We start from the raw sequence: 287930 nt of genomic DNA, 5'->3' as shown, positions 1-287930 counted from the left end.
AGAGGCATCACCCAAGGGTACCAGAGGGGCAGCAGCAGCGTGGGCAGTTCAGCAACTCCATTGGCCTTCAAGCACCCAAAATAAAACATTTTGCTCCAGGTTAAGTTTCTGCTTATGAAAAGGAAAAAAAAAAAGTAATTTGTTGAAGTCAGATATTAAAAATGAGTGGTTTGCTGCAGCCTGTGTTCTAACTCTGTGCTTCTCCCCAGAAAAAGTTCCTGTGAATGTGTGGAACATGCTGGATTTATGGGATACTGACTGAGCTCATCAGTGAGGTCAGGCAACAGGGCCAGATGTAATGTGCCACTAGTTCCACAATTTCTCTACCACTAAAAGACCTTCACAGGCATTTTTCCACTCTCTGAAGCGATGTGAGAACAAACAGATCTTAAATCAACACCCTTGCTAGCATATACATTTTTATTAAGAAAAAAATGAACAAAATACATTCTCTCCTTATGTACATTACATACAACATAACTACATTTGTAGATATTCCTCGTGTCACTCATTCATTTATGTACAGCATGGGGCTCACACACCAACCCAGAAATCATCAAAGATGATTTATGCCAAGGAAGAAAATTAACACTCCAGGCTGAACAAAGATCATCCATAAAGAAAAGGGTGGGAAGGGGAATCACCAGAGTCCAGGGAAGATGCCTGTAACCACCATGGGCTCAGCACAGGAGCAGTCAATATTTGACCTGCCTATTCAAACACATCAGCAGTTCACAGCTTTCATCACCCCATGGATGCTTCTTTCCAGCCCAGGGCTGTCCACACCTCTCAGCTCAGCTCTCCTGTGCTCAGGTGTCCCAGACAACAACTGCAGGACAGACACCAAAGGGAATCCAGAGCCTGCAGGATTGCTGGGGAGGTGCAAACACTTCAAGCTGAGTGCCAGAACAGGACAGAGAGGCCAAACTGTGGACAGGGGGTGGACACTCACACTTCCAGCACTAGGGAAGGAGAACCAGCTTCTGGGGACCACACTGGGGTGTAGAGGACAAGATAATGAACACTGAGGGCCCAGACAAACAAACCATCACACACTACAGTGATACCATCAGAGTAGAGGCAACAGCTCAACAAACAGCTCCAAACCCCACCCCAATCAGGTGATGGTGCCCAGCCAGCTCACTGGTGTTTGACCCCAAGCTACCAAGGTCCTGTCCACACCACCAACTCCCCTAAAAGGGCCAACTGCCCCTAAAAGGGGCAACTGCAGCAGTTTCAAAGGGCAAACATTTAACGAGGCTCAACACTCCCAAAATGAGACACGCTGCATCTCAGCATCTGAATGCACAACATGTACAACACCACCAGCCCACAAGGATGGGAATGTCACCTCCAGTTAACTGGGAATGAGCCCACAGACTTTCAATTTCTGTCCCTCAGCAAAGTGGTCTGCGTGGCTCGGGGCCTCCAACTCGCAAGACTCCCATGAACACATTTGTTTGTATAATTAAGCTCTTTTCTCTGGCTTATGGTCTCCCCAGCACCCCCTCATTTCCTGCTGTGGAGGAGGGAGTGCTGGAAGGCAGCAGAAAATACAGCTTTAGCAAATGGCAACAGCTACTAATAATGAGGGGTTTGTTTTCTTTTCCACTAGCCTGCACAGCAGCTTCTGAAGTGAAGAGTGTTTTGCACATCAAAACATCAACGGGAGGGACAGGAATGAGGAGGGAGAGATGAAGACAATATTCACCCTGCACTGCTAGTTGGCATTCCTGATGACCACAGCTGACAGGAGGGGAAAACAAGTCAGCAGCACAGTAGTTCTCCTCCATTTTCCCCTTTTAAGAACTGAGGTTTTTGTCAAAACCTCAAAAAAAAAAATCACTTTTCAGCCTTGAAGTGGCTTTTTTAATGAACAGACCCTGTTCACACACCGCAGCACTTCTCTGTTTAGTGAAACACTGAGTAATTGATTGAATCCCTTGGTTACTAAATCAGGATATTTAAAGCATATTTTCCTATCATTGGGGAGTAAAACCTATCCATTGCTATTTGGGATGTGGAGATGACTGCAACCACTAGAGCCACTATTATGGTCTAGCCTCCCCACCATCATATTAATTAAAAAGCACCTAATTTCCTTTAATCAAACTGGCAGATTTCATCAGAAAGCTCAAAACATTTTTAGGTTTTAACAATCCCTTAGGGCAGCCAGACCTGATCCAAAAGCCAACGGGGCTGCACCAGCTCAGGTCTGTTTGAGCAGGGTTAAGCCCAGCTGGCTTCCTCACAATTGCTGTGGAGAGAATAGAATTTGTATTATTCTCTCTGGTGTCTGGGGTGCGAAGGGGCTGAAGCTTGAGGTGAAGCTCCAGGACTAGAAGATCCTGATATTGCATCACTTCTTTCTGAAAAAGAGCCAGAGAATCCAGCTCACATAGTAAAACCAGCTCTAAATAGCAAAGGTACTGCTAGGAGAGTCCTTTGAAGCCCTTCCACAAAGACAGACCTCACCTTACACACCTACTCACATCAGCACCCCTGCATTAACCCCAAGATTGTTTCTCTTCTCATTGCTTCTACCCCACAGAAATAAACCAAACACCCCAATACTCATGAAAGTTTTGGGATGATTAGAGCAGGTGCAGGAACCTAGGACAACTTAAGGCTTGGTATCATTCATTACCTTTTTCTTCTTCACAAAATAAACCCTGAGATGGGAAGGAAGGAGCATCACAGCACTGAATGTGAGGCCATGGAAGGGCACAAGTAAATAACTGTGTGCTGCAGTGGGAAATCATCTCCCAGGCTTCCCTGTCCTTGACCCAGGATGAGAAACAGCCCTGGAAAGAACAATGAAAATCACAACGATCCTTGCTGACTGTTTCAGAGGCAGCAGGAGGAGTTTTGCAAAGGAAACAACTGGAGTATGATGTGGAGACATCGATGCCTCAATACCCACTATGCAGCTCTAACCTTTAACTCCTCCGCAGGTACCCATTAAACTCAGGGAAGTCTGAAGCACTTTAATAGGCATGAACAGCCACACAGAGAAAGAAAATTCAGAATAAAAGGGGGAATTACCAAGGGGTCATGCTTTAACCATCACACCTGCTAGTGATAAGACTTTCCTTTCAAAATTAGTAGCAAACCCAAACATCTAACCTGACAGAGCCAGTTTTGAGCTGTTCACTCACATCCCTGTTTCCAGGAATGAGCTGTGATTCCACGCTGGAGCTGAACAGTCGAGTGAGTTCTGACAGCATTCACACTCTCCAGGTCACCAGTAAAACCTGTGCTGACTTACAGCAAACAGCTGGAAGCCAAGACAGCATGGAGCTGTGTCTGCACCAAGTAGAAATTGAGATTTCAGGGTACCAAGGTGATGCACTGACAGCAGCTCCATTGGAAGCAGAGCACTGAATTTGGGTCACAGCAATATCTGGAGTTCACCCCTGTCAAACCAAGCCCATGAAAGCAAAGCAGACAGCAGCAATGTGTTATCCTCAGGCTCTGTGCTTGGGGAAGGTGCTGCCCTGCAGGCTCCACACCTCAGCCATGCACCTGGAATCGCACAAACCCCACACAGCTGGAATTGCACACAACCCCCGCAGCCACTGCCCCCTCCTTGGAGGTTTAGGATATAACCAAAGCACACGTGGATAATCCCAAACTCCAGCCAGCTCTGTGACCCCTGCCTGGAATGCCCAAGGGATACCTGCTGGCATCCCCATGAGGCTCTCCTGTAGGACTCTCCAGCAGCAATAAGCAGCTCATTAACTGGCTTCCACTCCAAAACCACGTTTGGAGCCACTGACTATGGACAAAAGCATCTGGAGTCAATTTATCCAAGCACTGAGCCATGGACTCTTACCCTGGTTCCAGTACATTTAACCTACTCTCTCCACTCCTACTTTTCATTATACTAGAAGCTTTCAGTAAAAGAGGGATTCTGCCTATAAGCCATTACCACAACTTGAATAATGTCCAAAATAACCTTTTCCATGACAGGATATGATTGGGTCTCCCATTCCCACAGGCATTTAGATACACTAACAAGCTTCTGACAGCACATTTACATTTCAACAGTATTTATAGCTTATATACTATTAGCAATCTATAGCAAGAACAAGTCATATAGCTGATCTTAAACTCTCCTCTCACAAAATAAGACCCATCTCCAAATTAACACATGTACTTATTTAAAATAGGCCAAGCTCAGAGTTTCTGTAATATTTCCCCTAAATTAAAACACCAATAATTTTGATTTTTCAACTGGGTCCACCTCTGTTTCTGTAATAAGTACAGCTATAAAACAACACAAGCACTTCCAGAGACATACATAAACTGCTTTTACTGTCAGGACTTCACTTGACAATAGCCAAACATTCCTTAACTCTGAGCCAACTAATAAGCTAAAATTCAAAGCATACACAGGGAATTCAAAGTTTCACAAGACATTTTTCCACTTTTAAAAACAAAGGGACCGAATGGAAACATATCTACTAATTTTTGCCATTTTCCCCAGAAGTGGCACAGCATTACATCAGCAGAATTACTGCCTGTACAGAGATGGAGGCTGTACACAAGTTATTCAAACCTAAAGTTCACTCAATAAGCTCTACAAAAGTATTTATTTCTCGATTCTGAAATGCAGGAGGCAGCAAGAGAGCTGACAGTATTTGTGCTACAGGTACCTACCACCCTCCTGCATTTGACACAAGCAGCATTAATGCTCATCTTCCTCACAGTAAGAGCAGCAAAAAAGTTTGCAGCATTCCTCAGGACTCTGCTCTGAACCCATCACTCACCAGAGCAGGTTGGCACAGCACAGCCAGGTCAGCACAAAACTCTGGGACAGAGAAAACTCCCTTCAAAAAATCTGCACACATCAGGAAAATGGTTCAGCCAACAGCTGTTCCACAAAGCCCTATGGAAAACACTCTTCCAGAGTCATTACTCGGCTTTGGAAGGAGTTTCTTCTGGAAGAAGGAATAGCTCATGGAGCCCTGGACACTTGTGGCTGCCAATTAAAGACACACACAGATGAGCTGTGGCAATCCCTGCCCACCAGCCCCACATCTCTGCCACCCTCCTGTAAATAGGTGGGTCCAGTTTATTTGCTTATTGCCTCCTCAATCTTTAAACTGTAATCATGAATCATTCAATTTTCAAGCTGGGTAGTTATTATCAATGACCAAAAACTTTCAGCAATTTAATTTAACTTTGTTACTCCACAAAGGGAAGCTTTTCTATGCTCTTTAGGAAAATTTCTAATTTCACTCCAGTTGCCACTGCACAAGGCAATGCCTTAGAAAAGCTTTTCCAACTGGGTGTTCCCAGACTGATTTTCCAAAATAAGACTGTGCTAACTGAAGTTCTGGTAGGAAGCTCCAGCATGATCCCTGAGCCAGCGTGTACCTGTGTACACCCAGAGCCAGGTGCCCAGGCAAACAAAAACCAAATTCCAGAGGTTTATTTACACAACTGGGTACAACTACCTTAACTACCCATGCAAGATGCCACCCAGGGAAAGGGCAAACTGAACTTTTCCAAGACAAAGTTCTCCTTCCTCATTATGCTCAGCAAAAAGGAAGAGATTATAAGAATAAATACATCACAAATATAAAGAGTCAGAAGATAACAACTACAATTAATTTCAATGAACGTTTTGCATCACCCTTCAGGCCTTCCCAGGACCAATACTAACTAATGGGATCCTCAAAAGAAAAGAGGAAAAAGGTGGCTAAAGTGGTTATAATCTCATTTAACAACATGTAACAAAGTCCTTCTGCCATATGACAACATTTTGGGTCACACTGCAAGAACAGAACATGCTTGGAGAAGTAATTTTGGGAGAACTCTTAACAAGTTCTACCCCATGCCTACTATGAGGGGTTGTGTAAGATGAACATTAACAAACTCACTTAATTCTACCTAATCCAAGTGACCAAAAGAATTAATTCTGAAGGGCTCTATTTCTCTAAGAAAATGCATCACTTGATAGGAAAAATATAAAGAATACTTTCTTGTTTTCCAAGGAGATGATCCACTAAAGGTTATTGTAAGGGACAGAGTCAGTGAAGACCAAACATAGGGATTTCAAAGAATATTTTTAAAAAGCTAAATCAAGAGTGAAGTCTGGATGTCTGTATCAAGTTTACCCCACCCTGACTTCCTCTAGCTTTAAAAGACATACCAGAACCTTGTAACTTTGGCTTTAAAGACCCAAAACATGATGAATGAGTCCCTCTCTGACAAGGAACGACGCTTTCCTTCGCAATACCTTATTTACAAGTTAACACAGAATTTACAGATAGAACTACTCACTGTAGTGCAAAGATTATGTGGTGTCAAGTTCATACACAAAGTCACCTTATAATCTAAAGTAAAGGCAAATAGAGTATGTTTGTCTTGTCTAAGCTAAGGAGCAGCCTCAGACACAGCCTACAAGCAATGATGGTGAGGTTCAAAGACTTCTCACGCACAGCTCAGGTATTTATAACCTCGCATGCACTGGGCTGTGAAACGTTTTCAGGTGGCTGTTTTCTGATCCAGTGGGTTTCTTTGCTGTTTGTATTTTGGGCTTTCTGTAATGAGCACATCAGATGCTTTCCTGGAATATCATCAGTGTCTTTAAAGATCAGCATGCAATGAAATTCAGACTACTTGTGTCACTGCCTGACAGCAAGTGGCTGATTTTAAAAGTAAATTTATACTTCGCTGCTCAGAATTTTTGGTTAGAATTTAAAGCAGGTAACGTAGCATACATCAATGCAAAGAGATCATTTGACTCCTAGCTTTAAGGACAAAAAGAAGGGAAGATCCTTGGCAAAGCCACAAGAAGCCTTCCCTTTGGATTAACCTCTCTGGCCACACGGTGCCTCTGCTGCTCAACAAATACTGCAGAGCTGAGCAGAGTTTCTGCTGGTTAATCAGCAGCTGTAATCCATGAACTGTGCTGGTGCGAGCGGCATCGATCTGCCTGGGACAAAGGCAGGTCAATATTTGATCATCCTGAAGTGCTCTCGTTAGCTGGGACTGTCAGTCCTGCAGAAGCCACGTTCCCCTGGCTCACACAAATCATTGATTTGCACCATGCTACAGAACACAGAGCCGAGGCTGCCGGGCTCCGCGCGCACCCCCGGCGCAGAGGACAATGAGTTTGGATCGAATTCCTGTCGCACAAATCCGACCTGACACGATGCACTGCTCACCAGCAATGCCATTCACAGCTCTGGCTGCTCCTGAACTTCCCCTGCCTGCTCACCAGGGCTTCTCAAGGTGTATCTTTTGGCTTCTTTCAGCTCTCCAAGGTAGACACACAACAGCTTATGAAGAGTTTGGTTAATTAGAGAAGTGTCACAAAGAGTATTTAATCATCTGACTGAAGCTGAGGATACACAAGCAATGAGATCAAGTGGTAAAGGAGCACAGCAGCAGGAAATTTAAGTACTAAAAAAGTTGCAGAATTTTGGCTGGTTGCATTAAAAGTGCTCATTTTGATCTCAATGGAAGCAACAGCTCAGCTGGAATATTCCCCCAGTATCTACATTTGTACTGTATAAACTCTACACTACTTAACAAAGCCTCAGCACAGGTAGCACACCACAAAGCCCAGCAGTGATGTAAAACTTTCTGTGTCAAGAGGAAAAAAAACCTGCCACGTTCCAAAGAAACAATTTCATCAGATTTCACTTCCCACACAGAGTGGATTCTTCTGCAGACATCTGATTTGCCATCCACTGAAGTGCACAGTGTCTGAACAGTCTCAAGTGACAGGTTAAAAACACTTCATTTGTACAGTCCTCCCTGAAGACAAGCCTGGCCTCTGACATACTGTTCCTTTCTAAGTGATTAAACACTAGTATGAGGTTTTGAAATTTATTTCTAATGCACCAGGACTACAAAAGTTACACAAAGAACATGATAAAGAGGCAATACAATCAAAGCAAGCAGACACTCGAGCTCTGAAAAAGACACTTGACTAACTCTTTATTTCAAGAGTCCAAATCATCTTTGCACACACAGGACTTCCACCAAGTTCAACAGGAGCCACAGCGGGTGCAGCAACGATACCTGACTGGCATGAACACTGCTGGACAGAAAGTTTTGCAGTTTCATATAAATATTTACATCTGCCAGTGTGTACTGAATGCTCACAGACACTGAACGCAGAGTTTCTAATGCTGGGTATGCATGTCCTTCATTCAACCTCACAGTGCGGCACCAAGCCCTTACAGTGTTTATAAAGAAGGCTTTCAGCAAAAGGAAGAATACATTTTCTGTACATATGCATCAGCTCATTTTCAGAGATTTATGCTAAGAAGGCCTCCCTCACATTCAGATCTAGGTCTAAAATGCATTGACAAGGGAGCTGCACTTACATGGGAAGGAGACAAGCTGTTGGGAGCAACGCCCTGTACACACATGTACACACGGACAAACGCACACAGAAACGCTTCACATGGAAATGAAGACAATCTGCTTCAGAAATCCTACACCCAACCTGGGGTCAGGTTTGCAGAGGTTGGGGATGTGTGTGGTGGAAGACCCAGTTCTGCCAGGCTCGCTGAGGACCCATAGGGGTTCTCAGTGGATGAGCAGAGCAGCAAAGAGATCAATCCCTGAAAAGGGGCCCGTGTGGGCGGTGACCGCACTCCTGTTTTCCAGCTGTATCTCAGCTTCCCTCCTGCCTGCCAGGTTTAATGGAAGGCTCCAGAGAACAGGAGATAGGGATGTAGGTCGTCAGTTTAGGTGGAGTCTCAGAAGCAATTAGACATGACTGTCAGCACAACTCTGGGAAGGGGAGACAGACGGTTTGGAACACACGCTCACCTTCCCGCGACACACCGTGAGTGCAAAACTCAGGACATAAATTACATCATCTCAACACCTGCCAGTGTCCTGCCACCAAGTTATTCAGCTGCTGAGGATGGAGTTGTAGGATAAAGCAATACATCGTGACTAGTTACAAATGAGGAAAGAAAAACCTCTTCCCCCTCTTCCTCAGAAAACACAAAATAAAACCCATCATCTTTAATCCCAGACAACTCACAAATCTCAAATTTTCCCCCATAGGCAAAAAGATCACTGCATGACTGGGTTTTATTTCTTTTTCTTTTTCCCCCACCTTTTCATCTTACATTTGCTAACTCAAAATCCAAAGTCAGAAAAAATATATATATTTAGTCAGAAGTACGTCAGTTACATTTTATTAACCTACTCCAAGGGAAAAGCTCCAGGGATTCACCATACAAGTATAAAACCCCTTTCAAACACCTAGGGGTTACTATATTAACTTCATCCCAGCAGTCAATCAATGCAGTAAAAAAATTAAAATACTGAAAATGGATGCTTTTCCCCTCTTCCATGTGTCCAGTGACTGCTCCATTACAGCGTGATGAGGTCCACCAGGTTGCCTTTAGGAGGGGTCATGTTGTCCGGGAAGAAGTTGACTAACGTGTCAAACAGCTGAGTTCTCTGGGCATACGTGTGGTCAACATCTGAAAATCCTGGGGGAGGAAGGAAAGGGAAAATAAGTCATTGCTCCCAATCCCAAACACTCTGTTTAGCTGTGGAATTGTCCATTTGGGATAAATGTTAACAGCTCCCTCTGCCTCCACTAATAAAGCTGCCACCGCTCTGTCCCACTACTGTGAGCACGTATAGAGAGATTATGTCACCCCAAGCCAGCACTGCCATCAAGATGCCATAAAAAGTAATAAACAAATGTCTGTCAAGCTCACTGACAGCCCTGAAGAAACAGGGGAAGCAGGAGTTCTCAGGGGACTGTTCTGATGTCCCAGAAAACAAAATCCATGCAGCTATTTTTATTTGGTGCCTCATTTCTTCTGTCCTCAGGCTTTCTTCATTATCTTCATTGCCATAACCAGAACTGCTCCTTGGATTGCTTGGAGTTTTCCTTGAGATAAGCTGTGTTGACAGCAGGAGTCCCAACTCAGAGTTGGTATTTACTCACTGGACTTGCACCTGGCTGCATCTTGGCACACAGGAGCTTTGCAAACTGGTTTCTGGAGTGCTGCCTCCAACATGGCTTGGGAGGGTTTGATTTGCATTGTTTATCCAAATCCTACACTAAAACCATCAGCAAGAACAATAGGGGAGGCACACAATGATCTCCTCCACTTTGGATTACTTCCATTGCTGCTATCTCAAAGGAATGCTTTTTAATTCAGTGAACTCACTCCTCAGTTAATCAAAATCAACCAAGTTAATCAAATCAAGGAGGGCTGGGGTTTTTATTTTCAAAGCACTTCTTGATGTACATATGTTCCTATCTGTAAATCCAAAATCTGGATAAAGTATTGTACTGAGTCAAGAACTAATTCATCTTTTAAAATGCTTAAAACTAGGGAAAAGTTTTGAGGATGGTGAAGCATTGGCACAGGTTGCCCAGAGAAGCTGTGATGTCCCATCCCTGAAGTGTTCAAGGCCAGGTTGGATGGGGCACGGAGCAACCTGGGATAGTGGAAGGCATCCCTGCCCATGGCAGAGGGGGTTGGAATGAGATGGTTTTTGAAGGTCCCTTTCAGCCCAAACTCTTCTATGAGTCTATGAAAAATCTAACTTTTCTGAAACTTGGGTTTTCTTTCTTTAAAAGAAGTTGATCCTATCAGTCAACTTGATGCCTTCCAAACCACTGGAACTCAGCAGAGCTTTCTCATCCAGCAGGGCAGAACTGCAGTGGGCCTTAACCTTCCCTCAGTTTCCCAGATTGGGAATTATACCTCCATCAAAAACTGAAGTCATCCATTCTCTTAGCGAGAGCTCAGTGACTTGAGGACACTCCAGTACAAGGATGTAATTTCTGCCTGTACCTTTCCTACAGCTTGCCCAGGATGAGTCTCTGAGATCTCTCAAAGAGTTAACTGGACAGAGAAGTGAAACAAATCATGGCTTTGGCTCAGCCCTCCTGTTTCCAGCCCTTCATGCCACTGTTTTCTCCACTCTTGACACCCTGCCCAAAGAACTCGTTCTGCAGAGAACAGAGCGAACCAAACTACTCCAGGAATTGCAGTTATCACAGCAAACAGAGCCGTAGCCATGCTGTGAGATTCCAAAGTGACATGACAGGAGGTGCTTTATTCTGACCAAAGCTTCTGTTTACTTGGGTAACAGCGAAGGATCAGATGTAATAAGAGACACAAAATGATCCCAGGAGGCATTGGTTTAAAACCACTGATGTTGATAGATGTTTTAAATGTGGGCTTGAGGTATTGGACACTGGTCATTATAAATAACCTCTCAAATGTCTGGGTAGTGGCACTTTGCATATTGAAAAGAGCCTGCAATGTTCATAGGAACTATAACATTTGATATAAAAACCAGTAGAAACTAAGAGTAATTATCAAAGAGAACATCATGTAATTCCTCTGACACACAATACTCACCGAGAGTCGTGAAATCTGAGCCAGACTTAAATAATGCTGAGGCAAGAAGCTGAAACTGCAGAAGAAGAGGTAAAGGGACAAAGAAAGAAAAAAGTGTTATTAACCACAAAGGCAAGAACCCCAAGGAATTCATAGAAGTACAAGTAGCTTTAGAGTTGCTCTCTACACAACCCTCCTAACTCCTGTGCCATACACATGAATAACAGCAGCAGGCACTTTCACATGAGCACTACAATTTGTCACCTTGGCACAAGTTAGATGGTTTTTCCTAGAATTAGAGCAGTGTTGATGCAATGAAAGGTATTTGACTGAGAGCTCTAAAAATCTCATTTTTTTACATATAGTTTTTTGCCTCTTTGGCAGAAGGTAGAGTCCCTCCACACAGTAACATTCCCAGGGATTAACATGGTACAGGCTCAGCAGCCAGGGATTAGATGGCACAAAAACAGGGTAACTGCTGGAGTGAGCATGAACTTCTTGAACACAGAGAAAGCTCTGCCCCACAGAGAGAAGCTGTGGATGCCCCAACCCTGGCAGTGCTGAAGGCCAGATGGGGCTGAGCAATCTGATCTAATGGGTGGCATTAGGGGGTTTGGAACTCAATGATCCTTAACGTCCCATCCAACCCAAACCATTCTAAGATTCTAATAACAGCCCATCTGAACTGCCAGAGATCTCACATGACAAATTTAAGGCAATATCTTCTTAACTAAAAATAAAAATCCTTTGTTTGGGAACATCAAGACCATGAATAAAAACATTTTACTTAACACATTCATGGTTTTATTTTCCCTTCATGACTCACTGATAGACAGTGACCACGGTGTCTTCCTCTGCCCCTGACTGATGTTTCCAGGAACCCAAGGAACAGAAAAGCTTAGTGCTTTGTCATGCTCCTGCAAAGAAAGAGTTGATTCCTTAAAGCCTTGGAATCTTGTGTCTCCTGCCTGTGTGTCTTTTCAGCACACAGCCTGAAGGAAAAGAAGGGAGGAAAAAAAACAGAAGAGAAGCAAATATGTTCAGGGAAGGAGTGGAAAGAACAGCCAGGCATTACATATCCATCAGTTTAATTTCAATTTCAATAAAAAATGGGAACACAGACAGTTTGTAGGCATGTAGGAGTGGAGAAGGTGATGACTAGCAGCCAACGTGGATTTGGCAACAACAAGTTGTAGCACATCAATCTGATTTCTCCCATGAGGCAGAAGGCCCTAGGGATGGGACTTGGCAATAGACCTTGTCCATTCTGACTTTCATAGGAATTCTAACACTTTTATATGATATTTACGGCACATTGTCAAGGCATTACTTAGATTAAGCCAGCAGGGAAAGGCAAACAGGTCAAATAACTTTTCTGTGGGTGGCCATCAATGGTTTGACATCAAAATGGAGCCTTGAATCAGGAGTGATTCATCTGTGCCCCAGGGTCAGCATCACCCTGGGTTTTCAGTGATAACCTGCTTGGCAGAACAGGGCAGGATCACCAGACCTTACACCACACTCTGACTGACTGCCAGCATGGCACAGACAGCCTTCCAACTGTTTTTCTACTTAATCCAAATTATAATGATGGATTGAGGTGCATTTCACCAGGGCCGAGTGCAAATCAACATAAACACGAAAAATCAGCAATACAGAACAGGTGCAGAGGCTCTGTGAAAATGCACTTAGGCACTACAACAGATCAGTATCACTTTATTATAAAACTGACAAATGCATGAAAAGGAGCAGAATCTTTAAATAAAATAATCTTGCTGTTCTCAAGGTTTCAAAGTCTCCTCTACAATAAGGAGCCCATTTTGGGATGGCCTGTATCAGCTAGCAACATATGAGGAAAGCACTAGAAAAAAAATTAAGTGGTCTAAAAAGCAAGTTCTACAAAGAAAGCTCAAAGGAGTCAGGGCTGCAGAGAACAATGGCCAAACACAAAACTGCCAGAAAACACAGAAGCAAAAAGTAGGAAAAAAAAGAAAAATAAGATGCTACAGAAAGTAGATCTATAACCAAGTGCAAGAAGCTACAAAAACACTTCAGTTTCAATGTGAGATCAGTTTCAATGTGACATCAAAGGGAAAATCAGGCTAAAATAAGGACTGTAGTGTCTGGGGTATGTCTGCATCCTTTGGGGAGGGTATGGTGAGAAAGACACAGGATTGAAAAACTGGAGATGAGGGAGAAGGGGCTGTGAAGTGCCCTCCTGAGTGCAAGGTCTGGTCACACTAAATCACTGCAAAGCCCCACGTGGATTCCACTGTGAGCCTCATTTGTGAGAGCAGCTTGGCTTCCCAGCAGCACCCTACTTAAACAGCTGCCCAGCAGAAATAGCTCCAAAAGTTCCAATAAACCCGTGGCTAAATCCCTGCAGCTTCTGAGAGCAAATGCCACGCTCTGGCCATCCCTGCCTCCCACAGGATGGCTCAGGGGCCCGCTGCCAGCTGCCTGGTGGCACACCAAGCTGGGATAAAGCGGGTGCCACGCGCTCCCAGGGGTTCCCATGCTCCTGCAGCAACGCCCTGCTGGGAGCACAAAGCCACCCTGGGGCTCAGGTGCCTGACCAAGAGGCCAGATGAGCAGGGTTCAGCCAAGAACTCGCTGAACTGAGACCAAAACCCCGCTGAAAATGGCCTCTGCCAAGTTTCCAGCCTCATCTGCAGCAGGCGTGATGGATTTTCATGGCTATGAGTTTCTTTGCAGCTTTGTGGGGAAGGAGGATCTTGTTCCCTTCTCCACTGATGGTGCCACACTTGAGTTAACCTTGAGGGCTGTTGTTTGTTTGGTTTGAAATTTAATTTGTGTATCAGCTCACACTTGAAAAGCACTTTCTGATAGGAAAGTCAAGCTTGTGAGTCAATAACATCAGTTAAGGACAGTGCTGAACCCAAGCTGGTTCACTCTGCATTTGTATTACAATCCCAAACCCTACAATGTTCTCCCATAAGATCCCTATGTTTTTCCCAAAGTGTAGGAAAGTTACTGCTCACTCAATACCAGGTCTCCTACATACCATTCCCAGCAGATATCCAATGTACTATTTTCTTCACAAAGTACAAGCTCTGCTCTAAAGAAGGAATTAATTTCTTCATTGACTTTCTTATCATATTAATTGTTATTCTAACAGATGGCACTTCAAACTCTGATTAATTTTGGGTCTATTTGAAACTAACAGTATCTGATTTTTCAAAATATGTAGTGTTATGCAACAGCTTCTGAATTTGCAGAAAAGCATGGCCCTCAAGCAAATCACACCTCAGATCTCTCCCATCAGGCACCAGAATGAAACATCCAATTAATGACCATCTAGGAAAAACAATTTGCTTAATATCACACAGCAACTCTGCTATGGAGACAAGAGCAGAATTCAATTATCCAGCAGAAGCATCCAACTGCTTTAATCACACCACCACCCATTTTCTTCTGACAATCCCTCTGGCTCACTGGCTTCATCCATTCCAAATTAAGCCTCCACTCAAAAGACAGCAGTTCCCTTTGTTACCCAATTAACTTCTCTCTCAGAGATCCAACCAACCTCCTGAACAGAGGCAGGGGTTCCTTGGAGATAAAGAGATCTGGTTAACTAATAGAAGGTCATATACTATGTCTATTTTTATGTATTTGCTGCACACCTCTGCCTTTGCACAAACAGAATGATTAAGGGGGAATGAGTAACTCTCGCTTGGGATACCCGGCCAGTTGTGTGAATCAGACACAATTCCTCCTCCTCCTCTGTAATGCCTGTGTGTGAGTGCTCAGATCACAGCATAAACCAGTTCCTCAGCTTTGACCAGTTCTCTGGGGCTGGTGACTCCCAGCACAGGCTCAAAGAGGCAAAGAGAAGCTCAAACCCTTTGAGGATGGAGCTGTTGCTGAAATTGGGAAGGCTGAACGCTGTTTTTGTAAAGGCTCCTTGGCTCCAAAGCCCCTGCTCCTGCAGCACTCAGGCTCTGAGGCTTTACAAAGAATCACAGCAGGACACAAGGAGGAGAAACAGGCTTTTCTTAGCTCCTTCCTAGAACTATTTTTCCCATTTGGGCTTCAATTTTCCCAGAAATACCAGTCTAATGCAGATTCAAACAATACTTTTGGGCCCTGCTGGCTTTATCTGTCAAATTTATTAAAGACAAGGTCTTAAGAATGGAAAGTATGAAGCAGCCTTGAACAGGGGCCTCCAGCCTCAGTCTACAAGCAAGTCAGGCCTCAGATTGGCCTCCAGGTCCTTGCTCTTTCTCCTACCACGCTCCAAGAAAAACATACTGTGAGTTTTCCTTGTGCTTTGTATCTGTTTTACAACAATCATGGGATTGAGCTTCATCAGTTGTTGAATCTCCATGTACAAAATCATCCTGCTCTCTCACACTTGGAAAGCACTGGACATTTTTGTGAGTCATCTTGATTTCTACTGCAGCCCATTTAACAGCAGCAAAGTTCTGGGTATGATTACTGCAGTGTTCAAGGAGCATCTTTAGCTTTTATACATGAACTACTGATGTTTCTGTGACTTAACAGCACCTGTTTTTCTCTAAGTACAAAATTTGGAATTCAACTGATATTTATTTTGACCATCCTTTTATCTTTAAAAGCCTGCTGTTGTAATCTTCCACCAAATTCACAACTGTGTGTGACAGAGAAGAACAACCTTGCCAGCAGAAAATTTTACACCAGCAAATGACCCTTTTAATCAGTTAAAGCATGGGCAAAATTCCCCATTTTCTAGAAATTTACCCTCCTTTTCCTATAGTGTCCTATAGTGTCAGGGCTATTAACCCACAGCCACTAAAAAGATCCACTGATCTGGGAACACTGAACTGACTGAGGAGGTTTAAGTGATGCCAAGCAGAACCACAGTTAATGACTGGATCTGCATTTGTGGGCAGAGAAATTGCTGGCATACAGCCTGTGGCTACTAAACCAAGCACCCATGCAATACCTGTTACTTGCAGGCATCTACTTCATTTCAGAGTAATAAAAAAATATAGAAAAAAAATAGACCTCTTAGCATCCCTAAAATTCACAGCAACAGAATGAAAATCTTGGGGTATGTTCCTACTATCAATCATTCATGCTACTTTAAACAAAATTGGTTACACTAAGGCCAAAGTAAGTTTCAAGAACAGTCTGTTTGTTTTCCTTGGCATCCAACTGCAAACAGCTGAACAGACTTGCCTAACTAAGTCAGAAGGAATTACTTCTATTACAAAGCAAGCAAGCTTCACCACAAGGGGAAATTCTGCTTGTAATGGTATATAACACCACCCAGATCTCCATCCATAAAACATGAAGCCATACAGGCCAGTCTCCAGAATTATTGCACGAAGTTAGGGATGAAACTATTCAGCCTGGTCCTTCCCAAATTTAACAGCTGCCCTGGAAAGAGGGAAAACAGGCAGGAATCGATTCCCTAAAGTTCTAAGATGCCTTACAGCATTCAATGGCTGCAGCCAATCACATCTATCACCTTTGCTATTAATCGAGACACCAAAATCAAATAAAGGCAGGGTATGGAGGTGTCTGGGCTGACAGACACAATCAAACTGGTGCTTGAAATTCGATATGGAATCCAAAATGCCTGCGTCAGTCAGTCCTTTGGAAAGCACAGGAGCTATTTGAAGATGCAATGCCAGAGCAAAAAGCCAACTCGATGTGATAACCGGAAGGTAAATTGACGTCAGCTGGAAATGCACCCAGTCAGTACCAGCCCAGCAGCTGGCTCTGTGCCACAGCCCTGGCAGATCTGTCCCAGTGGAAAAAAAGGTTTGGATGCTAAAGCTTTATGATCAGCACAATGAAGAATAATTAAAAAAAAAAATTTCCAATCCAAAAACAAACAGCAAAACCCAAACAACAAAGCATCCCAGAAATTGTTAGATGATTTTTGGAGATGGCTGGGATGGATGGAAGCTTTAATTCTGCTGAATGGTGTGTGCTGATCCGACAGCCCAGCACGACAGACAGAAGCTATTGGATTTTGTTTGGATCAGACATTAGGCCTGCAGAGAAAGAATCCACAATATATTCACTCAGCTGGACTGAGCTATGTAAGCTCATTCACTGGATCATTAATGTTCAGAACACCAGTGTGCTCTCTGAAAAGGGGTAACTCTTTTTTTTCATTTTATTCTACTTTTACTGGTATGATACAGCTTCTACATTCCCCAAAATCTCAGAGGAGCCCATGCAGGCATGTAAATTCTCCATTCCTACAAGGTGGACAAGTTGAACACTGAGCTGGGAAAAGGAAAAGGAGGATATTAAAGGGTTTTCTGTGCCAGATGTGCCCAACATGCAGCTTCTGCAGCAGCTCCCTCGGTCTGTGGGCGACAGGAGGCAGCAGGAACTAGGAGAAGAGCTTGCTCATCACATCACAGATCTTTGCTGTTCAGGGAATAATAAAAAGGCCCAGCCAGCCATGAGATGCAAAATCTCCTTAGGAATAACTGGCTGAGGAGAGACAGGCAACCAGCACACAGGTGTGACATGGAGAAAAAAGGAGATCAGAGAACACAGGACATATCTTATAGGAGTGGGAGGGGAAAAAAGAGAGCATCAGGATGGGGGCTTGTACTGTATGGGTTAGTACAGGCTCAAACAGGAAGAAGAAACCTTGAATTCTGGGCTCAGTTTTGGGCCCCTCACAAGAAGAAAGTCACTGTGGGGATGGAGTATGTCCAGGGAGGGGAATGGAGCTGGGAAGGGTCTGAGGCACCAGGAGGGGCTGAGGGAGCTGGGAAAGGGGCTCAGCCTGGAGAAAAGGAGCCTCAGGGGGGACCTTCTGGCTCTGCACAACTCCTGACAGGAGGGGACAGCTGGGGTGTGGGGTCACTCACAAGTAATAAAACACAAGAGAAGAGGAAATGGCCTCAAATTAAGACTGGGTATCAGGAAAAAATTCACCAGAAGGGTTGTCTAGCTCTGGCACAGGCCACCTGGGGAAGCCATATAGATGTGGCACCTGGGGACATGATTTGGTGTTGGCCTTGGCAGTGCTGATGCAATGGTTGCACCTGACGACATTAAAGGTCTTTTCCAACCTCCAAGACTCTAGAAGTGTTACCACACTGGGAAGATGACACATACTGAGGAAAAAAAAAATCTCCTTTCCTACTTCAAGAAAATCAAGATCATCTGCTGTCTTTCCTATGCTAGAAATGACTAGAAAGGATGTGAAACTACTTGATATGGAACAATTTGAACAAAAAACCATTTACAGAGAACAGAGAGTCCCAGCACTTAAATATTTTGTTCAATCACATGTTTATAAATGCTGATTAGAATTTATGACAAATGTGATCACTTCCAAGATCCTGATAAGAGTAAGCTTTTTTCCTAATTCTAACGCTCAATTCCATCCTGTGCACACACAAGAATATTCTTACATTCTCCCTTAAGACCTTTCAGTGTCTGTATAATCTTTTCTTTAGCTAAAGTAGCAAGTTAAAGCCACCAGATTAAGAGATTTAATCCAGGGACTCAGCATGGAATAGAACTGCCCCTCCTCCTAGCGTGATTTTATAAATGGAGCTGTTGAATCCATTCCCAAGTCATTAAGGAAAGAAGACAGCAAGACCCCCAGACTCTTCCTGATCTACCCATCAGGAGCTGAATGTTGGCACATCTCAGCTGGCTGCCCCAAACTCCATGTGGAAATTAATGCCAGAGTGAAATCAACCACCTTATCTGACACTTCTCACTCTTTCCTTAATCCGTTTTGTGAAGCGACACGCGCTGCAGTACTGGAATCAAAACAGGAAATGGAAACAAATTCCTGGAATAAATAAAGAACATGCCTACTGGATAATATTCAAAAGGCAAAGGACATAAGATTTTAAGGGTAGCAAGCAGTGTATAGGTATAAACTACTTCCAGAAATACTGATCATCTTTGGAAAAGCTTTCCCTCCCCAGAGATGCTGAATATTGAGAAGCCTGAGCACAAGTAAGTTTCTATTCCCTTTCTACTGCACAACCAACTACAGAGTGGTGACATTTCAGAGAGTTTACATTTCAATTAAAGCTCCCAAAATATACACCAGCACACTGGAATTAAAACAAGGCTTAGCCTTCACTCTTAGGAGTACAAAAGCTATTTTATCTGGACCTGCAGTTGTTATGTGACTGTTTCCAAAGCAGTCTGACTTAAGTGCAGAGAACTACATGATACAGCAAAGTGTCTGGCACCTGCTGAGCTTTTACAAATGGAATAAAACCCAGGTTTAAGAAGCCCAAAACTTTCAATGAGAATGCATTCTAAATTTCTTTAGGACAAGGTTGATTGATCCTCACCTCCTTTGTCTCCTCAGGGTCCGAGTGATCCACGGTTACATATAAATCATTCTGCAGGTACTTCAGTGCACTAAGAGGGTCAGTCTGAGCTTTCTCCTCAAACCTGCAGAGAAGAGACAGAAAACTTGAGCACAGCCATATCCCTCAGGTCTAAGTACTACTGGTTCAACAGAGAGCAAAACCCATCCAACACACACAGTATTTCCAAAGAAAACCACATTAGTGAGCCTCACGTTTGATGGAATTTCAAGCCAGACTGAAACATGGAAGAGGGTTTTTGGGGGTGCAAAGGAGTTAAAAGGGCAAAGTATTACATTCTTACTAAAAATATTCAAAAGCATATGCACAGAAACTTCTTAATATATAACATCTTGAGTACAGCTTGTCTTACACAAATGAAGTAAGATGTGAGCAGCATCTCACAGAGCAGACACAGGCAAGCCTTGAGCACTTCAGTCCCTGGGATATTAACATCCCACCTTTGGAAAGAGCACAGCTCCATAAAAATCCTGTGCACTACCACCATTATTTCCTCATTGTCTTTTAATGAACAGGAACTGCAACTTCTGTGAATTCCCTCAAGAAGTGAACAGAGCCCTCAGGATACGATTCTGGGCTCAGCATACTCAGTGAGCAGAGCTGCTTCCCTGCAGCACTGAGCTGGTTGCATAAGCCTAGAAAGGATCAGGTTTAAAATCATCTTTTTCCTCCTCTCACCTACCCCTGGGTGCAGCATCACACTGTTTGTCATCTTATCATATTGTTATTTTTTTATTTGGGTCATCTATCTGGCTATTTATACCACAGTGGACATGTATAGCCTGAATTTTGAAACTGCCTAAAGATGTCAGTGATTGAGCAGCACAGGGAGCACAAAGACCCTTGTCTGTCACCTGCTGCATCTGACAGTTTGGTCACTACACGTGGTTTCAGACATTGCCATCGATTTTCTCAGATGACATCACCATGGTCCAGAGAGCTGAAGTGCTTTAAATGAGTGGAACCACTGCCACCTTGCTCTTTCCCACCTGCCCAGCCTGGCTGACTGGTACTGACCAAGCTCATAGGAAAAACAGGACCCAGGCTGATGCTGTGGGTTTGCTGTGGATGCAAGGCCAGTACCTGTTCTGGCAGCCACAGTTTGGGGCAGTGCAGGTGAAGGGCAGCCAGTGACTCCACAGCAATTCAGCCCCAGCCAGGCACCCATCCCACCATCCCTGGCTGCTCAGGTTTGGCTCCCTCACACAGACCCCAAAAATGGGAGCATGGTGCATAAACCCCAAACTTCTGCCAGGTAACACACAGCAGCATTTCCTTCAAGTGCAATTTAAGCAAGTAGAAACAAATAATTCAGAGCTGTCCCTGCACAGCTGCATTGCCATACCATCACATCTGGGTTTAATAAGCCTCCCAGATATAACTGGGCAAGGCCTTTATTCATTCTTGTAAGTATTCACATCTACTGTGTGGCTAATCTCAGTGTCTCACCCAGCCACAGTAGCTGTGAGTTGAGTACAGCAATTTGCTTGCTGCCTCAGAAATAAAATACCATCAGGTATTTTAACCTGACCTTCTAACTCTTGGCAGAGCCTGATAACAAAGTATTCTCCCCCGGAATGCAGGGAGAGCTATTTACTGCTTTCAGATGATTTGCTGGGTCCTGAAAGGCTCTCTCACTGCTGCAATTTCTTGACTAAGGCAACACCATAAGCTTGATTTGGAAAAGCTGTTGCCCTTAATAGCAAATATAAGGCAGCTCTGAAGCATCCAGAGTGCAAGAAGCACTGCAGTGTAGCTGAATTCTGCCTAAGTGAGCTCTTTCAGGAGTTTCTGAATGAGAAACTCTGATGACCTCACCATGGTTGAGTCTCAGATGTGCAAAGGCATCCAGCCCCCAGACTTCATTAGCATCCTTGCAGGCTGTTACTATCTCCAAGCACAGTGTTTCCAAAACATACTCCATTTCCTTGGGAGGTGACAGCACCAAAACACATGTTGATGAGCAGCACAGTGAAAAGGGAATCTAAAAATTCCCCATGACTCCCCACACAATAACCAGATTTTTCTACTTTTAGAATAGCATGGGCAAAATGAATCAAGTTAATTTTGTAGTTTAGCACCGACCCACTGCTTTTTATTAAAATAATTTAAAAGAATATTCAAGAAATGTGCAGAAGGTTTAGAAGGGGCCTTGAGGATCATCTAGTTTCATATAACCAACAAAATGACATTTCACAAAATGGTTTATGAGAGATTTGAGTCTTAGCAACTTGAAAAAAAAACAGACACCTGGAAAAGGAAATTGCAAACCACCTTTGTTTCTATACCTGTGCTTTCTGATGAGGTATTTGCAGTGTCTTAGCAGATATTCCTTTGAAGGTCGACAGAGCTTCAGAGACCAGAAGTCATCTAATCTCATCTTTGGAGAGCAGGATTTACCAGGATTCCCTCCAAATAAGTAATGAACCTAAGGAAATGAGAGGCAGATCCAAAAATTGATTGTTTGTGTAAATCTACTGAACAAAGACAATTTACTATGTCAGCAGCTTTGCAGAGGTTTATTCTGGTGGGATAAACTCTGCCTTTTAGACAAGCTGCTCCATCTCACTATCAGCCTCACTTTGTCCCTTTAGAGATGAAGAAAGTTCTCCTAAACAATTTACATTTTAAGATAATAAAAGAGTTGTACTGTTAGAACATCCCTTTAGCAGATACCTGAGATATTTATAGATGAACATCCAAAATTCATGCAAACTCTTTCTTTAGGAAAAGCCTATGAGCATGATAAATCCTTAAGCACTGACAAAGTGAGTTGGAAGTCCTGAAGACATCCAAAGTAAAGTGAGAGCAAGCCCAGTCCAGCACAATGTAGACCTAGAGAAAGGCAAACTTCCAGAAGAGTGGAAGTGTCACAAAAGAACTGTTTATTTCTTTGCTACATTTTTCTTCCCATCGTGTGGTAGTTTCAGACTCAGAAGTGTTGATATTAAACATGCTACAAAGGACCTTCAAATACTGAAGTTTAACAAGTCCAACAGCCTACCTTTCCCCATGGCTTTAAAAATAATCACTCAAAACAATGTATTCTGCAACCCACTGCTGAAGGCTCTCCTTATTTATATCAGAGGAGTTTAGAAAGGTCATTGGAACAGAGGTTTCTAAAAATAAGACTCTTCAAAACAAGCACATCAAACAGCTCCTCAGATAAAGCTGGGCAACTGTGATGATTTAGCAACCTTCAGAGTAACTCAGAAAATACTACTCTCTCATGGTGCCTTACACTTAGAAGTAAAAGTAGAACAGTATTTACTTATTTACAGTATCATTACAGTGAAGACAACCAGCAATGCCATTTCCCCATACAGAATCTGCACCCATTCCTCCTTTAAATGCCTTAAGTTTTGGGCTAGCTGGGTTTCCCAAATTTGATTAACATCCCACAGAATGCAAGACTAAAATATGTTTTTCTTTAACTCAGACTGTTTCAGACTAGGGAGAATTTTTAGAAAAATCCATGAAAGGACCAGTAAACATGTCACAGTAATTTAAATTCATGAGTTTATGAACCTCATCTGTGGGTTTGTGCTTTACTGGTGAATATGTACAGAGCTTTGAGTTTACTGAGCTGTTATATACACTAAACCAAACTTTAAGTCTATTTAAGTATAAATGTGTCCATTGGAGGCTGACAGTGCTAAAGAATGACAGTTCCTTCTGACATGCAGGGCAAAGTCAGGCACCTCTGATTCAGAGGATTCTTAACTGTGATTAGCTCATTCAAACATATCTTTTCCTAGAAATTTTTGTAACTATCTGTTCACATTTATTCACCAAAAGGTGAGATTAAATCCCTAAGAATAATGAATGAAGCTTTGTGTGTTCTGAAGTGTGAGAACAGATCTCATGTTTACTTCATATTGACATTAAAAGTAGTTTAGCACCATATTTCAAAATATGGGAAGTGAGAGTTATTCACCATATTAATCCAAACATTCAAAAAAGATATTTATTGTACCATCTTTAAGGAAATAGCTACATTTTCAGAGCAAAAAGACTTAAAAAAATTCAAATCACTTTTTACCTTGTGCAACTCATCATACACCAGCTGATGGGCAAACCTTGGGCAGGGCTCCTCTTCCTGAAGGCTTTTACCTGGATTCTCTTTTGCTGCTTGGTCGTTCTTATAGACACAAGACCTGAAATTCAAAGTAGTAAGGAATTATTAGTTGTATCTACAGGAAGCAGAAAAGTTGCTGAAAGGCTGGAAGGTACAAATGATGTAAAACACTAAAGATTTTCTTACTTCTCTTAATGTTGTCCTCTATTATCCCATCCCATAGCTCTACAAAGAAGCCAGCCAGCAATCAGAGGTCATCTGGCTGAAAACAGTCCTCAAGCACAAGTCAAACAGGAAAAGATTCTAGAAAATTATTTGTCATAAGCTTTGGGGAGCTCTTCAGATGTTACATTATCTGCCTACAGAACTGTCAGCATGAAGTATTTTTTTATCATGGAAGAAAACATCTTGAACCCAGTAGAGCTTTAGACTACATATTATAGTAGAGGTAGTATTTCACTCAGTGATTTCTAAGCAGACTTAAATTATAACTGAGAATTCACTTTTAAAAACAATACTCACACCTTTGAAGTGATTGACCCCACTTTAGAAGAGGCCTTGAACATAAAATCTCTGCCAGTTCTGGAAAGGAACAGTGGCAACGAGCTACAAAACCAGGAGATATTTTCTCAGAATGTCCCTTTTGGCAGAGAGACTTCTCCATCACCATTCACTTGCACCAGTTTCCTCAGTTTCTAAGAACTAGAGCCATGTACACTACTATTAACAACTTACATTGGACTGAATTTGCTGCACTGGACCTGAATCCTGGCCTTGAACCCTTCCTGCAGGAAAAGCCTTTTTTAACTGCTCACTTCCCTCATCCCCTCCACCTGGCTTCAATAAAGATGTTCACATGATTTCCCTCTCTCATTTGGATTATTGCCATTATTACTTCTAAAGACAATGGGAAAAAGAGGTGCCTAAAGGGAACTCAGCTGTCTTTCACAACTTTCAACAATTCCATGGTTAATAGAGGTTACAGAGCTGCCTTATGGAGACAGGATTGCTTTCTAAATAAAGTCAGTGTGGAAGTCAGAAGTTAGGACTTACCAGCTGTTCCTCACAATGTCATAAATCCAGAAGGAATTCCTCACGTTCTCTTCCCGTTTCTCCTTGTCTTTACTGAGCCCTGACAAAACGTGGATTTCATTCAGTTCAGGATCAATGGTGGCCCTTTGAGTGAAACCTGTCATTGGAACTGAGAAAAGAAAATAAAAGTTACATGCTGGAAACAGCAGAGGATGCAGGAGGGATCCAAACATCAGACAAATGAGTTTCCTTCCCCCTGCAATTCAGCAATCACCATGCAGAGGCCAACTTCTTCCCTGTTAAAGCCAAGTCCAATGAAAATTCTTCTCTTCCCATCTCTGACTCTTGGAAGAAAAACACAAACCATTCTGAGAGCTGCTGTTTCCTAGGAAAAGATATGGACAGAGCCATTTGGGAGATGACCAGCTCAGAAATGAGGATTAGCTGCCTAATATAGAGCTGAATGACCAGATGACCCTTACAAATATGAATGGAGTGGTTTTGTTATTATCTCAACTGTAAAAAGAAGCATTGATTCCAGAAAGCTTAATTGCAAAAGCTGGGAAACTCCAAAAAATTCAAGATGACCTCTCAATTCTATAGCTCACAACCCTGCAGGACAAAGATATCAAAGAAACTTTTTGTATCTTCTGAAGAGTTGTGGCGTAATTACCAAACTATTTCTCTGTCCCCCCTTCAGATTTAGAAATATGGTGAAATCCTACAGATTCCAATAGTTTTCACCATAATTCCCCGAAAAAAAAGGTCAGCAAATTTGTTTGGCAGTCCTTTTTGTTTGTTGTGTAATTCCCCATTTCCTGTTTCCCTAGGCAACCATCCTTCCAAAATGTATTTGTGAAGGGCACGTGATCTTTGTTTACAGATCCTGTTTGTCTCCTTTCTCTTTCTGGGTCAGTTTACAAAGGCTGGTAAAGGTTCCTGGCCTTCGGTCAAGATTTTGGCATGAAAAATTCTCAGAAGTCTTGTATTTTGCAAATTCTTCCTTGCAATTAACTGAACTGCCCCCACAGCCTAGAAAAGGAGCCCTATGTTAATAAAATATTTAATATTGCCGTTGGGGAATACACAAAATGGTATTTTAGAAACCCATCCTGTAACTGGTTTCATTCTCATGCTTCACTCTTTTCATTTGTTAGGCCAGGAAAGCAATAAAGGAATTAAAAAATTCTGAGTAGAATTTGGTTCTCTACAATTTTAGTCCCTACTGAAGAATTTAGCAATACCATAAAACCTAAGCATTTCTCTAAAAAAAAATTAAATGCTTAATTCTCATGTAAATTTAAATAGAAACTGGAATATATTTGGGTAACTAATTCTCAGACTTCCTTTGACAAAATCCTTCCTTATGATTTTACAGGAAGAAGAGGCTTTGGAGCCCTCATCAGCATAAACCTGTCTAGTTTGGCCTCCAATTTTGCCACAATGTTTTAAAGGAAAATTAATCCAGTTTATAAGCAAAATGGGTGGTAGAAAAGAGAAAAAAAATAAGAGAATAATTAGAGAAGAGAATAATACTGACACAATGACTACACACCTTGTTTTATCTGCAAACCACAAAGAACTTAGCTTTTAAATAAGGCAAATAAGGACTGTGAAAGTCATCCCATAAGGAAACTGAGAACAGAAAGATGACTATAGACTAAAAATTGCTAATTTTTGAGAAGTATCATGCAATATGTTTGCTTGCATAGTCAGGGACTAAGCTGCTGACCCAAAAGGATTAAATTCAAGGCCTGCTTGAGACATTTCTGGCAGGAGAGCCACTTAAATTTGATCAGCAATGCTAATGCACATGGAAAATGTCTTTGCAACCCTATCTGCTGCTTTGAACATTTGAGACCAAGCTGGGAATATTAAAAAAAAAAAAACACCCTGTGCAAATCTTCAGAGCACTAATACCTCATTGAAATGAAAATTATTATAATCATGAGGAACATAGCTGCTCTCTTACCACTGATACTCAAAGCATCTGAAACTTGTCTATGGAAGTCCCATCCCTCCTCCTGAAATGTTGTTAAATAAAATAATTTTGTATCTCGTTTATGCTCGATTTCCCGAAGCTGAAATTATTATTTAAATAATGAAGGAGGGAAAAGCTGCCAAAGTTCAGCGCTGGTGATTTTTTCCTCTTGATATTAAGAATAGAATTCATCTGCAGCAACTGCAATCAAACCAAGATTCAAGTCAAGTAATTTCAGGCTTCCCTCAGCTGTAAATCAATCTCTTCTTGAGACTGTTTGAAATGCAGAATGCCTAGAAAAGTATCAGAAATATAAATCCCCACATTTACTAAGGGCCAGAGACAAGGAGTAACTTACATAAACTCTGCGACCTATCTAAGCAACTGGGTAGAAACTGTATTTAAGTAGTGCCTTAGGCAAGAAAGAGTTGACATCTGGTCTTTCGCAGAGGAGGACAAAATGAGAAAGTTGGATGCAGTGTCATTATAAAAACCCCATAACACAAATTTGATAAACAAGTCCCTGAAAATAAATAGACAGTAAGACAAGATACTACACAGTGGGCAGGAAAAGCTGTGATGCTTTAAACCCAACAGAAACGTCAAAAAGATGTTTTCCAAGCAAGTCTGATCCTTGCCAGAGCAAAAGGGCTCCATAAAAAACTCAGGACTGAAATACTTCCACTAGGGGGTAAGAGAGGTTCATCATCTGCAAGTGCAGCAGACTGGCAGGAAATGTTGGAGAGAATCCAAACGAGAATGGTTGGAGTATTAGAGAAGGACACGGTCTGGAAATATCGGAAAAATACTTGTGACATTTAGGTAGCAAAATGTACACTGGGAAAGAAATCTAATTGAGCATGGGCAACAAAACTGAACCTGTAAACATGGGTCTATTACAGTGACAATAACTGATTGCTTAGGACATATCTTTTTAAATTTTAGGATTTGGGAGAAAAAAGTTAAGTAACAAGGGGTGAGAACCAGAGCACTTCCAGATCTGTTATCTGCAATGTATTAGATCCAAGGGGTGAATGAAGTGATAAGAAAGGCTCCATGCAAGTTCCCTCGCTTGAGCTTCTTCACAGAGATGTAAGATCAGCTTTGGTGCAAATCCCCACCAATTCCACACCTTTCAGGGCACCTCCTGGGTCAGCATGGGCAGCCAGCTCCAGAGACAAAGCAGTGACTGAGGACTTAGCCCTGGGTGTTTTAACACTGGCCTGTGGCTACGTGGTATTAACTTGGCTCCTATGACAATGCATCACTTATTGACGAGGAAAAGATGTAGAGAGAAATCACTGAGCACCACACAATCCTAAAAAGTCTAGAAGATGGTGAATGCTTTTCCTATGCTACTGACTGTTTTCTTCCCCCTTAAACTCATTAACCAGCCTATGGTAGAAAGGCAGCAACTACCTGAAAATAAGAGGTCTGAATCCTTGCCCAGGAACTCAGTATTTTCATTCATTTTTACACAGTAAAAATTAAAAGCTTGTGGCCTCAATATTTAAAAACAATATTCAGCCACACAGGCTTAGAGTTTGCAGCCAGTTCCATAAGCAAGCAATAATTCCTGAGCAAGCTCTGAGGAGATGCTCTGCAGCTCTGTACAGTGTCATTTCCATTAAACACAACACATGGGAAAAGCTTTTCTCTGAAAGTGACACCTCATCATGGAACAGCCAGGTTCCCACTGCCACAGTCCCTGCTTACAGGAGTTTATGGGATCACAGTGATCATTTCAGCCAGCTGAATATTTTTTGGCTTGTGCATGATAACAGCTACAGTTGTTCAAGCACAACCTTGGCTGCTGCCAGTATCGAAGCAAGAAAACAACTTTAACACAGAGACAGAGCTTGCTAAGCAGGAAGTTTAAATTCATGGAATTCTAGGGTGGTTTGGGTTGGAAGGGACCTTAAAGATTATCCAGTGCCACCCCCTGCCACAGCAGGGACACCTTCCACTACTCCAAGTTGCTCCAACTCCCATCCAACCTGGCCTTGGACATTTCCAGGGATCCAGGTGTAGCCACAGCTTCTCTGGGTAACCTAAAGTCAAGTTTATGGTTACACAGATGTGGTTCTCATAGTACTGGACAGCATTTTGGAAATAAAATCTCATGTTTTACATTTGAGGGGATACTACGGCAAATTTTTCAACACGCTTTGAAACAAAGCAATGGCAAAACAATTCTATAAATTTATAGTCTACAGACCATGCCTGAAGGATTCATGAAAGATAAATAAGGGAAGCAAGTTCAGTGACAGGGTTTTAGTGCCACCTGAGTTATGAAACCCTCAAAACATGTGACTGCCAGTCCCATTGCAAGCAATTCACAAGTATCCTCCCTCCTTGTGCTGCCTCGTGATTACAAAACTGGGAGAAAACTTCATCACATGGATACTGCTGCTCACCAGAACCTGGCACCTCCCAGTGGATTAATTTTTAAAGAGTGGTAGGTGCAAATTATGCCAAGCCACTCCTTGTAGTTCCTATAAAGTGGAAGCAGGACCTCCCCCAGACTTTAATGGAGCAAGTCGTGGTGAGTGATAGCACCAGGCCAGCTGTTGACACAGCAAGAGAATGATTATCCTCTTGGATTTTTCCTGATGAGACTGCATCTGGCAGTCTGCCAAGGAGCAGCTAAGGAGACCATCTGAACAGTTTGGTTGTCATGTTGACAAAGCAACAATCCAACGTCCAATGCTTGGTTGTCTCTGAGATTTTGGAAAAACATAGTCAGGGAGTAAATCTGAATGGAATTCTGAGCTATGGCAGCTCTGCAAGGCATCTCTAGGATCTGGTGACTGCCTCTGCCCCTCCTCATCTTCACAGGTAGAGGAAAGGATTTGGGGATTAGTTCTGAGAAGCACCTCACAAGATAAAAAGCACATAAGGTCCCTCACAAAACAAAATGCTTCCACGGCAAGGGATGTGCTGGCCACAAACCTTACCTGAACACAGGCACAACATGCCAGGTGTCACTAAGAGGTGATGAAAATCACACACTGAGGCTGCCTGTCTGAGCTGGACCCTAGCCATGCTGAGCCAGCTGTACTATCGATTTTGATTCATGTTTTTCTGACTTTGCCTTGTTTCCTGGGCTGGGCTGTGTCGCCTCTGTCCGTGGTACTTAACCATGAAATTCCCCATCCATCAGGTGCACAGTTGTGTACATGAAATGAGCACCTGCCCAACAAGAGTCCTGGGAGCTTCCCTGGTAGCTTAAAACCTAGGCTGAGCTTTAAAATCTGTGGGCTGCCCTTAAGAACCACTCCACCACTACAATGAGCCACAAGAACTTTTAAGGCTTGCTCACATTTGACTTTGGAAGTTATTTGATGCCAAGGGATATAAGATGCTCTGCACATCCTCTTGCAGAAGGAATTCTCCCTCTGAGCAGGAGCTCTGACACACCACCTGAGTCAGGGCCAGAGGGGATTATCACAGAAACCTCAACCACAAATGTTACCATGAGCTCCCTCAGAGCTGAAATGACTGTCCACAATTAGTCATGGGACTAAGGGACTCAGGAAAGCCCCCAGTCCAGCCCTTAGGGACACCTGGGACTGGTGGCATCTCCAGACCACCTGTATGCTTCAGATATACACAATTTTTGTTTGCTGGGGGGGGGTTATGTTGCTTGAGTGTTGTTTATGTGCTTTTTAAAGCAATTAAAATATAAAACTGCTCTAAAAGTGTGTCCATCAACATAAACATTTATGTCTCTCCTCCAAACACAAACTCTATTCAATGGTACTAAAACACCTCTACTTTGCACCTCTGTTGTCTTCCTTCACATACAAGACATCACCACAGGTGCATGTCTAAATTTGTTAGAATTATGTATTTTACTTCAAATTAAGAAAATTTAAGTGATACTTATCACCCATCACTCCCAAACACATTAGCCATCCAAGAAGCTGGCCACAGGATCAACATCAGAGGCACAAACAAAATCAAAGAAATGCTGAACAGCACAAATATCTCAGAAGATGAAAGCAGCAAAACCAACATATCATTACCATGGTTTCATAGCATTGCAACAACTCTGTGTTACTGATAATCCTTATTATCTATTTCACTACTTTTTTAAAAAAAAATCCCTACTCCACGAGATATTTAAACAAATGCACAATTAAGTTCTTTTAGAAAGGGTAAAAATCAAAATAGCTCAACTAAGAATAGAACTGAATGCCACATGCGAGCCAGGAACAAAATGTAATCATGGGACTTTATAGGAACATCTAGGTCAGGCATCCTCAACTTGACTCATCACACTGAGCAGCTTAAAACTTCACCCAGGCAGGCAATCACTTTGTTCAGACAGATCAAAATGGTGTATCTCTACCTACCAAGAGCACAATAAAGACTTGCTTTTTTGGGGTGAAAATAGTGCTGTCAACATTTGCTGTCTGAATGTAATAAGCATTTTGTTCTCTTCCTGTTAAAATGCAAATTATCTCAGTGTTTTCTTTCAAAAGCAATGGAAACATTCAAATCTCTTTGTTTACTTTCCACACACAGGAGAACAGTAAACCAAAAAAATCTACTTGTGAATTATTTCCAGTGAGTCATTTTCTTATTAAAAAAAATACAAAATCTTCTATTCATGACTTCAGGGCCTGTGGGAATGGGGAGAAGGGCTAAAAATTTACTAAATTTCTCATTTACTTTACTAAACACTGAAGTTCATGTATGAAAAGCAGAGCGCAGCGTCCTGACAAGCTCAGTATCTTTAAATCTGAAGTAGACAAAGGTGTCAGCTTAAAGCCACATATTTTCAAGCTTCCAGCTATGAAGACACGTAGCTTGAAAAGATCAAAATGGCAGAATGTTACTAATTTCCTGGAGAAAAGAAAATCTATTCTTTAAAAGCTCTAAGGACAACAAAGGGAACGTGGGTGTGTACACAGCAGCATCAGGCAATGTGCACCTGAATAAAGGAGACTGTCAACAATAGGAGCTGGTGCTTTCTTGGAAGCACTTGAGTAAATGAATGACTCCAGAGAATTAGAGCTTGGGTACCTTTCTCCCTTATTGGCATAACTAAATTAATGAGCAAACAATAACTCGTCACCACCAATAATTGACTTCAGAATTTCAGCAAAATTACTTGTTAAAAGTTAATCCTGATCAAAAGAAGGAGGGCAGCCTAAATTCAAGATGAATTACCTTCCTGGGGTTTTTAGTAACTGGAAGAAGAGAAGGCTGGGACTGAACATACAAAACATGAGAAATATTCATAACTTCAGTCCCATAGTGGTACACAGTGCAACTCAAATTTCAAATTCTGACTGGCAGGATGAAGATCAGGGTATTTGTAACAGGCAAATGATGTGCTTATACATGCAGAAAGGCTTTTCGGGAAGAAAGGAACATTTTTCTCTGTCATTTGAGGAGAAAAGGCATGAAATCAGTTCTTCATGGTTATGTTACAGACCTTCTGGGTGTTTTTAAAGACTTCTGTCATACAGAACTACACACAGGATATGTAGCTCCAGTGCTATGAATCACACAGAACTGAAGCCTTGCTTCCTCCTCTTCCTTTTTTTCACTCTTTTCTGGTAATTATTACAAATATAACAGGACAACAGCCTGGTCTCATCTTTCTGGTGAAAATAACTTCTGTCCCTCTACTCCAATTCTCTGCCTCTGAGCACCCTACCTGCCTTTCTGCAGACTATCTTTATCTTATGGCAATTTATACTCAGTGAAAACCAGAAAAATAACAATTTACTTTCTCCTTTCCAGGCTTAAAGATTTTTTTCCAATCTTTTTAGTCTTTGTTAAGAGTTTCCAGAAGAGGTGTTTGTTCTTATTTTTGCTGGGTTTTTTTTCCTTTTGAGGTGCTGTGTGGTTTCATGCATCAATTATTTGTATTGTGCTCAAGATGGAGAGTGTCAAATGACAGAAAGAACAGAAGAGCTGGCAGAAGTTTAACCTGTATAGTGGAGTTCACCTGGGTATGGAGGGTTAGTTAAGGATGCCAACGTGATCCCACAGGTTGAACCTGGCCTTTCACCTCTATATTTCTCCTTTTACAATATTTCATCCTTCACAGTATATTTCTCACTTGTACCAAGGGAAATGATTATGTTGTTATCCTCTTACCCATGCCTGAATCTTTCTTTGTGCCATCTGAGATAATGTCCACGTGGTCGCTGTCCACATCATAACTGAAGAAGTCGTTCAAGTAAGTCTTTGATCTCTGGCCACCAAACACATATAAGCAGCGATTTTTCTGGAAAAGGGAGGGAAAAAAAAATCTTTACGAGTTCAAGACAGTATGTTGGTCAACTGTGATCGTTAGCAGCAATATTTATCACAGAATCATAAGTGGTTTGGGTTGGAAGGGACATCAAGGCCCATCCAGTTCCAATCTGCTTCCACTATTCCAGGCTGCTCCAAGTCCCATCCAACCTGGCCTGGCACATCCAGGGGCAGCCATTAATGAATCAAAGAGGAACAGAGATGTCTCTTCTAAGTTTAACATCATTGTGCTCAGGTAACTGATGCAGCTCCTGCCTCATCTAGCTTTAACTTCAGCACATTAAAGCAGCAGCTCATCTTTCAAGTTTATTATTAAAGACTTACCAGGCCCTGTCTCTAAAGTCCATCATAAAATCACTGTTAAAAACACAACAGGAACAAAAGATAGACTGTAGGAGAAACCATCCAAGTACCAGCACATTACTAAATTCAGTACAGGCAAATGGCAAGGAGCAAGCCAAGAATAACAGGTTTATTGCTTCTTTCAAGTCTGCCAAGTGGAAAGTCCATAAGAGGCAGATTATTTTTCTTTCAAATGGTTGAGAAAACAGAAAAGGACTTAAACTTCCATGACCTGTGCTTACAGAAACCAGTATTCTTATATTTACCACAGACAACTATTTGAAAGATCCTCAAGTCCTTGTGCAGGAATTTGTGGGGCAATATGTTTTTCCACCAGATTTTAAAGAACCATTCAAAACAAAAATAAAATTAAAAGCTCAGAAAGCCCAGCATTCACTGTAAAAATTCTGATCTCTCACTTGAAAGGGCAAGAGAAGTAAAATCAGCAATTCCTTCAGATTGGTGAGGTTTGAGTTGATGGTATCAGTAAATATTTAAATGCCACAACATTAATTTAAATTCTCTTTAGTTCTCTTCTCTAAATAGACATGTGGTTGATGAACACATCTGGAAAGGCAATGGAAGGTGGTTTTTAATACCCAACATGGAGTAAAATGCTTAGATACACCTTTCCCCCATCCTTCTGCTTCTCCAGGAGGCTCTGGATTAAGTGTCCATAATTCCAGCTGTTTACAGCTGTTTGCAGCTGCTCAGGACTACAAAGAGCAGCTGGATGCTCCTCCATCAAAGGCTCTGAGGCCTGTGCAACTCAATGCACACCCATTAAGTCCCATTCCAGTAACAACACAGTATCTACCAGACCAGAAGCTTCTAAATTGCTCTACTAACTTAAAAGGAATACATTTTTAGGTCAAAATGAACTACATCCTTTGTTTTATTTACTATTATTATATTAAAATCAACTCTTTAAAATTCACCTTGATTTTTACTTGAAATTTTATTCAGTTGGAGTCATGAAAGTTCTGAAACTTGAATTAGCACCTCCTGCACTTAGCAAAGCAGTATCAGAATGTCAGCAAACATTGGATTAACTGAGACAACACATCACTCAGGAGTGATTTGCAAGAAAAACCAAAACCAGATGTTCTCCTTAAAGTCAGACCTCATAAATCAAAGCAGGGTGTGGATACTTACAGAATGGAACAACATGCAGTGTCCTATCCGGGACTGGATATCCTCGGGTCCGGCGTTGCAGGAATCCTCCCTCAGGAGTTTCCATGTCTGGCACTGGCAATCAAAAGCAAACAAGCCACTGAACTGGGGCTCACTGGCTCTGCTGTCGTCCACACTGCCATTGCAGGTCAGGATTCGGCCCCCAAAGGTGTAGATCATGTGTTTTTCAGAATCCATGCACATCTGCAAGAAGCAGGGAAGCCGTTTTAAGCAGGTAAGAGCTGAACACTTTGAGATCTAATATTAAACACCCCTCTCCTGCAAGCAATGCCTACTAAACTAAGACAGTGCTCTGCACATCTGAGCCTTCAACAAACAGAAAAGGACACACATCTTCATGGTTGTCAGGTCTAATCTCATAAAAGAAATTTAAAACACAAGTCTAGTTTCTATATGTCATTCAATGTGGAAAAGAAAAAAATTAATGTACCCTTCATCACCTAAAAAACCTGCTGATTTCAGGGAAAAGTACTTGAGAGTCTTTCACAAGGATTCACAAGGTTCTTTCCCATAGATTCCACAGAAAAGATCCATGGGAATCTTTTCAAGCTACATTCTTATAGCCAGAGTTAACAGAGTATCACCTTTGGCAATGGTTGTGCAAGGAAGAAATTCAAAATCACTTCTAATTCACTGCCCACCCATCAACTGATGCAAAAATTAGTCTGTGATTTGTTACTGAGATGCCATCCCCAGCACACATTTACTGTTACCCCTATTACTGGAACACAAAGTGGGGGCTTAACCCAGCCAAAGATTCCTCCTGGGACTGCAGCAGAAACCTGTTTAATCTCCAAACTTTAACTGAGGTTATGGCACACATGAGAAGCACTGCAGCACAAATCAAACCAAACCCCCTGACTCCAGGTGATGTTTTCAGACAAAGTGCAAAGCAGAGGGTTACAAAATACCAGAGGGGGAAAAAAAAAAAGCAAACCAACAGACAAGATTACAGTAAGATAGAGATGCTACTCAGCAAAGCCTACACAAAACACTTCTAGTGCAGCACATTTCTGAAGGTTAAATAAAAACTGCTATTGCAGTAGGTGCTGAGGGAGAGAAGAGGGAGAGCTGCAGACTGACAGAAGTCAGTGAGGCCCTTCTTCCCTGAGAGACAGAACAGGGAAAAAAGGAATCATTTCAAGAGGCAAGCAAGGTACCCAGAGTAGCCTTGCCAGCTGACAATTTCCTTGTGCCTCTTCCCCAACACCTGGGAGACTGGCACTGGTTATTAATAGAACAGAAAGACTGATTGGCTTTTGTTCTGCAGACATGGCGTAGCTTTAATTTTCGGTGTCAGCAGAAAGGCACATTGTGCTGGCAAACAACAGCTTTGGTTACAAAACAGCCAGTACCAATAAAAGCTGATCTTGGGCTGCTTTAAAAATGAGTCCTGATGTGCTGTTTCTTGGCGATGCTTCATAAAAAAAAAAAAAAAAAAAATCAATTGAGAACAAAATACCTTTTTCAAGCAGACAAAAGCCACTGAACACAACATAAGTAAAGAAGTTTTTAATTTGAGCACGTGGACAGATGTGACTTTTTAAAGGATTAGTAGCCATTCCTCTAAGGTGTTTTAAGCTCTACAAAGAAAGCACATTCTACAATTTTTAAAGGTAACCAATTTGGAAAGGATCCTGCTCCTGTGCTGGCCTTAGTCCAGCAGCTTGCTTGGAGTATTCTTCCAAAGGTACCATACACTGCTTTAAAAGTTGCTCCCCAAGGCCCTCCAGGCAAGGCATATCTGCAAACCCAGCTCAAGGAGACTGATTAAAACCAGATGAACTGTGCTTTGGGCTTTAATAAAACGTGTCTTAATAAAATGCATTTGTTTGCAAAGGTTTTTATGATTCTTCTGACTCGGTTTGATTAGAGCACCAGCAGCCAGTGGCGTTGAGCACCACTGCTATTAGGATTTAATTGAGTGCAGATCACACCCTCCTCATCCCTGCTGTGTTACCTGCTACAGCACCTCGAAATCACAGAGACTACAATCAAAACTGGCTTTTAAACACTGAGAACTTGCAGCAGGAGGATGAGGGTATTGAAACAGGATGAGCCCCATGGCAGGGAGAAATGATGAGGAGGACTCCATGTTATCAGAAGGCTAATTAATTACTTTATTATACTATATTAGTCTATATTATATTGCATTATATTACATTACATCTAAACTGAATCTGCCAAGCACTCAACTCTGCACACACTGCACAGAATCTCAGCTGACAGTACTGAGAGACACACACACACACACACCTGGCCCTGACAGGCCAAGGAACCAAAACCCCATCACTGTGGGTAAACCATCTCCATGTTGCATTCTGCTTTGGCACAAACACAGGCACAGCAAACGATAAGAATTGTTTTTCCTTTCTCTGAAGTTCAGAGAACGTGAAACCCAGAAATATTTTTTGGGAAGAAGAATTGTGTCTTGCTTTTCTCTGTGAAGAGAAATGTGGTGACATGAGTGTGGCTGACCTGATGATCAAACACCAGCTTGGGGCCTCCATCTGCTGCAGTGTCCTCGCTCAGCAGCATCCAGGTGTTGGTGTCGATGTCGTAGCGGTAGAAATCACTTTTCAGGGACTTGCTGTTCCTCACAGAGGAATCCAGGTAGCGCCCCAGGGTGTAGATCTGCCTTCTCTGGATGTCAATGCACATCTTGTGACAGGACCTGGCACTGGGACCGCTCTGAGAAAGCCAAGGACCACAAAAATGTAGAGAGTAATGGATTTAATATTGCTCCAGGTAGGTGGCTAAGGGGAAATAAGTATTAGCAGCAGCTAGAAATTCTTGGGGAATTCAGGAAAATCTGCTTGTAATCAAATACAGGATTAATATATACTAACTACAAGAGCACATCCCATAACTTCTGTCCTTTTAGAAAGACACCAGCAAAAAACCTTAATGCATTTGTCACAACAAACTTATGATTTGAACCTTTTTTGTCAGATTCCTTAGAAAACAGACAGTTTCTCCCAGAAGTGATTCTCAGAGGCGTGTGAAAACTACTTGATCTTTTAAAATAACAGAAGTCGATGCGCATGAGAGGCAAATTAAGATGTCACAGCCTATAAATAACTACACAGGAAGAAGATTAAGAAGTGCTCTATTACAAGAGCCTCTGTTTTATTAATAGGCTGTTTTCTAACAGATCATAAGCAGACACTCCCCCAAGCAATCATATCCTGTAATGGCTCTGGAAAGGTAACAAAAGCACTCCCTGTCCTTCACAAATAGATATGGCCCTCCCAGGCTCCAGCTGAAAGAAAGTTTCCCACGGTAAGCAAAACTGCCCTGAGTTATGATCTTCAAGAGAAACACACAGAGTGCCCCATGTCAAATTATTATGGGTTTAATCCATCCAGGAGTGCTCAAGTTAAATCATGGAGTAATTCATTTAATGACATTATGATGATGATTATGCAGGCCTGAGCAGTTTCCTTTCTGCATCCCAAATCTCTTTTTAAGGACCTTCATACGCTTCTTGAAGCATGGGAGTGATGTTCTGGTACACCAAAACGTTAGAAATCAAGGTTTGCAAAGCCTTATGTGCAAAATATCAGATGAAAAACATCACATCATGAGTACAGATCAATTCTGTAGTTTATTTTGACACAGTTGGGCGCCAGGACACAAAGAATGGCTTCCCACTGACAGAGGGCAGGTTTAAATTAGATACTGGGAAGAAATTCTTCCCTATGAGGGTGGTGAGGCCTTGGTACAGTTGTCCAGAGAAGCTGTGGCTGCCCCTGGATCCCTGAAAGTGTCCAAGGCCAGGCTGGACAGGGCCTGGAGCAACCTGGGATAGTGGAAGGTGTCCCTGCCCATGGCAGGGCTTTGGAATGGGATGATCTTTAAGGTCCCTTCTAACCCAAACCATTCAAAAAAAATCTATTTAAAACTATTGAAAAGTAAAGATCAGGCAAGTAGGCAAGGATATAGCAAATCTTTAAATCATTATTGAAGACTTATAGTTAAAGAGCAGCCACATCACACCAAATAATCAGCACAACAGTTGCTCTCTGTGCTACCTTATGTGCATTGCCTTATGAAAAAATCTTCATACTTGTACTTTCACCTAAAGTCTATTGAAATTTAAAGTACACTAATGGAATGCACATCACCAAATTGGATAAAACAATAAAGGAAGCATTACATCTTTGTTGTCAAAAGCCTTTGCTATTCATGTTACAGAATTCAATTTCTTGATTAAGCAATAGTTCCAGGAAACTGTTTACAGTAACTCAAAAGACCATGTGAAGAGGTGAAGAGGTGAACTGAATTGTTCATATTTTGTAAATATGAAGCATTATGTTGGCAATGATTACAGCTTTGAGGATTAGTTACTTCATGGTAATTAGGATAATTTTATTTTCTGAAAATAAAAGTACTGATAGCAGTGAAATATTAGCATAAAATCTTGAAATGCAGCAAAAGCTCATTGATTGCCTTTGGACACAGAAGGCAACAACACAATTCTTTGTTCCTAGAAATACAAAAACAGCATCTTGCAGAGGACCCTGTTCCAAACACACGGGCGACTTCCTTTGCATGAGAAGCACCAACCTGTGCACTCAGAAAGGCAGCCCCTGGTTCACAAAGAAATCACCCCAGTGTGCAAAGTCCATGCCAAGCCATGGAGCTGGGACCCTGAGGGATATGGCACCACTCCCCTGCCCATGAGCACCTATTTGCCTTGGCACAGCTGCCTTGTGGGTGAGATGTGAGGACCCACCTGTGGCTTTCTGACCCTCCCCTCTGGCAGGTCACTGCAGTTTTTTAATGGAATTGGACAATTTAAGAATCATTCCCCCTCTCTCTCACCTCTATGCGGACTAAAATAAATCCTCCCAAACTTGTTCAAATAATGTCTTTGGCACTTTCAGGAGTAAATCTCCAATTTAGCAATTTCCCTATCTGCCTTGCCACGAAAAACTACATCATCAACCAAAATTTGTCTGAACACAGACACAAAGTTGAGACGCTTCACAACTCAATACCCATTTCAAGGCAATGGCACCAAAACCACAGTTGCTACACTAAATACGCAACATACAGATTTCCTAAGACTGTTTTAAAATGAGAAAAGAATTTAGGAAAAATACCTTTTTTTCTTTAATTACATCCTAGCCACATCTCACACAGGGATAATCTGCTTTCTTAAAGAGCTCTTAAGTTTAACATTTCATCTCTACAGACACAGAATCTTCATCACCTCAAGTTCAAGCAAGAACTTCGGCTCTACCAAACTGCAGAGCCTGCCATAGCATGAGCTATCTCTTGTAATACAGGAAACTTCATCCAGTTTGAAACCTGTTCTCCAAGAAAACTGGAGTTCTGCCTGCACACCACTCACAAGGTCACAAGGAACCTGCCAAAGTTTCCTCCTTAGCCTACATGTTACCAAAATGAGTAAGTAACTCCATTAACAGTGATACATGCTGGCTTGACATTTAAGGCAGGAAAGGGGAAAGGTCCAAATCTGTGTTCACTTCTGAGTTCAGCTTGACCATGGCAGCCCTTGCAGCTCATATGTACTTCAAAGAGGGACACAAAGTCCATTTACAAAGGCACCACAAAAGAGTAAAATGCTTCAAGGCACATGTGATGAATCAAGTGCCCGTGGGTGGCTGTGAGGGTTCATCCAAAGCCGTGTGCTCCATGTGGTTACAACAGCAGCTTGTTGTTCAAACGAGGAACACACTGCCACAGCTTGCCATGGACACAGCAATCCAGTAAATTCAAACAGGAAAGTTTGTTGATTCCACAAGTGTTCAAAGAATCTGATCCTTTAAAAGCAGTAAGTGAGAAAAACTGACCATGACAGAGATGACTGTCTAAGCCAAGGTTGAAGAGATCAAGCATGGCTAGAGGGCAAAAGAGCAACCTTTTATCCCCCTGCCAGGATGTAGGCTGATCATGATCCATTAATTAATGTCCCAGGCTGAGTGGATCTTACTAGAAATCTCTACGCCCTTCTTCACATTCAGGCCTTATCACCAAGTCATGGTTTTGACAAGTTGTTTCTGTGACTGTCTGAACTCATAACAAACCTGCGCAAAACTCATCTCTGGAAGTGTTCAAGGCCAGTGGATGGGGCCCTCAGCAGCCTGCCTAGTGGAAGGTGTCCTTGTCCATGGCAGGGGGGTGAACTAGAGGGTCTTTAAAGTCCATCCCAACCCAAACCATTCTGTGATTTTGTAATTAAGCACTTTACTTTAGATCAGGTTTCTTCTAAGTTGTTACACATGGAATGCACATTTTTGCAGATGAACCTTCACGACCTGATTGACTGAGGTAGCAGAGGTGTTACTTCCCAAACAGAGCCCATCTTCTGAAAGTCACATCCAGCAACAGCACCCAAACGACCTGAATAAACACTGCCTCTGGGGACTCCTTCCAATTCTCATCAGAAAGCTCCTGGCACACACTCTGCAGAAACCACACGTGAAAGGAACTTGTGACTGGGCTAAGTCCTTATTCAGATGGCAATAAGTGTGTCAGGCTGCTTTGGCCAGTGCCTCAGCTGCTGCCAAGGCTGTGATGGCAAGAGGAAAGCATTAGCATATCACATTTCTAACCTACAGGACACCAAACAATACCAAAAACTACTAAGCACAGGCACTGCTGGGCTTGTGTGGGACTCAATAAGTGTCTGCACAGAGCCAGGAGTGACCTGAACAAAGTGGCTCTTGTGCCACCCAGCCCCACCATACAATCAGCACAGCACAATAACAGCTAAAACAGATTAAACAGCATGTGCAGGGTCCTGCTTGGAAGTGCTACAAAATACCAAGCTTTATACCCAGCTCCAAGGCTCTTCTTTGAACAGGTTGGTGTTGATGTAACTCCTCTGGTCTCTACAGCAGAGATAAATGCCCTGGTGAGGGTGGGATGGTGGGGAAAGGAAGAGAGGCTGTATGGCCAGGAGCACTTAAGAAAGGCTTTCAATCCTTTAAGCACCCAGGGCCAAATAGGATTTTTAGGTTTCGTCAGTGCTACACGAAATTCAATTGTGCAATGCCAAGTGAATACACAGTATACTTTATGAAAAGCCTTCTCAACATGCTAAGCCACTTTATAAAATCTAATTAGAGCTTTCTTCATTTAACTTGCAAATGCTGAAAGCAATTATCCCACTTAAGGACTAACTTACAAAACGTTTTCAAAAAGCAACACAACAGCACCGAGAGACAACACCGCCTCCTTAGAATAATTGATTTGTTCCTATACAGGGGAGAAAGGATTGGGACTCAACTCCTTAGGGTAGGGTCTGCTCAAATCACTATTTATGCCAGAATCAGCAGGCATCATCTTAGCAACAGCATCCTGGAATGCTACATTAAGGCACAAACATGATAGCTTTCATTTTTTAGTTTGTTTTTAAATAAATGTCCTATGAACCTCCTTTAACGAGAACATGACCGCAGGAAGCCGGTTCCACTGCCCATCCCAAACATAAACTGGGGGAGCTTGGCTTCTTCTGGTTATCATAACCTTTTGCAAATAAAGGGGTTTCAGTTGCAAGAAAAATCTGTTTTATTCAGACCAATCCAGATGAAAAACCTCAGGAGCAAGCCTGGATCCTGTTCAAGAGTCAGGGAAATAAAAACAAAGAACAGCTGACTAATTCTCCCTTCTTGGTCCTGTAAAAGACTGAGTGGAATGTGAACACTGCCTCCAGTATGAAGTTCAAAAATAAGCGTCATGAGGTAAATGCTCTTGTCCTAAAGCAAACTAGGACGAGGACATAAAAAGACACAAACAACCTACTTTGTTTCCAGTCCTGAGAGCAGCCTGTCAGGCAACAAATAGTCCCTCCTGCCTACACACAACTGCAGAGATTAATTGCTCTCATTTCCCAGTTTTGGAGGATAATTCATTTCCTCCTCCACCTCCCCCCAATAAAAAAAAAAAAGGGGGAAAGTTCTCCACAAACTTGAAAATGAAAGGAAATGCATATTATTCCTGGCATTAATTCAAGTCCATGTGCTTTAAGATTAGAGCTTGTTAGTGCTTTATCAATGCCAGTCTACAGCTAATGCGGTCCCAAAATGTTTAATCTGAGCCGCAGCAAAGATTTCCTTTGCTCTAGATGAGCACTAAATTCAGCAAGAGAAACAACTGCAGCAATACAACAAAATAAAATATTTACATCCCATACAGGTTACTCACAGAAGTTTATCATAACCTAAAGGTTCCAGAAACATAAGAAAATAATTTAATCTTTTCTTTTTTGATGGTAGCATGGAGGATTTGTGTGGTCCCTCAACACAAAACAGGAGCTGGGGGCTGATGTGTCGTTCCTATCACCCATGAAATCGCTGATGATCTGCCAGGAGCACCAAACCACCAGAGGGAGGGTCCTGCACGTCCAGTTCCACAACAGGAGCATCACAGCTGTGGCTCAAGGCCAGAGCAGCCCAGCACAGGCACATGGCAGGGGCTCAAAGCCCCCTGGAAGAGTTTCTTCAGCATGAAAGACCCTCCCTCAAACAGCACATCCCAACTTCTTACTCTGTATGATGGCAGAAACCAGTGCCACTCATGTCATTTGATGTCCAAGACCAGCCAGTTCCAACACTAGAATTAAAAACCTTTGCATGTCACACAGGGTAGATGCAGCACAGCACTGAACGATTCCAGGACCATAAAATGGGAGTTTAGCTCCAAAAAATGTTTTTGGGATACTCTATGTACACTCCATTTTTTAAATTACTTCACAAATAATCCCTGGAAGTGTTCAAGGCCGGGGGGGGGCTTGGAGCAACCTGGTCTAGTGGAAGGTGTCCCTACCCATGGCAGGGGTTTGGGACTAGATGATCTCTAAGGTCCCTTCCAACCTTTAACATTCCACGATTCTTGCCACTATCTATAAAAGTAACAAACATTCCAACTAAATTTTTAAGTCTGCTTTACCAGTTATAAAGAATATTTCTGAGAACATGCAAGTTCATCAGCCAGAGAATGGTTTGGGTTGGAAGGGACCTTAAAGTTCATCCAGTCCCACTGCCCTGCCTGCCACTATTCCCCAGGTTGTTCCAAGCCCCTGGGACTGGACACTTCCAGGGACAGGGCAGCCACAGCTTCTCTAGAAAAGTGTTACATATAAATTAAATGTTTTGCCAAAAAATATTTTGGGAAGCCTAAGAAATAGACCAGAATCTATCTAAGAGTCATCATGCTAAAAACTCCTCAGGACTGGAAAGCCATGAATTTACACCATTTTTCACACAAGAGAGTTAAATGCTTTATGATAATTACTAAGTTTGGGTATTAAAAAGTTATAATTAACTGTTAATAAGTCCAGGCACAGCCAAGACAGGAAGACACCCTTGGTCAGGCAGTTGACACAGAATCTGAGCTATGGCTAATCTGCTTACTGGTGCCCTCCCACAGTGATGCCACGGGATAGATTTACCAGCAAAGTCCTTTCTGGGCATCTGACTCAGACATGATGGAGCAGATTAAAGTCAGAGGCAGCTTTTAGCACACAGTTTTGTGTGCACATCTCTTCAAGGTGGAAAAACAATAAAATTTAACAGGATGAAGCTTTCTTTTTCCCCTTTCCTAAAAGCACGCTCACATTTGGGACAGTCCTAATTTCCCATTGTTGATGCTGTGTGGTCATGAGCTGTCCTCTCATTACAGTAACGAAGAGACTTTCCCTGCTTAAATTAGAATTAAAAAAAATAAATGGCCTGATGTTCTATTTTTGAAAGACGGTTCAATGAGCTTATAAGTCCAATGATCAGGCTCAGAGATCATACAACACAATCCTTATGACAGCAGTGGGCTGGATTTGATGACCCTTGACAGCTCAACCCTTCCAGTCTGACACAAACTTGACTCCAAGTCTTAGCTCCATCCCCCAGGGATCAGCACAGGTTTATCCCAGCACAAACTGGATGCAGCCCATGAGGATTGCTATGAAAACAGATAATGCTCTGTTCTCATGAAATTAATATTTATTAGCTTCCCTGCCACCTGCTTGTAGAAATAAGTAAATTGAGAGTATTTTCATAAAGGAATGAATTAATACACGATCTTCTGGCTCCTGATGTGCCCTGACCAAGGCACCTCTAAAGACCAAGTGTGTCCTCACAGCTCAACTTTCCAAAGCCCCAACGCTGTGCTTTGACAGCTGTGCTGCCTGAGTTTTCCTACAGTGCAGAAACAGCTTTGGCAGCCACTGCCAAAGGAATTGCCAGTGCAGGAGCCACATTCCTGGATCTCCTGTGCTCTCTGCTCTCACACCAAGGTATCATCAAGGCCTTCCAGCAATGCATAACACCATGGATCTTGTGTTGCAGTAAAACATCTTAAAAGCCAGTGGGAAGGTGAAAAAGCTCCCACATCTTCAAGCATGCAAATAGTGGGAAATAATTTGTGGCCACTCAGTATTTAAAATGGGGTTATTAAAAAAGATGAAAGGGGACTTTTTACATAGGCAGATAGTGACAGGACAAGGTGGAACAATTTTAAACTGAAAGGGAAGACATTAAGATCAGCTTTTAGAAGGAAATTCTCTGCTCAGGAGGGTGGGGAGGTCCTGACACAGGGTGCCCAGAGAAGCTGTGGCTGCCTCATCCCTGGAACTGCTCAAGGCCAGGCTGGATGGGGTTTGGAGCAACCTGGGATAGTGGAAGGTGTCCCAGTGCATGGCAGGGGGTGGAATGAGTTGATCTTTCCACCCTTCCAACCCAAACTATTCTGTAATTCTTTAATTTATTTGAAAAAGGTTGCGGGAATGTGTATGAAGGTCTTGTGCAGGCTTTAGTTTACAGTCAAAAGTAGAAGTCATCCAACCTTTGTGATTCTGCTTACAAATGCAAACAAGAGAAGTACTGAAGAAATACCCCAGTACACGGTGACCTTGCAGCAAAAGGACATCGGTTCTGTGCTATTTCTAACAAAAGGCACAATTCACCTGCAAACAAAGCGCTGCTTGCACTGCTGAAATGTGAAAGAAGTTTCAACTTCTTAAATTTTACCAAGTAAATTGTCAGTTTGTTCCACATCCAGTGCTCAGCTCTGCTTTCAGCAAGGCAGATGAAATGTAACAGACAACCCACCAGAGAGCCAGAGCTTTCACCAGCTCTGAGATGGGCCCTCAGGACAACGTCCCTCGTGTGCCGAATTTAACTAACCCCATTAACAATGGCAGGATGTTGAATGAGGTCATTTTTGCATGCATCACAAGTTCACTCTGTCCTCTCATTACCAGTAACAATGGCCAGCAAAGGTCCAGCCAAGAGAGATTTTTCCATAGACACAAACTACTCGGCTGGGCTACAGCCTCGCTTGCAAACCAGAAGGCTGAAAAAATTTAAATGGTTGCTTATAAACTGTTTAGCCACAAAAGGTTACAAGCAAAGCTACACTTTTGGAAGTTGGTTTTTTTTTTTTTTGTAATTAATTGTCCTTGAGATGCTGGTGATAGACAAACATGAAATTCTAAGTCTAAATCCCTTGACAGCCACAGGCTCTCAGATGTTTCTGAGAAAGTGAAGACAGTTTAGAGCTGTGACAAAAGAGTAGTTTGCACAAAAGGTGTTGGCAAGTTGGCTGCTTAATTTCCTAGAGCCCAGTATCAGTAACATCTCCATCACATGCAAGCCCTGGAAAATTCAAGGATTAAGTCCTATTAAACACACTAAGCTCTTTCAGATAGATCTGAATTCAACACATCATTGCACCAGTCACTGTGCCAGTAAGTTCTCTTGAGACACTCCAGAAAGCTCAATTCCCAATTACCTCCAAAACCCAGTTGCTGAAATACCTCAGCAGCAAGGTCCACAAAAACTTACTACATTTTCAAGCACGTAATTATCTAGACAATTTTAGCTACAGATTTGCCTGTGATGCTACTTGAGACTGCTTCCCTTATGTTACCACCTTGGGATAACTGATATTTCTTTAGGGATTTCTGTATTTGCACAGACTGAGCAATGTTAATGTAACATTAATGTAACAAGTCTCTCAGTGTAGCTGAAATAAGACATTACTCTACTCCCAAGGCAAAGTTGACTGGTGTGTGAAGCTACTTTCACTCACCGGCAAAAGAGTTAAGTTTTCCTTCCACCTCTACATATTCTCCTATTTCTTTAAAATCCTTTTCTTTTAATCCCTTCAGTGTGAAATGCTGGGGTCCTGGCATTCCAGCTGGCTCATCTCACAGGTGCATATTTCTGTGTCTTTAAAAGCCAAAAGGATATAAATCAGAATTCCTTGTACCAACATCAACCTCTTCACTAAATCTTTACCTGAAAATCCTGTAATGTCATTTCCCCCCAGTATGCATCCACAGCCACCCAAGAATGACTCTACACTGCCTCATCTACAATGCAAAATGCATCAGGATGATGCAATAATGTCCTAATAAAGCCATGTAAGTAAAATAAAGTTCCATTCCAGAGCAGAAATCAGAGCATTAAACTCATCATAAGCTGCAGCTGAAGTGGTGATTTTTATCGGAACATAAACGCCACAAATCAACTCTGCCTGATGCATTACTTCAAGGACTAAAAGTAGTTTTACTTTGCAACTGAAAGCTTTGTGATGACTTGGAAATTCAGCATAACCTGAAGACTGGCATGCACAAGCTCCAGGGCTGCCAAAGTTGTGCAGCCTCCAGAACATCGGGCACAAGGCATTTACTTAATGCTCCTTTTTTCACGAGACTGACTTGAACAGCAGTGTGTGGAGGAAAAGGACCTCCACACATTCAGACACCTGGTGTGAGGAATAACTGAAGTTTGGCTGGTTTTCTGGGCTTTTTTTTCCATGCTGGAAGCAAGAAATACAGGCACCTAGTGAGGAAACTGAATAACTTAAGACCCGAAGCTGTTTTCAAATATGGATGATCTTTTCCTTAAAAAAATGTCAAAGTTAAAAAAAAAAAAAAGACAAATAAACCAGGATCAAGAGGATAGAACTCTTGAGGCACACAAGGTAGCATAAGCACATAAGTTAGCTTTAAAGGCTGAAAACCTTTCCCAAAATGTTTATTTAAAAATAAATTATTTTAAAAGCTGAGGTGCTGCTCCCTCAACAGGGCTTTTTTTTGCTTTAGGCTGCCTAAGTGGAAATCACTGGGGATGTCAGTTAGCCATATGTGAAAGTCTCTCTCAAACATTCTGGTGAAAGAATACTGGCTTAGAACATTTTAAACCATTATGCTACTAAATAGGGAGGAAAATAAACCATTAGCCTGTGATATTTAGGATCAGCCTAGGATACTTTTCATTTAGTTCACTCCAGCATCTGCTGTCTTTGTCCCTACTTTTGTAGGCATTTGCACTATTTAGGGAGTTGGCTCCGAGGTATGTGTGCAGTATCCAAGTTTCTTTCGGGGACAGCTGCTTTCTCCCTATGTGCTTTTGCAGCACCAGGAATCTCCTACAACTGAGCATCTGTACCACTGGAACTGCTCAGCAGTAGGACATGGCACACTCACTGTATTAGATATCAAGTCTGTAAACATCACAATATTTGCAACAAAAAGCCCCTCAAGTCACTTGATGTGTCTTCCAAACTGTATCACCATCTGTGGGAAGAAGTCAATATTTGAGACTAGTTCAGTTTCTACACGTCAAAAAGAACAGAGTAGAAGTTTTACATTGATAAGCTCATGTACTTTTGCATCACACCAAAAAAAAAACAGTCAGAGATGTCACAAACTCTTACAAAAAATGCTTCTGTGGTAACACGACACTGAAAGCTTTGGGTAAATTCATCCATGTCAACAAATGCAAAGAAATGCATGCAGAGACTGGAGAAAATTTAACTGGAAATACAATAGCAGCTGAAATTCCCCCTGGCTCTCACCATCAGGAAGGAGATCTTTCTACACTTGTCAGCTTTTACTTTCAGCATCCTGGAAAAGCACTTTCTGTTCACAGCAAACTGTCACCTCACAATGTACCCATTTTCTACATCATTTTGGACCTACTGAACAGGAGGCACTTGTTGACCTACACTTTCCTTCACTGTGAGCAAAGATTTATCCTCTCAAGCAGTTAAACCATTGCAAGACCTTCACTTCTACCTTTGGTAAGGAAATACTTCAACGATTTTTGAGAGAAACACAGTGTCACCTAAACCTAACCCATTTACACAATTTCCACATCCTTCACAGAGCTGGTTTGTGAGCAGGATTTTCCTCTGAAGAAGCCAGAATGAGGATGAGTCAATGCATTTTCCAAGAAGCAGCACAGAAGGTACCAATCAGTGCAGTGACACTGTTTGAAGGGAGATACCCCCATCTCTTGTCTCTAGGAAATACTAGAACAAGGTACAGGAATACCAGAGACACACAAAATATGCCAACTATCACACTGCTGTAGCCTCATTTATCTCATCTCCAGAGGCATCAACACCCCTCAGCATTTTGATCCTATTTCAAAATCCCCTGACTATCAATTTACACCAAACAAAGTCTTTCCTACATTTAAAACTGGCCTCCTGCACTGATTTTAACTAAATTACCCTTCAAAAGAGAAAGCTGCTACTTGGAAACTAGAAATAGACATCAAAACACACACATGAAATTTCCCTGTTAACTGACACTGGCCTAGAGTAAAAATGTCCAAGGAATGACAAGGTTTGTTTTTAAAAAACTATTTATTCGCTAATCCTGAAGAGGTCTGTTGATCTACAGCCACTAAAAAAACACCCCTGAAGACAACAGCATTTGTCAGAACATTCCAACTGATTCAGGGTAGAAACTCTAAAAGGCTCTTAAATGAACCCCATTTTGGCTGTGCCTTGTGCCAGCTGATTCACAGGGCTGTCACACACTGCACAGACACAAGCTGTGGGGAAGCTGAGAGGTCCTGAGCTGCTCCAGGGAGCATCTCCCTGGAAGGATTCTGGCTTGAGGAACAGGATTTCACAAGCACAGCAGGAATCCTGCTGGATCCATACTCTGAAGGGGTGGTGGGGTCTGTCTGTCTGTCCATCAGCAGTGGTGGTGTGCTCACCAGCAGGTCCTGCAGACCCTGTTTTCATGCTGTAGGTGATCAGCTACTCCAGCAGAGCCCTGAGCATTTTGTCCAGACATACAAGACAGACATAAGGAGCTGGAGCATATCCAGACAAGAGAGCAGAGCTGGGGAAGGGTCTGGAGAACCAGGAGGGGCTGAGGGAGCTGGGAAGGGGCTGAGGCTGGAGCAAAGGAGGCTCAGGGGGCCCTTGTGGCTCTGCACAAGTCCCTGCCAGGAGGGGACAGCTGGGGGTATCGGGCTGTGCTCCAGGGAACAGGGACAGGAGCAGAGGGAACGGCCTCAAGTTACACCAGGGGAGGTTGAGCTTGAATATTTGGAAAAATTTCTTCACTGAAAGGGTTTTCCATCCCTGGAACAGCTGCCCAAGGCAGTGATGGAGTCCCCATCCCTGGAGGAACTCCAAAGCCATGTGGATGTGAGACTTGGGGACATGGTTTAGTGGTGGCCTTGGCAGTGCTGGGAGAAACAGTTGGAGCTGATCTTAGAGAGCTTTTCCAACTGAACTAGTCAATGATTCTATGAAAAAGAGCTATGAAAAATCAGCTTTGGTGTCTAATTGTTAAAAAAGACAAATGCAACTTCAGGTGACAAAGAGACACCTCACTGGAAAATGTTGAAAAACAGAAGCAAAAATATTTTTAAAAAGGTCACACAATGTTCTCCTAATGCACTGCAGCAGAAGCTCCCAGTACCCTTATCCCAAAGCATTACTCTGCATTATCCCTACAATAACACTGGACAGGATGCAACTTTCACCATATTTCACTCTTATCCAAGTTTCATTATTAAGTGGCTAATTTAACCACTGTCACTGATTAATTAGAATAAAAAAGCCAGAAGAAGAACTAGCACAATACAACAAAACAAGATTAAGCTCCACTGGAATCTATTCTGAATATTTTTTAAAATTCCATGTCAACAGACATTTCCTTTTTGCAAATTGTTTGTGAGCAGTTGATGTCCCTATTAGAGAAACATCTGGATTCTTTGTTTTTGAATATACTTCTCAACATTTGAGATTGACCTTTTCATTTCTAAATCAGGTTTCTTCCAGATCTGTTTGGGAAAAAAAACCAAAACCACAACCCATTGCTGGTTTCTAGTGATGTAAGTACAGCAGCTGGCAGCTCACTGTGCCTCAGAAAGTCACCAAAAACCTAAATTATACTTCAGGATGCCTCCTGAACACTGCTGAATGTATCACAGAATCATGGAATGCTTTGGGTAGGAAGGGACTTTTAAGCCCATCCAGTGCCACCCCTTGCTGTGGTCAGGGACAACTTCCACTGTCCCAGATTGCTCCAAGCCCTGTCCAGCCTGGCCTTGGACACTTCCAGGGATCCAGGGGCAGCCACAGCTGCTCTGGGTAATCTGTGCCAGGAACTCCCCACCCTCCCAGCCAGGAATTTCTTCCCAATATCCCATCTAACCCTGCCCTCTGGCACTGGGAAGCGATTCCCCCTTGTCCTGGAACACCATGCCTTTGTCCCAAGTCCCTCTCCAGCTCTCCTGAAGCCCTTTTAGGCACTGGAAGGGGCTCTGAGCTCTCTCTGGAGCCTTCTCTCCTCCAGGTGAGCACCCCCAGCTCTGCCAGCCTGACTTCAGAGCAGAAGTGCTCAAGTCCACATCATGGAAAACTGTTGAGCTTCTCATCCACCAACACCCCAAGTTCTCCTCCTCCCTGGGGCTGCTCTTGGATCCATTCTCTGCTTGGCCTCTATCTGCTCTTGGAATTGCCCCAGTCCATGTGCAGGACCTTGCACTTGGCCTTGCTGAACTCCACAAGGCTCACAGGGGCCCCACCTAATAAGTTTGTCACAGAGAGTCCTTCCAGAATTCCCTTTCCAAAAAGCCATGTTTCTCCACACTTCTCACAATTAAATACATCTCTTCTTGAAAACTCCTCACACGTTCAGCAAGTCTCCACTTTTTAAAAATTCCTCTTTCTTCCTCTCCTTGCTAGACCCTTCCCAACTTCCATCTGAATTTCCTGAACGTCCATAACACTCTGCTAACACTTTTCCCTCCAAAATCCCTTTATAATCATTTAATCACACAAAATCACAACTCTTCTACTGTGTCTCCTCCACGGCTCTCCTTTTGTGCATTCCTCCTTTCTCCCATCCCAGCCAGGCCTCCTAAGCTTTAGAGAAACTCAACTGGATGTGCCACGACCCCAGCAAGAAGGAAATGCATCCCTTAAACACCAGACTGACCCACACTGGTTTGTGCAGGAAGAAAGCACAGCAGCCCCTTTTTGACTAAACAGTACATAAATATAACAATTTTACGTCTCCACAGCTCTGTTATGACAGAAACCAGAGTATCACATTCAGTTTTGTTATTGCCCATTTTGTAAAGGATGTTCCAATCGGTAAGTACATGACACAGAGATTCAAGGGCTACAGGAAATGCCTATGACTTTTTTTTTTTTTTCCCAGCTCAGGCTATTTGTCCTACTTGATCACAATCTCTAAAAAAGCTTTGCTATGAAAAAAAATGAGAATATTAAACTGTTATTTAATCTGGTAAGGAAGCCCACAAAATTAGCCATGACAAGAAACTGAGAAATATAAATGAGAAACAAGATGTTTTTATACTGTTTGCAAATAGCTGAGGAAATCAACTCCTGAATTTATCAAAAATGGTGGGATATCAAACTTTTCATACCTCCAAGAAGAGGCGGCATGTATTTTCTCTGACAAACAAGTAATGAACACAAAATACAATAACCACACAAAACTTGAAGATGTACAGTGAAATGAATTACAGAAGCCAAAGGTCTTGGACATTTTTTGTCTGGTCCTACAACCCAAGCTACATTCATTTCAGGTTTCATACGTCAAATACTGAGCAAAACAGGCCAAGGAAAATGGTTCAAATGAATTCCATGAAAGCTCTCGGGGTTGTGCAGCCTTTGGCAGTAACCCCTGTCCTCTAGATTTCCATCTGGTAGTTGTCCATTTCTATTCATTTTTGACAGAAGCTAAAAAAATAAACAATTGGTTTCTGAAGCTCAAACACCAGGATCAGGTCTGAAATGTTCATTAGCAAGTTCTTGGAAGCTTCCAGTGGGAGGTGTCCCTGCCCATGGCAGCAGGGCTGGAACTGGATGATCTTTAAGGTCCCTTCCAACCCAAAACATTCTGTGATAAGTCTGGTAGTTCAGTCACACAAAATTATTTAACTCGTGCTCTACTTGCTGAGCTGATTTCTTGGCCGATCATTTCTGCTTTTGAGAAATAAACCTTTCCCCTCCAGGAATCTTAGCACTTCAAAGCCACCTCCAGCTCACCTTTTCCCCATGTAAACATTTCAAAAGTCTTCAGAACTTGAAGGTCTGAACTTTGTGGCTCTCACTCTTATACTGCACTTCAACACAAGTACTTTAGGAGGGGCATTTTTGAGGGCAACCATTGATGTATTTTTAAAAATATGGATGTTTGCAGAACTTACCTCTTTCTCTGTATCCCTGGATATACAGGTCCACTGGTTTTCCTTCACACTGTATGCCCAGAAGTCAGCCAGATCCTGAGTTCCATCCCAGCCACCAAACAAATAAACAGTTTCTATTAAAAAAAAAAAAGAAAAAAGTTAATTTTATTTTAAAAAGAGAATGTGTTTAAACAGGCTAATACCTACAAAACATTTGTGACAGAGACAAACTATCAGAAGATAAATTTAAACTCTTTTTTTTACTTAAAACACCACTGCTCTTTGAATGGAACTAGTCATCAACACAAAAATATGGTTTGGTTTAGTAATGGAAGATTTTAGGATTGATAGACAGCCAATTCTCAGAGTCATTTTCTATTTCCACATTTACATAAGAGGCAATCAAACCCACAGCCTTCTGATTAAAATTCCAGACAGACAAATGAACAATATTTAACATTTTGGATCCTGTGCATGTAGTCTATCAATGACATCTCATCCTGTGCCCTGTTTGGTGCAGGATTTATACATCAACAAGATTTTAGAGATAGGAGCAGCCAAGTTTTTCTGTTTAGTCCATCCCTTAGATAGAAAAATCAAGTACAAAATCCTCTTCAAGGGAAATGTCTTGCATAAAGTAGCTTACCTGATGCCCAAAACCAGTGAGTACAAGAGTCACAAATTTAAGTCAGTGTTTCAGGGCTGTCACCTCAAACCCACAACTCCTCTGTGTACAGCAAGTTCTAAGGCTTCCCAGACTCACTGATAAAGCCAGATGAAGCCTTTGAAAAGGGGAAGCATTTAAGAAAGGAGTTTCTGTTCTGCCATGGAGAGATAACCAAACTGCTCCCATTATAGAAACAGCACTATCTGGTCTCAAATTCTAAAAATATTTCATTTTTAGACTGCATTAAAACAGAACACAAAGCCAAGCCCAAGAAGAACAAGCTCCTCAAGACTTGCAGAGCTTTGAAAAACTCCTTTAAAATCCACAAACCACTTCTATTATGGAGGTAATGGCCAATTTTTAATCCAACACCAATTAAAGCACGGAGTTAGAGCACGATTATAAAATGGGACTAGTCCCTGACCCTTACCTACCATCAGGATAGTGGTCATCACCATGGAAAGGTTACCCTGGTTCATTAACTTTAATTACCCTTCCTCCTGGACTCAGGGCTCCCAGTGTTCCCTGCAAAGAGCAGGTCCCTTTGTGCGCATAAATTCTCACAGCTCACAAAACCCACATTACCACAACAGCTTCATTGATAGCCGAGAAAAATAAAAGATTTGGCACCAGCTAAAAATCCTACTGGGGCCTTGCCAAAATGTCAGGCCTGCCTGGAAAGGCTTTGTTGGCTCACATGAAATTTAATAGCAAACCTGAATGACTCTGATGAAAACTCAGATTTTGGAAGTTACCTAACTTGGGCTGACAGAATTAAATGTGAGCACTGAGAGAGGAGCACGAGCACCCAGCTGGTGCTGAGCATCCCCAGAGCAACACCCTGAACACAACTGGACATGGACTCTGTGCCAGAACCATTTTTCATCATGAAGTAAAACTGTAGCTCACATGAAAGAAAGGCTCCATCACTATCTAGACCCAAGGAAAATAATTTTTTGTTTATTGCCTTATTGCAGAAGTATATACATATTTTAGAGGAAGGTTCCATGTTTTAAAAGGAATATTTCTTAATGCATAAATGCATCTGTTGCTGGTAATGTCAAGTAAATAATTTTTTATAGTTCTCTGAAAATTTGTAATTGTTTTCCCATGGTATAAAGCAAAAAAATAGTTGTTTGGTGGTTTGTGGGATTGTTCTTGTTTAGTTGAGGTTGGGTTTGATTGTTTTGGTTTGGTTGGGTTTGTGTTTTTTGGGGACTTTAAACTTTTTTTTTTTTTTAAGTCAAACTTCACTCTATTTCCCAACCAGTATCACTGTTTGTATTCTAGCTGTTAATCCAGATTTTATGGGAGGGGTTTTTTTACACTCTGCATGCAGAGACCCAACCAGGACAGATATGAAAGGCCAATATTCAAAGGAGAGGACAGAGGCCACAAACCCCAGGCAGCAGCAGTGGGGCAGCCAAGCAGTCTCACTCCAATATAACTCTGGTAGCACTGGGGAACTCAAGGAGGAAAGGATCCTCCCTCTGCATCCAAGCAATATGGAACACAGCAAATTGATGCTGCTTTATTAAAGCAAGTCTCTATTCAGCTTTAGGAGCAGAGCAGGAGAATTTTCAAACCTAGCTGCAAGGCAACAAGAAAAAAACATGAAAGCAATTATATTTACCCAAAGCTTTCACCAGCTACGTTTAGGAAGTCAAATTTTTCCTCCAGCATCCTCAGCTTATTTCCTCTACATTTTTTTCTGAATACAAATTCAACACTTTTAATTAAATATGTTCTGTGAGTATTTCTAAACTGCTTGCTCAGTCAAAAATTTTTCTGTAATGTCTGAGCTCTTTTCTTCCCTTACTCTCTAGATGATTAAAAGGTGCCAGAGAAGTCCTCAAATTAGAGGATGTACATTCCCAACAATACACGTATTTCCTGTCAATCTCTCCTTAATTTATGTTTCTCAGAAAAGCAGCACAGCAGCCTTCTCCAACCCATGAAATATCAAAATTCCTGGGGTGGTTTCAGTCCAGGTTCAGACACATTCTCAGGGACAGTTCTCTAACTCCTGTTATCTGCATTTTCTGCATGTGCTGAAATACTTGGTGGGATTTTGGTACAGGAGGTCTTCCTCAGTGAGTACATTCCAGTCCTGCTGACATATTTAACTATATTCTCTGGTCAAGTAGTATTTCCATGTCTCTGCTAGAACAGTTATCTAAGGAATATAAAAGAATTGTGGATCTACAGCACTTGTGCACAGTCCATCAGTCATCCCCCAAATCCCTCACAGGAGGGCTAACTTCAGCAGAGACCACATTGCCCAGGCAATTATTCAGTTATACTTTGTCCAAGGATGGACATTTCAGACTGCAACGACTAATTTACTTCATTACAATGTTTTCCCCCTAATATTAACCCCAACAGGATTTTCCCTTCCTGTCCTTTATCCTATCCCTCTGCTCCCCCCAGAATGGGCCTGGCTCTCTCCATGCTCTCACCAGTAGCTGAAGACAGCTCTAGGATCCTCCCATGAACCTTTTTTCTACCAGATGAACAAAACTGGCTCCCTGAGCATCTCCTCACACATCACACGCTCCAGCCCTGATCACCTTGGTCAGTTCAGTTTGACACAATCCTTACTGTCCCAGAGACCCCAAACCAGGCACAGCACTGCAGATGTGTCCCCAAGTAACCAGAAGAGGAACATCACCCTCCCCTTTCCCTGCTGGCCGTGCTTGTGCTGGTACAGCCCAGCAGGAGAGGCCACAAGGACATGTTGATGATGCACACTCAGCTTCCAGAGCCTTGCAAATCCTTCCATGCAGTCAGTCCCCAGCCTGTCCTCCTGCACATCCAGCTGTCACATCCCAGGGGCAGGATCAGAAGCTCACAATGCTCTCCTGCAGCCCCCCTGGACTCATGGCCCTGCTCCCCATTTCATCAGCCACTGCCCTCACAGGCAGCTGCCAGCACAGACTTGCTGGACTATACTGGAGCATCACTGTCTCTACAGCTATGAAAGATTCCTCTCAGAAATAACAAACCAGCCAAGGTGTAAGATCTCTCAAAAGCCTTCTACAAAAGGATGTCACTTCTCCAAGTAGCACCCACACCTTTAGTTATGTGCCAGCAGTGCTGCCCACTTTGTGAGGAGCATTTAAGAGCACAAATATAAAACCAGCCTTAAATCTTCTTGCAGTATCACAGTCCTTGGGTTCTGAGCCACAGTTCAGCTGGATACAAGTTGGCTGAATACAAGGGGTTTTTTTAAGGATAGGCATACAGTCTCAAATGTGAAAGCCCCATGAAGTTGAGTAACCTCCAGGATTCAGCAGCTGTTTGTGTTTCAGAGCTTAGAAGCCATCTGTGTTTTGTTTCTGAGATCCCTTCATCCTGTACACAAGTCTTGTCTTTAAATATCTTATGGATAGCAGTGTTTTCCTCAGGCAAAACAGCATCCTTCATGTCTGCTGTTCTCTCTTCATCTTTTTCATCTTTCCATGCTGCTTTTGAAGGAGCCTTGTCATTTCTGCTGTGCTGCCCACGTACACAATGGGCACGCTGGGCCCAGTGCTCTGAATCTCCCTCTGTTCCCAACCTACAGATTTGTCCTCGTTTATCTAACGGAAGGAAGCAAACAGAATTCCTTCGGACGAAAGGAAAAGCAAAAATGATGTACAACCAAAATTACACAGCAGTTGCACTTCAGTGATAGAACAGAGGTACCACATCAATAAAGATCATTTCACTAATGTTTTCCCTCAAAAAATTGTTTCATTTGCCAAAGAGAAGAGAAATGGAGACAGAAGAAAAATCATCCTGGTTGCTTTGCTGTTATTTCTAAAGCAGGCTCTTGGGAAAACTTCAACATTTAAGAAAGCCTGATATAACACCAAATATCTTTTTTTTTAATAGAATGATTTCTACATGGTCCCTATTTCTATTGTTGCCAAAACAATTACATGGCTTTATGGACTGTACTGTCATTCACTGTGTCTGCTCTGTAAGAGCAAAAGAGATCAATTCCACCTTGCCTATGGAATTATAAACCACATCTCCAAAACACAACACACATACTGTTCCTAAGTACCAACATTACTCCTTAAAACTTGCTTTTGGCAATTCACTTACCCATTCCCTCTTCCAGAATAAGCACAGGAATTGTGAAACATGTGGCATATCTGACCCATAAGGAGGCCAGGGAGGGCAGACACAAAGAGCTGTTAATAAGGAACCAGTGCCAGATGCTGACACCCTCATCCAAAACTGCATTAGGGTTCAATTCCCTGGGAACACAGTTCTGCACAAGCCTGAGTGTTACTGCCCCAGTATTTCCCCAGGGCCTACACAAATAGCTTCTCATGCCTGACATGCAGCACACAACACTGTGTTCTTGTGTACTTTTGGGGTTGTTTGGGGGATAATTTTGTTTTAATCTATGTACCTGGGTTGCAACTACTCAAATACTTCCCCTTCCTTGTAGAAAAGCAGAGAGAACTCTCCAGCCTCCCACATGGAGAACTGCATGAGAAATGCACCTTGCAGGGAAAAGCAGGAACCACAGGAGCTTTCTGTTTTCATTTGCAGCCTAAAGCTTTAAAGTACCTACCAGTGGTTTCAGCTGTAACTGTGAATTTTTCTTCGTTTATGTTTCTGCACATGTATACAAATCCAACTTCCTAATTCTCCCATACAGAGTCATTCCAGTCTCAGTGTTAATGTGATTAAAATGATGGAGGATATTGTGGGAATCACTAACTTCCCATTTTTAATTTCTCTTTTTTTTTTAATACAGGAAGACATCAAGCTGCATTCTCAGTTCTGCATCCCACAATGCCTACAGTTCCATTTCAAACTGCTTTAAGGGATTTCCAAAGCATCAGGAACACTGCACTTACTCAGTCAGCTGTGGCAGGTATTAAGAACAGGAGTACCAGATGGAAATGAGCTCCAGCACAAGTTTCTGGCTGCCAGCAGAGATGTTAAATTCTCTTTCAGTTATTTTCAGCCTACTCTAAGTGAAAGATAAACCATGCTAAAAGGCAGTTTAGACCAAGCTAATCCACGTTCCACCCAAAACTGATAAACAAAGTCTCAGTGACTCCATGCACTGGCAGCAACTTAAGATCTAGTTCAGCTACTCACCAGCCCATATCCTCTACCTTGACACCAGCACCTGCATCCAGCAGGCTCAGTACTATTAAATTAGAATTATTCTTCTAGTCAGTAATGAGTGGTTAAAATCTCTTTGAGGTTATTCAAATTCCTGAACCATTTATAGTTCATCTATAGCTATGGCAGGTCTGGACATCAGAGATGAAAATTTGATTCCAATACTTAATTCTACATGATCTGAAACTTCAGAATCTCCTTGTAAGTATGATTTTTGCTGTTTCACTTCACTTCCAAAAGATTCAAGTTGAAGAAAATACTGATTTTTGAGAAGGACCTAACTCCTCTAAAAAGAGTGCAAAGTGAGATGATTTTTCTTCAGTTACCAAAGTCTTCTGAAAAAAACCCACTCAGCAAGTGTGTGAGTAAGGAGGGAGGATGTCTTTGAAGGGAAGAGTACACCACTGCTCCTTTTTCCATTAGCACTGGATCTGTCCAAGGTTAGCCAGGGAGCTTTCCAGCTCCAGTCTGTAAAACACATCCTGACATAACTGGCTACATTCCCACCAGCTCATTAAACTCCACCTATATTCAAAAGGAAAACTCCAGCAATCAGCAATGGGAAACAGCCCCAAGAACTTTCCCTGGCCTGTCACGAGCTAAATTAAATGGCAAAACTGATCATCTCAAAAACATTTCAGCTTTTACAAGCCTCAGTGGACCTGGATGCAAAACTGAGAGCAACTTCCCAAACAGCCCACAGGGAACTTTTGGGAAGGTATCCCACCACCTGAAAGTAGAGCTACAGCAGGAAAGGACCACCGTAAGGGGGGGAGATCTAGGACTCCACCTCTGTGGGTACTGTCCAGCCACTTTTATGCAAGTAAAACAATTAAAATAAAATTTTTAAAATGTATATATTTGATAATTTATATTATAATGTATAATATACATACATACATTGATAATATAATGTATTATACACATATTTCCATAAATAATATAAATATTATTATAGATTAAATACACACATGTATCAAATGTATCTATAATACATATAAAATGTATCGAGAAATATTAAAAATATCTGGATGAGTTTCACTGCCTTGTTAAAGCAGAGTGAAACTGAAGTCAAAGGCAGAGCTGACAAGCTTACTGGGACTTTAGAGAAGAGCAATGGAAAGGAAGGCTCACACTACCATGGATATTTTATTTTCAGGAGGTGTGCAGGACTATCATTTCCAAGTTGACAAGGATCATGTTTCTTCCACGCTCTTGTGAAACACTCACTGCTAATTCCCGAGGCCACTAGGGAGCGTCCCCAGCCTCTGCATAGACAAACACCAGCAAATCCTCCAGCAGTGTTTTGTTCTAATCAATCTCAAACCTCTCCCAGCAAATGAAAGAAGTTTACTCCCCTACACCAAATAACTTGAGTGCTTCCTCCAGTGCAGTAACTACTCTGAGCAGAAGCCAGAGGCTGCAGCTACTGCTGCATTTTTGCTTGTTCACCATGACTTAGCAAATTACTCTGGAAGGTCCTGTCCTGTCACATGCTCTGTCCCCATCCTGTGACCACGACAGATATGGCCATGGGCACTTTTTTGCCAGCTCCTTCAATGCCACCCTATATTCCTGTCCAATACCCACGCCCTGATTTTGTTTCTCCCTTCCCAAGAACAATCCTTTCACTCACACAGCAAAGACTCGGGCAGATGCTTTCCTTATTTTAGTAAGGACTGACGTAGCACAGAAATCTGATTAAGTAACAGACAAAGATATAAAAAATTATGCAGAACAACAATCACTGGAACTGCTCCTGATACACCACCCCACTTTCTTTTCTCTGTATGTTCTCTGAAACAGAGGCTGAGCCATTCCTTAAACTGCTACAGGAAATGTTTTTGCAAAAGATGTCTAAAGAATTATATTTAACAGGAGTTTCTAGAATTATATTTAACAGGAGTTTCTTGCACACTGTGGGAATTAGAAGCCACTCCAACCAAAATACAAGGAATGTTTCAACACATCAGATCTATTGCTTAAGCACAGTCTGTATAAGATAAGAGAAATTATTTTCCCTAATTTCTCTTCTCTTATTTGAATTCCTGCTCTAAGATGGTAGGAGGAACAAAAAATTAAAACCAATTGCTCTTGTCTTAGTTAAGACAAGACAATAGCTAAGACATAACACAGAATTATTAGGGAAGAAGGATAAAGGCAGCTGGGATATAGATCCAGAGAGGAAGCAGAACCTTTAATCCAACTATTAGAAAGTGCAATTCTTTTTTCCTCAAAACCTGAAGCTAACACAGTGTCTGAAGAAAAACACATTTGCATATTAATCTGGGAAAAAAATGATTAAATAATTTAGTTAAGAAATGTAACAACTACTCACCTGTCTGCACATCTATCACCATCTGATGGCCACCTCTCATCCCTGGCCGACTGTCTTCCCCATCACCTTCAGAAAAAGAGGGAAGGGAGAATTTTCCATTTTAAGATTTTTAAACCAAAGAAAGGTACAGCCTCAACATGGAAGCAGAGGAACTGAGTAACTCACCCTTCCTTAAACACTGGCACATCACTTTTTTCCAAGTAATATCTTTTGTGCATTATAAAACTGTACAAAGTTTTATACTGAACTAGCTGGTGATTGACGGTACAGAGAGCAGAAGTGAATACTGCAACTCTCTGCCTTGGAGAGGAGCTCCAACGTTCCTGACACACTTGGTGCACACAAAAGAGCTCTGAGATGTCCTTGCAGCTCTCCAGAAGGGATGACACAGTCACCCTTTGGCTCCCCTTCCATCTCTCCACACCTGAGAGCTGCCTGAGGGCTGAGCTGTGAGATCAGATACTCAAATGGCAGGGAAATGAACCCCTGGGATGGGAACAGGAGGTGATGCAGACCACAGAGCACAGCCAGCTTTGCACCAGCTATTCTCACATATAAGGGAATTCCAACTGTCCAATTAAAGCAGTTTTCCAACCACCTTACGTATCTTAAGCATTCAGGACAGGTGACACAGATAACCTCTCCCAAGGGGCTTGGGGACAGTGCTGCACACTTGGCAATTGTCACCTTGGATCCTGCATTTGCTCTGTGACAGTGATTTTTGTACTCTGCAGTTAAGGATGCTGCTACAAGTCTCCTCTCAAGGCAGACAGGAATGGAAAAGATTCTGCAGTTTGGATTTACTGTGTAACAGATCGGGGCTTCAAAAGATGCACCTCATTTAAAATACTCCCTGTTGAGATAATGTATTTATTTGCCAGCTCCTCAGTTTAAATTGAACTTACATCAACTCCATGTGCTATATCCAGTAACACAGATAGCTGTTCTCATGTTTAACCAATATTCTGGGATTTGTTACCAAACTGATGATCTGTCCTTGAAGTTACAGCTAGTATTCCTACAGTGATCCTTACTCATCCAGAGGACAGGCTGAATTTCACTGAATTTGCAGACAAATGCAACTTTTTCAGAGAAGAAACCATTCCCTAAAACTCTCCTAGAGGAGACTTTCTTGCATCATTCTCTTGCTCCATATTCTCAAAGGAACAAGACAGAACTGGCAGTACATGAGTTCTATCTTAAGAAATGTCCTTACCTTTGGTGCTTTTGGGGATAATCTGCCCCCAGCGAGGTTTGTACTCTTGCTGACTGATATACTGATTGAACAAGCCATCTGCAAAACAAAAATTTTGCTGGATAAAACATTTATCCTTCCATTTTAGCAAAATCACTATTAAGGTGGTAACTTCAGCCTAACTCAATCCAGTATGCCACTCCAAAGCCTCCATTTTCAGTGAGTTCTCCATTATGTGTCAGTTAGTTTGTTAAACTTTTGTTAGTTTGTTAAACTTTTGTTAGTTTGTTAATGAACTAAATGTGCGAGCACTAAAATAAAAAGAATACTTGCTACTAGATCAATCAGAATTATCCAGTTTGCCTGCCAGGTCGTGCCAAGTGTCTATAAATCTCCAGTGTGGTGTATTTAATTAAGAACAGAATCCCTCCCCCTTATTTAAGCAAAAGGAAAGTTGCCAGTGCATATAAAATTCAACCATTTTGGTGCATGTTAAGTTAAAACTAGGTCAGACAGCATCTCTGGAGCTTCATCTGAGAAGGGAAGCAGAGCAGATTGTTTAAATGCTGTGATATGGGACAACCAAGTGCTGGATGAAAAACAAAACAAGAGTTTACATTCTCTTCAGAGAATTAAGCAAGAAGAGCGACAGAGGAGGCGTTAGATCTCCTGGGCCAGATGTGCCAAGTGCAGCATTTCTGTGAGCAGCACCAGCTCCAGCATTTATCCACACTCCCCTTGCGCCCTCCACCTCTTCAGCATCCAGAGGCAAATCCCTAATCCTGTTCCGATGGTAGCAGTCCATCACACAAACACCAATTTTCTGTAAAGGAGACTTGTAACACCCACACTCCCTGGGACTGCTCTCCAGTCTGGGAAGGGCTTAGCACGTGGGGAACTTGGTGCTTTTGTTCTTCAAATGACTCCTCTGAAACACCTACCTTACCTTCTGTAGCACAACAAACTATGAGAGCACCTGAGCACTGTTTGCCTGGCTACATCCCTCCCATCACTCACCATCTCAACACACAAACTCTTCCTGGCAAATGTTTCTGCTCTATTAATGTATTAATGCACTGGAAGAAAAACAATAGGAATTTAATAATGATGAATGCCTCTGCTTATTTATACAAAAGCCCTTTGTAGGTATATAGGCAAAAAAGAATGATCCTTACTGAATGCATCCCTATTTATTTAGAAAAAGGTAAAAAATCTTTGTTAAACACGACACAAGGCTCAGAGAAAATTTTCAAGTGTTTCCTGGCATCCTGTACTTTGTCGTGACTGAAATCCAGGTTTTAATTAAAACCCAAGCCAGCAAGTATTTCCTGGGAGAAGATGAAAGCTCTATTTAGAGACCATCTAACAGGAAAACAAGGGCACTCAAGAGCTCCTGAAAAGTGATGAGTTTGGTCTGAAAATATAAAACTTCCATAAATTCAGCTGTGCAAGTTTTTCCAAATAAATACTCTGAAAACAGGGCAGATTTTACTTTCACCTCAGCAGCAAAACCAGCAGCTTTCCCCACCACATGAGGTAATCGAGGAAAGCCAGAAGAAGTTTGCTCACCGTATGTAGAAGGAAAAGTGGTTTATTTTGGGTTTAATAGCAGGGCTCTTAACTCCCACTTCTTCAGCATTTATGAAGCTGGGACAACACACTAGAGGCTTGAAGCTTGAGATCTCAAAAATTGTGATTCAGAAAAGCCAGGCCTAATAGAACAAATGCATGTGCTGTAAGAAATCCCACAGTGACTCAGCCACAAACCCAGACAGAAATGCAGCTTTTTGGTTATCGTTACAGCCTTGGGTCTGCAAGACAGAAACCAAAACCGTATTTATCCCTATGGCAGCCAATAGATAATTGGACATAAATAGCTCAAAAGGATGAATTACACCACACAGGATCTGAAAGGGTGATTTAACCTCTCTCCCATGCTCTACACCCACAGGCTGCACTTGTCAAGATATGACACTTCTCCCCTACTGTGCCTTCGGCCTCTTTTAATAATGCTTCTCGTCTTCCATGGGACATTGGTTTGGAAATACTCCAGCTTGCTTCCCAGAAATGTTTCCTTCTGCTGGAAGCAGTTCCACATTCACTCTACTTGCATTGCAAACCAGCAGCAGCTTGTTTTGGAAGCTGAATCACCACCTGTCTGACACCACCAGGGAAAAAAAGGAGGATTTCTAGGTGGATTCTGTACCCGACGCCAGACCTACGCCAGCGCACTCCTTATGTTCCTTGTCAGGAGAGCACTGCTGACCAAAAGGTCTCCAAAGCTCCTGTGAGGCACTGAGGCTCACAGCTAGGCCTGCTCAGGTCTGTCAGCTGTTCCCAATGAAACAGGAGTTTAAAATAAATTTCAAGACTCTTGTCAAAAAAAAAAAAAAAAAAAAAAAGAAAAAAAGCGCTGAGTGGAAGTTTTTAAATGAAGTGTTTTCTGTCACTCCGGAGACCTCTCACTTCAATGTCCATGTTTACTAAAATTACAGCCAAAAAAACAACTTTGTACTATTTTCAAGCCCTTTGCAGTAAGCCATGACGCATTTTGGATGTAACAACACGAAGTTCACCGTGATTAAAGCTTGGTAAATTCTGCCTCCCTGATAAGCCAAGTCTTGATTTTGCCAGCCAACTGCAGGTTACCCAGAAAGGATTACAACAAACATTGCGGACAAAAATATTTAACTTGCTGAAGCCAATCAGGAGCAAATTGTATAAAGTTTAGGGGTTTTTAGACAACACACATCTCCAGGTAAGGCTGCTGAAATCTGTTCACTTCACTGCCAATGGCTCAAAAACCTTCAGAGTGACATTAGCCCATAATTTCTGGGAGCTGGGGTTTGAGGTTTTTGAGATTTTTCTCCAACCAAAGAAAAGCAGCCAAAATACCTAAACAGCGTTAAGGCTTTTTGAGTCACAAACTACCTTCTAAAGAAAACCTGAAGGAGAGAAAGGTTCTACCAGATAAAAATCCAGACAATCCTTGACAATTTCCTCAAGACTTGGGAGAAAGAAGGAAACATACAATTTTTTTTTCCAGCCTCTGAGCTGTAATATTTTCCTGCACTTTGTTCTTCATAAAAATGAAACAAGGTTTGCTCTCAAATCCATGTAAGTTATCCTACTTCTACACAAACCGCTACCATTTACTTCCCAGAGGCTTTGGATCCCTAGCCAGCCTCTCTCCTCCATGTATCCCAGTATACAGAACAGCTTCCTCAGAACTAAATCCAGACAATATTAAATGGTAAAATTCAGGTATACGTGTCTGTCTAGAGTTTCCAGGGGGAATACAATTGTTCTTGTGCCTCCTGTTCCTGTGAATCATGAGTTCTGGGAGACACTGGAGCCTGCAGGCTGCACATCACAACTTCTTGGTTGTCGCACAGAACTGACTTGTCACCAGATAAACACATGTCACATACTGACACGAGCAGTGCCAGAAGGAACACCTCTGTCCTGGAATACTAATGGGAAACAAGCAGTTCTTCCACTATTCCAAGCAGCTTTCCATGTCTACAGGAGCTGGGAGCAGTTCAACCAAGCAATTTGCACTCCACATACTCTCTGTAGGAATATTAAGCAGATTTTTTCCCTTCAATAATATAGGCCCGAAAGCTATAGGAATGGATCCAAATGTGAAGCATTTGAACCGAGTCTGTGAACCAGCTGAGATTTAGGGAACCTTTTCTTTTTGAGACGAAGTCAGGCAGCTGCCAGAGTTTCCATTTGCCCATTTTCTAAGTGTAACGCACAAGTCAAAAGAATCAGTGGGAAAAGTGTGGCTGCCTGCCACCGAGCTCTCAAAAGAAATCATCTGGTGATGTGAGGTGGAAGACAGCGTTCATCATTAGCAATGCAAAAGAACAAGAGTTAGCTCTGCCAGCACTAATTCTTGACCACCTACTCTTTTTCTACATGACTAAGCCTATGGAAATAGCCTGCGAGAGATGCAGAGCGTTGCACTTTGTCAATACCCACCACTGCAAATATCAGCCTCTCCAGAAGACATTTTAGGCTGAACTGAGTGTGCAGTATCTCTGTCAACCTCGCTGCACTTCTGTTTGTGCCTTTAAGGCAATGAACTCCCAGATCAGCAAGCGGTCAGGAGTTCACATATTCATGCCCAGTCTGCAACAGAACAGTTGCTCTTTGAACGATTTCAGGGATAATTTAAGGATCTGTATGTCTCAATTAACTCTACACTTCAGCTACACAGTACACAGACACAGGACTAAAGTTAATCCTCTTTTATTTGGAAAAACAACGCATCAGACAGGAGTTCAGTGGTAAGAACACCCACACCTTAGAGACTAAGCAGCAAGCTACTGAGACTTCACAACAGAGCTGCTAGGAAAGTAAAATGATAAAAAAATCATCACAGAATGGCCTGGGTTGGAAGGGACCTGAAAAATAATCTGGTTCTAATCCCCATGCCATGGAGACAGGGACACTTTTCAGCAGAGCAGGCTGCTCAGAAAATGCTGGGGAGCTTGACAGATGCAGAACAGAGTAAGGACAGGTAACTGTGGAAGATCACAGGGAGCAGGAATACTGCAGGAGAACATGCTGAAGGCTGAAAACCTCCATTCCCATCCTACCAAGAAGAATCCAGCTGTTAAGCACCATTAATATTCAGCACCTTGACTGCCACAACTTCAAACAAATTGCTCCAGCTGCGGTTTTGAGGGGTTTTGTGGCTATCAGAAGAGGTTTGTCCTGCCCTCTCCCCCACCCTAGCCTGATCAGCTCCCTGTCTGGGTTGGCCATGTGGCAGCACGAGCACCAGTGCCAGGGACACAGTGTCCTGAGCAAGGGCAGGATTGACCCAGTTAGTGAAAACCCGCAGCGGTGTCAGCTTAAAGCAAATATGGGATGCAGCCTCGGTGTCTCGGGATAGATAGCACTTCTCTCCAAAGAGTGCTGGGAGGCGATAGAGCTTTAAATGGGTACATTTAAAGCTGAAGACAGCATAAAGAATGGCAGGAGGATGGGGGAAGGAAGGTTAATGTATTCCAAGACAAGCAAAATCATTAAGGATGACCAACAGAGCGATGGGAGATGCGCACACTGACATTTAACTTTAGCTAGCCAGGTGCTGGATTAAAATGAAGCAAAATAAACATCCCCATGCATATTTTTCTGTCCCTTAGAAGCAGTGACAAAACCTAATGATGCTCTTGAAGACTCTCCTGCTAAATTATCCACCGTCTGTTACTACCAAGACTTGCTGGAACTAAAAAAAGACTGATAAAACAAGCTGCAGCATATTCCTTCAGCTCACCTAAGTGATGCTGAGCCCCTCAGCCTCCAAAAAGGGATGTGATAACAAAAACCAGGGAAGGAGGATTATCCACATCAAATCTGACAAGAAACAAGTGTCTGTCAGGCAGAACAATACAAGACCTACAGTTTCCTACCAGGCCAGTCCTTTGCCAGTATTTCCACACCTGGAAAAGCAGTGCACTGCTGACAGCAGCCCCACTCTCAGCAAACATTAAGTAGTAAAAGAAATTAAAATATAAGAGCTCAAAAAATGAGGCTAAAAACATGCACTTCGTTCGCACCTAAGACAAAAATTCCATTTTTGAGAGTACTTTTTCAGCACATTCTAAGACTTTGAGTGAAATTCCATTCAAGAAATCATTTCCACTCCAGCCTGCAATGAAGTGGAAAGAGGACAGCCTCCAGGCACTGAGATTAAGCCATGGCCAAGGCAGCAGAGCGAGGCAATGATAAAATCATCACCATCAGCACTCAGCACTCCTCTGGCTGCTGCTGCATCATGGTGGGCTCATCAGCTCCCTCCAGGCACTCGTGTCTTTGAGACACACACAGAAACAGCTCCCTGCTGCTTTTCCAGCCTGCAATCCTCCCTTGCCCTTACGATTCAGGAGGAAGCTGCCAGTTGCAAAATGCCCCTGCGTTGCAGGAAGCTGTTCACACTCCCAGCCCAGCCAACACTCCGCTGTCTCGGGAGGGTGAGGATGAACGTGGCAATTCTCAGTCTCAACACTTGTAGCTGCTCATGGAGCTCAGCACAGGGCAGGTCTCCACTGCTCTGTCTGAAGAGAAACCTCGAGCCAAACCCATAGAAAACTATTTACTGCAGTTTTGGAAGACCTGTTGCAATAAGCTCCTTAAAACTGTGCTCAGTTGAACAGCTTAGTCACAAAAAGATGGTGGGTTTTCATGGAAGACAGCCCTTGATTTCCAAGCTATCATTTCTGTCACATTCTGAGAAGCACTTCCAGCTTGAGTGGTACAAACCACACTGATGGGAGTCAAGCAGGTACACTGGCATCTTTCCAAAGGTATTACAAAATGACTGATTAGCCCAGAATTAAAGAATAATATCTCTGGTGCCAGCTATCCATGAAATTGGTTGACTAAGTCCCTAACTCCACTGGCATCAGACACAAAGTTTTCCTCTTACACCAGCAAAAGTCTCCCATAACAAATGACTGCACAGAGTCAAAAAGCTCTACACCCACAGCCAAGAGCACCTCTGTTTTATCAGACTGCAATCCAAAACTGCTGCACAGGTCTTGAGAGTCACTTCAGTGCAACAGCTCCACTCTTTCTGTATCCTATTCGATCAAGACAGAGTACATCTCCCTCCTTTTAGGAGTTGAGAGCTGTTTATACACCCTGTTTTTAAGTAGAAAGCTTTCAAGCAAAATATTAATAGCAGTTCCAATGAAACTGACTGGCCTGCCAAGGTCCCACTCTGCAAAGGAAAACAGACTCTGCCTCCAGTCACTTCCACAGAATTGTCCAAGGATTATCTTCCCCATAAGCAAAGAGAGCATCCTCATTGAGACTCAGCTGAAAACTTCTGCCTGAACACCAACTCAGTGGTGAGCTCCAAGCAGAAACCATGATCCAGATTACTACTGAGAACTCCAGTCTTTTGCTTCCCTGCTCACCATTCCAGTGACTTTCCTGACAGTTTAAGCCCACCTTCAGTTGCCAACACTTACATGAAGAACTTGTCTTTACCCACTCAAGTGCACCGCCTTGTCATCTCTGGGGGAAAGTGACTCCAAAAGTAGCAGCAATAAGAGATTTCATGAATTTTTATCCCTCATCACACACACACTCACAAGTCCAAAAGCTGACAGCACACCAGAAATGAAACAACACATGGACCTGCCAACTCTACTACTAAGCACACTAACATTCAAAAGAAGGTAACATTTCAATGCACTTTTTTTCAAGCTAATGAATCACTTCCTCTGATTCTCTTACCATTCACAGCTTTTTCTATCAGCTCTTCACAAGCATCGAAGTCCCCCTTCAACACCAGCTTGTCGTGCAGGTCTGTCAACATGGGGTGCTCCAGAGCAATCTTGGTTTTCTTCTGCAGCGACTCGAAAGCCTCGGTGTAGTTGTGCTGCCGAAAATGCTTTAGGCAAAGGCGAATGGCTTCCTGTTCACGGTACTACTGGAACACAAGAAAACCTCTGAGACATGGAGATTCCTCCTCTGACCAGCACTGCTGGCAGCTACCTGTGAACCTGCCCAGAGACAGGATCTCTTATCCACGCCGCGCTAAGGACTCGCGGGCTCACGGAGGAAGGCTGTGTGAGAGACATTACAAGCTGTGCAGGCATTTACTTTCCAACAGTATAGAAATTATACAATTTGGTATCATCCAATTTAATAAGCATACAAGAAAGAGAGTGCATGGTGTCCCAGATCTCTGGGGTGACCATTATTTCCCCCCCATCTGCTTGGCCCTGCTGTTCGAGGCCTACACGAAGCACGGAGCAAGAAAAAGCCGTCGCTATCAGCATTACATAATTTGATTGTATGACTCTTACATAACAAAATAATTTTGAAGAGTAAGTAGGTCACAGCTTTTCTAGAAGCAGAAGGAGGAAAAAAAAAAAGCTGTGAGAATGGGAATACTTGCAATGACCAGCACTCCTGCCACGGAAAGGCAGAAGGCTGACCCCAAATCCTGTGGGTTTGTGAGGGTTTGGAATCACAGCACCAAGGATTTCTGTGCACGCCAAAGTTTTAACTTCTAAATATTCTCCTGCATCTTGAAGCAGAACCTCTGTTTTCACACCACGGATGGAGCCACAGCTGCCCACCTCCCACTCAGCTGTGGGAAGGGGTGAGAAAGGTGGAAGAAAACCCACGTTGGGTCAAACATCCTGGCACAGACACACGAGGGAGTAGTAAACTCTGAGTAAGAGCTACAATTTTCAAAGCTGCTAACAAGACGTATAAAAACCACAGATTTTTAAGTTGATAAGTAGCAGAAACACTTTATTTTAAATAGACTTTTCAATCCTAAATTCTAAGGCATTAAAAAAAAAAATCTCCATTTCCATCTTTAACACACAACTACTATGGTAAAAAGCAAATGTAACTTTAAGCATCTATAAGACTGATCAAATTACAGACAAAAGATTTTACTCCTAAATGGACACTACTGCTAAAAGTGAAGTTTATAGTATTCAAATGAACAGAATATTTCTGAAAACCTGGAACTAACACTGACATTCAACAAAATTTAATGCTCTCGAAAGAATGGCTCGATAGCAAGAATCTCATAAACTGAAGCGGCTAAAAAGAAACACGGCCATGTGCTGTATTTTTAGTTCTTAATCCATCAGTATTTCACAGCTGCAAATAGCCAGAACTATGCATTTTTAGAAAACCAGTTCCCAGCCCACATAAAGGCCAAGGACATGTACCGATAAGAATGCAAGGCTGCAGCAAAGAATTATTAAAGCTAAAACAGTTTTACAGCACAACTGGCAAAAAACAACTCCTTTTTTTTCTTTCCAAGAGATGCCTAAGACACTCTCTAAGCAAATCTTCAGTTGCATGAGTCAAGGCCAAAACCAAATTAGATTTTTTTGTTCAAAGGGATAGCAAGCAAAAGGAGAGCTGCACACCAGTAACTACCAGCTTCTGCATTTTTAGATCCTCCAGATCAGACAAAAATCAGACAAAATTGAGACAGAGGATACCTCCCCCCTTTCACTGAGCCTCTCATGACTGATAGACCTGGCTTAGATAGCTAGGAATGACTTGGATGGAGTCTGGCCACTTGATGCAATATAAAAGTTTATATTCAAGTTTATATTCAAGTGACATCATGGTAGTACTTCAAAAGTTAAATGTAAAAACCTGCTTTAAGCAAAAAATATGTATAAAAAGTATATAAAAGGCTCCTTTTTAAATGCTGTCATACAGGTTTAAAGAGATGACAACCCAAATAATAGCTTTGAGCTGAAGCTGTAAATAATTCCTATGGTTAAAAACGTAACAAGAGCAGGAAACTAAGACATCAACACTGTCAAATACACTCGTAGAATTAAAAATACTTATGTGCTCATTATCAGAAGTGGTACCCAGTGATCAAGTACTCCTTCTCAGGTGCTGAAGTATGTCCACTCCTCAGGAAAGAGGGGTAAGGCTGTTTGGAGGCAGTAGGCTGAGCTGGACAGCAAGGAGAAAGTGCTGAGGAATGTTCCACTCCTTATCCATTATCCCCTGCTCCACTCCCCACAGGAGAGGGAGGTTTTGTTGGCACAAAACAAAAAGGAAGGGCAATGTGGTGTAGAACCTTCCTCTCATCTGATGTTGCAGGCAGTGAAAAATTATTACACTTCAAAGACTCTGAGATTTCCAAAAACACACGTGATAATATTCCCACCATCTTAAAGAACTGGAGGAAACAGGTCAACCTTTCTGCCTTTCCCTAAATATGGGACAGCACATCCCTCTCCATGGATCCAGCAACAGCAGCCTCTCTTCTGTGAGAGAGGAGAACATCAGTGGCACGTGCACTCATCACCAAAAACTTGGCAGTGGATCCTAGCAGAGCTCACACCACCATGACTCAGTCTCTGCACTGCTGCCTTGGGGCTCCAAGCTCTAGGAGAACAAAGCTGGCAGCCCTTGAAGAAGCTGGCCCTACACACAATGCTGACCAGGAAAAGCGCCCATTCCATGGGAGAAGATGGAACAAAACAGATGCAGACATCGTCGCTGCATGACTCCTGACCAAAAAAGAAAATAAAAATCAGAGCTTCCTGCTTTCAGCAACTGGTCCAAACTGCCAGACACGCCACCACGTGCAGAGCCAGCAAAAGGAAAACCACCAGCAGCTTCTGTCAAGTGGACTTCCATCATCAGCTGACTCATGACCACAACACCACTCGGACCATAAAGCAGCTCCAGACAACTTCCACTGTGCTGGTTATTTAAATCCTTCACAAAGCAGCTCATGATGTTGGTGTAAATGGGCACGAGCCAGACACCACAGTCACACACAGCTTCTTGACCATTCTGGCAGCACCCTGAACTAATCACACACCATCTCCACCTCCTTCTAAGTTCTTCCTTCTGGAAGCAGAGATACACTGCTCCACTACTCAGTCCTACTCAGCTGGGAAGGATGTCTTCTCTGCAACACAATATGAGTTTCATTAATTGTTCCAGAGGAACCAAAGCACAAAATGTACCAATAAAATGTGTTCTGGTTGTCAGTGTGCACTTCCCTCCCATGGGAGAGGCATCTCTAATACTCAATTAAACACAAGTTATAAAAATAAAGTTTGGAAACCCTTGAACTTTCTGTCTATCTAATGACAAATGACATAAATCATCTCATCTCACGGTCCAGTGGCACCAGCCCCACTCTGTTCCAGGATATTCAGCAAAAAGACAGTAAGAGGGAAACATCTAAAGAGCAAGACACCAACAAGGATTCTCTTTAAAAAAATGTCATTTTTATACCCTGTAACAAAAGGTGCATCTGTAACCCAAAAGGTTCTGGACTCCATGGACTCAAGTTAGAAGAGTCAGAAGGCAACAAGAGGGAGAAACAGAATCTGGTTTTGTTAACATTCATTTCCCTTCCAATACAAATACTAATACTTTACTAATATTGTCCCCTTTGGCTCAGTGTCCACTTCTTGTGATGTCTACCTGTCAGGTTTTTTGGGTGATGCTGGTGGTTTTGGGGTTTCTTGGGGCTGTTTTGTCGGTCTTTCAAAGAGAACAAACAGATAAAATTCAGACAGTTTCCCTCAGGGTCAAAGTCAGCCACATGGTTCCAAGTATGCATGTTTGCTGTTTTAATAGCTGATGTTCAAGGAATGAAAAGGTCACATCACTCCAGTAAGAGAGGTTTCACAAGATTCTGAGACTGGGAATCTTCAAACAAACAGGCATCCAAAATGCAGGCCTACCTTGCTGTACCAGTTGAGGCATGGCTGGACCACATCTGGATCATCAATGCCATTTAGTTCAACATACCAGATACTAAAATTGAAGCTAGGTCCCCACGATAAGAGTGGAACTGGAGAAGAAAGGAAAAGGAGAAAAACTATGCATAAACATCAAACAATCACTATTGCAACAGAATGATTTTAAAGTTTACACAAAATTCAGTGTTTCTGACTTAAGTTCTAGCTCATTTAACTTAGCTTAGGAAAATTACCAAATACATCATGTTCAAGTTTGTCATTTAAAGCAACCTGTGCTGAGCAACATTAACACAGCAGATCATTACAAAGCAGAAGCTTGCTTTAAGCAGAAGAGCAAAAACACTATCATTAAAAACAGCTCCAAGAGGCAACAAGCTTTAACAAGGATGGGAATCACGAGCATACTAGCGACAGTATTTGCTCCTCATAGTACATTTATTTCCCCATTTGTCAGCAACAATTATTTTCCCTAATGGTGAAGACAAGAAGCTTGGGTAGTTTAAATTTTACAAAATTAGTAACATCTGCAAGTTGTGGAGGAGCGAGGGAGGGATAACTGTCAGTTTCTAACTTAAAAACTCTATTTTTTTTAAAAGCTTTATTTAATCTGCGCAGTTTTTTTGCTGGTACTATTTCATCTGAATATTGGAACAAATGGACCTCAAATACTAAAAGACCCATGAAACACACTACAGCCTCTCACCTATGGCTTCTCTACCACTCTGGGTTAGTATCTGTGGCCTTGCACTGATTTTGTGGTTAATCTGCAGGTTAAGACCTGGTTCTGCTTTTTGAAGCAACTCCAACCCTCAGAAAACTTGTGTGTGAACTCTGACTCATTAAAACTGCAATGAAATTGAGTGGTTTCATTTCAAACATTTTTGTTTCCTTTTTATTTGACTCTAACTGATAAACAGGAAAAGACAGTATTGAAGTTGAACGAGCAGTTACCAGCAACACCAAGGAGTCTCCACTACCTCCTCCCTTCCACTATTTTTGCCACTAAGAAATTGCCTGTTGAAACAGGCACCATGAAATACCACTGAGATTAACCTGCTGAACTCACGTTTTTCTGACCTACTCCTTGAGGAAATAAAAACCCCAAACTCATCATAAAGCTTCTCCTGAGCTCTTACAGGTTCTTAAGTATTTCTACCTCAAACAAGCTACATCTATGATTGTCTGCAATGTGTTTGGGCACAAGGCACATGTTCAAACACATGATTTTCTAAGTTTTAGAGAGTGTATTTACAAACCTATTGCTAAAGATGCACAGTAACTTCTGGGAACAGTCAAGAGCCAAAGAGACTTTGTACATGCAACTCTTAACTGATTTTAATATCCCTAAGAAGGTACTTTCTATTGTACAGCTCTCAAAACATCTTTTCAAACAGGTTTTTTTCAACTTGATTATTAAGCACACAGCGTGATGCCTTCAGAGCAGTTCCTTGTAGGTGCATGTTTGTGGAGAGAAGAGAGAAGTGAGGTGGTCAGAAAAACTAAGTCACCTGTCTCCCATCCACATTCCACACTCTCTGCCCAGGAAATTTCCCTCTTGCTGACTTTCATCCCCTGCACAGGCTGAGAGCTGCCAATGGGGTAACTTAACACCATAAAACATGACTGCTGCTAAATTCAAGTTGGGTCCCGGATATCCTACCCACTACTGCAGCAGTCTGGCAAAATACCACATCTAAGGGCAGCACCTTTGGTCTGTCCTCAGGCCTGAACACACAGACCAGACCAAACTGAGGTTAAATTTGCTATTTGGTCAGCTATAAACATCAAAGTCTATCCAACAGCTCACTGAACTGAAATGCTCAACTAAACCACAGACACCTCAAATGGGCCAAGACCATCCATTTCCTGATGGCAAACCTGAGGCCACCTTCCAAACTGAAATATTACCCCCTTCTCTATCCACCTCCTTTCTTTTCAGCAATTCTCCTCGAAACTTCTCCTCAAAACTCAAAACTTTCTGAGTTTCTCTCAGAAAACAAATTAACAATTCACCCTCCTCTCTTTGATGCTAACTACAACCCCTAAGAAGTTATTGGGATGTACACAAGAAAAAGCAAAGCCATCAACTTGCTGACGTTTGTCCTCCCCACAGTTAACTCAGAGCTTCCAACAGTCTTTTTTACAAAAAGGAAAAAACAAAACACCAGAAATGGTGATTTTTAACAGCAAGATTTTCAGGGTGCAATCTTTTCTAAGGAAAGCACATTAAGATGTACAGGGAAGGGAAGGAAAACCCTTCCCCAGAACTGCACAGGCAGAGAAAACTGAACCTGACTCCACAGGAGCAGAAAAAGAAACAAAGCTGAAGGTTGACACTGAAATGTGATTTCTGTTCCAGTTAGGCAAGTTGAAGTGTTCTGCTGGATCATCTCCCCATTTTTGAACTTCTTTCCTGACTCTCAGGAGACACCTCTCACCCTTTCTTCTGCCCTCTCTCTTTTGAGGCCTCCATAGGAGTGCTCAGATCTTCAGAAAAATCTCATTTTAGAGCACCCACAATCTGACTTATACCTGGAAAGAGGAGGCACTAAGTGCAGCATGGAAGCACTTTTTTCTGCACACCTTTGAGATGGAAATGTGCTACAATCAAAGATGTTGAAGGCCTAAAGGTATGTAATTCCTCCACTTTTTTATCAAAAAGCCACCTCACTATGTTTTTTCCTGCAGGTACCACAGCAATCCATCCTAAAAGGTATAACTGCTCAGAACAGTTGAATTGTCACTCCACAGTGAGAGGAGTTCAGCAGAGGAAAAAAAAACTTCTTAAAATCAATATTCTTCTGAGAAACAGAAGGTATTTGAGTCACTTAAACACTTCTTAATCCATACAAGGATGATTTTAGGGGATACTTCTCAATAATAGCTATGCCTAGACAAGGATTGCAACTCTGTAGTAGAGAAGCTAAAAGCAAAGGCATTAAACGCAGTAATTTTAAATACCTCTCTCAAGCTAATTTCTGTGTCCCTCATCTACAGGCAGACATACAAACAGGTACACTTGCAAAATGAAGAAAATATCCATTAAAAAAGTATCCCTCTTTTTTGTTCCATCAAAGCCTAAAAATCTTGAAGCTTAGTTACCAAATCCCATGCTAATAACAAACTGCAATGAGAATTACACCTGGCATTTTTCAAGTTCTTTCATGGCAATCAGTTTTTACACCTTCTGCTTTCAAGGACACAGCACAGAAAAATCTCTGCTTGGAGAAATCATGAGAACAGAGCCAGAAACAAAGCTCACAGACATGATAAAGATTATTCTTTGATATTTTGTCCAGATAAATACTTTCTTCTCTCTCTCCAGCTCTTTAATGAGGTACTACATGAAATGTAAAAATTACCTGTCAAGTAAGTCAAAAAGCCTGCACAACTGGGCATTTCAGTGCTCAGGAACTGCAGTTGAAGTAATTAAACTAACAGAAGTGCAAGGCTTTCCTTGACCAAAGCAGAGAGGTTATTCTTTCTGCGTTTTATGAGCCTGAAAATTCCTCTGCTATGTGAGCAATGGAGGCTGGAGCAGGAACTTCCCCCTCTCCCAGATCTGCACATGGTTTCTCCTGCCCCATACCCCCATATAAACCCCACTGCTGTGTTGCTGACAGTGCTGTTGTAGGTCCCTGTGCTGATGTGTGGAATCATAAAGCCCATTCCTGAATGCAAGTGCTGTGAACCCCCAAGCCCAAACCTCACTGATAGCAGGATTTCACCCTGTCAGTCCCTGAGAGTCCAAAAGGGCAGATTTTGGCCTTGTTTCCTGGCACTGTTACAAGGAACACAGCACGGTGCTTGAAATTTTGAGTTACTTTGGCTAGCAGCTTGGAAATTTTAACAAACTCAAAACATTTTCAAGCTGTGAATCTGAAAAATAACAGAATTTCGTAACAGTGTTTTGCAGTTGTTTCACAGCAAAATCTTCATCAACAAAATGACACCAGCCATCACCCAGAGGCTTTCATAGGTTTAGATGAAAAGACCATTTCCAGTTCTGTCTTAGCATAGGAATTTCTTCATGAAAGACAGCTTCAGGAAATCAAAGGCTATAGATAAAGCAAAACTCATCTCAAACCATAACCAGTGAGAAAGTGGCAGCTCATTGCAAACCTAATATTAATGTAGATAATAATGTTTATTCATGGAATGGTTTGGGTTGCAAGACAACTGAAAGAGCACCCAACTTCATGCCCCTGACATGTTCAGGGACACCTTTCACTACCCCAGGTTGCTCCAAGCCCTGTCCAACCTGGTCTGGGACACTTGCAGGGATCCAGGGGCAGCCACAGCTTCTCTGTGCACCCTGTGCCAGGGCCTTCCCACCCTCACAATCAGGAATTTCCTGCTAATATCTAATCTAAATCTACCCTCCTTCAGATAAGGCTGTTTCCTCTTGTCCTATCAGTACATGCCCTTGAGAAAAGTGCTACATGAAGATCCCATCCCAATAAAACAAGGTACTGATATAATTTCAGAGGAAAACATCCTGGTAATGGGAATTAATCAGCCTTTCACTTTCACAACAAGTTTCAACTCACAGCTACACTTCATTTCATCAGAACACACTTTCCTAGAATACAATTTACACATCCAAAGAAGCAGCCAGAAATCTTTCCATTGGGCCCTTTAGCCCTCCAGGAACTACTTGCTAGTTTTTAGCCACTGAAAAATAACATTTTCCAAAAACTTAATGTTGGAAGCTTCAGAATAAAAAATAAAAAAAAAATAAAGCTTTTAAAAATTCATTTAACTTCCCTGATTTAGTCAACCTTTAACTTGATTCCTCTGCTACTCTTGAGGTTTCCTAAAGCCAAGTACTACAGTTGCTTCCAAAAGTAGCAGCCAGAAACCAGCCCAGTGAACAACCAAATCCTCCACTTCTCTAAGAACAGGAAACCCCACAAATGATTACTGGATTCCCAGCCTGAAGCTTTCAGTTCCTGACAAACATAAGGAGATTCAGAAAGAACACACTGGAGCAAAGGGCTCAAAGGGGAGCCCCTACACAGCCACTATCATCAGAGTCTTGGCAAAGGAATTAGCCAACACATCAAAACACTCCTAAATTCATCTAAACTAGCCAACAGGATCTTATCTTATTTTTCAGCAATTACCTCCTTGCTCTATTTTTAACCTTAAACAGCTAGTTTAAACCCAGTCATTCTTGTACTATCTCAGTAGGTAGGAAGGGAAAGATAAATGTGCTGAGCAAGCTGAAAGGCTCCAAATCCTTGGATTAAATCCAACAACTGTAAGGATTGTTCCTTGTTCTCTCAGGCCTGCAGAAAGCAAGGAAGAGCTATCCTTACCTGCTCCTATCACACATCCCAGTACCTAGCCCCTCAACCTCTGCCCCAGCCAAACCAAAAATCAGAGGGTACAACCCCTCCCTGCCCCTGGGTGTCATCCTTAGCCAGAGGTGAGTGAGACATTGTGGTAAGAGCAGCAGAGAGAGAACAAGGGAGGCTTCTGCTGTTGCTTTATGTGTTACAACTGTGTTTGAGAACAAAACTTTTCAAGAATAGAGGGCTGTCAAAATAGAAACTTTTACTGGTATTTAGCTTAGTTCTTTCTTTAAAGCTCTATACAGCAATTCACAGGAGGACAGTAAGCAGCTTTGCCCGCAATTAGTTGACTCAACAGCTGTATTTCTGAAAATTGCTCTATTTTGCTTTCACTCCCCAGGATCTAAATTATGAAGCTACTATTTCTTATTAACAGGACTTCACTGTGTTCCAATCTAACCAGCCTAAAAGATGATGAAATGGAACAGCTATTGTGGATACTGTGCCTGAGTACAATGAAGTCACAAGTGCCAAGACAGGCACAAGTATCAGAAGAGATTATTTTCTACTCAGAATGCTGAAAAAATGCATTTACCTATCTTAATGAATCGACAGGGGAACATCTGTTCATCAATTTTATGCTTCAAGGTGAATGTTTCTTTGTTATAATCATTCTTTAAGCCACTGTGGGAAAAAATAAATAAGGTTACTAAATCTTACCTTGTATTTAAGGACTAGCTAATAAATGCAATCTAGGTCACGCCTGAAACACGCAGCTTGTTTCACACCACTCTGAATCATCAGTACACGTGCTGGACCCAGGCCTGGGCTGCTCTCCACCTACCTGTGCCTCCCTGGGAGGCAGCACTGGCATTTTGGGAGGGAATTGGCTTTGGATCAGTGCTGCTCCTCTGCAACTGGAACCCTGAGACTTCAGCTGCTGATGTGCTGAACTGCACTCTTCCATTCTCAAGAGGGAGATGGATCAGGTCTCAAAATGATCACCCTGACAAAGTGCTTTGTGATTCATTTATGGGCATTGCTTTCAAAAAATATCAAATACTTAGTATAATTTATAAAGAAACTTAAGTCCATATTTACTGAAAATACAAGTACAGGTCCCAAAATAGGATTTTCATTAAACTTCAGCAGAAGTGAAACAATATTAAATGCCAATAATTACTGTGACTCTAAAAGACTTTTCCTCCCACAATTGTAACAGCAATGAAGTCAAGTTTCAAGACAGATCTATCTAAAGAGGGTAAAAGTGTGGGAAGGGTTGTGGATAGATTCTATATGGTCTAGAATGATACCTGCAACATAGAATTTCCCATGTTTGTCCATGGCTACTCTGCTTGACTACAGATGATGTACCCCTGGCGATGGACTTCTCTTCTGTAGGCCCCCTAAAATACACTGGTTCTTGCTACTCTTATCTCTTGTACTCCTGAATTTTAAATCTCATTTCCCTTTCTGAAACAGCACACTCCTTAAAAGGCCCTTGCAAATTTACATTAGCAACTACTCAGAAGTTCTGGATAAACTGAACAGCCCAAAGGCTCTTTTTTTAGTACCTATCAGTACAACTCTATGAAATCCAACTAAACAAAGGAAAATGCAGGTTTCCACTTGCCTGTTTGATTGATTCACCCATGTGAAAAAGGCAAATCAGCTGACTAGTTCAGATCTTTAAGGCTGCAACAAGGGTTTTGACAAGGGGATTGGGCTTTTAAAAGTTACTTCAAAGTCCCCTACACCTGGGGAATCATTTCTTCCATGCCTCATGCACATGGAAGGAAGGAACTGCAATCCAGCAACACTGCACCCAGCACTCAGCTCTTCCAAATCCCCAAAAGCTCGCTCTCCACAAACCTCTGTGGTTAGAGCAGGATAAGGAAGGCTCCTGGAGCGAGTGTTGGGATTGCTGCTCTCTGACCTGACCATAAACACGAGGGCAGCTAATGGCAGGGTCACAACCACAGCTCTGCCCCTCTGCTGGCCATGTGTCTGCTGGGGAGACAAGGGGGAAGAGCATTTTGGTCCAGCCTTTATGATTCCCAGAGCTGATGGAATCACATCTTACCTGGATAAGAGGTCTGTCATATTCTCCTCGTTCATCCCACCAAAGACTTTAAACTTCTTTAAATTGCAGACATGTGTTTTCTCATATTTGCCAAATGTGATGCTCTGGACTATAGCAGGTCTTTCAAGCTTCAAAATCAAATACTGTGGAAGAGAAAACAGTGAGTTTGAATATTAAAGCTAAGGCTGCAAAACATGCTAAGGGAGAAGCACTACAGCCTCCAAATACTCAAAGCCAGAGAATAAAAGCAAAGATGAAACCTCCTCATTATGGTATTTTTTCATTGGTCCTGGAATGAAGGAAAGGTTTTAAAAAAATACTATTTTTAAATCAGTTTACCTAGGAAAAAGATTTGGTTGAACTACTTATGCCAAGCAATTCTATTCAGAGCTTACATACATTCCTTTAAGTTGGACTCAAGACTTCCTGAAATCTGGCAAATAGGATCCAACTACAGAGAGTGAAGATTCAAACGCCCACTACAGCCTGAAATGAAACCTAAACTGAATACACAATTAGATAAATACAGTATGTTCCACATGCTAAGAGAACATCAAATTACTTTTCCTCTCTGGGCTGATGCTGTTTAACCACTAACACAAAGTTTGGTGTGTGGCAAACAGCACAACCAACTGCTTATTAACCATCCCAGATAAAACTGAGCCACTTAATTACAGAAAAGGAGCTTTACATGCAAAATGATGAAAATGTTCTCCCTTGTGAACATTTGCTCCCCTCTCACACTGGGTGAACACAATCTGTGTATGAGTAGTTAGATTATTTATACTCAGGCCACAGCTACCAGCTTCAGCAGCACTGCTGGAGGAAGAGGTCTGTTCCCATGGAAAAGCAGGAGAAGGGAAGCATTGCACCATTCATCAGGGACCACCAAGTACCTTCCCCTACCAAACAGCTCTTGGAGGGAATCTGGAGACACCTTGGCTTTTTTCACCTTGCAGAACACATCAAGTTTTAGATCTGAAAATAATGTGTTTCACGCTCTTCCCTGATTTCTCAGAAATAAGCAGTGCACCACAGAGGCAAAGCACAGAATGACAACTACTCATCCTGCTGGATTTTGTTACAAAGCCCTGTCATCAGGGCTCCAGCACAAGCAGATTAGCACGTTGTAGGACACCTCCCACCACAGGCTCTGCTGGTGGCCCTGTCCTCCAAGCAGCAGCACTGCCAAGCCAGACATGATGCCTGAGTTTTGGTCTTTCATCAGCATCAAGTAGATATCTGCATCTGTGTGGCTGCTTTCTGTAGATCCTGAGTGGTATCTCCTATGCTAAACATCTTAGGAGAGTATCTACTATCCTAGACAAGTGTATCAGTAGGGCAATCTCACCCTAGAAAGCTAACTTTTCAGAGAGCAGCAGGAAAAACTTGCTCATCCATTTAGTTCTCAGTCTTTTTTTCCCCTCAGCCCTATAAAGCAAATGATTCTCAATCTAGTAGCAGTACTGATATTGTTCTGGAGAGCACCAGGAAAAAGGTTTGACTTCAATGCCTGGTTCCTACTATACTTACAAAAAGCTTAGATTCAGAGAAATACTTGTACACAGAGCAGTTACAGATGAGGATGCAGACTGGATAGGTACTAACACCAGATTTACTGTCAAAGATGCTTCCATCATCTCAAATTTTTCAAAATTAAGAAAATAAACCAGTAGCAGCACTGTGGGAGTACAACAGGAGAACGCTTTAGTGCTTTTCCAAATGCTTTTAATGACAAATTTCTACTTTTGTGAAGAATACCATCCACCTAAATGTCAGAACCCACCGTTTATGCAGCAGCAAGCCATGCTGCTGTCTCAAAGTACTTCCCAAACTTCAGGGGAAAAACCCCACTAAAATTCTATAGAGAAAACTGATTTTCTAAAGAGAAAAAAGGAAAGAATAAGCAAAAGGACGGTCCTTTAATGAGCAAGGCAGCACTTGATACATGGCACAGCCCGCTGCCAAAATTCCCATACAGAACAGACAGTACACAATGTCTAAGAACTCCTCCTACACCATCATATCTTCCCTACAGATTTCTCCCAAAGCTGGAAAAGTGAAGCCAGCACTACCAGCAATTGCAATTCTTAATCCTGCTGGAATCCCAAACCTAATGCCTGGGCCATGAACACATACTTTCTCAAGTACCACACAAGATTTGCAAAAACTTGGCACAAACGTCATCCTGCATTATTCAATTCTTACCCTAAATTAAGGGAGAGAAAACCAGGACTGCAGTTAAATCCTTTATGCCTGGAAGGAAGCAAGGCACAGCAATTACTCCACGTGGCCAGCAGTGATTTCTTAACCCTACAGACAGGAGAGGGAACTCTGCCACCCTCCTTCCCACTTCCACACATCCCACCACCTGCTGAGTCATGCAGACCTTACAGAAAATAGAAGCACCAAAGCTAAACTCAACCTTTTTTTGTGAATTATCTGCTGATTGATATGGAAACAAAGAACAGATCTGCTATAAAAACCTGTGCCTAGATTTGTGTTTTTCTGGTTTATAATGCATATACACACACATCAAACTGAAAGTCTTTCAAACTAGAAGATACATTTAGATTAGCTATTAGGAATAAATTCTTTACTGTGAGGGTGGTGAGACCCTCTGGATTCCCCATCCCTGGAAGTGTCCAAGGCCAGGGTGGACAGGACTTGGAGCAAGCTGGTCTAATGGAAGCTGTCCCTGGGATGAGATGTTTAAGGACCCTTCTAACACAAACTATTCTGCAATTCAATGATACATGTAAAAATACAGAGATGTACTTTTTGGGTTTCTATACACACACCACTGCCACTGTGTGGGTACCAGCTATGAACCTCACTGATGTTGAAAAAACACAGTGCCTCAAGAGCTGCTAGCAGCTGGCTGCATGAATATTTTTGGACTGCTACCAGGATTTTAGCTGTGACAGACTATTCTCTGTAGCTCTAAAAGATGTGACAGAAGTGTCTGTAGGATCAAGTGATTTATTCAACCTGGAAACAGAACAAGTCTATGAGATTTCAGGCAAATACATCAAGATATTTGACACTTTTCCATTTTATTGCTGTGAGTAACATCAGTACATTTAATGTCCACGTATTCATGCAGTATTCCAGAAATCCAAATTATAACAGAAGTGTTTGTCCATTAGAACATGGCACACAGATACCAATTGGCATGACTGAGCAAAAACCTCAGCCCAGTTGTTAGGCCTCAGATCACAACACTAACAAAAAAGATGCTACAAACACCAGAAGAGGAAAACTTCTGGTTTCTGATCCAACTCCTTGGTAAGTAAATATGCACAAAGAGCAGAGTGAGTCACATATGGCACTTCAGCAACTCAACAGCTCCTTACAATGCACCCCCCAAAAAAAGCAAGTCCATTCTTGTCACACTGGGAGCTACAGCAAATTCCAAACCTTTTTAAAACTCTGGTCTGGTGCTACCATTTAATGACAACCATATGTAGGCTGCTGCATCACACCAACAGTGTAAATTTTATTAATGTAGTTTAAATTAATTCCTGATACAATCTACACAGCAGCATGGAAGTCAGAGGAAAACTGGTCTTCAGATACAAAACTGAAACCAATTGTTTGGACAATGCCACTAACTTTATGCATATGATCTTCAACTGTTCAAAATTCACAATTCCACAAGACTGGAATCGGCTGCCCAGGGAGCAGGTGACAGAAGTCACCATCCCTGGAGGTGTCCAAGAAACAAGTGGATGTGGCATTTAACTGGACTCTGGCACTGAGAAGGTGGTGATTGGTAAAGGGTTGGACTCTGATCTCAGAGGTCTATTCCAACTTAATTGATTCTGTGACCAAATATACTGAACTAGATCCCAAACTGCACTACACAAGCTGCCTGTACAATTAGAGTCACATAATCTTTTACCAATTTCTTCCTCTTTAACCAGTTCTGCTCAAGCATAATTTTTGATTAGGGAACAATGAAACTTGCATTGCATGTAAAAATAAAACCCACAAAATAACAAGGGCTGCCCTTGTCCACCACACAAAAATCTCGATTGCTCTTGCAATTAAGTTGGTGGCTAAATAAAAATCTATGCTCTTGGTCTACATGTTATTAATCAAGCCACTCAGGGGAATTAAGTGCTCTGCAGAGTCTTCCACATCAGACCATCACTGGAATCATCAGAATGAGCCTTTCTGACAGGGTCATGGTCTTCAGCATCATCAGCCTCGTTGCTTCACACTTCCAATGTAAGCCGAGAACAGCATTAAAAATAGAGCCATCAGCCCTCTCCTGCCTGAATAGGTTACTACATAACAGGTTTGTTATTAAATATACAATTTCTGGGTCATCTATTTCAAGACTCAAGAAAGATATCTAGTTTAATAAACAGAAAAACAGCTGTCAGATGTATTTCCTTTCACTGGCACTCATTCATAACCAACTGATGGCTTTCATGGCCATGAGAATTATTTAACTCTACCATACCCATGAAGCCAGGAAAACCCTTTACTAAATATAGTCATGTGGCAGCATTTCAAGTGCCTACACTTCCACTTTCATTTTCTTTCTCCTTTTAAAAAGGTTTGGTAGAGACTTTAGAACATTTACTGCATTTTCATTGAGCTTCTGAACACATCTTGATGTTTTTGCCTATGTTCTTCTGATTCGTGCTTTGAAAGAAAAGGTGCCTGGAAAAGTTTTGTTTCAGTCAATGAGGGAAGGGAATAAACCAATGTTTAGGGACTCACTCATATTTTTACCCTTAAGCCAGCACAGCATCATCACCTCAGCAGGGAATTGCTAAACCCTGGCATTAAGGTGAGGCACTGAGGAGACAAACACGAGCGATCAGGGCTGCAGAGCTGATTAAAATATCTCACATTGAGCATGCTGGACATCAGTCCTTGTGTTGTGCCTAAGCCCTGGTTTCAGCTAATAAAGCTGGGAACAAGGAGAGCTTTATTTCCCTGAGTTTTAGTTTGCTTCCTGTCCAGACCATTATGGCCACCCACACACTTGAGCAAGTGCGTCACCGCACGAGTGACCAGTTTTTAAATGGAGAGCTGCCAACACAACACCTAGAAAATGCTTTCCAGCTTCATTTCCTACAGGATCCATAATGTTTATTCCAGAGATTAAAAGTCATGTGTATAAATCAACATTTTTTGGAATATGAACTATTCAGCTTGATTTTTCCCCAAATTCTCTCCTCACCACATTTATAATTCAGTCATCCACTGTTTCAACTGAAGTTTTCCAAGCTAAGATTCTGCTGTAACAACTTCAGCCACTGGGAAAAAAACAAGGAAGCAGAACACCTATATAAATGTTTTCGTGCATTTAATTTGGCAGTCTTTCAATGGACAAGGTGCAAGAATTATTTTGATCAAAATGCAACCAAATCTGGAGTTCTTTCATTTGTCAAATATGAGACAACACAAATGGGAACTGCTTTTATATACACAGAAATAACAAAAACTGCACTCTTTGCACACAGGAGTCTTCTGCAGATTTCAATTCCCTACTTCCTCTTTCCAGCTGATTTTTCAACAGAGAAATTAAACCATAAAAAATGCTTGACATGAATAATTAAACACTCAGATTAGAAACACGAGAATTAGCTGCAGTATATAGTACTTTATATAGCATAAAGGCACTGAAAATACATCCTCTCTCTTACTTAGTGTTTAGGATTGAGCTTGCTGAACACATGAGCAACTACACAGTACTTTATATTCTCATTTTTAGATACAAAGATTCAAGCAAGAGGATCCAGCAACATGGTCTTTTCCAGCCAGGCAGCTACGTTTTCTGTTAGTTTTGTAAGCAGGAGAATAAAACTCAAATACTCTCTTGCCAATTTCAGTTGCCACATGAGGAATTTTTTTTTGCAAGCCAGGCCTTAATTCTGGGTACCTAATATATGTCTTGGTATGTGACACACAGGTAGACAATGCCAGTGTTAATTCATCTCTCTCCTACCAAGAAGTCTGTGTTAAATGCCTTGCTTAGCATGCAGAGCAGTGCCCAATTCTCCAGGGTTGGAGTCAAGTCACTCTGCAATAGTATCTCCATTCAGGTCACGACTTGTACACATGAAATTTTTGGAAGACATCTCTTTAACAAGCTCGTGTGGTTTGTACAGAAGTCTGCCACTCTAATTAATCCCTGCTTAATCTACATGTCTGAGTATAACCTGCATCACTCCTTGTCAGCCTTAAGTATAAATTGGGAATATTCTAAAGCATCCACTTACAGGAGGTGTGTTTCCATTCCAGAATCAGATTTTTAAAAAGGCTCAATGTTCATGATGGTTCAGAAAATAAAGAGTGAATTTAAGCAACAACTAAGAGCTCATGTCTGATGAAAAACCCAGTCCAAAGATACACCATGAGCCAACCTTGACTTGGGAACAAAAGCACCCCAAGACAAGCATGTGCTTCCTGCATAAAAGAAAGTAAAGGATGGCACAGGCTGGGATACAATCCATGCTCAATACTCATTACTCTGCAATCCATAGTTCCTAGATAGACTAAACTGCTTCAGGCTATGGATTAAAATCCTGCATTGTTTATCAAAATATAAATAAGTAAAATAATCAAATTCAAAGAGCAGTAGATGCACAGAGGCATCAAGAGGATCAATATCAGGCTTCGCAATCAGGTTTAAAGAATACACAGGATACCTTTCCTTCTCCTCTAAAAAACCCAAAAACCTAATTTTACAGACACAATGACATAGAAGGATTGATCAGAAAATCCAGGTGAAAGCTCTTCAGTGGCAGCAGATGACCTGCTGCTCTAGGGAGCCACCAGTGTAGACTCTGGATCTTTAACACAACTCCAAGACAAAGCAGGAAGATTTACCTGGAGAAAGATCCTGTGAGATTTCACTCATGAGGAATACTTGGATTAACTAAGTAAGTAAGCAGAAATTTGCATGAGAGGGACACTGTGCAAGTCACTCTGCTGTGTATCAGTGCTTTAAAGAAAGAATTGAAAACAAGCAGCATAAGAGACACAGAAGCTGATCAAACATGTCAGAGTAATAAGGTACAGATCTAACACAGAGAGAAGGAGAATATTCACTGGAAAAAAAAAGTGGAAAAGACTATTCTGGATAATCTAACAACCTTAATAATAGCAAGAAAGCAAATTAAATGCTAAAATCAATACAAATCTTATTTTAATAAGGTGCTTAACCAGCAGAAGAGGTGACATTTGTGTCTCTAACCAGAGGCCACATTTCTGAACATGCTATAAGGAAAAATAAATACCAGCTCCTTAGATGTGGGATTCAAGGCCAAGAACCTACAACAGCCTCCAGTAGTGCTGACAAAGGGGGACCCGCACGCCTCATTAGCAGCTTAATCTCACCATAAGGTTTGATTATTTCCAGCATGACCACCACTGCCAAGGAGGAAACCTGAAACTTCCCCCGCAATGAAGCGCTTCTAGAAGGATCACAATTTGCTAGAAATGTAAATATCTCATGTACCAACAACCTGCATTTTACTCAGAGAAAGAAGCCTATAAATATGTCCATGTCAATAGCAGCAGCCTACATATAAAATAAAAACCCAGCGTATATTACATGGAGCAGCACAGATTCAGGAGCTTACCTGGGGAGGATAATTGCTTTCTGAAGACCATCTTGAGGACTGATCATTTGGTCTATCCACCAAGATATTCCTAAGAAAGGAGAAGCCAAAAGTAATTTAAGTAACAGCTGCATATTTTACATCTCCAATAAATGTGCTGTACATTCAGATCAGTAACATTCTCATGCAACTACTAAATCATTAGGTACAGACTCAGGTTTTCCCCCTTTTTTATTAAAGATTTTCTAAATTGCTATTTTACAGGACCCATCAAAATACGTCTTCAAGCTTTGTGGTTGTGAAACAGAGCTGCAAGTTGCAAAATAAAAAAAAATTCAAACTGTGACATAAATGTAAAACAGATGAATTTACATAGGCCTAAGACTGTAATGAAGTGGAAAAAAATGGGCTTATACAACTCAGTAGGGTAAGAACTTTTCAATAAGGTTAAAATGATGAGCAGTTGGAGGGTTAGTAAGCCAAAAACTCTCCTTTAGTAGATAGGCAATACTGGAAGGGTAGATAAAGGGCTGCTAACCCACTTATGCTTTCCTGGAGCACAGAAAGATGACCACCAGAGCCATGCCAAATTTTAACAAGTATTTTTCACGAGCTATAAGCCCTGAACAACACACAAAAAAGTAGAAGTTCAAGTCTTCAACCAGCAAAATTGAGTTGCTTTCTTCACTTTGAAATAGTACAATACTTCGGTATTTAATAAATTCAAAATAGTTTTTTGGCTAAAATGAAACAGATTCATCATGACAGTTACATGACACATCTGCTTTCTCTTCTATAATCCTGCAGTAAAGCTCACGCCCCAGATTAAACTAAAAAAAAAACCAAACCTATAAATCCCTAAAATATATATAATTATTGGCAAGGTGACAATGCACCACCTGCTGGACAGGGCTTGTGAGCTTCACCACTTCCAACTAACGAACTCGTCAGCTCATAAAACTTATGTAAAAAGAAGGAAACAGTCATCAAAAGGCTTCTGCCATCTCCATCTGCTGTGTAGGAGGAAAAGAACATGAGCATCTGGATTACTACAAAGGGCTGGAGGAAAAAGCACTCCAATGAAAGCTCCAAAGGGAAAGAGGTTAAGTCAGAGGTTGAGCATTACCAGACAGAAATCAGCTGGCTCCTTCCACACTGGGCAGCCCAAAATCACCACAGCAGCAACAGTATCCAGGCAGTGCCATGATGGGACAAGGGACACGGCCAGGAGCCACTCCAGGGTGGCCTCTTAAATCTGAGCACTTTTGAGAGCTGGCCAAGTGGCTGTGTCTATCCACAGGCTTGGAGAACACCTCCGGATTTTCACACAGTGCAGGAATAAAACTGAAGTCCCCCCTCCCTTTAGCTGATTGCCATCATAGCACAGCATTTATTAACACAGTGATGCCAGCACCGATCCAGGTCTGTGGCTGCTTTATTCACCCATCCCCACTTGGGAAAACGCAATGGAACAGCACTGCCCTCTGCTCCAACCCCATCAAACATAAAAAACATGGCTCTGCATAATTCAGCATCCAGCTAACAACATCATCTGCACCGCAAAGAGGCTCAATTACAAGAGAAAACCTGGCCCTGGCTTTAATAACAACTGGGACAAAACAAACAAATCTAAGCAAAAGGAAGAATTTGGGAACTGAAACACAAATTTCTAATAAAAGCTGCCAGTTTGAAAGCTAAGTCACCATTAGAAACCACAAGACACTTGCTTTTGAGAAGAATCACCTGCAGTCTCCTGTACCATGCCATAGGCAAGACATGGTATTTAATAAATTCTTAATACCTCAACATCTGGAGAGAAAAAAAAAATGCTAAACCTAAAGACATGTATCTTATATTAAACACTTTAGGGATACAAAGGCAGATCAAACTAGATAATGCTGTATGGCTTTTCTCCTTTATGGAACTTTATCCTAATCCTGGAACACAAGAAGACAAGCTACCCTACGGAATAAATTTTATTTATGATTCCATTACATTTGTTTAAACATTAGACAATAAACTCCTCATACACTGAGCAACACTCGCAGGGATTGGCACTGCTGCATGGTCAGATTATGCCCAGCTGGAAAGAGGCATTTTGTACCTGGGACAGATCCCAAATATCATATTTTTAGAAGCAGATTTGTTTGCTTCTCCAGGTCAAAGATCAGTTTTGCCACAACCAAGGAAGATCTCAATCAGCACAGCTAGACAAGATAAAAACCCTTCCACAGAGCGAGAGAAAAGGGACAGGAAGCTCACACAAAATAACAGATAAAAAGAAATGTGAAAGATAAAGATAGCAGTATCAATGGAGTTAGAAATGTTGAAAATACATGGGGTATTAATTTATTAAGATTAAACAAACATTGAAGACAGAAGTCCATGTGTACAAAGCCAATTTACCATAACAGTTTAGGAAAATTTATGGACTCAGAGGAATTCAAGCACTGCAGCAGCCGTGAGGCAATAAGAAACAAACAAATGCATGTCCTAACAGCAGATGCCTTTTTCCATGTAAAGCCCTTTTTCTGGACATCACAAAACTCCTACACAGTACCCGGAGGGAGGCTTTGCAGATATGACACCTAGATTAAAATCCGAGAAACTTTAGAAGTGAAAATTCCATTAACACAACGACTTTCCATGTCATTTTCACAAGACATTAAAAAAGGTATTTGTAAGCCCTCGAGCTACCACACGTGCCAAGGGTTTTACGCAAGCTTTTCCTGTGAAAAAAGCAACCCATTAAAGGTGGTTTGAGAGAACTTCCCATCATCAGCTGTGGGTACAAGATCAAGTCTAGCACAAATTTACAACACTGCCAAAGGGACCAGCCCACCCACTCGCAAAGGATCCTCCTCCCCCTCCCTACACCAGCAGCTAAAATAAAGATTTGCATAAATAACTTATTTCATCAGAGCAGTTCTCCAGCTCAGCTCATACCAGCACCAGCACAAACTGAGACTAAAATATGAGCAGCTGGACTGGGACAAGGGGCTCCCACTGGAGTGAACTCCCAATCCCTCCTTCACACTGGAAAGAAAAAATGAGATGATGTGATGTTGGAACTCTGGATGCTGAGAGTTTTAGACCCTCTGCTTTTAGAATTTTAGCAACTCTGCTATGAAAAGCAAAGCAGGAGGGGCCATTTACTAACACCACAAGCAATTCCAGAGACAGCCCTGGTGTGCCTTATCTCCTAACCTGGCTGCCTGCACAGCTCCCAGCAGCTAAGCCTCACTGTAAGCATTCCCATCACTAGAGTGGATGGTTCCATGCAGAAAGCTCTTGGCAGAGCACTGTGCAAGTTTCTTTTCATTACCCAGGCAGACACTGGTCTCACAACTGCTGGAAGGAGATAATTTTTCCTTTTACCAACACAGAAACTGTCATACCCTTTGTGCCAACTGCTGGCTGATCTCTGCTGGAATGACAGAGATGTCCCCATGCCTGGGGACCTCTCTGTGCAAAGAGCTCTGTGGGTTCAGGCACGACAATCACTAAGGGAGGGTCTTCCTTTGCTCCAGAGGGAAAGGGAGAAGTAAGATGACTTTGCAGAATACGCTGCAAATTAGGTTTAAGGCTGCTATAATTTGCATTTAACCTAAATATTTTCATGGAGCTGCTATTAGGGAAATCCATGACTTTAGGAACAAGTCTTGAAGAATAAACAAATCCCAAACACTCTCTTTGCTTGGCACATTCATGTGGCTCTTCAGAGAGCAGCTGTGCAGGAAAGGGCACAGGCTGCACTAAGAGGACTTGGAACTCAGACTCTCTTCTTCAAAACCACAGAGCTACCACGCCATTACACTGCAAAAAGGCACTCAGAGTGCTAGGAAAACACAGACTGGCTAGAAATGGACTAAATACTTGCTCCAGGGTTGGCCACGTGATGATTCTTTTAGTTTTTCCTACAACCATCCCAAAAGAGACTGGGAAGAACACAGCAACTGGAATACATGGACTAGAATTTCCACTAAGTCCACTGTAAGACGTGGTGGATCGAACTATTCCAAACATGCAGAACCCTCACAGCAGCCAGCAGAAAGCATCCAGGGAGATAATCCTGCCCAGCCTAGACACTGGAATGTACACACAGCCTTCACCAAGAAAAACAAGAGAAAAAAAATGACTTACCACCTAAAAACCCAATGGATCTGGAAAGAAATAGAGGGTTTTTTTTTTCTCCTGCAACTCCCATAACTCACTAAAAGCCATGCTGGTTTCAAACCACCTGGCTGCAATGTTTGAAAACCTGCATGAACCTATAGCTGTCCCCTAAAGCAAGTCAAAATCCACTTTTTAGGTTCTGCTACAGTTTGTCTCCTTCTCACTGGAAAAGTTCTCTGCTCAGAGGGGCAGAAGGATGTAAAGTCATGAAAATGTCTTGATTGAAACACAGTAAAAACAGGAAGTTTTTATTCAGATTCATTCAGGAAAAAAAGTGGGGGGCTTTGGGGTTGCTTTTTTACAATATAGGACTTCTTAACCTCTTGCATAGCAAAACAAAGTTTGAATAGAACATGCACAGGAGCACAGTTTTAAATATTAAAATGTGACGAGACTGGCCAACTTTCTGTTCAATTTTCCTTCATGTCCTCACCAGTCTCACCCTGTCATCCAGTATATTATAAACCTATTTCTATAAAAAATAAAATAGCTTAGTAAATACAACATTACAAAAATAAACTGAAGAATTTAGAAATCTTACAGAAATATATTCATCAGATCACACTGGAACAACAAACCTGGGATTACTTAGTTCTGGCCTAGAAACAGCCAAATTAAAATCAGGTTCTCAATTTTTTCAATGAAAAGTTTGGTTTTGTTTTTTAAGCTGCCTATCATCCCAGCCAGACCAACCTTAAATGGTAAATGACCCTGTCACAGACATTTCCAGTGAGGCAAGTTAAGAAGTACTTTTTTATTATCACTCCCCCCATCTAGTTAAGACTAAAACTAGACTTTTTTGATTCATCAGTTCTTCCTAGAGACATGACAGGAATGAAATAGTAACAATAATGACTAAAACTGCAGCAGTGTAGTGCAGGAAGTTACAGAATCACTTGGGGTTGGGAAATCCCTAAGATCACCAAGTCCAACCATTAAACAGCACTGCCAAGGCCACCACTAAACCACGTCCCAGGTGCCACATCCACGTGTCCTTAAATCCCTCTAGGAATGGTGAATCCACCACAGCTCTGGGCAGCTGAGCCAGGGCTGGACAACCCTTTTGGTAAAGAATCCCTTGCTGATATCCCATCTAACCCTCCCCTGGCACAACTTCAGGTCATTTCCAAGTTATCAGAGCCCAGTAAATAACTTCTATTCCAGTGACACTCAACAACTCTAAATCACGGATTAAACTTTTGACTGTATCACTGTGAGACTCAAATCCTTGGTGGCAAGAGCTCCCAGCTCCAGGCAGGGAATATCAATATTAGCACAGAGGAAAAACAAACAGGAGAAAAAATAAAGTCAGGCTTATTTACTTAAGTTGGTACCCACAGTAACTTCATGCATCACAGATGATTACCAGCCTAATTGTCCCAACATTTAGGGATTATAGTTTAGATGCAATTTCACTGCTAAGTGATGATGAGAATCTGCTAAGCTTGAAAAATTACCAAGGTTCGTTCTCTCTCTGCACTAACTTTGGATTTGAATTTAAAAATTGTTAGATCACTAAAACAGATCTTTTCCACATATTTCGATTAATGTCTGTTTTTTTAATAAGAAAATAACTGAAAATGCCAGTGGTATTAGTGAACTCAGTGATTATAAGATCATCTGATGCAGTTTCCTTTACTCATGTCATACTCTGTGTATTACACATGTCCACTTGTACATATTGTTATCCTCAGTAAGGCTATTTTAGCACTCAAGGATATCTGAATTCCTGCCTTTTAACCAAGCTTAGGTGAGACATCAGAAGACTCCCTGAGTAGAAATAAATCCCTGGCTTAATAAAAAGACCAAGAATAGCATGAATTCTGCCCTTCAAGACTCAAGGATAAAGATGAAGAGACTACACTCTTCAGTTGACTGAATTTGTAGCCAATAGATAAAATACTGGAGTAAAATCCTCCAGAATTTAAAACAAATATCACCACCCACAACCACTGGATAACAACATTCAGTTTTCATTCTGAGAAAATCTCCTATCTGGTTTGAAAATAGTTTGGATTGCGTGTGGACATAGGGAATCACCACAAAAACTTGGACTTCCCAAATCTTCCAAAATTCTGGTGGAGCAGCCCACTTCAGCACTGTTCACTTCTTATTTCCAAAAGCATTTCCTTGGGATGGGACAGATGCTTTTTAAGTAGATTAGAGGATAGCAATGTCTAGCACACATCTATGTAAATTCCCTGTGCTGTATTTTGGAAGCATCACAAGCTCAGTAGAGTATTTCTGCTTGACTAATGCACATATGGAAAAACTTAACAAAGGCCAGGAAGTAGATCAAGGCCTTACACAATTTCACAACAGTGCATGGATGCTCTTATATTCCACAATATCTGTAATAATTCCACTCAGGGGAAGCCACAAAACCAGACTGAGTGATGATATGTAAAGATATACATTGCTAAATGTAAGCCATAAACACATCTTTAATATTCATCAGCACTGTAACCTCACAGCCAGTAAAAGTTCACCCAAAAAACTGATGCCTGTAAAAGAATTTAAAGCAGACTATGTTCAACAAAACAGACTGAAGCGCCCTCATGCCCAAACTGATGTCAGGTTTGGAAATGTTTCCACCAAAACTCGATGGAAAATGCCTCCTGGTTCCAGGTGGGAAAACTTTCACAGTTTTCCTTTCAAAATTAAGCTTCCCTCACTGACAGTGCAACTCAGGGAATGCAGAAGACAAAATACTGATCTGGGAAGAAAAGGAAGTTTCAGCCTGTTAAGTGCTGGTTATGTGGAGAAACGCAGTACAGGTCAAACATTTAACCCTGGATTACATTAGGGAATAATTCCTTATTTTGGATCAATACACATAATTCATGCTAAAGGATGCAGCACTTCCCAGGCCAAAATTACTTTCATATTTGGCAGTTTCCAAATCCTGTAGCAGAAACGAGGATTTTTAGAAGACAAAATTGAAAGTTAGCAATAGTACAGTGTCACATAAGAATGGAGTGGGAACTCATTCATCAACTCCTTATTCATGGGTCAATTTACCTAACCCAAATTTTTACTTCCAATTTAACACTCTGTGTTAAGAGCATCTCTATACTAATAAAACTTTCAAGTGCAGAACAGGCTGGGAAATTGCTGTTTAAATATAATTACCATAACAGCCAAATGCTGTTTAAACTATGTACTGACAGAAAAGGATTCCAGAAAAATACAGGTCATGTCCTAAAGAGAGTTTCACTGTTTTTTCAGGCACCTACCCAGAGCTTGAGCATGACATTATGAACCCAGCCAGTCTCAGGAGGAAAGGCAGGGAAGACCAAGGAAAACACCACCAAATTCAAACTGACCAGAGCACAATTTTTGTCCATGATGAAGATCCTGTTCTTTTCCAGGAACAGCAGAAGGTGCCAGCAAAGGAAGAGCAAGTGCTATCAGCCAGACTGCAACTGCAGTTTAAATTCAGACATGCAGGCTGCTGTCCTCAACTTAAATAAATGGTTGTGCTCCTTGATTTAAATTGATTCAGGAAATAATTTCTCAAGGATTATGCACACTGAGTTGGAAGGAATGACTGAAATAGCAACTACCTAAAGCAACAAACTACATCTTCAGTGTTCCTCTTCCCCTTCCAGTAACTGGTGTATATGGAATTCAAACCCAGTGAACTTACAGCTCACTCTTCCCACAAAATTCAACAGGCAAAAAAAGCAAAATTACATCTGGGTTTACAAGTTTATATTAACATGCAATGAAGTCAAGTACTGGCTTGCTTTGGAACAAGTCACCATCTATGTAAGTGATGGAATCAGTGCTACCCACACCACTTAATCTCAGCAAAAAAATCAGGATCAGATCACAAAATCGGTGGTGGTGATAAACCTGATCATTCTACCAGCAATGTGATAAAAAAATAATGAATGTACAGAATTAAAAACCATATTCTTTGCCATGAAAAGAAAAAAAAAACAAAGCAGACTGTATGTGATGCCTGAACAGTAACATTTATCTCAAGGAAAACTCTGTTTTAATGACTAGTTAGTCTTTAAACCAGTAATTAGTAATTAAAGGCTGGAAAACTTTTATTAAACTCCCAGGCTATACAGCAACATACACAGCAAATGATCCACAATCTGATGGTGTTAACACCTCCCATGAAAATTTTACATTGTTAATGTTCTGTAAAATGCCATCCCAGAATAGGCTGAACATCAGAGCACTACAGGTTCTGCCAGGTTGGGCACACCAGGGAACCTGAGCAATTAGCATTTCACCTTCCTCCTTCTGCCAGTGAACAAACCTGTCTAATCTCTTCAATAACATCTATATTTTAACTGCAGCCTAAAGAGGTTTCTCCTCATACTACAGCACTTGTGCTTTTACCTGGGGAGCAAGAGATATATCATAACTCATAATCCTTCATAACTTCATAATTTTGTGATTTTTTTCACTCCCTCCACCTCTGACATTTTTCATTCTCACTAATTAATTTTATCAGACACCAAAGAAGCATTTTATAGTTATGCATTCAATGGCTAGGCAACTTTATTTTCTACAGAAATACTTTGCTCTGTAAGTACTGAATTTCAGCACTCACAGAAAAACCCTAGGCTACAGAAGTGATGTAAACAAGAGGCAAAATGCCTGTCAGAACAAGAGGTTGTCTAGAAACATCCAGAAAGTCCACACAGACAAGCAGAGTTGAAAAAATATTTTCCACTGGCCACTGAAAAGGACAAAAAGCAGAACTGAGAGCATTTCTGTACCCTGAGAGGCAAGGAGTGGCACAGCTCACTGGTTAGCCAGGGTTTGCATCCCTGCTCATTTTAAGAAATGTTGGAAGTATTGATCAATATTGAAAGTCATCAGCAGTTACAGAGCCAGACCCTGTGCCTTTCCCCAGCTAAAGGCAAAGCAACTACAACAAGGAAAGTGAATTGGCTACGTCAAAATACTGAAGTAAAGCTAGAAATGCTGATAACATAAGCTGAAAAAAAGTACATTAATGGTTATTACTAGTGCAAAAAACTTCAAAGTCACAGTTCTACAACTCTTCCACCACTGGGTCTGGTTTAGATGGCTTTAAACTGCTTAGACCTCAGCAGAATGTATCCTTGCCTTGTAAAGGGAACAGAGCTTGGTTTCAGGGAACATAATATTAAAAATAAACCTTTTCATTAGTCATGACTGCTCTCAGCCTGAACAGGAGATTCTTCAAGAGCTGGATGCATCTACAAGGAGATTTATGAACCTCTGTGGTACAGATCTGAGTCATCTGTTTCATGTGGTTGGAGGAGAAACTGAGAACCACATTTCACTGGCCACAAACATATGTTTTTTCCTGTTACAAAAATCTCAGCGAGCACAGGAGCTGGACTTCAGGTTATTTTTCACCTGGGGCTTTTTGTTTGTTTATTTAGGTCTGTGTTGTTTTTAATCCTCATGGACTTTACCCCAAAAAGTTTGCTGCATGTGTTCTCTTCACCTTCTGGATAAGGTTTTGCAAGATTTGAAAACATCAGAGTACACTTCTTTCAGAGTAGACCACTACAGCAGTACATTTTAGTTTGGCCAGGAACTTGCTGTTACATCCTCATAACTAGAAAGCAAAAGTTAAATTTGCATACTCACTTGAAAAGCCTATGAGTCACTCATATTTTACTATCAAAGTATCTTACACTAAGTTTTCTTCCCCTAGTTTGATGGGAATACAGAAAACTGATGAAAAAATAAAATTATTTTGAGTGTATTTTAACAAATCAACTAGATCCTTCCCTGCCCCAGGCTACTTCCTAGGAAAGGGACAAGAGTTATTCAGCCTTCAGCATAGGACACCACTCAAGGCATCAAACTGGAGAAGACTGGAATTCTCTGAACAACTGAAGTTGATCATTTAATAGATAAAAGTGAGTTGCAGTGAAAAAGTGACACCAACTAAGAGGTTGCTAATGGTATTTAATTATCAGCTAAGAAACCAATCTTAATTTATATTCTTAATAACAACCTTAGCACAAGAAATAAACAAAACACTAATTAAAAATCCTGGAGTCAAACATAGGAAATATCCTGCTCTTCCTCTACGGAGATTCCATGCAGGAAAACTTGAAGGACTGAAAATTTGAGCAACAGAAACAGGATGAACATTCCTCACTGAAGTATGTGAATAGAGGAACACAGCAAAAAGCTCTTGTTAGTCTCTGAAGTGGGATTTCAGCCATATAAAACAGTGACAGAAGGACCTGAGTGCATTATCAAACACAAAATGCTATCAGTCATGAGGCTGATGCAGCCACTAGAAGCCACAGCCCCAGGATGCAGTAATCTGGCAATAAAAAAGGGTACAAAGCTGCCATCACACAGAGCACAGCACTTCACCTCTCATTCACTTCAGGAGGAAGTTCAAACTGGAGCAGGTACAAAAACAAGCCACTAAAAAAGTCAGGATATGAAGTGCTTCTCTCAGTGAAGAGCAAGAGCTCCTGGTTCTATTCCTTACCAAAGGGAAAAAAAAAAACCAACAAAAAACCAAATCAGAGCAGGGCCTGCATTACCTTCTACAACTCTTTATTCCTTCCTTGTCCAGAAAGAAACAAAGTGACTGAGCTCATCACTTCCTGCAGGAGGGCAGAGAAGGGAGAGGACTGAGCCCATCTCCCTGGTTCTGTGCATGTCTAAAGACACCAGCACTTGCTTGCGTCACTGGAGTGAAGACACTGCCATGCTGGGACAATCCCTAGGCCAGCCCCATGTGAGGCATCAGGGAGCAGCCTCTCCTGAGGCTCCATTCTTCCAGGGAGGAACCTTGGAGAGACAAGGAATGGATCTGACAGAGCAGTCTCAGGCAATGGACTGGGCTGATCATTTTCCAGGTTGGATAAGCTGAAGCCTCTCAATGCTGAACTGGTGCTTCCGTGTCGCAGACATCTTTTATGAAAAAATCCTTTCCTTAGGATTTCTCCTCCTGAGAGGCTGAGAGGCCTCAGGAATAAAATGTAACCAATGATTATCTGCTGCTGTGGAATGCAACAGGTGCATCTGGGATTGGTCTCATGTGGTTGTTTCTAATTAATGGCCAATCACACTCAGCTGGATGGACTCTGTCCGAGCCACAAGCCTTTGTTATCATTCCTTCTTCTTCTATTCTTAGCCAGCCTTCTGATGAAATCCTTTCTTCTATTCTTTTAGTATAGTTTTAATAGAATATATATGATAAAATAATAAATCAGCCTTCTGAAACATGGAGTCAGATCCTCATCTCTTCCCTCATCCTGAGACCCCTGTGAATGCCATCACACTTCCACATAGGCAGAGCATCTCTGGAAGCATCAGATGTTTCAACACCAAATTTCCTCCTGGATCAATTCTCTTCCCAAAGGCACAACCTCCTCTACAACACAGCCACTATTATCAGACCAAATCTTTGATTTCTACCCACAGGTCCTAAAATAAATATCCAAGTCAGTCTTCTTGCAGGTACAAACCAATAGACAACTCCAGCGACTTGAAAAACAGGAGAAGTATTTCTTTTCATTAAGACAGTCCTCACTTAGTGTCTGGAAAGGTCCTTGCAAACATGCAGGTAGCTGCAGCACTGGTAAAACTGCCAGAAACTGGATCCAGCACTAACTAATCCTCCAGTACCACCAGCAAATGCAAGAGGAAAGACACTGGCATTCAGCAGAGGAAGCTTCTCTGTCACTGAAAGAAAATGAGTGCTTTTCAATAAACTACTGATCCCCAACTAGAGCATGACCAGAAAGGCCTTTGAAAAACACTTTTTGTTTGGCTTTGTTTAGGCTTTTTTAATTAAAAGAGAGGTTATCAGATGATTTCAGTGTTCTGAAAAGTTTCAATGTCAGTTCAGCACCACATAAGCAGGTGAGATGTCACTAGACATCTAATTTCCTCCCTGGTCAGCAGTGATGGAAGTTTTCCATTCCAGAACTTGGTTTTACATTTAAAACCATACAACTACTTAAGGCATGTGTTTAAATCATGCTTTACTCCTCTGCTGCTTCTCCCTGAGCACTTTGCCTGCAATACCACAACTCCCAACAACAATCAATAATATTTAATAAGTTGTATATTCACTCCTACACACATGAGGGCAGAGCCCCTTTTCTCCTTAAAGGTTAAAGTGGTTTCTTTCTAGCTATGCCAGCAAATTTATTTAAACTAGAGCATAACCAGAATTCCCAATGTCATAGAATCATGCAGGATGGAAAACATCCTCTAAGATCAAGTTCTTCCAGACAAGCATCATTTTGTTCTGCATATTAAATACTAAGAGAACCTTTAGCTGTGTGTGCATGTTGATCCCACAGGGTGTTATGGTCTTGTCCCAGCAATTTTTAAGATTTCCATCTTCAGTCCATCCCCAAAAACCCACCCTCCCATCCATTTCTTATTAAACTTTCTCTTTTTGAGATGCTGATCTTAAATTACAGGTCACAGCCTCTCCCTTCCAATTCAGACTGAATTCCAGCTCTCTCCCAGGCCATGGGAATAAAAAGTTAGCAAGCAAAAACCAAAACCTCCATAGCAAGACCAGAATCCCTCAGACCAAGGTCAGCACACCAGAGAACAAGCCCATTGCTGGGATTACAGTGCTTAAAAGCAGATAAAATTGTTTTCACTGATGACAAGCACTTTTAAACAACATCTTAAAGCCAGCCAAATGCAAGGTCACACGTTTGTAAAATACCACCCCACCTACAGGAATGGGAATTTGTATCAGGGAAGGCATTAAGGACTTTGGGCAGCACTGCAGATGCCACGTGAAACTTAATTCCTGACACGAGTCTGTAGCAAAAAGGGACTAATGGGAGCCTTGGAAAGGAATATCAAGGACAAAGACAATACTCTGTGTTTGTATAGCATCACTGAGATCAATAATGGACTGTCACCCCTCTCCTCAGGGACCAACACTTAAACAAGATTTTAAAAGCCAGAAATGCCAGTAGAAATAACTACAAGATCATCAGGGACCTGAAAGAGGCACCCTAAGGGCAAGCTGTTTAAACAGGAAAGGTAAAGGGATGGCTTAATTACCACCAAAGATTAACAATTAGAGAAGAAACCAATTCTTTTTCACATCTAACACAGAAAATATACAGAAAAATAAAACAATTCAGAGTTCAGTTAAAAAACTGGATTTAGAGGTTTATCTCATTTTGCAAAGTGGAGAAAATTGAGGGCATTAATAATTAACAACTAAGGCAACTCTGTCACTTGTTGATAGCGGGTGAGTTGAGGATACATCAATCAAAGGTCAGCAAATGCAGCACAATCGATGATGGGATGAGTCTCGACAGCCCATAATGACCTCGTTGTGCTGTGACCCCAGCAGTCCTCCCGAATTCCAGCACCAAGGATGGCTTATCCCAAAGGTGTACCAAAAACATCACACCTAAACCACGCTGAGGTCACTCCAAACTTGACTGTCAGCACTAGAGGGATTCCACAGGCTGCAGCTGGACGTCAACGGAGAATGGGATCACTTGGTACAGCAGCACAAACCGATGGCTGTAACAGCTCCTGCCAAGCCCCAAATTCCTAGAGGCAGGCGATTAGAGCAGCAGGTGACCCCTCTCCCCTAAAGCCACACACAGCAGGGGACACAGCCCAGCATTCCAGAGGTCAGGGGCAGGACAGGACACCCAGCTGCCAAAAAACACAGAGCCCACGAGCACCTGACAGAGGCGAGGCAGGGCAGGGCAGGTGGGGCGCTGACCCTTCTCCTCGTTTCACCCAGTAACTGACCAGCCTCCCCAAAACCGGCACCTGTTCTTCCCCCAAATCTGGGGGCAGCTTTACCTGCAACTTTGCTTTGCCCGTATCTCGTCCTAAAGCTACCCCCAAACGCGACTCTCCAGGCCCTCCCCATTTAACTCACCACCCCAAAAACCTGCAAGCCCAGACCTTCTGCTCCACGCAACTCCTCCCAAATCTCTTCATGAACCACTGCCCCAAACACAGGCCCAAGTGATGCTGCCCTGTCCCTGAACCTCCAGCCCTGCTGAGCACCTCCTGCTCCACTAACACCCCCAAATCCCGCAGTACAGATCTCCGTCAAACGCAGCCCCCCAAACGCTGCTGCAGAGAACCCTCTTGCACACAGCCACCCCAAACTCTCCTGTAGAGACCCTGCTAACACACGGCTCCCCCAAAATCTGCTGCACAGAGCCCTCCCACACACAGAACACCGCTCACACACAGCTCCGGTCCCACTCCCCCCGCCGCGGCCTCCCCGCGCGGGCCTCAGCGCGAGGCCCGCGCAGGCCGCACACAGGCCCAGCCGCCCGGCCACCCCCAGACCCGAGCCCGGAGCGCGTTCCAGGCGCGCTGCCGAGCCCGGCACTCACTCGGGCAGGTAGGTGGAGGAGAAGCTGCTCCAGCGGTGCAGGCTGTAGCCCAACACGCGACTCTCAGCGCCCGCCGGACCCGCCGCCGCCGCCATCTTGTTGTCAGCAGCGGCCCGGCAGCGACCGCGGGGGGCGGGGCCAAGCTCTTAAAGGGGTCGCGCTCTTAAAGGGGCCGCTCCGGGAGGGGTGGGGGCGGTCTGAGGGGGCTCGGGGGCGGCCGAGGTGCTGCTCTGTGGGACTGAGGGGTTCAGACGCTGCCCCTCGGGGCTGAGGGGCCGTGAGGCCTTCAGGGGATGCTCAGAGGGACTGAGGGGATGCCCTGAGGGACTCAGAGGATGTCCCATGGAGCTGAGGCAGCCTGAGGAGCTCACAGGGGCTGTGGGTCTCAGGGGATGCCCCATGGAGCTGAGGTGGCCTGAGGAGCTCACAGGGGCTGTGGGTCTCAGGGGATGTCCTGGGGGACCCAGAGGATGTCCCACGGAGCTGAGGCAGCCTGAGGAGCTCAGAAGGGCTCTGGGTCTGAGGGGATGTTCTGAGGGACTCAAGGAATGCCCCATGGAGCTGAAGTGGCCTCAGGGGCTCAGAGGGGCTCTGGGTGTGAGGGGATGCCCTGAGGGGCTCAAGGGTTTTTTTTTGTCTAGGTTCACCTAAACAAAGGTGAGCTGAGAAGTTTGAGGAACGTGCTGTGGGGATGAGGGGCTCAGGGGGTGCCCTGAGGGGCTCAGGGGGCTGAGGAGTGCTAATTACCAAATGCCCCTTCCCTGGTCCCATGTGGGTGGGTAATTAGAAGAGAGATCAAGAGAAACCCAGTGAGGTTTGATCCTGCACCAGCTTCTGGAATTATAAAATTGTTAAGGTTGGAAAAGACCTTTAAGACCATTGAGTCCCTCCATCAATGAAGCACCGACAGGACCAGCACATAAGCTGGGCATTCTTTAGCAAGCTTTTCTCTGTCTGAAGTTGTTGTAGGGTTTTTCCTGGAGAAGGGAGATGTTTTCACCCAGAGCTCCCACCAAAGCAAGGGGAAAACTTGGGACACCCCTGGGGGAGCTCTGGGCTACTTGAGAAAGAAGGGGAGATATTTCAAGAGCAGGGGGAGGAAAAAAAAAAAAGCCAAACCAATAAAACCACTGTCTGTTGGAAATGACAGATTGGAGAGATATTATGAGGCAGGACAGCAGGATGCTTGGCTAGATTAAATTAGCACAAGGATTCTTTTATTTTTTTCCCCCTTTATTTTAGGAAAGTGAGTGAGAATGTGGCAGCAAAATCTGCCTGCGGATGAAAAACTCGCTCAGCAGCCTTGAAGGCTGAACATCAACTGGGTGTTTCAAAAGCAAGGGGGAGCAGGAAGCACTTCATCTCAAGACCCCTTCCCAGAGGGGGTTCACTGTGTTTTCACTGGTATCAAAGCCACACGCCTCAGCAACAACACAACAAAATCCATGGATGAGGCACAGACATGCACATCTCCTTCTGCTGCTTCACTAACGAAGCCTTTTGAAGTTTGTGGCCTTCCCGTGGCATTTCAGACTTCACTTATCCCAGCTCCAGCCTGCAGGCATCCCCCTCCCAAAATTACCACAGGAATAATAAAACAAATACTTTGCTGATAATATTCTCAACCCCAGGGGAAGAGATGTCACCTTAGTGTTTGGAGCCTTGCTAACAGCCACCCCAAGGGGAGTGATGCCATGTAAAACCTGTGACCTCTGAATATGAAATTTAGGGGGCTGAGAGTGGGGATAACAGCCCTGCAGCAGCCAGGAGGAGGAGGAAAAGGAGGAAGAGCCAGCAGCTCGCTGCTGCACAGTGAAACCACCCCAGGATTTCTCTGCCCAATATCCTGTTACCACTTGAATCAAGACCTGGATGCCAAGCCAGCGTATTTTTAGCACATTTTGGACTTAAAGTGAAGGGAATGCTGGTGAAATACGCAGTACTGACAGCCCTGGAAAATCTTTATTCAACTGCAGCACAGGCAGCGGGGAAGGCTGTGAGGAAGCAGAGCAATCCAAAGCTGCAAGCTGAGCCCTCTGGTCCCTCCAGCACAGCCTGCCCAGTCCTGTGCAGTCACCAGTGGCTGCTGGAGAAGAGGCTTTTTCCACACTCTCTCAGAGTGGACAGAGCACGGTGGGGAGGAGCGTGATGTGCAGGGCAGTGTTGTGCTGCAGATTTGGATGGCCTGCAGCCTCCAGATGAGCTCTCTGTATCCCAACCAGGGCAGCTGGTGACGGGGCCATAGAAGAGGGGGAGAAAACTCAGAAAACACAGAAAATCTGAAGCCCACTGTGCTGGTCCAGGCCTGTGCTGTGCTTGCTCTGCCAATGTAACACTGGATCTGGGCAATGTGGGGAGCCCAATGGCACCAACATGCCTCATCCTACCTCCAGCAGTGACTGAGACCCATTGCTGCAGCAAAGGACTGCAAAGAGGGTACTTACACACGGAATCACAGAATCATTAAGGTTGGAAAAGACTTCTAAAATTATCAAATCCAACCATTAACCCAGCACTGCCAAACCCACCACTAAACTATGTCCCCAAGTGCCACATCTCCATGATTTTTGAGTACTTATAGGGATGGTGATTTCACTACTACCCAGAACAGCCTGTTTCAGTGCTTGACAACACTTTCAGTCAAGAAATTTTCCATCATATCCAATCTAAAGCTCCCCTGGGACAACTTGAGGACATTTCCTCTCATTCCATTGCTGGGAGCAGACACTGACCCTCACCTGGCTGCACCCTCCTGTCAGGGAGCTGTAGAGGGTGAGAAGTTCCCCCCTGAGCCTCCTTTTCTCCAGGCTGAGCCCCTCCAGCTCCCCCCAGCTGCTCCTCATCAGACTTGTGCTCCAGGCCCTTCACAAGCTTCCTTGTCCTTATGAAGCAAACCCTGTGCAGAGTTTTCCTCCTTCTGCCCCCCTCACTTGGGACCTCACTGAAACCCTGCAGCACATTTTGGTGCCTCCCAGCCCAGAGCTGGCTGGGTGGATCTGTGCTGCCTGTGGCTGGCTGCTCTCTGAGGATGGGGCCGCACAGGGGAAGTGAGAGCTTTCCTAGCAGCAGAAGGTCCCTTTGGCGTTCAGGGACCAGCCTGCCAGAGAGCTCGGAGGTCCCTGGATGTGTGCCTTGGACAGTAGCTGGAGTTGCTGGGAAAGGCCAAGGTGACCACAAGAGATGTTCCCCACATCTCTTGGCCAGGAGGATGCACAGACAGCGTTCACATGCTTGTCATCAGCGAACTGGAACCCCAACTGCAGGAAACTTGGGGATTTTACAAATTTTTGTCAGCCTCGAGACAAATATCTCATCCCCCCCCCCACCATCAGAAACTTGCTTCTCTACTGCGCGTGTGTTTCGAGTTTCCTCATGCAAAACCTCGCGTGGGCGTTTGGATATGTAATGAGCACATAGTTCAGGATGAAAACAAGTTTCGTGGAAGAGCCAAGTAACGCCAGAAAAATGAAAGCAATACAAACAACAACATGGCACGCAGCCATACCAGCCAGCTCGTGGGCCAGCCGGATCTCACGTCCTCCCCGGAGCTGCGGAGCCGATCAGCTGTTGGAAAAAGAGACCTTTAAAGACAAGCGAGAGAGGAAATAGCATTGGCAGCACAGGCCGCTGCATGTTTCCTTCCAAAGCAGGACAGAGCCAAGGACATTAGGCAGAGCTGTAACATTTGGGGTCTCGTTGCTCAGCCATGAAGCAAGGCAGAAACCTCAAGTGGGCTGCAGTTGTGTAAACTCCCATTGTTCAGGGAGCGGAAGCGGAGCGCTGGCCCGGCGGGGTATTGTCCTACCAGATTTTGGCGGTGCTCACCTAACCGAGCTCCTCCTTGCAAGGCCAGGGCCTCGTTTAACTCATGGTGCAAAGGGAATAAAACCTCCTGTTTGCACCAGACCCAAGCTAAGAGCTTCCTCCCAAGCCAAACGCCTGCTGCCTCCCGTAGCACCTTCAAAGAAAAATGTTTCTAACCTGTGGGCAAGGCTGGAGCAGGACCAGAGGGAATTCCAAAAGCTCCTCAAACTGGCCTCACTCATCTTCATCTCTCATTTTGATGACATGATGGAAAAAAGTGGCAAAGCTCATTGAGACCCATTTCCTGTGGGGCTGCCATGCACATCCACACCAAAAAGAGATGAGAACAAGCCTTAAAACCAGATGATGTTTTATTTCTCCTCTTACAAAGAGGGATCATCTGTGCCTCCTTACAATGCAGTAAAACAACACCTCCTTCAGCATAATAAAATACCTCTTCTGATCTAGGCCCCAATCCAAGCATCTGCTCCTGGGCTAAACACTCCAGGACCTGCTTGAGTCCTCTTCACTGCCTCTTGCAGCATCCGTCCTTTGGTTGAAGGCTTAAATCAGTGAAAGACCTCACTGACAATCCAGAAGATTGAAAAGGGCCTGAAATGCCAGCGCCTCCGTGCACACATTGGCATAATTCTCTGCATAAAAGCCAGCTTTAAAAGGCTTGTTTTGCAAAGCACAAGTGTGCATTTTTTTCGAATCAAGGTCAGTAACTCAGCTTCATTCACTAGTCTCCAGCTGCAAAACATGCCCCAGACAATGGAGGAAAGTGTATCTGAGTCAGAAGATGCCTTTTAAGAGATGCAAGTGGCTCTGAGCCACACTGGGGAAAGAAGATCTCCTTGGTACCCTGGCATGCTCAGCCCTGTCTGAACTGAAATAGGGCACCTGAGGGCAGGGAAAGACAGTGAGATGGGAATGGTGGCACAAATCACACTCATACTCTCCATCCTTTGGTAAAATCACAGAATGGTTTGGGTTGGAAGGCACCTTAAAGATCATCTAGTCCCAACCTCACCTGCCATGAACAGGGATACCTTCTACTAGGTCACATTGCTCAAGGCCTTATCCAGCCTGGCCTTGGACACTGCCAAAGTTGGGTCATCCACATCCTCCCACTGGTGCTCCAGTGCCTCACCACCATCACAGTAAAGAATTTTTCCTAATATCTAGCCTAAATTTCCCCTCTTTCACTTTGTACCCATTACTCCTTGTCCTATCACTACAGTTCCTGATGAAGAATCCCTCTCTGACTTCCCTGTAGGCCCTGTTTGGATACTGAAAGATTGCTATGAGATCTCCACACAACCTTCTTTTCTCCAGGCTGAACAGCCTCAACTTCCTTAGCCTGTCTTTGTGAGGGAGGTGTTCCTGTCTTCTTGCCAGCTTTGTGGCCCTCCTCTGGACTTTGCTCAAACACCATGTCCTTCTTTTTGGAAAATGCAGTTTTCCAACATCACGCCCATGCCACTCCCTCTGTGCCCACCGGTGTGACGCGCCACCACGCTCAGCTCCACTCCACAATTCAGCACTCGTAGGAAGCAGACTAGACACTCCCAGCTGTGCCTCAGGCTAAAAATATTTACTCATCTCTTCTCCCCCAGGCAGGTGTGTTCATCCCAGGCAGGACTACTCCCACAGGGATGCTCTTCCACGGCAAGCACTCGCTGCTCATTGTACACTGCAGAGCGCTGGGGTGTTGTGATGATTCCTCTGAATCACCCAAAGAGAGCTCTGTCCTGTGTTTCAGATGCAAAATGTGCCTTGGAATTCAATAGTTGCTATAGTGCCTAATTACACATTTTATGGCGTACTTAGTCACAATGGCTAGAGCTCTTGCTACTAGACTTGATCTCCTTCTGTTGCTAAAAAGTTCCTCTTTTTGCTAAATGTTTTCTCTCTGCATTAGAAACAGTGTATTGTAGCGTTTTCTCCCTCCAAAAATATCCCAAATTCATGGAGCACCGGTCATCAAATTGATAGTAGCGAGCTTGCAGCCCTCTTTCTGTCTGTGGTGCTCCACCAATGCTCACCAAAGTCAGCTCAAATGACAGCAGCAAAACATTTCCCAGGATCCAGGAGCTCTTGAGCACTGGTACTGGCAGCACTGCTGTCTGTGGTTTGGAGACAAGTCACATTGTCTGCTTGGGGCATCCACACCTTTCCCTGCGGGCTTACAAAGAAGGGGGACTCCTTGGGTGCTCTTCCCAGAGGATGATTCAGCCCACCATAGTCAGATATGTCTTGTGTGAAGCTGGATCACTCTCCTGAGGTGCTGGTCTGTCTAAGCACGTTCTAGAAGGGCTCAGCTTCATTGCAGATGGCTGAGATGGGTAAGACAAGCCCCATGCTCTGCATTCCTCCTCTAAACTGGAGGAATTCAATTGGAATTCACTGGAAGGTCACACCCCACCTAAGGTACTATGTTCATCTCTGGAGTCCCCAATATAAGAAGAACATGGAGCTGTTGGAGCAAGTCCAGAGGAGGCCATAAAGATGCTCCAGGGGCTGGAACAACTCTGCTCTGGAGCAAGGCTGGGAGAGCAGAGCTGGCAGTGTTCATCTGAAGAAGACAAGGCTGTGGGGAGACATTAGATCTCCTTCCAGTGCATAAAAGGGCTCCAGGAGAACTGGAAAGGGACTTGGGACAAAAGCATGGGGTGACAGAACAAGGGAGAATGGGTTCCCACTGCCAGCAGTCAAGGTTAGATGGGATATTGGGAATAAATTCTTCCTTTTGAGGGTGGGGAGGCCCTGGCACAGGTTGCTCAGAGAAGCTGTGGCTGCCCCATCCCTATAAGTGTTCAAGAAGAGGCTGGACAGAGCTTGGATCAACCCAGTGGAAAGTGTCCCTGGCCATGGCAGGGGAGTTGGAACGAGATAATCTTCAGGATCTCTTCCATCCCAAACCATTCTCTGATACAGGCACAGGGATGTTCTCCACTGTATAGGACAGGATTGGTCTGTCCCCTATTAACCTCTTTTTGTGCCTGGTTTTCTTCACAAGGAGAACAAACCGAAGCACTTAATTGCCTACTTTCTAAGGAGTCAAGCAGGATAATTAACCAATGTTTGGGTAATGTGTCATAGGGTAGGAGTGCTAAGTAGTGTTCTGTCAGCAGCACAGTGGGAAAGTGAAGGACTCAATCCTGTTTTTCAGCCGGGAATGTCACGGTCTCCCCTAAGTCCATTGTTCCTCTTGACTGGTTTGCTGAGGGCAGGGAACTTGGGCAAAGTGTTTAAAGGAAGAGGATGTAAGGAGACAGCAGAGAGCTGTTTGTGGTCCAGAAGAACAGTCAGAAAAACTGGGTGAATTTTGGGAAGAGAAAACTGCCAATGAAGCCAAAAGCAGGAAATATGCCTGAGACTGCACAGAAAATCCTTACGTTTACAAGTGTAAATATTCAACAGCAATATCCTCTGAGTAAAAAAAGTGCATCAGAGAAACTTTTCTTGCACTGCACTTATTGCACACAGGCAACACAGTGGGAATTATGGTACAAGGACCCATCTAACTCACCCTGGAGATTGCAGCAGACTCAGCCCAGCAGAGATTTCACATCTTTAATTTTTATTACTGTGCAAATTACGTTATGGATGAACTTCAAGCCCTCCTCATGTCCACTGATCATAATTGATGAGATTTCAATCTCACCTCCTTGAAGTTAAACATCTGAGAGACACTTTGGTTAATAGTTTGCCTTTCAGAGCAGTGCATTAGTTCTCTTGTGCTCCTGTCTGCTTAATTTAGAGCGAGTGGCAAAGAGTGGTGCAATTAAGGAAGGAGGAATCTTGGGCTGAAGCTCTCGGTGCTTTCAAATGACCAGCAGACCCTTCAGTGCTAGCTTGTTTTTTTACAGTAGCTGGAACAACATTTTCCATGGCTTACTGCTAATTATGCTCTGGATTTGCAAACAAAGGTTTTTAACCTGTTCTGATTTCATATGAAAATTATAAAATTCAGTGCTCTCCCAGTGCTCTCTTAGGATATTCTGAACTACATCTGCAAGCCTGACTCTTTCCAGACCAATCCAGGGAGGCACATTCTCCCTCTGCTTCTCTTCTAAACAGCCCAAGGTTTCTCACTCTCTTTAGTTATTTTCTCCTCTTGAGGACAGTCTCATGCTTTGATCTGTGCAGAAGATGACTTTTCTGGGGAGGCTGTTGGGCTCTCCCTGTTCCCTGTGGCCACAGGCCACGTGGAGATGATGCCAGCTCCCATCCCTTTTCCTTGGAGTGGCTTAGCCAGCTGCAGACCATCTCAGCAGCTTCTGCCACTGCTCTGCATCCTGTAGAAACTTCTCACTTGGAATCTCCACAGCCAGGAATCCTCTCCACCGTGGGTGTTCTCTGATCTGTCACACAGAGATCCATAAGGAGCAGTAATGCCTGACCTCTGGAAAAGGAAAGCCTTCACTTTCCTTTCACTTCCCAGGCTGACAAGATGCAATTAAATGGCCACGCACATGAAACATCCACATGCCAAACCCACCAACCCATCCCAGCACTTCCTGGGGAGATGTTGTGCCCAGTCTCCAGTCTCTGAAAAGCTGCTTTATTCCAGAGCATTGCTTCCTGTTGTGTCTGTTCCTAGTTTTGTAGGTGGAAATACTGGCAGCAGTTCTGGGAAGGGCAGGACTTGGGAAAGGATATTCTTGTTCACCAAGGTCACCCTCCATGTCCATAGATGCTCCACTTCAGACTCTCTTTAGCACTCAGGCACTAGTGGAAAATAAGGGGAACATATTGCTCCCATGAAGAGAGGGGAATTTTTCTTTCACTTAAGAGAGAAATAATGTTCTATGGAGGAATAAGTATTTTCACTCAGTACAGGTCATTCAGGGATCTCAAGCTGCATTTTACTGTTGCCCCAGCAGCAAATCCACCCAAACAGACTCCTCTGTTCTGTCCAGAGCCCAACCCCACCCTCACCAAAAGGCTTTTTGGGAGGGGCTGGGGTGACACATGGTCCGGAGCTGATTTTTATCTACAGATCCAGAATTCTCAGTCCATTGCAGGATAGTGCTTCCATTTTTTTGGGAAGAGAGGAGAGCCACATACCCAGCAGGAGGCTTGTTTTTAACCAGGCTCAGCTTCTCCTGCCTCATCAGAAGCAATTTCCCAGGAGCCACAGACAGGCGTGGACTGGTGCCTGAGCCCTCCACGCTCTGCTGATCCCTGTGGTTACATGGGTTTGCAATTTGCTTCCTGGGAAAAGGAGGGAGGCAACAGTCCTGTGAGTGCTGGAGGCTTGGGATGGACTCATGCTCATAGGCATCATCCCTGTGGGCTTGGCAGGTGGAGCTCAAAGGTTTGTGGGATGTGGGAGTGCCATCCCTGCTGCTTTCCTGAACTGCCTCCACATCCATGGATTGACTGTGGGGCTCAGGGGCCTCCCTATGTCGCTGAGAAGGAGGGTGTTGTCTACAGAGATGCCAGAAGGGAAGGATACACAACACAAAGTCAGAGAAGAGAGACAGGAGTATAGCCTAAATCACCACATCCTTCAACATGAGCACCTGGAAAAACACAATCCAGGGAGTATCAGCCCAACATGTGCTGGAATAAAACAAGCTCCCTCCTAACCCCATTCAGCACAGGTTTTCCCTTGCTGTTTTAGACTGGGACACAGAACAAGATTCGAGTTTTGTCCCGAAGTGGTGATGCAAGCTAGGCAAATCCCAATTTCTCCTGGTTCTGGTGTAACAGGAAGGATACCAAAAGGCAGCTTTCCCTTCTCCACTCTTGACACTTAGCAAGAGACTTCTCTTCCTGCACAGGTCATCCCACATCACCTGCTGGTGTATTCCTGTTTGCCCAGACTTAGGTGTGGAAATTCAAGCTCCTTGGTCACTGCAGGGGGTGAAGGAGTTTGCTCTGCATAAGCCCCAGGTTAAGAGCCTTTGTGCAGACACCTTGTTCCTGGGATTTGTCTCAATGGGGCCTAAGTCTGGCTGTGTCCTTCTGCAAGGTGAGGCCCTGATCCCATGGGAGCCCTCCAGTTCACCCTCTTTATCTTCCCTGAGACCCTTAGATCTGCCCTTGGCCTTGAATCCAGTCATCTTTGGCAAGGATGAGAAATTTGGCTCCATGCAAAACTGAAGGAAGCTCAAGAGTGTGTTGTAACCTTGTGGAGTATGTTCCTACACATACCCCAAAGCTACAGATTTGCTTGTGATTCCCAGCTTGCTGTTTGTCCTGGATGTCTGGGGAGCACCTGTCACCCATGAGAGCTGCAGAGCTCTGAAAATGAGCCCTGGAAAGGCAGAACAGCCCTGCTTCCTCCAGCAGGACAGCAGCAGCAGACATGCCCCCCCCCCCAAGAATACACAGCTCCGAGAGTATAAAAAATAAAAGGTCTGGAAATGGAAAAGGGGAAAGCAAGCAGGTTTTCTGGAGAAAAGGGAAGGTAGGGGGATGAGCAACAATACAATTCTGAGCTGGGGGTTGATCCTACTGAGCAGTTAGGGAGCATTGAGGCTCAAGAAGTACCAGAGACACGGGTCGGCCTCTGGAGGACAAGGACTGGCAGATGTGTCCCTGCTCTGTCACATTGCCTGGGCAGTGCTGTAGGGGATGGCCACAAAACCCACATTCCCAGGCATGCTCTGAGCCCAGTGCAAAGCTTTCCCCTCACAGCACCAGCCCCACCAAGCTCCTCCCCAGCTTCCACATGTGTCCTTCAGTGCGGCCCCATCTGATGAAATGATGAAGATCACAGCACTGGGCAGAACTGAGGTGGCAAACCTGCCCATGGTGGCTGAAGTACCTCATGTCAAGAGTCATTCCAGCCACCCACTGCTGCTGCCTGCTTAGACCTCGGCCTCCTCTGCTGCCAGCGAGCAGCAGTCACGGCTGCGTGGGCACCCAGAGTGCGCGGCTGAATGCGGAAGCAGTGAGTGGTTAAAAAAGAAGGTAATTCCAAGAATATGCTTGTGTGTGGTGAGCAAGGACAATGTGTACTCCAGACTGCTGAGAGAGTGACCTTTTAGAAGTGATGGAAAACCAGGCAGATAGCTGGGAACTTGGAAAAGGAAACGGAAAGAAGAGCAATCTTGGAAATTTTTACCTGACTTTGGTCTTGAGCACAGCAAGGGGGAAGGCAGGGAGTGACATCAATCTCTGACCAGTGAAAGGACGATGGGATAACAAAAGTTAAGGAGTAGGGCTATTGAGAATGCAGAAATTGAGAGATTTCTTATCATTTTGTAGAATGGGTGGATGTGGGAGCACCATAAGGCAATAAATCAACTCATTAGTGAAGAGTTTGATGTAGCATCTAACAAAGCCTTTTTATTTTTTATTTATTTTTAATTAATTTCTCTTGGCTTGCATCTGAACATCACCATGCAGGCTGAACATTGCAATCTGAAGGCCCTCTCGGGTGGCCACGCAGAATCTTGATTCCTCCCAGATAAAGTTTGGGTGTTTCTGTTAAAGACCCCACCCCTCTGCTGAGGCCGGCACTCTGCAGCCATGAAACCACTGCATTCATCTGCTTCCTCCAACCTCAGTGCAGATAAGACTCGACAAAACACCGCATCCTGCAGGATGGAGGCGGGAAGCGAGAACGCCAGCGAGTGACTCATCCCAGCCTTACGGGCAGGAGTTGCCTGGGATCTGCGCTGTGCAGGAGGAGATCTGTGCTAGGGGCTTGCAGGAAGCTGGTGCTGGTCCTGCAGGAATCCTGGACTCTTTGCAAGGATCACTCTGTGCTAGCATCATCATCATCATCATCATCATCAAGAAAAATCACAGAATTAATCATAGAATCATAGAATGGCCTGGGTTGGAAGGGATCTTAAAGATCATCTAGTTCCAACCCCGCTGCTGTGGACAGGAACACCTTCCACTATCCCAGGTTGCTCAGAGCTCCATCCAACCCAGCCCTGAACACTTCCAGCACCCTGGGCAGGCACAGCTTCTCTGGGCAACCTGTGCTGGAGCCTCCCCACCCTCGCAGGGATGAATTTATTTCTGATACCCAATTTAAACCCACTCCTGACAATTTGAATCCACTCCCCATTGCCCTGTAACTCCAGGTCATTGTAAACAATCCCTCTCCATCTTTCTCGTTGATTCCTTCAGGTACTGGAAGGACACAATTAGATGACCCCAAAGCCTTCTCTTTTCCAGGCTGAACAATCCCAACCCTCTCAGCCTCTCCTCACGGGAGAAGGCCTTCATCCCTCTAATCAGCTTAGTGTCCCTCCTCTGGACTTGCTCCAACAAGTCCATGTCCTTCCTGTGCAGCATGCAGAACTCAGCAAAACCATGTGCTAATCACCACCATGTCCTTGTCTCCCTCTCTTCTCCTGCAGGACCAGAAGCCATCTCTGCTGGTTTTCCATCCGGGAAGAGGTGTCTTCAGAGAGGCTGCAGCAGTGGTTTGTGGCCAAAATCCTACGGGGTGTAAATATAGGCCACACTGCAAGAGAAAGTGGCTTTCCAACTGTGTGGCAAGAATGGTCCCTCATTAAGGAACCAAAACACGATCCATCAAGGCTGTCTCTTGCAACATGCCCAAGTCCTGATTATGGTCATTTTCCTCCCTGCTTCCACTGCATGCCTGGGAAAGGGCCGCAGTAATTAAAGTCTGAATCTCATTAAAACCCAGAAAGTGCTTGGCTTTCTGAGAATCCAATTATCACAAACGCTACGTAACGCCAGTCAGGGCACGGCTTGTTTTTGGTGTTTGGAATTATTTTTGTTAAACATACAAATATGGTGTGAAATCAGATTTTCCAGAGGACATTGCGAATCCAAAGAGAGCACAGTTATAAAAGAAAAACACTTTGGAGAAGGAGGGAGAGGCTGCAAGGAGGAGGAAGTGGGGGGAACATAATGATGCTGCTGAAGAAGGACAGAGCTGAGGTGCCAGGCAGCAGGGATGATGCATATCCTGTCCAAGGCCCTCCAGGGACAATCTGTCTGGGTCTGCATCCCATGGATGTGGCATGTCCCAGCTCCTGGCTGGTGACTTGAGGCACAGAGCAGTGGCCTGTTGTGGCTCAGCTATGTCCCAGCTGTCCATACTCACAACACAGCTGCTTGGGTTTCACAGGGAAAGTCCTTGAGTCAATGGGTGCAGCAGGTATCCATGGGATGGGCAGGAGATGGGAAATTGCATGAGCTGGGCAGCAGGAGATGAAGCTGCTCTTCCTCTCCCTCCTCAGTATAGCAAGCCCTACAAAAATGAGTTGTGGGAAGCAGGACCCTGACACTTTCCAAGGAAATTGGTCTTTCTCAGAAGAGCTTGACTGTGGAAAAGGAAGAGATGGGGTCTCCATCCTTCACTAGGATGGGAGCCTTTCTAAGCACACAAACTGTTCATGTCAGCACACTGAGAACCAGTCCCTGTGGCCGTGCACCAACTCTGTGGGCCTTTCCCCAAACTCTGATGGGCTGCAGCATCTCCAGATCCCATCCAAAACATCCTTCTCCTCTGCTCCCAGCTGATCCCTGCGCTGTGACCCCAGGGTTCTGCCAACAGTGTGTGGCAGCATCCATGCAGCCAGGGGTTATGGAGCTGGAATTGGCAGTGGAATTTGGAATACCTGGCTTTGCTGCTGAGTCCCCCAGGGGAAAAGGCACTTCACTGTTCTGTGCCTCAGTTTTCTCAGCTGTAAAGATGTATTAAAAGAATTTGCTAATTTGTTGGGTGCTGACAACCTCTGGCATCGACAGTGAGGAGCTCTGCCAACCTGGGGAAAGGTGCTGGTTTGGTGCAGAACAGTGCCATGGCTTTCATGGCACACTGTGTCTGCCATACATTGCACTCATGTAACATTTCTCAGCACTCAGTCAGCACTTCACATCTTTAACTAATTACACACACTCGAACCATTTACCAGCGTGAGCAGAAAAACATCCAATAATGACTGATCTGGAAGCTTTGGACTGATTTCCAGATTTCTTCAAGAATGAAAATTTGCAGAAGGTGAGAAACAGGGTTTTTATAAAAGAAAGGTCAAACAAGCAGATGTATTAAAAGAGAAAAAAAAATTGTACAAAAAGTGTGTCTGCATGGAAGGAATTGCAGGGTGAAACAGCTGACTGCAATTCCTCATGGAAACACCCAGCCAGACCTCAAGCTGCAGCATCTCCAAAGTGCATTTAAAATTCACCTCCTCCTTCTTTTTGCAATTAAACACATATTCTTATGCACCTCGACATTTAAAATAAATAATGACAATTTTTAGCACTGGCAATTAAAAGCAACGCTGTTTACATTTTAATGAGCTCCTCGAATATGACTAGCTCAGCTTCTTTCAATCAGAAATGGATGGATTTAGAAACAAGACATCTTTGAATTCGCTTCAGATTTCTGTAAACAGTAGCCCAGCTCTGCTTTCAGGTTCTTGGGGTGGAGGGAACAGAGAGGCAATCTGCTGGATAGAGAACTCTGCACAGCTTTTCTTCCTGGTGGCAATTCTCTGTGGGAGTGCAGAAAAGGAAGTTTGTTTTGGAAGTGAGAAAAATAAAGCAAGGTTTTGTTCCAGGAGAACACAAAAATAAGTAGCATCTGTGCAGCTGGAAGTGCTGCATGTGGCTGTGAAGCCCATATTTACAGCTGCAAAATGCCAGGTACATTCTCACATCCTGGTAAGACTTCAGAAGGCATCAAAGTGCTACCAAGCTGGTTTCCAAGATGTATTTTCCACCCACCTTTGGCTTGCACTTGGAAAACCATTAATCATGTTTCGGCTCAACGCCATCCAAGGGTCTTGATTCAGTCTAGTGAGAGTGGATGAAAACTTTACTGCTGATTTCAGTAGAAATAATTGTGTTGTTCCAGCCTGGGTGATACAGGTGGGGTACACTGAGCCTTAGGGCTCGACAGATCAACGCTGCTCCATCTGAACCTCCTCCAACAATTCCAGGGCAGCAAGCAGCCAGCTGGAGCTGGCACATCTGCATCTCAGATGCAAACCTCTTGGAGAAGAGGTGGATGTCAAAGTACCACTAGAAAAGCTTTTGCTGCTAAATAATTCCAGCATAAACAGCAACTGTGAATAAGTTGACAAAGCAGGCAAAGGAGAAGCAGGTTCAGAAATCCAGCAATAATAGGAGTGGGGTTGGATTTAGTGCTGCTAAGCAATATTCTCCTTCCTGCACCCTCACGCTGCTCAGTGACAAGGTGTCAGCATTTCTGACTCACAAAGAGACTCCAGCTTGCACAGGGCAGCAGGAAAGGCTTTGGAGGTAGGATGAGGATTTAATGCTCCTTTGGGGAAAGCTCTCATGGAATCATGGAATCGCCTGGGTTGGAAGGGACTTTAAAGATCATCTTGTTCCACCCCCCTGCCATGGTCAGGGACACCTTCCACTATCCCACATTCCTCCAAACTCTGTCCAACCTGGTTTTGGACACTTCCAGAGATGAGGCATCCACACTTTCTCTGGGCAGTTTGTGCCAGGGCCTCCCCACCCTTATAGTAAAGAATTTCTTCCTAATTTGTAATCTAAACTTGCTGTCCTTCATCTTAAATTCTGCCCCAAAATCCCTGTTTCCCAGTGATTTCAGCCCTGGCAAGCTGGTAAGGGAGAGATCAAGAGGCATTGCAGCTCCTGAGAGATCTAGCTCTGAAAATTGCATTTTCTTTGTCTCTCTGCTTTAGTTTCCTTCTACAAGCAGCACTCCTTGGCATGGGGTTAATTTAGGGAAAATGCCCTGTAAAGACCAAGCATTGTCATGGGTTTGGGAGAGAAAAGACAAGTCCCTGTGATCTGAAAGATAATAGAGCATCCCTGCCATGGCTGAGGGTGTAAGGAGAAGGAATGAGATATTTGGGGGTGTCTGGGGTATTCCCACGGGGAAATGACTCCTCTGTTCAGGAGAAAAAGGCTGTAGAGATCCTTCCTTGGGCGATTCCTGGTGATTCCTCATGGGGATGGCCTCTGGTGAGTGAGCCTCCAGGCTGGTCCCTGCCAGCCCCAGCATCCCATAAACCTGAGACCTTCCCTCACTGCTGGTCTCCTCCAGCCTCACAATAAGCAGATAAATTAGTGACACCTTCAAGGGCTTTGTGTTAACTCATGGATGCTGGGGGCTGGGATCTGCTGGGTGCATGCAGCCAGAATCACACCCTGGTACTGAGTCACTTTCAGAGAAATCCATCAACAGCCAGGCTCTGGGAAAGCAGAACAACCTGGAGAGAGACAGTCCATAGGGAAATGCAGTCTGCAGGCTGACATCACTGCTCCTGTTTGCCCAGTGAGGTGATGACCACTGAGTCTGTGTGATTTAGCAATTATTCCCCATGGCAGGGCTGAATTCTGATACTGAAATCTCAGTTTAATCATCACAGTGTTTGGAGTGGGACATTTTTTCCCATTTTTTGTGCTTTCTGTGTAGCAGGGGTGGTATTTCAGGCAGAGATGGGCATCCCTCAAAATGCTTCTGCATTTTGAACTCTCATCCTTTCCCCTGGGTGATGAGTGTAGAAACAGTGGCACAAAACATGTCCCCCCACCAAGGCCAGCACAGGGGACATTTTACCCAAAGCCAGGAGCCTCACTGCTATTTTGGGAGCAGCCCTTGCCTGTGTCTCTCCTCAGGACCCCATGCTCCTGGCACCCAAGGTGAGGACGCCGCCAGCAAGGACCAGTTCTTGGTGTGATGGGGCAGAGCCTGGAGGCAGCACGACAAGTGCAGGAGAAACCAGAGCTGTCACAGCTGGTTACAGCTGCCTGCCCTGAGCTTGAGTTGCTTTGAATCTTCCTTGGATGCTTTGGAAAAAAACATGTGGCTCATTGGCTCCTGTTGTGAGGCTGAAGGACCACCCCAACCTCCCAAAAACTACTGGGTCGCTCTGTCTTGCTGCTTTGAGGCTGCACTTTGCTTTTACATTTTCTCAGCCAATCCTCCGCCCAGTCCCTGCTTCTCTCCAACTCAGCTGCTCACCCCAAAGTAAGCATCCAATGCAAGGATCCAAAGCATGCACTCATGTGATGAGTTACACTTTGGAAAACCTTCCTAAGCCTGCTTCCTCCAGACTGGAAATGGATGGGAAACCTTGGACATGCAGCTTGTGAAAGGAGTTCAGCTGGGCCACAGTGAGGATTGCATAAAGAAAGAAAAGAAATAAAACAGGGATTTGGGGGGTTTTAAGTCTCTGCTTGAAGGGACAGTAAAAGCCAGAGGTGAGGGAGAAGGCTGGAAAATCCCAAGAAAGGTTCTACCCAGGGCTGCAGTCCAAGAGTTTGTCCAACATAAAAGTTGTCCAAGGCTGAGTCTCAAGAGGCTCCTCAGGGATGGGGAGCCCTGGACAGATGTGCACTCCAGGATCCAGCTGTGCCACTGGACATGCTCCTCCTCCAGCCTTTCCTCCCCACCCCCCAGCTGCTCCAGCCCTTTCAACACAGAGCAGCATCGCTCCTTGGAGCAGATTTGGGGGCAGAATGATACACCACAGACACCGTGGTGCAGACTGTCCTGTGCTCCTGGGGATGGTAACGATTACCCAGGGCACAGTGACGTTTCCAGCTGGCACAGCCCTCTGCAGGGTGGACATCTGCCTGTGGATGGAAAATACAGGGAGATAACCACATGGGAGCCTTTTGAGGCAGCTAAGAATTGCTGGGAGGATGACAGTGAGCCAGGCAGCAAAGCAGGTTGGTCTTCACTAAAGGATTAAGAGGGGATTTACACCCAAAAAGGAAGTAGGAAGGTAAGTGAGGAAGAAAAAGTCATTACTGACAAGCCAAAAGGGTCAATATTCTGAAAGATCCTTAAAATCCTGTTCTCCAAGTGCAGGGAGAAAGAGGAAAAAGGCATTCTTGAGAAACTTTATATTTAAGAAACCAATCTGTGTGGGTTGCAGACATTTAGTATTCATTCTCAGTTGCTAACAAGAGGTTTCTTTAATGAACATATTGATCCTTGGGTGGTTGCATTTTAAAATCCTTGGACAATGTGATCCTGAGAGGCAGAAGAAAGGAAACGAGGTGGTGATTTAAAACAAAGAAAGGGAGAATATAATTCTGGCAATCATCAGCCTATAAAAGTAGCAGAACAAATATTCTCTAAAAAATCATGATGAAATATTTAGAGCTTGGTTCTGTCCCCACAATAGTGTCAATGGGGAGAAAATTTGCAGAAGCCAGATGCTGAATAAAATTACCATGAGACAACAGTCAGACTCAAGGGATGATGGGCACAAAAAACTGCCAGTTTTCTTCTTTTCCAACTTTTTTTTTGGTGCAAAGAGAAATGCTGTTAGAGAATGGCATGGCCAAAGGATGAAAGCAGTGCGGCCTTTTATGAACATGTGTTTTTATTTTGACTAATGTATTTTGCTTCTTTGTCTTAGGAAATACAAAAATTAGGGGAAAAAAAGCCTTGGTCTGAAATGTGGTTTATACAAACTGAAAACACATTGGGATGCAGTCAGTAATCCTGAACAGGAGTGGGCTACATGGAGCAAGTCCCAGTCACCAGAGCAGAAGAAGAGTCAGGGCTAAAGATCAAGTTTCATTAACATCTTTGCTAATGATCTGGAAGGGCAATGCATAAAATGAGATACACAAAGGATGGTAAATTTGAAGCAGTTTGGTAAATAATAAGGAGTTGTCTCTGGTTTTCTTGAGAACACCTGGAAATTTCCATCCAATATCAAGCGGTGTTGAGCGCGCTGAAACATCTCCTCTCTCTGAGTGACATCTCCATTACTCACCACTTAGCCCACTCAGTGTCTCTTTTTAACCCTCCCAATTTACTTATGGGCATATTTCCCAGGTCTTGCTGCAGACCCAACCCTGGGCTGATATTTAGAGAGACATTTCTGGAGCAAACAAAGCAGCCCAGCACACGCAGCCGCCTTCTCCAGGTTCATTCTCCTTTCCCCACCTGCAATGAACCCTGCTGGAAAAGATGATGACGATGAGCACTGTGCTTTCAAACGTGTGTTCCACCCCGCTTCTCCTCCAGTGCTCTGACACAGGGTGGCTTAAACTGGTCCCCCCCAGCTGCCTCAAGGTCTGTGCTGGCCTCATGTTCCTCTGGCTGCCTCCTCTTTGCACTATTTGGGTGATTCACGGCTGTTGCTCAAGACCTTTCCATCCGTGAGGGCTTGAGCAACAGCCGTGAGTGGCTGGAGTGGCCTGATCCAGGTCCCTGGAGCACTGAGCCAAGCTCTCTGGGCCATCAGGAGACAGGGAGCAGCAGGGGACAGGGACCTGGCAGCATCTGTGTCCTCTCTAAGCAGGGTAGAAGGACACAGGATGTTTCTGGGGAGGATTTCATGGCTTTTTGTCTTTTCTCACAGAACAAGGTGGAAGGGAATCAGAGAATGCGTTACTCTCAGTAAGAGAACCAGGAGTCACTATGGGAAGAGACTCCTTCATCTGTCAATCTTCTGGTAAGGGAGAGAGGGAAGAGGTGAGGATTGAAGGAGAAGTGGTTATCACCTACATTTTCTATGGTCCCAAAACCTCATTCTCTCTCCTGGCTGTGTCTGCCTGTGGCAGATGCCCTGGTCAGAGCATGACCAGTTGTCCTTGGGGCTGCAGCACCGTGATCTCAGACACCAGCAGCACATCAGGAGCAGAAGGCCTGAAGAAGGGAGGGACATAAAACATTGACACCCTCAGGTCTGCAGGTGTGGTGGGATCTGGTCCTCAGTAGGTGCATTTTGCAATTCCAGAGCTTTAATAAAACTTTGAACAGGAGGTAGGGGTTGCAAACTCTATCATCACCCACTGGAATTCTCATGTGCCCCTGAGGTGGAGAAGAAAGAAACTTGAAGAGAGCAGAAATAATGGATACAGTGACTGATATGGGGACTATGAGCAAAATTACCAGGGTTGGGGTCTGGTTGGGTCAGCTGTGGAGGCTGTACCCTGCACAGGGCAGGAGCAGGCAGTGTGGGGTAAATCTTTCTGGAGAGACAATATTTATCCAGTTTGGTTTGAGAATGTTTGAAGCCGCTGGATAATTTGCTCCCAAACAACCAAACAAACAGAGGAAAAAGAAATGCATGTGAATAGATCCAAATGTCTCCTTATGGTGTGGGGTTTCTTCCCTTCTTTTTTTTTTCTTAATGAAATTTGTGGATTTTATGTTTGCAGCACATCAAGGCTAATTTAGGAATTATTTTCTTTTAAAAAAATAGACGGGGGGTGGTGTGGAGAAAAGATAATACATGGTCTTCATCCCAAAAGGCTGAACCTTTGGCTTTCCTGCCAGAGAAGCAGCAATCCCTAAGGTGGGAGGGCAGGCTGTCAGCAAGGCCCTCCAACCAAGCCATGATCCTTGAGCAGGGCAGGAGACCAAAGAAAAATTCTGCCTCCAAGCACAGGAAGCAGGGTGGCCTTCCCAGGGAAAGCAGCTCTGGGATTAGTCTGGTACCTCCTTGTCCCTCCCAGCCTCCAAGGGACCTCCTGGCTCAGCAGGGACAACACAAAGCACAGCTGACCCTGTCCCCTCCCTTCATGCTGCTCCCCAGGGCCATGCTGGAATTGGCCACGGGCACCTCGTTCTCTGACTCAGCCCTTATATTAAATTCCCCTTATATCTGGGGAATTTATGGCTTTTCCTTCCTGCCAGCCTTAGTAAATAACCCTGTGATCTGACTGGCTTTTGGGAACCAAACAGGAGCAGGAGCCTTGCTGGCAGGCTGAGAGAAGGAGCTGCACCCAAGCAGGAAGCAGCGCTGCCAGAGCTGGGGGTCCCCAGCAGGACTCTCAGTTGTGGCATCACTGTCCCCTCCACTGTGGGACTCTCACCATCCCCTTACCTATGGCATCACCATTCCTGGTGGGATCCATGGCATCAACATCCCCAGCAGAATGCAGAGCCAGGAGCAGGGGGTCTAACCCAGAGTGTTTCCCCACTCAGGAAGGGGAACACTGGGCACAGCTGTGCTCCCACACCTCTAACACCTGGCTGGGATTTGGCTTTTGTTTTCCTTTTTCTTGGAACATCATCCATGAAACTAGAAGGAGAACAGGAGGGAGTGGGGGGATTGAGGCCATGGAATAAGCAAATCTCCATCAGCCACGTGCTTCAGCACTGCTGGTACCCCCTTTGCTTCCACATTCACCCAGTGGGAATTGCTCAGGGCACCCCAAAGAGCCAGGGGCTCCAGTGGGCTGAGCAGAGCAGGGAGACCCGGGTTCTGCCTGGTGGACATCTCATTGCTCCAGGACAGATCAAAGTCACCTCCACAGATTCCCTAGAGCCAATTTGGGCATCCTGGCTTGCCCCCTGGAGGCGGCCCCAAGCACTTGGATGGAGGCAATGAAAACGATGCTGGCAGCAACAAGTGTGAGGATGAGCTGATGGAGAAGTTTTATCACCTTTGAAGGGAGAAATATGCACTTTTGGGATGTTGAAGCAGTTCTTTTGGATAGATAGGACCATGCTGAACTGGGGATGGGATGAGCCAGAACTTAAATCCAGTGTCTAAGCCAAGGCATGTCCCAGGACAGATGCTGATCCATCCCAGAGCACTTTCTCCCATTAGGCACTTCAAAGTTGATGGGAATTTTGAGCAGGAAGATCAGAGAGGTATTTTAACTCCCTGTGGTGAGGGAGGCCAGGCTGAGCCTGCTGTGGAAACTGCCATCCCTGTGCCAGGAATTATGTGCTGCATCCTCCTGGCATGGGCGTGGGGAAATGCCTCTTCCTTCCTGGCCTTCCTCTCCCCTGTCATCACCTCAGCAGGCTTTGAGGGCTGCTCCAACACGGGGTCTCTGCTCCCTGTGTCATTGCTGGAGCCTGGATGTCAATGAAATGCCATCAGGCAATGAGTTCCATCTCTCCCCTTCCCATCCCAGGAGTTTGCCCTTTGGAGGGTCTTCTAAGCAGCCCCTCCTCACAAGAAGACTTTTCCCTGTTGTCTCCTGCACCAGCCAGTTCTCCCCAGCATACTCACATTGCCTGTCACCTAGGCTGCCATTCTCTATTTAACAGCCCCACAGCCCCCAAATCCCTCTCCTCCCTGCCATGGAGCTGTACAATGACCTCAGTTGGGGAACTGATCCAGCACAGAATAACCTTGCCAATATATAAAACCCCTCCCCAGGCCCTGCTTGGACAGCACAGCTGCTGGAGAAATGTTCCTGGATCCTTTAGGAGTGAGGCTGGCCCATCGCTGCATCCATAGAATCACAGAATGGTTTGAGTTTGAAAGCACCTTAAAGATCCCCTGATTCCAACCCCTCTGCCATGGGCAGGGACACCTTCCATGAGAAGCAGCCCTGTGCTACTCCTAGAAGGCTTCAGCACACAGTGAATTGGAGGAATAGCATGGAACAAGAGCCGACCTCCAGACCCTGGAGTACCTGTGTGTAATCTTGGGAGCTGGGCTGCACAAGGTGTAAAATATCCTCTGTCTCATGGCTGAGCATTATTTTACCTTCTCGTGGATGTAGAGCAGCTGATAGTACATAATTACTTTCCTGTCCAGTGTGCACTTATCGTGTCTGTGTGTTCTCTGCACTGGGTGGAGAGTTCATAAATCAAAAGCTCTCGAGAACTCTCCTGTCCCAAAGTGCTTTCGTGGGCAAGCAATCCCCAAGAGGCCCCAGAGCAGTGATTAATAGCACCCACCTCTCTGTTTGGGCTGGTTTAGGGCAGCCTGAGTTACTGTTCTTGCCGAGAGATTCGGAGGTTGGCACAACTTCTCGCCCCCAGAAAGCTCAAGGCAGCAAATCCTTGTGAAACACCAGAGTCAAAAATAAGTGAATAAATAAAAAGTGCTGCTGGGAGCCTGATGGAGACCCCGCAAGACAAAAATTGTAAAGACAATCTGCAAATTGCCACTCTGGACCAAGCTGCGGAGGCAGCCTCTAATCACTAGCCTGATGTAGGGCTGCCTTAGTCATCCTTTATTGATTCCCTTTTCTGTGAATCATCAGCTCCTCGCGGGGAAGGGCTCTCCAGCTCCCCGGCTCGGAGAGACACAAATTACCAGGGGGCAGCAGCACGTAAACAGGAGCGGGAGAGCGGAGATGCCGACGGAGATGCCCTCGGTCATGTGCCCGGCAATTCGGGAAGGAGATTAGAGATGCTAACCAGGGAAAAAAAAAAAAAATTAAATTTGAATTTTCAGTGGGAAAATGAGCCGGGTGAAAGGTAGCAGGCACGCAGAGGAGGCTGCTGGTCTTCTCCACGAGAGAAAGTCACCTCCTGTTCACTTGCCAGGGAGCAACAGGGAAGGGGTTTCTCCCTTTGATCGAGCACTCTCAGTGCTCTTATTTCATCAGGTGAGAGAGGCTCCTCGAGTCTGAAGCAGCGGGAGCACGTCGGGAGCAGTGATTTGAGGTCACCTACATCTCTCCAACCTGCTCTAAACCCCGTTGAGTCATCCACGCCCTATCACACCTGACCCATCCCTTCCCCTGCCCTTCCCAGGAAATTGCTCAGCCGCAAGAGCCGAAATTTCCTCTGCTTGCTCTGACTGTGCACGGATCAAGGGGGGCACTGGGGTGAGATTTGGACCTTCTGGGGGGATCACAAGGAGAGCAGCCCTCGATTGAGCTCCGGTCGGCTGTGCTGGCTCTGGCACTGAGCACAGCTGGCCTCGGGAGCGGCTGCGGAGCATCCCTGGCGCTCTGCAAATACAAACTGCAGCACCAGCATCGCGGGGGGAGGAACGGCGGGTGCCAGCCAAAAACCGGGGTGCCTTCCTAAACGCCGAGGGCTGTGTCCTCGCGATCAACCCCCAGGACGTGGGAAGGGCTGGAGTCTATCCCTGCTCCAGCCTGGGTTAATTCCGCTGCCTTGCCGGGGAGGCAGATGCCGCTGCAAGAGCGAGGCAGGCGGCTCCCCTGCAATCCAGAGCAGAGCGAAGGCGAGCAGGCGCTTCCGCTGCCAGGGAACGAGCTTGAAAGGGATCCAGCGGATAAAGAGATATTCAAAGTTCAGCTAATGAGTGAGATGAGTCACTGGCTCAACGAGACAAAGGTTAGGCTGGAAAATAAAAGCCCTCGCTGCAAGGAGCGGGGCTGGTGGGGATGCAGAAGGCAGAGGATGGGGCGTAGCTAAAAGCAGCAAGTGCTGACAGGGGAAGAGGGGCAAAGCAGCGGCCGTGGCTTGGTTGTGACCTCGAATTTGCCCCAGATTTGGCCCAGAATGAGTGTGGGGAAGCTGGGAAGGTGGCCGTGGATATTCAGGCACATTTCAGCTCCCTCCAGCAGTCAGCAGCCCCTCCAGCCCCTCTCTGGGGTGAAGCACAGCTGTTTGGGGGCCCAAGTTGTTTGCAAATGAAACACAACAGCCCCTCCTTCACCACCCAGCCCTGATGAGAAGGGACAGGGGATGGTCAGACCTCAAAAAACACTAATTAATCACTGGGAAGCATCAGCCTACTTCCAATGCTCTCATTGTAACCACTGTGCCCAGAGAAGAGAAATACTGTGGTACATGTGGGTCCTGCTCCAAACCATCCCGAAAATGAGGACAGGAAAACCATCACCTTCCTGCTCCTTGAGGGTGGTACCCAAAATCCCTGTTAGAGCACTCCTGTGTCAATGCTGAGCAAAAGAGAGGAAAAGTTCTTCTCTCCCCATGGTCTTTTACAGTCCAGAACCCAAAAAGCTGCAGCTTATAGACAGCACAGAAGGGGTGTGTGTGGCATGGGGCAGGTGCAGTGCTGAGGGATTTGCTAGAGATCTCAGGACTTCATTTTTGGATGGGCTTTTATTTCCTTCCCAACTGGGCTCAGCCTGGGCCAGCTGAGTTGCCACCTGAACTGCTACACTGAAGAAACATTCCCCTCCTCCTGAGAAAGTGAGAAAAAGAGAAATGGGAAAGGATATCATGCAAATATTAAATTGACTGCATTTGGAAATTTTTATGGTCCTTAACATGCTTTGGAAGCCTTAATTAATCACACACTAGTTTTGCACACTCGAACTGGCTCTGCTTTGCCAGGTCACTGTCCCTCTGCCCACCAAGACCTGTGGGACAGGCTAGAAACAGTGGGATGCACATAAAAATTCCTGGCACGAGGGCTGGTGGTTTTAAACTGGAGGAGGCTTGATTCAGATAAGTCATAAGGAAGAATTTTTTTACAATGAGGGTGGTGAAATATTGGCACAGGTTGCCCAGAGAGGTTGTGGATGTCCCATCCCTGGAAACATCCAAGGTCAGGTTGAATTAACAGGGACATCTTCAAATAGATCAGAGCTCAGAGCCCCACCCAGCCTGGCCTTGAGTATTTCCAGAGGTGGAGTCACCTCTCTGGGCAGCCTGTACCAGTGTTTTACCACCCTCTTTGATGCCAGAGCTAAATGTGCAACCTGGGAATGAATGTCTGAGCTGGGCTGCCCCTAAATGCATCACCTGCACTGGCAGTGTTAGAAAAGCCAGCTCAAAGAGGTCCTCCTGCAGCCCCAGGTGCTGTCACTGCCAGGAGCTGGACCTGCTGCTGTCACCAGAGCTGATGGAAGCACCTCTCAAGATGTGAGGAACTGGGTGGGTTGAATAGAGACAAATGGATGGAGTCATCAGGGAGTTCAAAGAAAATGGTGACAACTCAAATTGTTCTTAAAAATTATTTCCACTCTAGTAGTTGAAGGCTGCCACAGGATTTCTCTCAAAAGCCCTACTGATGGAGAGTGACTCAAAATAATGCCTTCTGGTAATCAGAGTGTTGGCATTCCTCAGGCTGCACAAAGAGGCCATGAAAAGATTTCGATTAAAATAAAACAACCCCATGACTGATTGATGTTTACAAAATAAAAACGTGGTTAAAAGGTATACATGTGGACAGAATAAGGCTCCTCACACCAAGAATCCTCAGAGCAACTGCACGTCCTCAACATCATCAGTGGTACACAGGGGAATCCAGCCTACAGCATGGAGCAGCCATATCCCACAGGCTCAAATCCTGCCCCCACCTCTGCTCCTGTGCCCCTGTGCTGTGATCAAAGCCCTCCAACAGCTGTAGACTGTAATGATTTAGTTATTTTGGTCACAGTCCTAACCAGGGCTTAAATAATGTAGTAACAGAGTAATTGCCCAGAGAAGCTGTGGCTGCCCCATCCCTGGAAGTGTCCAAGGCCAGGTTGGGTGGGGTTTGGAGCAACCTGGGATAATGGAAGTTGTCCTTGCTCATGGCAGAGGATTGGAACTAGAGGGTCTTTAAGGTCTCTTCCAACCCAAACCATTCTGGGGTTCAATGATTCCATGAACGTGCACAGGGGGCTTGGAGAAAAGTTTCCTTGCAACAAAAAGTTTTGCCCAATGCTTATTTTCTTGTGCATCTTGAGCTAATCCTTTCCCAGGGTGTTGCTGAGGAGCTTATTAATTTTACAAGAGTGAAAACCTACCAAAATACCCTATTTGTTTTCAGCCATTGGTCTGAAGTGCCCGTAATTAAAGTGGAAGGGAAGGATCTTCTGCACAAAAGTGATGCAGCCAAGCCCTCAGCAGCTCTTGGTGCTGGAACAGCATCATCCCAGCTGTCCCCTGGGAACACCACGGACAAAAAACACCTTCTGAAAGCTTTGAATAAAACACCACTTGTAAGGACGTGAAATACAAATGGGTTTGTGTCTGTACAGCCAGAGTTAAAACGAGACAAGGAGGCAAATGAAAATAAACAGATCGGGGTTGAGAGCGATTTATGCCCAAGGGATGAGGTGAGGGCTGGACTTTGAGAAGTCAGCACTGTGTTTTTGCCATGGGCTTCAGGGCAGTGAGTGTTTCAACAAACATTTACCCTTTTGCATGCTTTTATCACACTTTTTTCCACCTTCAAGCACAACCTGGAGGAGACTGGCCTTTCTGATGATGGATGAAAATCCTACATTTGTGCCAGGGAGGCGTGAACAAGGAGGGGATCTGATGCAGGGAATCCATTCTGCATCATCTCAGGCACCTGGGAGCATTTAATTCACCCAGATGATGCTCCCAGGCCAAACAGGCTCATCCCTTTAACGTGACATTATCTCGTTGCTGCTGTGACTCCTGTTATTAGCTTGGAAACAAGCTTTAGGATGGATTGCCAAGGAGATAAATGGGAATACAGGGGTGAAATTAGCAGAGGGAGTGTTTAGGTTAAATGCTGAATTTTCTCCTGGTGGAAATACAGTAAGTTGCCTCCAGCATGTACACTTGGACAAGGCTGAAGATCAGAAAATAAGTAGAACAACTCTACACTGGCAGGGATGAGGGCTGGGTGACCTGACATATCTTCCCTCTCTCTATGGTCAGAGCAAAGATTTTGCTTTAATTGGCTTTAAACCATCCATCTAAGTCACTCCCAGTACTCCAGAACCTGAACAACAGCCAAGTTTTTAATATACTCATCCTCATGCAGCTCTGCAGGGATAGGAAAATACCCAAACCTGTTTTGTACATGGAAAACTGAGGCAAAGAGAGACCAAAAGCTTGCAGGGTGGGATGGCTTCACCACTGGGTGGGATACAGTGTCCTTTCCCAAGAAATGGCCAAAAGCATCATACATCCCTTAGGATGCAGAGAATGGCACTGACTGTGACCAGCTTGAGATGCTGGACCACCGTGTAGAGCAGCATTTCTTGACTGAGCTGGGTCTGTCCTGGCCAGATTTCAGTGGAGAATTTTCAGGTGCTGTCTGCAGTGTGAGTTCACCCACAGATGCCACATGGGCTAGAGTGTGAATCCTCTCTCCAACACCTACACAATCCTGCCATATTCCAAAATCCTGAAATGTGCTCCGCTCTACACAATGAACCAACCACACTCCAGCACTGCAAAAAAATACTGCTGGCAACTTATATGAAACACCTGGATCTCCTGTGAGTCACTTGGGAAGCATCTCCCTCTCAGTGGTGTATAGCAGGTCTACAACTGCTGGATTTGCTGCCAATTTACAGCTTGTGTGAGCCCGTGCCCCCCTGAGCAAGGCCATCAAGGGTATTGATCTCCAGCACCTCCAGCAAACACCTGCCCAGAGATAAAGACATCCTTCCTCCTTCCTTCAACAGAGCAGCTCTTCACTTGGATGTTCTGCATGACTTGATCCACTGCCAGGAGAAGCAGCTACCAAATTCATCAGCTCTTGCCTCAAAGTGTCCAGGCACAGGTTCCAGTGTTGAGCTGACGAAGCAGTGGGACCCAAGGTTGGCCAAAGGTGACTCCATCATTATCAATGACTCCTTAGTGATGCATCACCTCCTCTCCAGCCAATGGCACAACAGAGGGGGATCCCAGTTTTCCAGGCTCCTGCCCCACTGTGGAGTCGCTGCTCCTTGTCCCTCGTGGCCTCTTCCTTTGTGGTCACATGAAGGTGATGCCTTGGTGAGACCCCAAGGCGATGGAGTCACACTGAGCAGGGGAGGACTTTACTCCTGCCCTGTCTTTGCAGCTAGTCCAGGACAAGGGTCAGTGTCTAGAGATGAGTGACTGGCAACAAAACAGGATCATTCTGGGCAGTCTTTGCAAGTCAGCAGTGGCTGGGTTTTGGCAGGGACAGCGGGGACCAAGCCCGGCGCGGGAGCCGGCGGTGACATGGTTGGGTGCCGTCCGCTGCAGCCCGAGGGTTGGACCTTTTCCTCTGCACAGTGAGGCAGGATTGTCCTTCCTTGTCCCAGCAGGACTGTGCCAGACTCCAGGGGAAGGGACAACATCTTCCCTGACTTTGGGGGGCAAACAGGAGCCTTCTGCTGCTCTTATCAGCCTCGGCTCCCTTCAGTCACCCGCTAAGGAGAGACGCAGCTGTACCTGGAGGCTGCTCTGTCACTTTTGAGGCCAACCTTAAAATGAAGCAAATCAGCCCCTGCTGCTGCAATTGGCATTTGTAATGTTATGATCTTTGTTTCTTGTGAGTTATAAAGGGGGTTCAGTGAGACACCCCACAGCCCACCGACAAAACCTGACCTTTCATGTAAATGGTTCTGTTTGTCCTACAAACACGTCTGGGTCTTTTAACGTGTCAAAGCCTGGCATCCATTTGTAGGGTACCACATGTTGAGTTCACAGGATAGTACAAAGTTAATCCCTACAAAAGCTTTTCATTCCTTGGGGAAGTACCTTCTCTCATTTATTGCAATGGTCAGCTCAGAATCTGTGGATATGGAGCACAAATCAGGAACTCCATAAGCAGTCCTGCCCTGGCTCACCAGAGAGCTCTGTGCAAGCCAAATCTCAAGGTCTCATTCTCAGTATTTTGCTCCAAATACTTCTGACAGATCTTGAACATCCTTCAGGGCTTTGTTTTTTGCCTCTGGCATGGTGGAACCCTGGGCAGTGGGGAGTCACCAAGGAGATGGCTTTGTTGGCAGATGCTCTGCTGCCAGCTCTCAATTTGGCCAAGGCATCCCTCTCTGTTGCAGTGATGTTGGTCCTGCATTTCCACATCACATGGGGAGGAAAGGGGTTGCAGGCCTTGCAGGACTCTCAGGGGCCACATCTGACATGCTGGGAAGTACAAAAAGATGATGGCTTTTATTTTCAAATTTTAGAGCTCTGGTACCCTCTAAAATGGCTTTATTCAGGCAATCTATAACACATCAGGTGCCCTTTTTGTTCAGTTTGGTTTCCCTTAGTTAATACATTTATGAAAGTTTTTCCCTCCAAACAGAGACCCTGCACTGATGGGATTGCAAGAGGTGTGGAAAGACACAGAGTGTTTCTGTGCTTATCATGGGTATTTCTAATTTCAGTATTTCCTCATTGTCCTTCATCTCATCAAGCTAAGATTATAATTTGTTGTTAGTTCCATAATTATTTTTTGTCTCCTGAACTCTTCAGAAACCCTAAGGAAACTAAATGGATTTTCTGGCATCTTTGATGGCTTGTTTGTTTAAAAGATTTTTTGGGGAAGAACAAGCAAAGCATGGCTGAATCTAATCTGGAAATTGGATCTTCCAGATTGTTCCCCTTCCTGCCTGGCACTCAGCTGAGCTAAGCTGCTCTCTGGAGCAGTTAATTCCACTGAATGATGGAGACATATGATTTTTAACTTCTAGGTAGCACTCCAGGATGGGTTAGTAAATCACCCAGAGCTTCCCACCAGAAGATGTATTACCTTGCTTTTAACACTGTGAACTCTGGAACATTCGGGCAGAAGTTTTCTGTGCTGAATGTTTTGTACTAATGCTCAGCCTTCAGCCAAAACCAGGCAGCCATTTCTAAGACCAGCAGTAGGGAAGAGTAAGATGTTTCTCCCCTTTTAAGAAAATATCTGTGGATTTCAGCTGTGGAGTGGGACTGATTGTTCTTTGGATTCCATCATCTTCAAAAATGGCCATAGGCCAGCGTTCTGTGACAGCCACTGAAATCCCAGAGCACTCAAAGCCCACCAGGTGCCTTCCCTGCACCTGCAGAAAGAGCAGGAGTATCCCTGTTCCACCGGGGCTGCCAGGTCCATCAGCTCTGCGGGGTTCAGCCTGGAGCAGCCAAAGAACAACACTGATTAGCTGCTCATTAACTGAGCACAGCACATCCTGAGCACTAAATGAAGCAGCAGCTCAGTGCAAAAAATAGCTCAATTAAGGGCCATCAGGACTCACCCACACAAGGGGGATCGTTGCAGGTTGCAGGGATATTTTTAAGCCAGGGTCTTCCCAACTTTCATTTGCTCATCTTTGCTTGGTGAAAGTGTCTTGCCACAAAAGTGCCTGGAGCCTTTTCTGCTGAGCTTTTCATCTGTGGCTAAAAGTACTAAAATTGAGCAGTGATTTCTTCTTTCCCATGCCCCAAAAGGACCTTGCATCCCCATGTGGGGCAGACCCAAGAAGAGCCACACTCCTTCACCCACAGGAGCAACCACTGTCATGACTCCCAGTGGGCACCAAGGCAGAGCAAACGTTCCAGCGGCACATCCCAAGCGCCTGCCCCGTCCCACCAAATATTTGTCACAGGTCCACCCGTGGTGGCAGGAGTAAGGTGACCCTGCCCTGGCTCTGCAGGGTCCCTGTGTCACCTCCCCTGCTCCCGTTTCAGGGTGGTCACACGGTGCTTACTCAGAGGGGATGAGGTAACACCTCTGTCAGCGTGACGCCATCGCCTTCCCCGTAAAGCACCCTTCTTATCGCCTTCCCAGTCATGTTTTCCTGGCTGGCAGCCCAGCCAAGGGATATGGTAATCTCCAAACGCTATCAGGGCGATCAGCTGAGGCTGGGATATCTCCCTGTAGTGTTTGTGGTGATAGCATCCATCCCCGCGGAATCAAAGAGTCGTTCTGGCTGGAAAACGTCCTTAAGAACATCAAATCATGCAATCATCTAGGCTGGAAAAGACCTCTTGGACAATGAAACCCAATCATGAACCCAGCACTGCTGTGTTTACCACTAAACCGTGTCCTCAAGTGCAAACAGTCTTCTGAACACTTCCAGAAATGGTGATTCCACCAAATCCCTGCTCCAGTGCTGGGCACCTGTTTCAGTGAAGACATTGTTCATAATACCCAAGCTCAACCTCTCCTGGCGCAATTTGAGGCTGTTCCTTCTCCTCCTGTCCCTGTTCCCCTGGAGCAAAGGCCACCCTGGCTGTCCCCTCCTGTCAGGAGTTGTGCAGAGCCACAAGGTCCCCCCTGAGCCTCCTTTTCTCCAGTCTGAGCCCCTTTCCCAGCTCCCTCAGCCCCTTCTGCTGCTCCAGACCCTTCCCCAGCTCTGTTTCCTTCTCTGGACACGCTCCAGCCCCTCAGTGTCTTTCTCATCATCAGGGCCATCAAGACAAGACAAAGATTTCTGGCTCCCTCAGGCTCTCTGCCTCACCTCCTGTCATTCCCTTCCTGCTCTCCTCATGGCTCTCTCCTTTCCCACCACGCTCTGTCCCTTTTTGGTCTCACCACTGCAAATGGAACCATCCTGATGCCAGGTCCTGGCCCTTCCAGGGTGGTACAGATGGGGTCTCCATGGGGTTCTTCATCTGGAAACGAATCCTAGGTACCAAATGTGTTGCTGTCCTAATGCACAGCCCAGGGTGGATTTTAGAAATCCACTTTTTTCCCCTCTGGATGGCATTCTTGTTTCTCATGGGAGGTTTCAGTGTTGCTGACTCATGTAATTTTATTATAAATCTTGTGATATTTCATGCCATTGGTGACGCAAGGGTGGCCAGAGTCACATGGTTCTGTGACAAGGAGCTTTTATGAGGGGCAAAAATAGTCTGGTGTATTTGTGCCTCTCATGCTATGAGGGAAGCAGGAAAATATGCCCCCTAAAGGTTTGGAAAGCAGGCACAGAAAGGAAAGAAAAATCAAAACACAGCCTAAATCTGGATGGTCATTTAAAAAAATGCCATGATTTTTAACCTGCTGTGATTTTTCCTGGTGCTGGTTCACAATTCCTGCTCTCCCTAGAGCAGCTGCTGTGCTGGCTTCCAAGCTGTTCCCTGAAATGTGGAAATCCCCCTTACACAAACAATGGCACTGTTAGTCTTGCTGATTTTCTGGAAGCACAAAAACATGTTTGTTTTCATGATCCTTTGAGGGAATTTCCTCCCTGATTTGGAATTTGGGGTTTTTTGTTTTTGTTTTTTTTTATTCCTCTGAAAGCCATTTTCCCAGTTTCCAAGATCCTTAATAAACTGCAATCACCAAGATTAAGAGCATTATGTGGCTGGCATCAGGCACAGAAACAGACCCTGAATTGTGATAGTTTTGGTGGAATCTGGCAGGAATTACTGAGTGAAATGATCCCTTCTCCTGCAGAGGGTGAGGGTGTGGAATTGATGTGCTCCTGTTTGGGATAACAGGTTGCCTGTGGGGGAAATTTTGCATCCATGGAAGCTCAGGCACCTGCCCCAAGTGCTGAACTGTGGGGGGAAGGCAGGGAGGACCTGCTGGCAGCATCAGAAGGTGCTGCTGGGGCGTTTGCAGGTTCATGGAAAGGAGGTTCAAGGGCTTTTCCCAGTCATGGCAGAGTCCCAGGTGCTGCTGGTGGCCAGCACATCCTGTGTGTTCTCTCCCATGGCAACACTGCATGGCTCTCAGCAGGAATTTGATGGAGGGATGGATGAAGGGGAGGGCAAAGGACTCAGGTCACCACCTGGCTGGGTGGCAGGGAGGAACACGCTGTCCTCACGAGGAGCACGAGAGCGTCACCCCTGGAGCTGGTGCTGGCTTTGAGGGCACGGAGCCTGTGGCTCCTCTGAAATGATCCATCCTGACACGTGGAGGCAGGAGGAAGAGCCCCTCCATGGGAAGAGCTTCTCCACTGGCATCCCTGGCAAATGCTCTTGTGGCTCCTGGAGCTTCCTGCTGCTGTTGCTCCAGCTGCTTACGTGCCCTGGTCTGGAGAAATATCGGCAACACCAAATCCCGCCCAGAGCTCGCAGGGATGGCCGAGTGCCACCATGGAGAACAAACCCTGACCCATCCCAGGGAGGCTTTTGGGAGCCAGATGAGCTGCAGCACTTGGAGCTGCCAGTGCCGCCCTTCCTTCCTTTGTGTTTCACTGCCTGTGGCCACCCTGTCCCGGTGCCCCGAGCCTGGGTGGCACCTTGAACCCTCTGATCTGTGCCACGAACTCAGCAGGGCTGTGCAGACACTGAGCAACGCCCAGCCAGCTTTGGGACAGCACTGGGTGCCTCAGCTGAGGGATCTGGGCAGATCTGAAGGGAGGTTTGACCCTCCTGAGGGCTGCAGAGGTGGGGAGGGCCACGAAGGCTCCACGCACGTCCCTCCTGTGGGAGGAAGAAGCTCCTCTGCCAGGTGCACTTAAGATCTTCCCAGTAGGGAAGACAGCAGTTATTCAAGGAGGAAGTCTTTGAAACTGTACTCTGCTGCAAGTAGCTCAGACATCCTCAGTGACCCCAGGATGAGTAAGAAAGGACCTTTTTTTTTCCTAGAAGAGGTTGAAGGATATGTGGGATTTCCTAAAATCCTCCTATTTGTGTGGCCATGTAGCTTTGATTCCAAGCTGCCAGGCACGCTAGCAGCTCAGCACATCCTCTGGAGGACAGAAACTGCTGTTGACCACGGTGGATCTTTCCACCAGAGGTACTCAGTGGAGACCCAGGTGATGCCAAACATTTGCTAGCATCCATTCTTAATCAGGCACCCACATCAGGCTTTACAAAACCATCCAAATCAGCCCTAAAAATTATTCCAAGGGAAGTCATCTCCTGCCACATCTGCAGCCTCATGGTGCGATTGCAGCCAGTGCAGGAGGATGAGGAGCCCTCACCCCTTTTTCTGGCTGACCCTGAGGTGCTCAGCACTGAACTGGATCCTGTTGGGCTCAGGAGAGCATCCCACAGAGGGAAGTGCAGCAGCAGCTGTGCCCTGGTGGGCTCAGGAGAGCATCCTGCAGACAGACACGCTGCTTTTCCCACGGCGGCTCCCCTGCAATGCTCCACCAGCGAGAGAGAGCTGCGAGGGAGGCAGGACTTAATTAGAGGAATCTGGAGAAAGGCAGATTTTGTCATGTAAATGATTCCTGTCATAGGACACGTTCTAAATTTGGATTCTGAAGCTGGGGCTGAGCAGAACAATCTCTGCCGTAGCGTGGCAGCTGTCAAAGGTAGGGAGAAGAGTAGAATGCCTACAGGAGTGATGGCTGGTGCCTTTTATTTCACTGTGGGGTGCTTTCAACCTCTGAGCACATCAAGTGATTTCATATTGCTGGACAGGAACGATCCTGGGAGACAGCTTCCATCATCCCCACTCCTTTTAACTACGGTAGCCAAACCCCCAAGTCCGTGTGGGCAATAAAAGGAGTTGTTATCGCAGACATGATTTGATCCTGGATTTCCAAACCCCCAGGCCTGTGCTGAGGCTGTCAGCCAATATCACAGCCTGTTTCTGTTTAATATTTTCTTTCTGGGTTGCTCAGCCCCGCACAGCATCACAATGGGAGGCAGCACTCTCTGCTCAGCTCCACCTGCTAATGGTGCCTCTCACTGTGTTTTTCTTCTGATGCTGCACCACAAGGTACTTATTCCTTTAAAATAACAACTTTTAAATAAATTTTAAAACTCCCCAAAGTAGGTATGGTAGCAACAGATAAGGTTCCTGATAAGGATGCCTCCTGAGTGTGAATACTCTTGTGCCTCACAGGGTTGAGGCTCAGCTTGCTTGCAGGCAAAGGTCTGACCAGAGTTCATTTCTCTCTGGATTCCCTGGGGAGTTGCAGTCAGCCTGTAATCTTTCTTTTCCTTGCTGCTCCCCTTTGCTTGCTTTCATTAAACTTCCAAAAATGCTTGTAGAATCACAGAATGGTTTGGGTTAGAAGGGACCTTAAAGATTCCACCCCCCTGCCATGGACAGAGACACCTCCCACTAGACCAGGTTGATCAGAGCTCCATCCAGCCTAGCCTTGGACACTTTGAGGGATGGGGCAGCCACAGCTTCTCTGGGCAATTTTCACTTCTCCATCTGTTAAATTCAGATGAAGATGCCCACCAAGTTCAGCAGCTCTGAGAGGTGCTGCAGAGGCAGGCGTGGAAGTGTGGCTCCAAATAAACAGTGCTCAAACGCTTCCCTTGCTTCCCTGGGAACCCAAGCTTACAGGGAACAGTAAAAACTCTCCTTGGAAAACAGCTGGAACAAATCCTGCTGAATGTATAATGTGGATAATGTTCCAGCATATGGGAGAAGCGCTGAGAGAACCAGAGCAGAGCGGTAAGTGCATCATTCATAAGCACCAGCTTCTTTAACAAATGTGGCTCCTTATTATGCTCATGAATTATCCATGGAGGAATCACAACTCCTGATGGTGCTGGGTGCTCGCAGTCTCTGGGCTCAGCCACGTGACCCTGCATGGACCAGGCACCGGCGCCGCTCTGGAGCTGATTCCGTTTGGATGGGATCGTTCTGGCTGGCCAGAAAGCATGGCTGCTCCTGACTGACTGATTATTCCAACAGCTTCAGCCTCGATGTAAATCTCTCAGCTGTGAATGTTTAGTTGTAAATTTGATGTACAGTTTCTGTAAGCCGGTAAAAGTTCACCCAGACTGGCAAAACTGTTATTGAGCTAAAAGACCCCACCCACTCAAAACACAAATCTAGCAAATCTCCTGGAATATGGAAGGGAATAGAGGCAAAACACTATTGGCAGCATCTGCTGAAGGTTCTGAGAGGCAAAATACTACTGGCAGCGTTTGCTGAAGATTCTTTGACAGATATCAGTTCTGTGACCCATAAAGCACATCCGTATCGTATTAAATCAAACACACCATCCTAATAAATCACTTTCAGGAGTAAAGCCCCTGAGGGAGAGGTCCAAAAGTCAGGCTGCTTGCTATGCCATCACAGACAGCAGCAGTCAGCCCTCCTCCTGCCCTCTCCATCTGCAGGGAGCGAGAAGCAGCAATTAGCCAGCCTGGGGGTGTGTTCCCTGCTTGGGCTGAATGACTCCCTGAGCCCAAAAAGTTCAGGTGTGACCCTGTTTGGTGGCAAACCTGGCTTGGGTTCAGGCAGCCAGTGGTGAATGGAGCCCTAAGGTCAAGCTGAGTTCGCAAAGTGGAAAAACCCAGCGAGCAGCAGCCTGAAATCACACCCCGAGTGCCCCAGTCCTGGAGCAGACGTGCCAGGCTCAGGACACCAGGTCCTGGGCTCTGGCTCATCTCCCACTCAAAGACGTGGTCCTGATTTTGGAGACCTGATCCTGAGCTTGGCTCAGCTCCAGGATGGAGGAAATGACTCAAGTGACTCTTTAGCAGCAGCGGTGAAGAGGAAATAATAAAGAAATCCTTGAAAATGAAAATATACCATCATTAGCAAAGGACAGTGAAAATCCATCAGAGTTTTTGTGGACTTTTTCCTCAGGTGAACAACCAAACTCAGAGGGAAGCAGCAGATGGTTCAGATTCTTCCTGTACCTGGGACTGTAGGTATGGACCAGGATGGGCTGTGCAAGGAGTACAAACCCAGAGCAAAGGACTCACCTCACCCCAGGGATGGCTTCCACCTCCTGTCCTTGGCACAGGAGACAGCAGATGGACTCAGATCGAAGGACACATAAATGAATATGAGATCTCAGTGACAAAGCCATCTGTCTAGCCAAAGTCACCCACTTCTGTAGTCTGTGAGGCTTGGATCCACCCACTTGTGCTGTGGAGCCAGACTCTGAGCTCAGTAATTCTGCCTCTGGTGGAGTGTGGTGTCTCTTTTATGGGAGATGGATTGTACCCTAAGGGTTTGAACTTCTCTGCATTTACTGCAAACTCAGAGCAGGATTTAGTTGTTGTTTTGTCATCTATAGTCAACACATCCCAGGCAGACACTCAACAGCTCAGCTCTTGCCCCATTAGAAATAACTTGCTTTAGTGTCTTGGTATTTAGGGCTTAAGTGATGGACAAGCAAAGAACTTCAGGATACTCTGATGACTTGACCCAATAGCAACAGGATTTGTGTTCAGAATTCTACCTCTTCTTACTCACTGACACCTGAACACATCTTTTCCCAGACTAGGAAAAATTCATGAAAAATTTCACCACCAAAAGGCTGTCAAGCACTGGAAAAGGCTGCTCAGGGCAGTGGTAAAATCATAATCCCCAAAGGAATTTAAACTACATGTAGATATGGCACCTGGAGGAGTGGTTTAGTGTTGGCCTTGGCAGTGCTGGGTTAATGGATGGACTTGATGGTCTTAGAGGTCTTTTCCAACCTCAATGATTCTGTGATTCTGTACTCAAAGAGCTCTGTAGGAGCACAGTGAAATAAAGCCTTTGATATTTTGATGCAATGATCTGTTCCAGCTGGAAGAGAGGTGAAGTTCCCTGCTGTGCCACGAGTTTGCTTTTTGGTTTTGTGTGCTTGGACGTGAAGAACTGACTGCTCACCCAGCCATTCATCCCAGTTCAGTGTTTCCTTTGAGATCCTGCACACTGGGAACTGGCAGGAACACCTTGAGTGCACTCGGGAGCACGGGGCTGAAGGGAGTAAACACCTTTTGGGGCATTAGAAAGAAACCAGCCAAGAACTCCCATTGTCTTTGGATTGGGCTGGCTTTGTGCAGGTTTTTGTGCCTGCATTGGCCCCACAAGGCTCCTGTGGACCAAACCCAGAGCCCCTGGTGTGGGGCTGGCTCCCTCCCTTCCTCCCCACCCGTGCTGCTCACAAGGACCTGCCTGACAAAATGAAGCTGCAATGTCCCCACCTCCATGAATCCCTAATTTCTGCTTAATGAATAGCCCAGTGGGTAATAAAACCAACCACTTCTGCTGGTTTGTCCCACTGCATGGAGGGGGTTTCACTTGCTGAGGGATCTTGGGGCTCGGTAGGATTTTGTTTTCATGTTGTTATTTTGAAATGTCAGGGCTACTTTGCATTTTCCTGCTTCAGGACACCAACAGGAGCCACCCCACCACCGATATGGGACAGGACAAGGAACAGGGAGCTGGCTCCAGCCCTGGCAGAGCCTCAGCCTGGGAGGGATGTGCAGAAGCCAGCACAGAGCCCGTGCAGAGCCCCAGTGCTACAGTCAGGAAAGGCGGCAGCTCTGCTTCCAATGTGTTTCCTCTGCTGTCCTCCCACCCGAGCTCCTACGAGCTCCTCATCATCATTTTTACAGCACAGCTGACAATTCCCTCCCATATTTTCTGTCCCTGAGAACTCTCTGTTCAAAGCACCAGCAAGAACTGCCAGGTATTTAGACCGAGGGCTCACACAGGTTCCCCCTAAGAGCCGATTCTCCACTATTTACCTGCTTTTTTTCTTGTGCAGTCTGCAAAGTATTTGAGGGAAAGACATATTCACCCTCTGGGCTGCTGGGCTTTTTGTGGAAAGAGCATCAAAAGCTCCAACCTTTCCAAGTTGTGCTGCAGAGCTTCTTGCGGAGTCATCTCTGTCCTCTGGCAGTGAGTGTCTCGTTAAAATACAGGTTCCCATTATCTCTGCCTCGGCCAGCAGTGTTACAGGTGCCTTGCCAGTCCTGCACGTGTTTCTCCTGCAAATGCATCACTTTCCTCTGGCCAGGCTGATTTTTCCAACCCTTCCCACAGCCACTCATTGATTCTTTCAAGCAAATTGCAAAGCAAAGAAAGAAAGAGAAACGAACCACAGCAAAACCCCCCAATACAATACAAAACACAAAACAAACACCCCAAGCCTCATCAACCTGTGTAGTTTAAAGCCAGAGAATACATTAAAAATTTCCATCATGGAAATTTCCTAGCTCAGCATGGAGATTTCCCAGTATATTAGACTCTTCTGTTTTTCAGGGCTGCAAGCAAAGAATGGAAATTTCCAATTACTGCATCAAAGGCTGCTGCTCTCCTGACAGTCTGCTTAGCAGGGGTCATCTTCTGCTCCTGTAGGACATTAAATAATTGAAGGGAGGGACAGGGAGGGTTTGCTCAGCTGCACCATTTCCTGCACGAGGCACGAGCATTTCCTCTGCTGCTTGGTGGCAGGGAAGGACCTCGGCAGCCGAGAAGGACCTCAGGGTCAGGATTTTGGGAAATGCTTCTCCCTCATGCTGGCAGACTGGTGTGCAGAGGTGGGACCAGGGGAGTCTGGCCACCTTTGCCTTGACTGGAGCTGTCCAGCCCTTCACCTGTTGCACAGCTGAATTCCCAGCACTGGGATGCACAGGCAGAAAACCTCTCTCTGCCAATGGATCATCACTTCTTTCTCCTCTCAGAGCACTGGACTGGGAGCAGAGGGGAGGAGGGGATATGCCAAATCAAGAAGGGATCATACAAAACCCCCACTTTGCAGCTGTGCCCCACCAGCACAGGCTGCAAAAAAGCCTCGCTGGCCATTCCCAGCCAGGGCGTGGATGCAGGGAGTCAGAAAGGCAGGAGAACCAGCCCTGCTCTCTTCTCCCGCCCCACCGCGGGGCCAGCAAAGCCCACCCAGCCCTGGTGTGGTGCTTGGCAGAGGGGGGTGATGCACTGTGGGGCTTAATCAGTTTGTGCTCGAGCTCCCAGCTGCAGGTCCCGCACAAAAGTGCCAAGTAATGCCATTACACGGGGATTTTCCTTAACAAGTCTCGGTGCTGCAACACGAGAAGCGCTCCTCGGGATGATGCCATTAACAGTAACCAGCTCATCTCCTTTGGCAAAAGCAGCGGGGAAGGAGGAAAGGGAGTGAGGGAGGAGAAATGAATACATATGAGCCCTAGGAGAATTGAGATTTGAACCCGGGGTCTGATTTTTCACAGGCCGTGTCTTATCTGTCTTTGTAAATCTGGCTCCGGGGCATTTAAAGGAGCTCTTTTGTACTAATGCTGCTTCTGAGCTCTGGTACTTACAGTGTGTTTTTTGTAGGTCCCAGCTCATTACAGAGGTAATCATGTGAGCCTCTTTATTTAAAAGGGAAGCTAGATCTGAATGTTCTCCAGACCCAGAACACCTTTTACGAGCATGAGTCTGCAGCAGTAACTGCCTGTACTTCTGCAACCTCTCCCATCCGAGAAATTCAGGACCCTTTAAAAGCAGAGTCGGTGCTGTTTCCCTTAGAGTGACAGAGAAATGGAGAGAAAAAGGGGCTCCTCTCAATGTTTCTTTCTGATTTATTGGTAAAACATGATTAGAAGCTTGGTCTCGTAGGCTCATATAACTTCTCCACCCTCTCAGTTCTCAAATCAAGCCAGGCTGACTGTAGTCAAGCTCAAGAGCTGGTATTTGTAGCATCTGAGAATCAACATGGGTCACACAGTTGAAGAACAAAGTCAAATTAAGTTTTTTACGAGTTCATCTTCATAACACATTACAGAAAATGCAACTGCTGTTAAGGGGAACGTCAGCATGAGTCAGGTATAAGACAAGTTTCCTGCAGCCAGCAAAGAAAAAAACATCACCAAGCCTTCTCAGAATTAAAGGAGATAATTTCTGACACAAATGGTCCTGCACCAAATGTGAGCCAACTGGTTCAAGCCTCATTATGACAGATAAAATTATATTTATCACGGGGCTGGAAGCTGGTGGCTGTTCACAGCCTCGTGAACATCACCTGCAAAGGCATTTGGTATGAACTAAGAGAGAACAGACCCAAAGAGAGACACAGCAGCTGGTGGCACAGTAGGTTTCCCAAAGCTGTGGAGAGAAATGGGATAAAACATTGAGAAAGAGCCCCTTGAGTGGAAAAGGCAAGGTTGAGAGGAAGAGGATGTTTTAGGATGTCCAAAAAATTCAAGTGTTCAGCGTGGTGCTCATCTTGGGTGAATAGCCAGATGAAAGCAGCAAGAAGAAATAAAAAGCAGAATCCAATCAGCAAAAAGCAGGGGTAGAAGGGGATATAGACACTGGACAGAAAGTGTCATGCACAAATCAATTAGGGGAACTGTAACTGTGAGAGGCAGCACAGGAAGGGCTGGGCTGAGGGGCACAAGAAAAACAAGGAGAGGCACTCAAGGGCAATGAGGAGCAAAGGGAATGCTTGCAGTGCAGGTGTTCAATCACTGCCAAAAGGGAAGAGGGCCACCAAGGCTCAGTGCCTGATGCAGCCGCCTGCTTTGCCTTTCTAAGCAGCTGATGGAGAGAGAAACCTCTCCTGGAGAGTGATTCAGTCACTCCAGAGATGGGTGGGATGAGTTGTTCTAAAACTGCTTCCCTCCATTGACTAGAGAGGGGGAGGCCAGACTTGGCTCACGCCGAACACCTGACGTTTTGGCAGCTAAAATTAGGTGAGATGAGTCTCATCTGTTGGTAGAACCAAGGAGGATATTGGATATCTACTACAGACAAATATTTTTAGATTAGCCATTGAGGAAATTTGCATCAAGTGGTCCTCAGGAGCTGCCTCCATAGGCCTCTGGGTTGATTGTGTGGATAATTCTGCAAGCCTTGGCATATGGAGGAGCTCCTGAAGGCCAGGAGAAGGATAATCATGGAATCATCAAATCCTAGAATGGTTTGGGTTGGAAGGGACCTTAAAGATCATCCATTCCAACCCCTCTGCCATGGGCAGGGACACCTTCCCCTGGGCCAGGTTGCTCCAAGCCCCATCCAGTGCTGATTGATGACAAGGCAAGCAGGACAGCACAAGTAATTATAGGCATGACAACAGTCCCCTGCAAAACAGTGGACACACAATTCAGTCCATATGGTATAAAATGACAAGAATATAATCAGCATCCATCAAGTCAGTTTTGATAGAAAACCAGCATTTTTAACTGAGTTTGGCTTAGCATTCTTGAGTGAAATTACAGGTTTGTTTGATAGAGGCAATGATGACAGTACAAAATGCTCAGACCTTTGTCCTTGCACCCTATACTCCCTCGTTGGTGATATATTTCCATTAAAAAACTGGCACTGGAAATGAGCACAAATTATTATTTGCAAAATGGATTAAAAAGTGTTTGCCTGGCAGACCTCAAATTCCAGCTTTGGCTGGGAATTAGCACCAAATGCAATTTGGAAGGTGAGGTGTCACAGGGATGAGCAATCTGGTGGCAAACACAGAGTCACTGCTGCTGATGTGCCTCTTTCTGATCACACGTGGTGGGATGGATGGATTGACTCGGGCTCCCCAGGCAAACTCTGCTCATTTAAATACTTGTTAGTGGCAAATTCTCCACCCAGGGAGAAGGATGGCTGGTCATCCCTGTCTGCTGAAGGATTATGCTCTGAAAGGTGGGAGCATTCAGGAGAAAGAGCTCACTGTGGTCTCCCAGTGTGAGACTGGTTGAAACGGTTGATGCAAACCCTCTGTAAGAAGCAAATCCTCCTTTCTGTGCACGGTGGGGAGCTCTGTCCTGCTCGTGGTTGTGAAAGGATGGTGGAAAAGAGATAAAAGGATCAGGAGAGAAATATCACACCCAGAGTAAGGAATGGAGCTGGGAAGGGTCTGGAGCCCCAGGAGAGGCTGAGGGAGCTGGGAAGGGGCTCAGCCTGGAGCAAAGGAGGCTCAGGGGAGATCTTGTGGCTCTGCACAAGTCCCTGCCAGGAGGGGACAGCCGAGGGGATCAGGCTCTGCTCTCCAGGAACCAGCAATGGGATGAGAGGAAATAACATCAAGTTGCACCAGAGGATGTTTCGATTGGATATTAGGGAAAATTTCTTCACTGAAAATATTGTCAAGCACTGGCACAGGCTGCCCAGGGAAGTGGTGGAGTCCCCATCCCTGGAAGTGTTCAAAAGACATGTGTACATATCAGCTGGGGATGTGGTTTAGTGGGGAATTTGGCAGTGCTGGGTTAATGGTTGTATTTGATGATCTTAGAGGGCTTTTCCTGCTGTCATGATTCCCTGATTCTGTGACCAATGCCTTGGGGACTGGAGGCAAAGTTTTTGTGGGAATGGTCAGGAAGTTCTGGTTTTTAGCTACTGATAAGCTGGGCAGAAGTTTGCCCTTCCACAGGATGTGAGGGAGTAGGCTCTCATGTGCTCTTTAAACATCAAACAGTCCCAGCAAGACCCAATGACTCCAAGTGTAAGCCAGACAAGCTCAAAGAAGAGAAGAGCTTCAAAACCACAGAAGGAGCCTGATCTACCAGTGGTGAAGTGAGTGGTGTCTCCTTCCCTGTGTGATGCTTTTCTGGAGCACATGGGCATGTGCAGGGACCCCCACGCTGGGCAAACCCGGGAAATGCAGCAGCTCATCACCTCAGAACGGCCCAGCCAGATGATCTCACACCACTCATGACTCTGATTTGAGCCCCCCCACATTTCCTCCTTGCCAAGCCCATCTCCCCTCGAAGGAGAGCTCTGTGTCAGAAGGAGGAGCCCTGCAGAGCCAGCAGTGCCTCCTCTGAGCCAACTGTGCACCACTCAGCGCTGGGATTTGCTCCAGCTCTCGGGGTTGTTGTCCCGTCCCCGCTGCCGGTCACACGGCGGTGACACAGCCCTGAGTCACGCTGGACGCGCTGTGCACCCATGACTCCATCTGCCTCCCTGACCCACTGCTCCTGGACCAATGGGGATTGCAGGGTCTGGATGTTTTCCGTGCACCAGCTCAGATGACTTCAGCCACAATATTTCCCCAAATGCCCACGGCTGCTTTTCCTGCAGACACTTCAGCAGCTGTTTGGCAGCATTTTGTGCTGCTGCGTCACAGACATCTTTTATGAAAAATCCTTTCCTTAGGATTTTTCCTCCTGAGGAGCTGAGAGGCCTCAGGAACAAAATGTAAACAATGGTTATCTGCTGCTGTGGAATGCAACAGGTGCATCTGAGATTGGCTCATGTTGGATGTTTATAATTAATGGCCAATCACAGCCCAGCTGGCTCGGACAGAGAGCCGAGCCACAAACCTTTGTAATCATTCTTTCCTTTTCTATTCTTAGCCAGCCTTCTGATGAAATCCTTTCTTCTATTCTTTTAGTATAGTTTTAATATAATATATATCATAAAATAATAAATCAGCCTTCTGAAACATGGAGTCAGATCCTCGTCTCTTCCCCAGTCCAAGAACCCCTGTGAACACGGTCACACTGCTGCAGCTGGGATGGAGGACAGTGACCACACCAGCAGTGAATTTTGGGGTTTGCAGCCTGTGGCAGGGGTGGTGACACCCCTGCTGGCCCTGGTCTCGTTGCCAGCCAGGCAATTCCCCGTGACTGCTCAGCTCAGCTCAGCTCAGCTCAGCTCAGCTGGATGAGCCGCGCCACCCACGGCCTGAGCGCAGCCTGGGGAGGCAGAGCTTCCACACAGGGATCTGCCTCAAAAAACACCTTCTCTCCCAGGGGTCTCCCACCACCACGTGGAGAACAAGAGAGCTAGAGGATGGTGGCTTCACCAGGTGCATCTTCCAAAGTGGGATTTGGCCTCCTCACAGCTTGGGAAGGAGACTTGCAAGGAAAAGGCAGGTGCTCCAGGAAATGCTGTGTGTGAGCTGGCAGTGATGCTCCTTGCCTGTGTGAGGGGGATCTTATAGAGCACACCCTCCATTCTATGTCCAGCCTGGTTGGTGATAGCAAATATGTGCACTTATTCCCCTGCATGTGCCTCAGTTTCCCTGTTTATAAAACCCAATTCCATAACCTGAGCAATACAATGAACCCCAGCTGCATCCTACATATCAGGTGGGAAAGAAATGTCCTGGCTGTGGACCACAGAAAATCTTGTTCTTCCAAATCTTCTTCTTGGCTGAACCTACTCATTTTCTTAAAAATTGTTCCCTGTGAGGGTGGAGAGGCCCTGGCACAGGGTGCCCAGAGCAGCTGTGGCTGTCCCTGGATCCCTGGAAGTGTCCAAGGCCAGGCTGGACAGGGCTGGGAGCACCCTGGGACAGTGGAAGGTGTCCCTGCCCATGGCAGGGGGTTCAAACTGGACGAGCTCTAAGGTCCCTTCCAGCCCAAACCATTCTGAGATTTCTTCAGGCATCCTTTGGATCCTTGGCCACCCAGGTGGAATTTCTCCTCATCCTCCACAGTGAAGGTAAGGGGATTTTCCCCCTGCCCCATTCAGACAGGTTGTGTGTTGTCTCATTGGAGGCACCACCCAGCACTGTGGAGGATGCACCAATTTAATCCCATCATTAACCCCTCTAAATAATGAAAAGATCACTGAATAATTCAGTCTAACCTTTCACACTCAAAGGACAGTGTTTTATGGACTGCAACACATTTTCCACACGGGCCATACTGCTCTCCTCATACCACTCTGGACTTCCAGGGACTAATAAATAAATGTGATATAACATAGGATGCCTTTGTGCCAGCCAGAGTCAGAGATTTAAACAGAGTCAGAGATTTGCCACATGAGTTGGCAAAAATTACTCCAGTAGCCCAAAAAAAGCATTGCCAAGGCTTTTTTCACGGGATGCCCAGGCAATGATGCAATCTAATGCTTCTTGCAGCTTCACTATATCACGCAGAGACAGCAAGAGAAGTGTGCAGAAAGTATCCAAAAGTCCTGGGCTGAAATCCCAGAAAATCTGGTGGCAGGATTTCCATCCATTTCAGTAGAGCCAGGACATCTCCCCTGAGAATTCCTGCTGGCTCTGCTGGGCTGTGTGTCCATTTCCAGCCTGTTTTTTTTTTTTTTCTTTTTGCTGTTACCAATACAAAGGACACAGGAGCCCATTTTACTCATAGGGGTGTTGGGCAATTTAACTCACCCATTCTTGCATGGTGGGTGGGAATTACCTTTTTGAAGGGTCAAAATGACCTCATTATTCTCTTTATTGCCTGAATTTCTGCCCGTGCTGAAGGGCAGGAGCAGATTCATGCTCCCAGGCCATGCTGTGCCTCCAGATGTGAGGTTTGTTGATGGAGTTCTGCTCCCTCTCCCCATCCTCCCTCATTACAGGCTTTAAACTGTGGCAAATTAATATGAATAAAATGGGATCAGAGGTGGGTTTCCCTGGTGTTTCCTCTTTTCTGCCTGGAGCACAGGTGAAATCCAGCCCAGTGGGATGCTTGGGCTGGGAGCTGGACTAACATTGTGCCATTGTCACATAGGGCTCCATCTGTCCGTCTGTGCATCCATCCATCCATCCATCCATCCATCCATCCATCCATCCATCCATCCATCCATCCATCCATCCATCCGTTCGTCCATCTGTCCGTCCATCCATCCATCCTCTGGACAACTCATGGGTTCTCCTGCTCTACATTTTCTGGTCCAAAAGTAAAGTACAAGCTCTGTGTATTTCTTTTTTTAGATACTTTCATCATGCCAGTTGCTATTGCTCCATGTTCATGCTGGACCTTGGGTTTACATCCTTCAAAAAAAAAAAGCAACAAAACCAGGGCTCGGACTGTGCTGGGGGTGGTTTCCTCCAGGAAAGATTCACAGATCTTCATTGCCAAAGTTGGGCTCTGTAGGAAAGAACCATTTCCAGATGGTTTGGTTCCCCAGTGAAACTGGTGGTGGTTGAAAATCCCTTCAAAATACAGAATTATAGAATCATAAGGTTGAAAAAGACCTCCAAGACCATCAAGTCCAACCTTTGACTGAAAAGACCAAAGGATGGTGGGGTGTCTTACGTCTTCTCCATTGGGTGAGGAAGGGTGAGCCAGCTCCTCGTGAGTGTGTCATGCCCACATCTTCCTGAACAGCCAGGAGATATTTGTGTTTAAAGACTGGAATTTGTTTTCCTAAGCAAAAGAGAGCTCCTGACACAGCATCCCTGTGATCCCAAGACAACGGGAGAGGGCTTGAAGTTGAAAGAGGCAGAAGCATGGGAGAACTTTTGCTGCTGGATGTGTCATAGGGGGGGTCAAAGCCAGGAAGAAGGTGACATCACAGGTGCATCACACTGCAGATACAAGTCATGGGTAGGATGGGAAACCAAGGGATGAGTCAGAGCCAGCTGCTGGGAAGGAGACAACACTGGTGTGTGTGGCATTCACATTTTCTGGAAAAATCCCTTTGCCCAGGATTTTTCTCCTGGAAAGCTAAGACGCCTCAGAGAAAAAAGAAAACAATAATCATCTGATTTGCTTCTCTTGTGTTTTGCTCCTTTGGAATGTGTTTGAAGATTGTTTACCCACAGGTAATTGTTTCATTTGATTTCTGCTGTGCGTTGTTTTGACTCAATAGCCAATGAATGCCAAGCTGTGTCAGGACTCTGGAGAGAGTCACGAGTTTTCATTATTATCTTTTTAGCCTTCTGTAAGTATCTTTTCTGTATTCTTTCGTATAGTTTAGTTTAGTATTCTTTAATACATTATAGCATCATAAAATAATAAATTAACCTTCTAAGAACATAAAGTCAGATTCATCATTCCTCCCTTCGTCTGGGGACAACTGCAATTACAATAAGTGTGCTTTGTGCTGGCTCTACATCCCCTTTGCTGTCTCAGGGGACTGCCTTGCTTGGGTTTACAGCTCAGTGTAATCACCCAGTGAGGTCCTGGAGCATTCCCTCTGGGGGATGGACTCCTGGAGCAGGAGGCTGCCATCCAGCCCTGGTGGGATCTATCCCAGCCTTACCTCTGGTATCCTGTGTGTCCTCCAAGGTCCCATGTCCAATCCTCTCAGAGCTTCCACATCCCAAGTGAAACATGGGTGATTTTCTCAGGAGGATCACAAGGGATCTGTGTGAACCCAAGGAACCAAAGGGAACCCCAAAGAGCTCACCAGCAGACCACTGCAGCTTTTTCCTGGAGAACATTTTCAAGGCTTCCTTACTTCCCATGCACCAGGCAAGCCCTGGGCTGGGAAGTGCTCAGATAAGTTGCTGCAGCCCATCAGCTTTTTCATGGGGTGATTCAGATCCCTTGTGTGGCTTCACCCCGAGCGCTCCGTCCTCGTGCAGCGCGGAGGCAAACACTGCCAGGAGTTTGTGAGTTCGAATATTCCTGGCTAGCAGGAAGCCAAGGCTTGAGTTGTTCTGCACTCAGGAGTGTTAGAGGAGCCCTAAATGGCCGAATTGTTACTTGCGCTGAAAGAAGCAGGCATGGTGTTTCCAATTATTCTTCATTTCAGACAACAGCGAGCTGTTTTGGTTTATTGGAGCAGCAGCTGGGTAGAGGAACAATATTGAGTAAACGATGCTGAAAAAGGCTCAGTGTGAGGCAACAAATTTTTCTGACACAGACCCAACCTTACTCTGGAATATTGCTGGCAAGTCAATAATAGGTAGGGCAGAAATCAATCGGGAATAATGTTGCAAATGAGGCAGGGAGCACAAAAAGTTCTTTCAGCACCGTAAATAAATCCCTGTTTGTTCGAACAAGTTCGCATTTATGACATGATATGGAGCTCCCAAAAGCAGAGATTTGGGCAAACAGGGGAAGATGTTGAGTTTATTAAGCAACAAGAAATAGGCAACCTAAGCAGACAAGAAATGGGCAACCTCTTTCTTCTTTTCCTCCCAACAGTGTAGAGATGAAATATTAGGAAAAAAAAAAAAAAAAAGGCAAGCAAAGGGTTCTGGAGCTAAAACATCTCAAAGAGAGATTCAGCTGGGGGGAGGCAGTCTCCTGCTAGAGACGATGCTCTCTTGGGCATAAAATTATTTTTAGGTTACAAACCTATGTTAAGATCCTATAGAATTTATCAGGAAATTATACCTCTCTGTCGAGCTCTTAGCTGATATTAAATCAGTGCAATAGAATTTTAGAGGTTATTAAAAACTCTGTAAAAATTAAATTATTCTCTGTTTAACTCTGCAGATTTTAAAATAACTTCTATAAAACTGAGTTACATTTCTATTGACTCCCACTGCTTTCTTTCCTTACCCAGTTCTACGAGATTTTTTCCCCATAAAGCTATATTACGTAACATTAAAATTGCAGTTGATTTTCACTTGTGAGTGGACTGTCTTTCAGCTATTTTAGTAATTATTAAAATGCACAACTTGATAGTACTAAAAAATCGGTAGCATGGCAGAAAAATCACATTAAATATCCACAGATACATACGAAAAGAAATGTGATGTTAAAATCACTTAAAATATATTGAAATTGTGGGCTTTAAACCTTGGAAGGTCTGGTATCATCTAGATACTGAAAAGACTAAGGGAGAATCAAACTGCAAACAAGGAAGGGCATTAGAAAAAAATCAGATTTTTTTTAATGCATGAGACAGAGTAAGGAAACCTGGAAGGAAACTGGCAATCTTTCAGATCATCAGAGAGTAAAAGGGGCAATTAGGATGTTGCAGAGAAGAGAAATGATTTCTTTGTGTCTGTTTCCAATCCAGAGGTTGTCAGTGAAATACTTGTTCTGTGCTTGCTCATTGCATGTAATAAATCTGGGAATATTGTCAAAGAATTAGGCTAAACTCAAACATTTTGCTGGAATAACTGCGTCAGCAGAAGCCCACGTGCTTTTTATATTATGGCAGCAAAAAAGTCAGCATAATGCAAAAGACAGCTTATTCTGCTGGAGGGAGCCTGTTTACCCAAAATTAACAAAAACTGAAGTGTCAACAGAAGATAAGTGTGTGTAATATCCCCACTGAGGCTGCACAGCCCCGTGACTTCCAGGATGGGTCAGGAAAGACCTGCAGGGTTCAGTAGCTCCTTCCCCACAGAAGTGTCCAAGGCCAGGTTGGACAGGGTTTGGAGCAACCTGGGACAGTGGAAGTGTCCCTGCCCATGGCAGGGGGTGGAGCTGGATGGTCTGGAATGTCCCTTCCCACCCAAACCATTCTGGGGTTCTGTGATTGGTGGCTTAAGGAGCAAGGAGCCAGCCTGGGAGTGACAGGAAGAGCCAGGCAGGAGAGCATGGGTAGGGCGCCAGGGGTGCTGCCTCAGGTCCCATAGGTGCTCCCTCCCTGTGCTAGCCCTGGTCCTCTTGCTCCAGGGCTTGTGCTGTGGACCTCTCCTGGGGGCTTGGGTGTCCTTGGCACACAGGACAGGCTGGTGCACACTGGTCTTTCTTGGGTACAGATTTAGGACATGGCCATAGAATCACAGAATCATTAAGGTTGGGAAACACCTTTAAGGTCATCCAGTCCAACTGTTAAGCCAACACTGCCAAAGCCATCACTAATCCATGTCCCCAACTGCCACATCCACACCTCTTTTAAATCCCTTCAGGGATGGGGACTTCACCTCTTCACTGAGCAGATTGTTCCAATTCTTGACCACCCTTTCCATGAACAATTTTTTCCTAATATTCAACCTAAACTTCCCATGGTGCAACTCGCTGCCATTCCCGCTTGTCCTGTCCCTGTTCCCTGGGAGCAGAGCCTGATCCCCCCGGCTGTCCCCTCCTGTCAGGGACTTGTGCAGAGCCACAAGGGCCCCCCTGAGCCTCCTTTGCTCCAGGCTGAGCCCTTTCCCAGCTCCCTCAGCCTTCCTGGGGCTCCAGACCCTTCCCCAGCTCTGTTGCCCAGCTCTGGACACACAAAGAAGGCCCAGGAAGCAGGGAGCTGTTTTCTCAGTATGGGCACTGCTAATGTCCCTTTTAGAACATCCCAGGCCAAGCCCCATCCCATACAGTGGATTGAGAGATACAGGGATCAATTCAGAATATACACCTGTAGTGCCTATTCCTGGTCCTTAGTGGACATTTTTGGATGTTCTCATGCAAACCCCATCAACAATCCCCAAGAACAAGCAGGCAAGTGCCCAGGGCAGTGTCCCAGCCATGGTTTGTATGTGCTGGCTGTGCTGCCAAGTGCTCTGCTTTGGGACAACCCCAACCATTGAGTATTTCCTAGCACCTCTCTGAAGTGTTTATCTGGAGAAGTCATATGAGGGCACAAAGAGATGCTGGAAAAATAGGATGAACTGAAGAGCAAGAGGTTTTTAGGACTATTTCATGCTCTTCCACATATTTTGGGGAAAATTAGCTATGAAGTATCAAAGCCATTAGGAAATACATGTGTTAATTGCATTAAAAGCCTGTGACAAACCAAAGGCCTGGAGCACACCTGGGTAATGGTGTACTCTGCTATGAAAGAGCAGAGGAGTATCAGCAATACTGGCTGTCTTCTCTGGCCCTGAGTCCAACTGGCAGCATCTGACCACCGGGATAAGCTCTTCCACCCTCCAGAACAGAGACCTCATAGTCCAACTGCCCAGCAGAAGAGCTCAGACTCGTGCCCCCACATGATCTGGGAGAGCATTCATTAGCCTTGGCCAAAACTAGACCAAGGACCACACTAAAAATTTAACAACGTGGGCAACGCTTGTCCCTGTGCCCTGATCCTGGTGTAGATGTCACTGTTGGATCAGACCAAGCTCCAAGCAGTCCCACAGACAAGCTCCTGCGATGCTCCCACACCCATGGGGCTGTTTGCAGCAAGCAAGTCTCCACCCAGGAGGAATTTGTGACTGTGGGATCTGTCTCACGTCCTGCAGCATTGCGCAAAAACAGGAAAGCCGTGCAGTCACCGTGGCTAAAAGTAAATTCATGATGAGCTAATATGTTTTGCTCTAATAGTAACATAGTGATGTCTGGTGCTAGCTCAATAGCCAAAAATGACTGGTGATAGTTACACCCTGTGCTTTGCACAGAACAATAAATAAATGATCCAACAAAAATGCCTTGCTCGGCTTGTCCCGTTTCCTCGCTAGGGTGCAGGCAGGAGTGCCAGTCCCAAGCTCCTCGAGCCAGGAGTTGTCATGTTTTAGGCTGAGACTTCCAGCATCCTGCATTTATCACTGTCCTCAGTAGTTTTCAAAAATCTCAGCTATGAAGCAACTATCCCAAGTGAAGATGACAGAAATAGTTGTGCTGGTGAAGGCTCAGCTTGTGCCCTGCGTGGTCACTGTCTACAGCCAAAGAGCTGCAGACATGCAGGGGAGACTTCTCTCAGGTTCATCAAGGCCACAGCACGTGTTGGGGACAGCTTGTGTCCCCCAGGGCTGCTGCTGAGTGGCCTGGTGAGGGTAGAGAGGCGGCCTTGAATTCCTTCGAGGAGCACCATGTCCATCCAGCAAGAACAGCGTGATGGGATCCCAGCTCTCTCCACAAAGTCGAGTTTGTAACAGACTGGGGCTGCCCCATCCCTAGAAATGTTCAAGGTCAGCTTGGATAGGGCTTGGAGCAACCTGGGATAGTGGAAGATGTCCCTGCCCATGGCAGAGGGTTGGAACTGGGTGATCTTTATAGTTCCTTCTAATTAAACTATTCTATAAAAGGGCAGCAAGCACCTGCTGAACTTTTTTCCCTTTGATTTCCAGCTGCAGAGCACTTCCCAAAGGAGCCAGGCAGGATCTGGCCCAGCAGGAATGATGTGGCTTTGAGCTAGTGCTTTTCACCTGTGGCTCCCAAAGCATTTGGCAAGGGGCTCCCCTCTCTTTCCTGTAATTGCAATAATCTCAGCAATGCACATAATGAGTCAGAGGTTTTATCATTACATACCTTTGTGCAAAGGACGTGGCACAAACCCGCCTATCTGCAACTCAAAATAATTTTCCCTCGTTAAGGTTGCAGTCATGAGTTAATTGCAGGAAAGAAAATGCAGAAGACTCCAGATGCAATCCCAAGAAATTGTTGCTGTCATTCATCCAGCTGGTCAAAATGTGACGATCAGGATCAGTTACTCAGCAACTGACCTGGCACTGGGCTCCTTTGATTTAAGGTCCCGTAGACTCACTTGAACTTGCAGGCAGAAATGAGTTCCTCTGAGGACAGATAGTCTCCTCTTGGAAACCTAGTATTTCTTGTGAATCCTGGAATTCCTTTGAATTGGAAGGGTGGAGTTTTTTCCACAGGGGAGCTGACTGCTTGTGAATCAGACTTCTGAAGAAAAAATAAATAAATGAATTTGGTGATAATTTAAGATTTAGGTAATGCACAGGATGATCTTTTGGCAACAGTGTGATGCAAGCTTGATGTTTTCAGGTTATAAACCTCAAGCAAATAAAAAGAGAGAGAAGGATGGCTTCGGAAAAGTTCCATTGGGCTGTAAGTCAGAGGCTGTTCCACAACATTTTATCTCTGAAATGTCATGCTGTACTGGCCTCAAAGCAAGAAGAACAGACGGTTCATCTAATACAATTATTTTAGGATCCTTTCATCATAAGCAGTGTGCATGCCAAAATGAAAACGTATCATGGGAAAGCATTTCTCATTGAAGCCTGAATCTCCTCCCTAATGTTTATTCTATGTCATGGAGAACACTAGGGGCCAAATACACTCTGGGTTAAAAACGCTGGCATCAGTTCTTGCAACACAAACCTGGCAGGGATTCAGGATGTGACAGCTGAAGGAGGCTGCAGCCTCTCTTGTACCAACAAACCACTTGGTGCCCAGTGCTGGTCAGTGAGGAAGGGGGAGGATGAGGAGAAATCTGGAGGTTTGGTCCCCTCTGGAGCTGCTGGCTGGCACCCTGAATCATGGCCGTGGTGTCCCAAGAGCCTGCGAGGTGCAAAGTAGGTGAGTAGCAGCAACATCCTCCTCCTGTCTTGATATGAATCCCTGTGTGGTGGTCAATGTACCTCCTGGCAACAGCTCTTTGAATGCTATCCTGGGTGGCAAATCAATCTCTCCTTCATCTTCAAGAACATCCTGAAGTCTTTTTCTTGGAACGAAAAAACCCCAAAACTTTGCTTGCTGTTAGTTGAGTTGGGGTACTGCAAAATTTTCTCAGCATGTTCCCATTTAGTGGATTATTTGGGCTGTTTTGTTGTTCCCACATTCTGGGCTGTTGTCTTTCTTCTTGCCAACACAATCCACACACTTAACAACAGTGACACTGCACTTTGTTGCATTTAAATTCACCTTATTTCCTTGGCTTTCTCCTGCCGCGAGTCTGGAACTTCCACGTCATCTCCAAGTTTATCAGTGATGATCATTATCATTTCCTCTGGGTCAATCCCAAAGACACTGAGCAACCCAGGCTCCAAAATAAATAAATGGAAGACTTCAATATCTCTAGTCTAATTGAATTTCAAATTGCATTATAAGATCTCTTGCTGAAATAGTTTTTAATCTATTTAGTATCCCAGATTAGGTTTTGTGCCGTTTTCCTTTAATTGGGACTGTGTTCAGGAACTGTTCAATAACTTGCAGAAATCTAACTAATTTATAACAGGCTTATCTTTATTAACCAAACTTACATTCTCATTAAAAAAACATTCATTTGTTTGACATGACAGACTTTCCATAAAACTGCTCAGGCATATCAATCAGGTTAGCATCCTTTAATTCATTACTAATCACAGCCTATATCAGATTTTCTTTGATGCTTTTGGGATCAGGTTTAAACCAATGAATTTGTAATTACCTGGGATTTTCCTGTTATACAGTCTTTGGATTCTGCACAGAGTATCCTTACAAATTTATGCAAAACAGAACCAACATGCTGGGGCAGCTTTATAATTTTGTTGGCAATCATCTGGAATGAGCAGGACAGCAACAGGACTGCCCCAGACCCACCCATACAGGATTTCAGCATCACAGAGATTTGGGGAGGGAAAGACCTGCAGGGATTTCCAGGCTCCTCTTTCACATCCTCCTTCCATCAGATTTCCCAGAGCCTTTCCCTGGAAAAGGAGAGGATAGAGATCCCAAAAGTTCTCTGGACTCCTGTTCTTGTTGTTAACTACTTTAGTTGTATTTTTTTCCCCTCCTAATATCTAGTTTTAACATCATTTTCTGCCACTTGGGTTGGTTTTTTCTCATCCTATCACTGTGCAACTTCAAGCAAAATCTGGTGTTGTCTTTTCCATAATTTCCTAGAGGCAGGTAATGACAGCAATAAGCCTTTTTATTTTAATAAGTTCTACTCTTCTGGGTCCCACCAAGTGTTCTCTGTGGGCCCAGGGCTGCCTCCAGTGTGGAGAATTGCCCAGCTTCACCAGTAGCCCCTCTGAGAGCTGCTTGTTTAATGCTCTCTGCCAAAATAGAAGAACGATTCACTCAGATATACTCACCCAGATATATTCACCCAGCCTCAATGCTCCCTCAGTCCTTGGACCTGCTCAGTGGAGAGTGCCCATGAGCCTGGAGAGCCTAAGGAAAGCCTTGAGCAAGAGTCAGCTGTGTGCAGTTAATGAGAGAGAAGGGGCAGGTGGATCTACATGGAACTGCAGGTTTCTGTGACCTTGCAGGTTTGTGTTCTTCCTTGTTTAGAGATGTAATCATTTTATGAAGAACAGTGACCCAGAGAGCTGGGGACTTAATTTAATATGTTTCATATAGGCCTGGGTTTGTTGTCTGATTTATTAAAAGATAGCAGCACAATTTTTGGTGGGGAAGAAAAAAAAAAAAGCCATCTCTGTGCTGGACACTATAAAATCTGAAAGGGTAAAGGGATGCTTCAATGCATGGTAAACTCAGACCCCCTAATTGCCTTTCCTAAAAGCCTGCTTGGTCTCACACTGAGCTGGAGAGGGGAGCTTCAGCAGGCAGGTGATCTCTGTAGGGCTTGCAGGAGCATCATCCTCATCCACCACCCTAAAAAGGGTTTTAATGAAGTCTCCTAGCTTTAAACGCATGCCCTGGGAAGAAGAGGGAAAGAGATGAAGGGATGGGAAATGTCCTCTTCCAATCCTTCTGGATGGAGAAAAAAGACAGGGCAAGGACTGGCATATTGCAGAGGTGAACATGGGTTTAAGAGACAAACTCATTATTAATTAGATCTGCAATAATGAGCTAAAATGAATAATGGTGTCCTATCTGACAAACGAGCCAAGGGTGCTCTGCAAAGAGAGACTGCACAAAAAGTGCCTTGCAAGCCCAGCAGGAGGGTGTGAAACTGTGTTTGGAGGCAGCAGAAGTGCAAAGGGTGGAGCAAAGTTCCTGTGGGACAAGGACATTGGAGCCCTCTGGGATTGGACTGACTAAAGGGAGGAGATTGCTGAGGACAGGAAGGTGGGGGTTAATTACATTGAGAGAGAGAAGAAAATGATGGAACATCTTCCTCCAAGAAAAGGAAGGGGTGAGGGAAGCAGAAAAAGGAGGATGAACATCAAGCTGTACAAAGGTGGGAAACAAGACTAGGAAAATTATGTGTGCAAAAGAAGAGTGTGACTTTGGAGGACTAAAATGAGAAAGACCAGGGGCAAAATGGGTTTCAACTAGGAAGGGATATAGAGGGTGGTAAAAGGGTGCTCTGCAAAGGTATTGAAATAGGAGGAAGGCAATGGAAATTATACATAACTGAATTAATGGAAAATGAGAGAACAGAAATAACAATAGAGAAAAGACTAGAGCATTCATTAGTTTTTATGCTTTAGCTACGGAGGGAAATAAAATATTTAAAAAAAATATTATGAACTAGAATTTATCAGGACCACTTTTACTGCAGAGGGTAGGACAATCCAAACTAGCAAATAAACACCACTAAAATCATTCAGAGAAGTTAAGCAAATTCAAGTCAGCAGGACTGGATGAAGTTCCCCCTAGAGCACTTCAGGCACTGGCCAGAGCAATCTGACTCATTAGTAATTATCCAGGAGAGCTCATGGAGAAGGGAGGAGATCCCAGAGCAGGGCAGAAGGGCAAACACAGTGCCTGTCTTTAAAGAAGGGGAAGCAGGACTTGGGGGATTACACAGCAGCCAGTTCAGCGTGTAATGCAAAAACTGTAATACAATAAACTGTGCAACAATCTCTTTGTGAGCATTTGACTCACAATAGAAAAACATACAGTCAGTCAGACTGGATTTGTCATAGAGGAGTGATGCTAAAACCATCCAGACTCCATCTTTGAACCCAACAACTGTGTTGTAGAATAAGGAAGATGGAGCATATGTCACGTATTTTCAAAGTAGCAGGGTTTTTAACACCATTTCACATGATATTTCCATAAGCTGACCAGGAACTCTGATCTCTGTCAAATCATCTTAAGATATACTTAACAGAAAATAAATGTATTCACACAAGAATTACGAATTCCTTTCCTTTGGATTTAGAAGGTTTTCCAAAAGGGCTCCCTCAGGGTTTGCTCCTGGACCTGATTCTAATATTTTCATTAGTTATTTGGATGACAAAATAAAGACTATATAAATACTCCAGAGGATGTATTCCAAAATGTGGCTGGGAAATCAGAGTAACAGTATAAAATCAACCAGATTTGATTTAGTAAAGTAAAAAGTAACAAAAATATGTCAATGCAAAGTGGCAAAACTCTGGTCAAGCAAGCGTTCAACAGAAAAAGAGCTGTGAGAGAGGCACTGGAGAGGACACAGCTGTTGAAAAACAAGGCAAATCTTATTCTAGGATGTATGAACAAGAGTGAAACATCAGAAGCAATGATTCCACTCTAACAAGGAAACACCAGGTGTGGGTTTGGATGCTGTGCTAGGAGAAGGTAGAAGAAGGTCATAGACAAATTGCACAGGGGCTGGAGGAAAGCAATGAGAATTATGAGTGGTTCAAAAAAATTGGAGGATCTTCTTTGCTTTTTCCAGAAGGGGAAAAACGTGTGAGAAGATGAAAACTGCCTTCTAAGGCAGCAGATACTTATAAAAAGGTTATTGACAATTAATGTGGGTCCCACAGAAATAAATTGGCGAAGATTGTTGTTACTGGATATCAGGGAAAGAAGAAAACCCCACAAATTAAACCTAAAAGCTTTCAAATTCAGAGCAAATTGATAGGAATTAAAGTTTCTAAATCGGTTTGTAAGTATTCCTCTCTGGAAGTTGATTAGCTTCTCTCAGGGATGTTTGGATCCTGCTCAAGGCACTAAGGAGAATTCATGGACTTTCTCCATCTCCCCTGTTCCATGGCTGTCTCCTCAAGGCATAACAGGGCTTCCATCTTCCCCATGCCTGGCCAGAATGTGAAATATCGACAAAAATCCTGTGTTTGCACTTTAGCAGAACTTCAAACACTCTGTTGGTGTTAATTAATTATCCACCAACAGCAGGAAGCCAGTGATACCAAAGGCAGCACAGAGCTTCCCTGATCAATAACAAAAGCAATCCTTCCTCCTGTGCACTGCAGAGCTCCACCAATTCTCTTCCCTAATGCACCACAAGCAGAAAGAAGAGCCTCCTCTTCTGCAGACCTCCCACAGACAGCGTGTGGCTGCTGGGGATGAATGTGGTGCTGAGGTCCTCGCTCCCGAGGGCTCCAAAAATTCAGGAGTGAGCTGGAGGGCAAAGCAGCCCTGCAACAACACGCATTGCATGTCAGAGAAACGGTGTGTTCCTCATTTTCCCCTAAAATGAACATCTAATTTGTGAATAAAGGAATAATACATGGATAAAGTTTGCCAGAAGTGTTGTTCAAGAGGAGCAGGTGGTGAGGAAAAAGGAGGAGGACGTTTGCAGGCTATATTCCTATCTGGAAGAAATATACTTTCTCTGAACTCTAAGAAGATTATGAAACAATCTGCTGGATGTCTCTGGGTAGTGATAAAGGAAAAGAGAAATCAAACAAAACCGGGAGCAGTCTCATGGTAGAGTCCATTGTACTTCAACTAATGAAAAAAAAAAGGAGATATAGGAGATAGGAGCAGGTTTTTTTAAAAAGAAAGCAATTATGTAATGAACAAGTGCTGGTGGACCTGAAGGAAAATGATACATCAAGAATATTGGGAATTTTAAAGTGAGAAAAAAGAGAGGGAAAAAAAGGAAAAGAGACTAAAAAGGCAAGAGGAGGAACTTTAGATTTTGACTGATGTGCAGCACAGCCCTCAGGATCTTTGGGAATTTTCTGGTACTCTGAACATGTTGCCTTCTTCCTTCTTAGACTAGCACCAAGTTCTGAATGATCACATGGCAGGGATGGGTTTCTGTGGGCATCTTTTTTCTTGCAAAGCACTCGGCTTCCTCCATAAAAGTAGCATGACTGAAGACTGAACTTCTCAGTGTAGATGTGCAGCATGAATTTGAGGAGGGAAAGATACCCATCGATATTTTTAGAGAGGGCAACTAGTCAGTTCAGCTGGTCAGGCAGCATGGATAGACCAGAGGGACTATGAATTTGCTGCTCTATTTTACCTTGAATATTTAACAAAGCCACGGTACCAAAGGTTTTCAACTTAAATATCACTTTATGGATCTTGTATGATGCTCACAGCCATGACTGTATGCTGATCCCCATCCAGCAACTAAATAGTTCCTGTTTCCAGGAGGATGACCAAGAATTCAATAATGTACATTTGGCAAACTTGATGCTCCTTAAAGGTGGGACCCCTTTGTTCACTGGGGAGATGAGGTGTGAAATCAGTGTTCTCTGTTCTCTGCACCTCTCTGCTGGGTCGCTGGGGTGGCTGCAGCTACTGCACTTCTCATGCTGCTGAGGAGGTGGATGAGGAAATGATCAGGGAGGGTAGGATGTGGTTAAAGCCTCAGTTTGCTAACTGGGGCTAATGTGAGGGAAACATACTATATCTCACATCCATTAAGGCCTCCAGCAATCACCTCCCACGAAGGCAAAGGAGCAGTGGAGAAGGAATTGTGACTTCCTGAGTCCCAGCAGCTCCTAGAGCTGTTCCTGTTAATATTCAATTATGTGCTGCCCTGGACTTAGAGCAGCTTAGAGCTGAACTACGTCTCACTCCAGCCCTGAGGCTCAGCTGCAGCAAACACAGCTGCAGGAGGCTGAGCCACGGAGAGAAACAGCCCCAAAACAGGGTTATCACACCTCCAGCTGCCTGTGCGGAACCAGCGCGTAGGAGGAACTGCTCTGTCCACCCCTGCCCTCTCCAGCTCCCCTCTCCAGGCTGTGAGACTTTGGGGAGCTGGTTATTCTGTGAACTGTGGCCAGGGTCATCAAACTCTTCCCCCTGTTTTTTACCCTAGATGTGCCTATTGACCACAGAATGCTCTGCATGTGCTTCCTCTGCATCTCACACCACACAGCTTCTGCTGTGGCTTTTTCTTCATCTCATTCCCACCCCCACTGAAGTGTGTCCCATCCTCATTGACCCACCCACCCTCTGATAAGCCCCTTCCACTTCCAGATCATGGTATTAACTTGACATTTGCAAAAGGTCACCATGTTTGCTCTGCCTGAGTGTTATATTGCTCACTCTTTTGTTGTTCTGCTTTGTAAGCTCTTCAAGGCAGAGGTTATCTCCTTGGGTGTGACTACACAATGGCCAGGAGAACGAGGCCCCTGGTCTCAGCTGGTGTCTAACAGCTAAACCAAAAACAATAACTTGGTCATCAATGCGGAGGCTGGCTCCAATTTTATAGATTATTCATCAGAGGATAATGAATCTTAATTTAAATGTAAAACCCTTCCTTCCAGAAGAGGTCCATAAGCAGGATGACAACGAATGTCTTAATTTCAAAGACTACCAGCATCAGATCCCTGCTGCATTTCCAGGAGTCCATTCGGACTGCGTGGTATTGCTGGAGCATATGCCATTTGCTGCAGGAACAAATGTGGGACATAAGGGAGGTGACACACAATACATACTTGGTGCATCCAGTTTATGCAGATGAAGTCCTGGCTTTTTTTAGCCTGGAGTTTGTCATGCTGGAGCTGTTTGTTGCATCAAACTAATTGCAATGGAGATGAGCGCGTGTGGTACGTACAGCGCCAGTGTCCCCCCTCCGGTGGCTGCTCCCAGTGAGATCAGCTGGTGGAGAAAGGACACATAAATTAATCCTTTGCTCTCAGGTGGGAATGGATCCGATCCAGGTCCTAACCTGACCAGCATTCCCTAAGATGGAGATGCAGGGTTGGAGCGCTCCCATCTCTGTTAGGCAGCCAGGAGGGCTCCAGCCAAGGTAGAGACCCCACGCCACCCATGAGGAGACACCCCAGGCTCGACTCTTCTCAAACACAAACCAATTCTGAACCTCAGCTGCAGCCAGGCTGTGCCAGAAAGGAAGATGGGAGAGTGGGGCTGTCAGATGCAGTAGCCTAAAGCCTGTGGTTGAGGCTGCTCTTCACCTGATGTTGGCATTGCAGAGGAAATGCATCCACGTCTGGAAGAGGTGCGGGTGGGGGATCTTGGCCTTTAGCTTAAGTGCCAAGAGCAACACGGCACCAGACTGACAGCTGTGCTGGCTCTAGGAACAGCCTGACCTGCTCCTCTGCCATGGTTTGTTTTGGGACTGACACAAAAGCTAAATCATTCCCACAAACAATACACAGCCAGCCATTCCCAGGTATTAACCTTTCCATTGCTTATAGTGATACTCCTTAAATTCCTCTATAATTTTGCCTTGAAAACAGCTCGTTCCCTGAGTTAGCCCAGCTCTTCTGCTTCTCCCTGATATCCCTTGCCAGCCAGAGAAAACTGTACTGGGCAGGGTAGGGCAGTGCTGTGGCTCAGAGTCACTACACAGAGATTAATTGCCTGCCAGGGGTGGGTGCGTGGCTTGAAGGTGGACGCCAGCCTGGAGGCGTTAGGGCTGAGTTCTGCTTCAATTCCTGATCTGAGTCTCTCCCTCCTGCCCGCGTGCATCTCGCAGAAATATAACTGAGTTGGAAGTATCTGTTTCCTCCTAAATTCATCTGGAATTCATTAATGGGTTCAGAAGCTTTTGGGAGAGGGGGATGGACACGTACCTGCACAGAAAAGCAGCGCAGCAGAACCTTTATTTCCTTAGGGAGGCAGCCTAAAGAAATATTAGCATTTATTCTCATCTGTTGCTGAGCTTACGACCCACACAAATAACAGGGAATAGCGAGTGAGCAGCCGGCTGCAGAATGGGAACAGGGAAAATGACTCAGCAAGCTTGGCACCAATCTGGAGAAAATGCAGGTACATTATAACCTTGCTTGAGCATCAATCTCATCCGTGACATGACGTAGAAACAGCAGCCAGTGGAGATATTTGGATCTGATGGAAACATTCCTTCTGATAAATGATTTAGCTCTGCTCTTGCAAGTAGTTATATCCAGGAGCAGAGCAGGTGAGAAGCTGCCTTCATATATGTCAGCAAATGAGAGAAAAAGTTCAGTGAAAACCTCTCACTGCTTTATAAATATGCTTTTATTCTTCTGCTATCAGTTGACAAATAGCTGCTGAATTATAGTTTCATGCTTTGTTCATGTCATTCTCCCCAAGAACAGCATTTCCTGCTACATCACCTTAGAAACTCGATCAACAAACACTCTGCTCTACATGTAAACAAAGCTTTATTTTACCCCATTTTTGACAGCAGACAGCATTTTAGAAACCAGAAAATTTCGGGTTCTCTGGGCTATTTGCCTCAATTTCACAATCTGATTTTGGTTTTGAGGGCTTGTCAGCATTGTTTATTCCTATATCTGTTGGAGTAGTGATGTTTTCATGTGAGTGGCAAGGAAAAATATATTGCTGCAAATTGCTCTCTGGAATCAGACTTTCTTCTCTCAAGAGTCTAAATGAAACTGCACTTTCTAACACGTGGGAACTAAAGAGTGAAATGAATAGGAAAGAGAAGTGAAACAAGAAAACTCAGTGTCAACAACAAAAATGAATTAAAAAAAAGCAAAGACGACTCTGAGAATTAAGCAGGACGAGCTTCAAAACTCACACTCCAATAAAATTTAGAAATGTTATCTCCGACAGAGCACCTGAAGAACTCTGCAGCCAACTTCAGCCATTTCCTTGTGTAATAACATCATGTCCTGACCTCATGACAGGGTCTTTCTTTTTAACTGTGGAAAAACAAGATCAGAGCCCTATAAAGTTTTCTTACTTGGTTTCACTAGATGAGCATTTCCCAGGTAGCTGCTGTGAGCAAACAAATTAATACAACAGCAAACAGGGGATTTTATCTGGCAGTTTTTTAAAACCTGCACAGGAGCCCCAGCTACTGAGCCTCCTGTGATCTGCCACCACAGAGAGTCCATCAGTTAGGGATTAATTTTAAGGCAAATATTAAAGCCTATCACATGATTAAGGATTTTCCTATATGTGGACTTCAATGGGATGCTTTAAATCCTGCGTGTGTGCATGGATACGCACATGTATGTGCACGTCGGTGTTTATTCACTGAGAGATGCAGCCTCAGGCTTCTTCAGGCCTTTCCAAGGAACATAAATTTAGGAGAGGGGACAGAGAGAGAAAGAAGAGTCATCTTTAAACTTCACATTTTTGAAAGCAAGTTTTTGAAGGAGACAGGCTGAGGGGGAGAGAGCCAAGATCGTAAAGATTTTATAACTAACAACATTTTTTAAGAGGAGACAGAATCTGTGCTCTTTTTTCGTGCAAGATCTTGCAATAATTTAAAGCAAATTTGGGAAATAGCTCTCTTTTGACAGAAATGCTTCATTTTCTTTTTCTGCTGGGCTGTAACCTAAAGCGTCTTGGCTCGAGAAAATGAAATAAAGCTGAGCGATGATGCGCTGTCACTGCTGCCGCCGCCGCTCTGCCTCCTGCAAATCTCCCAAAATCGTGCACAGCTCTCCAGGTCAGAGCCCAGGAAGGCAGCAGTGCCTTCCCCTTCCAGTCTCAATCCTGCACCAGACAAACTTGCCCGGGGCTTTGTAAAACACGGCCAGGGTTTGCAGCGAGCGGCTCTGCCCGAGGTGCCGCTTCCAAGGGTTGGTGTGGAGAGGAAACTCTTCCCATGACACAGCAGAACAGCCACAGCAGCAGCAGCAGCAGCAGAGTAAAACAGATCAGTTCTGGCAGTACTCCTAAAGGACTACTTTAAATCCCAGCTCCAGCCTCTTCCTCCTTTAAGCATGATCGGAAGAAGGGAATGCAGAATAAAAAGAGGCTTAGTGAGGCAGGGAAATGAGGCCCGGAGATATGGGAAGCAAGGCAAATTGTAGTTAGGCTCCACAGCAGTGGGACAGCCTGGATAAATGGCAGAAAGGAGCCCAGAGAGGAAATTCCCCCAAAATTGGATGGGAAGGAGAGATAAACATAAACAGTGTGGAGGGTGGACGAAGGGAAGACTGAGAAGAAGTAAGGAAAGGAGGATGAACTGCTCCTCACTTCGTTAACTCTTTTTAGCTAAAATCATTAGGAATTTTTACAAAACTCAAAAAAAAATTTAAAAACCAAAAAATAATACTAGAGATATATGAAACATTGATCTGTTAGATATACAGCTCATTGCATGGGCACTGGAAATGAGTGGGGCAGAGAACAGGTATTCCAAGCCTGAGGCACAATTGGGAGAGCTGCCGGAGATGATCCATGGTCACTGCAGGACTGGGCCTGGGCCGGGTGGCTCCGGTCCCCTCCCGTGGCTGACACCATCAGCACCAACCCAGCAGTTAGAAAAAAGTCGTTTGTATGACTCCCTTCAAGAAAACGTGGTGGGACACTGAAGAAATTAAATCCCCAACTTAAAATTTACTGCATCTGTGGATCGGGTTTTTTTCATCTGCTGAGGGGCTGCTGGAAGCTGCAAAGAAGGAGTGAATGCGGGATTGCTTTTCCTCCTTCAGTTTTTAACGACAAAACTATGTCTCCCTTCTCAATCTAGCCCCTAAAGCCTTGCACTTGATCACCAACACTGACATGATGCCGCCAATTTGGGAGCAGAATTTGGGGCCCTCCCACAGGAGCCTTCCAGAGGGAAAACCCCAAGAGCCCCCTGCGCGTTGTCAGCCCGGCGGTGGGACCGTGGAGCTGATGGGCTTCAGCTCCTGATCCCAATTCCTGGGGGCTGGTGGAGAGCAGGAATAAAACCCACTTCAGCACCGCAGGCGGAACAGCAGCCGGAGGAACGCGGCGCTGCCGCCGGCCGGCCCCGCACCCCCGGCGGCTGCGGCCGGGCAGCGGGATGCGCGGAGAACCGGGGGCTGCCCGAACCACGGGGAATTGTCGGCATCTTCCCTTTGCCTTTCCGTGAGGGCTGGCTGCTTGCTGGTAGTGTTGCAGTGGCCAGCGCACATCCCTAGGAGCGGCTCCTTCCAGCAGCTCGGCACAGAGCCGGCTGTCGGGAGCCGGCGGCGCGACGGGTCGGGACGGTGAAATCGCTTCGCTACCGACTGGCGGAGTTAAACGCGGCGGTAGCGACCACCGCATCGACCCCGCACGGGCAGAACCGCTCACATCTGCTCCTCCTCAGTCCGACACAAACAAGGGTTTTTCTTCGCCTTATTTTTAGTATTTTTATTTTTCTTTTGGTTGTTTTGGATTTTTTTGTTGCTGTTGTTTTTCTGCCTCTTCCAGCACCGGAGACCCGCCGCGGCCGCAGAAGAGCACCGGATCCCGCAGCCTCCAGGAGCGGGGTCCATCCTTCCGTACGGTGCCTGCCCGGCCGGTTATTCCCCGGTTATTCCTTTCTGCAAAAAGAGAAGGGGAAAAAGAAAAAAAAAAAAAAAACCAACCCAAATCCAAACATCAAATCAACCCGTAATAAATAATAATAGAAGAAGCAAGCGCAGCAACTTGCTTTAAGCAGAGGGCGGTAGGAGCAGGGAGCGCAGCCCCCCGGGGAGGGAAGGGAGGTAGCGAAGGGAGGGCAAGCGGGCACCGGCGGGGCTCGCAGCCCCCCGGGGGTACCGGCGGGTCCGGCGGCGGCGGACGTGAAAGTCCCCTTTAAGTTTCCATAGAGAGGCCTCCGGGTGTCACATGATGGACATGATATAACGAAACAACATCGTGGGGAGGGACGGAGGGAAGCAGTGGGGGAGCCCGGGGAGGCGTCGGGGAGGTGGCGGTGCCCCCCGACCCGCCCGCCGCGGCTGCACCTGTCTCGGCGCGCCGGGAGCGCGGTGTCCGCCCCGCTGATGGGGCTGCGGGCGGCACCTTCCCCCGGGGAGGAGGAGAAGGAGGAGGAGAAGGAGGCGAGCCGGTGGCGGAGGTAAGTTACCGGCGGGACCGGGGCGGGGGGCGCGGGGCGCGGGCGCGGTGTGTGCGCGGAGGGGTTGCGGGGTGTGAGTGCGCGGGGTGTCCGCGGTGTCCCCGCGGAGCGCCGGGCGTGTGCGCGCCCTCCCGCCCTCCATGTCCGCATTCCAGCTCATGTTGCGCAGATAAAATTCAAACTTGAGGTAAACACAAGCGGCGGGGGGGGGAGGACGGGGAACTGGGGGGGAGGGAGGCTCGCTCCATCCCGGCTCCATCCCGGTTCCATCCCGGCTCCTGCCGCCCCCTCCCCGCCGCTCCCCCCGCTCCGCACCCGCGGACCCCCCGCGCACCTGGGGGAGCGCCGGCATCGCGCTGCTTCCCCCGGGGAGGGAGAACCAAACGTCCCTTTCCCCGCACCCCCGGTAGGACACGGCGGGTCGGGGGCGGGGGGGGCCGCGGCGCGGCAGGTGCGCGGGGCGCTGTCGCGACATGGCGGGGGGGGGGGTGTGTGCGTCGCGACATGGGGGAAGCAGCCAAGTGACAGCGCGGAGTGGTGTGGGGGGAGAAAGAACGGGGCTGCGCCGCGTTGTTTTCCTCCGTGTTGCGTGGGTATCCCGATTAGAGCGGGCATAACAGCGGTGCCCCCCCCCCCCCATCCCGCTTTTCTCCATACGCATTTCCAAGTGCGTATGGAGAAAACAAGATGCGGAGCGGGGCGGGCCGGGGGGGGGGGGGAGGCGGGGACGGCCGCACTGGCGTTCGCAGCCCCGGTCCGTGACACAGGCGGTGTCGCCGCGGGGATATTTAAGCGCTTTAAGCGGGGCGATGATGGAGGCGGCCGAGGGCGCCCCACAGGTGGGTGCGTGCATGGAGAGGGGCCGAAGCGCTGGTCGTGTGGGGAACGCCGGAGCGGTCCCGCACTCCGCGGACTCGCGGCGGGCGGCGCTGCCGGGACTGAGAGTAAAGTGGGGTGCGGGGACAAGACCTGGCAGCCGCGGGTTGCTGAGTGGCGCAGCTCCGGGTGCCGCGAGCGGTGCGGGGGTGACGGCGGTGCCGCCATGGCGGGTGTGAGGGAGCGGCGCCCTCAGGGGGGTCCCGCGGCCCCGCCGAGGGCGGGAAAAGCGCGCGCGGCCCCCGCCTGGCGCCTCCTCAGCACTGCACCAAGGCGGCGGGGCGGGAGGGGGGGGCAGGGGGGGAGGTGGCGGCCACGCCCACCGCGCCCCCCCGCCGGCCAATCGCCGGGGCGGCGCGGCGGGGACACGCCCCCCCGGCGCGCTCCGCGCCCTTCCGACCAATCGCAGCGCAGCTCGCCCCCCCTCCATCGCCCTGTTTCGCCCACCCGCCTGTTTGTTACGGTCGGGGCCACGTGCCGGTGCCTCGGGCCGGTCACGTGGCCCCCGGGGCCGTGGGGTCTGAGGGGGACCGTGGGGTCTGGAGATCTCCTGTGTTTGGGGGTCTAATGGGACCACGGGGGTCTGGAGCTCTCCTGACCTTGGGGGTCTGACGGGACCGTGGGGTGTGGAGCTCTCCTGACCTTGGGGGTCTGACGGGACCGTGGGGTGTGGAGCTCTCCTGGCCTTGGGGGTCTGACGGGACCGTGGGGTGTGGAGCTCTCCTGGCCTTGGGGTCTGACAGGGACCATGGGGATCTGGAGATCTGTCTTGGGAGGGGAGTATCTGATGGAGACCTGGAGACGTCCTGCTATGGGATCTGACAGGGTGACACTGAGGGGCCCGGACCCCTCCTGTCCAGGGGGGAGTCTGAATGGGTGGTCTACAGCTGTCCTGTCCATGGGGTGTGATGGGGAGCAGGGGGTTCTGCGACTGTCCTGTTTGTGTGGTCTGATGAGGAACAGGTTCGCCTGCAGGTGTCCTGTCTATGGGCTCTGATGGGGAACAAGGGGGTCTGCAGCTGTTCTGTCTATGGGGGAACAGGAGGGTCTGCAGCTGTGCTGTCTATGGGGTCTGATGTGGAACAGGAGGATCTGCAGCTATGCTGTCTGTGGGGTCTGATGTGGAACAGGAGGGTCTGCAGCTGTCCTGTCTATGGGGTCTGATGTGGAACAGGAGGGTCTGCAGCTATGCTGTCTGTGGGGTCTGATGTGGAACAGGAGGGTCTGCAGCTGTCCTGTCTATGGGGTCTGATGGAGAGCGGTACTGGCTCCCAGCTTGGGAAGAGCCTGAAGCCCCCCAGCCCAGAGGAGTCTGACTGGGCCTGACTCTGGCTACCTGCCCATGGAGCCTGAATCCCCCCTGGCCAGGGAATGTGGCCAGCACCCTCATGCCATTGTCCCCGGGCCCTTGCTCACCGTGAGCGTCCATTCGGCCCTGGCCCTATTAAACCTTCTCTGAAGGGCCTGTCCCTGGCTGCTGTTCCTGTCATGGCCGAGCCGTGACAGCCTGTCCGTGGCTGGCTCTGGCCTCCGGAGAGGGAGGTGTTTCTCTCCCGAGGAGAGCTGTTTATGCCCTGTCATTTTTTTTTTCTTTTTTTTTTTTTTTTTTTTTAATTTCTTTCCCCTCCCTCTGTGCTCTCCTGCGTAAGCCACAGCAGCAGCTCGGTGTCTGCCCAGCCCGGCAGTGTCACGGCACGGTTCTTATGTAGGTGAAGCCGGGGAACGCTGCAAGGATCATGTGGAGCTCTCAGTCTCCTGAGCCTGGAGCTTTGAGCCTATTTATAGGTGGGTTGGGCAGTGTTCTGTGTGAAGGACTTGCTCCATGCCCGAATCTGTGGCAAAACGAGGCGTCTTTAAGCAATGGTGTTTTGGTTTTGGGTGGTTGTTCCTGGGCATGGGGTTTTGTGAAAGGCTCTGGAGCACGGGTTGTTAGTCGGTTATGTGGAGGAAAGGCGAGTCAGTTTGGAGTTAAGGAACGTGATGCCATTTTAATGCAACTTCTCGGGTGGCAGAGCAAACAGTAAGGGGATACTCGGTTCTAGATCAGCAGCTTTCAGCTTTGCAGGCTGAACAACTCAGGGTCAGTGAGAAGCCACAGAGGAAAGGACGTTGTGTTTTCTGTAGGCTTACGCTCATTATACTGTTTTCTGCACTGGATTTTGTGGCTGACAAGCTGGGAAAAAAATATGGAAATCCACTATTCTAGATCCCTGAGATGTTTTGGTTTAGAATAAGTGGAGAAAAAAACCCTCAACTGTGTGTTTTGTTGTGTATCTTCCTATTGTACAGCTCAAAAATGTAAAAATTCAGTGTATTTTTAAGAGTTACATAACCTTTAGTAATGTAGTGAGTCTCAAGTAGCCTTCAAGAGTTAAATAACAGCAGATCAACGAGGCTGGGTTGAGAAGAGGAAGAGAGGGTTTTATAATGGGGAGGACTATACACAGATATTTAAAACTGCTTTGGTGTTGCACTAGAAACAAGTCTTTGCTTAGGAGGAGGAGGTTTTTAATACCCTATAAATACAGAACATGAGAAGGAGGATAGAAAGATGAGGTTTGCAGTTTTATGCTGCTCTAGTCCGGTAAAAGGATCAGGAATAGTTTATGATATTTCACATTCTTAAGCTTCCCTACCATCTTGACTTTTTCAGTACAAGTTTTTGCAATCTGAAATGATGAGAACTTCCAGATATTGACCACTGTGGGTGAAGAAGGAAATCTGGCCTGAAAATAACAAATTCCAGAAAGGAGTAGGGGCACTGTAGTGGTGAAAGAACTGGGGTGGTGACACATGTCCTGAGAGAGAGAGAGAGAGCTGGTGCTTTGTGTTGGTTACCGGAGTAATTCGACACGGTGTTACCTGCAGAAAGATGTTTATTCAGCCGGGGTGGTTCGTGCTGGCATATCCGTGTTATCTTTGTATTTTTGGGGGCAGGGAAAGAGCCCTGCCTTAATAGAGAGGAAATTGCTGGGGAGCAGTGGATGTGCTGGAGATGTGAGGATACGTGGAGGTGCGCACGCCTCGGAATTTGGAGTGTACGTGGAAGTGCTGCAATGGAATTGATGCAGCAGGAAATTGCTTTCTCTGTTTTTGTTGGTGAGATGCAGTTAACGTAAAACGAGCCCTTTGGATCCCCTATCCCATTTCTCTTTAATATAACTAAGATCATTTATCTTGTCAGGTGGAGAGAAGGGGGGAAAAGAAAAATACTTTTGTTTTGTAATTTGGTTCACCTTCTCTTGATTTGCTGTCAGCTCATGACAAGGCACAATGTGTGCTGCACACTGTGTTCCACTGAGCTGTTTTGGTGACAAATACAATGTATACAAAAAAAAAGGGGCTATGAAAAATAGGTATATTGTCAGTTTTTATAGAAACAATCCCCATTTTTCTCTAAGGTACACAAAAAGTGTCATATTAGGGTCTTATGCCTTGTCAGTTTTGGTGGCAAAAAGGTCGTTTTAGTCTTCGTAAGTATTCAAAATGCAACTGAAAAGGAAATATTTAAATGAGTGTTTGTATTGGTTTTGCAGTAGGAAGTAATAAAAGCTTTTGTCAGTTTTAATAAAAAGGGAAATGCTGAACTTACTTTAAAAATGCGATTGTTCATGCTTTATGAGTCTGTTATATTGTTAAAATTAAGAGGATTTCTTTAATCCAAGTTAGATTTTAATTGCTGTAATCACGTGTTTACTATATTTCTTTTGTGTTTATAGATAAAAACACAGAATCATGTTTTTTTGACCTCGTGTATAGCATGACTGGCTGTAGTTCATGCCATATTTGCATGGTTTTTTTCCATAAACATCTTGCTCCTGGGATTATTAGTAGCACCAGAATAAGAGCTTGAAAATACTGTCACATAAAGGGTTAGAGCACTTGCAAACAGGAATGCTGAAATTCAAAGTTAAAAAAAAAAAAAAGCAGCCTCTCCCCAGCAGTTCTTTTAAGTCAGTTTGATGATAATTTTTGGATCCCGACTCGTGGGTTTCTAAATGGCTGGAGATGGAATTAATGGGGTTGCAACTCTTTGTCATGAATTTCAGCATAAACAATATTTTTCTTTCGGCTTTGGATTTCATTTGAAATGCAGTGAAAAATCCCCTGTCCTTTTCCAGTCCCTCAGGATGCTGCACCTCAGCCAGCAGACGTAGTGTTGTTGTCTAACAGCGAGGCTGGAAATGGGAGTTGTTTGTGCTGAGTTTTACCCTTACCAAGGTCAGAGATTTCATCCTTCCTTAGATTCCTCAGCTGGGAATTTAACACTTGCTCTGGGTCCTGATTTAGGAATTTTCATGAACTTCTTGGAGCTCTGGAAGGAATTTAAATGTCCCCATGTTGTTGTGCTTGTTCCCAAACGTAAGTTTGGAAATGCCTGAAATGGTGACGTCTGTGTGGCAGAAATATTCATGATGGTAATAAAGCAGTCAAGCTGAAAATCCAAGTTTCTTACATAAAACTGATTTAATTGGCAGGACAAACAAAGACGATAATTGGAATAATACTCCTGTTTTAAATAATTTTGGTCAGTATGGGCATTGAAGTTTTCTTTTGACAGTGGTTTATGACTTGTGGGGAGTATTTTGGATGAAGAGAGGTGGTCCTACTCTGTCCCTCAGTGGTCTGAATTTCTATGTACTGTTACCTGAGAATTAGTTTTTCATCATTATGAAATATTAGTGAGCCCATGGTAAATGGGTTGTTTGGGGTTTTTTTTTTCCCAATTCTTACTGTGATAGAAATTTCTTACTTAAATATGAGCAAAGGAAATGGAGAAACAAATGCTTGAGAGGGCATTTATAACACCACTTGTAAGCCCTGATTTTACAAACCCTCCTCCGAATGTGTCTTGTGTAAGGAGCAGGTCCTATTAGGGAACGTAAATTGTGCAATTGTGTAGAAAATCAGCAGAGTTGGTAAATTCTGAAGCAGTCATCCTGTTTTTTCTGTCCTATATTTCAAATCCTTGCTCTCTTGCAGCCAAGCCCGGTGTGTGCTTACATGTGCAGAGTGCTGAACAGTAGTCTCATCTAAACAAAAAACTTGTGAAGTCAGCCTGCCAGTAATAGTGACGTGATATTATTATTTTTTTATTTCCTTTTTCATTTGTGCCATCTTGCCAATTACCAGAAGCAGCAATTAGTTGTCTGGGGGGGGAAGGTGAGGTGAACAAGATGGGGGGGGGAGAGGGAAACCTGATAAACAAAATTTTCTGGTGTTACAAAATTCAGTATTTCTGTCCCAATTTACCTGTGAGCTACACCAAGATGTACCAGTTTCACTGTGGAGCCTGAAGTAATCCTTGTTTTTTGTAATAATTATTAGCAAAATAATAATATAAATATGATAATCATATTATTATATTATTATAATGAACATTGTCCACAGAACTTCTGCTACAGGTGGAGCATGTTTGGATCTCTCTGGAAAATATAATTTGAATTTGGGCTAATTCTTTTTTTTATCTTTGTTGTCATTGGGTATATTTTTTTGGTAGCTTTCAGATTTTCAGAAAAGCAAGATGATTTTTGTGTTCATTTAATAGCATTGTATGTGGAACTCCCCTGTTTTGAATAACACCTGCATTATACACAGATTGCTGAATTTTAACACAACTTCAGTAGCTTCTCCAGGAGCTTCTGCAAAAATAGAGTTGTAAAATGAAGGCAGGTACTGGCCTTGAATAAATTCCAGCGTGCTGAGGAAACAAGGCAAAATCAAACCGAGGTTCAGAAAGAAAACAAGCATTTCCCCGGGTTTTATGCCGATGATTATTTACATCAGCACAGGAGGGTGTTCACCGCTGATCAGGTGCTGGTGAGACGTGTCTGGAGCGGGAGGGATCCTTGTGTTTGGATTGTTGGAACTTGGGAGATTTCTTGCTACGCAGCAGCTCATGTGAGCAGCTGTCAGCTCTCCTGGGAGGGAGACGGAGCCTCCAGCCACCGTGTTTACTTCCAGCAGGAGGAGGAAAAGGACATTTCTGCCGATTATCTGCCTGTGTTTTGTAAACTGAAAGCGCTCTTAATGCTCCCGAGCAGGCTGTAGTTGCTGTATCATTCTGCAGCGTCGCTCCCCACCCCTTTATTTATTTTTGGTTTTAATTTTAGCATAACTTCAATGTTCGGCTGGCTATTGATGGATCATCCGTAGCTCTTGGGGCGGTCCTTACATCCTAATTTCTCTGGCTTCGTGGCGGTGCTCCAGGACCCTGGAGCGGTCGGGATTACATTTATCCCATTGATTGAGAGCAGGATTCCAAATGTGGAAAGCAGCAGGTTTATTTTTCGCTCTGCTCGGGAGATCCGAGGGGAGGAGAAGCCGCGGCCGCGCTGGAGCCGCGCGGAGCTGCGGGCGCTCCGAGGCAGATGCCGGCGGTGCCTCGCTCGCTTCCATGGAATAAATACTCCGCTCCTTCCCAGGCGATTTTTCCAGCGTTGCCCTCTGCCGGAGGAGACCAGGGATTGCTGTGTGGGCTCCCTGGATGGAGTCCCTGGCGCTTCCTCGGCAGCTCCAGCTCCAAGAGCCCACCTTCCTCCTGGAGCCCCTGTTCCAGGCAGAGCATCTCATTCCTTCTCTTCTTCTGGAGCCCCTGTTGCAGGCAGAGCATCTCATTCCTGCTCCTCCCTCCTCATCTCTGTCCGTGGGCATCTGTTCAGGGTGGTTGTTTGGATAAACTGAAAGCCAAACACTGGATCCAGCATTATGGGATCAGCTGCTTCTCCAAAGGTTATTGTCCCGTCGGAGCCACAACTAATTCTGGCAGGGAGTTGTGCACCTTTCCCATAAAACAGCTTGCCTTTGGTAATCCAGATGGTTTTAAACCAATATTGATCTAAAAATCAGTATTTTGAATGTAAATGCATTTAAATTTGCTTTAAATTTGTTTGGTGTTGACACAGTATGAAACAATAATGAGATTGGAGCAATTAAATGCACAAAATTTCACTAACACTGCCTGTATCTGCTGTTCTGATCAGCACAGCTATATGTTGTGGGTTTTCTTGGTTTTGGTTTTGTTTCGTTGTTTTTTTGGGGTTTTTTTTTTTTTTTTTTTTAGGTTTTTTTGTTGTTGTTACTTGTCTGGGTTTTTTTTTTGTTTGTTTGTTCTTGGGGGTTTTCTTTGTGGTTTGTTTTATTTGGTTTATTTTTATTTATTAATAATGATAAGATAATTATTATTGTAAGTTTTTGGGGGGGATGAAATTTTATTTTCCTTTGTGTTTTTGTGACTTAAGAAAAGGCCTTCTTATTGTTTTTCAAGAAACTGCAGATTTCCTGTATTGCTGGTGTTGATGTTAAAAGGAGTTAAGCAGGGCAGAGCTCAGCTGTACTATTTCAGTGGGATTTGAGTGGGGACCTCTGTTCTCCCAGTCCTTGTTAATGGAAGTGCTGACATTCACAGTCAAGTTCTTGCTGAATACTGGAGACAAAAAAGGCAGAGATGGTGACTGTGGAGAAGTAACCAGGAATTGTGAGCTGAAATGCTATTTATTTATTGAATAAAACTGAATTCCTCAAAAGCAGCCTTACTTCAGCAGCGAATGAGTCACATCTATAAGCAGCAATAATTTGTACTGGAGCCCAAAATTGTGTAATACAGTGGGGGAAAAATGCTGGTAGGGACGTTTGATAGGTTAACCCAGGCCTCCAGCATTGTGATGGGAGAGCAGCATCTGTCAGAGCACTCTTTCAATTACAGAAGCATGGAAAATAGATCCTCATTGTGCAGCCTGGATGGCAGGATCCAGCCCTTTGCTACTGCAAGCAGATGTGCAGTGTGATTCCTGCAGCAGATTTCAGGCTCCGAATTGGAGCTCTCATTGCTCCATTTTCAGCTTTTTTGTGCCCTTCCCCCTTTTCAGGATATAATGCAATCCCCTGTCATTTAAAGACCACTGGTTTCAAAAACAAGCTCTTGTAGCCTTTTCCTGTGAAGCAAATTTTATGTTCCTCTGGGTAAAGTTACTCTGAGAAGGTTTATGGAAGATTATTCTCCTGGTTGCCTGGATCAGGTAAATACTATAAACATAATTTGTCATGTCTAATGTTCTCCTGGTCAAGTTCTCTGTAGGATATATCTGGTTGTGTTTATCAGTTTTGTTGATGTTCTCTTTTGCAATTACAAAGTACTCCTATATCATGAAGAGGTTTAATTCTGTTCCAGATGCTGTGGGCTGATAAAGTGCTAATGGGTCTTCTGGCAGTTTCTTGTGACATCAGTTTCCATGAAAAAATTGTATTTACCCAAAGTAAAGTCTGCTTTGGAGCACAGGTTTGTGATGTGTGCACAATTCCTGGATTCCTGGTAGAAAAGGATTGTAATTTGCTTTTTTTTTTTTTTTTTCTAATTCTGCTACTTCAGAAAAACCTCCCTGGCTAGATGAAAACTGTAAGTCAGCTCTGAGACTTTCAGATGCAGTCTCTTTGGTAGCTGTGTCAACATTAATTATTGTATAGCTCTAATGTGACGTATAAAGTGACACCTCTTCTGGCCTGCAACATTTCTCCTGGGCAAACTGTGCTTGGCTTATTTAGTTTTCATATTTGATACTTAAATCTTTGTAAAGATCTTAAACAATGTTGTTCAACTGTTCATTGTTCTTTCTGGTAACGTGGACAGATATGCATCATGTTTTTGAAAGAGATTGCAGTGATTCTTTCCCAGTTCATGACTTTTCCCTTGAAATGTTCCTTCATGGTTGTACCTGCAGTCAGTGTCTATCCTAGGACTTGTTTTCAGGCTGCTGCTGCCTTCAGGAAACAAAAATGAGGTGACTAAGTCTGTCCTTTCCCTGCAAGTGGCATTTGTGATTTGACTGTTTTCTTCACTTGTTTTTCTGTGTTTCCTGCAGCAGAAGGAGACTTTGCCTCATTCCTGAGTGCTGGGTTATCTTTGTGGTTTGTTGATTCTGGATATGCAAAGAAAGAATCTGCAAGAGCAGAAATTCCAGCAGGGAAGGACAGCAGTAGGGAGGTTCCCTGTTCATCCAGTTGCAGTCAGACTCCTCAGGTCAGCTTTCCATCCTGATGAGTGTTTTGTGCCCTTCTGCCCATCACTGCCACCAGGTATCCAAAGCACAGGGATGGGCAAAATCCATCCTGGGCTCTCAGCAGTGCTTAAAGCAATGTTCCCATGGATTGCAGCAGTGTGGCTCATAACTTAGAGGTTTCTGGAGTAGGAATGGGATTGTGGAGTCATAAGATGGTTTTGGTAGGAAGGGACCTTAAAGAATCATCCAGTGCCACCCCCCTGCCATGGACAGGGACACCTTCCACCATTCCAGGTTGCTCCAAGCCCCATCCAACCTTGGACACTTCCAGGTACCCAGGGGCCACCACAGCTTCTCTGGGCACCCTGTGCCAGGGCCTCCCCACCCTCACAGGGAAGAATTTCTTCTATGAAATAATCCTTCCAGTTTTTTTTCTCTAGACCAGGGCCTGTAAGTAGGTGATTTCCCATCCTGTGGTTGTAAATAATGTTTTCCTGGTATCCCTACTGTGTATGGTAGATGGATGAAGGTTTTCAGTATACTTGATTTTAAGAATGATTTTCTAGCAGCCTTTCTTGCATAACTGACTACAGAATGAATTTCCCTGCTAGCATTTAGTTTAAAATGGATGAAGATTATAAATACATGTTTTTTCAGCTAATCTTACTCAGCTGACCCCTCTACTTCTACATTCTGTGTCTCTCAAGGGTTTTGTTAAGTAATATTGATATTAATAGTACCATCTACTGCTGAATCCCTCCTGTGGTTTATAAGAGCATATTTAAGTATTACATTATGTTAACCAGCTTCACTGGTAGCTCAGAATTCAAGCTGTTTGTATTTGCAGTTCTGCTGCTAAGTCCCTCATCTCCTGTGAGTGTTGTAAATAAGATTTAGACCTGTACAGAAGGAGGCCTGGGCAGCAGGGGCTGGGATTGTCCAGCCCTGCAGGGCAAGGGGATGTCCAGAGATGCATCCACAGCCACCTTTGCTCCTGGGGAATTTGGGGTGTGTGGGTCACTGTCACAGGCACTGCAGAGGAGATGGGGAGGGGATTCTCTGTGAGAATCTCTGATGTCTGGGAGCACAGTGTAGAAACACAGAAACCCCAACTGGGTAAGATTTAAAAGTCAGAGACTGTGAAGAAGAGACAAGTGGCTAACATAGGGAGACCAGAGCAGAATCATAAAATCATTCAGATTGGAAAAGACCTTTAAGATTGAGTCCAGCCATTAACCCAGCGCTGCCTTGTCCACAGTTTAATATAAAAAGTCAAACAGAACTGTTTCCTCTGTACACAAAAATCAAATTTGAAGAGTTCATTGAACTTCTCTGTGTTATATCTGCTTATTACTAATTCATGTTCCTAGTACATATTATTAGGCATTTTTGCCAACTTCAGGAGCCTATCAATTGACTTTTAGAAACTCTGTGTTACACTATTATATAATTATAATGTTATATTACCTACCTCTTGGTGGGGAAGATAGCATCTCATGCTCAGCTCCAAGACAAGGCAGCAGTTCTGAGGCTCCCACTTTGCTGTCTCATCTTCCTGCATGTTGGATTTCTACTGGGAGCTTCCATAATCCTTCCAGCTGGCTGTGCTTCCTGTTGATTTGCTTATTGCTCTTCCTAATGAGTGCTGGTGTTCAACCTGGTTGTGTAAACACAGAAGGGTTTGGTGCCTTTTATTGAAAGAAACTTGGAATTGATGGAGGAATTAACTTCAGGGATGTCAAATGCCTGGAGCTGTGGTGCAGAAGTTAGTGCAGGAATAATGCATGGATCTTAAATTTAGATTTCATGGAAAGATATGTCTTTGTGTTGCTACTAGATTAATGTGTTGGCCCAGGATAATGCTGTCTTTTGAAGAGCTTATCTTTAAATGTTTAAAAATCTGTTCTTGTGTTTTACCATAAACTGATGTGGTCCAGCAGTCATCTGGCTCACATACTGGAAATATTTTGTTTTTCTTTTAACATGACTCATTACCATGCATTGGTAACTATGGTTATTTTCTCTTAAAGGATTTGTTCTGCCCTTTAATTATCATGTTTTGGGGCATTCAGGTTTGACTTATTACTAACGTAGAAATTCCTCCAGGGACTTCTAGCTTCCAAATAAATGTTTTAGGCTGCTTGCCCGTAAAATTAGCAGTCCTTATTACTTCTCCTTAGTCTAAATTAGATCTTCAGTGAGGTTATGTTGCCCTAGTGCATGTGTGAATCTTACAACTTATTTAAGGTGTCAAAAGTGTTGCTTTTGGTGTCTTTGGGGGAGTTCAGCTGCTGGAAGTGCTCTCACTTGCTCAGTAGCAGTGGTGTGTGTTTGTACTGATGAAATAACAAGTGAATTATTGTGGCAGATGTTATTACTGATCATTTGGACTTGAAAAAACATGGAGAAGGATTGTCTATGTGTTCCTGTTCTCAATAATATATTCCATTAATAGCTAGTGACAATTTCCCTTTCTCTGTGTATTATTATGTATGTTCTTCTGGTTTCTCTTTAGAGAAGGAATTCTTAAGAAGAGGAAACCTATTTTTTTTTTGTTACAGTCAGAGAATTACAATATCTGTTTTTGTTTGCTTTCTGCAGGATGATCTTGCAGTTCCTGTTCATTTTTTTTTATTGCTAAAGGGGTTATTTTAAATAGCAGAACTTTTGATTGGGTCAGTTTTGTTCATTATTTCTTCAGTATTGGATAATTCTCTTTCCCTACCTTGGTTTCCTGTCTAAGACACTTACTGCTGATGGTGTTTGTGATATTCCTGAGAATTAATGCTAACTGCTAGTAAGAATATTGAACTGGAAATGGTTTCCTAGGATTCTAAGTCTTGTCACTTGATATAGGAAGCCTGATGTTGTATAATTGCTGTATAATTTGTAATTTAAAATAATCAAACTCCATCTTAAGGATAAGGTTTTTTACTTCCATTATTGGAATTAGAAGAAAGACTCCAATTTTCAGAGCATCCAGGACCTTAAAAGTCTTCAAATTGCCAGCCTAACATTTTGAAGAGCCATTTCATGCTCACTTTTTAATGATAATTGCAGAGTTTGCCTTATGCCTCTTTGCCTATTTATTACTCTAATGCTTTTATGACCAGGAACTATATCAGTTACTACCTCTTCAGTCAGGTAAGCAAACAAAGCCTCTAGTCTACCTTCAGTATTGAATTTTCCATTCTCCCAAACTGTGCCTGCTCTGCATTCTTGGCTCAGCTCAGAGCTGGCCTTGTACCTTGCCTTGCCTGCAGCCAGAACAGTTAAACCAGCATGGGGACACAGTGTCCCTCCCTGAGGATCTCTGGATTCCTCCAGAAGGTCTGTGGTGAGTTCAGCTCGCCGTGCTGGGCTCTGACACGCACTTGGAATCGTTCATCAAAGCACAAACATGATTTCAGGAGCTGTTCCTAATCGTGTGCCTGTTGTTTGCTGCAGCTGAGGCTGCACCAAGCGAGCGCTCGGCTCGCCCTCCATTTCCTGCCTCACAAACCTCATGGTCCTGCCTTTCATTTTGGAGCTGGGGCTGCCCTGCTCTGTCCCAGTGTGGAGGCTGCAGGTGCTGCTTCTCCTCTCTGCCCTCAGCTGATTCCTGCATGAGCACAAACCATGGATGGAGCGGAGGATGGCACAGCAGGAGCTTGTCCTCCTCCTTCAATTCTGGGAGGCAGCAAGAACCAGCAGCCACTGCCCTGTGACTCTGACACTGATCTTGGCTGAGAATTCAGAGTTCTGGGTCTAAGGCTACAGCTCTTGGTCAAACAATGTCCTTATTTCTTCGTTTTTGTTTTTGGTTTTTTGTCCTCTTAAACTTGGGGCCATTTCAATCTGCCAAGCACAGAACTTGCATCTGCTGCCATTCCTGCTACCTAAAACCACCTTTCTTTCCATGCTCCAGTGTGAATCCAGTTCCCTTAGGCAGGGCACGCACAGTAATTAGGTGAATTTTCCAGGCAGCCATAAATTGGGGTCATGGCTGCTTTATTTAGCAGGTGTGTCACTCTGATGATCCATGGTCACGTAGTAATGGGCTTGGATTTTTTCCTCCTTCACAGTTTCCATATTAAGGAGCTGTTCACCTGGTGGGAATATGTATTTTACCCAGGTATATGACTCCACATCTGCTGCTGTTGAAATTCAACCCACTTTTATTATCTAAGTCTAATTTTTAAGTTCTTTTCGTAGATTTTCCTGGTTCTCCTTTCCTAATTCAGTTTTATCAAAAGCCACAAACAAAAGCCAGGAATACCAGTGGGGGGAAAAACTTCAAAGGTTACCCCAACCTGGCAAATTTATATATTTATATATTCTTAGCCTCTAAACATATCCACCAACCAAGACCAAGACTAGTTACATGTGAAGAACTTAGTGCAGCCCATGTGTTGAAAAAAATTGGATTTTTGCATGTTCTCTTTTAGCAAGATTCAAAACTGTCCCAGGATATATGGGTGGATTTAAAAAGCAGATAGTGAGGTCCAGTTCTTCTTGGAGGTGTTGCAGCTCACTTGGAAATACCCTGCTCAGTGAGGTAAACCAGACAGATCTGCAGATTTGAAAATGGAGAAATGTGGGATGTTCTTCTAATCAGTGATATAAGAGCTCATAAGAGAATGGTTACATTTTTCTGTTATTTGGGTAGAAATAACGAAAGCTTCAAATCCAAAATGCTTGGCTAAGTTCATTAAAGAAGGAGCAACATAAAGAATGGAGAAAGGATTAAAACTGCTTTAAAAGATGAGAAGATAAGTAGGTCCTGAAAGCCAGTCTAACACATGTCAAACAAAGAGAAATAAATTTCAAATAGTCTTCAGTCAATTCAAATCAGAAAAAGAACGGGGAAACATTGCTCTCATTGCAGGTGATGGCATTTAATAGTTGGTTCAATCCTTTGTAAGGATGAGGAAGGGGTAATTAATGGACATGATGGTCCATTAATTACCCCTTCCTCATCCTTACATTAATTAGAATTAATGTAATTAATTAATTATTAATTAGAAGGTGGCTAAGAGGTAGGGACAGGTAATTTTGGAAGGGAAGGAAAAGGGTGGGTTGGTAGACAATATATGGATTTTTGGTGGTTAGTGTGGCTGTGAGGAGTCACATCATCTGCCTGTTGGGGCTTGGCACAATGGAGTTAATATTCAAAATGTAAGAAAATCATTGAAAGGTTGTGATATTACAGATACTTAATTGTGTTTAACTGCTTGGATATGGCACGAGTGTTGCATTGATCTTTATTTTTAGACCTGTAAGAACCTGATTCCTTTGATCTGCAGTTTTCATTGTTGAGTGGCATTGGGTGAATAGTGAACATGCTAAAAGAAAGAAGCAGTGAGAAAATACTGCTCTTTTTCATGTTGTCATTGTGTGGTGTTTACATGAAGCTGTGAGGTCACTGGCTTCCGGTACGAGCCGCTTCCTGAAAACCTTCTGCATGGTACATCTAAAAATGTACTTCTTAGAAAAACTCAGCTGATTGCTGTTTTTCCTTCTCATGCTGCTGCCTGACCACCTGACTTTTGGTTCTACTCCACAGTTTGTACAGCAGTGCAGGATAGAGATCCCCTGGAATGGAGGGTGATGCTGCAGGAGGCACAGGATGGGCTGGAGAAGGTAGCACAGAGAAATTGGGCTCACAAAACCCAAAGCAGGCAGTGGGAGCATGGAAACAAACACACAATCTGACATGGAGAAAGTATTGACAGGCTCAGGCTTTAGCAAACTGTGAGTCATTCATTGGCAAGTGATGCAGTCAGGTTTGAAATAACGAGGTAAAACCAGCATCAGCAAAATTGCTCCATGTTCCTATTTTCCTGTTGAGTTTTAAGTATGTAAAAAGCAATTAGTTACTTGCAAGACCTGTTGAAATTAAATAATTCTGTTTTTTTAATGCAAAGTTCTCATGCTGTTGGTGGCTTCTAAACCTGTATGTTTGGGAATCATGGAATTATTAGGCTTGGAAAAGACCTCTAAGATATGAAACACAACCATTCCCTCAGCACTGGAGAAAAATGGGTTCCCAAATGCCATATCTTCATGTCCTTTAAATCCCTGCATGGGACTCTAATATGTCCTAGGCAGCCTGTTCTAATGCTCAACAACCCTTTTGGTGCATAAATTTTCCATAATATCCAACCTAAACCTCCCCTGGTGGAAATTGCAGCAATTTCTTCTTGTCCTGTCTCTTGTTGCTCGGGAGATGGAAGTAGCCATCAAATTTCTGTAAAACATGAAGGATTTGGCAATAATAAAAAACCCCCAAGCATATATATGTGTGTGTGATAAAGGAAACAGGCAGCCAAGCTTTATTACTCATCACATAGAACACAGTTTTGGATTGTATGACATTTATAATGTAAAAGAGTTGATTCCAACCAAAATCCCTTCTTTGAAGTGAAATATGGTCCTCATAGAGCAATATAAATTAACTAAACTGTGGCAGGTCAGCATGTGTGGGAACCAGGAAAGATGAAAAGCACGTCTGAAGGAAGAATTAGAATTCTGAAGTAGTTTTAACAGAGTTATGTCTGTGTTTTTAATTTTTTTAACCAGATTAGAAGAAGTGACATATTTCAAAAGTGTATGTATTTTTTTAAATAACAGTATAATCCTAAAATGCCTGGATGAAATATTAAGAGTTGAATTTTTTTTCTATTTTGTGGGGATTTTTTTCTTCATATTAATGAGCTAAAATACTACCTAAGGCTAATACCTAACCTAGCAGAGTAAAGACTAGCTAGAACAACTTTAAAGGAGTGCTTTTATTTATAACTGATCTAAGTGTCGCAGTATATGAAAATACAGATGTTCTGCTGTGAAAATGAGTGTTCAAACATCATGTGGCAGTTTGCAGGTTGAAGATAAATGTGAATCATTAATATCAGATCAGGTTATTTTGTTTGATGACCATGCACAATATACTGCAACTTGCCAGACTTCACAGATGTGATAACAATGGGAAATTCTTAAATACAAATAGTTCTTAAATTTACGAGCACTTTTAACACTACTGTGGTTTTAGCCAGTCATCATGCTGTTTTATAACAGCTATAAACTATTTCCAGAAAGACACACTGCCTGTCAACCTAAAGTTGGCAACGTTCCTGTGAATTTCCATGGTAATTTTATTGGTAATTAGCATTTGTCAATAGCTTGTCTGTCATAACCCTTACATGCTCAAACCTCTTCTATAGCAGTGAAATTCCTAAAATTCAGCTTTGTGGCTTTTGTCACTCCTGTAAGAAGAACCAGGGGTTTAAACTCCCTCAATGTATTCATGTTCACGTTCTGTTATATTGATATTGTAGGGTTTTTTTTCCTGTCATTGTCTGGGTTTAAACTTGTAGCTGTGGCACCAACATCCTCATCTTCTGGTGTGTATTTTCTTTTATCCTGGGTCTTGGAGAGGATGCAGTGTGGTGGTCATAAGAATTGCAGGTTATCCCAAAAAGTTGTACTGGCTTGAGGTCCTGGTGAACTTTCAGTCTGGTAAAGCCCTCGATGATTTTTGCATTTCTCTGTAGGTTGGTGTTGTCATTCATCTGAAATAATCTGGGAATGTCTCTTTAATTGGGTTTTTTTTCATTTCTCGGGTGAGTGCATGACCAGCTGACAGGTGGGAAAAACCTCAGGTAGAGTTCTGTTTTGGATGAAATGCAATAACCTGTGATAGAAAAGGGTTCAGATAAAGTGACCTAAAGCCTTTGGCCTGCAGAGCTGTAGTCCACCTGTGTTGTAGAAATGAAGTCCATGAATCTTCAGCAGTGATCACACTGGAGGAACATTTGGGTTTATTCACATTTTAAAACTTTTGTCTTTGGGTGAAACTGTGACACATAGACTTAGCTGAAAATTGTGTTGCGGGTCACTTAGTTTTCTATGTTGCTTAAAATCCTAAATCTTGAAGTACTTTGCACTTTGTGTGTTCTTCTGAAACATTAAATTGTTTTGTTGGTTTTACATTTGCTGTGCAGTAGTTACTAGTTATCTTTGCATCTTGATTTTATCCCCAGCGAATCCCTAGCATGCTGAGCTTGTGGGAGCTTTATTTGGGTGAGTAACAGGGAGCAGTATGTGGCTTGGCAGCTGGAATTTCCCAAAATCAAAGCAAAATGAAGGAAATTAAGAGTTAAAGCAAGGACAGGAGCTTGCAGCAGCGGATCAGTGCAGTTTCAGATAGTTATCACTAGGAGGACACACAGACCGTGATATTAAAGAACTAATTGTTTATCTTTTCCTATTAACTGGTTTGGTAATGAAAAATTCTGTCTTGAATGGGTGCCATATAGTAATGTGTTAATTAAGATACTTGATTTTACTAGAAATTAAAAGAGGGTTGGGTAATGGGCAAAACTGGAGTGTGATGGCATGAGGAAATCTCACAGGGATTACTTGGTTGGTGAAGCAGAGCACGGATTCTCGAGGGCGTTCATCTGCCAGAAATAGGTGACATTTAGGTACAAGTGATCCCTTTTTTTACCATTTATTTTACAGCTTTGTGTTGCAAGGAATTCCTTACACCTTTCTGGGCAATGTTTGTGGTGTTTTCCTGCTGGTCAGGACACGGAGTGAGGTGGATCAGTGGCTGGGATTTGATGTGGTGTTGGTTGTAATCTTCATTTAATCTGTTTGTTGGTGTTTCACAGTGTTTGCAAATAGCTTTTCTTTTACTTGTCTATATGTGTTTATTTAGATTCTGATGTACAGTGTCTGTGTCAGGTTGAGTAATATGGAAATTAGTCTAATTGATTTAAATAGTTTGTAGACTGCCCATGTTGCTGAGACAAGCTGTTACCTAATAAGGACTTTGGAATCTGACTCTTTCTGTATAGAATCATTATTGATATCACACATGCAGACAAAGATGATAACTGAAGCATATGCTTCAAATAAAATGACACTAGAAAATGAAAAATGGTTTCAAATTTGAAGTTACTGAAGGATGCACGGAAATAACACCAGATGGAGAGAAAGAGAAACTAAGACAGAGATTATTAATAAGCGTGGTGTGTTGCTGTGGTATAGAATAGAATCCTGCAGGCTTTCAGTGTAGAAATCTTGTTGTTACTTTGCTTATAGTCCCTGTGATGTGTAAAAGTGAAAATGCATCATTTCACTCCTCCAAAGTAATAGTCCCTGAGGCTACAAAAAGTAGCACAAGCCAGTTCAAAGTCACTTTGGAAAATGTACTAATAGTTTTGCCATGGTAGGTGGTCAAGATTGAACTATATCTTCCTGAAAAATAATATTTCTGGAATGAATGTGATTTTATATCTCTGGCTTCATGAACTATCACTGGGAGACATTTTCCTCAATATTGAAACTTGTTTCTGTAGTTCCATTTTGTCAGACTAAAAAGCAAACCACTGAATCTCCCTTTGATAAAACACATGGTCTGGAACTGTTGCATTGTTGCTTTGTCAAAATTTCTGTGTGTGAACGCCCTGGTTCACCTTCCCCTCAGCATCTGTGTCTAACACAGTTTAATTTTTCATTCATTTCTTTCATCTTTGCAGTAAATCCTGCATTTTACTTTTCCTGCAGGCTACAGTTCCTGTCCATCCATTTGTATTCCCATCAGTTCAGTTGACTTTATCATTATTTTTCGTGGAATCAGTCTCCACCTTCCAACAAAAACTTGGTGTTCTGTATGAGGCCCTCAATTGTTGGAAAACAAGGATCCAGCCTGGTTCCAGACTCTTGAGTTGAGGATCTGTTCTGACTCTATGGACAAGACTGGGAACTCAGTAGATCTCAAGCTTCAGCCTCTTGAGTCAGTTAATTCTTCATCATTTGGGCTAAATTGTCAAGGTTTGTCAGGGCACTGTTGTACTTTCTGACCCTGCAGAGATTTTCTGTATTTTGCAGAACTTTCTACAAGTCTGGAGTACGACCTGACTCAGCAAAGTAATTCGAGTTCTTTTTGTTTACTGCAAAAGTTTTAATGACTGAGACTTCTCAGTCTGTCTTTCTGATTTTTAAAAAGACCTTTTAATCACTTCATCCTAAAAATAGCCTGGAATACTCTAAACAGTAATTGATGTATGAGCAGAAACACTGTGTGATGTCGTTAGAGGTCTGCACTGGTCTTCTGAATGATCTAATTTGAATTTTGGAAAATTCTGAGCATGGAAGGGGAAGATGAGACCTCATATTACTACCCAGAGGAAAGATGAAGATTCTTTTTAATTTTATGGGGAGAATGAGGATGAGGCTGTAACACTGAATCGTAGAATGTTAAAAATAAGGGTTGGGTTTTGTTGGGGGGGGTGGTGGTGGTTTGTTTTGGGTTTTTTTTCCCCAAAAGCTGTGTGAAATGCTGTGTGCTGAGGAGTTATACTAGATTACTGGAATAAGAGAAGTTGATTTCAGGATGAACAAATATTGAAGTACATTTCTTGTTCATACTAAGGAGTAGTTGATGGTTCTGTCAGAGTGTTAACACAGAGAATAATTATAGTAACACAGAATATTTGCAGTGTTGTAGCAAAGCAGATTTTTGATTATTCAGACCCTTTAAATTAAAATTTGCTTTGTAAGTTTACATTCAATTACACACATCAATTTGATCAGGTTTTTGTTTTACAACAGAGATTCTTAACCTTTGCTAAAAACAAGTCCTGTGGAAGTCATTCAAGATAATCATTCAGATTTTGAGAGCAGTGAAAACAGATCAATACTGACTTCTTGTTCTGTGAGTAGTAGCAAATTAAATCCTCATAAACTCAGCTGGGAGGCTGAGGGATGGACAGCTGGGGAAGCAGAGGCAGGATGGAGGGAGGCAGGAGGTTACAGCGGAGGGGCAGATGCTTCAAAAGGAGCAGTGCAGGTGGCACCACTGCCAGGAGGTGGAATTTGAGGTGAGGATTGGTATTTGTAGGGTAGCACATCAGGATCCTGTGTGCATTTACCACTAGGAGCGTACTCACACGTGAAATCCTAATTTTTGCAGCCTTTTGGCTCCTCTGTGACAGATTTGCCAGACTTGGTGTTTTGCAGCCCCGTGAGGTGTTGCAAGGAGCAGATCAGGGATGAATGAAGCAGCTTTCTGCCTTCATCCCCCCAGGTGGATAATGTGAGATGGGGGAAAGGAATTCCTGAACAGGAGCAGGGGCTGAGGAAGCTCTGACATGCTGAAATAGAGCTTTTCCCAGCTGGTTGCCAGAACTGCAGTGCTTTTCCCAAGTTCTTGCAGGTTTATTTCCAGAATATACCAAAGATCAAGCATCTATCTTGCTTTAATCAGAAGACCCCCCTGCTAATGGGGAAGGTTTTCCTTGTCTGCACAACTCTTTGGGATTTTCATGCTGTTGTTTCAGTGAATAATCAGATTTGGTACTTGTTTGCCTTGGTATAGAAGTGCATTAGTGCTGGTGAAAAACTCTGTGTTTGGAACACTGTATTGCCAAGATTGGCATCTTTTATATGGTAAAGGTGGACAGAATCAGGTCCTGTTATTGTAGCATGATTTGTTGTAGTTTCTCTCTAATTATGGCTGATTCCTGCTAGTCCAAGCCTAAAAGTAAGAAACCACTTTGGCATAACTAACAAAATTTTCAAGAAATCATCTGCATTTGGATTTCTGAAAATTCTAAGGATAAAGCAGAAATTCTAGAATTGATTTTACCAGCATAACAAACAGTCAAAGGGTTATATCAACTATTCTCCAGTAGTAAATGTACTTTTTTGCTGTACTCAATATTTGGTCATTTTTACCCTCCTGCTTTACATTAAAATCTTTCTGTCCTTTTTTTGTTTCTACCCTTAAAGCATTTTTTTTAAACTAAAAATGGTTTTAGTTGCTAAGTGGGTTTTCTGATTTTAAGTGCCACAGGTGGCAGCAGGACTGGGGTACTGGCTGAGTTTGGGAATGACAAAGAACTGTACATTGTGTAGTTGTCAATGTTAGAACACGATCTTTTGTTTTGACCTGAAGGATTTGTTTTTACAGTAAAGCAATTTCTGTGTCTTTTGTGTCTGTATTGTCATGTAAATAGTTCTGGGAGCTGCAGCAGAGGAGTTCATGCTCTCAGGGGCTTTACCCAAATCCATCTGTTGTTTTTTTTACCCAAATCCATCCGTTTTGATGGAGATGCAGGGTGCAGGAGGGGAGATCCAGGGTGCAGCAGTCACACAGAGTGCCTTGGGTGGCAGAGGAGTGTTTTTACACTTGTTTATTTAACTGTCTTACGGGAAATGGATGCTGCAGCCCAGTGGAGTTGGCTTATTGAAGATGAAAGGTAATTGAACCAACATGGGATTAAATAAGGCTTTTCCATCTCTCCATGTGACCTGTCTTAACAGCTTTTAACCAAACAGTGGAAAAGTACAGAGTGTGTCCGTGGCCATTTGGCAGTCAGTTTCTCCAGACACAATTTCCAGGGCCTTTGGTTGTTCCTTTCATTTGCTTTAGTCAGTTTGTTGAATTTGATAACAGTATTTGATGTTATTTGATAACAATATTTGATGTTATTTGATAACATATTCTTCAAGTTTGAATCGAAACAGAGAGTGGCAGAACAGAGAAGAATGAAGGAAGGTATGCACTCTGTATAATGTGAATAGAATAGAAATAAAGAAATAAATCACATAAATTCTTGTGTAAAAATGGTGGCTGGGGTCTGCTCAGTGCACAAGGGCTGGTCAAGTGGGGCTTTTTCCAACAAAAACAGTGGAAACTGATATCCAGAGAGAGTTTCCCAACTCCATTTATTCTCAGTTATCTCAGAGCTGTTGACCACTAAGGGTGAAGCTTGCTCAGCTTGCTTAACCACAGGACTGATAAATTCCAGTGGAATTATGGCTCTGTGTGTCAGAGGATGCCTTGAAATTTCTTGGGAGAGGAAGATGACTGACAGAAATGGATCTGAACAGGAAAGGAAGGATGTTATTCTTGGTATTGTTCAGGGTGTTTTTCTCTTCTGTGGAATACAGTTGAATCAATAACAGGAATGACAGAGTAGGAGGCTTGGAAGGGAGTGCAGTGATCAGACCTGATAGTGCTTGCTTAAGGAATCAAACCCCTTGCTGACACCAGGTCTGTGTCAGTGAAGTGCAGGTTAAAACAGCCCAGGAGCCTTTCTGGATCTCAATGTGGCAAAGACTCAGTAATAGGTAATTTTCTTTTTGGGTTAGAAAACTTAGGAGTTGATTAATCTTTTTTCTTTTTTTTTTTTTTTTTTAGAGAAACCATTGAGTTTGGGCATATTTTCATGGGGTTTTTTTTTATTTTTATTTTGGTGTTCTGCTTTGGTTTTCTAACCAAATGCTGAGTAAAGTAGTATTAGGTGTTTCAATCTTCAGTCTTGCACGTTGTGTTATGTGGGTAACAATATTGTCTAATTACAAGACATAGGTCACTGACTGATGTAGAGATCAGGTGAGGGGAACTGCTCTGTATTGTGAAGGGGAGAAAATGTGCTTTGCTATCTCCATTTAATTTCTCTTTCCTCCATTCACAGCATTTCAGTGCTGTCCATGTGTTGTCAGCATTGATCAAGCAGGGATCCTTCCACAGTGAACAGCTCAGACCTGGCTTTTTAAAAAGAGAAGGAATTTTCTTGTGTTTTTAAAACATGTCCATTTAAAAAAGGTTCTTGTCTATCTGTTGCATCCTCTCTAGGTATAAAAGACTGAGCAGTTTCAGGAAATAAAATCAGATGTGATGGTTCATTTCTCTCATAGAAAGATGAAGAATCATCGTAGAATGTCAACAGAGGGAGGTTGTGGTCAGAGCAGGAGGGCAGAATGTCTTTGTCCTCAGTGGCATTTCTTTGGCTGATGACCACGGGGTCACTGTGTCTTTAATTAATATTCTGGGCTAATGCATATAATTTTTGATACCAGAAGTACAGATCTTGAAACCACCTAGGAGAAACTTAGAGTTGCCAACAAGATTAATCCCTCCAGACTCCAGGACCAGCAGTGTCACAGGGAATGACTGATCTGGGCAGGTCACTCTGGACTTTACAGTCAGTGGAGGGCTACCTTAAGAAGTTTAGGGTGGGATTCCTCATTTTCTCATGGAGGGTGCTGGATTTAGTGAAGTGAATCATAATGAAAGCTCTGCTAGTTTAGGACCTCCTTTACCTACAGGGGTACCTGGACAGCTGGTACTTGGTGTGAACAATTGAGATAAATCCCAATATTCCGTGATCAGATTGCTGTGCTTTGTAAGAAATAAGAGTTTACTACAGATGTGGTGTTTTTCTGTGAAAATCTGTGGAATCTAGGTCTTTTGTGTCTCAAAATGAAGACAATATATGCCAAAATACGCTTTTGAAGGCACAATTGAAAATTATCAACATCACACTTCTCCTTTTTTTAATATATGTGTTGATTTAGAATCTTTCTTGAGTTGTAAGAATTGAGTCAAGCAGTTGGAGGGGAATGTACTGGGTTAGAATAAAATTAGTCTATTGAGTGTGGATACATAATAGACACCATGGTGCTACCTTGGCCACTGTGTCATTAAAATCCCAGAAATAGTCCTGATGAGTTTTATTCTGTTCTTGTAATCAGACTCTGCAGTGCAGTTGACTGTAGTCCTAAAATACTTGTATGGATTGAATAAGAGGTGCAGAATTACAGGGCTGTGCTCTGATGTTCCCAGATGATTTCACCATCTCTGGACGTGTCACCTGCTGTTCAAATAATGAAGGGAGGAAAATTAACAATTGAGTCATGTTGGTGAAAATAGAGATTTTATTGGAAGGTTTGGGTGGGCACTGAGTGCCCTGCTGAAAGGATTAGGTGGGATTTTTCCCATTTGGTGCTTGCTTTACACCCAGGTGTAAATGTTAGCATGGAATAGAACATTTCAGTTGGAAGGGACCTACAGTGATCATCTAGTCCTGAGCAACTCAGGGCTTGCTGAAGGGCTGCAGCATCCAGGTCATTGATAAAGACCTTGAACAGGGCTGGCCCTAGGGCTGATCCCTGGGGAGCACTGCTGGTGACAGTCCCCAGGCAGCTGGAACCTCTTTGAGCTCTGCCCTTCAGCCAGTTTGTCACCCAGAACTTGCTCATCCCACAGTGGGACAGCTTACCCAGAAGGGTGCTGGGAGTGCCAAAAATCCAGAAAAACTAAATCCCCTTCATTCCCTGGGCAGTTGACCTTATTATATAGAGATAACAAATTAATTAACCTTGTGTTGATGGTGCCTGGCAGATGTATCCTTCAAAAAACCCTCAGCAGCACCCAGTATAATCCTCTCCATATTTTTTTCCCAGGAATTGAGGTCAAAGTAAGGACTAACAGGACTAAGTCTTGTTCTGTTTTTGGCTGGGATAGAGTTAATTTTCCCTAGTAGCTGGTGCAGTGCTGTGTCTTGGATTCAGTGTGAGAATAGATTGATAACACTCTGATGCTTTTGGTTGCTGCTGAGGAGTGATTATTCCAAGTCAAGGACTTGCAATTTCCCAGGCTCTGCTGATGCAGACATGAGTGGGACAATGGCCCTGGACTGGCCAAAGGGATATTCCATCCCATGGGACATCATGGCCTGTATGTACACTGGGGGGTGTTACCCAGGAGTCAGGGGTATTTTGGGATGTGCTGGGCATCCAATCAGTGACTGCTGACTTGTGCATCACTTGTTGTCTCTCTTCTTATTATCTCCCTTCTCATTATATTATATATTATTATTATTATAATGATATTTGACTTAATTTAAATTATTAAACTGCTTTTATCCCACCCCATTTTTTAACTTTTCCCAGTTCTCCCCATCCCCCTGTGCTGGGAGCAAGAGGCTGTGTGGAGCTTAGTTCCTGGCTGGCATTAAACCACAACACTTTTTGGTGTAAATTCTTCTCAAATTCTTTTCTGCACAAGTGGATGTCTCTTGCAGATAGTTTAATTACCGTGGATTATTTTAGGTATCATATTGATGACATGGGTGAGCAGAAGGAAAGGGAATGGGGTTGTCATGACTACTGTGATTTTTTTATTTTTTTTTTAATTTTTGCGCTTCGATTTAAAAATATTTTTATCTCTAAATTTTTAGGGATAAGTAATATCCTTTGCTGATTGTAAATTACTGGTCATACTTCAGATTCCAGTAATTCTAGCAGAAGCAGTTTTTCAAGACATTTTTTCCTGGAAATCAGAAAAGGGTGAAGGGAAAGAGCATTCTCTTGGCAACTTATATAAAAGAAAACTGGGTTAGCTTAATAGTTGAGTATAACTTACTGTGGTGCTCACAAAAGGGCTTGATTTGTTTCAAATCAAGTGATTTTATATAGAATTTTTACAGATTTTTTTTTAAATGCTGGTAATTTTTGCTTGAGCTAGTAAATGCCTGCAAGCTTGCAGCTACTATTACTAACAATAATTTCATTGTTTTATTTAAATCAATGTAATTATTTTTCCACGAGGAGATCTTGCAGAGCTCATGCCTTAGTTGTGGTCAGGAATGAGTTTCACTTGTGGAACTGCTTTAGGCCTTTAATTATTTTATAGCAAAGGGAAAACTGATGCAATTTTAAGGTATTTTCAGTCATTCAAAGGGTAAATGAACTTCTTCATGACTAATTAAGTAAATATTTCTCTAATGCACAAGAGTGGGTGTCTTTTCTCTTCTGGGTGTGTTCATTCTTGACCTTTGCATTACTTGGACCATGAACATGGTAATTCAGGGACAGAATTTCAGTGTTTCCAGCATTGATCATGCAGGGATCCTTCCACAGTGAACAGCTCAGGCCTGGCGTTTAAAAAAGAGAAGGAATATTCTTGCATTTTTAAAAATATGTCCATTAAAAAAAACAACAAATAAACCCAAAAAAACCCCAAACCTTGCTTAGATTATCCCTAAACATACATATTGATGTGATTATTACCTACACAGTTCCCTCCTGAATTTGATTGATGCCTCTGGCCTCCTTTATGTGCTTACTCAGCGACAGCAGTGTCTCTGCTCTGATTCCCAAGCTGCTTTTAGCTCGGGTTGGTGATATAACCAGATCAGTCCAAGCTGAAAATGGGTTCATTTGTCCTGTTTCTCAGCCCTTGCTGAATTTGCTGGTACATGAGTAGGCTGCCACTTGTCCCCCTGGCTTGCTCAGTCTCGTTCTTGAACAGTCTGGCTGTCAGTGTTGGAATTAAATGCAGGAAAAATGATTTCTCAGTCATCCTTTGGTTGCTGGTATCTCTTAACTGGGTGGTTTTGTGCATGAACTGCAGGCTGATAATTTCAGGTATTAATTTTCTGAAAGACTGAAATGCTTTTTTTTTTGGGGGGGGAGGTAATTTGAAACAACACTGAATTTTTTTGGGTTTTTTTTGTGAAACCTAGTTAATATTATTGACTGATATAAATTATAGGATGAGGAATCTCCAGCAATGGATTTTTATGCTGACTGTGACAAGCAGCTCACTCAGCTGAGGAGCTTGTCTTAAATCCCACACCTGAGCTACTTAAAGGAGCAGATCTGAACAGAGGCTGTGAATTTGCAGGAAGTGTAAAAGGACTTTAAAGCCTTGTGTTGTTGAAGATATTTCTGTGCAGTGTCTTCCTTTACAGTTGGTTTTTAAGGTGTGTAAAGCCAGAAGCATCAGGTGTGAGAAGTGATGGGTTTGGCTCTCCCAGCCCTGCATTCCCATCCTGTGTATCCATGGCTGTTCCTGACCACTCTTCCCCAATCCACAAATGCTGGATTTAAAAGTACAGTTTGCCCATGGTGGTGACAAATTCCACTTTTCTGGTCACACTGAAAGCAGGAGAGAAATGGAAAAAAATCCTGATTTTTTTTTTTTTTCTCCCCCCTGCTTGTTTTATTTCTACTTCTCTGACAGGTGTTGCTATGTATGTCAAGGATCTTGTAGTTAAACGAGCACAGTCTTTATTTTAAAGTGAAAATAGGATTTTGGCAGAAGTTGGAAAATGCTCCTACTTGCCCTGGGCAGATTGTTTCTTTCCAGGGGGGGTGTGTATATGACAGAGGCTGGAAAAGAGAGGGATAAATGTGTGTGGGCACTGGCAAGAGGCCACACTGCTCAGGCCATGCTCTGTATCATCCCTCCCTTCTCCCATTGCCTTGCAGAGTGTACAGGCTCAGCTATATAAAATAATACATTTATTGCAAAATTGTGTTAAATGAGCTCATCTCAGTCACTCAGCAGTTATGAAATCCTGCCAAGTGCTACACGTCTTGTAAATTTAGAGGGTTGGTTTTTTTTTTTTGTTTTTTTTTTAATTTGCAAAGGATGAAATACTACACAAGTTACTGAGGCAGAGAGAAGGCATCTTCCTTCACCCATAACATACTGAGGCACGAAGAGTGATGCTGAGAGCCAAGGTTTCTGATCTGACCCTCCTCCTCAGAGCTCCTGAATGTGAAGATTCTCAGCTCAACAGAGGCTGCCTGCTTGTGGCAGGCAAAATTATCATTTGCACTCACAGCTGAGGGTTTTGATGGGGTTGGTGACCAGCTCTAGCACAGCACAGCTCCTTTTCCTTCTCCTTTTCCTTCTCCTTCATCACCAGCTTGGAACCAGGAATGGGTGAGACTTCTGCTGCTTCCCTCCTAACGAGGTACGAATTCCAGATCAAATGTTAAGAGCTGCTTGTTTCTACGTGAAGAAATCAGATTCAACCCCTGGATTTGCTCCAGGCAGGGATAGCATTACATGTGACTCTTGTCTTTGAAACTGTTAAAGCCTGCTGATCTGACACAGCTAGGGATGGAATTAAAATATATCAGCATTTCAGAGATGGGAGGCAGAAGGAACTGTTGGGTAATTTAGTCTGACATTTAGGGTGTTGCAGGTCATTACATGTAACTGTTACTCTCTGTTTCGAGCTCAGTAGCTTATGTTTGACTGAAAAATTGAAAATTAACAGGCATCTGCTGAAAATGCTTTTCAGAAGGGCAGGCTGGTTTATTTGGGAGTTACTTAGAAATGAGGATTTCAGTATCTCTCTTAGTAATTTGTTCTATGGGACAAACAGTCTGTGCTTGCTTCTTTCTCTTTTTTCTTTTCCTTTTTTTTTTGTGTTTTGCTGCATTTCTGACTTGGATATGCCTAATTCTCTGTAGTTCCATGGGGATTTTAAGCTGGCATAAACCAGTAGAAATGCTGAAAGAAGCAGTTAGCATCCCCCAGTCCCTGCTGGATACCAGCTGGACCCTGGTCCTGGCTTGGTGCTCCTATAACCGTGGGTGAACCCACTGCAGAACCAGCCACAAAAGCAGCAAAATCAGATTTCTCCAAGGTCAGTTCCATGATCTAGTTCATGGCACAGCTGCATGAAGGGGAATGAACAGTCAGGGATGAGAAATGGGTGAAGGTGGCTTCAGCAGCAGGTGGTGAAGCCACAGAGTTACTTTCAGCTGTTGGTTCTTGGCCCTTTCCTGATGGGAATAGTGGTGGTTTGTGTTGCCCTGCAGCCAGCAGTGTCTCTGGGTTCATTCTTCTGGTGTTAAACACCAAAACTTCACAACCAGGTGTGTGTCAGAATGCTGGAATGAAAAAAAATTACAGTTACTTGATGTAGCAAAAGCTGTTCAAGTGTTATCTAGGTATTAACATTTACCTTGCTGTTGAGTTTTTAGTATCTGTGTTGTAGTAATTGGTAGATATACACAAGGGAAAAGGGCTTTGGATTTACTGGAGGGCTTATATGAGGCGAATTAGTCTGAGTGTTGGCAGGTAGAATGTGGAAATTCTCAGTATATGATGACTGCTTTTAGTAAAGATTTTTTCGAAAAATAAACTCTGCTTTAAAGACACAAATTGGTGTTTATCTTAAGACCAGATGTTGAACAGTATTTAGTGCTAAACCAGGTGACCTTCACAATAAATAATTTTGTTCTCTCAATGGAATGATTATTTCTCTTAGGGAGAGCATTTGGTAAGAAATCTCTGTGCCAGCTCTCATGCTTTTAATACTTCATTGTGGTTTGTAATAAGAGGAGAGCATCTTCAGGCTGTATAAATCTCAGATTTGCATCATACTAACATGGTATTAGTTTATTGTGCTTCTTCTGTAGTCTGAGGAGGAGGAGGTTTTCTGAGATAGAGGAAGAAAGAGCTGAGACTGTAAAGACCAAGATCCAAGGACAGCTCAACCCCAGCAAGAGAGGATTGTGCAGTCTGGGCAAGGGAATGTCTATCACCACAAAACACTGTGGAGTTACAAACTAGAAATTCAGAATATACCCATCTCCTGGAGCATCACATACTGATGTTTTCTGTATAGATGGAAAAAGATTTTTTTCCAGATACTGCTGAAAGTGTTGACTGATCGTTTTTTTTTTAGTACTGTCAAAATAATTTTTGTTGTTTTCATTTCAGTTTACCAGGAACTCTTACTGTCGTGAAAGTTGTTACATAACATTGGCCTGTATTTTCTTGCCAAAAGACTCCAGTATTGTTTAAGCAGAGGTGCTGAGTGGTTGATTCCATGTTTCTCCTGGTAGCACAGAGCAAAACTTCCTTGTATTTAAGACTGAAAAGTATTCAGTTTTCTTCTGAGATGGATTTGGTTTTGGATAATTTGTGAATTCTTTCAGCAAGAGTTCACCTTCACAAGTTTCAGCTGGTGCAGGTCTCACTTTACCCATGGGAGCTGCAGAACTCAGCTGTGCAGGCTTGTTTGCAGAGGAATCTTCTTTCCTCTTCCATTTTTATTCAGGAGCTCCTGACAGCCCAGGTCATCAGAGCTGTTGCCACCACTTGTGTGGGAACCCTTTTTCCTGAGGTCTGACCCAGTGTTATTCAACTCAAAACCATCTTTTTAAGTGACCATCTGATTTTGGACTGCCTTAATTGAAACTTCTCAAAGTTGCCTGGCCACACTTGTGCCAAGGATGTTCTGCTGCTGTACCATGACAGTATTGGGTTCATGGCTGGACTTGCAGGTTTTTTTCCAATCTAAATAATTCTGTGTTTCCCTTCTTCAGGTGGTCTGCTGCTACTGACTGAGCCTCCAAACTTTGATACCTTTCCTGCCTGTTTTACTTCCCTCTATACTTAATTTCTGGTTGGCATCTGATCCTGAGTAGTCTTGTCCCAGGCAGTGCCTTGTGACCTGTATTTTGTAAAATCTTCTGGTTGAATCTGTGGAAAAGCTTGCTTGGCTGAAACTTTTCTGGCAACCTGCAGTTTTTATAGGGGAAATTACCATATTTCTCATTTAAAATTCTTACTTTGGGTTTTTATTGAAGACAGCAAAGAGTGCCTTTTCTGTTTTTGTTTTTGGTTGTTTTTTTGTTGTTGTTGTTGTTGTTATTGTTTCTTTTTTAAAAAATATTTGTTTCAGTATTCATTGTGCAGATGTGTATTACCATAGTAAAGCTGTGAAGTAGCCAAGCTGTACTGATCTTCCCTGGAGGTGGAATAGTTTAAAAAGAAGGTTTTGTGGTCTGCTTTAGTTGTTTATACTTCAAAATAATTTAAGAGAAAGGTGCCTTTTTATTTACCCAGCATTTGCAAGTAAACCTTAAAAACCTATCACAGCAAATAGTAAATAATTTTCTTTACAACACAGGGCCTCTTTTTTCTGAAGAGATGGGATTCTTCCCAGCCTTCAAAGTTTTCAGAAGATTGCTCCTATTTTCTCCTTATTATGTGTCAAATTGTAAAACATAAAAAATTGTTGACAAGCTATTTAAAAAAAAGATATCCAAGATTGACACCTTTTGCTAAAATACCATTTAACTTCTTTTCAGGTAGAAAATAATGGCTGTTAGAAGAGAAGATCAGTAAACAATGCTGAAATAGAAGTTGTTTGGTATTTTTTTGGTTTTGGTTTTATTTTTTTTTAATTTTTTGTTTTGGTTTTTTTTTTTTTAAGAAAGAATCTTAAATTATTAATTGCTTCTGAGACCTTAATGCAGTGGCTTTGGAGTTTTCCAAAAGGAGCAGTGGGACTCACTCTCAATGCAGTTTCAATCTGCTGTTGTATCTATAACTTATTACTGTATATTTTATATATATATTATCATATATAATATAATAATATATATATTATATAGTATTTGAAACATTGAATAAAAATGAAGTTTTGTACTTGGTTCAAGCTGTCTGGGTGCCTTCTGGAGATGTAAAAGTACAGTTATAAAGGAAACATCAATTTTCTCGTTGGCTAAAAAAGGTGATTGTGGTTGTGTATCACTTCTATGCATCAATTCTGAAGAATTTAAAAAAAAAAAACTACAACTAGAGAAACCAAAAGCTTAAACTAATGGTCCTTAAACTATCTGTCTCTTCATTGAGCTGTGACTGAAACCAAGAACAGGGCAAAGAGCTTTGCCCTAAGAAGTCGTGGCTAAAATGTACCAGACATGAACCAAACAGGAAATTCTGCAGAGAAAAAGGGGAAATAAGAGCTTGGATCTTGTTAATGAAAGTTTTGGCAAGCTGACCTTTTGGGCCTTTTTGAAAACTCCAGTGTGGGATGCATCACGACTGGTGTTGGAGTTTCCTGGGTCTTTTCTGACCACAGTGGGGGGAAAGGTTCCTTTTTGTGCTATGTTTGCCATCAGGTGCAAGTCTCTGGCAGGAGGAGATGGAGCATTCCCTGCAAGTATCTGAGGGTATTTTTGGGAAGCAGCTTTTTGGAGGATGGGATGGAGACTGGTCAGAAAGGAGCCTTTGACAGGAGTGGAGACTGAGGAGGGCAAAACCAGCAGTCTCTGGAAATGTTCAAGCAGGGAAAGAAAGACTTATTTCAGGGATGCATAGGGATTTGTGAAATTAGGTTTTAATGGATTGAGAAGAAGTTTGAAAAAAAAAAAAAAGGAAAAAAGAAACCACAATGGACCAGGGGAGTTACTTAAAAGTCTTTTATTCATCTTGCTTTTAATTTTACTATTCACAAGTCCCATGTTTTATGTATTTTACTAATAACTTGGAGCTCTGGAGTTTACAGTGCTTTTAGTGTTTAATGATGCTCATTCTGAAGGAAGGAGCAGAGCTCTTCCATCACTCTCTGTGACTCAGAGTCCCAGAGCAGGGGTGGGAGAGGCAAAATGGGAACCTTGAGGCAGCCCTGGGCCAGGAGGCTGGAAATAAACCAAAAAAAAGTGTCCTCTCAAGGCTGAGACAGAAGGTTTTATTTGTATTTTGAAGAGTCAGTAGAATTCTTGCACACAGGTTTGGAAAAGAACTGCAGAGTGAGACCTCCCTCTGTTCCAAGGGTTGGTCAGGAACTCAGCTGGTGGAGCTCCATGTTGATCCAGGTGTGAGATGGATGAATGTTACAGAAAACAAAAGAAAACCAAATCTTTCATGGAGTCCATCCCATGGCTCCCATGCATAACCTTTATATGAAAAGAGAGGAAGTCTAAGAGCCCAAGAATCCAGACAGATCACCAGACAGGCAGAGATTAAATTGGAATTAAGAAATTTCAGCAGGAGGAACATGGCAGAGAGAAACCAATGCACAGGTGGGGTCACTCACAGAAACAGAATGTCTGAAGAGTATGTGTTAAAATGAGCATATTTAACATAAATACATTGTCTAGAAGTTTCCAAAATACATATGAAAAAAAGGGAAAAAAGCTAGCAAGAACTCTCTTACAGTCTTTAAAGTTACTTACTTAGTCTGAGATGACAGGATGGGGGGAAGAGATGCAGTGGTTTCATCACCTCCTATAGGTGAAGACTTCAGAAATCAGCTTGTTGAGGCATTCCTGTAGAAAAGTACAGGATTTAAATCAAGTTAGAAGAAGACTTGCAGCACAGCTTTTGACTTAATCTCAGGATGATATTGCTCTGAGAATAAGGCAGATGAAAATGACAGGCACTGGTGCCTGCTGAGAACTGGATGCCCTGGTTTTCAGAACATCTCAGTGGGTTGAAAGGACTAACACTGGGAAATTGGTCAAGCAGCAGATAAAGTTCACCTGTGTGCCCTGTGAGAAAAAACCAAAATGGGATCATGAGTGCAGAGTGAGGATGGGCTTGAGAGTACTGTTGAGATGCCTGAGGCAGGGATTAAAAAATCCACCTTTCTTCAGAGGAAAGAACCATCTGTGATAAAAGGGTCATTTTGAGGCTTTGGAGACCTGGTTTGCCAGACTCTTGAGGAAATTGGGGCAGAGGAGAGGTTTTCTCCTGCATTAGCAGGACATGCAGGAGGTGATAGCTGTCACTAGGAAGAGGAGAACAGAGAAAATGCTCTGGATTTTCCACAGTGTTTTAGAATGCCACTTCTGCAGGGAAAAATCCCCAAAAGAGGCTTAAACCAAACTGATGGGCTGAAAAGGAGGAATATTTTCCCTCCCAAAGTATGGAGGTGGATGGCTGGATGGCAAGTGTGCCCTGGGCTAGTGGGATGAGGGAACTGGGGAAACTCGTGTTCATCCTAAATTGAATCCAGACAGGATTAAACAGGTCCCACTTCTGGAACTGCTGGGAACAAGGGAAAGAAAGTGCCTGGTTTTGTCACAAACTTTGTTCATAAATGGGAAAATGAGGTGACTGGAAGAGGTGTGGAGAGGGAAGCAAGAAAGGAAAAACTCTGGAACCTGCCAGGATTTGCATTGTCCTTGGTGGGATTCAGTGACAGAGAGAAAGAAAATGGTTTTGGATTCTAATTTTTAATCAAGCAAGCGACTGAAAAAGGCAAGAAAGAAGGAAGGACCTGCCCTGGAAGGGCAAAATGAGCACTGAGGAGATTGCTCAGAAACAGTTTCATTTCTCTTACTTCACTGTAGGTTTTTTTCTGTGCAATAAATGTATATTTTATCTAGTTGATTCTAGTAAAACTCAGCTCTGGAATTAACAAACATGCTCTTGTGTCTTTTGGGTGTCTCATCATGAATGGGTGGAAGCAAATCCACCTCTTACTCTTGAGGCGCTGCCAGGCAATTTGTGATAGCACAAATCCAAGCACTTATATATGAGTGAGGTCTCCAGAAATCACTGACTTGGACATACTAATCATATCAGTAAAGAGAGGTGCAGGAATGACCATTTCCATCATGGACAGTTCTAATGAAAATGATTTTTTTAAGTCTTATGCTCCTCTGGTTTTTGTTTAAAAAATAAAAATGGGGAAACAAAAAAGATTTTTGAAAATTTGAAATTTACCGTTTTGACCAGTAGCAGAAATTGTAAGAAGGTTTTGCTTTGGTTTGGTTTTTGGTGGTTTTATTTATATATTTATGTGCAAATTAGCAGCTTTTGAAATGATGAGAAATCAGAGAAAGAAAAGGAAAATCTTTTGTACTTTTAGACCAGCAACCATCCAGAGCTGGATGCTTTGCTGGGCTTCTAGATGTGTTTTAATAAAGAGAATTTTCCCAGTTTTTCAGGCTGAGTGAAGTTGGGAGCAATTTGCTGTATGATACGGAATACAGTGAATCAGCATTTGCAATGGCAGCTATTTATAGTCACTCTATTTTTATTCAAAGCAAAACAATAGCACTGAATTTCAGGCAGTTGGACCAGACACTCAGGAAGGTCTCTTTGGAAGCTGAGGGGGGAAAATAATCTCATCTTGCTGGATCTTGAGGGCTGAGCTCCGCCGGCATCTCCATTTCAGTGCCGTCCTCCAAAGGTGAAATCCGGGGAGCTGTGCTGGGGAGCTGCAGGAGCAGATGCCTCTAAAATGTGGTTTTTATCCACTCTTCAGGGGCTATCAGCATTCCTTGCATTTTCTGCTTGAAGGACTGAGCAATGTAATTAATGCCTGTTAATTTTAACCATCTCTTCCAGGTTTTCTGTGACTCTTCCACGTCCTCCTGCTGCTGCTGCATCCAACGTGGATCTGAATGCTGTGGCTACAAAGGCTTGTCACTGTCTCATGCTGGGTCCCTCACATCCAAGAGCTACTTGGCAGTTTCCAAGGCAACCACCTGTGGAATAATTAAAAAGGATGAAATGTTAGCGTGCCAGATCTAAGGAATTCTTGCCTGGAGAGAGCGTTTCACTTTCTTCACGTCTTGAAGAATCAAAACGTGCTTCTGCCAGCAAAGTTAAGGTAGTACAATTAAAAAGTAATGGTTTATTTTTCTGGAAGTTTTGAGGTGGAGCAACGAGCCTGATATGGCTGTATGTTGTACAGAAATGACCATGATTCCTTCTGGGTTAATATTTTGGGTAGGTTTAAATGGAAAATGCACAAGAAAGGTGGTGATGGGAAGGCAGTAATCAGCATTTTCTATTAGTAAAACAGTTGCATGGAGTGTTTTGCACTTCATGCCGTCTTCCCTCGGATGATTTTAAGCTGGGAAGGACTAAAATGGAGCATACATTAGTTGGAGCATAAATATAGGAAGTGCAGCCTTCATGCCAAGTACACTGAGATTTCTTTGGCATTCAGTGCAGTGATGGATATAAAAGGAATCTAGGAGTGGGCTCACTGCAAAATGACAGTCAGAATCAAGGCTTGATCTTTATCCCAGAGCTTAAAGGGTGGGCAGTGCCTAAGTCCATGCTGAACCAAACTGATAATCAGGTTTAGCTGCTTCAGTGAAGCAGCAGCTAAAACCATTTTGAAGTCACATATTCCCAGATTCAGAGCTGAAATTGCACGGTGGGGAAAAAAACCAAATATTAAGCAAAAGAAGCCTGTCAGAATAACAAAACATGGCAAATTTGTTTCTGAAAGTTTGAAACGTTGCTTCAGAAATTGATGGCAGAGGTGTTAGACTTCAGATAACTGGAAAAGTTCTTCTCCAAGTATTATATGTTACTGGATGTATTTGCTTGTTATATCTTCCTTCTCTGCCAGTCATTCAAATATAGTTGAATAGAAAAATATTATTCATTTCTGACAATGGAGTTAAATGGAGAAAAACCACATTCCCATTCTTCCCATAGTCCAAATAACTGCTCAGTTCAGTCTGGTTACCTTGCCTGATGCTCTTGTACAGTTAATTTTAGGCGTGATGCTTTTGTGTAATTTATTTTAAGGAAAAAAAAAAAAGAGTCCTAAATTTTGAAGTAGAAATATTTGGGATGCCATCTGGGCTTTACATAATAAATTTTTCCTGCCAAAATGTTTGTGGGATTTTGTTGGGATGTGAATGGGATTTCACATTCCATCCCTTTCCACAGCACAAGAAGATCATTGTTTTTTAGATATGGTGGGTCCAAGAAGAAATAAGAATTGTGTGGTAGCAGCTCTGTGATCTGAGGGAATACAAATAGAATATATCCAGTAAGGACCCTCTCACCTTTTTTAGATGTTACCTAATTTCAACAGCAAATATTTGCAGGTACCAACTGAGTACAGCTGCAGTTTTCCACCCTGATGCTTGATTTCCTGTCCATTGGTTGGTTGTCACCACATCTTAAATGCCAGAATGGTTTTCGTTCTGCAGTAATTCCTCAGCCTGTTAATTCCTTTCAGTGTGGAGCTGAGGAAAGTGGGTTTTTTTTTCAGGCAAATGCTGTTGTCACATGTGGAAGGACTGTGCTGGCAAAGTGTCTGCAGCAAGCACAGTGAGGAGGATGCAGAATTGAGACACTCTGTAGGTAGAATGAAGGTAGTTGGTGTCTGTGGATCCAGATCCTTGATCTTCCCAAGCAGCATCAGTAACTCTCAGAGATGGAGTTGGGTACTTGTGAAGGAGCACCCGAGTGTATTTGTGGAAGCCTGATGTAGTAGCAATCAGGCACAGTAATGCAGGATTCCCAGGAGTGTACACAGAGGAGTTTCAGCTTAGATGCTTCTACAAAACATCCCAAACACATACAGACATCTCCATTTTTCTGTTTTACCTCAAATGCTGTGGGTGAGGTTTTTCTCATGGAGCTTCAATGTCCAGGTGCTGCTGAAGCCATTGGGAGCAGCTTCCTGACAGTTCCTATTCCAGACCCCCTTGAAGGGGATGACCTGTCTCTAAAAAGGTGCCTGTAGAAATTAATCCATTTTTTCCATGGATAGTTCTGCCTGGATTTAGATGATTTAGCCCAGGTGGCAACCCTTCCAGGAGCTTCAAGTGTGCAGTTAGATATATTTGTATATAAAATTAAGATTTTATGTATTAATTATAAATGAATATATAATTAAACTAATATGTAATTAATTATAAAATTAATTCATCCATGCTTGTTTCTTTATATTCCATTCCTATTCCAGACTTTCCAGGTCTGAGTGGAGTTGCACTTGATCACTGGTACAACCCCCTTAATCATCCTCCTCTTCCCAACTCTGATGTTCAACCCTGACAGTTTTCCCAGCCTTCATCTGCAAGCCTGTGGTCCAGTGTCAGGGGTAGTGAAGAGCCCCACAGAGTTTGTTATAACATAGTTTGTAAGAGAAATAAAAACAGCCATGCTAAATTTAGGCAGCTGTGCTGTGTGAAAGAAAATACAGTAACAGGCAAAATTGATTTCTGATGTTTTTTATGTAGGTTACGTTCTAACAATCTTTATCCCTGGGAAGTTTTACAAGACTGAAGGGAGGGAGTAGGTGGTTAGAGGCAGTGATTTGTTCAATAATTTTATTTCTTGAAGTGATTCAGTACCTGTTGACACAGAAGTTGTTTCTGTAGCCTTGGCTATTAAGAATTGGTGCTATATGCACCCAGAAAAGTAAAATTTTATTTTGAATTCTCTTTTCTGTGGCAGAAGAGTTGTTTTGCTCCATGCTGGAGTAACTTGGTGTCTTTTTGAGAAGAAAAAAAAAGGGAAATAGTGATATAGTAACTCTTTCAAAGATTATTTTGATACAGTGTTTAATATTTTCCTATTTTTATACCATCAGGTCAACTGCATCAAGAGTCAGTTACAGTGTGGTAGTCTAAAAGTGTCATTAAAATACCCATTAATTTTGTTAAGTGAATTAGGACTATTTCCTGGAATAGGTAGGACTTTTCATCTTGTTGCTTGGAAATCCAGGTGATTTTTTGAAAGGGAGTTTTTCCTTTTAACAAGAAGGGGATATTCTAACAATGTAGGGGAAGTTCGGGGAAAGAGCAATAAGCTCAAGCCACCTTTGTGGAAAAGGGAACTCTAATAATGCATGGACCCTTTTACTTAGGCTTGATTTTCCTTTGAGAATGAGGGAACTGTTTTGCTGCACTTTGGTGGGTGGATGTTTTATGGGGAGCAAAGTTGCATTGCAGCTTTGATGCAAACAGAATTATCTACAGGGTGACAGACTTTATGTTAGACACCTGATCCCTTTTTCCCCTCCAGCTGCTCCTGCTGGGCATTTTGGATATGCTTTTCCAGCATAGTTCAGATGATTTTCCCTGATAGACAACAGAGAAAGTCTAGAATAGAATAAAAAAGAATAAAAAAGTCTGACAACATGCAGAGAGGTACTGAAGGTAGGAGGAGAGAAGCAGCTCTTGTCATTTACTGACCTAGAGCAGTGATTTGTCTCCAGCAGTGGCCACAGGTGGGTTATGGAGGAGCAGAGCAACAGAATGGGAACAGGATCCTCCTTCTGCACACCCTTCATTGTCCAGACATCTGTAGGACAGGGATGGACTGAGCTGGATTTTTTGGTTTGTTTTTTTTTTTTTTTTGCAGTGTTTACTGGATTTGTCTTTTGGACTTCATTAGTGAGAAGTACTGGGGAGTGTAAAGCTCTGTGGTTCTCCAGTTTAACTAACACATCAGCCTGTTCAGTGAGGAACCATCTTCTTTTGTTAACTTTTGAGCCTGAACTCCATTTAAAATCCACTTCTTGCACTGGAAAAGGCTTAAGTAATTCATACATAACTATTTCCATTACAACCATCATTTTCTAGAGCTCTGCCTGCTGCAAGTGTTGAGTCAGTTCAAAGCCTGCTGACCTATATACATGAAATAGGGCCACTTGCCCCACCTCCACTCATCCTATTTCACACTTAATTTCATTGAGAGTCCTCATTAATGTCACTCCTGAATTTCATTTCAACATTTTAATGTCCTGTGAGTTATCTGCACGCATTTCTTTTTTTTTGTTTTTCCTACTTATTTACTGCCTTTGCTACTGTGAATAACTTTACTATTATCAGCAGATGTTGTCATCTCACTGTTGAGCCCTTTTCATGTCATTTATGAATTCATTGAACAGTGCTGGGAACAGATCCCAGCTCAGATCCCTGTGGAAAGAAGAGCTGAAATGGCACCAAGTCCTGCCAAAAGCAGGGTGGGTTTGCCCACTTCTGCACGTGGCACAGCTGAATTTGTGGTAAAATCCCTGTCCTGTTTTGGTGCACTTGTAGATGTGGAGTCACTGTGAAATACTTTGTAGGGATATATAATATTTAGGTTCAATGTCATTCTTCATCACAGAATTGTTAAGGTAGGAAAAGACCTCTAAGATCACCAAGTTCTGCCCTCAAGCACCACCATATACACCACAAAACCATCTCCTCAAGTGCCATATCTATCCATGCATTTCTTGACTCCACCACTTCACTGGGCAGAGTGTTCCAGTGCTGCCTATTTGTTATTTCACCTTTGAAACACGGGGTGGGCAAGGGATTTACCTTTTTGGATGACTGAGGGTGATGTTTAGTGTTTAAAAGGTCGACTCCTGCTTTGTTCACAGCATTTTTCATCTTCTGAGTTTTTAGTCTCAAAACCAACTTGGTTGGAACCTGCTGGTTTGTCGCTCTCTGCATTGCCAGAAGATACTGAATAAGGGAAATTAGGTAACAATCAGAATCAATCTCCACAGTCATAAATACACACTTGTTTTAGATGATTAGGTGTAGGAAATTGCCTGAGCAGTAAAACTGCTACTTGCTCTTGTTTTTCAACATGAACGTAGCAAACATCTTTAATGTTAGTAAAACTGGGCCAGTTTTAAAGGATCTGTAGAATGAAATAACTTTTCCAATGGTGTCCTGCAGCTGCAGCTTAGGGAAGTAGAGAGTTGAGGACATGAAGAGTGCAGTGTCCCAATGTCCCACTGCTCCTTCCTCTTACCACCTCTGTTCATTCCTGATTGCTTCTGAAATTCTGTTTGCTTTTTCACTGCTCCTGTTGTCAACCATTCTGAAAACTGTATTTTCACAAAGCTATCTGCAGTGACTTCAAGGTCTCTCCTAATCAGGAAAAAAACTAATTTAGAACCCCTCATTTTCAGTGTGTAATTGGCTGCTTTTTTCTGTATACAGGGCCTTAGAATTAATCTACTTGAATTTCATCTTCTGTTTTCTCTCCCAGTCACGCTGTATAATAACTAGCTGGAAGAAAAGACTGAGGATAACTGCTGTGATGCATTTACTGGTTTATCTGTAATAGACCTGTGACCTCACAGTGTGTCCTTTTCAGCATAATTTATTGTTCAGTTAAATGAGAGAGGTCTAACTCCAGACCTGTACAGGAGTCTGGTTTTATGTGTGTGTATAAGGGTTTATGTTCTCTGCATGTAAATTAAGTGCTGATTAATAAGATCTTTCCTCCCTTCTGCTCTACAGCTGAGTTTTCTTCAAGATTTTTGTGAAGTTGATAATTTTTAGGGACTCCCAACATCCACAGAGCTCTTTTCAGAGCCCTCCTGTCTGTGACCTGCAGACTGCAGTCCATCAGTTGGGATTTTTAATAATTTGGTTTCCTTAGAAATCTGGCTGTGTCCACGTGCTCCTGGCTGTGTAATTCCTGGTAGGCTTTGGCAGTGAGCAATGCTCAACTTCCCGCACAGGATCCTCTTTCCTGCTCCTCTCTGCAGGCAGGGGCCAGGGCTTGGAAGTTCCCTGAACTGTTCTGTCCTGAGCACTGAGTTCATCTGGGTTTTCATGTGGCAAAGAATCATTTCTGAGGTTTTTTCCCCCTCCCCACAGCATTGTCCTGTAAAGTCTTTTATCTTCTGTCACCTACTGGCCTAGCAGGCTTTCTCATAAGCTTCACCCTTCTGGTGCATTTGATAAAATTTCCTCTTAACACATCAGTTCTCAGTATTTTTTTCAGTTTAAAATTTTGCATTTAGTTTGTTAAAGTCTTTTTTTTTTTTCCTGGAATCACAGTATGACTTCTCTTTTTGAAGGACATGCTTTTGAACGCTTTCTTAATATTGTTCTTTATTTTGTTTTAAGTTGCACTTACTCTATTCTTCCATATGCAATATGGGGTCTTTACCAAGCTGTCACCCCCTTAATACCTTCCCCTTTTTTTGCCTATTCATTTTAGTTTTCTTCATAGCAGTTTCCTTGTTTTACTGTCACAGAATGCCTGAGCTTATTGAGGACCTGACTAAGGTCACCTGGTCCAACCCTCAGGCTCAAGCAGGGATCTTTTTTTTAGTTGCACAGCTAAAAATAGAGAAAACTACTGTTTCAAGTACTGAACTTGAGTGCTTTGTAATCAGTAATGCAGCCACTCTTCAGCAGTGAAGATCCTGTACACCGGTCAGGACTGGGTCAAGTTCTGCCTCTGATGTGGGTTTTTGGAGTTGTTTGAAGGAGTGCTAATTAATGGTGTCTAAAAATGCAGTGTTTACATTACAGTGACTACACTTTGAGAATTTATGCACGTCCAAAATCCTGCAGTTTGGCCACTTTAATTTCAAGAGGTGATGTTTGATGCTGATAACTGTCAGGTACCTTCATGGGGCTGGGAAGCTCCAGAACCACAGAATGGTTTGAGTTGGAAGAGACATGAAAGACAATGCAGTTCCACCCCCTGACATAGGCAGGGACACTTTCCACTATCCCAGGTTGCTCCAGTTCCTGTTCAGCCTTGCTTTGGGCACTCCCAGGCATGGAGCATTGTGTGGAACTGGGAAGTCTCTCTGTGCTGCTGAACTTGGTTTTGTGTCTTTTCTTCCTTACTGTGCTTTTGTTGGAAGGGAGAGGTTTTGAGCTTCATGGGCTTCCATGCACTTTGAGGTGCTCTTGTCAGACAAAATGACATGAGAAAGTTTTTACCAGAAAACTTCTCCTTCTTGTGGCTCCCATCCTGCTGGAATAATTGGAGGATGCTGCCCCAGCCAGTGAAGTGGAATGAGCATTTTGGTTCATCCTTCTGTCACCATCTCTGTGTGGTCAGATGAGCTGCTGTCTACATTCCCTGAGCTGTAGTGAGGGATTAAGATACCCAAAATCCTCCTAGACCCGGTGCAGGTATTTGAAATGGAGTGAAATAAATCCCGTCCTGGTACTTCAGTGTTCTGAACTGGCCAAGGTTTTCACTTTTTTTAAAGAGTTTTTTCAGTCATGATGGTTAAGAAAGAGCAGTTTGATACTTGATTAAAAGCAAGGAGAAGGCTTGCAAAGTCTTTTTGGGTGAAAGAAGTTACAGGTCTGTGGGTGACCTAAAAATATAAAATATGAGTGCAATTTTAAATCACATACAAAGGTGTTACAAAATAATGTTGATTGCAAGGAACAGCTTGATGTGACTCGGGTGCTTGATAGTTTCACCTATTTTTCCTCATTCTTACATAAGTGAAAACTTTGCAACTTGGGGATATACTCAGATGCTGTATTTCTAGCAGTATATATTCCATTTCAGAGACTATTTACAAAAGCATGGGGTGTCAGGAAAAGGGGGAATGGCTTCAAACTGAAAGACAGCAGTTTCAGATGAGACAGTGGGAATAAATTCTTTACTGTGAGGGTGGTGAGGCCCTGGCACAGGTCACACAGAGAAGCTGTGGCTGCCCCATCCCTGGAGTGTCCAGCCTGGGATAGTGGAAGGTGTCTCTGCCCATGGCAGGAGGTGGGACTGGATGGGCTTTAAGGTCTCTTCTTACTGAAACCATTCTGCAATTTTGTGAAATGAGGAAAAACCCCAGCATACTCAACAGCAGAAACTGGGTGAGATTAATCTGCCTTTAAAGGTCAGGCTGAATTTGTGTTACCACTTTCTGTTCCTTCCGTATGGTCAGTGGCAGCATCAGTTGAGCTGTTTCTGAGTTTTTAAGATGAGTTTCTGTCTGGACTTATTCACACACTACCAAGAAGAGGAAAACCCAAACCCAACCCTGAAGCAGGTCTTTTAAATTATTAGTTGTTAGTGGTTGTTCATCCAAATAAAGGACTGATCTGACTTGCTGGAAATTTTGTGGTGCTTTACCCTGGTTGTTACAAGATTGCAGGGCTCAGGTTTGTGTGGGTGAGTGGGCAGTCCTGCCTCGGTGTGCAAATACAGACTCCTCAGCAGCCTCTGGGTTGATGAACTTTTTCTGTTCTCTTTTGTTCTGTCTGTAGCTTCCTCAGTTTTGGGCTCTGCAAGAATGCAGACTGGTCTAAAAACTATGTAGATTACATAATGTAGGGCTGGGGTTTCTTCCAGCTGAGTGTTAGCTGATCTCAGTTTCTAGCAGGTTTGAAAAACTCTTCTGCCCACCAAATCTTAGAGCAGGTGTTTGCTTCAGCAGTGGCATTTGCTGGTGTCTTTGTTATGTTAATTTGGGGAAAGACTGTTTTCTGGAGGTCTGAAGGATGCTGAGAGCTCGGTGTTTCTTTGTTCCCATCAAATAAGTGTGGATTGAATGCAAATGTTCAGGATGGTGTCAGGACGGAGAGGGGTGTTTTCAGTTCATGTCTGCCAAGAATTAAGGAAAATTAACACAAAATTCTTGTGGTTTGGGACAATACTCACTGGAGGAATTGTCTGCTCCACAGATGGGGCTGTACAGAGTACTTGGGATAACTGGTTTGAAGCAAGGTTTGAGTACAATATGCAGGGAGATGTTTCACCTTCTTTAGATACAGCAATTTGTAGTTACTTGTTGAGCACTTCTCAAAGGAAGGACCCCACAGTCCTTGCTCAGGCTGAAATCTGACTGAAATCACTGGTAAGATTTTGTTGGTATCAAGGCCTGAAAAAGCCTCTGCAATCAGTGAATAATCACCTTGGTGTTTACTCAGAGAGTTTGTTTCCTTCAAGTTGTCTATTTTCACCTTCTGTAAGGTCCCAAAGTTATTTCAGGAATGATGTTTCTGGTGGTGTCTATTTTAGGCACTTGATGTGGGATTTCAGACTCTGCTGAGGTGTTGGCAGTGGTACAACATGTGGCTGGTTTATGGTGACTCCTGCTCAGATTTGTGATGCAAATACCATCTCTTCTGCAGCTTTTCAGAGCTCTGTTTCCCCTGCAACTGAGGGTTTCACCTAACCAGCATTGTGAAAAGTGACATCCACGTTATCCCACTGGATTAAGATTAATCTCACCTGCATATCTGATTTTTAAAGTGAGATGAACTTTATCCAGAGTCTCCTAATTGCTGGAATAATTCCAAACAACAAATAGTAAGATCTTATCTCCTTTTTATCATCATGGTTCTAAAGAGGGAACTTGAGCTTCCTTCATTGCTGTTATTTCTTGGTGTTCTGCCATAAAAAGCCTGTAACAGTCTAAAGATAATTGGGCAAAGGAAACTTGGTTCTGGATGTGGAGGGGTTTTTTTTGTTGGTAGAAGAGCATGAGCATCCTGAAGATTTAAGTGAAACTCACTTAAAAAAACCAACTTGATTTGGTATATAAGCAGTTTTTTAGAATGATGCTGCTGCTCCTCCTTGAAGCTCTTCCAACTGAAATACACACTGCCATATGCTGCTGGAATAGCAGCACACGAGCTGGATTCAAATACAAATGAGCAGAATTGCAGTTTGAGGCATTAGTTCTGCACAGGGACCCAAAATGGTTCCCTTTGTCACTCTACTAAACACCTAAAGTTAGTTTTACAACATGCCTGTGCAAAACATTTCGGAGGCTTTGGGTCTGAAATGAGGATGAAGAGGTTAAGAGGGAGTGAGAAGGAATTTTTCCAATTTTCTTGTGTTAATCTAGGGACAGGCACAGGTGATGTGATGCCACTGTACCACCTATAGCAGATAAAGAGAAAAGGGAGATTTTGTAAGCAGCTCAGAAAGCTTGGATACTTCACTGGGCATCCAGCTATCCTTTTCCATGGATAATCAGATTAATCAGATATTTGGTAGTTTGCAGAACTGTGGCCATAGCTCCACACTTGTCTCTACTGCTGCTCTTTACTTAAAATAGCTTTAAGACACCAATATTTAAGTGTTAGCTAGGATTTGGACTTTTTAATGTGTGTGTTAATCTTTTAAAATCTGCTTTTGTACTGTAGGAGAATTTGTGGACCATATAAACAGTTTTGTAATTGGGAGCAGATAGTTTACATGCCTCATTTTTATGTTTTACATAGATACTTGCTAAGGAAAAATGCAAAGTTTCCCAGTTAATCCTCTCCTAAAAGTTGTTTTGAGCCAGAGTAATGATGAATAACAATGAGCAATACATTAACAGAGCTGTATATTGCTGTCATTGATGGGGAAGTGCTCCTGCTGATTTTATTCCAAATGCTGATCCCATAGTGGTTGATATTGTGATACTGGAAGGAAACATCTTACTTTAATTCATGTGTTTTATTAAAGCCATAGATACTTATTTTAATAAAAACATCAGGTACTTATAATCTTAAAAAGGCTGGAAAACTGTGATGCAAACTAGTTCTCTTCTCTCCTTCTTCCTTCTCCTTCTTCCTTCTCCTTCTTCCTTCTCCTTCTTCCTTCTCCTTCTTCCTTCTCCTTCTTCCTTCTCCTTCTTCCTTCTCCTTCTTCCTTCTCCTTCTTCCTTCTCCTTCTTCCTTCTCCTTCTTCCTTCTCCTTCTTCCTTCTCCTTCTTCCTTCTCCTTCTTCCTTCTCCTTCTTCCTTCTCCTTCTTCCTTCTCCTTCTTCCTTCTCCTTCTTCCTTCTCCTTCTTCCTTCTCCTTCTTCCTTCTCCTTCTTCCTTCTCCTTCTTCCTTCTCCTTCTTCCTTCTCCTTCTTCCTTCTCCTTCTTCCTTCTCCTTCTTCCTTCTCCTTCTTCCTTCTCCTTCTTCCTTCTCCTTCTTCCTTCTCCTTCTTCCTTCTCCTTCTTCCTTCTCCTTCTTCCTTCTCCTTCTTCCTTCTCCTTCTTCCTTCTCCTTCTTCCTTCTCCTTCTTCCTTCTCCTTCTTCCTTCTCCTTCTTCCTTCTCCTTCTTCCTTCTCCTTCTTCCTTCTTCCTTCTTCCTTCTTCCTTCTTCCTTCTCCTTCTTCCTTCTCCTTCTTCCTTCTCCTTCTTCCTTCTCCTTCTTCCTTCTCCTTCTTCCTTCTCCTTCTTCCTTCTTTCTTCTTCCTTCTTTCTTCTTCCTTCTTTCTTCTTTCTTCTTCCTTCTTCCTTCTTCCTTCTTCCTTCTTCCTTCTTCCTTCTTCCTTCTTCCTTCTTCCTTCTTTCTTCTTCCTTCTCCTTCTTTCTTCTCTTTCTTTCCCAGGATAAAGAAGACCTCACAGGAATGCATGGAAATTATCAACAACATTCCTCACCAAGTATTCAGGAGCAATTGGGCTACTAGTGTTTCAATAATTGATAATTAATGAGAATTTATAAATAACACTTTGAGTTCTTTTTACGTGCCTGCTGGGGTTTTTTTTGGAAGGGGGAGAGGAATGTCAGACAAATTTCTGGCGTTTCTGTGCTACCTTGGAGACTAGAAAATGTTTCATTATTGGCATATGAGATTCTTATGTAACTTGGTAATTCTGGGAACAAGAATTTTCAGAAAAATGCTGAGCAGTTTGAATCTCCTCGTAAAATTAGAAGATTTAAAACCACTGTGCTAAATACTTCTGTGATAAATTCCCCAGAAATACGAGTATTCCAGGCCCCTGGAATGCATTAATTTCTCTAGGATCGCGTCCTTAAGGAGTTAAAATTCCAAATCCCAAGGAGTGAGCGACACACAGGCAGTTATTACATAAACCCAGTGTGTTTGCTTGTGCAGAATATTCAATTGGGATGCAGTGGAAGGTGAGGAATTGCTGTCTTGTGGCATCAGGAGCAGAGCTGGTGCTGTTCAGGATGTGGTTTGTGTGTGCAGCCCCCAGCACAGGGCAGTGGGCAGGAGGTTGCCCTGATCTCTTACTGCTGTCAAGAAGTTTTTTATTTGTTTTCTCCAAGTTCAAGGTCTGTAATTCTAGTGGGACGAGCTAGGAAAGGACTTGCCCTACTTTTTTTTTTGTGTAAAACAGCCTGGCTTATCTTATCCACTCTCTTCAGAACTCTTGTTATATTCCATAGAGAGGGCTTGATTGAATTTTTTTTTTTTTCAGCGTAGAGTGAAAATAGTGGTTTGTTAGTGTTCACACCTGCTGTGTGAATTTCCTGATTCTTAAGTGGATTAGAAATTGCCCTATTCCATTACCTTCTTGGGGGCACAGATAGTCTGACATAGGAATCCACTGATTTGGGATGACTCAGAATTAAACTGAGTCAGGTATGCCTTACTCGATTTAATTTTATTTTTTTTGACTTACAGAATTAAAAATAAACAGAAGTTCAAAATCTATATCCTTTATTTCTTGTGTCAGGAAATGATCTTCTTCATTAGATAATTTCCTTTTGTGTTTTTCATTTCTCAGGGTTCATTTGTGGTGTTGGCCAGTTTGTTCTTTGTTCCTCTCCCCTCACGGAATGCAAGGTGTTGGTAGAACAAGTACATCTGAAAGTCTTATCTTTTCCTGGATTACTGAACTGAGTGTGCTGTGCACTTTGGTGCCTCCAAGTACTGTCTAAACTTCAGTCAAAAATTCAGGTTCAGGAGTTCCAGAAGGGGTGGCAGTAAAATGTGTTTGGATGATAGAAGGGCTGGAAAGAGAGAGCTGTGTCATGCAAGCAGCAAGCATGTCTTCAGTCACTTCTGTTAAGTGCTTTTCTGGCTAAACCAGTGTCCTCTTGCATAAATTCTCATCATATTCTAATAATACACAATCAGAGTTACCATTTACTTTCCCCCAAATTAAGGTCACACATTCTCTTTTTTTTCCCCTCTCGTTATTTTCTATGTTACTTTTTGAGGTAATGAGGTGCAAGAAAAATAGCAAATCAGGTATTTTCCATGCCTGTATTTTTGCAGATAAATTTACCAAGGAGGAAAATAATCTATAAAATGCTTCTTTCAAGGCAAGGGAGCACAGTTGATGTTGAGACAGCATAAAGCAGTAGGCATTGCGTAGCAGTAACAATAAAATTAAACATGAAAATTAACTTCAGTACTAACTTCAGGATTTTTATTTTTTAGTTAAAGGCAAGCAGTCTTAGGACAAGGGAATGGATTAAAGCTGAAGGACAGTAGGTTTAGATTGGATATTAGGCAGAAATTCTTGGCTGTGAGGGTAGGAAGGCCCTGGTACAGGTTGCCCAGGGAAACTGTGTCTGCCTCACCCCTGGAATTTTTCAAGACCAGGTTGGATGGGGCTTGAAGCAACCTGGGATAGTGGAAGGTATCCCTGCCCATGGCAGGGGGTTGAAATTGGATCCCTTACATCTCAAATTATTCTGTGATTCCATGGAATTTTTAGCTTCATGTCTCTGTATCAAGCCTGTGTGGTTCTCTGTGAAAGAAGATAAGAACTTATCCTCAGAAGTGCATCTTGGAGTGCTCTTAGAAGCTCTGCCACCCTAAAACACCAATGAATGCTAAATATTTAGCACTGCTGTTTTTAAAAAGCAAGAAGTTCTTTCCAATCCAAGCTTGTTTCCCTTGCAGCTGTAATATCTTGCTGTGCCTTTCTCTCCAGGGATGGAAGAGCTGTTTGTTACTTGTCATATTCACAAAGTACCTATGAAAACAAGGTCAGGGACTCATCTCCCTAATGCAGGAGATGTTTGGCCTGGCGTCACAGAGTCTGTATCCCAGCCAGACCCACTATTTTCCAAACTCTTCCCTGAACTCTTGCCAGTCCCTTGGCGTCTCCTCAGCGTGGGTATCAGAACTGGACATGAAGTTCTAGCCTAGAACTCAGCTTGATTTGTTGCACGAGCACAACAAATCTGATGTCATCAGCCAAGCAAATCCAAAATGTGGATTTGCCCTGCACTGGCTGTCCCTACCAGGGTGATTCAGCCCTTTCCTGGGAGAAAGTGTCCAGGTCATGAAGGAGTAGCCTGAACTCTTTCAAATCTGGCTGACAGTGATTTGTTTGGGTTAAAATCAGTTGTTTGGATTAAAATCAGTTGTTTGGATTAAAATCAGTTGTTGGGATTAAAATCAATTGTTGGGATTAATATAAATTGTTAGGATTAAAACCAGTTGTCAGGATTAAAATCATTTGTTCCCTCAACCGCTGTCTCACTGTGGAGTGTTTACTATTTGCCAATTCTTCAGTTATCCACACACTTTAATACTTAAAAAGTATTTTTATTATTAATATGTAGATTGTGGAAACCCAGGGCACTGGGAATATTTCTCTGTCTGCCCTGGGGTGCCCTGACCCCCAGGGCAGCACTGACTTTGACCCTCATTCATGGAGAAAGTTTCCCAGACTTCAAGATGGACTGGAATCCACAAAGTGTGAAATAGATTATAGAGAGTAGTGCAGGTGTATCACTTGGTGAGAAATTGAGGTTTTGGGATTTTTAGTGTGTTGTGTATGGAAGCAAGATGGAGGGCACAGGGTGTCATCCTGGGTTTCTTCTTCATGCTTCTTCTTCCTCCTTCTCCATGGGTTTGGGTGGCATTTTGTAATTGGGCAGAAAAGTCTCCATTGAAGATCTTTGGGATCAGTTATTGGGTTAAAAGGGAAATAATCCAGGTGTCAGTTCTTAATTGGATAGTTTAGCCTTAAAAGCCCTTGTACCAAGAGATTGTTGGCCATTTTGTGCCTTCTAATGAAAAGCTGCTGAACTCACAGCAGTGAGACTGTTTTACTGATAAGAAATAATAAACACCTGTGTCGGAACACAAATTAATGTCTCAAATCCCTCAATCCAAACCCAGAAAAACCAATGACTGGTACCCCCACAGTAGATGGTTTACAAAATTTCCAGGGCCCAGTCCCAGGTCTGTTTCTCCTTCATGTCACCCATTGCTCTCATGGGGAAGCCACCATCCTTTGCAAGAAAAAACAGTTACCAGCTCTGGAAAAGATGAGAGGACTTGGGTATCCCAGGTGAATATTCTTACGGACAGAATGAGTCATTTTTGTGTGGACTTCTAACATGTGGGTGAGTGAATCATCAGGTGTTGAACAGATTAATTTTTTTTAAATAGGACATGCACAAGATAATGTTTTTTCACTGAGACAACTTGTAGCTGCCTAAGGACGGTATTGCAGAGGCAGAAATACAGTGATGTTGTGTGCTTTGGAGCATGGTGCCCTAAGAGATGATCCATGAAACTTCAGCCCAATGTTGGTTTTCATAGCTCTTGGTGTGCCTTAAGTGGCCTTTAAAGAATTGTAAAGAATAGAAGATTTTTGGTGGGGGGGAAATAATTAAAAGTCGACTGATAGTTGCCTAAGAAACTGAGCGAGAGTTTGACTTTGTGATGTGCTTGTGTTACAAAGCAGCTGTAGGTGGGTTGTGCTTGTCTTTTCCCAGTGATAGGATGGGAGGAAATGGCCTCAAGTTGCACCAGGATTTTAGTAAAAATTTCTTCACCAAAAGGGTTGTCAGGCCCTGTCACAGGCTGCCCATGGCAGTGGTGGAGTCCCTGTCTGTCCCTTGCTGTCCCTGGAGGGATTTAAAAGATGTGGCACCTGGGTACATGGTTTAATGATGGCCATGGCAGTGCTGGGTAAATGGTTGGACTCTGTGATCTTAGAGGGGTTTTCCAACCTAAGTAATTCTGTTTAAATTTGCACACCTCATGATGTTGATCCAGCATGTATCAAGAGCATGTAGAAAAAGAAAACCATGTCTTTGGTGAAGAGCTGTGCCCAAGGCCCATTTCAGTAGGAAAAAAAAAGCTAAATTTCTTAGATTGTCTAAATGTTGGGGAATTTTTTTTCAGTCCACAGCCAAGTTCCACTATCCAGAATTGTGCTTAGTGTGGGGTTTTAATGAGGTCTGAAAATGACAGAGCAAAACCGTCTTCCTGTTATGGCTGATTTAGGATAGGAAATGAAGTATGACATTTAGCCATGGGTTGGCAGGGTTGAGGGCTTCAGTGAAAACTCACCACAAGTTTACGTGAAAAGCTGGTGGTTCGTTCCTAGAACTTCATTTAAAGGTTAGTTTTGTACCAGCACTGTGAGCTCAGGCAGTTTTCCTCAGGTTTCATTGGAAAGCATTTCTTAGTAGGTGTCCTTTAGAGGGTTTTGAAGGGATAAAAATTATTTTGGAGAGCATTACATGGACAAAACAATTTTCTGAGCAGCACCACTTTTTACATAAGTCAGGACTACAGGCTAGAAACACATATTTTGGTCCCCAAAGTAAATTTGAAGAGAGATTCATTCATTGCAAACAAGGATGCAGATGCTTTTAGAGCCTGACCAAATCCTTGTACATAAAAGCATCTTCATGCTCCCAGACTTCTGAATATGGATTTCGTATAGAGTAGAAGGGTTGAACACCAGAAGTGCAATAATAATAAAAAACCACAACACCACCCCCACTCTTCACACCCCCCCCTTCCCAGCTGTCTAGCTCAGTGAATTTCACACCACGGTTGCAAGGCCAGAATGATTATGAATTAGGGTTAGCACAAAATCTAGCTATTTGAAAATTTTACAGCATTTTACTGTAATGTAAAGGCTAGAACTTCTCCAGAAATCAAATCTGAAAAAAGCACAAGGGCAGGGAGGTCTCACTTTGAAAACCCAATTCATTGTGACAGAAAATGAGATTTTTAACCTTGTCTTTCAATCAGAACAAATTGTGCCTTGTCCCCTTGCACTTTGCCATTTGAGTTCTCATCTGTTCTGCACTCCTTCAAGCCAAGATCCACATCCCCATTTGAAGCACATTAAAAATCTTGGGTATAATCAACATTTTTTGACTACTGGTTAATTTTTGATCTTTTTTCTGAGTGTCCTTGGGCAAGGCTCCAGGCTGTCATGACCAAATTCACAGAAGGTGCAGGCTATGGTGAGGTTTTTTTGAAAGCATTACACTGTGAAGAGACTCTCTGAGGGAGTATCTTTGTTGTGGTAGAAGTCATACAGCAGGTTTTCACTGTGATTGCAGCTTCAGCATAGCTCACTCTAATTTAGTTAGCCCAAGGCTATAACATACTGCTTTTCAGGATTCTAGAATGGCCATTAATGGGAATTTGCTGAGAGTGGGTGTGTATGCCTGAAGGGAAAGTGTGCATAAAAAATTAAAGCCTCCTGCTTATGATGTAGTTGGTATGTGCTGTTGTCCTTGATCTAACTTAACTGGGTACTGCAGGTGAGAGCAGCACAGCAGTTCTCTAAATAAGTCACTTCAGCCTTGAAGTCTGCATTTGATAAGATTTTGTTGGCCTCAGTAGTGTGCAGCTGGTTCTTACAAATGAGTTTTCATCTGCGTGCTCCATGATTTACATCCCTGCATGCAGAGAAGTGTCTTTGCTTTATGGATGGCAGAGCATACATAACTTTCAACTATCCTGTGGTTTTCAAATATCCTTACATACAGGTTATATTTCATTCTATCTTACAGTAATTGGTGATTAAGATAAAAGTCCAGTGCCCAGTGCATGACCCCTTCTTGCTCTGGCCAGTGTCACCTTTCCTTAATTTGGCTTTTTTCTTTACATATGAAAAGAAGGCAGGTTTAAATGGGATATTAGGAAGAAATTCTTCCCTGAGAGGGTGCTGAGGCCCTGGCACAGGTTTCCCAAAGAAACTGTGGCTGCTCCATCCCTGGCAGTGTCCAAGGCCAGGTTGGACAGGGCTTGGAGCAACCTGGGATAATGGAATGTGTCCTTGCCCATGGCAGGGAGTCTGAACTAGATAGTCTTGAAAGTCCTTTCCAACCCAAGCCATTCTGTGACTCTGTAATATTTAATAATACTTCTTTTTTCCAGACTGTTGCTATTCATGGCAATATCAAGAGGTAAAAATTCTTTTATTGCTGCGGAGGAGTATTTATAGACATAAGCTCCATCCCAGCTCCCTGCTTGCTGCCATGTTTTAAAGGAGGTGTGAGAGCTGTGAATGCATCCTTCAGGGTTTCAGGAAAGCATTGATGCTTCAGTGTGCTGAGCCAGAACACCTCATTTGTTAGGATTTAGTAACATCTCCTGGAGAGAAGTCAGAGTTCCCCAAGAAATCCCAGACAGAAAGGAAAACCAGTGTACATGCAGGAGAAATGGTGTGGTTGCCACTGTATAGGTTTAACAATCTGCCTTAATTCTCCTGAGACAAAGGGAGGTGGCTTGGTGGCTCTTCTTCTTCCCACTCTTTTAGCACAGGCTATTCCTGTGGGATTGTAGGACAGGAAAACTGCTGTGTTCCACAAGGCACTTCCACACAGGGCTCTCTTATCCCTCTCTAATTATGCTCAGTGGGGCAGCTACTGCTGTTAAGGACATGCTGAACTCATGGAAAAAAAATTGCTAGAATTTAGCTTTTAATTTATTTGTCCTCCCATTTGGAGAGAACACTTAATGTGATTTCATGTAATAAAGCAGCCACAGAGGTGATTTTTCTAAATTTAAGGTTTCCTTTGAATTTATTCTTATCTCAAATAGATTGGATTACTATAGGCTGTGTCAGCGTGAGTCACTTGTAAGTGCCTGTTAATCCAATAAATCTGAGTGGTTTCTTATGGAAATACTATTTTCTGATTTCTATTTATATGATGGTCCCTGGTCTTGTTGAATCCACACTGACTTCACTGGAAATATCTCTTTGGAAAAAAATGGTACAATTCCCCATGCTAATGGAAATTGCAGTGAAGCAGTAAAATGAAAAATAGCCTCAAGTAATTAATAAATGGTTTAGAAGTTCTTTGCATCACCTTGATTAGGTATTTTGTAGCAATACTGCCTGAGACTAAAAAGAATCATCAGAGGGTGTTGTTTTGTTGTGTTTGCTTTATAGGTTTTCCTCCCCAGTTAATAATGCTGTTCAACTCTCCATACTATATTTTTACATTACCCTGCAAGTTTTTTTCATTCACTTGTTGCCACTGCCCTACTCAGGGGTATTGGTGTTTGCATCACTTTGGGCATTAATTTCCCACCCATAACATAGTCAACTACTGAAAACTAAATACTTAAGTAGAGAAAAGTAGCTGTTTTAAAATAACTTCAGCCTTTTTCTGTTTTACTTGAGCAGCGACTGGTATTCAGTGGCAGCAGAAGGCAAAAGCTTTGCTATGGTTTGGAATTTTTGCCTGGAATTAGAAGGAAAAAATCAGTATAAGATACGTTTTTCCAGCCTGAGACCAGTGTGCTTATGTACCAAGAGAGAGGGAGGGTGTAAACACTCCTAAAAGCTGGCTGGTAAAACCTGGTCCTCATTTGAGCTAGAAAGTGCAGAACATAACGATTTATACCATGCACTGGGAATTTCTAGTGCTGAGGTGGGGGGGGAAAATGCATTTACTGGAAATAGTTTGACAAAATTCAGTGTTTGTAACGCGTGTAACAGCGCTGCTACTGTAAGGCATCACAATTTTCATAATCTTAAATTTGCTCGTATGCACCAAGTTTCCAAATACCTTCCTCCTCTCTGTCTCTGCTGTTGAGTACGAGGGATGGGATGCTGAAAATCACTGGATCTTTGACGTGTTAAGAGAGGCTTCTGTGGATGTTCACTGCCTGCTTGGTGACACACGGAATGTTTATTGAGTCTGTGCAGTAAAATGCTGCTGAGGCAGCTGGGTCTGTAGTGGAGGAGATGAGAAATTTTAATCCCTAACTTGTGGCATTTTGCAGAGGCAGCTCAAGACTGTGAGGTTGAGATTTTGGATCTCTTAGTGGTAGTTGTTAATTGGTAGTGACTCCAGATCCTGATTAATTGGGATTTCAGCCAATTGTGCCAGCTAAACATGTCACCTGGTCTAGGGGAAGGTCCTGGTCTAATGCAAAGTGTCCTCCCCATGGCAGGGGTAAGAAATAGAGGATCTTGGAGGTCCCTTCCACCCCAATCCGTTTATGATTCTGTGATCTCTCCAGAAGATGCTTAAAAAAAATACAGAGGTTTGAAGGTTTACAAATAGTCTAGAATAAAATCACAGGAGAAAAGGGAAACCAAAGCTGTGAGTCACATTGATATATTAAAGATAAGTCATTGGAAAAGCAGAAACAGGGATACATTTTAAAATCAGTGTAAAAGCATATTAGAAGCACAGAATGGTTTGGTTGGAAAAGACCTTAAAGACCATCTTGATCCACCCCCCTTCCAGGGGCAGGAACACCTTCCACTATCTCAGGTTGCTCCAAACCCCATCCAACCTGGCCATGGACACTTCTGGGGCTGGGGCAGCCACAGCTTCTCTGGGTAACAATTAGATAAGGTTTATATGAAATTCTAAGGTACAGAAAGATGGATAACCAGCATTGCTAAGGAACATGAAAAAACCCTTGTGAATACATTGGAAATTGGAACAAGTCGAGGGAAAACTCAGGTCTCCTTAGCAGAGTGAAGATAATAAATCAGAGATACCACACTGAATAAAACTGCTGAGTGTAACTATGTTTAATCATGGATCTTCTGAAGGAACCAAAATCCCTTTGGACTTGCTGTGGGAATAATTTTGGTAATTAACAGGTTTCTTTTGAAAACAGTGAATTGTGATTTTTCCCATCTGAGACCAGTGCAGACTCTGACATTTTACTGGAGAAACAGGTGTGGGCACTGTGTGTGGGCAGGTTGACTGAGAGGCTTGGATGCCAAATTTTTTAAAACACTGGTAGTTTAGGAATAAGGAATTTACAAGTGTTTAAGTAAGTATATTTGTTGCAGTGGACTGGACAATTTAGGTAAGGCCAAATTGATGCATCTGACCCAAACAGGCTGCGTAGCAAAAAAAGCAATGTATGGAGAGATGCAAAGAGTAAAGTTGTGGTCTGGAACAAACCTGCTGTTTCCTAGATAAATCTGGTTTCTAAGCCCAGTTTTTATTTCATACAGAGGTTAAAATTAAGTTTTCTCATCTAATAAAAGCACAGACCTGTTTCAAAAAAGGATTCTAAACCAAGAAAGGAAGGGCACAAATGCTTCCAGTACTGGGACAAGGAAGTGTTTTTGAATTTGTGGCCAGCAATGTGGCAGAAATTGCCATGACCTGGGTTTGAAAGTACTGTTCCCTTCTAAACACAGACAGTAACCATAAAACCTAAAGAAGATAATTTTTTTGTGGTTTATGACCTTGTTGCACTCTCACAGGGTGGGAGAGGAAGGACTTTCACCCCTGGTACTTGGGCACGTGAATAAGGAAGGCTGAGTTCACCCTGTAGGTTTGCTGGTTTATATGGAATTACGGAGTTCTTTGGGTTTGAAAAGACCTTTAAGGTCACTTAAATCCAACCACCAGCTTACCAGCACCACCATGTTCACCACCACATGATGTCCTTAATTGCTAAATTGCTATATATATATATTTTTTTTTTAACACCTATAGGATAGTGCCTCCACCACTGCCTTGGGCAGCCTGTTCCAGTGCCTGACCACTCTTCCCATGAACAAATTCTTTCTAATATCTAATGTTAACCTCCCCTGGCACAACTTGAGGTCATTTCCTAAAATGAAAGGTTCAGTTAATAGGACATTTTAACAACAACAGCAACAACAAAATTACAGAGTCCGTTCCACAGCCTTTGTTGCAAACCTGGTGTTCCCTACGTGTTGCATACTCAAATGGAATGATGTATTTCCTTTTAAGAGCAGGAGATCCAATCCCTGTGCCATTTGATGGGTTAGGTTTGGTGCTGGCTGCTTAGCAAACACTGAGAGCACTGCAGAGAGGGAAGCAGGGGGAAGAAAAAAACCAAACCAAAAAGTAGTAGCAGAAGATGTTTTGGCAGTTAAGTAGTTCTCTTGTAGAAGAGTTGTTTCCAGGACAACAAGGTTGATGGAGTTACAAAGTGAGTGTGTGTTTTCTTTCCTCTTCAACTGGTTAATCAGTGAGGTAGGAGAACTTGCTTTGTAGGTGAGTTACATGAGTTATTTTTAGTCTGCACTTGATTGTCCATGTGGCTCTTTTCAGCTATTTAGGAGATAAGTGACATGCAAGGAGTCACATTTGCTTTGGGTTTTTTTTTTAAGGTCATACGGTATTTTTTAAAATGACAATCTAGACTATTAACAGCTCTTTTTGGTATTTTTTATGTGTTTGTTTCTCAGAGAAATAAAACAGCTTTGTTGCTTCAAGTTTCAAGCTCATCTCGCTGGTGGGATGTGAGTTTCTTTCACTGTTTGCACAGAATTTTTCCTCTGTTGGTATAATACATATTTTTTTGTATATACTAATGATATACTGTCATGCAAATGAATTTGGAATAAATTAAAGTATTAATTTTCTCCCAGAGTATATTCAGCTGTAGGATTCCATTATGAGATCTATTTTCAACTGGAGTTTGGAACTTGGAATAAGCCAGCACTGAATTAAATGTAGTTGCCAATTTTAAAGGGGCACAGCTCGCATAAAATCACACCCATCTCCAAAATATGTTGATCTATTTAAAATCTGGAGGAGTATGATGAAATCTGTACTTGTGTGGTTTTCCTTTGTATATTTTATTGTACTCTGAGTCTTTTTTTTATTTTTTTTTTCCTGCACAACAACGTTTTAAGAAAGAAATGCCTTTTTTTTTTCCTCAAAGCCACAAATATTGGCTGTGCATTTTAGAGGCAGAAATAACAAAAATAGTGTCCAGGTCATTAGTGAAAAACACACTTCATAAAGCTCTATTGTTCTGCTAAATTAAATGGCTTCAAGTTTATATGGGTTGATGATTTCATACCCCCTAATGATACATGTATTTATTTCATATTGAGATTTTAGAATTTAGGATTAAGAAAACACTTATTGTGCATAGTTTTCTGATGAATCAATGAGATGCTCAGCTTCTTTCTACATGTGTTGGGGTTCTTCTGAGGCTGAAGGTTGGATGCCACGTGCTAAGGCCTGGTGGTCACTTGAGAAAAATTAAGTTTTATGCTCGAAATCCATGATCCTTTGTGGTTTTGCGAGAATGGCATGGCATAAAAGAGGCCATGCTCAGGTGATCCTGGTGATCACTGAATTATTTCTGTATCTTGGGGCTTTCTAACTTTTTGGAAAAGGAAGGGAAGCAGTTTGACAAATCCACGCTGGCATTTACTTGTTGCTTTGTTATCCCTTCCTGGCAGCAAACTGTAGCCAGAGTCAGGATTCTTTCTGACTGGTGTCCTCCTTTTTCCCTCTTTCCATCTCTTTTTTTTTTTTTTTTTTTTTTTTTTGGCAAATCCTTTTTTTTTTTTTTTTCCCTTGCAAATTACCATTTTCAGCAGAACAAGAACTGCACTGACCTTGAGCGATGAGATGTTCTGGGCTTCATTTTCCACTCTGTCCCCAGTTATTTAGTTATTCCATTATCTGGAGCAATCCAGTTCTTCTTCATGGAGGTTTGAGTAGTTCTTCCAGGTCTCTACTTGGCCTAGTAAGGGAATGAGGAATTCTTTTTTGCTCCTTCTGCTGGAAGTTTGCTAATTATGTGGTTAAATAGAGAATGTAGCATCAGAGCATTCTTTTTCAGGACAATACTCTCATAGCTCTACTTAGATTTTTCTGTTTGTTTTTCTGGTTGCTTGCTCTTCTTTTGCTTCAATTCCCAGTAAGGTATGGATATAGTTTTTCTGTTTCTGTAGATTTCTATAGATTTTCTATAGATTTGAGTCCAAAGCACAAAGCAGGACATAAGGAACAACCCTTCCAATATTCAACTCCCACTGAAGTGTCTTAGAGTGCCTGGAACACAGGGGTACCAGGTATGACCCCAAACCAAGAGGAAATCATCACCTCTCTGAATTAGGTGCTGGAGGCCAGCAAAGAACACTCACAGATCTGAGAGAACACCACAAAGATATCTTTGAGCAATAAAATCCTTTAAAAAAAAAGTTTATTCACTTTATCTGTGGCTACAAGGAATTTCTTTGGTCAACTCTGCAGTAGGTTTTGGAATTTATTTCTAGTTTGTCAGTGTTATGCTCAAACCACCAAGCAGTCTCCAAGGTTCATCTTGATAGAGCAGTTTCAGGAATACTCTGGCAATCAAAATCAGGGAAACAGTCAAGAAGGATGGAAATATTTTCCAGTGTTGACTAAAAGCAAGCAGTAAGCTTGAAGCATTACCTAACAACGTAATGAGAAACGTCAGTTCAAGCAAATGCTTTTATTTTTTTAAACAGAATTTGTTTTCTTTGTTGTGTTGCAGAAAAAGAAACGGTGGCTGAGTTGCACAAGTGAACCAGGACGACGCAAAATTAAGTCAAAGTGGAATGCTCATTTTCCTATTTTGTAAGTCTGTTGGTCAACTTTACTATAAGGCATCCATTTAATTATAAAGGCCATTAGTTTTCCTCATTTCTTGGTTTGTGAGTGCAGTTTGTAGAACTGTCTGGGTTCCCTGTTTTTGAGCTCAATGTGAGGGACACAAGGTGGATCTTTTCTCTGCCTTTGCCATTACTGTGTCAAGGCACAGAGGAGGTCAAGGCTGGGTTGTGTCTTAATTATTGTTGTAGCTGTGCTGATCCAAGGAAGTGGAGAGGTTTGAAGGCAAGAAGGGCTGGAAAGGCCTTGGCCTTGGCCTCCAAAAGTTGTATTTGGCCTCCAAAAGTTGTACAGTAGTATTGTCTGTAATATCAGCTGGTGTAAGAGGAGTTTGGACCTTACTTTGAAGCTGCTGTTTTGGCTGAGTATTTTGGAATACATTTAAAATGTTCACTTGGGTACTGTAAGAGTTCATGGTTTGGAGCAGCCTGGTCTAGTGGAAGGTTTAGCACAAGAGTTTTTCCATTTTGGTCAAAAGAGCAGCGTGTTCTTCAGTGGTATTTTGCACAGCAAGCCTTGCAGACCATCTTTGTGATTCACTTGCAGTATTCAATGGCACATTTTAGAGAGAGCTGCCTCCAACTGTCTTGAACAGAGCATGTTCTGTGTGGTAACAACATCTACCCTGCAGTTGTAATAACAAAACCCAAGGTGCTTTTACTGAATCTGGTTTCACACCAGCTAACAAGTGGACTCATTATAAGATGATGTGAGGTTTTCTATGTATTGACTCAATTCTAAAATACCTATAACTCTGCAAAATGCGTCTCAGCTTGTTTACTAAGCGAGAAGTGTATTTTTGATGCATAGGTTTTGAAATTATTGGTGACTCCAGTTTTTCCGACAGCCTTTGTGGGGTGTTTTAGTTAAAATTGTTTTGTACTTCTATGGATGCCATTTTAATTTGTACCTATATCTTTATTTTTTATTTTTTTCTGTCAGAAAAGTTTTTAAGTAATTTTGCAGAGCTGCTTTTTATAGACACTCAATATTTAAAAAAAAAGAAAAAAAAAGTGGTAGAACATGTGTCAGGCATCTGCAATTCCTTCAGCATCATGTTTTCCACAATGATTTAATAGCTATTGAGTCTCCTCAAATATCTTTGTTTCCAAGACCTGTTTTATGGTAATAAATCATCTTGGCTGTTAAATTCTTGAAATGATTCAGTAGGACAATCGTTTCCTTAGCACATTCCCTGAGAGATCATAGATAGAAATGGAAAAGTCTTTAACCAGGTCAGCTTTTTCCCTGCAATACATGTGGTCAGTGCTGGAAGTGATAATGAAGTTGCCAGCATTTGTTCTGGTGAACTGCAGTTGTCCAGTGTTCCCTGTTCATTTCTTGCTAATTTACAGTGAGTTTTCTGATAGAGGTACTAAATTGCATTGAGAAATGCTGAGCCAGATACAGAATAAGAGACTTGTCACGGTGTGGTGGAACTTTTAATTTTAAAAAAGATCTGTCTCAAAATTCATATAAAAATACCAGTGAAATCACCCAAGACTTCCTTAATTTCCTCTTCCATTTGCACCTGAGGGTGGTGCAGTCCTTGGGGTAGAGATTGGTTTAATAAATTGTCAGATATGTGAGCATGGTTAAGTCACGATACCTGGTCTGTCAGTCTCTGTGGGGTAGTCATGCATTATGTAACTCCTTGTGGCTTTCTGACACCTTGAAAAAAAGACTCTTTAAATTGGTTATTGCTTACTGGGGGCAAGCAAGGAGATAATTCAGCCAAGAGTAGGTGAGGAGTTTTCTGTATTAAGTAGCTCATCTAGAACATCATGTCTGTAAAGAAAAAGGATGTGTGGTTTTGGTCAAAACTATGGACATCTGGAGTTCAGGGAGATAAGCAACAGGTTAGAGAGGGATTCAAGGAGAGATGGTATCCCTTGACCTAAAGTGTGTATCTCTGAATTACTGCTGGTTTCTTTTTGTGATGTTTTCGAAGTTGAACATCAGATACGGTTGCAACCTCTGTGGTAGCCCAGAGAAGCTGTGTGTGCTCCATCCCTGGAAATGTCCAAGGCCAGGCTGGATGGGGCTTGGAGAAACCTGGGATAGTGGAAGGTGTCCCTGCCCATGGGAGGGGGTTGGAACAAGATGATCTTTAAAGTCCTTTCAAATCAAAGCCTTTTTTATGATACTTGAATCATCCTTTCGGTTGCGTGCTGAGGACAGCAATAAGTTTTGGTCTTATTCACGTAAACATTTCCTTAAAATAATCAGGCTTTGTGATCTGGGGTTCTTGGTTCTCTTTCCTGCCTCAGAAAAGGAAGCAAAGCAGCTTCCCCAAGGTTTAGAGCAGATTAATGTATAAAATTAGATTAAATCTCTTACATTTGTTTCGGAAACGGAAGCCTTGTATTCCTACAGGCCTCACCTGCCAAACAGAGATAATTCCATTTTAACTGTGCATTTTCATCAGGTGCTTTTACTGCCAGGCATAAACCTTCATTTTTTCAGTGATGTCCTTTAAAATGATCCAGAATAACTTTTGCTACAGTCACAATAGAGAACAACCTTTGCTTTTAAAAGATGGGCTCCAAAATTCCATCTGCCCTGTAGGCTCTTGGCAAGAGTACACTGTGTCATGGCATTGTATTGATTCCAGTTGATGTCTCACAGAAAATAAACACTTGTACCATGCACACAGACGTATTTAGGGTTGGTAGAAGTATTTTCTGTCATAGTGCTGTTTGAATTTTTGGTTGGTTGTGTGAGGCTGGTCTTAAAAGGGACCAGATGATCAGAAGCTCTTTACTGGTTGAGGAAGCATTCTGCTAACTAATGAACCTTCCATAGAGTGGCTTTGTCATTTGTGTTTGTCACTTGTACCTGTGAAGTGAGGGCACCAGGGCTGCTTCAGGTCTCAGGCACAACAATAAATATTAATATTTTATCTCTTCATCAGTAAAAGCCCAATATCTGACCTCAGGATGAGCTCACTCCTGCCTCATCTCTGAGCAAGTAGGTATCTTAGAGCATATTCTCTTTTACTCTGAATGAGAAGGAGGGTTTGAAAAGAAAATCACAGACAGCCAGGGTTTGTAAAAAAGCCATTTTCCTCTTCAGGTGTCCCTTTTCTTTTGAGAAGGTCCATGGGTGTGGATGGCATGAAAGGAGACAAACCCTGAAGGGGTCAGTGAGGGGAGTAGCCATTCACTCAGGCAGTGGGTATTCAAAGAGAAACTCTCCATTTGACAGTGCTGTCTTCTAGATGACTTAGAAACATAAAAACACCAGTTGGATTTAAAAGAGAGCTTTTAATTTCTGTCAGACGTGAAAGTACCTGTAAGTTTAATGTGTGCTTTGCAAAAAAAGAGGAGCTTGCTAAGATGAGTTCTTAGATTTCCTTTTTGTGCCTTGTCTCTTGGGTGGTGAGGTGGCTCCACAGAGAAAACTCTGGCACCAGCATGGACACTGAGAACCTTTCATGTGTCTTTTGTAGGAGCAGTCCTTGTGCCACGTGAGCTGTGTGCTGGTGTGATCTGTGTTACTCACTGCCCTTCATGGGGCTAAAGGATGGTTTGTCAGTGTTTTGGATAATTGCCTCATCTCTGCCTGCAGTGAGGTTTATCTGCATCTGAACAGATAATACATAAAATGCATTATACATGATATTAGTGCAGGAAATAGAAGCATCATAAATATATATCTTTAGTAGCATCTTAGCAATTTCAATTTTCATAGTTTCCAAGCAATGTTTTTTCTCTTCATAGGATGGAGTGCTGCTTCAAATCTGTATTTAGTGTGCCCATATGAAAAGAAATTTGGCTTTAGATAAAAATTTAGGACTTCCTTCTTTTTTCCTGTTTTCTTGTCTCTGAAATACCAATTCCTTTTATATTCTATGTGTACAGATGAGGAGATAATGGCTGAGATACCACATCAGTTAAAAGGAAAGTCTGAGCAGCCCAGAATTAACACTTAAATCTATGTGGAAAACCTTGCTGGAGTGCAAAATGGATTTAGGTTTTTAAAATGAAAGAATGGTAGGACACAGAGATGGAGCCTGGAGATCTCTGTGTTGTTTTTGCTTCTCATCTGTTGCATAAGCTTGGACAAGCTGCTTTGCATTTTCCTGCTTCATTTCTCCTGTCAGAGATCTGTGTGTTTCACTTGCTGTTGGTAAAGCACTTCAAAATCTTGAATTAGTATTATCGTGGACTTCTCTGAGCTTACTTAAAATCCATTTCCTCCTCACTTACGCTTTCCTAAGGACAAGAATAAATAGAAATTTCTTTTTTTCCCAAATGCTATGGATTGACTGATATTCTGCAGCTGCTCAAGGTCAGATTTAACTGCTCCTTTCTACTGTCTTAGCATCCCCTGAGCAGCTCCAAATCCAGAGTCCTGTTGGGTACATTGTGTCTCCAATTCTCTTAGGGACATGGTCTGTCAAGAGGTGTTTCCTTCTTCATTGTATTCAGCAGCTGAGAGTTCTCCAAACCTCCTGGTGTAACAGACCTTCACAGGCTGATCTTGCACAGAAATCAGCCAGAGCCTGGAGCACTGTGTGTGGGTGGCTGACCTGGGTGATGCTGCAAACTCAGTTTGAACCCCCAAAAGCACTGGCAGGGTATCAGTGTTGTTCTCTGCAGCATCCTCAGGTGTGTGGCACAGCACCTGAGCACCTCCTCACCTCCTGGTCCCCAGAAGTGCAGGGCTGATGTTCCTGTGCCAAACTGGGGCGCAGTGAGCGTGAACCTCAGTGCAGGGAGACGTTCCTCTCCTCAGGTGCTGCTGCTGCAAATATGTGGAGTGAATTCAAGCAGGAATTAGAGGATGTGGATGCAGTGGTTAACCAGGAAAGTGCATTGATCCTGCTCAGCCAAGTGTTGCAGAAATTTATCTTGCAGAGTGTTAAATCACTGCTGTTAGAAGAAGCCCCTCTCCAGTGAAACATCCCTGCTCAGAAGCAGCTGCCACACTGCTGGGCAGCTCTGCCTGCTCCATTTAAAACATTACCAGCATCCTGGCAAGGATCCCAGGGACAGAGCTGAGGAAGTGGATGGTGTAAAAGCAGAACTGTTTGGGCTTTTTGTTCTGCCTCCATCCCTCAGCCTTGCTGGGACTGTGCTGTGACAGAGCATCTGCATCCCACGTCTGGAGACACGGAGAGTGAGCTCCTGAAGGGTGGCTGCTCATCCCTGGGCTTCCTTTCAGGGGTGTTAAAAGCCCTGCAGGCTGTACACAAGCGAGCTGTAATTTATTTTAATTAAATACAATAGCTGCATGCACGCTGCAGAAGGGATAAGACAGGGATTCCCCACCTCTGATTTATCGTCTTGCTGTTTGGATTTCTTTGCCATTGTCTTCCCACTCACAGATTTACGCAGGGATGTCTCATCCTCTCCCTCCTGTGCTGTTAGCAATGGCATCTGTCTTTCAAAATACAATTTTTCTTAAATTTTTCTGTTGTTGAGAAGCCATTCTTGCTGTGTATAGCAGAGCTGTCCCTGCCTTCCTGACACACACCTGTGCAACGTTTATTTTAGTCAGAGAGCTACAGGAAGCAAAGTCCCCATCCTTTTGAAGCCTTCTCATAGCTGATTTTTATTTTTTGAATTAGGGAGCTGGGAGTACCCACCCTGGGGCTGGCAGGCAGCCTGACAGGAAGCTGGACAGACTGGCCTACTGGCCAATCTTGTTGCCTTTTATAGAGCTTTTTGGTTAAATCAGCACATTTCCACGCAATTGATGCTTTGCAGTGCAGAATTGTTGTATTTGGGAGGGCTTTGGCTGGCTCTGGTTTTAGTCTGCAGATTGTGACTTTGGGAGATGGTTCACTAATTTTAATAATTACTAGGGATGATTTTGTGAGGAGAGAGGAGGTGTTTCTATGGAAGAAAATAATTTTGGAATAATGCTTCTCAGCTGGTGTGAGGGATTGCACTGTTGGGGTAGGTGAGTTGGCTGGCAGCAACCTCACAGTCCCCATCCACAACTCTTGAACAACAACTCTTTCTGATCAAATTGCTGCCCAGTGGTTTTTTTTTTCTGAATGGCTTACCTGGTGGAAATGAAAACCATGCAGGACCTGGATATCTCCCACCTCTTTTGGTAGGGCAGAGCAAGAGCAGTCAGTGGGGAAGCAAAGCCTGGAGGAGCAGCAGAAGCCTTTGGGTCTGGAGGGCAGCTCCATCCACACAGCCGTGCCTGCTGCTCCATCAGGAATTGTGGAAGGAGTTGAGGAACGTTTGAAGGAGCTGGGGCTGTTTATCCTGGAGAAGAGGAGGCTCAGGGATGCCCTTATTGCTCTCTTCACCTTCCTGAAGGGAGGCTGCAGACAGGTGGGGGTCGGTCTCTGACAGAACCAGAGGGCACAGCCTCCAGCTACAGCAGGGGAGGTACAGGTTGGATATTAGGGAAAAGTTTTTCACTGAAAGAATAACAAAGCACTGGAATGCTCTTCCCAGGGAGGTGGTAGAATCACCATCTCTGGATGTGTTTAAAAAAAGACTGGACATGGCACTTGGTGCTATAGTCTGGTTGAGGTGTTAGGGCATGGGTTGGACTCAATGATCTTAGCGGTATCTTTCAATCTCATTATTCTGTGATTCTATGGGACTCTGGCCTTCAGGTCATGGAATTGCTGGGAGGAAGCCAATTTGCGTTCCAAGGCTGCAGGTTGAATGATGTTGTCATTTTCTGGACTTCCTCAGCATCTCATGTAAAACCCCTCAAACCCACTGGCACAGCAGAACCATCAGTGCAGCACTTGAGACAGATCAGGCTGATCTTGAGCGCATTTTCTCTCTTAGATCTCTTCAATAAATGAATCTGCCTCCTTGGAAGGTTCTCTGGATTATGCAGCATTTTGAGGCTCGGAGTTTGCAGTGAATCACTGCAGTCTCGTCCCGCAGCCCCAGGAGCTGACGAGTGCCGGTTAGCCGCGCCCGGAGTGGCCGGTGGAGACCGCGGATTCCGCCACTGCCAGGTTCTCCGCAAGAACCCCGGGTAGCGGTTCCGTCTGCGGCCTGGGTGGCGCAGGCCAGAGCGGGACTACGAAGCACTGAGGCGAAGGAAGGAGAGAGCAGACACTGGTATGGCTGCCAAGGCGCTTTATTGTCCCAGGTGGGACCAGTGATGGTGTCAGAGAAGGACCTTTGGGGAGGCACTGATAAAGGGGATGGGCGTGATGCGAGGAGACACGAGGGAACCAAAAAATGAAGCCCAGGGGAGGAGTGAGGGACACAACTGAACCAATAAGGATTGCACAGGGAGGGAAAAGGCTCAGGAGACAAATCATATCTTAAGTAAGGGATAATTGGCATAGAAATTTCTCGAAATAAAAGGGGGTGGTTACGGTGATGGACAGGGAAACTGGGCAGCACCAGGAGGGAGGAGATAAACTTACAAGGACATAAGGGGAAGGAGTAGGGGATCTGTCACCTTGACAGACAGGTCACTGGCGGGAAAACAAGGGACGAACAACTCAGGGACAAACCATTATGAGGGAGGAACGTGGGGAGGGTCAAGCCATAATCTCAATTTATAAAAAATAACCAACTTTACAGCAAAACCTGTATAAAACACACAAGGCTACAAATCACAAATTAGCAGTTCCTAAAAAAAATAATGTCAAGTGAAATTGGTCTTTGCTTAAATTGTTGCTGCTTTCAGAGTAAACATGAATGTGACCTGGATTCTCAGAAGCAGCTCATATTGTCGTGGCCTTAGAGTATTCCTTAGAATGGATCTGATGTTTACACAGACATAAATAATCATCTGTATAATTTTGCTGAGCCACTCTTAAATGGAGTGCCATCCACCAGGGGAAGATATATTTGGAAGTACAAAATACTTTATATGTTTGGGTTTTGTTGTTGGCTTTTGGAACTCCAATATTTGCGCAGTCACTGTGTGAAAGCTGAATTTGTAAACCCCACTGGAGGAGAACTCGGATGATAACTGAGAGCACCAGTGAAAAAATAAATAGGAAGACTCTCCTATTGTGTAATTAGTTTGAATAAGTTAGTGGTTCTTGTGTACATGGAGTGTAACTCCACAGGATCCCATCCAGGTACACATAAGTAGTAAGAGATAAGTAGTTCCTCAGAAATCAAAGGAAGTTTAATCTTAAAAAACTTATAATAGGAAAGTGTGGCCTTTTTATCCAGAGGCTAAACTAGTTAAGCAAACATCTAATATTGACTTACTTCTGAGTCTGGTTTTGGGTGTGAAAAGTATCTCTACCCAAATGAAACATGCCTCTTTTTTAACTTTTGTTAAAAAAGAGGCATGTTTGATTTTGGTAGAGATACTTTTCCCCCAAAAAGTGTGTGTGCCATGAGCTCCTGCCTAAGCCAAGGGTGACTCTCTTAACTCCCTTTGTGCTTTTCTGTTTTCTCCCTGTGCTCTGCTCCAGTGCTCAAGGGGCACAGGGAAGTTGAGGTCTCATAATGTGGCTGTTGTTAAATAAAACTAAACTGAGATTCAAGCCTTCAGAGCCTGCAGGAGTAAGTCTGCAAATTAGTTTTTTCCATACCCAAGACGCGTGAGTCAGATTTTGCTAAATGAGTCAAAGCTGTCCTCAGATTCGTTTAAGACACGCTCATGGATGTGTAAATTAGACCAGTAGTAATACTGTGCACAGGAATGGCTTCTGAATCTGATGTAGTTTGCACTGCCCTTGTGAGTGCCAGGGTGGACAGAGGTGATGAGGAAGGGCAGCAATTCGGGTTTGCCTGGGAGCCCAGGAAGGGTCGGGAATCCTCCTGCAGCACGGAGGGTGCACACAGGCTCCCTTTACTTCTTTGCTGCCCTGGGAGTCATCCAGGGCCTGAGAGGTGTTAATGTGGGTGTGCTCATCCTGGGTGATGCTGCTCAGCTCTGCCTTCCTCCTGACAGCCCCACAGACACCAGGATGGCCATTGTCCCTGGGATTGAGAACTGTGGCAAAATCCTACTTGGCTCATCCCTTGGGAGACGTGTTGGGCTTCCAGACACTGCTCTCACAGCAAGAGCAATATTCTCCTAATGCCTTCCTGGAAATAAATGCCTTTCCCCATGCTTTCCATTCCCAATGCCAACATTCCTGTGCATAAAGCTGTCCTCCCAGGTCAAGTGTCTGGAGCTGCCACCCTTCACCAGGATGTGAGTCCCGCATAGTTTGCTGGCTGTGTCATGCAGGAACACTCCCTTTCCTCAGAAGGAACTACATGACCATTAAACATCGAGCCACAGGAACCTTCCAAGTCTTAGTTTCTTCTTCTCTGTTCCTGTGTTTAACCCTCCCTCTGAGAAATCTCTCTTTGGATTGTGACTTTTTGACCAGGAAGTGAATTTGATGGCTCCGTTCTCAATCGTCGCTCTTTGACTGGCCACAGTCAACAAACATCCTAATATTGTGCTCAGAAAAGTGACTAATCCCTCCTGTGTTGAATGAACTGGTAGACAGGCATGCATTTATTTTCCCTGTTCCTGTGTGTAATCAAACTAAAAGGAATTTTTGAAATTTTCTTTTTTTCCGCAGTTCTTTTGGTGGGGACCCAGAGGAAGTGAGTGATAGAATTCAAATGTAGCAGTTGAAAGATTTCTGCCATTACTTACTTGTGGTACAAAGATGGGTTGGCAGCATCAGATACATGATATGCACAATGTCTTGTAGGTCCCTGGATGGTTTTAATTCTTCTATAACTCAAACCAGCACTGAGTTGTCTTCATTCTCAATGAAGAAAGTCATGTTTTTTGAAATTTATGTGGTTTAGATCATTCAGATCTTCATTATCTTTTCTAAAGAGTTTTGATTAATAAGATGATGATTGTAGAAGAGTGGAATTCAGGATTCCAGCAGCAATTCTGTCACTTTTTTCCCTCTAGTTTAATTCTGGCAAAGTTTTGTGAAGCACACAGTGTTTAAAAGGTGTTCTGTACTTTTTTTACTCATTTTCTTTCTCGTTCCTGACTTGTTCCATCTATGTGAGTTTGTGACTCCATTACCTTACTTCATCTCCAATCTGCCAGTAATTTCTGAGTTAATTAGCAAGAAGCTGACAGCAACAGGTTTGAGATTTTTTTTGTGCTAAGGTTTCATTTTGGGAAACTCTTGTGTTCCAATTGGAGAAAGTATCTTTTGCCTGAGGGAATTCAGAAGTCTGCTTCCCTGTCATGCTGACCTGCAAAGCTGTTCATGTAAATGTAAATGTTCATGTAAATTTTTTATTTCTAAGGAATTTAACAAGATTCACCATTGTCAGTTGCCTCTCTCTGACAGCTGCTCGAGAAGGTAGTTTAAAGTAAGTCTGTAATTTTTTGGCACCTGTAGCTGAGTAAGATAAACCCAGTCCTGATTCATACCAATAATCTAGTCACTGTTGTATGGGTGCAGAGTCTCCCAGAAGGTGTTTTGTGTACATGAGTGCTTTATCCTATTCCCTGCAGATGGTTAGGGATGCTGGAGTGATTCCAGAAAAGACAGATTTAAAATCAGAACTCACTTTTATTCAGGATTTTGCACCACTTCCTGGACAGTATGGTAAACAGTTACTTGGAAGAAAAAAAAAAAGAAAACTTTTTATCTTGTTTGGAATCTTTCTTGGGGTTGCTGCCCCACATGCTAAAGACAGATCTGGCTGTTTTGATGTACAGGAAAATGCTTGAGGATCCGGTGTTTAAAGACTGTGAAAAACCACTTTAGGGAGTACCAGTTGTATTTTCAACCACATACATTATTGCTCAGCTCTTTACATGAGGCATGTGCCATGTCTCCTCAGGCAGTACAGAGAAACCTGTCTTCATTGAATCTGTGTGTCATTTTTAAATACATAAAATAATAAAATGACATTGTTCTGAAACACCAGACAGTATCACAAACCCCACATATAAAATTCACCCCGTTGATTCATGTTTTGTTGCTACGCTGTGTGAAATAGAATTGAGGTTTCTGACCCCTAAGAAAATGAATTGCCATTATGGTTTTGTTGTCTGCACACGTAAAGTCTGTGTTTCACCAAGTGTTTGTCAAAAGGGAGTGGAGTCCTTCACTATTCAAAAGAGGGCATCACATTAAAACTGAGCTCGTACCACAGTGTATTTTTTTCTCTCTCTTTTCCATTTTTGGGTCAGATGATTCAGGTTTTCCTCAGTGCTTTTAACCTTTTGCCATCTGACTGAGCTGCTCAGTGGACAGCAGAGCTGTGAGGGCATCACTGAAAAAAATGCCTCTGCTGGGAGAGCTCTGTTTCACTGTCTCACAATGTTTGCTTTCAGTTCTTAGCTCTTTGTTACTGTCTATTTTTCCTCAGCACTCAAGTGGCATCCTGGTAAACATTCCTATATTCTTTCACCTCTAACACTTTCCCCTTCTAGTGGAGAAATCCACATGTGAGATAGAGGGGGAAAAAGGGTTTGTAGCTCATATAATTTACCAGCTCTTCATAGAAATGTAGACTTAATTGCTGGCAACAGAGCAAAAAACCAGACCATTACTGTTTCTTACTGTCATTTGGACAAAAATTTCCATACCTTGCTGGATGTTACATCATAAAATCATCCTCATATTTTGTTCCCCAAATAATAAAGTGAGTGAACCCTTTAACTTCCTTTGTGAAATGCAGGAGAGAATTTCCAGTGCACTTGTGGGCTGCCCTGTCTTTTAATATTTTGAAATTCATTTTAAAACATTCATAGGGGTGTGCAAGTGTACAGGAGTGTGCAGCACAGCAGTGATTTAGCTGGATTATTTGGAGGCAGAGTGGTAGAGATGGCAGAAATATATTTGAAAATACCCTCCAAATAGTTCATGTGGCTCTTGTGCAGTACAGAAATTCTTCACTGAGCAGACCTGAACCAATGATTGTGTTTGAAGAGCAGAGGCTAAATTATGATTTTAAAATGGCTTTACGTTCCTCGCGAAGACCAAGTATTCTATCTTACTTTGAACATCATAAATCTGCCCAAGGCAACAGAGTTAGAACAGACCCCCATTGCTGCAAGTGAAAGCTGAATTTGGTCCTTCTTGTTCTGTGCTTTTTACTCATGTGATAATCTTTCCATAAATCATATATAAAGGTTTTACTTCCTCCTTTTACCAATCAGATCATGTAAAATGCAGATGAGCCCAGCTTCTGGTTTATTAAACATCAGCAGAGCACCCCCTCTAAATCCCCTTTGGTCACACCAGCCCTTTGAAAAGAAGACAGCAAGAATGAGACAAACTTTGACTGATAAAGCAGAGTTTTTTTGGTCTCCTCCCTTTCTTACTCTGACCTGCACTTTGCTTTCGCTATAAAGCGAACGTAGAAATGACCCTGTGGGAGTGGTGAAACTGCAGCACAGAAACAAAAACTATTTGGATTCACCCGAAAGCTGCTCATTCGCTTGCTCCTCTTTTTATTAACGGCTCCAAGCGTGCAGCCTGTCTTGTTCTGACTACGTGTCTGTCAGCAAGAGCAGAGGTAATTCTTCATGTGTCTCTTTCCTTTTAATAGTGCTTTAATTTTGCCAGAAAAGCTATTTATATCTTTATGATTATCTGTTATTTTAACTACTTTAAATATGTGCTTAGAGCTGCCTCCTTTTCCAGTATGTTTTTTTCAGTAAAGAAAAGGGGGGAGTTTAGATTCAGAACCATGTTTTACAGGTGGAAATCCCAGCTGTCTTCACTGGAGGTTGCAAAGCAGCTTTCAGCAGACATCAGCAGCCAAAATTCAGTCTATAATAGGTTTTTGTTTTAATCATCCACGTCTACCACGATGAACATCTCTGTGTGCTGTTGGTGTTGCCAGCACTTTCGTGTTAGGGAAAGTACATTACTGTAAACTGATGAGCAAGTTCTTGTTGCTGTTTGCTCTGGCGGGGTAGGATATTTTTAGAAAGTCGCTTCAGAAGTGTAGAACTTCCTGATACTTTTTTTGTTATTTCTCTTTGGACTCAAAACGCGGGACTGGCAGCGATAAGTTCCGAGAGGATCGCTCTCCCAAGGCACGGAATTGTTCCTGGTCCTTGGCTGCCAGTGCAGGGTGTTAGAGTTATGAGAGCAGAGGTATGTTAACAACCAAAGAAAAGTTTGGTTTGGCTGGTGGCTGAAGCAAAAAAACCTCTTAAATATCACCGGGTAATTTCGTGCTCCTTAACGCCTTCGCAAGGTTTTTGCGTGAGGGAGGGAGGGAAGGAAGGAAGGACAAACGGAAATCCTTTGGATTTTGGTAGCACTACCTTAGATAGCCCCTTCTGGAGCTGTTCCAGAAATCTTACTGGGTGTATTTCTGTGTTCTTCACATGCAACGTTTCCCGTTTAATCCTGGAAGGTCTTGGTTCTTCTGGCTTGTGTAGCACCAGCAAACGTGGTGACTCTGTGAATGTGTGTCTGTGTGTGCAAGGGGAAGTGGTGGCTGTGTGGGAAATGGCAAGATGACAGATTTAAGGAAAAAAGGACCCTCTGGTTACGTGCCCTGATTTTAAAAGAATATTGCCAAGTGCTTAATGACATGTGTCAGTGTGGCTTCTGATGTTTGCAATAATTTTCATGGCTGCAGTACTGGTCAGTTTGTCTCTGAAAATGTAGATTTTCTGAAGTGCTCAGTGAACTCTGTGTTTGTCAGTGCAAGGACTCGGAAGAACAGCAGTCAACTGTATTGAGCAGGGAAAATGTACATCAGAACCGTAAAGTTAAAGGTTAAAATTAGAGTTCTCTGCCTGTGATCTTGGGCACGTGATTGTATTCTTCCATGTTGCAGTTTCCTATCTGGAAAACTGGGATTAAGATTCCCTCTTGGTAGATGCGGTGCTTAGGGACATGGTGTAGTGGTGGACCTGGCAGTGATGGGTTAATGGTTGACTCAATGATCTTAGAGGGCTTTCCCAACCTTAATGATTATGCTTTTATTTCCTTACGTGAAGAAAACGGAATCAATTCATTACTGTTGTTGTCTCAACATAATCCGTAAGAACCAAGAATTGTTATAGTCAGGAATTCTTTCAAGTGACCATAAAGATTTGACAAACAAGACACGATGAGTTACAATTAATGGTTAAACTCTATTCCTATAGCAGCTCATGCCAGTACTCTGATTGCTTCTGTTGAGTTGCAAGCTGATTAGAACCTAAAATTAGGTTTGTTGAAGAGCAAGAGGAGTTTACATGAAGGGTAGTCATTACCATCAGCTAAATAAGATTTTATTAAAATTAAAATTGTGCAGTAGTACATGGTGGGGGGGGTTGGAACTAGGTGATCTTGGAAGTCCCGGCCTAACCTGACACCTTCAGTAACCAACCCAAGATAACAAAATTCTCACAAATATATTTCCTGGCATGGCAGTTGTATTCAATGATTAACTGCGTGTGGTTTTTTAAAAATTCTTTTTAATGCGTATTTCTCCAGACTTAAAAAATAACTCAGCTCTTTGAAATTTGGATTTCAGCCTCTTTGCTCAAAAGCTGTGAATGTGCTAACATACATTTACTGGGTATAAGAAGCTGACTAAGTAGAAATGCAGTGTACAGTAGATAAGCAAGGTGATGCTGTCTCTTCTTGCTCTATTTAATTTGGGATTTAAAGTGGTAGATCAGTGAATTGTTCTTTAAATATTTGTAGTTTTGCCACCCATTTCCAAGTTTTTAAGGGAGGTAAGGTTGTCCTCATTTTTGTTGAAAAATGGACATGAGAGGAGCAGAATTTTCCACTCCCTGGCTTGCTGGGTCATGCCTGGGGTAGACTTGGTGTCCCTGTTGTCAGTAAAATGAGGCTAATACATGAAGTTGATCACAGGTTCAGAAATTCTTCACTGATTCTAAGCCCCTATGAAAACAAGAGATGGGAATTTACAATTAGTGCCAGTGTTTTTAACTGGCTTGTAGAACCAAAACTTTGCAATGAGTTTGCACCTACATGGCAGCTGAAGAACCTGCCTATTTTTTGTCCTTTCTTTCAACCCTCTGCTTAACCACAGCACACATCAAAGTATTGCCAAAAAATAGGAGCGTAGGAATTCATATTTGAAGAGCATTATCCATAGATGACTTCATGTTTATTCCAGTCTTCCTTATTTTGAGGTTCTGAAATGCTTTTGTAACTTTTTCCATTCACATTCCCTGCCTTGAACTGAAGCCATGTTGAAAATGATTTTGCATTCTCTAACGAAACTTCCAAAATTTACGTCCAGCTCCAGCAACGCTTTACTGCTATAGCCCTTTTTTTCCTAATCTGCAGAAAGGAGCAAATGGAAATGAATAGAAGCTGGCATGTTTCTTCTTGTGCAGTTTTATTGGTGTGCATGTTTGTTCATTTGTCTCTTCACTTGTAGAATTCCATGATCTTACAAAGTGGTTTGCGGTTTGGTCTGAATTGGGGAGACTTTCCTATTTTTCACATTTCAACCATTTCTGACATTTTCATGCGATAGAAACAATGCAGCAGAGGAGCCACTGTTCTTTTGAAAATAGCCATTAGATGCATTGGTGCCATCTCACTGCTTCGAGAAGATTTAAAGAGCATCTTGATGGATTTTTGAGCATATTTTAATGAAGATTTTTAGAAGCCCTTTCATTTGTATTTCCATGCCCAATTGTCCAAAGCTTGCTAACAGGGATAGACATATCCCAAAATGTGGGTTTTATGCACAATCCTGATAAGGGTGCCTGCAGTTCTTGCTGATTTTTATGTGGAATATCTGGGTTGCTGCTCACCTACAGTCACCCATTACGTTGTTCTCGTGCTTTGACTTAAAATGGGGGAGAATTTGGGTGTATCCTAAGCATTTGGGTGTATCCTGAGCAGCAACACGTGGAACAGGGTTTGGTCAGACCTATGACTGCTGGAATGTGGATTTGAGCGTGATGGCAAATCCACAGCTGTATTTTCTTTCAAAAGCAACACTCTGTGCTGTACACACTGTAGCAACAATAATACTCTGAAGCAAGAGGTCACATTGATCCACAGTGGAGTTCACTGGTCCTCAGACTTCAGCTGAGGTCAGTAATGAACTGAAACAACCTTTCCAGCATTTGCTTTTCCTAGTAATGGTGCCAGTGGAGGAGCTGGGAACGACCTCCTGGAGTTTTCAGGGAAACTCATTGTTCACATAAACCCTGAGAAGGAATTTCCCTTCCTTCTTCGCCTGCTAGGTATGCAGTGAACCATACAGTTTGCTTTAGCTAAATACCATCTGCATTTTATTTTTGTTTTGTTTACTGACTTCCCACCCTCCAGAGTATCACTGTGTTGTATAGTCCACCTTTGTCAGCAGCCTAAGATTTGCTGCTGGTGTTACGCAAGTTGTTGGTCATGGAAAAAATGGAAATAGGTGTAAATTTCACCTGTGTTGTGCCTTCAGGGGAACGGGCACAAGTGCTTTGGTTGTTTTGGGGCTGCAGTTTGCCTGGGGCACGTGTGGTTACGTATTTTGTCCCGGTGGACCTCTGTGTGCCGGGACCTGCGCTCCTAGGAAGACATCACTCTCCTGAGGGTGGAAGTGGCTTCTTGGTTGTCTCTAAAGAAGATCCAAAGCTGGTGCACTGCAAGGACAACCCCAGGATACCAGGAATCCTCTTTTGGAGCTGGTGTGCGTGGTCAGGCTGGTGACATCTGTGTGCAGAGCTTGGGGTGGTGACACTGAGGTGGCCAAACAGCGGTGCAGCCCTGTTGACTCTGGGCTTTCTGGTGGTGGAAGATTTGTGCAAAGACAGGAACTGCTGTGTACAGGCCCTCAGGTGCTGTGTTAGAGGAACAGGGCCACGTTGCTCTGGGATCCAGGCTGGATCCGTGCCTCTCGGAAATACCATGGCCAAGGCAATAAAACCACCCAAAGATGCCAGGAGCTGGCTTTGCAAAGAATAGTATTGTTATTGATAGTTTTTCATTAACTAGGTTACTCCAGCTTCCTGTTATCAGACATATTTGAGAGTTGACTGTGCTGTATTGTATCAGAGTTCCTTTCTCCTGCTTCATGGTCCAGAAGTTCGGCTTTTCTTTAGAGATAGCATTAAGCTGTTTATTCAGTATCCCTTGTGATCCAAACATGGCCACGTTGTTTGGAGACACAAATCTTCAGTATCACTGCGGTCACTGTATGAACTTCCTCAAAGCTGGGTAAGATTGAACAATTGGTTAATTTTCAGTGAGCAAAATTTCCTTTTTTTGTGCAGAGCTTGCCTCCACAAGCAATGTGATGATAGGGCTGGCTGCATGACCACATTTAGTAAAACAGTCTCCTACCAAGGGTTCTTGCTGTTAAATAAATCAAAACACGCTATTTCACTGGCTGATTTGTGGGAAATTAAGTAAAAGTTTTATAATTGGACCCTCTGCAAATGCTAAATAGCACATCACAATAAAATTGTTCAAGTTCCTTACATAAATTGTTTATATGCTGCTAATCCTTTCTTACAATGAAAAGAGCATTCAGGGGAGTTTTAGTATGGGGAATTTGTATAATCTTGTAGTTACTTACGCATTTGACTTTCATGGTTTGGCTGACAAACCTAGTGACAATTTTTAAACCTGAAGTTCCTACCCGTGCCCAGCTGGAAGTTTCTTGTATGGAATACTTTTCAAATCTCCTATTAGAACTGCAGAATAATCTGGATTACACTGACTCTGCAAAGGAAAGAGATTATACAAAATGCATTTTATTGTCAGTCTTTCCAGAGTGAAATTTCATCCTTCTTGCAGTACCTTTGTCCCCAACGTTCTGCTAACGATCCTTTTCCTTTTCACTTGGCACACCAAGTCCTCAATCTTCGTTCTTGAATGCTTGCATGTTGAAACCTGGGAGAGACCTTCTGTAGCCTTAACCTTTCCTTGCCATGGAGAGCAGCCAGCACATAGCAAACACTGGTGGAGAGTTCGGGATGCGATGGCCAACACGCGCTCGCTGTGCTGGGAGTGAAATCCCTGGGCTTGGCTGGAAAAATTTAACCCAGGAGCTCCAGATCCGTGTCGCTGCTTGTGGAGGAAGACGTGGAAGGGGGCTGTTTCTCAAAGGATTAAGTTCTCAAGGTTTTAGGAGACATAAAGCAGCTTGGTTCACGTGTGCAGCGCTGTGGCCTTTAACACGTTATGTATACGAGGGCTGGGGGAGGCTCGAGGAGAGGCTGAGCTGAAGTGGGGTGAAAACAGAATTAGGGCTGACCTAAAGTCTGCACTCAAACTCTGGGGAATAGAGCGATGTACTGAGGGCAGCACGGTTGGGTGGAAGTGCATGGTCAAATATTCCCTCAAACCCTCAAATTTGGATGGCAAATAAGAACATACTGTCTCTTTTGGTGACCTTTCTTCAATTGTACCAATCTGGTTGCTCCCTATCTCCTTGCTCTTTCCAAAGAGGAAGTCACAGGGAAATAAATAAGCTATCACCAACTGTGCCAGAGTGAATTTGCTTATAGACATGTGAGCATGAATGGTGTTATGAAATGGAACAAGTTGGGTGTAGGGAATTTTCGGATCCCAAGATGGAAATAATTTCAGAGAAGTATAGACAAGTTTGAAGCATTATGAGAAGAAGTGAAAGTTGGTAGCCTTTTTTTTTTTTTTTTTTTTTTTGCTGCCACCCAATTCCCTACCTTTTGGCAGCAGACAAGGGTTTTGTTTTGTTTTGATTTTTTTCTCCACGAGACTCAAAAAACATGAACAAGCCTGCATGGATTTTTATAACATGATACTCGCATCATGGGATCACAGAACAATTTAAGTTGGAAGGGACTTCATGAGGTCTCCAGTCCAACCTCCTACTCAGAGCAGGATAAGCTTTCTCTGGCATTTACCTGGTAATGTTGCTGCAAATGAAATTTTAGACGTGGTTGTGATTATTTAGTCATTGTAGTTAAAAAATACCTGGCAGAATAAAGGCCACTGGTCAATGCTTTGGAAAGAAAATAGTTAATTTTCAAAAAGCAGGTGGTTTTGGGAGATGGAGGCAAAGAGGATAAAGGGAGGATCAGGCACAGGAATAATGAACTTACTTTAATGATGATGCAGAGTTGGGAGACTGTGAATGGTAGGAGGACGTGTGAGTTCCCCTGTTTCAGCAGAGCTGTGTTCCCTACTGGACTGCACTGGAATTGCTGGAAGAATTGGAGATCTGATAGGTCCTTATCTAGCAAAGTGTTTTATGCATGTCAGCAATCCACGTCAAATTAGGATCTTGTGCACTGAGGCCTTAATTTTTAGTAACAGTTACTTCTGAAATTCCTCTATGAACTGAAAGAACGACAAGAAAAATAATAATGAAAATATTATAAGTCTTCTAAAAAATGGGATTTCCTGGCTTCATAATTAGACGTAGTGGACTGACTTCAGAGTCTGAGTAATCCCAGTTAAGACTGGAGACCATTATTGCTGAATTTAGATGATATTTGAGGTGAAAATAATGTGACACAAATGTTGGACCTGGAAAGAAGTGGAAGGCTCATTATTTTTGTGTAACTAATAGAGCTGAGGTACCAGCTGAGGCCAGTGGAGGGATGTGGGTACATGTGCTGAGGGAAGAACTTACATGACAAATCTTAGCAATATCCAGCACATTTGGAAGAAGAGGCATTCAGATAAGCCCCTTTGAAAAGCAGGAAGTTGTGCTTGTTAAAATCAGTCCTTAAAATCAGTGAGCTGCAGGTCTCAGCACTGCTTGGCACTAGGGCTCGTCCAAGGAATATCTTGGCACAAGCTGGGCTTGACCAGGAAATGTTTTTTTCTGGAGCTTAGTGTTGAGGGGGAAGCAGCTTCGCTTCTCTTTGAAGGCATATCTGGGGAAGGTGTATCACAAATGACTCTACCTGAGCAGGTTGATAAAAGCATGTCTGGGTGACAATAAATGTTTTCAGCTTTGCCCTAAGCAGCCACTTCCTTTGAAGTTCCTGTAGTTCCATTATATGATGTTTGCAGTGCTGGGAGAAGTATATCAAACACATTTACAAGGCAGCTTCTATGTTACGGAGAACTCCCAGAAGGTGAGAGAAAAATCCTTACAGAAAAATGAGGACCCTACTCCCCAAAGGGGATTTACAAGATAAAAATCTCATTTTTCCCAGTGTGTTTAGTCCATGTTTTTCTGTGCAACCTGTCATTTCCCAGTTTTAGGAGAAAACTGGGAGAAAATCTTTGTTCCTCCTAATTCAGGCTCAACCTGCAGAGGAATTTTACTTCTCTTTCCATAAACCCATCATGGGAGGGGAAAGAAAGAGAATATTGAAAACTGAATTATGACTTAGTTGTCAGGGCAGATAGAGTTAAAAGGGAGCATCTGAGAGAATGTGAGGTTTTAATCCTACATTAATTGTAGTGGTAGTGAGTAAAAATGGGCTGCAGAGTAAAGGCTTTATTAAATAATATTCTTAGGTGTTGGTTTAAGTTGGCCTCTAACGTGTAGGAAAACTGACTGAGGGATGAACAGTGCAGAAGAGACTTTGGGTGTCTTCAGTCTTTCATACCCAGCAGAAACTGACAGGGTTTTAATAGCAGCTTTTTTCTTCCTTTTTTTCCATTTAGTTGCATCTCCTGTTCTGGGAAGTGTGTTCTGTCATGGAGTTTTATCTGCAGGACAGTGTGCTTGATATCTGCTTAAGGTTCCAGCATGCTGTACTTCAGATCTTCCATGGACAGCAGCTTGCAGCAGCTGATATCCCTGTTATTTGGCACACAGACACAGCAGGAATGGGGTGGATAAAGGCACTGTGGAAGCAGGAACCTGCTTCAGATACAGCCACAGAAACAGTGATGGGTAATAGCAGTGCAATGTTAACAAAATGTTCTTCTGTTAAAAGGCAAATACCCCTTCAGACCTGTGCTTCTGCCCTGGGAGACAGCTGCTGGCATTAACAGAGGGGTGTTGGGGCACAGGCAGTTTATAGGAATCTTATGCAACCGCCAGGTAAATGTTCAAACTGGGTGTAGCAGCCTTTACTGGATCAGGTGGGAGGCCAGGACTCAGGTGATGTGGAGCCTGCTTTTATCTTGCAAAGTCATCCTGTTATTTCAGCACAGCACTTACTTTCTCTGTGCATTAGCCTCCTGATTTTTGCAAAGTAAATCTAAAGGTTTCAGTCTGAACAGTCTGAGTGAGGAAAAACACAGGGATGTAGGGATGGGAAAGGTGTGTTTGGCTCAACTCTGTTGTTCATCAGTACAAGGATAGCATGAAAGATCTCAGGTACAGCAGGTGCTGAGGAATCCACTGAATCCATGTGGCTGTTTGGGGTAGGATAAAACACAATTTTATTCTTTTGTTTAAATTCTGAAAAGTGAGATTTGCCAGCGAATTCACAGAATTAAATGAAAAGGTTCCTGTGGAGGGAGATTGGGTAGAGCCGCAGGAATGTCAGCCATGGGAATGCTAAATGAGAATTGCAGGTAGGTAGGTGGATAAACAGGGACAGAAGCTGTAATTACTGCCTGCTGTTTGGAAAGCACCCTGGTGCTCTCCAGGCCTCCCAGTGCAGCCCTGTGCTGCCAACCCAGTGCAGAGGAGCCACAGCTGGCTGCCAGCGATTCATATCCATTTTGTGGAGTGGCTTTGAGATCTGCAGATGATAGAGCTGCTAAGTGTTGTTATGAATGATTCAGAGCTTCTGGCTCCTGTTTCCATACATGGATCATCAGGCTGTCTTCCTCTGCCATTTTAAAATAATTGTCTGAATGTCCTGAATATCTTCGAAGTAGCTTGAATTTGCACTCAGGCGCTGGCTTTAGAAGTGAAGTCTTTCATCTGATACACTTAGCTTTAATTTTGCTTCTTTAATGGGATTCTCTTTACCCAAATTTACATGATTCAGCTTGCAGTCTGTTGGAGGTGATGTTCTCTCCCAGTGATAAATTTGCCCAAGCATCTCCCAGTATGTGTTGGGAGACACGTAGGTAGCTGTGTGTGTGCCACCCGCTTCCATGGGCACAGCAACAATCGGGGGTTTGTTCACTTGTTGCCCAAACAATACTTGGGAAAAGCTCGTGTCCCGCCTGGCTGTCACTTCTGTTGTTGTACTTTGCTCTTGGTGACATCATTTGGTGGCAGCTAAATGAAGTTTATTAATTGTTGGATGCTCTTTGGCCGAGGATGTTGACTTTCTCTGGCATCCAGGCAGGTTTTTCAGAAGAAGCTGCTAATCTACCATAATGCAGTAATTCAGTTATGAGCTTTCGTGACAGTGGACTGGGGCTGTTTTTGTAGATGGGAGATAAATAAAAAGAGAACTGAAAAGCTGGAGAGGGACTTTTGACAAGGGCATGTATTGAAAGGGGGAATGGCTTTAAACTGGCAGAGGGCAGGGCTAGTTAGCTATTATGAAGAAATTCTTTACTGTGAGGCTGGTGAGGCCCTGGCAGAGGTTGCCTAGAGAAGCTGTGGTTTCCCCATCCCTGGAAGTGTTCCAAGTAAGGTTGGACAGGGCTTGGAGCAACCTGGGATAGTGGAAGGTGTCCCTGCCTATGGCAGGGGGTTTTGGAAGGGACCTTGAAGCTCCCCTCATTCCAGCCCGGGAATGAAGTGAGCATTAAGGTCCCTTCCAACCCAAACCATTGTGTGATTGTCTGAATTAGTTTTTCATTTCTGATTCTGCACCAGCAGGAGAGAGCTCAGAAATGACAGAAGTGCCTGCTGAGTTCCCAGTGAGCGTGGTGCCTCAGAGGCCAGTCCTGGCATGGGGAGCTTGGACAGACAGACATGCATGGGGCACGGCCAGGCCAGTGACGCCCAGGGACACGCAGTCAGCTCCCACAGAAGGTGATCCCTGTGCTCTCTCCAGTTCTTCAGAAAGCTGTTTATATACTTGTGGTTGTCTGCTGAGGAGGAGAGCAGCAAGGTCAGCGAGGTTGAGGAAATGCTGGTGCTCATTCTCCTTATGCTGAGAACAAAGCTGAGTGGCCAGGGAGTTTCCAGATAAGATACATCAAACGCAGCCGTGCTGCAGAGGCCAGAGAAATGTCATGAGTTTCAGCTCTGCTCATTAATAGCCACGTCCTTGTGACTGTCCATGAGATCCATCCTCTTCACAGTCAGCTTTTCCATACAAGAGGGGGGGCTCAGCTCTTGGTGCTGTGCTAGAGAAAAACGGCCTCATCTTCCTCCCAGTATTTCCTTCCCTGACTGTGTCCTCTCCAAAAATGTAGATCTGAGGCAATAAACATAATGTGTGACATTGAGGTGGAGTCAGTCGTGAAAAATACAGTCTAGAGCTAGCAGTGCACTTTGAACATCTTGCCCTTAACCACAAGTTTATTCCTCCTTCCTCATAAAAATCCTTCTATTAACGTAAAAGGGTATTGCGTGATGAAATCCACTGTCTGCTCTTTAGGTTACTGTGTTTGCTTTCAAATTCATTCTTTTAAGAGGGAAATGAATCGGTTACTTTCACATTGCCCAAAGTTCTTTGTCCATCTCTGTGTTTTGGGCCAGTGCTACAAAATTTAGTTTGCAGATTAGAGGATGAAAACTCTTGGAAAAAAACCTCTGAGGGGCAACATTCTTACTTAGGGTTTTCCATTTAAATAAGTACATACATAAAAGTTTATGTATGTACTTATCTAAATCATTATCTAAAATCATTATCTAATCATTATCTAAATCATTATCTAAAAGTTCCTTTTTTTTTTTTTTTTACAGTAGCTTAAAGCAGCATTTGAGAATTTGGTATCACTGTAACTCATCTGACAGGGCTGTGATGTTCCTGGCTTCCCTTCTGAGAGGGAAAACATCCCAAATAACTGCCTGGAATAAGTCAGATGAATCATGTCATGCAAGTGACAGTTTCTTTGCACTGACTTTAAAGGAGTTCCCTGTGACTAACCCCAGATATCAACATCTGTGCTGCAGGTATTTAAATAGAAGTGAGAATGATCCCACTCATGAAGTATTTTCCTTGCTTTCAGTTGGGATGCAGAGTAGTTCATTAGGAGGAAAATCTAAACCAGAATTCCAAGGATTTTCATTTATAGATGATCTACCATTTTTCCCCCAACAAAATATTGCCGTGGGGTTTGTAGTTACACTGAGGAATTTGTCTGGTGGAATACCTGTGGTCTTCATTTAAAAGCAGTCAAGGCACCATGGTATATTCCAACTTGGGAGAAGTTTAGCATCATCCACCACTAGAGAGAGGGGTGATTAGAGGGACAGAGCTGCATCCAAAGGGAACTGGAAAGATTCAGATGAGATTATTGCATCATTATGTTTGAAATTGAATCCTCTTGAGTTGTTTGTCCATTGAAATTAGAGGCCTTGCTGGAATATTTCAGCAGGATGCTACAGCCATGTGTTGATGTCTTACAGACTGGCTGGCAGAGCTGCAGACATTGACACTGAGATGTTCTCTGGTGTGCTTTGAGGAGTATTTGCCCAGCACGTCCATACTGTGTATACAGGAGCATGTAAATGCACAAATAGTGCCAAACTGATGGAACAGGGAAGAGCAGAATTCCCAAAGAGTGTAGGATGGATGGTGCTATGGCAAAGCTTTCTTGTGCTGCCTCAAGATTGTTTTTTAGTCCTTCAGTGAGGATGATGATGGTGAGGCCATTTTGGGCACTAAATCCTACATAAGGAAAACTTTTTTTTTTTTTTGGCTGCAGTTCTGGGGCTGAGCTCTTCTTGTTTGGAAGAAGGAAGATGGTATTTTTTCTTCCACCCAGACAAGAAGCACTCTTCTGCCATTGTCCTTTTGGGGTCTATCAACATCTCTCTCTTTCTCCAGCTCAAATTGACAGGATTTTTTTTTGCCTTTTTTTTTTTTTTTCCATTGACACGAGTGCCCATTCCAGAGACTGAGTCAGATGTTGAAGTGCTCCTAGTAAATTATTAATCCCTGTCTATTGAAGCTGCCCACGGAGGGAATGTGGGGTGCAATGCCATGACAAGTAGCAGCTCCCAGCGCCCGCAATCGTTACGGTGGTGCTGAACTGACTTGTTCTTCTTTGAGGGAATGTTGCTTGCTTGCTTGCTTGGAATGTTGGTACATGCTTGTGCTAATGCACTTTCTAAGTGGGCTGAGTTAAATTAAGGAACTGGCAGCAGGAGGGAGCCAGGAGCCTTAAGGAAGTGGTGCTGCCAGGCTCTGGCATCCCTGCCAAGGCCAGTACACCAGGGCACATCTAGGCACACTCCAGAACGTGTCCTGCACAAGAGGTGACTTGCTCATGGGGCTGTGACTCAGTGTCATGGGCTGCTGTGTGTTTGCTTATCTGTCATGGAGGTCTGTGGAGCGGGAAGTGCTTGACATTTCTAGAAAAGTCACATCTTGCATGGGATGCTATGGGTTGGCTGCTTTTTCCCCTGTTGTTTGGTGGTGCCCTGACTGTCTCCCTGCCATCAGTTTGTGCCAGTGTTGTGTTGGAGAGGCTGTGGATGGTTTTTGGTCTGTTGAGCTCTCAGGGACGTGCAGAGAGCACAGCATTGCTCAACTCACAGTGGAACATCGGTTGTGCATCCAAAGGCTCAACTCTCACCCCCCTTTGCCATTTTCCTCTTGTCTCAGCTCCCTCTGGAATTCAGATACTCTCCCAAGACATGAAGAGATTTACCAAGGCCACACTGAGATGAGAGCTGGAAGTGCTGGAGCTCAGCTCTCCTTGGCAGTCCCTCCCTCAGCTGGCTGGCAGACACTGCCTTCCCAAGCAGGCACATTTTTCCATGCCATTGTCTGCCTGTCCTGGTTCTTTGGCTCCTGAGATATCATTTTACCTGTACTTTTCCATCCCAGGAGGGGATAGGCACGGTGTGATGCCGAGCAGAGACTTGTGATTTCACTGACAATGCCAAGAGTTTCAAACGTGCCATCTAGTGGTATGAGTTTGGAGCACTCAAAATAAAGGAAATCCCCCCAAAAATCCACCCTCCTCCAAATGCTCATTATTTCTGAAGTGTTCCCGTGTTTCAGGCAGAAAATGAGTGTTTATGGCCCCTGCTACCCTGTTGGGGTTTCTGAGTGCTGGGGAACTGAGCTGTTCAAGGATTTCTTAATCAGAAGAAGGAGCAGGGAGTTTTTTAGTCTGTTATTTAAAGCATATGCTAAGAGATCTGTACCTTCATACCAAGAAAACACACTTCATGCTGCTGTTGCTTCCCATTGGAGGAGCTGAATCAACTTTGCAAACAAAATAAATCTTAATTTAAGATGCCCTTTACTGGTGAGGAGGGGAGAGGGAGGGTAGCAGTAATGTGCTTGTCTGTATCTGTGCAACAATTTATTATCAGCACCCTGTTGTGAGATGCCTTGTGTTTGTGGACAGTACTAGGACATATTCCACCCCATCTAATAACCTGAAGTCCTTCCAGCTTCCTCCCCACTAAAGAAAAGAGCACCAAAATTGCAAGAGGCTTGGAAAAAAACCAATCAAAAAACTTTCTGAAATCCTACATTCATCACCAAGATAAGAATAGGCTTACAATGAGGAGTGTTAAAAGGCATGAGGTTTGTACCACAATTCTGGCATGTTCATGCAGTAAATTACAGTCTGAATTAAATCTGTCTTGGGTGTTTGTCTTTGCTGTTATCTTCAGTTCAGGCTCTGGCACAGAATTAAAGTTGCTCAGGTTGATGTTTATGTGTGCTTGCTGTTCCCAGGATTTTTACCTAGAGGTCATCGTGTCCTTTTCTCTCATTACCAAGAAACTTGCTGGCTGTTTGCATTGGATTATGTGATCCATCTGTTGTAGCTACCAGAGTAAGTCAGGAGAGCAATTCCATCCTGCCTTGCCTGCCCCTCACGTCATCCTTTCCATGCCAGGGTTAGAATTCAGCCATTCCTGTCAGCTTCTACAGCTCCAGAATGGATTTGTGAACATGGCTTCGGTTCAGGCCCATGAAATGCAGTCTAAAAAACTGCCAACCCTGGAACTGCAGACCTAAAATAATACAGCAGACACCTGTAGAGCGAGTAAGAAGAGTTAAGAATCTCCGAATTGCCAGCATGTGAAGTGGGAAGAAAAAAGGTATGGCAATATTAAATGGTGTCTTGGCTTGGGGTCTGCTTAAACTGCTTGGATAAAACACAGAAAGAGAATTAAGAAAAGAAATTAAAACATAGACTTCCAAATGCCCTGAGAAGCCCTTTTCTCTGTAGAGTAAGTGTCAGTCATCCCATTTTGAATCTTTTATGTGATTTGGGAGCAGCGGCGTGTTTCAGAAGGAGGGGTGAGAGGTCACTACTCTGCTCATAAATGTTCATTATCAAAATTAGCATCAGTGCCAGTACCAGGCTGTGGGCATAGGAGGAGAAAACAGAATTCAAGTCTCCCCCTTCCCAGGGAAGAGACTTTGCAATGGGAGGATGCAGAAGGACGAGTAGCATCTGTTTCCCAAAGAGAATGTTAGTGTTGTGCTTTGTGCCGAACCTCAGTGCTGGGTCATGAACCCCTCTGAAAAGCTGGGCCAAGGTATCTGCAAGGTCAGTCCTGTAATAATTTAATCTTAAGCAAGAGGAGGTTTAGTTTTGATCTGGTTTAGTCCTTGAGCTGCCTCTGCGTGGTAACACAAAATGGGACGTGGCCGCGGGGAAAAAGCCTTGGTGCTATCAATGAAGTGCTGTGCAAAGGGCATGTGCTAATCCAGTGGAGACTGATTTATTTATTTATTTGGATGTGGACACCTAAATGGCACCAGAGTGACTGTTTCTGTCTCCCTGGCTCTGTCTGTGCTGTACTGTCCTCCCAGCCCACATCAGGCATAGATGTGTTCTGCCCAAACAGATTCTCTGCAGCAACACAGTGTGGAGACCACCATGAGATTTTAATCACAACCTGTCATTTCTGTCAAGTGGGGTTTTTTTGTTGGTTTGTTGGGTTTCGGTGGTATTTTTCATTTTAAAGCTTCTGCTGCTTATTACCAATTTAGTGGTTTTTATTTTGAGTACAAGAGCTTGAGTTTTAAGACCTAGTCACATAGCCAGCTTTTTGGTCCTGATGGCAATTTGAATTTGGAGGGAATTGACTCCGTGGTGATCCTGGGAAGTGTAGATTCTGCTGGAGCAGTGCCAGAAGCCTGCCTGGGGAGGTGGGAACCAAACCTGTGAGATGGCCTGACCTGTGCTGCATCCTGGAAGGTTTTTGGAGTGAGCCATCCCTGCAGGCACGCTGGGCTGCTCTCCCTCCTGCCAGGGCACAGGGATAATCCAACAGGTTTATGCTGTAGCCCACAGTTCAGAAAGCTGTGTTATTTATTAGTCAGAGTGGACATACCTGGCAGGAAATATTTGTTTGTACTAGTGGGAAGCAGCATTTGACTTTATGACGACAGTGCAGGTCTTTTATTAGTAAAACTTAATGTGTAACAGAATAATTCCGTTGCACCTACTACTATACTGGCATGGTTTTGTACAAAATAAGTTTCTGTTTCCTTGAAGGCCTTATATAAGGCTTAAAACTGGGAATGAATCCAGCCTGTTCGATCACAATAAAGGAGCTGCTTCAGAACAGGCTCTTCTTTGGGAATAGCCGTAAACACATTTATATATAGGCACTGCTATTATACACAAAACTTGCTGAAGAAACGTTTCCCGAGATCCCATGGTTTTACTGTGTGCCATGGGACTCTGCTGAGGCTAAACCTGTTGTAGGAATTAGGGGGGAGGTTTAAAACACAAGAGCATCTCTCAAATCCGTGTCTGCTGGCAGGGCCGGGTGGTTGAATGGCTGTAAAAAAAGGCATTTGATAAAAAGGCACGGAAACTTCGGCTGGCATCCTTCATATGCAAATGTAGGTGCTGTCCATGTTATATTTGGATTTCAGGGTTTTTCAGATCCATTTCAAGGCAATGGGTAGCAGCCTTATGTGGTTTGATGGCTGGCTTTCATCACCCATCCTCAATTATTATACATGAGATCCACCAGCCCCCTCGAAGCCTCAGTGCCTGCAGCTGAGCATCAGCACGGTTGGGAACAATAAGGGGCTGGCATTTGGGAGTTTCTTTCCCTTCTAATTGGGCAGGACCCAAAATTACTCCCCTGCACAGCTAACCCATCAGGCTCCTATCTTCAACAGGTACACTTCCATCTGAGCAGCATGAGGATGTGAGATTTGGGGAGATTTGTGACCCGTTTGCATTCAGCATCGTTGGTTGTGTGCTCCGGTAGAGTTTTGGAGAGGTACAGGACAAAACATGGGAAGACTTCTGCCTTTGTGATTGATTTTTAAGGATAATTTGCCATTTTGTTCCTCGCCTCCTTCCTAATGAGCTGAATTGTTAAAATATGTTAATGTAAAGAGACACACGAGGAAGGGTGAAGCAATATACTGACACGTTGGATAATTAGATCATCTCCTGCGCAGGAAAAAAAGTCAAGTACGAAACAGGAACAAGAAACGCTTCCCTCCCCCCCCTTGTAGAGGCACCAGGTCTGGCTCTTTCTGCATGCAGAAGCAGGTTAGACAATTAGATCTTTAGTATTAATTAATTTTTTTTTTTTTGTGAAATTCCTGGAGATTCAAAGCAGCATTTGTAGTAACTGTCTCGTATTTGTCGGTTGCTTTTTTGGGGAGAAGTTGGGAGCCTTGTTTCACAGGGCTGAATTTGTGTGCTGTGTAATGTGTGATGAAACAAAAAATGTCTGTTGCTGGGACTGAATTTGTGAATGTTGTAAGTGGTTAATCGGGTCTTCTCAGGAAAATACTAGTGAATTTTGTCCTGAATAGGCATTAGATCAAGGGGATTTTGTAAAGAGGCATGGGACATTGTGGCTGCCTTTCTGCTAGTATTTGGAGTTTTGGCAAAGCTGTGCTTCGTATTTCTAATAAGACTTATTTCTTTGAAATAATAATTAATTAATATTCACTAAGATCCCAGCTCAGTGTGAACCGATGCCTGCAGGGAGGGCTGTGACGATACTCCACCTTTACTCACAGGAGTAAGCCCTCTCCATGGGTTAAGTTCACTTGTTTGATAAACATAACACTTTGCTTTTGTTCTCTTAATCACTTCCTTCGAAGAGTTAACTTCCTAAGCAGCCACAGATTAGTTCTCTCAGTTGTTTTAATTATTTTTCTCGTCACGCACGGTGAAGGTCTCGTTTTTGTGAAATGTCTTCTTTTATTTTTGTCCCCCCCTTCCATGGCAGCCTCCGTGATGCTGGCACTGAGAACCCAGCTGAAATGCGCCCTCCCTGCACTCCTGGCATTCATTTTTGTCCTTATTTTAAACCAAATTTCACTTTTTTTTGAATGGGAGTGCTACAGGACGTAACACTTTCCTTTCAGGGTGATCCCAGTGCTCCAGAATGTTGCATTCCAGTAAGGGGTACGCCAGAGGCTGTAGCAGTGGCTTCCACGTGCTCGCTGCTGAGTAATTTCCTTTTGTATTGCTGACAGGTGACTCAAAGCAGGAGGGAGCAGATGGCCACGTCGTTAGCTGGTGGCCACAGCCTTCCCAGATGAGTTTTGGAATTTCCATCAAAGTCGGGATTAGGCTCAGGATATGGCACAGAGCACCCCTGGGGAGTGTGGAAGAAGAGGAAACTCATTCATAGCGACTCATCTCGTGGTTGGGTGAGTCAGGGGTCTGCTGTTGGTGGTCACAAAGGCACGTGGCTGACGACACCGCCTTTGTGTGCTCTGCAAGATGCAGACTGTCTCCAAAAATTAATTCTCCCCGCTTGATTTGTCCAGTGAGTTATTTCCAGAAAGGAGTTACTGTATTTTCTGGAATGACTATTGTGAAATTCTTTCTCTCTCTCGTTTTTTTTTGGTTTTTTTTTTTTTTTTAAATACAGTGGGCAAGTTTTCAGCTGGTGATTTATCAACAAAGTATTTTACAGGATCGTAGTTAAAGGCTCATCTTAAAAAAGCCCTACACCCTGTGCGATAGGGAAAGTAAAAGCATCTCGGTTTCCAAGTGATGAAGGAATAACCGAAAGAGCTGGTTCTTGGAATAGTAGCTCCATTGGCAGTCATTGGTGATTTCCTGTGCATTTGCTGCTAGAATCGCTCTGTGATGTGAGTAGGTGGTACTAAAGGGTTATTACGAAACCAATTCTCAACCAGACGGTTTTGAGTCATGGTTGGGGAAGAGGGCTAGCAGCTCCGGAGCTTTCTCTTTGTTCAGGCACCGCTCCTGAAATGCACACCCGGGATATTCTGTGCCTGGGCACGCCAGGGGACAGGTGTGGGGTCACAAGAAGCGCTCTCCTTTGTGCCACTCCATGCCAGGCACAGAGATGGGAACGTGGGGCTGCGAGGCGGCGCAGCCTGCGCAAGGTGCACGCGGAGCACTTTGCCCGGCTGCCTTTTCCATTGTAAGTATTTTCTCATGGCTTTTCCCAGACGTGGGAGACAAAATGGAGTTGCGTCAGGACGGATGCCTGTGCCAAAACGAGGTGGTGGTTTGGAGTGGTTTGGTTCTGTTCTGGAAGCAGATGGGCTGCCACTGGCAGGAGACAGTTGGCTTCTCCATCAGGAAAAAAAAAAAAAGGGAAAAAAAAAAGAAAAGAAGGGGTGTTTAAGGGAATTGGTCTGGCTCCTAAACTGAAGGAATTGTTGACCCACTGACTCAGTTCTGAAGCATTAGGGAAGCAGTCTTCCTGTGGTTTCTTTTGTTGGTGGCAGATTCAGAGCCCGGCTGTGAGCGTTCGGGTGTGAGCAGCAGAGCAGAGGCAGTTCTGGTACCTGCTGCTGTGGGATTTACTTGGTGCCAGGGAGGAGCTGAGGTGCTGACGGCTGAGTAACGCCTGAACTTTACTTCTGATGCTTCTCCTGATATTGCTTTGGTAAGTTCATGTGCTTATTTTCAGTGCTGAGATGGTATCTTGCTAAATGGGATTGAGAGAAAGCCCTTCAGCAGCTCTTTAAAGAGGTGCTTTCATTTATGTTATTTTGTTCTGCTGGAGCTTTTGCAGAAAGCACTGGCTGCCCTGCCACAGGTTAGGAGTCTGTGAATGAGGGGGAAACTTTCTTGATCAGGGTGGATTTGTTTCTTGACAGAAACAGTTTGAAACTGCTCTTCTCTCCCACCTTTCCCCTACAAACCTCTGCTGATATTGGTGCTGAGCAAAGGGGATGGGCCAGAGCTCCAGCTTTGAGATCACATCATCCCAGAGTCATGGCTAAGCTGTAATTTCCCTGTTACACTGAATGAACAAGGCTCTGGTCTTCTAGAATTTCACATGAAAATCAGATGTTCATCCCTGGAATTAAATCTAATGATACTTTTCCCTAAAACATGCCTAAAATAGAAACTATGTTATTTTTAAGTGGCTCTGTGAATGCCAAGGAAAAAAAGATATCAATTAGTGGTTTCTCAAAAAAAAAAACCCAAATCATTAACATACTATTGGCTGGAAGGAATCACGTTGGCTGACAGAGCTGGGTCTGGAAGTTGTGCTCCCTGAATCTGCTGTCGACTCTGTCGCTGTATTTGGGAGGAATTCTTTGGAGAGGGGAGCTCCTTGGGCAAGTAGTTTATTTTTAGTTGTCGTTGAAATGAGGGCAGTGATGTTTAACTTCCCTTTGGTGATTTACCAGCATTAAGACTGTGTTTTCCATTTGGAGAGGATGCTGATAGGGGACACTGTAGCTCTTGGATTTCCAGAGCATCGTTTGGAATGCTGAGCTGATTAGAAAATGGGAAAAGCAGAATAGTGATTATTTACTCGGTCTTGCTCTGTGATGTGTCTTCTCCAAACAACACCTGTAGGAATTGCAGGTTTTCCACAAAGGGAGGGATCCACTGCTGCTGTTATTTCCCTGGATGGTGACACCAGCACACCTTGCCATCCCAAACCTACTTGTGTTGCCACTTACAGAGAGCACTCAGGGATATTTTTTCCCGTTTTTTTCCAAAACATCTGCGGAGGAGGCTCTCTGTGCACCACACATCCCTGCAGAACACCAAGTAAACCCAGTGGTTTAATTGAGGGGAAAAAAAAAAGAAAAAGGAAGGTTCAGCATTGTACTGGGTTTCCTTTCCCTTCCTTAAGTGCTTCCTTTGGAATTTGGGAGAAGAGCTCAGGAGTGGGGAGCAGTTGTACCAAAGGCGTGGGAGGCCGGGTCAGGGAAGAGTCACTTGGTTGTTATGTGGGTGTGAAAAGCCTATGAAAAGGAAAGGGTGGAGGAAAATATTTTACTTGAATTAAACAAATCAAGGGGTACTATATGAATTAGATATTCAAAGATAGATTTTTTTGCCAAGTATTTTTGTAAATTAACAGCATATCTCCTGAAAATCATTTATTTAACCATAACCTTATCAGAATGTTCTCAGAAGGGATTTTTTTCTTTTTCGAAAAGAAAAAAAAAATCATTGTTTTCTTATCACTTCAGATGAAAAGAAAGGAAGTTGCAGATTTTTATTGCTGCTAAATTGTTAACTGTTAAACCTGTATTGAAGCAGCAGATCAGATTTCCTCAGGATCACAGTGAAGCAGTTCCATTTACTGAAAAATCCCAAGCAGGCCCTGTTTGAGGAGAAGGAGTCTTAGATCTTGAATTCACTGCTGTGTATCCACCCGTGGGACAGGGAAAGTGCTGCTCTTGAAAATCATCTGGTTTGGGAAACGGGCATTTACCATTGATACAGTGCACAGGGCTGGTTTTCAGCCAAAAAACTGAATAAAATACAATTTGAAACCTGAGTTTTTTTACATAGACTCACAGAATCATAGAATATGCTGAGTTGGTCATGCATGCAGTATCTCCTTTTAGTGGCAGCTTTCAAAATATCACCTAATATTATTGAATGAATCTAAATTATATGTTGCAAAGGTGATGTTTTTCCGTGCCTTTGGTTGTTATCTTGAGTTTTAAAAAAAGGCAGCACATGGAGGCAGGTGGAACAGCACTCTGTCTCTGAAATAGAGTATTGTTCATTGCAGTAGTTAATGAAAGTCTGGATTTAAAACAAAGCAGAAAGCAAACAGGCAAACTGACAAAGATTAACCAAAAAAACCTGCCTTCATTATAAATAGTATCTTTTGAAACACAAGCCATAAAATTGCATGTAAGGAAAACACTTCACAGTCCAAAACTGGATGCACAAGTGTGTGTTGTGATGTCTTGTACCAAGTGCTTGATGTTTTAGGTCTGGGTAGTGTTTGGATAGTGTTGATTTTTACTGATGTCTGAGGGATTCCCATGTGAAAGTTCACAGGCTGTTGTTTGTTTTGTAAATTTTCAAGGGTTTTTTATGGCCCGTAGCTATCTGGAGTTTGCAGCTAAAGTTTGCGTAGGAAATGGTGAGCTCAAAATTGGACCTGGAAAAGAGGAGCGAGGAGTCTTCCCTCACTCAGCTGGAATGGTAACAGCAACATCTAAAATAGAAGAGGTAATTGAGGCAAATAAAGATACATGTTTTCCAACAGCATGAGGTATGAATGGAAGCCACTTCTATTGGTGCATTTTCAGGGGGAGTTGTGTGTGATGATCTCTGCTGTCTCATGCCCTTGCTTCCTTCTCACATCGTAAAATCACAGAATGGTTTGGGTGGGAAGGGGCCCTAAAGAACATCCAATTCCAACACCCTGCCATGGGCAGAGACACTTCCCACTGGACCAGGTTGCTCCAAGCCCTGTCCAGTGTGCCCTGGAACATTTCCAGGGATGGGGCATCCAGAATTGGATCTATTTCTGCTGCCAAACTGGGACACCTCTAGGCAGTGTTGTCGTGTCCTGCTGGGACTGCAGGTGTTCCCTGGTGCAGCAAAGGGACATTAACAGGCAGTTTCACTTCTCAGCAAAGTTTGGGCACCTGAATTGTACCTTTAAGAACCCAAGTGGCTACAGAAATTCCCCACATGACCTGTTATTACAGGCTCAGGTGAGAGTGTACATGCAGTTTTATTGCCAAAACATGAGGTTGGCAGAAGTGAGTCATACGTGGGAAGATCTCAGCTTTGCTCTTTGATTTACTTTTATCCACCAAGTATAAAAATATTTCCAAGAATACAGGTAGGAATATGCTGTTCTCCTGTTAGGGCAGAGCTCTCACTGGCTCTTAGGTGTGTTTACATAGCTCATAGGATGTATTTTTGAAGCTTTAGTATAAAGGGAGCTATGTATACATTTTATCTAATCTTCTGTGCAGTAGGCATGAGCAGTTCCTGGAGAAGGGACCAGACTACAGGGCTCTGCCCCTACTCCTGGGAGTCTCTTTCTCATGGAGTCATACTTGCCCTCCAGGGCTTTCTCTTTATGGCTTTTGTGAGTTTTGAATTCCTCTGAGCTGGCCCAGCTCCAGCGGGAGGGCAGAAAGCAGCCTCAGCCCAAGCTCTGCTTGAAGCCTGCTGGTTCAGGGACTTTGCAGGAGGTGGGAATTGCCCAGCCCTGGGAGAAGTGAGCTCTTAACCAGTGGGATACTCTCTCAAGGTGACAGTGTTGTCTTCTGTGGACATGGATTTGGGTTGCAGTGGTTGTTGGGTGTTGTTTTGCCTTTGGTGTTTCAGTGTGAGCAGAGGGTACCTGCTCTGCAGGTTTCACATGTGGTTTCAGGATCATCAGTTCCTTCCATGGCCATCCCTGATGGTCTTGGAGTGATTCAAACCAGCTCAATTTGCTGAGCTGGTTTGAAAAAGTGGTTTTTCTTCTCCATTTCTTTTCTCTTGGGAAATTAGAGCTGCTCTATCCCATGACATGACTGCAGGGCTGCTGGTGCTGATGGGGAGGTGGGAGGAATTCATGGCCAGAAGCAAAAGAGAAGGTGACACTGTCACTGAGAGTGACAGCTGCATGAAGTTCATCAGCATGTGCAGGAAACCTCAGCTTCCCTGTCTGTTCATAACAGTGGAGCTCAAGGAAGAGCTAATTTAACCTTTTTCTCCAAAACAAGCAGTCTGTTGTACATTCTTTCCTGTGTTCCTTTGGCATCTGGATTTTAGGTGTCTGCAATTAACTTCAGCATCTGTTCAGAGCAGAAGTACCTTAGAAAAAGAAAAGTACCTATGATAATACTGTGTAGTGCCAGAGAGGAGTCCATCCCTTGCTAAAATTTCTGGTTATTGATCATAGAATCAAAGGATGGTTTGGACTGGGAGGAACTTTAAAGATATCTAATTCCAACCCTCTTTCCATGAGCAGGGACACCTTCCACTGTCCCAGGGTGCTCCAAAGCCCCGTCCAGCCTGGCCTTGGACACTTCAGGGATCCAGAAGCAGCCACAGCTTCTCTGGGCACCCTGTGCGAGGGCCTCCCCACCCTCACAGCCAAGAATTTTTTCCCAATATCCAATCTGAACCTTAAATCTTACTGTTACATATAAATATATAGAAATAAACTTTATAGAGCCTGATAGGCTCGTGGCATTTATCAAACTGGCACTTTTTCATACAGCATCGCAAATTGCTCTCCTGGTCGTACTTTTCAAAAAACTTCCCTTTGTCTGTTATTCCACAAATCATCTCCTGTTGTAATCAGAGTCAGGATAGAATTTCCATTGGCCAGGGGGGAAAAAAAGAAAAGGCAAGATACCCTTGAACCCCTCTCTCTGCAGGAGGTTCTGGGGCAGCAGTAGTTTGGGCAGTCGGCTTCCAGCAGGCACAGCACAGTTGGGATTATAGGATTATATTTCTACATGCCTCTGCTTTCTACTCTAGTGCTTTGGAGTTTTTTCTCTTCTTCTGTATTTTTCTCTCAATTTTCCTGATTGATTCTTACTGCAGTTGCAATAATCCATTTTTCTCACACAAACTCCTGTAAAACACCAGAGGTGCGCTCGTGCCGTGCGTTCTTCTGCGCCGTCTTCTTCCTGCCTGTGTGTGCGCTTACCTAACGACTTGAAAATAGCAAACAAAGCACATGATCTGAGAAACAAGCTGGTATTTTACCCTGAGGGAAGATTTTCTCAGTGCACAAATCAAGAGTTAAATAGTTAAAAATGCTGTGTAATATAGATCCAGCCGCTCTAAGGCTCGCTCGCACGTAGGAGCGAAGTTATTTGCATACGTAAATGTTGACACAGTTGAGCTCTCTGTTATCAAATCCACTGTCAAAAGCTGACCCCGGGCGTTTTGCAAGGAAGATGATGGTTGTCTCTTAAATGACATAAATTCTGTTGTCCCTCTTTAGGAGAGTTCCCCACAACCCTGTCATCACTAAGCCCCTGCCAGTCACATCCCTACTGGCAGGGCTTTGATGGGAAGGAGCTGCAACACCCAGCTCCAAAGGCCTTCTTTTAATTGAGCACTGTGATTATCACACACCAATCAGTCAACTGAGCTGCTGCAGAAGTTGGCCAGCCCTGTGCTCAGAGCTCCTATGGAATTACAGAATCAGAGATGTTAGAGATGGAAAGTGCATTAGATCATCCGGGCCATGGTCTTGCCAGTCAGTACATGTTTCCTGCTGTGTGGTTTTGGGTGGTTGTGGGTTTGTTGTTTTTTTTTTTTTTTTTTTCCCTGAACTTTATGGCTTGGGATGCTTTAAGAACTGGGCCTTCCACTTTGATCCTCTGGAATCTTTCCCACAAAGTTCAATGGCAAGATTTTTCTTTGCCTAATATGTGCCCTAATTTTTTCCATTTCTTTACTTCATAATATTTCATATTATTTCAAGTCTGCATTCTCATCTTTCAGTAATTCACTCGGGTGTTAACAGCACGTAAATATGAATGGAATAGTATTATGTGCTCTTGAATATTAAATGTATCACTTATCTTAAGTGCTGCATGCTCAGTTTTTCAGGATTTGGGAAAATTCTACTGATTGAAGATAGATTTTAAATGGAACTGCTAATATTATAATTTTTCAGATGCATATTTTATTTTAGTATAAAAGTGGTCTGTTCTGGTGTCATTTGAGAAATTGTCGAAAATTACCTGAAAAGACCAATTTGAATTAGAAATGAAAATGTTTTTGTATGGAGGAGATAAAATTTAAGTGATTTTTAACTCCATTGTGGCATTTAAACTGTGAGGAAGCCATGTGTGCAGACAAGTCTGCAGAGGGCATTGCAGGGAAACCAAAAAAACTAGTTTTCTATTAGTGACAGAATTAGTGGAAGTTGCAGTCTAGTTACTGGAGTCTTCCCCAACCCCCCCATCCCAGCTTTCCATTCAAATTCTTCAGAACTATTGTTCTTTTTATAGTTTTGCTTGTTTCTGTGGGATTTGGGGTTTGCCTGTTTGTTGTTTCTTCCTCAGGGCTTGCTCTTCACTACCAGAAGCTTCGAGTGCCCAGGGAGGGTTGTCTCGAAAGTTTTCCTTTGCCTTGACCACTAAGAGCTAGATCCATATCCCCCCCCTTAAAAAAAAAAAAAAAAAACAAACTTCAGTTTTTTATAGTTCAGTTGACTATAAAAAGGACAAGTAGACTTTGTTTTTCTTTTTGCAGTCACCCCATGGGAGAAGGACAGAAGGACAGGGTGGGTGGTTGGTGTGAGCTGGCGCACAGCCACGGTGCCTTGAGCCAGGCCCTTCAGAGCTGCCCTCTGGACATCATCCAGAACCTTTACCCCAGTCCTCTGCATGTTCCTGGAGCATTACCTCTGCTTTTATTTCCAGAGTACCCCAGAGGTTTGGAGGGCTGGGTTGGAAGCCTCCAGGAATGGGGTTTTGGCAGGGTTGGGGTGTGTTGGGTGCCTGCTGGAGGCACAGCATGCATGGATGTGACAGAGGCATGGCCAGCAGTGCCCAGTCCTTATTCCTTCCTTCCTTCCATCCATCCATCCATCCATCCATCCATCCATCCATCCATCCATCCATCCATCCATCCATCCATCCATCCATCCATCCATCCATCCTCACTCTGTCCAAAGAAAGTGTTTGGCTCATCCAGAAGGGATGGCAGGAAAGATGAGCAGTGACGTGAGTGGAGATGGATTTTATGGAGCCTCATGCACGTGGGGAGCATGGAGCAGTAAGGTGCCTCCCCTCAAACTCTGGCAAGCTGGATGCAGGGCATGGGGATGGTGATGAGAGAGGCACAGGCAGGTGGGTCTTGGGAGGCAAAGTTCCTCTCCCTGAGTGTATTGGAGGTGTTTGAGGCTCAGGTTGTGTGACTGAACAGGGAGATGAATGAGGGATGTGAAAATGGGTGGGTTAGGAGTGAGTAAGGGAAAGGGTGAGTGGGTGGGAAACGAGACTGGCGAGTGAGAGAGGAGGTGGGAGGGGGTGAGTGCATGGGGAGGGAGGTAGCAAAAATTTGGAGTAGTGTTATGGGCTGGCTCTGTGAGGATACCTGGAAGACTGGGAACAGCCACCCTCCTGGAGACAGCCAGAGGGGATGGGAGCTGCCACAGGGGCTGTGGGGTGTCCAGGGCAGCACACAGACCCTGCTGACCTCTCCTGCTTCCCCTGGCGTGTGATTTACTCTGCCTGAACTTCACTGTGTCTGGGCATAAAGCAGTGATCCTCACCCTGGTCAGCTGGTTGCATGCTGCTGCTGTTCCTGCAGTAAGATGTCAGACCATAATTTTGCATTTTCAGGTTTTTTTGGCTCTAACAAAACCCCAAACAGAAACTTTTAAACCGTATGGTTTATTGCAGCTTGTAGTGGGCATTCCCAGGAGCTGAAAGTTACCTGACTAATAAAAGGTGTGAAGGTGAAGGATATGCTGCAATTACAAACCTGCAATGCCTCAGCATAAAGACAGCTCCCAAACTTGAAATTCCTTTAATTTTAATGAAGGGGATGGGAAAGTAAAGTAACTTTAAATCATTACCAGACCCTGCCTGACAAGGTTGTTATTAGGATATTTAAGTGCTGTAAGGTTGGATGTAGCTCACTGTCACTAATTTCTTCCTGTTTTTATTAATTACTATGGCAGAGTTACAGCCCCAGCTGTGACCTCTCTGTAGTCAGGTGCAGTCAAGCTGTTGTCCAAGGTAAGGTCTCTGCTGCCCTGTTAAGTCATATTAAGTTGTACACAGTCCATTCTCAATACTTACTGTAATAAAGCAAGTCCTTTTCAAGCCCAAATAGAGGTGAGTGACTGCAGGAAGTGACAGGGCTTGTCTGAGCTGCCAAAAAGGTATTTACTAAGGAATAACTTCATATGCAGTGTTCTGAAAATACCAGTCCCTGCAGGTTTTCATTGGTAGCCAGATAAGATGCCTCACCACCCTCAAAATAAAGAATTTCTCCCTAATACTGAATCTAATCCTGCCCTCTGGCAGCGTGAAGTCGTTCCCTCTTGTCCCAAGCCCCTCTCCAGCTCGCTTGAAGCCCCTTTAGTCACTGGGAGGATCTCTAAGGTCTCTCTGGAGCCCCTTCTCCAGGCTGATCAACCCCAATTCTCTGGCCTTTCCTTATGGCAAATGTGCTCCAGACTTTGGACCATTTCAGTGGGATCTTCCTCATCTTGAACATGATCACCTGTTGCAAAGTATGTTTCCTATAAAGCTTGGAACTGCAGCCAAGACAGCTTGTACAGTACACAGTATTTACTCATTTTTTTTAATCCTAGACAAATCCAGAAACAATTTGCTGTACTTAAGCAGATGTTTCTTACCATTAAAACAGCCCAAATCGCTTGCTGACGTTCAAATGCTGTAGTAACTGCAGAATAAAATCCAGAGGAATGTGGGGTGTGTTTAATACAAACCTTTTGGGTTATAGATCTGTCAAACCCTCACATTTGCATTCCTTACCTAAGCAGAGATCCTGGTGGTGTTTACACATGCTTTGGGAGCTGCAGGAACTGAACTGCCTTGTCAAAAAACTCTGCTCCCAATTGCCACCTGTGGCTCTGCAGGGACACAGTTAAAATATTTACAGTGGCAGGACTAACTAAAAGTTTGTTTATTGTTCTGCTTGATGGGAAAACTAATCACAACAATTTTAAGAGTAGCGTGAGACCTCTGTGGAAGTGTGGACAGATTCTGAGTGCACACAGGGATGAGAATCTTGAAGTTTCTTTCCCTTCTGGCTAATTCATAGTTTGGTTTTGTCAGTGACAGGGTTGTGCAGCATTTGCAATAAGCCTGCTTTGTCTTTGGCCATTTTTTTCCATATGGGTGTGTTCTTCCTTTTCATTATGTTGTTTTTCTTTCCTTTTTTTTTCCCTTCCCCAACACAGCCACTCCTTTTATTTTAAGAATAAACTAGCTGCTTGCTGAGCAGAAAAAAACCAAAGTTTCATATACACAGCAGTTCTGATCCATGTAATCCTTTATTACCTGCAGGGGCAGGTGCAAGGAGCTGCTGCAGGAGTGGACTTTTCCAAGGCTTGGGTTACATAAGGGGTCAGTATGTTGCAGCTCCTACAGTGAAAGTTGTGAACAACGTGATCAAAGGTGCATTGGTGAGAAATAGAACCTTTTGGCTTGGCTTGTTTCACTTCATTCTGCCCCAGAGAGTTCTGAGCCTTTCAGCTCATATTTTAACCACCCCACTGACATGAAGTTACAGGATCACAGGATGGCTTGGGTTGGAAGGGACCTCAAAGATCATTTGTTCCAACCCCTTGCCATGGGCAAGGACACCTTCCATTATCCCAGGTTGTTCCAAGCCCCATCCAACCTGGCCTTGAATCCTTCAGGGATGGGACATCTTCTCTGGACAGCCTGTTCCAGTGCCTCACTCCCCTTATAGTGAAGAATTTCTCCCTGATACCAAATCTAACCCTGCCCTCTGCTAGTGGGAAGCTGTTCCCTGTGTCCTGTCACTCCATGTCCCTGTCCAAAGTCCCTCTCCAGCTCTCTTAGAGCTCCTTTCGGTGGGTGAAGGCTGTTTCAATGTCTCCCTGAAGGCCCTACATATTATCTTAAATTTGTTTCCTGCTGTTGTAAAATAGATTTTATTACTGGAGGTTCTATCTTCTAATGCTTTCATCACCCAGAGTTTTTCTTGTTTGTTGCTCAAGGGAAAGTGAGGGGAGCAACTCACTTGATCTCAGCAAACCAGAAAGCAGCAGCTCATGGCTGTAGTGCCTGTGTAATGCTGAGATAGTGTCTGTAGGAGAACAACCAGACAGCTTCAAGAAACAAGATACACTTTTTAAAATCCTTTTGGTTTTTTTAACATGTTGAAACCATTTAAATTGCTGCAAAGAGGTAGGGCAAGGAGGGTGGTAAAAAAATACATCACTCATCCCTTGTGATTTTGTGGTTTTGTCTGAATAATTTTTTTTCAATCCCCTACGATCAGCCACGCATTTCAGTTGTGATAGCTGCCCCAAGAACGTGGCTGCATGCAAGATGTCTCATTTGCCTAATATTAAAAATATGTGTGTGTAATAATATTTTTTCTAATGCTTCCCATCTGGAAGATACGTCACACACTTTTGCATTAAAATTCATAGCACTCTTTTTACATATTACAGTGCTTTGTGATGGAGACTGTGCATGGAGTTGTTAATTTGCAGTTCTGGGCTGAAAAATAGTTCAAAGCAGCTTCTTATTTACTGCCAGAGACAAGTTTGCACTATTTGTCTGTCTTAGTCAGTCTGGTAGAACCAATACATTTGTGAGAGGCAATTTGTCTGCTTAAAATGTTACAGTTCATTTACCAGAAGAAATGCTGAGCAACTAACACAGAGTGAGGTGTCTGAGGACCTTCTTCCTCCTGTCCTTCAGGAGATGCCTGGAGGCTTTTAAGGTTTTGGTCTAAAATATTTCTATTTCAAATCATAGTGGTATCATAACATGAGAATTCATGTCAAAAATTGCCTCAAAATGGTACAGCTGTTAAAAGATAATGATTGTGCCATGTGGATGAGCAAGGCTGCATTCTTTCCTGAGTAAACTTAATAAAATAGTTCCAAAGAAAAGGTGCAGGGATCTGTTAGGATTATAGTAGATAGAAAAGGAGCTTCTGAGTTGCTTGTGTACTTTTCAGATATATTTAGTGATAAGAACTGCTTAATCCATCTCCATTTTCAGTGTATAACCATCCTTTGAAAGGCTTGATTTTCAATGAGTCAGGCAGCAGGAAGCACCTGTGTGCTTAATTCCAGCTTGTGGTGACATCTTCTGGATGCTGAGCACTGGGAAAACATTTCACCTGTTACTTGCACAGTTGATTGCAGGTTGAGTTTTTCTGTGGCATGATCCACAGTCAGTGTTGTAGTAATAGGACAAACCAGTCCAAATCTGCTGTTGCCAGGCTTGTTGTCTCAACTGCTTTAAAATATTTGCTTTTCAAAAGGCTTAAAAAACATAACGATGCAAATTTGACCTGTATTTATACCAGCATGTTTGGAAGAAGCCCATCAACTGATTTCCATCCTGGTTTCAGTGTCTCTCCACTTTATTATTCTGAGAAAATTCGATGCATCTGCAGCGTGCACGATCTGGTTTTCTGATATGCAGATGCACAGCCTCGCCTATCTCCTGGAATCAGTGTAGCAACCGCTCTTACAAACGCTGTGACAATGTACAGCCTCCTATCTGAGAACCAGATCAGACTGAAATTGGGACTTGGGCCAAAAAAGCAAAATACTGCAGTCAATCTACTTACTGTGTCAGCACTCAGCTCCGTTTGTGTGCACTGCAGGGAGAGGAAGCGGGAAATGCACGCTGGCATCCAGAGACGGATTCCTGAGTCACGGAGGATGCGGGGATGGGTGCCGGTAACAGGAGGTGCTGAAAGGTTCCCATTTTTGCAGACGCTGTGTGTGGGCTAAGAGATGTTGCAGGAGATGTTCTGAGCCTTGGTGGCACTCAGGAAGTCACTACATGACACTAGGGATGGATGCCATGTGACTTCCCTGTTTACACTTGTCTGTGAAGTGACAGAGTGACCGGATTGTGTCACAGCCGTGGCCTCTTGTCATGACCCTTGTGGGGATTTGTGGAGTCAGGCCCTTGCAAAACCACACTTCAAGTGCTGATGTGTTCAGACTGGGGTGACCTCTTGCCTAAGACCATACATTTCCTTCCCTTCCTCCAGCCCTGCTGCTGTTCTGGGCTGTGGGCTGGCACCGCTCCTCGTCCAGCGGGCATCGCTCCAGGGGCAGGTGGGCTTCCTGCTGCATGGCTCACCCTCCACTCTGCCTGCTTGCCACTTAACCCTCTCATTCCTCAGTCCCTGGGCTTCCCTCCTGTCCTAAAATTGCCTCAATCTTGGGAGAATCATCCACCCACGCTCCTGGGAGAGGGGGACCCATGTGTGCCTAATGCTGCTCGGATCGCGCAGGAGCGCAGCATGTTCTGCACAGCAGCAGGGTCGTTTTGGGGTTGTAACACTAAATATTTCAAAAGTAATCACACTTCTAGAAGCGATTTAAGCACTCAAGTTTCTGGGTGAAAGCCAGTTGCCAGGGTTTAATCTGCACCCTAAAGTTCTGCTGGTAAATCTGACCTGGCAGCTCTGCCTGTGTACGGGAGGATGCACCGATGGCAAAATACCTTCCCTGATAAAGAGCAGTAGGACCCTCAATGTGCACAGCAAAAATACAAACATTATAAAGGATTTATAAAGTTGTTACTGAATTGTAGATGTGCAGCAGAATCCATGGATGGGGTTTGGCTCTCATATAATTATATTTTTTAATAGTAAATTGGGATGCAAAGAAACTTACTGCAGCTGGAACTCTGTGCTGAAGAAAATCATTGGGATCCAATGCCGGGAAGTTTTCATGACTGTGATTACAACTTGTTGCTTGCACTTCCCATATAACTTTCAGTGTCAAAAGCACTTTTATTTATCCATTAAGCTTCTTTTTTGGTAAAATAAAATTTTTGGTTATGTTTTCCCATGGCTGTCTAGTAAGTACTGAGTTTCTTCTAGGGAAGCAGGGGGACAATATGTATTTTGAGCCAAAGTACTATGGCACCTAAGAAAATAGGGTTTCTGTTCTTAATTGCCAGTTTTCTTTCTATCTTCTGCCATGTCTTGGTTTAAAAAAAAAATCAACAAGCCCATTGTGATGCTTTTGATTAGGCTTCAGCAGAGATAATAAAAGTTGTAGTGTCTCTTTGTGAAAGGAGTTTTTAATTATTGTTAATTGTACTTGCCAGCTTCATTTCTGAAGGGAAACGGAGGTGACCTCATCCTGAAAGTTGTCAGTCTCATGCTGGTGTCATTCACTGCCTGGAAAAGAGGTTGGGGTTTTGTTCCTTGTTGCTTCTTTTAATGAGGAGCTGTCCACAGGCCTGATGGGCTCTGTGGCTTTGGGAATGCTGTCCAAACTCTGCTTCAGTAGCAGGCTTGTTCCTGGAATGTTAAAGTGAGTTGTATCTTAGGGCATCAGCAGAGTCTCAGACCTGTGATGTGCCCATTCCAGTAACATCTCTGGCAGCAGCCAGTACAAAAGACTTTAGGGAGAGGTGATGGAGTCCTTGTAAAAGTCAATTATTAAAGATTCAAAGGGTTATTTCTGCTCTTTCATACTAGTCTTAATAACTTTGGGTGTTTCCATTCTCTATGTAAAAGTTTAATTTCTTAACCCTTCTCCAGTCCTGCATTTAGCATATTCTTGTGAGGTCCCCACATAACCTGTGCTTTGCATTTAAACAAATGACAAGAGAGATTTCCTCACCCTTTAGACTGCAAAATGTGCAGGGCAGTGGGGGTTGTATGTCTGGGGAGTTCCAGGGTATCAGGACAAGTCAGCATTCAGTTGTGGCCGTGATGTAAATGCCAAAATATTTACAATCATTTCGGTTCATTGAGCATCTCCGTATGTCGGGAGAAGGATGACGAGGATACGTTTTTGTCTCCCTTCACTGCTCTGTATTTCTTAAGCTGTTACTTCATTTCATCTTAAATGAACCCTCTCTGAAATACCCTGAACTTTTCAATTCCATTTCAGTTCACCCAGTGCCATCTGCCACGGTGTCTGCGATGTATTTCAGTCCTGACGAAATCCCCCTTCCTCAGCGGTACCTCCGCACGCTGTCGTAAGGATGATGTGACAAGCGAAGCTGGCAAGTTGTTCCCACCTTTGTTGCCAATTATAAAGCAGTGTAAAGAGGCAAATTCTGACAGCCTGTGTCCTTAGAGGGGTTTGAATACCGAACTCGTAGTGAAATCATCAGCAGTGAGGCTCTTGAGCATCCCTGAGGCTCTGGGCTGGGCTCTCCGCTCACCTTTTGCTCAAGTAGTCTTTCTCTGACATTCATCACTTCTTTGCCTGACTCAGATGTGCATTTAAAGCTGCTGATTATTCAGCAGCATCAAAACATTTACTTGTAGATACGGAGAGCACAGTTCCCTGTAAAGGGGAATAAGCTTTTTCAGCCAGTTTGTTTTCTAATCCTGGAGAAATCTGCAAGGTCAGTGAGCCTGGTGTGTGTAATGGGTCTTCAGGGCTGCCAGATATGTTGGGGACTGTGGTCTGGAACTCCCAGTTTATCTCATTCCTTTGCTTTCTGCTGCTCATTAAAAGATCTAAAAAGAATTAGAATCTCAGTGGTGTGAGATGTTCAGGCTGTCTGAAATGGTTTTCATTCTGCGGCTCCCAGATTTTGTTCAGGCTAGAGAGATGAAGTTTTCCTGAAGAAAACCACATTTTTCAGTAAAAACACTGAATTCAGGTCACCTGAGACTGACACTACTCAGTCCTTCTTTGCTGTCTTAAGGTGAGAATTGCAAGAGCACCTTAAAGGATTGTTCTGAAAAATATAGTAGTTAGTGCTTCTGCAAGCCTGCCAAAATACATACTAAATGCAAATATTTTTAAGCCTTTTCACCTCCCAGAGTTGTTTTAGTATTTTGTTCTATCCTGAACAGAAACACAGGAGACTGAGATCCTGTCTCATTCTCACAAACCAAATAGTGACCTTTCAAAATGCTCCTGGAATCACTGCTCTGTATAGTTGTATAGTTGTGACTCCCAGGTTTCAAAATGGGATAAAGAACCTTTTTCCCAGCAGGAATAAACACAACACAGCTCCTCTTCCATGCCAGACAAGCTTTTCATGGTGTGTTTTGGAAGTACATATTTCACATGGGCACAACTAGCTCTTGATTTTAAAAAAAACCAAAATTACTTGAAACTACTCAGGGGCACAAATAAATGACTGCAAGAGTACCAGAGAATTGAGCAACAGGCAAAGGACATGTTGTTTCCTTTAAGAATTCTGACTAGAAATGACGTCACTTAGATAGTTGGGATGTTTGTGAGCACTACAGGACTTGGAAAGGGAAAGCAAATCGGAAAAACACTGGGGAGCTGAACAATTTGTTTTGTTTTATGACTCCCTGGTCGTTTAACGAGGGAGCTATTACTCATGCGCTGTCACTGCACATCTAGAAAATTCCTCTGGGTTTAAAAACTGGCAGGGAAAAGTAGTTTCCTAAAAAACACTGAATTAATGAGATAAAAGCCATTGCTCAGGAGTCCCTCGCAGGAAGGGTCGGAGGCGGAGCTGTGCAGGGCTCCCGGTGCGTTGGAAATCTCTGCAGGGGATTTCAGAGAGCACACAGGGCTGGCAGGGATTCAGGGGAGTGATGCAGCAGATATGCTCAGCATCTGGCTTTTGGGGTACAGAACTGTGGATTTGAGCAGATTAAAAAATACAAGTTTGATTGGGGCATTGTAGCCAAGCCTTCCCCTCCATTCCTTTGCATCTGAAAATATCTGGGACTGGAGTGTTTAAGGAAAGAAGTTTGTACTCATGGGCAATGATACAAAGCAATGTATTAATAATATTGACTCATTAAGTGAGGCCTGTTGTATTTAAGAAGAAAGAGAAGTATTTGTGGTGTGGGCCTAATTATCCAGCTTTAAATGATTTTTCATGGCTTCATAATCTGTATTCCTATGATCTGTCAGACTTCTGACTTCTTGCTTTGAGTCTGCATTGCTTTATAGGCATGTATGGTATTTTACAGTGCTGTACAATGCATTTTTACTTCAGTTATTTTAGCTGGTTTAGCCTATCTTGTCACATCCACACAGGATACACATTATCCTCACCTTAACTGGAAACCTAATACAACTTTCATGGCCCTGAGGGCAGGATGAGGGTTGTTCCAGTTAGGTGTTGTAGTAAGCAGAGTGCTGTTCCAGTCTGGAAGTGCAAGGGAATATTCCTCACCAACCCCCTGACACAATTATTCCCTCGTAGCAGAAGTTACTGTAATTCCTTTTGCCAGAAAAATGCTGATAAAGCAGAGGCTGTTAGGAGGGAAATCCATAAGGAGTCTGGAAAAGTGTGATGTAAGGATTAGTAATAGAATTAGCAAGCTGCTGTAGCAGTGCTGCTACAGTTTGTCTTAAATTACAACACCTCAAACATAATCATCATAATTCCTTGTCTCACTGCAGTGCTGTGCTGTAGTCTGAATCAGTTTTGTCTTCTCTGTTACTGTCCTTTTAACCACTTTCAAAATTCTTTTAATTACTCATTTTTCATCAAGATTATCACCAAATTTTCCATGCAAATACAGAAGTAGTTCAGGAAGGGTTGTGTATTTTAAGCTTCAGCCCAAAATGATGCTTAGCTGTGTCCCTCTGCACATGCACCACGTACCTTTTCAGAAATATCCAGTACTGAGCTTTTACAGCACATAGATGCCCAGTTTATTGTATCCATGCTGGATTTTTGCCCTTGGGTGTGGAACTCAACTGCCTGGGCCAGAATTAGGAAATAATTCCTACATGTGATGTGAAAAAAAAGTCCTGGATCACAGGGCAGAGCTCCATTCCCATTCCTGAGACAGAAGGAGACTGAAAAGACTGGGGGGACCCCTGAGGTGCTGAGAGGGTGACAAGGGTGTGGATGTCATGGGATTTTGGAATCAGAATAAGCTCTGTAGAGAGAAGCACTCCAGAGGGCCCTTGTTTGTGATGCTTCAGACAGGGATTTGGGCATCAGTTGCTCTGAGGTTGTGTGTGCCTGGCAGGGAGCACAGGGAAGCTCAGGTTTGGTGTGGAACAGTCTGTTGGGTACCAGGAGCCACACAAACGATGCAGAGACGTGTTCAGCGTCACATTTTGCACCTGTGCTGCTCCAGTTTGCCAGGGTGGAGTGAAGCTGAAGGCTGAACAGCACAGAAAGGGGCTCTCCTGCTTTTCAAGTGGAGCTTCAGTATCCACTGGAAGGTTGGTGACCACCAGGGCCTCTGTGCAGCCTTGTTCTAGAAAGGGCTCTGGTGCTGGCATGGATTTTGGTGGATTTCAGGCTGCTCCAGGGCACTTAGTAGTGTTCAGGCTGCTTTTTTATCACAGGAAATTCTAGGTGAGAAGCAGGTTCCCTCACTCCAGCTGGGACACCTTTGGCTGTGGTACAGCACATGCTGATGCCCCAGCAGCTCCTGAATAGAAAGTTCTGTCACTCCAGAGTCTAGGCACCTAAATCCTGCCAAAATCCAGGCAGAGCTGGGACAGACCACATGGCTGATGCCTGCAGACTCCAGTCTCATGGCAGAGGACACTGTGGACAGCCACATGTCCCTGCCTGGTGCTGCATCCCCATGAAACAGGACTGGCCCTCCCAGAGCTCCAGCCCTGTGTGCACTGCACTAACACAAGAAAAAATTTATGGCTTGTTAGTGAAACCTAACTTAATTTTCCTGTTAATGAAGCTGTAATTGCAGTCCATTACTGTGATCATGGTTCAGCTGATTCCCCTCCTTGGCTGAGGGTGCCTCCAGTGCTATTTTCCCTCTGTGCTGGAAGGGCTGGTGAGTGTGAGAGGCAGATCTGACCTAACTGGGGTTGCTCCCACCTTGGCACTGCTGCAGGTGCTGCCTGAAACCTCCCTCCCAACACCCATCCAGGGCTCTCCTCCCAGCTCCTGCTTTACACATGGCCTCTGGGGTGCAGATATGTTTAAGGGACTGTCAGGTTTTATATTTAAAGACTTTCCTCTTCTATTTTTTTCTAAAGCTTTACTCTGTCAAGGCCTGTGCAGCTGGCATTACACAGCACATACTTTATTATCCCAGTCATCACTTCAACCATTTAATCCTTTTAACCTTCACAGTGGCTACAGTAGGAATTATGGAGAGTGAATTTCCTCTTGAGTGAATTTCCTTGGCCACTGTTAAAACCACAAAGAAATCCAGAGTAGTTCCATGAAAAAAGGGATCTCTTGATGGGACTGTTTGCAAAGGACTGGAAGGGGTGAGAGAAATGAGAAGTCAGTCCAGCTGCAGGGAAATGGCTGTGGGGACACCACCATGGGCTGGCAGCTGCCACGCTCCTGCTCCCAACTTCCCAGACCTGTTCCAACCACAGAAAAGTTAATTCAGAACAGTCAGCCCTGCTGGGCAGGGAAGGGACCTTGCTGCCAGATGCTATTTGTGTTGTACATTATCTCCATAGGTTTTGCATCTGTCTTTCCTGCAGTTTTATTTTTTGCCTTCAAAATTCCCTTTTTCTCATTGTGTCTAGTAATTGAATTTGCAAAATACTACAAAGTGACACTAGGATGTGCCTGTTAACAGAGGAGAATAAATTAATTACACGCTGTGAACTAACTGAACTCATTTAGTAATTGATGAATTAACTTACGTGTTCAAACAGGAGAATTTGAATGCTGGCAGAATAAACAGTGAAATCTCTCATTGACTGAATCACTAGAGGTTTTTTTAGGTTTCTTTTTCCTTAGTTTAGTAATGGCCACATTTTTAGAATTAGGAAGTTATATCAGTCGTTTGCAATTTAGGGTTCACCTCTGTGATTCCATCCTACACCATTTCCAGATTGACATCTGCCTCTTGAATTCATTGGAAACTTTGATGGTTCCAGTTGCTTTTTCTTAACCAAATATCAACACTAGTTCTTCATCCTTCCTTTTTCACACTGGTCAGACTTCCAACAGCATCAATCATGCTTCTCTTTGAGATTCCATCCTGACTGAATAACCATGGTTCTGGGGGTTTTGAGGTCTTGATCATATTTTTTGTGTGCACAGTGGTGTTATGTTCTCTGTGTGCACATTCTGCATCTTCTTTCTTCCCAGATTTCCACTGCAGTAATGGATTTGATTATGCTCTCTCTTTCTCTGTAGTCAAGCTCCAGACCTGCACCTGTGTGCAGCATCATTTTGTTTTCCTTCCAGGATGTTTGTGTGGCTTGTACACGTGGCTTGATAGCAATCTGCTGCAGCCCAGTTCTGTATCAACAGAAAGGAGCTTTCTCCCATGCCAACCCTCTGTAAATGCCACAAAAACACCTTTGTGTTTAAGCCTCTATTTTAAAACTTTATCTTCCTATGATGCCTGCAGTAGAAAGGCTGTTAATCTGCCTTTATATCAGGTTTTATTGTCTTATTATTCCTTACACTTTCTCTTTTTTTTTTTTTTTTTAATGTCTCTCTTTCTTGCCTCAGGCAGCAAACTAGAAAACCAAGCTCATTTTATTCTGTTTTATATGAAGCTTCTAGATCAGTGTGTCTTGATCTCTGTCCTGCTGCAGTAGTTTCCTTCCTTGGAAATCACTGGGAAGGTAAACACCTACTGCACAAACTGAGTTTCTCAGGTCCCAGAGAAAATCAGAACTTCATCTCTCCTTTAATGCTCCAGTTATGAGATGCTGACCTTGTTTGCAGCTTCAAAAGGTGGAGCCAGTTGTGGGGAGGAGACTAGAAGGATCAGCAGTAATTTGGATGTATGTTATGTTTTCTGATGGACAGGGACATATTTTTCTAATGCAGCTAAAGTTGTTCAGTGGATGTTGTAGATCAAAGCAGAACCAAATTTATTTTCAGAATCCAACAGCCCCTTTTCCCATGCCTTGCCTGGCTGTGTTCAATACATGGAGCATTATGTTGTCCTCTAATTAGCTCTGTAATTTCCATGGTGTGTGCCAGCATCAGTGTTTACTATTGAAGCACAATGTCTGCTTTTATCCTCATGCTGTGACTGTCCTGTCACAGAAGTCACATGCACAAACTGAGTAGTAGAAGGGGTTCAGGAGTAAGGATCAGTAAATATTCTGAGCTGTGCATGGTGGTGCAGGTGTGATTGATTGCAGCACTGCCAGGTGCTCACCACTTGATCCAGATGATCCTTGCTCAGCATGCAGTGAGGATCCCTCTCCTCTCCTGGATCTTCCAGTCCTTAGCATGGCTAGCAGGGCATTGATCAATCCCTAAAATCTTGATTTTTACCATAACCGTGTGACTGCATTTCATGAGGGGAGGCTGAAGTGGAAATGCAAACATGCATTTAAATAAACCACTTTATAAATTCCAGGTGCTGATCTCAAGAGGGCATCTTGCATATGCTAGAGGAATATGTTGTTTGAGGGAAAACCTGCTTATAAATCTGTGCAAATTGAAAGGTAAATAATTTCTGTTTCCAGTACCCTGATGGAGTAAGATCTCTGCACTGGTTATTTTTCCTGCTGTAAAGTATGTAGAATATAAATGTATCTGACATATGTATTTGTCACTGTGCAGCAGCAGAATGTAGGAAGTGAATATCTGTAAAAAATACTGATTTCTGCTTCATAGAATCCCAGAATGGTTTGGATTGGAAGGGACCTTCAAGACCATCTAGTTCCAACCCTCTGCCATGGGAAGGGACACCCTCCACTATCCCAGGCTGCTCATTGCCTCATCTGGCTTCTTTGCTTCTTCAGCATAACAAGGAAGGTTTCTAAAGTGCTTTGTTTCACTCTGAAGATATTCCTGGCTTGGGTTTCAGGGTTTTTTTGCAGTGTCATATGTGATGGGAGGAGTACAGAATATTTGTCTTTGACTGAAAGGTCCTCTGCAGTGTGTTCCTGAGGCGTGGGAATTGAGCTGAGGTTAAAACTTGAAGTGGTCTGATTGAACTTCCTATCTTTCTTAATTGTTATCTGCTTTCTGTGTGATAATTTTAATTTCGCTTCCTCTTGGGTAATCGCGGAGTAGTCTGAGTTTGTGTTGTATCAGACAAAAAAAAAAAAAACACAGACTAATAAAAATTTTGGTGCTGTTTATTGTTATTTTTTAAAGATACAGAGGAGCAGTTCCTTCCAGGTCACTTTGCATGCTTTGACAGACAAAGTGCCACGATGAAGTGTGGAGCAGTGCAAATTAATCCAGTGCTGGAGATAAGCAGAGGGGCAGCAGTGCCTGGCTTTGAGAGCTCACTTTGTAGGGACAGGAGTGGCTGTGATCCAGCTCATGGCACCAGGATACAAACAGCAGGTGTAGCTTTGGAGTGCTTCATGACAGGGGCATTTCTGCTCAGGGCTGGGATTAGAGCTGCTATTGAAACTTATATAACAGCCACAGTGCCAGGGTGGTTGCTAAAAATGATGCTCATCACTCTTACGTCCCATAAGCTGTAAGTCAGAAGAACTATTTTAAGCTGAAGAAATATTTTGGGTTTTTTATTCTTAATGGCCATTGTTTTTCTCCCAGACCCCACTGAGATGATTTTAAATGTGTCAGGCAGCAGTGCCAATGAAAATATTGTTTTTATAATGTAAGACTTCGACAATCAACAGTGAGTTTTGTTGTGGGTGGCTGCTTCATTATCATACCCTCATTAACATACCTCAGCAATCAACAGGGAGTTAGATTTTTTTTATTATGGCTGTCCTGTCCAGTTTCTAAAATACATCAGCTTCTTTTATCCAGCAAATGGTGATCTATTTGGGAAAAAAAAACCCCTATTTTCCTGCCTCTGCTGCCCCAAAGGTTGGTGTTCTGCAGAAGGAGCAGTCAGCTGCTATGGTGATGGGCACAGGGTGGGAATGTGGACAGAAATAGAGGGAGGCTGAAGCCAGACTGTTCCTGCTTCCTTATGGTTTCAGTAGCCCTCTCTGAATTGGATGGAGACTGATTCCAAGGATTTCACAGGTTATTTGTGGTTTTCTGCCTCAGATTCTCACAATCAGCACAAAATAATACTCAGGCAAAAAGGAAGAGAGTGAGATTCTCAAATGGATAATGTTTGTACAGGATGTATGTAATTCCCTGCAGAGCAGCTTGTGCCTGTTGTGCTGGGATTTGGATGCACAGAAATCTCCCTCCTCCCATCCAGACTGAAGTCGGTTTTTGGTAATGCATAATTCATATTCTGAAGCCTTTGTCACAAAAACATCTTACTGCCTTTCCCCCAGCTTGATAAGCCTGCTTTTGTATTTTTAGGATTTCCTTCCCTGCTAATCCCCCAAATCAGCCTGGTGAGGTCTCAAAACAGAGTTCAGAGTAAATCTGAGACAACTTTTACGTCAAGGATGTTGCTCTGTGCAGCAGGTGATTCTCTGGCACCTGCTATTCGTGGATTCTGCCTCCACAAAGAATTATTCCCTGTGGCACCACTGCCACAGGCAGTGCACAAGTGGACTGCAGCTCGAGGGATTCTGCCAGGAGGTTTGGATGTATTTTGGTTACATCTCACTAAGAGTGCCTACACACACACTTTGTTGTGAAACAAAGACAGCAATTTTTTTTTTTTTTGTGAATTTTTGGTGAGTTCTAATCCAAAATTACTCTTTCCAAAGGGAGCATGATGCCTGTATTTAGTGATGGGTTAGTGGCTCACCTCGATTACCTGTTCTGACTGTGAGTGCTCTCAAACAAGTACAGATTGTGAGGAGTCATAACATGGTTAAAAATCTGTGTAAAACCTGCAGGAAAGGAAAAATGATTCTCAAGTTGTGTTTTAATTCATCTCTTTGCAGAACAACACAATTCAAACAACTTCTGGTGTTTTCTTCTTCCAGATTCTGAGGACAAACCTGTCAGTAATGAATTGTTCCAGAAGTACACAAAGAAAGCTCTTGCATGGTAGAAGCTGTTTTTTCTCAGGTACAGCACATGCCTGCCCCTCCTTGGTATCAGCTGTTGCAAATACCTTGTAGCCATCAGGCTTTTGCTGCTCAAAGCTTTGAGGAGCTTTGAAAGTACAGAGATAAATAAATGCATGGTGTGCCTGCATAATGGGTAAATTGGATGTTTCACTAGTGGGAAATGATTGCCTTCATTTGAGGGCTCTTTGCCTGTTCCAGAGGATTGTTCCCCAGATCTCTTCACTTCATGGCACTTCTCAGTGCAGCTAAACAAAGCACAGGAAGGAATGTGAAGTACTGTTATCAGTGTAGGAATCTTTTCAGTAATGGTTTGTTATTATTTTCCTCCCAAATGATCCAAATGCCTTTTTTTTCTTGCTGTTTATATCAAGCCACCACACACCTTCTGATGATGTTAAATTCCAGCTGTGGAGGCTTTGATTGTTTCTTGCACGTGGCTCATTTTGAAATGACAGAATTGTTCAGTGAGAGAAATTCAAAAGGAAAAATTCAGGCAAACAGGCCTGTGGGGAAGGTTGAGCCTTGTGTAAAAATCCAGTAAAACTTGAGTAAGAACCTCAGGAGTTCAGTGTATTGATTTTCTTGTGAAAGTTCAAGAACTGTGTTTCCTTGCAGGCTGAAACTCATCTCAACTCCTCATGACCAGCTGAGCAAGAGAGATGGGATTTGATGCTATCCAAGGTGTAATTCCACAGTTCATGTCTTCTGCTAGTGCCAGCTTAATCACTTTCTGCCCACTCCCAGCCATTCATTCCCAGCTCAGCAGCAATGCAGTGCCACCTCTTCCCTGACCCTGTGGAAAACCAGGTGACTGAAAATCACTCGCTCAAGAAAAGAAACTCCTCATTTTTTCCCTCTGTATTAGAATCATTTGAATGAATTTCATGGCCCACAGGCAGTCGTGTTGTACTGCTGAAGGTGACAAGAAATGCAGCATCAGAGGCAGCAATGAGCACTGGAGGGTGTCCCAGTGCCGTGTGATCTTGCTGTCAACAAAAATCTGCTCTGGGACCATATCCTGAATGAAGGGCTTTCACTAGCCACAGGATTATTTATTGAACTACTGCTTTTCATTTATTTTATTAAGGAAGATTAACATCTTCTTGTTAGGGCAGGTTTATTTTTTTTTTTTACTTGAGGAGATAAACCATCTCTGTGAGAAGTCAGTCAGCTTTGTGGACAGCCATGAATGTCAATAAAGTCTTGGCAAACACAGGTATTTATTCAGCATTGCAAATTAAAAACATTTTTCCTGCTTGTTTAGTGAAGGGAACAAAAAAAGACAAATTACAGAGCGGATGAGCTCTCTTGATAGTTGGAATTCATTAAGCTGGTGGTGAAAACGCTGGGGGATTGATGGTGCAGAAAAAGAAAAGATGAAGCAGCTTTTCCCCAATAGCTGTGGCTTAAGTTCAAGTTGAAAATGACCAAAAAAAAAAATCCCTTAAAGACATCTGTAACTGACTTCACAATCCCAGTTTCTGTCTGGGTAGACAGTTCTTTCTCACTGCAGTTTGTATTAATTGGTTTTTCAGTTGATGGATAATTTCTCAGTGGCTCCTCCATCTCCATCATGCCATGGGGTGTCTGCAGCAGCTCATAAATGAGATCCATGGCCAGACATTAAGTAGGAAGTTCACACAGTCCCTTCCCATGGTACAGACAGAGCCTTTCTGCAGACTTGTCACTCTGTCATCTTCCCTCAGCTCCACATTTTATTATTAAAATTTTAAAAAAAAGGATTTAAAAAGTTCCAGCAAGTTGAGCAGTTTGTCAGATGTGATGCTCTCACAGGACATTGTCTGCAGATTCTGGCTCTGCCTTTCAGATGGATCATAAAGCTGTCGTGAGTGCAGCTCTAACAAAATCCATTTACACAGCTCCTGTTATGGCAGGGCATGGAAAGGAAGCAGTAGGACTTATTTTTTAATGAATTTCCTGTACAGAATCATTAGTCCACCATGGAAGTCTTTCCAAGTCACACCCAGTGCATGCTCTGTGTGATTATCCCTGATGAATGGGATAAAGTGGCCACAGCTGACACTTGGAGTCATAGACAGTTCTCATGTCATTCCAAGAGCAGGAATTCTGCACTTCATCATTAGAAGAGAGAGGGTTCCCTACTAAGTGTTTAAATGCAGCTAAACCACCTGTAAATCACTGGAATTATTCAGCAGCAAAACAAAGCCTTTGTAAACTTCATTCTTGCAGTGCTGTAATTGCAGACAAAACTTTACTCATTCAAGTGATCCCATCAATGTCAAATAAAAACATGAATTATGAAGCTTGTAAGATTAGAGCTAAAGTCACTGACATGTCATTCCCATAATAATTTTCTTTGGAGGATTACAGAACACTTAATTTGTAACTGCAGAAACCTAAGTGTAATCAGATGTTCTTCCATCTACAGTTTTTTATCTAAGTCCTTGAATTCTGGGTTGGTTCTTTCCTGTTTCCCAAGTTCTTACTTGTAAATGTGAAGACACTAACTGCTCTGTTCTTCTTCTTCCCAGTTCAAGGAGGAAATTGCCCTCAGCTCTTCAATCATTAAATCTGGGAAGGATGGAGCAGTCCAGGATTTGAAAATGTTTTAAAACTTCCAGCACCTAATTAGAAGGAGGCATCCTGGAGCAGCACAATAGCTCTCTATCTGCAGTTCATTTGGTTTTCCAATTTAGAAATGACAGTTTACAGCCCTGATGGCAGTGTGTTTCTCATTACCCTGCTCTAGGAGCACGCAGAATTATTGCAAGTTTTGAAAGATGCTTTCTTCAAAAGTGCAAATGATATTAAATGGCAGAATTTGCTCTCTGGATAGCCACATGGAGAAGCTATGGTCTGCAACCATCCTAAGGCTGGTGGTAAAGGCAGAGCCAGGCTGTTGGACCTCAGCTTCAAATTTGTGGATGTCGTGGATGCAACTGCATGGAAAAGATGCTGCAGCAGGAATTAGCCTTGTCCAGGGGAGACAGTTTGTGAATTGTCCATGCTTTCCTTGTTTAACAGCTGGATCTCTGGTTTCTTGGGCTTTTCCCATGAGGATTTTCTTGGAGAGGAGTGTGTTAGCTGTGCTGCTGACAGATACCCCTGTGAGAATGTCCACACTGGCTTGATTTTCCCTCTTCAGGAGTTGGATTCCTGGTCTGAGCTGCGTGTCAGCAGGTGATGAAACTTGAGGAACAGGTGTAATTATTTTTTTTTAATGTGGTTTTCTGCTCCCTGAAGAGGAGATTGAGAATATTTGCCTGTCCTCAGGACTCGACAGATGGGGTCATCTTGCATGGTGGTTTGGGGTCTGGAATGTCAGTTCTACAAGGACTGGCTGAGGGTTGAAAAGGAGACTCAGGGATGACCTTATTTACCTGAAGACCAACATTTTCCTGAGAGGAGGTTGTGGTGAGGTGGGAATCAGCCTCTTCTCCCAGGTAACAAGGGACAGGACAATGGCAAACAGCCTCAAGTTTCACCAGCAGAGGTTCAGGTTGGACATTAGCAAAAATTTCTTCACTGAAAGAGTGGTGAAGCACTGAAGCAGGCTGAGGGCAGTGGAGTCACCATCCCTGGAAGTGTTCAAAAAACAAGTGGACCTGGCACTTCATGATAGGGTTCAGTGAGAGTGGTGGTATTAAATCAAAGGTTGAACTTAGTAATCTTGGAGGTCTTCTCCAACCTCAGTGGTTCTGTGGTTCCAGTCAACCTAAATCAGCTCTCACAGGGCTTCCAGAGGCAGGTATGGAGCATACCCAGGTGCAACAAACTGCAGGAGGGAAAAAAAGAAGATGCTTCACCCTCTTGAAAACACTTCAGCAAGGCAAAATTCTGGACTTCTGCATGGCTGAAGGAAAAAAGAGTTTGGTTCTGCCTGCCCTTGAAAGCAGCTTCATTTTACCCATTAGTGTTTTGTGAGCTCGTGTGGAAGATTCCCAGGCAGCTGCATGCTCAGGGCAGAGCCCGGGGACACGGGCACAGCTCTGTCCTGCTGCTTCCTGCCTGCTCTGCTCCACACAGGCACTTTCTGGACAGAAAAGCTGCACAATAAATCCAGTGCTGATGTGGCCTGGCGTGGTGACAGCTCTTCCAGTAACTGCAGGAACTGCCTGCTTGCAGAGGCCCAGCCTGCTCTGATGGGTTGTTTTCCTTAAAGCTGTTGTTCTGCACCAGATGGGGCACACGGTGTCTTTGTGCCTCCCTCTGCCATGCAGGCACTTTGTGGTGCCTTCTGTGCCCCTGCCCAGGGGTGATTTGTTCCTTTCTGAGAGGCTGTGATGGACCTGAGTGCTTCCCAGAAGATGGCACTGAGAGCAGGGCTGTGCAAACACTCAAGACTTGCTCGACATCGCTCTGCCGATGGGCTTTGGGTCTGATGTTTGTTCTGCCAGCTGAGATGAGGGGCTGCAGAGAGCTTATGAAAAAAGGAAAAAAAATCTCTTTGAAAGGGAGTAAATTGTCTAGAACACACTTCACTAGCAGATTTCCAGGAAACAACCCTCTGTCAGACTTCTTAGAAGCTGTGCTGGCTCCAGGTGCTAAGTGCCAGGTCTGAATAGCCCTTAATCAACTCAGTCCTTAACGTTAGGTTTGGAGAAACACTTTTCCCCTAATTTGCAAATCCCACCTCAGCCAGAGCCTGCTGACAGGTGGGCAGGTTTCCAGACTCTCTGCACACCTTTGGGATGAATATTCAGCCTTCAGGCACCTATGTTCAACTTCTGTCACATGCTGGTCTTGGTGCTGCTGCTGTTGAAATGAAGATTTGGTAACATCTTACGTGCTTTGCTGTCACAAGAGGGAGTTTTGCAGCAGTGCTGCCCTTGCTGGTGTGTCTGGCTCTAGTCTTGCTGTGGGCAGAGCTCAGCAGACAGAATGTGTTAATAGAAGACAGCAGCACAAGCAGGATGAAGGTCC

The 287930-nt window shown here is 43.7% G+C and overlaps 1 protein-coding gene and 2 long non-coding RNA genes across 3 annotated transcripts; 1 reads left to right on the top strand and 2 right to left on the bottom strand.

Annotated features, from left to right (window-relative positions):
* Positions 1-402: 402 nt before the first annotated feature.
* Positions 403-103197, bottom strand: MKLN1 (muskelin 1). Its single transcript, XM_066551052.1, has 18 exons — positions 103098-103197; positions 88603-88672; positions 80996-81138; positions 79508-79596; positions 73598-73707; positions 69630-69822; positions 62394-62471; positions 61178-61243; positions 53061-53173; positions 37072-37284; positions 34555-34776; positions 32899-33028; positions 24822-24969; positions 23733-23847; positions 21979-22118; positions 19652-19754; positions 11376-11430; positions 403-9476 (listed from the first exon to the last, which is right to left on the bottom strand). Exons 1-18 carry the CDS (start codon positions 103190-103192, stop codon positions 9355-9357), a joined length of 2205 nt encoding a protein of 734 aa, XP_066407149.1. The 5' UTR covers positions 103193-103197; the 3' UTR covers positions 403-9354.
* A 64740-nt stretch (positions 103198-167937) lies between these two features.
* Positions 167938-169729, bottom strand: LOC136556813 (uncharacterized). Its single transcript, XR_010783701.1, has 2 exons — positions 169616-169729; positions 167938-168125 (listed from the first exon to the last, which is right to left on the bottom strand). It is a non-coding gene; the product is annotated as an uncharacterized lncRNA (long non-coding RNA).
* On the top strand, positions 168484-284024 carry LOC136556812 (uncharacterized). The gene is made up of 5 exons (XR_010783700.1): positions 168484-168646; positions 204194-204458; positions 228488-228570; positions 282939-283023; positions 283641-284024. It is a non-coding gene; the product is annotated as an uncharacterized lncRNA (long non-coding RNA).
* Positions 284025-287930: the final 3906 nt, after the last annotated feature.

The sequence above is a fragment of the Molothrus aeneus genome, chromosome 5 (assembly GCF_037042795.1).
Source record: "Molothrus aeneus isolate 106 chromosome 5, BPBGC_Maene_1.0, whole genome shotgun sequence".
Classification (NCBI taxonomy): domain Eukaryota; kingdom Metazoa; phylum Chordata; class Aves; order Passeriformes; family Icteridae; genus Molothrus; species Molothrus aeneus.
The sequence above is the reverse complement of the archived record's forward strand: the minus strand, read 5'-3'. Positions and strand labels throughout refer to the sequence as shown.

Excerpts from the sequence above, each read along its gene's own strand:
- MKLN1 (XM_066551052.1), bottom strand. The coding sequence starts at position 103,192 with ATGGCGGCGGCGGCGGGTCCGGCGGGCGCTGAGAGTCGCGTGTTGGGC. Across the intron at positions 69,823-73,597 it reads GCCTCAACTGGTACAGCAAG|TACCGTGAACAGGAAGCCAT; the intron begins GTAGGCCTGCAT and ends GTGTTCCAGTAG. Across the intron at positions 34,777-37,071 it reads AGCTGGTGTTTGATCATCAG|ATGTGCATGGATTCTGAAAA; the intron begins GTCAGCCACACT and ends TGCTTCTTGCAG.